This window comes from Pleurodeles waltl, chromosome 8 (genome assembly GCF_031143425.1).
Source record: "Pleurodeles waltl isolate 20211129_DDA chromosome 8, aPleWal1.hap1.20221129, whole genome shotgun sequence".
NCBI lineage: Eukaryota > Metazoa > Chordata > Amphibia > Caudata > Salamandridae > Pleurodeles > Pleurodeles waltl.
In genome coordinates this window covers 744,225,675-744,469,467 of record NC_090447.1, presented here as the reverse complement: position 1 = coordinate 744,469,467, position 243,793 = coordinate 744,225,675, and the positions used below count along the sequence as shown (strand labels likewise).

Genomic DNA, 243,793 nt, shown 5'->3' with positions numbered 1-243,793 from the left:
TTTACGTTGTGTGTTAAAAAAATAAACTCCTCAGAATTCCATGGTACTCCCTTGACGCCAGTGGGACATTTAAGAAGGTGTAGGTCTCAAAGCTGCTGAATGAGGGCTACACATAAAGAATAAGGTTGCAGCTCAAAAACCTGTGAGAAACATGTTGCAGATCACGTTTAACCTTACAAACCAACCAAAGAAGTGTGGTTGGGTCAGCTTTTGTCGCTTGTAAAACGTGTGTGACCTGCATTTCACAACTATTGTACTGTTTCTATCAATTTACCATCAGGCATTTTTGCCAAGATGTCTTCTTCTAGCTGGGTAGTTACACATTACAAGCAAACGGGGGCGGGTGAATACAAAAATAGTCTCTTGGTGCACCACCACTGCCCTGCCCCAGTGATCCCACAAGGGAACTTGTTTAAATGGTGTTCACGCCAGACCTAGTCATTTATTTGCAATAGAAAGAGGCCACAGAGGAAGAATTAAGAACTACATGTTCTTGTTTAGTTTCTATGCGGAGGGGCATGTGTGCAGGGAGTGACTTGTGTCTACGAACTGTTTACTGTTCAGTACAGCGGTGATGAAACCCTGACATGTTTGCAATGATGACAAAGGTAAGATAACATGTCGTCCACCAGGTAACACACGGGTTTGACCACCTCCACAACTATTTGTCCACGTTAATCATTTTCCAGCTGATTGATGAACTCGTGTTTTTAATTGTTCAGTACGATGCTGATCTGGGGCAGAATAATCTATTTCCGAAACAGCAAGACCTCACCACTTATTGTATATATCTTTTTAAACTGCTAGCAAAAAACAACACTACTGACAACACTAGCGCACAGTAAAGAAAACTCAGGGAAGGAATCTCAGATTTCGCAAACGAAATGTTAAATGTTCGTCACCATGCACTTCGCCCATAGCAAGTTCCTACTTTCCAGGGGTACGAGAGTTGTCTTTTTAGTTGCTGTGTGCTCAGCAAACTTGTTCTATCTGGCTGCAGGTTTGCACTTGCGGTGATGATAGTTGGTAACTTTCCCTCCCCCACTCTTCCAAACTTTCAAAAACACAGAACTTTGGCCCATCCTTGTCTTTCTGAAACATCCGCGCACCGGGGCAGCGCTAGCATTTGGAGTTCGCAATGTTCCCCAGGCGAGGCACAGCCGCTGCCGTTTGCTTTATTCTGGCAGTTCTTAATTTCACCTCTGCAGGTATAGTAGACCATGTCCCTTAATGAATGTCTCCCCAGGAACCGCTATGTCCGCGCACTTCATTAACTCATGATAGGATATATGTATAGACGATTCAGTCTTACAGCCAACTCTTAGAAGTACAAACTCATCCGTTAAACCCAGTAACGGTTTCTTCTGGCTGTAGTAATTTATTTATGTATTTTATGGGTTTTTCAAACACCTCAAGCTAGTGTTAGGCTGTCAAATGTCGCTCAGGGGAAGCAAATCAACGTAGTTGTCCATGTGCGAAACTACCTAGGTGGGCCCGTGTCAATATTTGATCGAACAGCCAAAATGTGCTTAGAAGTTGGAGGCGGCACTGATAGTAGGCACCCCGCTAGCGATTCCTTCGATGTTTATTTGAACCCGTAGTAAAACGATCTCAGGGATTTTCGACGTGATTTCAGTTCCATTGTTAAGCTGGTTGTGGGTGTCTTAGTGTTTCCATTGGTTTCAGTTGGCGACTATCAACACATACATTTGCGGGTGTTTTTTTACCTGCTGGACGCCCTCATTCGAGTGCGCAGCAGGAAGTTTTTTTTTATGTAGAGTTAATGTCGGTGCATATTTAGTGAATTATTTTGACTGCTGAATGTTTATGTTTCTTCCCTTCAACATTTGTTTTTTTCGAAGAAATTATGGCCCATATATACTTTTTTTCTACGCATTTGAGTCACTTTTTGACGCAAATGCGGCGCAAACTTACAAAATACAATTATGGTCCATATTTATACTTTTTTGCGCCGCATTTGCACTTACAAAATATAATCCTTATCCATAAATATATAACTCCCTGGTGTTTAGTGGGCATTTTCGGGCTTCAGAAATGCTTGCAGAGACATGAAAGGAAAGGTAAGGCCTTTCCTTTCATGCCTCCGCCTGCCCCCACCTCCCAGTCGGAAGAGAAATGCTTAGCATTTCTCTTCCGCATCGTGCTGGAAGCTGAGCTTCCAGTGTAATGGGAGGTGACCTCTGATGAGGTCAGTGCGCGATTTGCGTGCTGATGTCATCAGATGTCACGGGGGTCGGGTGAAAGGGGAAGCGATATCCCTTCCATCCCTGCCCCGGGGGGTGGGTGGGATGCTCATGTGGGGAGCGCTAGTGCTTCCCCCATGAGCTGGGTGCAGGACGAGCTGGCCTCGTCCTCGGCACACGGTGATCATGGCCGAGGACGAGACCAGCTCGTGCCGGGCACCCGAGGGGTTGATCTCCAAATGTATTTCTTCCTTTCCATGAATGTATATTTTAGTTTAGTTTATTTCCTCCACAGATATATTTATAATTTTTTTACGTTGCATTTGTTAATTTTTTAGCACAAAAGCTGCCCAAACTTACAAAATATAATTGTGTTTTGTAAGTTTGCGCTGCTTTAGCATAAAAAAATTACGGAAATGTGGCGCAAAACAAGTATAAATATGGGCCATAATGCGTAAACACTACGTGGCTCTAGCCAGGGCTTTAACTTCAAGAAGCAACAAACAATAAGGGATGCAAAAATAATCAGATGGAATAATTGATGTGAAATGGGCATAAGTTGTTCTACATAGATGTGAATAAGACAGTATTCATAATATTGGTGAAGACAATGTTTGTGATGTGATCAGAGATCTAGGACATGCATCTCTTGCCATTCTGTGGGAGGTATGCTATATCTCAGCCAGTGCTTAATTTGAGCCAGTGGTTGGTGATGGTGGCCAATGGCACTCATTTTTCGGGCCCAGCACTTATTTTTCCTCATCTGACAGTGATAGAGGGCAAGAAAGGGAAACACACACAAAGTGAAAAGGAGAAAGAGAAAGATGGAAAAACATTGACAAAGGGAGAAAGCAGAAACTTGGGAGCGTGAGATACGGGACAGGGAATGTCTGATAATAGCTTAAAGATGCATGAGTAGAATTTAAGACTACACAGACTATGTAGCCTCGGTATTGTGCGTACCAACATTCATTTGCACAGGCTGTGGGCTTCTGAGCAGAGCTTTGCAGTCTGGCACTCATTCATTCACAAATTAAGCACTGCTCCCCGCACTGCTGCCTGTTGATAAATTATAATCACCATCTGCTTCAGTCCCTTGGACATATCCTTTATCTCTCCTCCCCTCTTTCTCTTAATTGTCACAATTCTCTGGTTGATGACCTGACCAAGAGAAGGGCATCTTTTTAGCAATGGGGAGCGACTCAGCCCATAGTCTCGTACCAGCTGTAACTGTGGCCAAAAGATCACTTGCTTTATGATTTCATATTGGACTTCAGAGTGGCCATCTTGGCAATTGGCTATCTTTTTGAAAGTTGTACAGGTGAAATGTAGGGGGATGCTCAATTCAGCCTTGTGTATGAGACCTTTTTTTTCATCAAAATAGACATTAATCTAATGGAGTAAGGAGATCAGTTTTTATTACACTAGGGATCACATAACACCAAGGAAATCTATAAAAAGGAAGGGGGAGATAGTTTTAATTTAATACACATTTCATTTATTTAGTGAATGTGTTGTAAAATGTAATTTTATTAGTTTTAGGTTAATAATAATAATTTAAAATTATTTTACACTTTATAATAAAATTTTAGTATTTATTTTTAATAATAATAAACTTTGGGTCAGATTTACAAGCCCCTAGCTCCGCCTTAATGCTGCCTTAGCTTCATTTTTCTGATGCTAAGGCAGTGTTGAGTTGGCCATTCCCTCACGCCATATTTACAAAGTGGCGCAATGCATGGATTGCACCACATTCTGCTTGCGTCAGGCATAATGTATGCAAGTGGGGTGTTCCAGCGCAGGGAGGCCCAAAAAATGGCGCAGTGAAATTTACAAGATTCCAGTGAGCAATTTTTTCCGTCATTTTTGACGCCTGCTCAGGGCAGGCGTTAAAGTGACGCACTCATAATAATCAAAGGCCTCCCTGTGCTTTGTTGCTTTAGCGTCAACATTTTTGACACTAGTGCAGCAGTGCGCCACAACAGCATAAAAAATGTTGACGGTGTTGTGGTAAAGACCGCCATGGTGTGCCGTACTGTAAATATGGCACAACCATGGTGTTGTTTGGTGGGGGCAAGGACAACACAAGAAAAGTGGCGCATCAGGATCGATGTGCCACTTTCTTGTAAATTTGCCACTTTATACTTTACCATAGGGAAATCCTCACACCAGTAGGGGAACTCTCCACCTAAATGTGGAAAGATACTAGTAGTAAATTTACACTTCTAAATCCTTTTGTAGGTGGCGCCATCGGGAGTGGAGATATGAAAGTCTACAACGAGGTGAAATCTGCACTCTGGAATAATGAGTTGAAAAAATTTGCAGAATTACACATAGATATAGTACTAAATATACTCAGGAGTAAATCTGTATGTGTACATTTACCTTTATGAATCAGGTATATTGTGTTCACACCAATGTTAGAAAGTAAGTGATAAGATTTTCGTTATTAGCTATCATGACTGCTGCCTTAGCACATTTCCTGGTAGTCTGTCATCATTGCCTTTCTCTTCCAGAGTAGCAACCATTGTCTCACAGGACCTTGACACTTCCCTCCCTTTGTCACCCCTCCTTTGCTTATATGCAATACTGTACTTTCCTATCGCCCTATCGATATTTTCTCTCAGCCATTTCTTATTATGGGGTGCTCTACTGGATTTCCATGCTTGTGCTACACATTGCTTGGCCAATGAGAACAAAGTCGACTTAATGCATATTTTGTCCCTCCTGAATGATTGGAAAAGTGTTCTATCCATGATTGAGCATCTGTCATGGAATGAAATGGGCAAGCAACTCTTTGTGGCTATAGAAATTCTAATTACCTGGAGAACTAGCACATAAATTAGGGGGTGTCTACGTAGCAGTGAGGCAGCAGTTTAAGATTATAAACTGAATTCTAACTACCTGTGCCTCTGTGCAGCTGTCTAACAGCAGAATCTGTTATAATTTCAAGTGCATGTGTATGCTTAGAAATTAGATCAACTTGAATGGAAAAGAAACGTTATACATTAACCTGTTCTGTGCCAAACCGGACGCTGCCAATCAGCCTGTGGCCTGAGAAGAGCAACACTTGGACAAAGACTGTGGCCCAGGTCTTGACCAATGCTGAATTCCTTTGACAGACAAATGGACAGGCAGCCCTCCCCTGCGTCCTATGTTGAAGGAAGCCTCAGACCTAAAACAAAAACTGTGAACTGGAGAGGACAAAGGTGATAGACTGTTTGGCATGTAGATAATCTGCCAATTTTGAGACTACAGCCAAGTAAAATGACCCAGTCTTTTGCACTAGGATGTTTGGAATGATGAAGGCTGCAGAGACTGGAAGCCTGCAATTGCTGACTAGTGTCAGAAGTTTTGACGCTAGTCCAGAGCTTTGCAGGATTAGCATCAAAACATTTGTCGCTAATCCTGCAAAGCTCATCGAGGCCTATTGTAATCAATGGTGTGCCTCCTTTTTAGCGCCTGCTCTGAGTAGGCGTTACAAGTGCTGAAAAAAATGACGCAAAGAAATCTCGACCTCCCCTAATGGGGGAAGGCCCCCTTGGCATACATTATGGCTAGCGCAGGCATAACGTAGCGCAAAGGATTACAAAGTGGTTCAATGCATGCATTGGGCCACATTAGCATATACCAAATGATGCTAATGTGGTGCAAGGAGTCTCTAGGGGCTTTTAACTATGCCCCTAATTAAGCTGATAGTCTTTGGCTGGTCATGGTGGTTTTCATGGTGGAGCTAGCAGTACCTCAGCTGTCAGAGGCACCTTCTGAATGGGGAGGTGGAATCAAGAGGTTGATGTAGGAGGCATGCTCCAATTTTTGGAGGATGCTGCATTACCGCCAACCCATAATGAGTCACATCAGAGCTATACAAATGGATATTTAAGAAGTATCTAATAGTGATTTAGATTTTTTATCGTCTCATAGATTTTACAAAGCAAGCATGTCATGTTTGTTGTCCTGTTTATACCAAGATAAATATTATTCACATTTGGTAGAGAGATTATTATTGAACTGTGCTGTGGTTTGATTCTTTGTCCCTTCTGCTTGTGTCAAGGGGTTTATCTTTACCATCCCAATAAATGAAGGTTCAAGGAGCTATTTCGTTGGGGCTAGGCACACAGTTTAAGTTGGATCTGCCTAGCTCCTGAAAGTATTAAAGTTTCTTAGGGAAACATGCTGGGGGTGTCTATGTATTTAGAAATGTAAGCTATGAGGACGGTCGTTGCAAATATGACTTCAAAAGGGTACCTTAGTTGTTGGAAACTTACACTTTCAATTTTCAAGAAGTAAGCTCAACTGTCAGTTACACCCAGTCATGTGACCCAGGTGCAGGCTAAATTCACTAAATGGCTAAGGCCAGAAAATGCTGCAGGAGCGTTTCAGGTATGCTCTAAACTAGGTCAATGGATCGTTTCACTCTAGCTAAGGGGTAAGAGAAAATCAATATTCAGAAATCAGTCAACATTTTAGTATGACCAATTTGGCCCCACAAGGAAAAACCAAGTTTGGGAATAAAGTTAAAGGGTTTTATAACAAACTCAGACTAAGGTTAATGTAGACAATTCTCAAAACAAGACTATAGAGAAACAGAATGACCATCAGGTTTCCAAGACGTTGGAACAACCGAAGCTTGTTTAACATGCAACAGACTAGGCATTCTGTTAATGCAATACAGAACATAAGCACTAGAACTTGATGTTCTGCGCACAAATGTTGATCAGTTCTCCTAAGCATGAAGACTATTTAAAACAATGGAAATTAGTAGATTAAGCAAAGAAATCCATAAAAATGACAAGTTACTAACTGACATGTGCTGGGCAACAAAACACGGGGACAAAAAGTAAAAAGGAAATAAAGGACAAAAAGAATTTGGAAAAATGACACCGGGGCAGGGTAAAGCTAATTAACGTTGGCAAAAAGTAAGCAAAATGGGAAGGTGTCAGCATTTCAGAAGCTTGGTGAAGAGTTTTCTCATGGGTCAGGAAAACTTCTAAGTCTTCTCATCTCAGCAGGTCTTAGAAAGGTGAAGGGCAAAGGCAAAGATGTCTGTACCTCTCAAAGCCCAAACAAGGTCTGCTGGAATCCAACTGGGGAGTGGTAAATTAAAGCCTAAAGTGAAAGATGATTTGTCCATCGATCACATTAATTTTCCAATCATAGTCCATCAGGCAACATGCACCTGTAACATCAGGGAAGATTCCCATTACCGTCATAGGAAAGCATCCATTTTTGCTCAACTCCCAGTTTATGTTCAATACATTGCAGTTTGCAATGTAACATTTTTTCTTCATGACATATCCCTTCATCAGGCACACAGCCTTAATCTATCCCCAGGCTATTTGTTTATGGCACATTGGTAACACACAGTGTTGTGCGGGTAGGTCTATGAATTACCATTTGGAGATTCCAGGTGTAACTGACATTACTTTTTCTCCAAGAAGATGTGTTGAGCTTGGACTGTGTATCTTTGTTTACCTAGCTCACAGAAGTAATATTATGTTATATTTCTTTAGCTTCTTTTCATATGCACTTATTTTATCTGCCTGTGACATTTATAATATGATGTCCATTGAAGTTTTGCAGACTCACGAATTTCCAAGAGGCCTTTCCCTTATCTTAGGACTGTAATTACTCCTCTCAGTGTGCTACATTACATCCAATTAGGGATTTTATGCACTAGTGTATGTTGCACTTGCATGACATATTCAGACACTGAGAGTAAACGTACTAGCCTAACAGTGAGGACTAGGTGTTAATATATTTTTGGTGGTCCTGAAGAAACGCCGCTCGATCCTTCAGGACGCCAAAGGCGTGAAACAAGTCAACCAGTATACTGTAGTGTTTTTTATACAGTTTCTTTGAGAGAGGGTAGAATCATTATTTTCCCTTCATTTTTAAACTTGACATAGGCACCTTGGGTTATAATAAAGTACCTCTTCATACTGCCTGTAGTCAATTTTAATCTCACAGGTTCCAGTCCTTCACCACACCTTACTACAAGTTTTAGAATATCTGTGTAGGTAACATCAACACTTTTCAAAAAAGATCTCTGGCAAAGAGCCTCCCGTGCAGCCCATCGGGCATAGCAGCACGACCCGATGAAGAGCAAGTCCAATAATGAAGCATGCCACCAATTGGAAGGTAAGGGCTCTTGCTTCTAAGCAATCAAGTGCCTAGGTGACCTGGCAGTTCACCCCTAATTGGGTGTGAGCAGATTTCTATACTTCGGAACAGTGTACTCTGTAGTTTTGATTTATGATTTGGGAGATGGTAATTCTGGATCGGCTTATTCTCCCAGTCCCTCAATTGTTTATAATCCATTTTGCTCTCCTAAATGACTTTGCAACAATTTTGAAATATTCATGCTTTCAGTCTCTTAGAGTTCCAATTTCAAAGTCACTTTTTCAGGCTCTCTATGAGTAAAACACCAGGGCTTCTATTTCCAAACCAACATTCTATGGGAGCAAAATATGTAAAGAAATGACATGTTAGCAAAGAAAAACAACCTTCTCACATTTCTGAAAGTCTAACGCCTAGCAAACTAACAAGACCAACTAAATAAAGCAGGATAAAACTTAAATGGCACACTTAATTCTTCTCAATTAAAGCACATATTTGGAAAGTTAAACACCTTGTTGGTTAATTTCAATAACCATAATGGGAGCTACAATTGTTAGCACTAGCAAATTACATTTAAAACATTTTCTTTTATTATTCATTATAGTTTCAGTGAAAACTATTTCTTCAGATCATTAGAATTAAATAATTATACTCAAATTAAAATAGCTCTACCGCATCACACTAGTGTGAATGTGCCTTAATATAGGCTTTCAGTGAACGACGTTAAGATTCATGTGTTAGAATGTCATACATAATAATATAAACTTGTCACGTATAAATCATTGTGACTCATAACAGCCAAATTTCAGCTGCACCAGTTCCCCCTTTGAGAGAGAATCTAGCCATTTTATCAGAATACAATGTCTCATATCAATGAGACAGATCAAATCTCTGCGGTCATACCAGGTAAGATCTCCTCGACTTCTCTAACTGTTTGATGTCAATGTAATAGATACTTTGTCTGTTCTCAAGCTCAAAAGCCTCTTTTTGTATCCCCTTCCCTGGTCTCTTCACTTTCTTTTTCTTGTGCAACTTGAAAATATCAAACAAAACTAAGGCACACAAAGCTAGTATCAGCACAGGTCTGAAGATACTAACAATAATTCCAATACCTAGACTTCAAACTACTTTCCAACTCCTGAAAAAACACTCCCTGTAGCTTTCTAGTCACCTGTTGCTGCTAACTCCTTTAAGTCTTCTTTCAGGTCAATCATATTCTTAATGTACTGTCTCAGCTCCTTACTGTTATCTGGTATAAAAGGGCAACAATGTTGAACTTTGAGCATCTTGCAAACTCTCCCCTCTTTCGCAAGAATGATGTCTAAAGCAAGACGATTTGACAACCATTTCTGTGTCGACTAACAAGAAGGCACCAGCTGTATCTGTAGACAACTTATCTACAATAGTTGCTAACTTTCTTATGTTCAGATCATTTAGGATGACTCCTACTGATGGAATCATTGCACCAAAGATATCTCCTTATAATCTTTGAAGCACTGACACCTCTCTTGATACAGGTATTTGACTTTTTATCTCACAGGAGATCATGAACATGTTCCACATGATAAATATTTGGAAAAACTACTCCTTAGTAGCATGCCATACCATCCTTTCGGCAGCCTAAAATAAACATGCTTTCCACAAATGAAATAAACTCCTGGAGTTGCTGTGGCTTGTCCATAAACGTCCAACTACTCTGAAATTTGAATACCTCTGTGCACTCACTTGTTCCTATGATTTCTGAACCTGTCTTTGACATGGGTCTATGTACACATAATTTCCATACATCTTGCCAATCTAAAGTCAAGGTAGCTTGACTTTCTGCTGCTGAATGGGCTCCTTCTTTTCCCCAGTTTTGTACAACTACTTTTCTTTCTGCCTTTGTTTTGATTGCTCTTCTCCTATCTTCACCTTGTCCTAAAATTTCCTTTTCTAATGGGGTAAGAACACAGTTCAAATTATTTTGATGGGCATAAACTGTACTAAAGGTCAATGCAGGCTCAAATGAACCTCCTGCTGTCTCTATGCCTTTTCCTGTGGCTACTCTACTCAGGTGTCTCATAATGGGTACTTCTGAAAAGACAAGATTTGCAGTTTGAGTAATTATAATGAAAGTGTTCCTGTTCATACAGAAGGATCATCAACAAACTATATAAAATACCAAAGGTTAACAGAAGACTGTGATATGTAATTTTCTCCTTTACTGATGCGGGCAATTGTGCCATACATAGCAGTTCTGAACGCTCAGTGTATGTGCAAGTTCATAAAGCAGTTTGTAAGAAGCATTTGAAGAAAGATCTTCTGGAACTGTCTACATGTAACTTCTTATCATCTAGTGTGTACATTCTATTATTATCAGTGGGCATTGTGGAACTCAGGACACTAACAAAGCTAGTACCAGCCAAGGGTTCAAGATACTAACATCTCCTGTTCTAGATGGTGTAGATAAGCTAAATCCAATAAGCAATGCAGTCATCAAAATAACTGTCACTACTAACACTTCTGCGTATAGGTATCTGAGTTTACTACTATTGTTTCTATTGGGCTTCATGAGTTCTCTAATTTCTGACCGGTAATCAAAAATAAAAAATAAAAAAATGCAACAATGTAAAAATTGAAATGATGGCAGCAAAACTAGCGTCTCTTTCAGTTCTTTCAGCCTTTTCGTTGTGAGCAAAGCAAATAGCAAGCAATTGTCTTTCAGCAACTTTTAAACATTAATTGTACACATCTTTTCAATGTCTGCAAGAGCCATTCAAATGCATCTAATACAGGTTCAAATGTCTTTAATAAATGTGCAGTTCAAAATCACTAAAAATCATATCCAGTAGTAGTCTTAATCTGTCAAATGACAATGAACTTTCAAAGTTCAGCTCTGCCACCAGAAAAAACTCAAGAATGTTCAACTGGATACGTATTAGTGAAACTAAAGGTTCCAAATTCCTTCTCCCATTCGTTTGCTGCAAAGTGTGTCCATTCTGAAGCTGCATACTTTTGACAAGGCACTCTCCTTCTCTTTGATCGCCGGGCTACTGGTCTGTTTGTATCACTTTGACCAGACACTTTAGCTTCTTCTTGAATTGCTGGGGACACCTGCACTACTGGTACAGTTTGTTCAATTGGCAAATGGTCTCCAGGCACATCCCTTTTTGCTGCAGCACTAGGTCCTTTGTCAGCTTCTGAGCTTTGTGGAGCCAACTGTTTCCGTCTTAACCATCCTGTGCTAACCACTGCTGTTGACTCACTCAGACCCCTTCAGACCGTGAATGTGTTGCTTCAATTCCTTGGACATCCCCAACAGCTTGACTAACCTGCTCTCTTAATCTCACTATAACCGGCCTTCCAGGTACAAGTGATGTTTCAACAAAGGAACCTGGAACTTTATGAGTGTGTGCAGCACAGATCCAGATAGGGAGACCAGAGCCCTTCACAGATATCATTGTCACCAGCACTACTTGGTGTGGCCCCTTTCCATGCAGTTCTAAACAGGACATCTGAACATGCTTCTTGACCATGACATAGTCACTGGACACAGGTCATGACACAACTCCTACAACAGCTGGACTATAGCTTTTTCAACCTGATGAGACACAGAAAGAACCACAACAGCCAGACCTTTGCAATAACTGAGTACCATGTCATCTGTAATGTTCACAAGTGCATTTGGAGGCACAATTGGTAATCTCATAGCACAGCCCATGAGAATTTCATTCAGAGACAATCCTGTTTTCCTGTCTGAAATACAGCGCAACCTCATCAAAACAAGATGCAATGCATTAGGCTATTTCAATTAGGTGGAAGCACAAACGTTTGCCATTGGGACTTTCAGAGTTCCATTACCTAGCTCCACCAGTCTGTAAGCTTCAGGCCTGTTTTTGGAACGGAGTCTTTGCTCAGCCTGTAATGCTGCACACATTAATTTCAGAACCTCACTTTTGAAGTGGGTGCATCGGTCGGACTCTAGAGAAGTCGGGAAGCTGAATCTTAACTCACTCAGCAACAGTTTTGCTGCTGTAAGATTGTCATCTCTTGGTCGCGTAAGCTTCAACCCAACAAGAGAAGACGCATACCATAACCAAGACCTATCTCAATCCATTGCATACGGGTAGCTCATTAAAATTGAGCTGTATTCTATTGAAAGGTCCTCCTGACCGACCTATGTGACTCAGTGTAACTGCTGTACATTTTCCTACATTCATCTTCTGACATGTGAGACACCTGTGACAAAGGGTTTCTGCCTTCAATCTGAATCAGGGATTAAACCAAGTTTGTTGAAAGATTTGCACCATAGCATCAAGACCAACATGAGCTGCACTGTGGCAATGCCTCGCCGTTGGTGGCAACAAACTATTAGGCATCACAATTCTTCCATCACTTGAAACCCAAACATCTTCATCTCTTTTGACACAACCTGCTCTAACCCAACTCGGATGTTCTTCCTCTGACACTTCTTCCTGCAATGTTTTAACATCCTCACATTTATCTGTAGCAGTTAACAAGAGACTTGTCTTGTCTCATCATTTCCCTCAATATTGTATTTTCCATTAAAGGCAGTACAATTTGAGGCACAGTATCTCACCTCCTCATCAGCATAACTATTGCAGAGAGTAATATAATCAATGGCTTTGTGGTGTGCTGAACACTTCACAACTGCAATTTGGGCAGGTAACTGTAATGCATTCAGCAAGTTATAACCTTTTTCTCCATTTCGTATAGGGGAACCAGAAGAGGTTAAAAAGCCCCTCTTGGACCATATCAGGTCAAAGTCACCACCAAAGCCGTACCGACTGTCAATGAAAATAGTCACCTTTAGCTGTTCAGAAATACACCATGCTCTTGTAAGAGCAACTTATTCTGCTACTTGGGCAGAAAAGACTCCTTGAAACCAGGAGGCATCGACCACATCTGAGATTGTTCTACCTGCATAAGCACCTCTGAGGGTTCCATCATGATGTCTCAAACAGGAGCCATCAACAAACATCACGTAGTCAGATTCGGGAAGTGGAATATCTTGTATATCGGGTCTTGGCTTGGTACATAGATCAGTGTTATCTAGACAGTTATGCTCAATTTCATCAATACAATCATTTACATTTTTCTCATTGCCAGAGATGGTAAATGGTTTGCTGGATTTAAAGTTAGACAGCACTTAAAAGAAACATTCAGTGCAACCGGTATGACTTGCTCATACTGGGTCAGATGAGCAGTAGGCAGATCCTGGGTTATTATAGGGGTTAACAAAATTTTCACGGAATTGTCGGGTAGGGTCTCATTATTCTAATGAGACTATTGGATTTTGAGCAGCAGAATCGCCAGCGGTGTGGGAGACTGTCTGACCCACTGCAGGTGACACCTGTCACTCCAATCTGGGTTTTTCTCAGGCTAACTAGCAGTGCCTCATCTCTACCCAAGGGCAGGGATGACTGGGCAGCCGAGCGTATGACATAATTGGTTTCTCAGGGAAGCCGTGGTCACTCAGATCTCATCCGTTTCTCTCATTTACATTAGTCTCATATGTACAATGACAAACAGAGGCAGTATATTTTTTCAATAATGATTTTAATGAAGCGACTGCATCTTAGATAGCAAAGCGTGAGCTGCAAGAACCAGGACGATACAGCATGACAATATGAAAATTGTGACAAGAAGAGTGAAGCATAAGAATAATGCTACAATATTGTCACTGCAGTCAATAGACTAATTCCTCCCTAGACCATAATGGAGCACTGCCTTTTAAGCTCTAATTCTGCCCTTCAGGTTCCCCTGGGAAGACATCATTCCCCATACCTGAGCAAAGGGCTGAAGTCTGCATTAGCTTCTGTAGCGAAGCATTCAGCAATCAGCATACAGTCGTGGTTCTCTGGCTGGAATCTCCCTCTAACGTGTAAGGGACAGGGAAGTGTTTTAAAATGAAACAGCTGATCTGGGAAAATGTCCCTACGTAAGGGTGTGTCTTTTCTACTAATGCTGGAGACTAAACTTACACCACATTCACCAGCAACTTATCTTGCTGCAGTCTTGGAAGAAGCACAGAGTGAGCTAGAATGTGCTGGCCTAGGCAAAAACAGTTAGAATGACAGAAAATAAAACAAGACCGCAAAAGTGGCTATTGGAAGAATAATAAAATAAAGCTGAATAAAATATATCTAGGTTAAAGTGTACAGCAGCAGGCCTATTATGCAAAAATAACGTGCCTGGAGCTATAGCTAAAATAGCTACACAACAGAATGGGGCACAAAAACATTCAGAGGATGACCCATAACAATGCTTTTGCACTGTTCAGTGCTGACACTAGCAGCTGCATAGCTTTAAGAAAGCAAGACGAAGATGAAGCTACAGGCTGAAGAGGGGCTGAAAAATATGCCACTGGCCTGTTTGCATTTCCTTGCAATTGAGTTAAAACTGAAAGACCACATCCCTCTGTCTCTCAGCAGTAGAAAAGTAAAACATTTATTGTAATCAGCATTCCCAGAGCAGGGGCCACGGCAGAGATTTTCTCTCAGCTCTGTGAAGGCACGTAACAGTTGTCATCCAATGGTAAAGGATCAGACACTTCTTTGTGTGTCAGCCTCTGTGTAGACTAGGCCAAAAGGGAAGCGTTTCAAATCCACTGGCCACAGTAGCCAACCACTCCCAGAAACATCCTGACTGCCTTCTGAGTCTTTAGAGGATTCATTTTCAGAAATACTAAGATTCTCTCTTGCAACACCTTCCTTGCACCTTTCTCAATGTGATGTCCTAAGTACAAGACTTCTTTCTTACAGTACTGCAATTTAGTTGTGGAAACTTTATGTCATTCTCTGCTAAGTGTTTCATCAGGGTAATTGTATCTCTTCTGCATGCTTCCTGAGTATTTGATACTGCTAACAGATCATCTATATACTGAATCAGGACTGAGTGGTATGGCATTTTAAATGAGACCATTCAGCTTCATATGTAATTTGAAATAAAATCATTGCTGGATTTGGTACCACAAGACAACAAGTAACAACAATCTCATTCACCTGGGGGGGCGGAGCTAGCCGGCCAGCAAGATGGCCGTCACCGAGTGAGGCTCTGCCGGACTTAGGGCTCTTTTTTGTCATTACTCCTCACGGAGCGGCGTTGGTAGCGCTCCCCCCGGCCGGGAGATCTTTAGATTGGGCTGGTGCCCTTGTCTGCCCTGGAGCTCCGGTTGCCGGCGGGCCTGTGGGCCGGGGACGCAGAGGCGGGCTCGGCCGGCGCCGGGCCTGTCGGGAAAGGCACGCTCTGCCTGAACGGGCTGCCTCGCGCTGCTGCGGGTGCCCGGGAGGATTCCTCTGCCCCCTGCTGGTGCGGTGGTCGCGGTGAGTGCTGCTGGGGGGGGGGCTTTGGCGGTCTAATCGGGCAGCGGCCCCCCGAGATTTCATAGCCCCGGGCTTCCTGCGGCCTGGTGTGGCTTAGCTGCTGGGTGGTGTGGCCTGGGGCGGCGAGGCCTGACCAGCCCTCGAGGTGCTGCGGTGGTGTTGCACGGGCCTGGTGGTGGCCGGCGGGGGCCTCCTGGACGGCACAGCTCTTGAAGTGTGGAGGCCCCCGGAGTTTGGATGCTGGGGGGCCTCCTGTGTGGCGGAGGGCCTGGCCTTTGGGCTCCGCGGATGTGCGGGCTCGCCCTGGGCCTCCTGGTGTTGGTCCCCTGCTAGGGGGGCCTGGTAGCAGTGATCGCTGGCCGGATCGGGCCGGGGGGTGGCATCAGAGGTCTTTTTGGCGCCTTTTTGGGCCTTTTTGGAGGATTAGGCCCTCCTTTTTGGACCGCCGCCCCACTGGCTGGCCTGCTGGTGGCGAGAGGGGGCGCCTTGGTGGTGGCGGCGGACTGAGGGTGCTCCTGATTGGCACGTTACGCTACCTGGGAGGAGACGGACTGGCCTGGAGGATCTTCGGTACTTACCTTTGGGTGAGTGCGGTCATTGGCTGAGGGGACTTGCCGGCTTCTGGGAGTTCCTTTGTGGGACATCGCCTGGGCCCCATTCTATCTGAGCGACCTGCCTTCTCCTTGGTGATTGGAGGCACATTTACAGTTTGGCTTGTAGTGGAGAGGCTATGGGCAAGGCGGAGCAGGGGCAGGCCAAGCTGTCCTTCGACGGTGGCAAGCGGGGGGCCCCCCTGCTCCGCAGCCTGGAGAGGTGCAGATTGATGATGGGCCCTCTGAGAATTCCGTTAAATCAATGGATTTGGACCTCAAGTATTGCTTGACGGGCATTGATGCCAAGCTGGATCATCTGACAGAGCAGATGGATGCATCAGGGCCCGGGTAGATGAACATGATGCTCGCTTTCAGCAACTTGAGTCACGCACCTCGGAGATGGAAGACCAGCGACTAAGTGAGAGAGAACGCCTGTTGCAGATGGAGCGGGTGCTGGAGGTCATCAGGAATAAAAATGAAGATTTGGAGGCGCGGTCCCGGTACAATAATGCCAGGATGCTTGGTCTTCCCGAGACCATGGACATGGGCACGATGGAAGACTTCATGGAGAAACTGCTTGCCGACCTGTTCCCTGGTGAGCTGTCTCGTATGCTGGTGGTCGAGCGAGCTCCTCGATCGATAGGCCCTAGGCCCCCTCCTGGGACCCCGCCTTGACCTGTTATTTTTCGTCTCTTGAATTATCGTGACCGTGACACTGTACTGCGACTGGCTAGAGAACGGCGACCGGTGATTTATAGAAACATGGAGCTGCATTTTTTTCCAGACTATACTCCGAGCTTGCAGGAAGCGCGCAAGGCGTTCTTGCCGATCAAGCGCTCTTTAAGTCTGACTGCAGCTCGTTTTTCTCTTATTTATCTGGCGAAGCTTCTGATTCAGCATGGCAGCACACTACATTTCTTTACGGATCCGAAGCTGGTGGCCAAATTTGTCAAGACGCTTCCACGGCGCTCTGTGGCTGGGGAGTCTGGAGATCCTGGCTCAGAGCGGGCGAACCTTAGTGACACTGATTGACTGTTTTTGGGAACCGAGCCACTGTTGGGCCCTTATTCCTGTTGGGCGTTCCTGGCAATGCTTTGTTTTTCTCTTTAGGAGCTGCTGTGTCGGTTTATCTGTTACTTTAGCCCTTTGTCCCTTCCTGCCTATCTGCGTTGCGGATGGGCTGGATGGCTAGGCTGGCGTCCCCTGGATGAGTCCTTTTGCTATGCTGTGGGTTCCTGATCCTTTTGGTTGGGAGATGGGGGGGTATCTGCTTTGGCCCATTTGGGGGGGTCTGTGTGGGTGGGGGTGGGTCTGTGTTCTGGTTCGTTGTTTCTGTGATGTTTGGATTTGCTACTATTGTCTATCTGTGACGATTGGGCCTGTTAGGTGGCGGCGGGTGGCTCGGTGGTGTTACGAATGGAAGTGCTGCTGTGAAGAGACTGGGGATAATGATGGCGGTTAATTGCCTTACCTGGAATATGCGTGGCTTGAATGATCAGAGTAAGGTGCGTCTCATGTCTGATTACATTCAGCGCTATCACATAGATGTGTGTATGCTTCAGGAGACTCATCTGGAGGCCTCCACGTTGAATCGGCTGAGGGCTGGGTGGATTGGTGAGTGCCATGGAGCGGTGTACTCGCGCTACGCTAGAGGGGTGGCGATTTTCCTGCGTAACGGGTTGCAATGGCGAACGCACTGTGCAATAGTGGACCCGAATGGGCGCTATGTTTTGTTGAGTGGGGTCCTTCTGGACAGGCCCTGTCGCCTGGTGTCGGTTTACGGCCCTAATGTTGATGACCCTGGATTTTCTTGTGAGGTGTGGCGTCTGGTTGAATCAATGGGGGGTGGGGCTGTGATTTGGGGGGGAGACTTCAATGTGGTTCTGGATCCGGAGAGGGACCAGGAGAGTGTAGCTAGGCCCGACATTCTGCTGCTGCTGCTGCCTTAATGACTGTGATGAGTGATGGAGGACTAAGCATGGTGATCAGAGAGAGGGCACGTGTGTCAACTATGTGCATAATAGCTGGTCTCGATTAGACCGGTGGCTGGGAACTAGGGATGTGGAGATGTGGATGCAGTCGGTGGAGCATCTGGCCGGACCCTTCCTCGGTTAAGCTGCAGCTGTCGATCCCTGGGATCCCAGGTGCTGCGTTTGCTTGGCGCTTACTGCGGGGGGCTCTTTGGGATGCAGTGTTTTGCGAGGAGATTCGTGCGGCCATCCTACGTTACTTCGCCGAGAACTCTAGGTCGGTTGGCACGGCTGGAATGCTGTGGGAAGCCTTCAAAGTGGTTATTCGGGGAGAGTGCCTTTCTAAGCAGCATGGTGCTCTCCGCTCTCTGCGTCGAGAGTTAGCTGAGCTGGAGTTGCAGATATCGGAGCTGGAGGCGAAATTGGTGGCGGATTGGGCTGGTGAGACGTTGGCGGCCTTGCACGATGCGGTCTCTCGATATGAGGAGGCCTCCCAGCGGGAAGTTTGTTTTTAGGGAGATATGCCAGAGCCCGGCGTTACGGGGAGGGAGATAGAGCAAGTCGAGCACTGGCGAACATGCTGCGCAAACCTTGGGCGAGTGAATATGTCACTGAAATAGACGGGCAGTGGGGTGAGCGGGTGGTTGGCACGGAGGGTGTCATGAAGGTCTTTATGAGATATTTCGAGGATCTATACTCGGCCCCCACTGAGCAGCATTTTGATGCGGTACAAGCTTATTTTTCAGAGATTAGCCTGCTTTGGTTCGAAGATGCACATAGAGCTTACTTTGATGAGCCTTTTTCAGTGGACGAGATCAAGGCCGTAATCAGTGGACTGCCCGGTGACAAGTCCCCGGGATTGGATGGCTTGACCGCTGCCTTTTATAAGGAGTATTCCGATATTTTGGCTCCTTACCTGCGGGAGGTTTATGCCGAGGCGCTGGAGACTTGGGCCCTCATTCTGACCTTGGCGGGCGGCGGAGGCCGCCCGCCAAAGTCCCGCCGTCAGGTTACCGTTCCGCGGTCGAAAGACCGCGGCGGTAATTCTGACTTTCCCGCTGGGCTGGCGGGCGGTCGCCTTCAGGCCGCCCGCCAGCCCAGCGGGAAAGAGGCTTCCACGATGAAGCCGGCTCGGAATCGAGCCGGCGGAGTGGAAGCTGTGCGACGGGTGCAGTTGCACCCGTCGCGTATTTCACTGTCTGCGCAGCAGACAGTGAAATACATTTAGGGGCCCTCTTACGGGGGCCCCTGCAATGCCCATGCCAGTGGCATGGGCACTGCAGGGGCCCCCAGGGGCCCCGCGACCCCCCCTACCGCCATCCGGATCCCGGCGGTCCGGGTCCGGCGGTAGGGGGGGTCGGAATCCCCTCGGCGGCGCAGCAAGCTGCGCCGCCTTGGAGGATTCAATGGGGCGGCGGTACACTGGCGGGAGCCCGCCAGTGTTGCCGGTCCGACCGCGGCTTTACCGCCGCGGTCGGAATCCCCATTGGAGCACCGCCGGCCTGTCGGCGGTGCTCCCGCGGTCCTCCGCCCTGGCGGTCTTTGACCGCCAGGGTCAGAATGACCGCCTTGGTCTCTTTTCTGCTTCCCTGCGGGAGCCATTGATCGTTACGATACTTAAGCCAGGAAAGGATCCCTGTAGTTGTGAGTCGTACCGCCCGCTCTCCATAATTAATGTTGATAATAAAATTCTGGCTAAGCTGTTGGCGCTGCATCTGCAGCCACTGATGTCGCGTCTGGTGATCCCGGATCAGTCAGGCTTCGTGCCGGAGCGGTCTATGGCGCATAATTTGCATACGTTTTTCGCGGTTCTGGGTGGTCTTACGGCAGAGGATGAAACCGCGGCGGAGTTTCTAGACGCAACAAAGGCATTTGATTCTTTGGCCTGGCCATACCTATTTGCGCTGCTGGGCTGGGTGGGCATGAGTGCCCGCTTTATCAAGCTCATTAGTCTGTTGTATACGGATCCGGTTGCGAGGCTGCGGCTGAACAGCTGCATCTCGGACCCCTTTCCGGTGGCCCGCGGGACTCGTCAAGGGTCCCCTTTATCCCCCCTGCTTTTTGCTATCGCAATGGAGCCTCTGGCGGCCTATTTGCAGCAACATCATAATTACAGAGGGCTGCAGTTCAGGCAACGTCCGAATTAAATTTCAATGTACGTGGATAATATTGCGCTGTACGTGCGGGAGCCGGGTGGGATCCTGGATGTCTTGTTCACTGAGGTTGTCCGTTTTGGTGTCTTTTCGGGCATAATGATAAACTGGTCTAAATCGGTTGTGCTTCCCCTCACGCGGGGCTCTGCACGTTTTCTGTCACGTTATCCCATTGAATGGGCAGATGGCCCGGTTCGCTCTCTGGGAGTTTGGTTGACTTGTGATGCGGAGACCCTTTGGCTTGCCAATTATGGCAAATTAGTGGCTTGGTTGGAAGATAGACTTGAGGTGTGGCGTTCGTTGCCGCTTTCGCTTACTGGGCGCATCGGCATTGCCAAGATGGTTGTACTGCCAAAGTTTCTGTATCTCTTTGTTAACCTCCCATTGGTGCTAACTGTGAGTTTCTTGCGGAGGCTTAATCAGCTTTGGTGCGGCTGGTGTGGGCGGGCGGGCGTCCCAGGATTTCCTGGGAGAAGCTGACGCTGCCGTTTGAGATGGGGGGCCTTGCTGCTCCTGACCTGGAGCTTTATTATTATTGTGCGCAGGCTCATTTTGCGTACTTTTGGATCCGCCCTATTAGATACCTGCCTCATCTTGCGCCCGAAAGCGACATGGTTTGGCCGGACCGGCTGACGAGGGTTCTCCGTTGTATGTCCCGGACTCGTTCCAGGGGAGTGAAACGATTGCGTGTACTTCTGGGGCTTGGGCTGCTTTGGTGCGCCGGTCGGGGACGAGTGAACCCTTTGCTCCTTCGATGCCGGTGCTGGACATAGCTGATGAGAGGATGTCCCGCGACACACGATTGCGAGAGTTTCTTGCTGATTCGGAGTTGTCCTTGTTGGGGGACTGGTTTGCGAATGAGCGTTTGATTCTGCTGGAGGAGGCGCTGCGGCCGGAGCCTGTACTGGGCTGCATAGGCTATATTTACTGCGCGTATATGCGATGCTCCGTGCACGATTTACTGGTCTTCCGTTGATGCCAAAGACCTGTCACGTGCTTGAATTGCTGTGGCGCATGCAGTCGCCGAGCAGGCTTATCACCAAATTGTATGGGTGCTTGCAGGAGCAGCGGAAGGCGGTGGTGGAGGCTGCTAAGGCTAAATGGGAGATGGATGTTGGGGAGGCTATTACTGAGGCTGTGTGGAGAAGCTGCTGCGCACACATGGGAACACTGTTGCCTAATTACAGGCTGCGGCTCATACACTTTAAACTCTTACATCGTTTATATTATACCCCTCGCGGTCTGCGTGATATGGGGCTGCGTGATGATGCACACTGCGAGCGACGCCGTGCCTCAGACACAGATTTTTTTGCATCTGGCGTGGAACTGTGGAGAGGTGCGCTCCTTTTGGGGAGAGGTGATGCATGTGATAGCAAGCATGACTGGCTTAGATCTGCCTTTTTCCCCAGTGTTGGTGCTGCTTGTGCTGCTGGATGGGGTCCCGTCGGAATGGCGGCACCTGGTAGGCATGTTGCTCTTGCTGGCAAAGAGAAGAGTAGCGATGTGCTGGGGGCGGAGCCGGGCTCCGCAGAGGTCTGATTGGCTACGTGATGCTGCATTCTGCCAGGAGCAGCTGTCAATATTTTGGGAACTGGCTCCTGCGTGCTCTCACCCTAGAGACATTTGGGCACCCTTCTGTGCGTTTTTGGAGTCTCGAGGCTGAATTGGGAGGCCCTTGGACATATATGAATTGATGCGCACATGGATGCTTGAATTGGATGTCGTTCCCCACAGTGTACTATGTGCTGTTTGGTGGATGATCCTGCTGTCTGAGTCTTGTCTGCTGCCTTTCTTCTTATGTTGCTGTGTTTGTTATTGAGGTGTGCCCTGGAGAGCTCTAGCATGCAGGTTATCTCCTAGGGGTGTGCTTCAAGCTGTTGCTCTTGTTAGATATATGGGAAGCTGCTTGAATTGGCGGAATTTGACATGCTGGGACCTCCGTTTTAAGGAGTCTTATCTTTGGCTTCCCTTAGTGATATTATGTGCACACTAATGGATTCCTCTTGTTGTATCTCCAGCTCCTGGGGCTATTGTTGCTGTTTTTATTGCAAATTTGTATAAATAAATAAATCAACCAGGGGAAATTGAGTTGTCAACTGATCTGAATTTACATTGGTGACCTGGTTTAAATTCTGTCGGGAAACATTTGACTGTTGTTGGGGCATCAGAGCCTGTGGAACCTACATCTGTTGTTCCTGGAACACATTTGAATTTTGCATTCAGGGTCTCCGTACTCCCTGCATTTGAACCTGATTATTTACCTACTTGTGCACAAATGCGTCATTCTGCATTGGATTATTATTCGCATTAAGGGGACCCTCCCTCTTTTGTTGGCCAAATTTGCTGCACACTTGACACGGATTAGTTCTCTTCAAAGCTGTCACATCCACACCTACATTCTGATCTGAAGGAACACCACATCCTCTACCTTGCTGCTGATAACCATTACCTTGCATCACCTGAGTTCCCCGTTTACTACACTCCTTGCATTCCACCTGTATTTCCTGCAAACTATGGATGCTGATTTGTCTGTGCTGCATTCAGTTACATCAACACTAACTTCCCTATCAACATTTTCTGTTTCAAATCCGATTCATCACTATAGTAATTTGGTACAGCAGCATCTCATCACTTAGTTTGTTCTGCCAACAAATCAAATGCTGCTTAATCATGGTATTTATTTCTGGCTTTCATCCCTGAACACATCTGAACACAAAATTACCCATATGTGTCACCTCAATGTTTTTCATTACCACTGAAATGTTTGAAAGCCTGCAACAATCTCTCATAATAAGAATGTATCAACTCCTTAGGTTCCTGTGTAGTTCCGTCAATCCGCAGCCAATTAATATCTTTGGAGGATACTTTGGGCCTTATTATCTTGGTGGCAGTCTGGACTGCCGCCAATCCGATGGTCCGACCACCACATTACAACCCTGGCGGTTGAACCGCCAGGGAACCACCAGCTCTGCCAGGATCTTGGATCCCGGCAGTCTGGCAGTGGCGGATGTCCTAATCCGCCAGGGCAGCGCTTCCCTGGGGATTATGACTTCGTTCTCTGCCAGCAGTTTCATGGCAGTAGCACCGCCATGAAAAGTCTGGAGGAGAACAGGTACAGGGGGCCACAGGGGGGCCCCTGCACTGACCATGCACTTGGCATGGGCAGTTCAAGGGCCGCCTGCCCTGTACAATCGCAATGTTCACTGTCTGCTTTGCTTTGCAGACAGTGGACATTGCAAGGGTGCTGGTGCACCCTGCAGGTGACAGCATTGCTGCCGGCTCAATTACGAGCCGGGGGCAATGCTGTAGCCTGTTTCCTTCTAAGCCGGCGAGCGAAAACTTAGGTTTCTGCCTGCTGACCTAGCAGGAAACCCATAATAGCTCCGGTGGGGAGCGGTGACCACCCTGTCTGGAGTTTGGCGGATGCAGTTTTCCATCCGCCAAACTCATAATGGGGCCCTTTGTCTTTCAAAAAGCCAATTACCTTTTTCATCACCTCTTCAGGCGGTGTATTTGTCACTGGATCTCTTGGAGGTTCTTGTTGAGGCCAATCGACAGAAACCTAGCATTCAGTCCACAAATCACTCAGAACCACAATGTCAAACAGTGTACTTAAAACTTCCCACAAACATTGGTAAAGTTTCACAAAAAAATCTCTCTGCTTGGTATCATTCTGCTGGCTTCTCTCTCAGGTTTGGGAAATCATTTGTAAATGACAAAATGTCACTTCTGCTCCAAGGTACATGAACATACCCTCTACCAGGAACTTCTCTTATGGGAAGCATCTTTACGTTTTCCTCACTCTGGCCTGCTTCAGGTGGAAGCAGTTATGTTTTCACTTTCTTCTGATCTCTTTTCTTTGCATTTCGTCCTTCCCACTTATCTAATGCACCCCCTTTTTTGCATGTAACAAATGAATGCCCTAATATGCAATCTCATTCCTGGGGGTCTCATGTTCTTGATGTACCTGTCACTGAATTCTAAACAATAGCTCCTTTTAAAGCCTTTGATTTTTTCCAAACCCTCACCATACTTCTGGGCTAATTTAGCTAATCTTTCATCAGCTTTTCCTGCAAGTTTTGCAATGTCTTTGCATACAAATCACCGTTTGTCATCTCTGTAAGTGTCTAACTGGGCTGTATCTAAATTTCTCAATATCGCATTTAATTTTCCTTTTAATCTGGACATATCTAATGGTTTTTCTCTTTCTGTGGTTTCTACTGATCTTCCACTACAATTTGGTTTTCCTCCTGTTGCACCTGGGGTACTCAAGTTATTTAACCACTCATTTAGTTCCTTGGCATTAAAACCTCAGTAGCTTATTGGAATATTCAACAATGTTTCTCCTCTTGCAGCACTCAAATTTGGCTGATCTGGGGTATTTGGAATAAGCATGTCTTCTTCCAAAGTGTTGTAGTGCAATCTATTAGGGGTACTATAATCAATTTGCATAGCAGGTTGTGATCTGGGCACAAAATATGGTGAGGATCTCTGACCAAATCTCGCATCAGGAGTAAATCCTGTTTGACTTGTCGTTTGAGTCGGATCTGAAATGCGTGAGGGGGTTAAGGGTCTTGGAAGTGAAAGGATTCTTTCTACCTCTGGACCACTTAGGCTAACAAATCCCTGAGCACTTGTCGATGCAGGACTATGTGGAGCAACTGGGGTACCCGGGACAATGAAAATGTTCTGAAGGTTTGAAACATTTATGCCCTGATTTATACCTTTTTTGAGCCGCATTAGTGTAATCTTTTTACGCAAAAGCGGCGCAAACCTATAAAAGACAATTGTACTTTGTAAGTCTGAGCCGCTTTTGCGTCAAAAAATTATGCTAATGCGGCGCAAAAAAAGTATTAATAAGGGCCCTAATGCTTGCACATTATTTCCTGTAATACCTGGACAACATAAAGGAAAAAAACTGCAATTATTGTCACTGGAACTGTTAATGCATTTAGAGTTGAAAAATTCAATACATTTTGCTGCATTGTCATCCCTACACTTTGTCCTGTCAATTGCGTATTGAATCCTTGTTCTGTTAAATTCGGATTGACTCCTTGTCCTTTCTGATTTGAATTAGGATTATGGCTCTCATTACGAGTTTGGCGGTCACCGGACCGCCATTCCGGCGGTGGTCGGACCACTGCCAGCCCGGCGGTGCACACCGCCATATTACGACCCTGGCATTGATCCAACCGTAACACTGACCTCTGCCGACGGTAGTTTCCATCTCCATGCTGACGGAAAGCATTTTACTGACCACCATATTATGAGTTAGCAGACCGCCACGATTTCCAGGGCAGTCTGAGCTCCACGAAAAGCCTAGCGGAAACGATCAGTATATAAGGAGACACTCACCTCCAGGGACACAGACGAGTCCGCGGCCGCCATGGAAGTTGAACTGGAAGTCTTCCCAAAGCTGTTCCTCGCCATTCACCTACATGATCAGCAATGGCGAAGAAGACACCAACCGTAAGTACACCCGTCTAGCAGACAATGGAGGTAAGGGGAGAGTCACACACACACACCAGGCACGGACTGCAACGCTCACACATGCAAACCAACACCCATCCCGAAGTTCACATACACATCCGCACACAAACTATACACACACCACGCCTAACACACACATCACACACACCCACCCCGACGCAAAACAAATCAACAGCACCTCACATACATCCACCCACAGCAACCCACAGTCATTAGTCCACAAAAGTACTGTAAACACCCGAACGCTTCTGCAGAAAGGCCCACAAAGCATATACACTTGTTAACACAGTCTGCATGGCAAAGGAAACATTCAAAACAACCAATTCGGAGGGCTCAGACATCCATGCAAAGGCACAGTACTAACGCCATGCACACACAGATTACTAATCTCTCCACACATGCATCAAAATACACTCCCACACAAACTACACAACCGAGCATTCACATACACACCAATCCAAACACATAACAATAATTACACTGCCCAAGTAATGGTCCAGCCAATGCAGCTATACAGTTACATAGCATATACATGGATAAAAAAACTGCATCCAAATACATGAGTAAACTATGCATGTAGATTGAAAGGTTGGACAAATATGTGCAATTGTCACCAGCGTTGTTTGTTGGGCAGATGTATTAAAGACATGCCATTGGCCAGTCCAAAAAAAACACATGTGCCACAGGCGCACAGGGCTAGGCAATTGGCCCAACTTGACTCCTGACTTTCTCATGGCCTCCACAGGGCAGAGACATCAATGGGGCAGGCAGGCACCTTAGAGGTCAGGGGTGGGGGTGGTGGTGGGGGTTTAGGTTTGGGAGAGGGGTCCTTGTGCTTAGTTTTGGGAGAGGTTGGGGGTTTGGGCTTAGTTTGTGTTGGAGGGGGAGTGGGTTTGGATCTGGGGGTGGTAGTAGATCCTATTTTTTTAAACGAGGGCAGCTTTTTGGCTGCAGGAGGGACATGGGAAACAGAAGGGGAGTCATGGGAGGACTGGGAGCTGGAGGGACTGGGCCTGGGGAGGGCAAACTGTCCCTCAGGGACAACACAGGGTGGGACTAGATCATGGACAGGTCAAGGTGGGCAAGGAAAAGTTTCTTAGGAACAGGCGGTATGTTCTTGGGAACAGGTTTGGGGGTGGAGGTAGAGGGTGTGCTTGCAGGATGTGTAGGTGTGCTGGACTTGGACGCAGGTGTATGCAAAGTTTGCTTATGTGAGGTGGATGAATTTTGAATGTCTGAGTGGGGGTGTTTATGTGTCTTTAGAGGAGGGGGAAGAGAGGCTAGGAGAAGACAGACAGGTTGTGTGAATGTATGTTGGGGTAGTGGCTGCAAGTAAGGTGGGTGTGCTGCATTTGGTCATGATGGTAGTTGTGATGAGTGTGGATGTGGTGTATGGGGTGCATGTCTGCGTATCTGCTGTTGTGGTGACTGGGCAAGGTTGAACTGGTGGCAGGATCTGGGAGTGAGGATGCAGTGCTGGCAGGTGTGAGTGGTGATGTGACTGTGAGGCAGGAGGTGGTGGGGAGACAGTGGAGGCAGTGGCTGTTGTGTTTGCTGGTGTGTGTTGAGTGTGTGCATGCTTGTGGTGTGACGTGGTGCCTGTGTTTGTCATGCGTACCTTGTCTGTTGCACAGGGTGAATGCTGGTCTGAATGAGTGCTTTGGATGGGTGAGGGGAGAGGGGTCTGGGATTGGGCACAGGTAGTTGGAGGGGGGATGGAAGAAGTAGGGACACTGGCTGCCATCAGAGAGGAGGCCAGAGCCTGAAATGATCTCTGTAGGCCAGCCAAGGTACAGTGAATGGCTTCCAGGCAGGCATTGGTTTGCTGCATCGTGGATGCCAGGCCCTGGATGGCATTCACAATGGTTGACTGCACCACAGAGATGGATCTCAGGAGGTCAATAGCCTCCTCATCGAGGGCAGCAGGGCTGACTAGGGCAGGGGTAAGGGTGCCTGCGGCGAAGGAGACACCCACCATCCTGGGTGAGCGGGCATGGGCAACTGGTGGGGAGCTTCTGGGAGGACAGTGCTGGTAAGGGGGGTGGCGGACGAGGATGTTGCTGGGCTAGTCCCAGAAGGGTCCACCACCGCCAGGAGGCTTCCATTGGAGGAGGAATCAGATTCAGATGTTGCAGTTCCTGTCTCCCCCATGGTGCTCCCCTCGACCATCCAATCCACTGGTCCCCGCAGCGTTGGTGGACTCTGCCTCCAGGGTGCCGTGGGAAGCAGCCTCCCCACTCACCGGTGCCCCTACTCCTTTGCCTGCTGATGCATACAAGGACAGAAAAGGACAAGGAGGGAGGGTGGGGATGAAAGAAAGGGAGCATATGGTCAATACCAACACATCTAGCACATGTGACCATCACTTTACCCCATTTACAACACAAATGCCTACTCACAAAATGAGACCCTGAAATATGAAGGCACGACCATCATCCATCGACAACACTAAACAGGTAGCATGTGAAGTGGAAATAACAACATTGATGTCACAATAGGGGGGTTACAACGTATATGTGTTGTCACACTTGTGTTGTTTGCTATGTCTAGATACCGACCAGTGTGGAGGTTGAAGAATGCACCGGTGTACTGGCCCCTAGTTAACCTTTCAACCATGGAAGAATGACATATTTTACTCACCTATCGTCTGTTCGACAAGCAGGGAACTGTGTACCCAGTTGGAGCCAGATCTACTGCCTGCTATATGTAATCCTTTTGCTATCCCTTTTGCCGTTCCTCCAACTGAAGAGGTGCTTTCACTGCTCCACTTTTTGGCCACTTGCTCATTTCAGGTGACAGTGGGCTTGGCAGCAGGTATGTCTCAGCCAATGTTCTGTAATGTGTTGAAGGATGTCCTGTCTGCCTTGCTAAAACATCTTGACAGCTACATCAAATACCCCCAAAATGCTGATTTGCCCACTGTGAAGGCAGATTTCAATGCAATGGGACACATCCCTCATGTGATAGGGGCCATTGATGTAAGCCATATTTCATTTGTTCCTCCTGGGAACAATGAGCAAGTGTATAGAAACAGGAAACGTTTTAATTCTATTACTGTGCAGATGGTGTGTCTTGCAGACCAGTACATCTCCCAAGTGGCTGCCAAGTTTCCTCCATCTGTGCATGACTCCTACATTCTGAGGAACAGCATTGTCCCGCACATGATGGCACAACTACAGAGAGAGAGAGCCTGGCTGATTGGTGAGTATAATTTGCGTGTTTAGTAACTGTCACTTCATCTGTCCTTTCCCTTCTCCTCTGAGTATAGCAGAACTGTTATGTATGTTTCCACTATTCCCAGGTGACTCTGGCTACCCTAACCTATCCTGGCTGTTGACACCAGTGAAAAATCCCAGGACAGAGGGTGAAAATTGCACATGGCTGGACTAGAAGAGTAATAGAGAGGGCTTTCGGCCTTCTGAAGGCAAGATCTCGGTGTCTGCACACTTCTGGTGGTTCTCTGGCCTACTCCCCTCAAAAGGTCTTCCAGATAGTTGTTGCCTGCTGCATGCTGCACAATTTGGCCCTGGGAAGGCATGTTCCAGTACTTGAAGGAAGGGGAAGGAGTATCCAATGCACTGGTGGCAGAAGAAGGAACACTAGACAGTGATGAAGATGGGGAGGAGGATGATGTGAACTCAAAAACTCAGCTGATTCAGCAGTACTTCCAATGATAGTCAGGTAAGTTTGTGGCTTTATTTTGCTAATATTATCCTGAAGTGCAGTGTGGCTGCTGGTAGTAACCTTTCTGTAGTGTGACCACTGTTCAGTCTCAGTTACTTACATCAGTACACGTTGCTGTACAGGTAGGGCACTCTGAGCTAAAGTACTCCTTCCTCTTTGCTATGGTTCTTCTGTATGAGTGTGTTTTAAAGGTGTCCCAAACCATTTTCTAACTCTGATATTGTGGTAGTTCCTAAGTGATGTTTGTAATGTACCTTCATAACTGATGTCCTAACACATCCTCTCAGTACATTGACTCTCTCTGACTGTTCCCCCAGCACTGGATGTCATTCAGGAGAGGGTAGGATACAGGGTAGGATACAGACGATAGAGCTAGGCTGTAATCCTAGCATGTGTCATGAGGCTAATACTGAGGCTGTTTGATGTGTGTGAAGAGTGTATTCCTGTGAAAAGTTTTGCAATGTGTTGTATTTTCTGCATATGACGTCTTACACTTTTCACAGGTGTTGTAGTGGTGAGTACTGAGTTCCCATGCCTTTCTGCTACCTGATCACACAAAGATGTGTGGATGTGAAATAGTGACAAGCAGTTACATAGAGGATGTGAACCCCAACCTGGCAGTACAATTGATGAAATCTGATGTTTACTATCATTTCCAGTGTCTCATTGTAGTAGAAACATTACATTGACAGAGAATAAATTGACATGTACAGTAGCTGTGTTCAAGTGTATTTATTGTGAATACAAAAAAGGAAGGGATGGTGCAAATGAGTGGGGTCATGGTAGACAGAATCATCAGTGTAGTTTCCCAAGCAGTTGGTAGCACAGGTCCAGTATCCAGGGGCCATAGGAAAATAGAGCTATGGCAGTAGAAAGTCAACAAAGTGTTTCAGTGGCACACAAGGGAGACAGTTCAGGAGAGGCTCATTTCCTGGCAGTGGGATTGGTCTTGGCTTCAGTCCCTGCAAGATGTCTGGCTCGGCGGCCAACTTTGCGTGGGGGTTCCTCAGCTACAGGGGGAGGGGTGCTAGTGGCCCGTGAGTCCTCTGGGAGGGCCTCCATTCCACTATCTGCAGCAGATATTGAGGGCTGTGGCTAGTGGAAGGGGCCTCCTGGTGGGTGGAGGACTCACACAGGATGGAGGTCAGCTCCTGTATCACCCCTTTAATGGTGGCCATGATGGCATTGTGGGCCTGCCACTGCTGTATGGCTTCCTGATGGTGTTCTCTCTGCAGCCTCTGGTTCTCCACCAACAAGGCCAAAATCTGACCCATCCTGTCCTGGAATTGGTGGTATGCTCCCAGGACTTGTAAAATGGCCTCCTGGCCAGTCACCTCCCTGGGTTGCTTCACCCTTTGGCTCACAGATGCACTCCTACTGGCCCTAGCCCCTGTGTCTATGTCCTTGGCACAGCGAGCCAAGTTCCACTTACACCAGGACCTTCATCGTTTTGAGTGATTAGTGTTGACTCCGGTCCCTGTACTGGTGCGCACACTGTGGTTTGACGTGGCCTGGAGACACTGGTTTGGGACCGTTGGGTGACTGGTGTAGCGGCCTCAGTTGTGGGGTGCTCTGGCGTGGCCTGGGTGAGCCTTGCAGAGAGGGACTGACCAGAGGTAGTAGATGGGCCAGGGAGATCTTCCCGAGTTGCTGTCATCACTGGGGCCTTCTTCTGGTGGAGGACTGGGTCTTCGTGGCACCTGCTGCCGGCTGACATTAGCAATGGTACCTGTGGATATCAAAGATTGTTATTCACATCTACCTAATCTGTTTAACATTGGCTTACCAGGGAGATGGTGAAGGGTAGCTGCATCCCAGGATTGGCATTGGCAGTGGTGAATATACATTATTATCAGAGCCAGAGGAAGAGAGTTTGTCATTTATCTACTGATATATGATTACATATCAGTTGTTTAGCATTACTGACATTGACATCTCCTGGTTTGCTGTTGACACCTGCTTAATCAGTGCTATTTGGCAGGCTTCAGAATGCAGGGCTACCTATGTGAAGGGGAGTGTGCATTGCTAGGTTAGTAAAGAGTGATGCTTTGTGGGATTTGTAGTGCTTCATGCTGAACATGCTTTACGTGTATTTGTGAGTGCAGACGTTGGGATGGTGTTAGTGGGGTGGTGTGGGCATGCAGGGGAATGAGTATAGGTGGTTAGGGGTGGGGATCAGTGTGGGATGGGGTGATTTGGGGAGTGATAGGGGTATGGAGACGCATGCGATACAGGTGTACTTAGTGCCAGAGGAGTATAGGTGACTTACCAGTCTCCAGTCCTCCGGTTATTCCACTGAGGCCCTCAGCATGCATGATAGCCAAAACCTTCTCCTCCCATGATGTAAACTCCGGGGTAGGAGGTGGGGGCTGACCGCCAGTCTTTATCAAGGCAATTTGGTGCCTGGACGCCATGGAAGACACCTTCCCCCTAACGTTGTTCCACCTCTTCCTGATGTCCTCCCTTGTGCGTGGATGGCTTCCCACTGAGTTCACCTTATCGACGATCCTTCGCCATAACTAAATTTTCCTGCCAATGGATGTCTGCTGAACCTGTGCACTGAACAGCTGTTGCTCTACCCTGACAATTTCATCCACCATGGTCTGCGACTCCTCATCTGTGAAACAGGAGTGCTTTTATGTGGACATGGTGATGGTGATGTGTGTGTTTGTGTGCAAATATGTTGTGTGATGTGTGATCCGTGAGGGGTGTACAGGTGGCTGTGGTGAGTATGTGCAGTGCGTTTTCCAGAGTGGCTGTGAGATGTGTGGTAATTGTTTGTTGTTGCAAAGGATTGTGGGTGGTGTGGGTGTGTGTTTTGTAGTGGTATTTGTTGGGGGGGTGTATGTGTATCAGGTGTGGCATATTCGAATTGCTCAATGTGGTGTTGTGTTGTAGTGGAGATGCCATTTCGACCGCGGTGGTCCGCACAGCCAATAGATTACTGCCGTTGACAGACCGATGTGCTGATTTGTGGGTCATAATATGGAGGGCGGGATGTTGTTGGTGTGGCGGTGAGGGTGGTGGGAACGCCTCTCTCCCGCCATCGTTCAGACAGATGATATCGGATTTGTGGCTGTTTTCTGGCTGATTTGTTTTTGTGACTCATAATACGGCAGTCGTTTTCTCGCCTGCGCGGTGGTTGGTTTACTGCCTATGTTGCATTTCTTTGGTGGCCGCCCGCACAGCATTCTCCGGAGTAGACCGCCAAACTTGTCATAACCACCTATGTGTCATTGGATTCACATTTGGGCTCTCTACTGCCCGACTAGGGTTCTGTTTAACCGGTGCAGTAGGCACATCAGAAGACACATTCTTCAATGGTTCACCTGACAGTCCTCCTTTGCTCAGAATTTTATGGAGGAGAATGATTTAGCAGTAACTGATTTATAAAATCACCCTCATAGGCTTCAACTTTTTTTCTCTGTCTCTGCTACCTGTTCTGCCTTTTCAGTATTTTTTTTACTCTTTGGTTTAGTTTTTCCTTCACTGGTTACGACAGGATACAATCTAGCTCCCTCTATTATGTCTTCTCTCCAAGCTTTTTGTTCACCTTCCCATCTTGCCTCTGCAACTGTTCTTATTGCTTTCTTCATTCTTCCCTCATACTCCTCTGATGAGTTATGTGTTCCCAAATATTTAATGTTTCAAATTGTACAGCTCTCGCAAGTGGTCTCACAAAATTTACCTCAAATTCTCAATAATTCTCAAATTGAATCTCCAATAGCGGGAGATGCTAATGCACCTTATTTCTCAGTAACCTTATGCCACTGTTCAAGCTACAAACATGCATGAAGACCTACTTCGGATAATACATAATGACCTTGAGTACCTTTGGGTGAAGTCTCAATTTTGTCTGTCTCTCACAGGGACAACTACATCACCTTTGACCAAGCTTTTCAATGCTTTATAGAACTTCATTTTCAATCAATATTTAAATAAGTCACAATTTACTTTTCATTCGAATCAGTAAGTAACTCTCTTCCCACAATCTTCACTTTGATGTTCCCAACCAATAGCAGTACGGCCCTCTACGACGTAGTTCACCAGTACCAGTGCGGCCTCACACCAACCAACCTATACCAGTGTGACACAGTATGAAGTCAATCTCACTCCTTGCAGCAGTTCACCTTCCTTTACATTTTCTCTCACAATCACTCATCAGGCAAACCTAATGAAAAACAATACAATCAAAAAACCAACATCAACTGTCTGCTCCTAAAGGAAATACTTCAAAGTGGCTATGGCTTTCACTATTACACAGTGAATAAGACTTGACCAGCGGATCACACTCCAATTGATTCAGTTCCTCCATGTGCACTCAGGATTCCCCAGTACCAACCACCCACACTCACTCAAGGAATACTACTCAATCAATCAATCAATCAAGGATTTATAGAGCGCACTAATCACCCGTTAGGGTCTCAAGGCGCTGGGGGGGGGGACTACTGGTCATAGAGCCATGTCTTGAGGCGTTTCCTGAATGTCAAGAGGTGTTGGGTCTGGCGAAGGTGGAGAGGTAGGGAGTTCCAGGTCTTGTCGGCTAGGTGAGAGAAGGATCTTCCTCCGGTGGTGGTGCGGCGGATGCGGGGGATGGAGGCGAGGGCGAGGCTGGCGGAGCGAAGATTGCGGGTGGGGGTGTGGAAGGTGAGTCTGTCGTTGAGGTAGGCTGGGCCTGGGTTGTGGAGGGCCTTGTGCGCGTGGATGAGGAGTTTGAAGGTGATCCTCTTTGACACTGGTAGCCAGTGAAGGTCTCTGAGGTGGGGGGAAATGTGGTCATGGCGTGGGATGTCCAGAATGAGGCGATCGGATGCGTTCTGGATTCTTTGCAGTTTTGTTAGGAGTTTGGTTGTTATTCCTGCATATAGGGCATTTCCGTAGTCCAATCGGCTGCTGACCAGGGCGTGGGTGACAGTTTTCCTGGTTTCAATGGGAATCCACTTGAAGATTTTGCGGAGCATGCGGAGAGTGTTGTAGCAGGAAGAGGAGATGGCATTGACCTGCTGAGTCATGCTGAGTGTGGAGTCCAAGATGAAGCCTAGGTTGCGTGCGTGGGTGGTGGGTGAGGGCGCTGTCCGTAGGGAGGTGGGCCACCAGGAGTCATTCCAAGTTGAGGGGTTTGTGCCAAAGATGAGGATTTCTGTCTTGTCTGTGTTTAACTTGAGGTGGCTTGATTCCATCCAGCTGGCGATGGCGTGAAGTCCATTGTGGAGGTTGTTCTTTGCAGTTGTAGGGTCTTTCGTGAGGGAGAGGATGAGCTGAGTGTCGTCTGCGTAGGAAACTATGTTGATGTGGTGGGTTTGTGGGATGTTGGCGAGGGGGGCCATGTAAATGTTGAAGAGCGTGGGGCTGAGCCAAGATCCTTGGGGAACTCCACAGATGATTCTGGAAGCATCTGACAGGAACGGTGGGAGGCGGACTCTCTGGGTTCTGCCTGAGAGAAATGACGAGATCCTGTCGAGTGCCTTGTCACGGATTCCAGCGTTGTGTAGGCGTGTGCAGAGAGTGTGATGACATACCGTGTCGAAAGCTGCGGAGAGGTCCAGGAGGATGAGTGCTGCTGTTTCTCCTTCGTCGAGCATGGTCCTAATGTCGTCTGTGGCAGCAATGAGTGCAGTCACAGTGCTGTGGTTTCTGCGGAATCCGGATTGGGAGGTGTCGAGTACCTTGCTGTCTTCCAGGAACCGGGATTGGCTGTTTACAATTTTTTCGATGACCTTGGCTGGGAAGGGGAGGAGGGAGATCGCCCGGTAGTTCTTGGGGTCGTCTTGGTCTGCCTTTGGTTTCTTTAGCAGGGCGTTGATTTCTGCGTGCTTCCATCTTTTTGGGAAGGTGGCTGACTCGAAGGAGCTATTGATGGTTTTGCAGAGGTGGGGGGCGATGATGATGTTTGCCTTATTGAAGATATGGTGTGGGCAGGGATCCGATGGTGATCCGGAGTGGATGGAGGCCATGGTGGTGGCGGTGTCCTCTATGTTGACGAGGGTCCAGGTGTGGATGAGATGGGTGTTGGTTGGAGCGTTGGGTTCTTGGGTGTTTGTAGTCAGCTGGTGGGTCTGGGGTTTGAAGCTATTGTGGATTTCTTCTATCTTTCGACGGAAGTGGGTTGGCAGTGAGTTGCAGAACTCCTGTGATGGCAGGGGTTCGTTGGAGCAGGTCCTGGGGGTGGAGAGCTCATTGACGATGCCGAAGAGCTCTTTACTGTTGTGAGCGTTGGCGTTGATGCGGTTTTTGAAGTGGGTGCTTTTGGTGGTGCGAATCAGTTGGTGATGTTTGCGTAGGGCATCCTTGAAAGCAATGTTGTTGGAGTTGGAGGGTCAAGGTGCCAGGTTTTTTCCATTCTCCGACATAGCCGTTTGGATTCCTACTACTGGTACTGTCTATGACGTCTCATGACAAGTAGCTTACTGCAGACAATAAATTAAAATGGGGCCAGATGTACAACCCTCATTGTTTGCAACTTGCAATTTGTATTTTTGTGTGACTCGCAAATTGCGAGTCACAAACATTGATGTACAGCATTGTCTGAGACACTGTTTGCAATTGTTATATAGGTCTCAGGTGACCTGCATCATTAATATTTAGGAGGCAGGCTGCAATTGGTGACCCTTTAGAACAGTGATAGTGGCCTGCTGGAGTCAGTATACAACCATGTCTGTGACTGCTTTTTAAATAAAGCAGTTTTTTATTTTTAAATGCAGCCCATTTTCCTTTAAAAAAAACGGAATTCATTTCAAAAATAAAAATGAAAAGTTTTCTTTTCATTTTTTTAGAGTAGGCAGTGGTCCATAAGACTGCTGCTCTGAAATTTTTTTGGCACCCCATTCACAAATAAGAAGGGCTCCCTTGGGGACTCCTTCCCGATTGCGGATGGGTTACCACCTCCTTCAAGGAGTCGGTAAAGTATGAATGTTTTGCGACTAGTCGCAAAACATTCATACATACCAATGCGAATCGGTGCTAGGAAGGGTTGCCCTTTACATGCCACTTCCTAATAGTGACTCACAAGCCCTATTTTGTGAGTTGGTAATAGCTACCGACTCGCAAAATAGGGTTGATACATAGGGAAATGCATTTTACCAATGGGCTGTTTGCAATTGGTTAAATGTGTCATAAATCTGGCCCCAAGTGTCTTCCACACTTGTGCATTATCCCAGGATCTTAGGCCAAGACGGACCCGTTAACCAACACAACTTCTTAACAGAAAGTGCCACAATCACAACAAAAACTTTGAAAACCGCAAAACACTTCACACCATCACATTTCACCACAATCTTCAGCAACAGCAGCGCAAGCGCACACCCTATTAATACTCATGCATCCACTGCAAAGGAACAATGCTACAAAGGAACTATGCTGGAACTCCATCAATCTTTAAACAAACCATAGGGGTCACTTCTTGAACTGGGTTTGGACAATTTCATAATAGGCACAGGTATCCCTAAGTCCCTTTAACTCTATCTGATTAGTCTCCTTCATCGGGGGAGTTACCAGATCTCTGTTAACAGATTTACTGGAGCATTTCAGGTATGCTTTAAACAAGGTCAATGGATCTTTTCACCCCAGCTAAGGGGTAAGAGAAATCAGTAACACAAATCAATCAACATTTCAGTTTACAGTATGACCAATTTGGCCACACAAGGAAAACCCAAGTCAGGAATAAAGTTAAAGAGTTTTGTTACAAACTCAGGCTCCGGTTAATGTAGATAGTCCTCAAAACAAGACTATAGTGATACAGAATTACCATCGGGTGTCTAAGACATTGGAACAACCGAAGCTTGATTAACATCCAGCAGACTATGCATTCGAATAATGCAATACAGAACATAAGCACTAGAACCTGGTGTTCTGAAAACAAATGACCAGTTCTTCTAAGCATGAAGACAATTTAAAACAATCCATATTAGTTGATTACGTAAGGAAATCCATAAAAATGATAAGTCACTAAATACTGGGCTACAAAACACGGGGGAAAAAGTCAAAAGGAAATAAAAGACAAAAAGAATGTGGAAAAACTAAATTTGGGGTAGGATAAAGCTAACTAAAGTTTTTCAAAAAGTAAGTAAAAAAGGGAGGGTCTCAGCATTTCCGAACCTTCATATAGGCTTTCAGTTTATCACATTAATTAAAGTTTCCCGTTAGACCTTCACACATAATATTATACATTTGTCACTTATAGATCATAATTGTGGCACAAAACACCCAAATGTCAGGTGAACCAATGCCAACTTTCTGAAAGTGGCATTTTCAGAATTGCAATAAAACATTCAACTTCACCATTAGTTAGAATTTAACATTGTGATTCCAGAAACACCTAACATGAACTGGTTACCTATTTCCTTTTAGAATTACACTTCTAAAAGATAATGTGGCAACTTCAATGTTATCCTATGGAAGATGAAAAACAAACTTAGAGTTGTTCACTACTAGAACATGTAAAGCTTAAAGGTACATGTCCTTTTTAAATACATTCCACCCTGTCATGTGTCTTACTCTAGGGGTGGCTTATGTGTATTAAAAAGGAAATTTTGGCTGTGGCAAAAGTTTATTTTGCCAAGTTGAAATGGCAGTTTAAAACTGCCCACACAGGCTGCACTGGCAGACCTGAGACATATTAAAAGTGCTACTTAAGTGGGTGACACAATAAGTGCTGCTGGCCCACTAGTAGCAATTAATTTACAGGCCCTGGTCTTTGTAGTACACTTTACTAGGGACTTAAAACTAAATTAAATATGCCAATTGAGAATAAACCAATTCGACAATGTTTTAAGGAGACTGCACAGGCGTTTTAGTTCTGGTCAGCAGTGGGAAGTGCACCGAGTCCTAAGGCCAGCAAAAACAAATTCAGCAAAAAGCAGTGGGTAAAACTTTTTTTGGGTGTGGCAAAAGTTTATTTTGCCAAGTTGAAATGGCAGTTTAAAACTGCTCACACAGGCTGCACTGGCAGACCTGAGACATGTTAAAAGTGCTACTTAAGTGGGTGACACAATAAGTGCTGCTGGCCCACTAGTAGCATTTAATTTACAGGCCCTGGTCTTTGTAGTGCACTTTACTAGGGACTTAAAACTAAATTAAATATGCCAATTGAGAATAAACCAATTCTACAATGTTTTAAGGAGACTGCAAGGGCGTTTTAGTTCTGGTCAGCAGTGGGAAGTGCACCGAGTCCCAAGGCCAGCAAAAACAAATTCAGCAAAAAGCAGTGGGTAAAACTTGGGAGTGGTACTGCAGCAAGGGCCAGATCTAACATAGACTTAGGCCCTCATTATGACCCTGGCGGTTGGCGGTAACATGGTGGAACGTACTGCCAACAGGCTGGCAGTACTTTCCACCATATTATGTCATTGGCGGTTTGGCTGAAGCCAAACCGCCAATGTACCACACCGACCGCCACTGCCGTAACGGCCGCCGGACTGGAGATATTAATCTTCAACCCGGCGGCTGTCACTGTACTGCCTGCGGGATAATGACCCCGCCTACCGCCATGGTTTCCGTGGCTTCCTTACCGCCATGAAAACCATGGCAGTAGGCACTATCAGTGACAGGGAATCCCTTCACTGTCACTGATAGAGGTCTATATGTGAAAAAAGCAAATAACATATATAAAACTGTGCAACAATTCAATTACAACTATTTTAATTTTTCAGTATTTATACGACACGAGGAAGCAAATAATGTATTAAAAACACGGCAGAAGCGGGCAAATAGCATATTTGAAGAGATAATGATGAAAGCATCACTTGAGCGTGAATGCATGGAGGAGAAATGCTCCTATGAAGAAGCCAGAGAAGTCTTTGAAGATGATAAGAGAACTGTAAGTAGAATTTATTACATTAGATTATAACTATCCAGTTTTTTAATTATTTCTAAAATACGTTTCCTAAGAGCCACTCTAAGCCATTGGTGCCTAAGTATTCTTAGAATATGACACTGACTGTTTTAGGAATTCAAAACAGAGAAGCCACTAAAATGTTTAGTGCCGCTGAAGCTTAGCAGTGGCTGTAAGATGTATGTAAGGAGACTGCTGAAATTAATTGTGAGATTGGCGTTGGTTAGTATAGGCAAAGGCATTCAGAGTGTAATTGGCACAGCCTAATCTGGCCAAGATGCACCACGAAGCTGAAAAACCTGTCTTCTATGCTTCCACTCCTCTTTTTTTTGTTTTTGTGCTGAATGTGAACTGATATCATTGAAGAACGAGATAAAGAAGGCTTCAAGGCACGGAACAATGCAACTGTTTTTGTTGCAGGATGTCCGAGGTGCTGTTCCATCTCTGTGGCTATTGCTTAGATTTATGCGGCTGCATCAACCCCAAACGAGCATCACTGTGGCCAACTTGAGTCGCCTGACTATAAATGGTTGTGTTACTGACAATGATGCAACAGCCCCCACTGTCCAACTAGACGAAGTCCACCCTATTTAAGATTGACTTGCACTCTTTTTTGGACTGTTTTAGCACCAGCTCAATAAAGAGCCCCAATGGACAGTGATCGTAGCAGGCACATCTGGCATGTGGGATGCTGAGTGTGATTTGAGGGTCAGAGTGCCAGGGGTGCCATATTTATCTCGGGAAAGTGCTCTGAGGGGAATCACATGGTTAATAGCCATTGGGCTACTAGGTCCCCTCCTAACTAGTGGCAAAGATTCTGAAATGTGTGTCATCTGCCTATCCAGGCGTGCTACATTCTTGCCCCTTTCAAGGTGGCACAATCCTTCCTCAGTTGATAGGAGCATGATTGGTTACCATAGAGGTGTGGCTACCAGAGGGCTCAATGCTCATGGAAGAACTGATTTGGGGCAAGTTTTCCCTCCTTGACCTTGCTTCCACTTTGTCTGCAGGAACAAAAGGCATCCTAATCAGGGGTGTTGATGGTATTTCCATGAGCGGCCGCTACAAATCGCAAAGGGGTGCAGAGGATGAGTGTGTGTGGGGGGGGAGTGTTACAGGGTGGGGGGGAATAAAATATAAATGTACCTTTCCCGGCCTGCCGGCCGCCTTGCACTCCTCATCTGATGGTGTGCCAGCAATCCTTGGGACACCAGCACAGGCTCCCCACGCAATCCTGGATAGAATTGATCCTGTCAAATAGGCGGCCTTTATTGTATTGTCAGGGGAGTGGGCCTAATCATACTGCACTATGAATACGTTCTCTGGGAGATCAGGCGGAGGTTCAGTTCCAGGCACCATATTCGGAATAGGAGCCTCTAAGCAAAGGCACTGTGGTAACAGTACATTGTGCATGAAAGGTTGGTTCATCAGGTGATTACAGGTGTAGAGGGCTTTGTGAGGCTGCACATTGGCAAATTCACTGGAGAGACACTACCTCTGCACATGTTAGATGAGTTAAAGAGGGAGTCAGAGACTCCTGGACCTCTACAGTGGCCCAAGCCCATCCTAGGGAATTGGTGCCCTAGCACACATTAGGACGTGTACATATGAAAAAGTATAACTCGGTTTAACCAGATCTGAGGGTGGAAATCCATCTATAATGAGGCAGAGAATATAGTTCAGTGCCTCCTGAGGAAGCTCAGGTGTGAACTGAAGACAGCAATGGAGCAGCAAAGTGATGCCATCTGAGAAAGAACTGAGTGTATCTATTGTAACACACTGCTACCTGATGTGGTGAACATATCTGAGGTAGAGTGACTCCAAAAGTTGGCCTAAGCTTTGTTGCTTGGTGATCTGAGGTAGCTGGGTGGTTTGTGGAATGTTATGGCAATGTGTACTGGAAAGCTGGAATTTGATCGGTTAATAGTAGTTTTGCTATTCCTGGTTAGAAAAAAAGTTTCTGTTCTCACCAGGAAATCTTGAGGGCTTATTTACAAGCCCCTTGTGCTGCCAGTGTGTCATTTTTTATGACGCTCCGGGCATCACAGAGTGCAGACCCATATCTAAGAGGCCACCCAAAGCCACTTTGCATGGATTTTTATGGCCTCACAGATATGGTGTACGAAAACGCAGCAAAAGTCACTGCGTTGTCTTACACTGCGTCAAGGAGCATTCCATGGGTATTGCAGTAGGTTTGCCCTCGCAACACTCATGCCTTTTGAGGCATTCCCAGATTTACAAAGGTCTGTAAACCTGGGAATGCGTCAAAACTGTTCGTATCCCCAGGAGAAGCGTAACGAGGAGAAATATCTGTATTTCCCCTCATTTTTTCCTCCTTATATCTGTGCTGCAGAATACAGAAAACATAGAAAGAGGATAAAGCCCCCATGGATTGTTTTTGTGGAGGAAGCGTGCTCCTTCCTACACAAAAGCAATCCTGCCAACAATGCTGACACCCTTGCTCTGTGGTGCAAGGGTGTCTGTGTTGGCGCTGGGCAGCAAATTGTGCACTGGCTCTGGCTGAAAGGACAGGAATGTGTTTTATCTTGTAAATACGATGCATTCCTGCACTTGCAAATTGGCATATGGCAGCACAGCAAAAAGACTTGTGCATTGTCCTACTCCAGTTCATTGTAAATATGCCCCTTGGTGTTTTTAGTTTCTCAGAATATTACCTGAATCTCTGAATGTACGAGGAAAGTAAATGAAGAGATGCAGCTAAGTAATAAGGAGACTGATGAAAACTTGGCTGGGGTAGGAGATTGTGTAGAAGAGAATGAGAAGGTTTTCTAGTTATTATAAACAGTTTGTAATGAATAGGGAGTGTTGATGTTCTTAAAAGTTTTGTGTATCCTGGGTTGTTGCTGTAAAGTGAGGATGTATAGAGGCTTGGGTGATGTGAGGAAGTGGGATGAACATGTAGCATGCGACGTGAATGGGTAGGAATGCTGGATTTGGATGTATGATGGAACAACTCATGCACCAACCACGCATGTCTGAACAATGTGGTAGGAACAATGACCATGTTGTTTCCATTAATGCCTTTACCACACAAGCCTTTACAACGATTTTTTGTTGTAAAGGCATGCCTAGTAAAGGCATGTGTAGAACACCATGCGTGGTTTTCACATGCCACCCCCCTACTCGCCCTATAAACACAACTAACCCACCCTCCCCACATGCCCTAAAAATACAACTACCCCTCCCCTAAAACAACCGACCCACACCCCCAAAAATGAATCTACCCCACCCCTAAAAACAAAATTACCCTGCCCCTAAAAACCTGACCCCCACCTGCCCTAAATACAAAAATACCCCCACCCCTAAATACCCGCCCGCCACCCGCCACCCGCCATAAATCCAAAAATTACCCCGACCTCGCCCTGAAAACCATATTACCCTGACCCCCACCTCTGCCCTAAAAACAAAACTACCCCAACCACCCCAACCCTTAAAAAAATAACCAAACCACCTTGACCCCTAAAAACTACCCCCAACCCTCCCCCAGCCCCACTTTCCTGACCGCATCCTACACCCTAAAAACAAAATTACCCCGATCCCCCACCCCTAAAAACCTGAACCCCCACCTGCTTTAAATGCAAAATTACCCCAACCCCTCCACCCCTTCAAATCCAATCCACCCACCTGCCCTAAATACAAAATTACCCCGAACCCCCACCCACCCTAAATGCAAAATTACCCCACCACTAAAAACAAAATTAGCCTGACACCCCACCCCTAAAAACCCACCCCACATGCCCTAAATACAAAACAACCCCAACCCCCACTCTTGCCCTGAAAACAAAATTACCCCGACCCTTCACCCCCACCCTAAAAACAAAACTAACCTAAAAACGTCCTCCCCGCCCCACTAACCTGGCTGCGTCCTCTCCCGATACTGACTCCCTTTTTCTCTGCCTTAACCACGCATGTGCGTTGTTCAGCACATGTGTGTTTAAGGCAGAGAAAAAGGGAGGCTTAATGCAAGCGTGGTTCCGCTTGCGTCAAGAGCATTGTCATGGTTCCGGCATTATTGTTCCGGACGTTTCCCCTGGATTTTGGTATATTGGACATTGGTATGATAATGCTAGTAATATTCCCCAGGGAACCTTATATTCTTTATACTTCAATGTGGTGCTTGAACTCTTGATCATCTAAGTGTAATAAAATACTTATTTCAAAAAGGTAAATAATGAAATCGGCAGAGACCTCTGCTGGTGACTTCATGAATGAGCGACTCAAGTGTGGGATTAGTCAGAACAAGTCAGAGCTTTTTAGTGATGCTTGAGCAGAACTACCATGCAGTGGAGAAGATACTGGACATGCAGGTGAGACAATCAGAGCTAGGGGATACCATGAGGGTAGTCAGAAAGAGTGACCTGTTCAAAGGAACAATCTGAGAGTTTAGGCATTATGGGGGTCATTCTGACCCTGGCGGTCACCGACCGCCAGGGTCAACGACCACGGAAGCACCGCCAACAGGCTGGCGGTGCTTCCTGGGCCATTCTGACTGCGGCAGTAAAGCCGCGGTCAGAAAAGGGGAACTGGCGGTTTCCCGCCGGTTTACCCCTGGCCCAGGGAATCCTCCATGGCGGCGCTGCTTGCAGCACCGCCATGGGGATTCCGACCCCCTTCCCGCCATCCTGTTCCTGGCGTTTTTTACCACCAGGAACAGGATGGCGGGAACGGGTGTCGTGGGGCCCCTGGGGGCCCCTGCACTGCCCATGCCACTGGCATGGGCAGTGCAGGGGACCCCTAACAGGGCCCCACAAAGATTTTCAGTGTCTGCAAAGCAGCCACTGAAAATCGCGACGGGTGCCACTGCACCCGTCGCACCCCTGCAAATCCGCCGGCTCCATTCGGAGCCGGCTTCCTCTTTGCAGGGGCTTTCCCGCTGGGCCGGCGGGCGATCTTTTGGAGATCGCCCGCCGGCCCAGCGGGAAAGTTAGAATGACCGCCGCGGTCATTTGACCGCGGTGCGGTCTTTTGGCGGTTTCCGCTTTGACCCCCTATGTGTGGATACAATTGGTCAGCCTAACTCCCTATCACCAAGAGGAGATTCAAACAGTTAGTTAATTAAGCCAGTCATTAGAGGGAGGTTCTGTGCAGACATTTGTCAGAGGGGCAAGTAAACCATTGAAATGCAAGAAGGTTGTATGCCAAGAAACATCCTAGTTACTGATACCAAGGGGAGGGAACTAAAAGAGAGAGCTGCAGCTGTGCTACTCCTTGCAACTAGTGTGGAACGTTATTCTATATTGGGTGTTATCATGCAGTAATGGCATCCATAGAGATGTTTCTTTCAGCAGCTGAGACAGAAAGATGCATTTTTAACCAAGCCTTAAACAATAGGTTGTTTCACAGTCAGGGCATCCAGAGAGTGCATACGTAATAATGTCAGTTTTATACAGCTGAGTTTTAATCGGCGTTATTCTGCATTCCGTGGTACACTAATGAACAGAAGGAGATAAAAACATTCAGCTTGACTTTGCTTAGTAGGGCTACTTGCGGACCCGACACAGTAGTCCTGACTACCGTCCTCACCATCCAGTCTCATTATAACCCAGAGTCGATCCCGATTTCACCTCTGGCAGGACGATTGTCACCCACATCGTCCGTGTCAGATACCTCTTTGGCTGATGACCTTTGCAATCATGGATGGATGGATCCGCAGCCCAACTATCTCAGTCAAGGTGGACCCCGCTGGACTGTCTGGAAAGTACAGTGTTAAGCACTACAAAGTAAGTGATTTTGTTTGCTGTTAAGTTATGTGGTATCTCTGTAGGGTGAGAAAAAAACACCATACATGAGCGTTCCTACTGAAGGCAGCTCTGATATAAATGATATGTGCCTAAATACAATTCCCCCAGCATGTAACACAAGTAGAATTTATTCAATGTTTTGCTATCTCTCCCTTTCAACATGAAATGGCCACATATTTGTATACATCAGTTTAGCCACATTTCATTGTTCTGAACATGATAATAAGGGTGTGTGATAGTTGGATAGTTAAGAACGTACTATTGGCGTTACTGCATTTTTGACTGCAATACAGCTAATGTAGGCGAGTGGATTTTCACCTAATAGACACATTTTAACTGGCTGCGAATTTTAACTAAATTAATGAACTTTTAAAATGTAGGAAATGTAAATTTAAAGGATGGATTAAATACATTCTAGATTTTGTTTGCTAAGGCCTGTCATCGTTGGACGTGTGATTTGTAATAGTTTTGATTATACATTCATTTTTCTTCTACTACTATTTATTGGTGTTCTTGCTCTTTAAGATGTATTACAAGCCAGAAATGTAGTTTCTTTGGATATATAGACATTCACAGAAATTGATGAATCCATATACTATAGGCAGACTGAAGGATTCTTCTGTTTACTGGCAGACTACCATGTGCAGCTATGTTAACACCAAGAAAAGACTGCTAAAGACGCATTTGGTGATTTAAGTTTTTAAAAGGCAGGATATTTAATGGATAAGTGGCAGAGCTCTGTATTGTCAAAATCTGAATAATTAGTAGAGCTCTGTTGAATGTGTAAAAAATAGTACAGATGTTTACTCTCGCGAACCTGGGATGTGTCAAACTAGGCAATGGGAAATCTAGCAATTTTGAATCTGCATTGTAGCGCGAGCTCTATTTGCCACCAAAGTCCCTTCTACTAAACAGTGTTTGCTGGTTTCCCATAAAATGGTAGTTAATTTGGAATGATGGACCTGTGTTGAACTTTTCAACATAGGATTGCTTCAGACCGGGCGAGACTGCTATCACATACATCTCTTTTTGTGAGTGTGAAATTTACTCCTGTTCCTGCTTGCAAGAAGGTGGCACACTGTTCAGGAGGTCGGGGCTATGCGATAAGTCTTCTTAAGTTAGACGGTGTAGGACTGATTGAACTAGTGGGACTGCATAAGTGATCTGACTGAAATGTGAAGGCTACAGGTTTCTCTTCACCCAATCAATGGTCCATGCCGTACCTCAGCAGTTCTTCGATCATTGTATGTTCTCACATGACCTGGTCATCAAATGAAGTGCACAAGCTTGCTGCCAGCTGTCTGTAGTTCGAAGAACAAAAAATGACATCCTCTCTTGGACTCAGGCTCACCTGGCGCGTAATGACAGGACAATGAATCACAGAGTGTCCAGTGGACTGGCTGGTTTACAGACACCCCACTAATCTGTGATCAACATATCTCTTTCTTGACTGGCTTCTTTCAGAAGTCTGTTTATGTCTGTGGCAAGAAAGGCTGAACAAATCTGCTCATGACAATTTTATGTAAGTTTTTGCTTTTGTGCTCAACAAATGGTCATTTTCCCTTATAAAGAAGGGCCATACCACAGGCTGATACAGCCCTGCAATGCATAGGGCCACTAACCCTTCAGGGGGCTTCACCCCTTCTGGAGGCCCCCCAACCCCTTCAGGGCGGCACATATTCAGCCCAATGCCAATGAATATCTGTGAGATATTGGAGACTCAATGACCGCAGGGTTGGTGAGGGGCACATTAATTTGCGTTGTGCCACTAGTATAAGGGGCCATATTTATGGGCAATCAAGCAGCGCAACGCAGCAAGTCACAACGCACTTATGTCTTTGTCCCTGTACGTGTGCCATTTTGGCTGCTTATTACGAAGGTGTAAGGGTGCCTGCATAGTAAGGAGGGTTGTTTTTGTGCAGGAAGGGGCACCTTCCTGCACAGAAACAACTCCCTGAGGCATTTTCTTCTTGCACACACAGAAAGAGGAAAACTGGAGAAAAAAAGATGGTTCTCCTCGTTACTACTCACCTGGGAAAGCGTAGCATTTTTGCGCATTCCCAGGTCCACCACTTCTGGTAAATCTGGGAATGTGTCCAAATCCATGGATGTTGCATGGGAACGACCACGCAACACCCATGGAATGCCTCCCTGGGGCAGAGTAACGCAACACAGTGGTTTGCACTGCATTGCTTTGCTCCAGATTTATTAAGCCACTCAGGGCCACCCAAGTTAGCCTTGTGTGGCTTCATAAATTGCATTTTGTGTTTGCTTTGTGCATGCACCACTTTGCATGGTGCAAGAGCGACGCAACTTCACTTATAAATATGCCCCAAAGTCTACAGAAATAGGGAAACAAGAGCAATGTGATAATGTGAGCAGTCATTAACTGTGTGTCACATCAAGGGTTGATTACGTATGGGCAATAACTACACTTCTGGTGCTCCACTGGCAGACATTTCACTAACTAGATGCAGGTGAAACCTCTGGCTGGTAACCAGGGGTGCAAATCAGGAGGTACACTTCCTGATGCACTTCTCATGCCTAAGGGGACACTAATGTATGTATAATACTAGTGTATTATTGTTTTATTTTTTGCTTCCTCTTCTTAGGGCAGGGCTATTGCCGTCAGCAGCAGTGGTGGAGGGGAGGAGTAGTTCAAAGTGTGCATTGGTTTGGCCGACATGCACACTTAAAACTCTCCACCCGGGCTGTGTACCACAGCCAGGGTGAGGAACCAGTGCAGTCTCCCAGTCCCCCTCTGAGCGGCAATTCAGATTGGTTAGACCAATCTAGGGGCTTATCTCATGCTGGGTAACAGCATGAGGCATGCATGTGGATTGGAAGGGGAGAGAAGACACACAGAAGCACCAAGGGGGCAAGGAACATCGAAGCAACCTTCTTAAGGTAAGCAGTTTTATTTATTAATTAATTTTTTGGGGCGATAGCTCTTTCATATGCGTACAGCACGCCCTCCAGATGTCATCCGAAATATCCTCCCCCACATCAGCCGCCCACTTCACCCTAGCAGCCAACACCAGCCCTCCTCCTGCTCCTGTATACAGCCATACAATTTAGTGATAAGCTTCTTTGGTGACTGTACACTCCACAGCACCTCCAACGTGCGGCAGGTCGGCGGAATCTCAGGGAGACCAGGATATCGCGCACGCAGCATAGCGCACACCCGCAACACAAACAAGTGGTGTAGCGCTTTAGCAGGCCCATCCCCCAGTACCTCCCCCGGGGATATCAACCTCCCATCGACAAACCAGTCTTCTAAGGATAACAAGCCTGAAGCACAGAGAAAATTCCGCAGCTGCGAATCACGGAACAGCGCCTCATCAGCCACGGCCGCCACCGACATTGACGGCGCAAAAGGCACACGTACACCAGATCGCTTCAACAGGGCCGTCCAGGACCTAACGGTACAAGCCACCGTATCCACCCCCCAGGGGCGAGTCCTAAACAGGCTTCCCAGCACTCGCTCAAAACCATCCGGCCACACCGCATCACTCTCTGGGGCAAGATGAGGCAAATAACGAACCGGACAAATCCAGTAATACGCAAAGTAAGCCTGCGCACAATGATAATAGAACTCCAGATCAGGGGCCGCAAGTCCGCCCGCCTCAAACGGTAGCACCAATTTCGCCCATGCAATGCGAGGCTGACCTCCAGCCCAGACCAGGCGAATCAGAGCTGAACGGAGCCACTGCAAAAAAACAGCCGTAAGAACCAGAGGGAGATTAAGAAACAGGTAAAAAAAATGTGGGCAGTACCAGCATCTTTGCCACCGCAATCCGTCCGGTCAACGACAAGGGCAAGGAACACCACACCACAATTCTATCCTCCAACCAAGACATAGCTTTACCATAGTTGGCCAACCAGAGTGTCTCAACATCGCAACTCAGCCAAATTCCCAAATACCTAACCGGACCGTCCGCCCAGACAATAGGATATCGGGAACGACAAACCGCCGTTCCCGGCGAAAGAGGCAGCACCAAGGATTTGGACCAATTTATCCTTATTCCAGAAATTCCCCCAAACCGGACTATCTCATCCAGCAGCACGTCTAAATTGTGAACGGGGTCCTGCACATACAGCGCAACATCATCTGCATACATAGATATCAGGATTGACCTCTGACGAAACGGCAACCCCTTAACACTATGGTGCTGTCGCAAAAAAGCCACCAAAGGCTCCATCGCTATCGCAAAAAGCAACGGAGACAGAGGGCACCCCTGCTTGGTCCCGCGCGCCACTGGAAAGGGCTTCGACATGCAGCCATTCATCCGCAGACGGGCACCGGCTGCGAATATAACAAACGGATCCAATTCACAAAGCGCACACTCATCCCCACTCTCTCAAGAAGCTCAAACAGATATTGCCATGCCAATGAATCAAATGCCTTTGTAGCGTCTAAGAACCCTGCCACAGCCTCGTCATCAGTGGCGACTGAGCCAGCAACCGCGAAGAATGTGCGCAAATTGTGCGCCGTGGACCGTCCCGGAACAAATCCCGACTGATCTGGCAGCACCAGCTTCTTCATCCGCCGCTACAACCGTGCCGTTATCATTTTTGCCAATATTTTGTTGTCTATGTTAATCATAGAGAGCAGGCGATACGAATCGCAGCTATATGGATCCTTACCGGGCTTGAGAATCATAACGATAAGCACCTCGTGCAAAGAAACCGGAAGGACTCGATTTTGCAGGGCCTCAGCATTCACCTCCAACAAATGGGGCGCCAGGATATCAGCATATTCTTTATAAAGCGCAGGGGTCAGCCCATCCAGGCCGGGGGCCTTATCTCCCAGTAAACTGCGAATCGCAGCTTTAACCTCTTCCTCAGTGAACGGAGCGTCAAAATATTCCCTGTGCGCTCTATCAAACCAGAGCAGATAATCTCAGAAAAATAGTTCTGGGCCACCTCCTCAGACAGTTCAGCAGGAGCAGAATACAGATCCTTAAAAAAGGTTGTAAATACCTTCAGAACTGCAGCCGTACCAACCACACTCTCCCCTCCTAAGTCATTCATCTCAGACACATAGCTGCTGGCCCACGGCCTGCGGAGCATGTTCGCCAGTGTGCGCCCAGCCCTGTCGCCCTCTCCGTAGCGCCTTGCCCACGCAAACTTTCCCAAAAAAATGTATCTCCCTGAGAGAGTCCTCTTCATACGAGGATACTGCAGCCCGCAGAGGCGCCAGCGTATCGCCAGACCAATCCTTCACCAGACGAGACTCCAGTTCCGCTATCTGAACCTCTAGCTCAGCCAGCTCACATCGCAACGCCCGCAACACGCCATGTTGCTTCGAAATACATAGCCCATGAACGACCACCTTGAAAGCCTCCCAAACAATATCTCAGCGAATCTCCTCGCGAAACATCTCATCTCGGAGCACCCCCTGAGGCAACTGCCACATAAAAGCCCGCGCAGGCCCACCAGGCACCGCAAGCTCCAATTTAACCGGGGAATGGTCCGACAGCGTGCGAGCCAAATGATCGGCCGACCGGGTCCACAAAGCCACATCACGTGAACCCAGCCAACGGTCAAGACGCGACCAACTATTATGCAACTATTATGCACATAGTTAACGCATGTGCCCTCTCTCTCCACGTGTGCTTCATCCGCCACAAGACCACCAGCGTCGCATCTTCCATAATCACAGATAAAACACGGGCGGCGTCCGGATGCTGCACCCGAGCCACGCTCTCCCGATCAAGAATGGGGTCAAGAGTCACATTAAACTCCCCCTCAAACCACAGCCCCTCACCCAAATGACTCAGCCAATCGCCAGACCTCACTAAAAACTCTGAATCATCCAAGTTAGGTCCGTACACCGACACGAGTCGACACAGCCTGTCCAACAGCGTTCCACTGAGTAAGACATATCGCCCATGAGGGTCAACAATTATCCTATGAGTGCGCCACTGCAGCCCCTTGCAAATCAGAATCGCTACCCCCCTAGCATAACGCGAGTAGATGGAGCCGTGGCATTCCCCAATCCACCCTGCTTGTAGATAATGCAGAGTAGCCGCCACTAGGTGCGTCTCTTGTAACATGCATATATCTATATTCTGACGCTTAACACATGCCGACATAAGTCGCACTTTACGCCTGTCATTCAGACCTCGCACATTCCAAGTGAGGCAACGGATCAAAGTCACACCCACCCTAGTCATCCTCGCCTCTCACCAAAAACGTAGTGTAGCACTGCCACTCTCCCAGCCTGGCCAGCCTCACTCAACCACAGAGAACAGTAAAGAGGAATCAGAAAAACATAGTGCAACAAAGCCAGTAGACCCCCAACCACCACCCATGCCGACCCCCCAATCGGGCCAAAGCAGAAACCCACCCTCCATGAAGCACATATACCCAACCAAGCATAGAGACAGGACTCATTCAAAGGGCTGGAAGCTAGTCACCCAACCCTTCCTCCTAACCAGGACAGGTAAGGGCAGGCATAGAGCTCAAATGTAGGAGCATCGTCAGGACGGAAAAAAAAAAAGAAAAAAGTTCCACAGCAGGATGCAAGCGGCATACTCAAATGTCCATATAGGTATGTGACGCCCATGCCAGTCAATCATTATCACTTAGGGACTTGCGCTCCCCAGCGCGGTCATCCCGGGACACCACCACAGATTTCCGAGGAAGAACCTTGGCGAACTTCGCCGCAAACTTCGACTCGGTAAAAAATTGAAGGTTCCCACCATGTTGCACTTTCAATTTCGCTGGGTAAATGAGGGAGGATCTAGCATCTGTTTGGGACAGAGAGCGCTTTACCGTCAGGAACGCCCTGCGCGCAGCCTGCATGCCAGGAGTGTAATCCGGAAAGAAACTCAGTTCAGTATTCTTATAGATTACCGGCCGGCGTTCCCTAGCCAGTCGCAGAATCGCATCCCGATCCGGGTAATTCAGAAGCCGAATAATGATGGGGCACGGAGGTGTCCCAGGATGGGGCCGGGGACCCAGCGACCGATGCGCTCTCTCCACCACCAACAAGCGAGACAGCTGGCTGGGGAAAAGGTCAGAAAGCATTCCTTCCACAAAATCCTCCATTCTGCCCATATCCGTGGACTCTGGAAGTCCTACCATGTGTAGATTATTACGACGCAATCGAGCCTCCAAATCTTCGTTCTTAACCCGGATGACCTCCAGCACCCTCTCCATGTGCAACATATGGTCTTGCTACTCCTGCCGCGTATCCTTCAGCCCAGAAGTACGCATCTCCAACTGGTCGATACGAGAATGGTGATCATCCACCCGGGCTCTGATACGGTCGAGCTGCTCTGTTAAATGGTGAAGCTTCCCACCTATTCCAGCCAGACTAGTCTTCAAGTCCAGAAACATAGCTTTGACCGACACCTCCGAGGACCCCTCTCCTGTTGCCAGCTCCTCAGACTGAGCAGTAGGTGCTCCCCCTCTCTTCCGGCCCCCTTCAAAGGAGAGCTTTGCTTGTTTTTGTTCCGCCTTCCCCATTGCACAATCGGCAGCCCTCCACCAGCCACTCACCGCCAATACCGGCAAGCAACCTGGCAACCAAGGCCAGCTGCGCCGTCCGCCTCCACAGGCACCACCAGTCGCCCCTCGCCGACCAGCCGCCTCCGGCACCAGTCACTCGTGTTCCGCCTCCTATATGGATCCAGACCCAGGCCAAGCTACCTCACCAAGGGCAAGCAGCCAGCCACACAACGGCTTCACCTGCCAGTCACAGCTTCACAGCCTGTGCAGCCAATTCACCTCACCCGCAACAGGCAGCCGGTCCCTCTTCAGCTCCGCCGGCACAGGCGTCCGCCACAATCCACCACCACCTCCTGTCAGCTACCAGGCCGTCAGCCTCCACGTCTAGGCCACACAGCAGCCCACGCCACAGGCCCCACTGCACTGGGGGCCCAGCGACCATCCACAGCAGGGAATCGTCACACCTCCAGTGGCCTGCGCATCCAGCTACACCCCCAGGCCTCCAGGCCCAGAAGTCTCCAGCGGCCCCAGCTCCAAAAGTCTGCAGCCCTCGCCTTTCGCTGTGTCCTTCACTCCTGGACGCAGGCCAGCAGCACGGCAAACACCAGGCCGACAGACCAGGGAACCCGAGAGCCAGGGTGCCGCGGTCTGACCCGACCGCCGATCGGCCCCCGACACGACCAGCGCCCCTCCACAACCAGGCTGCGCGGCGCCCAGCCCCCCGCCAGGAGCCCAGCAAAGGCCACGGGAACAACGGGGGGAACCACGGCCCGAATTGACCGCCGATCCGGCCCCCCGCATAACCCCCCCAGGCTGATGGCAGTGCCGCAAGCGACGACGCCCCCTCCAGCACGGCGCAAGCCAACAAGGCCCGCAATGCACGTCCGCGGCCCCCGGTCCGCCGCGCCATGAGGCCCGCCGCCTTCACCGCCCGGCCTCATGGCCCCGCCGTGGCTACCAACTCGCCTCGACTGCAGCTAGGGCGGCACCCCCCCGCTGCACTAGCAGCCAGAAAACTCTGTCCTGACAGGAGAAATGGTTGAAAAGGCCCCCTGCCTCAGCAGAGCCTCACAATGTGGCAGCCATCTTGCTGGCTAGCTATCTCCGCCCCCCAAAGCTACTCCGGTTTAAAAAAAAAAAAATCTACTCCATTTAATTTCAATGCAATACTTTATTTTTATTCCATCTGGTTTCAGTGAACAGTGAATGACGTGTACTAATATTGTCTGAATTGTCAAAGCATTCAAACTGTATAGATTAATAAGGAGAACTTCGAAGGGAGAAAATGAATGCCTAAGCATTTCCATTGACTCAATGGATCCCCTCAAAAAAGTCGTCATATCTGAGTATTCTAGTCTTGTGAAATTCGATTCGTATTTGAGCATTATGAATATACATTATTTACGTGTATTGTGTGCTGTATTGTGTATATATATAACAACGTCCCTTTGTTTTTCAGATGCAATTCTGGAATGTATACACAGGTATGGAACTCTGAAACTTGTCAAGTAATATATTATTGTCAAATGAAACTAATGTTCTCATATATTTGTTCCAATGTGCATTGTAACATTGAGAGTTTACTGTTTCTAGACGCAGACCAGTGTGCATCCAATCCCTGTCAAAATGGTGGACGATGTGATGATCAGCACCAGTCCTATGTGTGCCAGTGTGCTGAAGGTTATGAAGGACGAAACTGTGAGCAAGGTCAGATGGGGCCGATGTCTCAACGTCTTTCCATAGAAATTAATAAATTAATAACCTAGGGCAGTGGGTCCACGAAACCTCCTCAGGGGGTCCGCGACTGCTTACAAAATTTAATAATATTAACAGATTAATTCCCCAGCTTTCAGTAATGACTCATTGGGGGGGGTCCCCGTATTCCAATAATGATTCAGTGGGGGTTCCTGGGTTCCAGAACTGACAAAGTGGGAGTTCACAGAGGTAAAAAGGTTGGGAACCGCTGATATAGAGCATTCTTGTAATAACACATTTCAAATGGTATGTCCAAGCTTACCCAAAAAAGGCCAAAAAGCAACGTCATTTGCTAAAGTCTTACCCTACAAGTATTTCATACATTATGGATAGACAGATGAATAGATGAATACACTCTGATCAAGGAACCAATTTGAGGATACGTTGATCAAACAGATGTTGTAAATAGAAGAGATAAAGGCATTTCACAAAATACAACAGGATATCCAAGTAGCATATCTATAAATTTATGATTCATATAACCCTTAATTACAGTGATCCCAGAAGTTATTGGAAATAGGTGCAGCAATTACAGCACCAATCTTGCATATTGAGGAGAAAATTAACTGAAAGGCAAATGTTAATCCAGTACTATAGATAGGGAGCTGGTTAAGTTACAAAATATTTTGCAGGCATTCTTTTCTACCAATTGGAGAAGACATAGTTGCAAGAAAGTAAGCCAAACTGTAATATAGAAACGCAACTGCAACATTTCATGTACGTTAGGAGAAGTTAAGATCTGAACGCTGAACAAGCGGATACTGACATGCTGACCACTGGCAGTCACTTTAGCGTAAAACGAGGGAGCCTGCAGAGGAATTGCCAGAATCTAAAGAGAATGACTCAAATGGTGGTTTCGAGAGCCGGTTTTAGGAGCTCACAACTCCAGTCTTTTGTAGAATAGAAGTAGTTCTTTCTGCCTTACCTCATATGGTAGAAAAGGGCATTGGTGAATTACAAACATACCATACCTAGGAATAATAGAACTCCCCAATGCTCCACAAATTATCTTAGTAAGAAGTGATTATCAAAAGAAAAGCTAGTAAAAAGGTGACTCCTAAATATGTCAGGTTGTCTGAGTAATACGCATTGACAGAATAAAAGGTTAAAGTGATCTTATTGTTAGATATTGAAATAAGGTAAACACTAATGTTTAAAAACTAAAACAACTGTGAAATTCACCATTTATGGTTTGCCGAGCTAACCATAACTTGCACCACAGCCATGCATTGTTTGTGTTCTCACATAGTACTTTACTCATGACATTGTCATGACATTGTCATTTATGACATCCCTGATTAAAACTATTCATATCTTCCAGCCTGGGTAAAAGGTCAAACAAAAATGTGCTCTGGGACATTGACCAAACATAACGCCCTAGAGGATGAATCACATAGGGGGTGGAGGATAGTGGTGCCAAGATGACATCTGAACTCCATAGTCACTCGATTCACTAAGAATGTTCTGTGAATAGATGCAAGTTCCTCTTGACTTATTTCTGACTTTCTCCTGCAGGATAAGGAGGAAGTTACACCTACACACTTAAAGTATTTTTGTGAATCACAGCCCACAATATACCCCTCAATTGGTTACTTTTTATTTTATAATTGTACTTGTCCCTTTTTAAGGCTAAAAGATTCATTGTGCTCCTCATCATCTAGGAATAAACCTAACTTTAATGTGTTTGGCCTAACCTCTCGCTCACCCACCATCCTCCACTGACTCATCCTCACTTTGTTGGACACAATTCCACTGCTTCATTTATTACCCCTTTACTTCTGTTCATGCCCTATTTTATATCCACTCAAGTATGGTCTCCCCATCTTTCCTTGATAATCACTTTATGAGAAAGGAATTGATCCAAGAGACCTCACTCTTGAAATACTGTGGAAATACTATGGCTGTGACCAGCGCTATATTGATATGAGGTAAGGCAACAACGTTAGATCGCAACATATTAATCCTGTTAAATTACTTAAACCACCCAATTTTTTTCAGTTTGTGGGGAGTTCTCCATCTGGCAAAATGCAGTTTTTCTTGAGCTTTGAAAAGCCTTGCATGTTTCCTGATGTGTCCTTCGTTAGGATCAAGACCCCAAGATTAATTCAATATAGCCTTGTAGATAACCCCGAGTTATGGGCCCGAACTGCAGGGTAGGGCATATAACAGGGAAAGGGCCTTTAACAACTGTTAAAGCCCAAGGCAGAAGGGCTATATGGCTAATGGAACATTCCATCCACTGAGGGTAGAATATTCTAGATTAAAAAAAGAGATACAGAAAGGCAAACACTGAAATGTTAAAGCAAAAGGCATAACCACTTAATTGTCTTTAAATGAGCTTCCAACATTCCAGCTTCTACTACAGCTTATAGTCTGCCATTGCAAGCTGTACCAGCCATTAAAGGCCTGCTCCAGCGTTAAAGGCCCGGGCCGAAGGTTGGGGCCTTGCACAGGGAAGCGGGCCTTTAATGGCCGATATAGCCAGCAACGGCAGGCTGTAAGGCTGTTACAGCATTGACCCAACAACTCACCGCCTAGAGTGTGAGGGAGAAGGGTCCTCAAGGCCTCTCTACATTTTACACATTTAAGTTCAGTGCCAGCTCGAGATGTGCACTGCTTATTTCCTCTGCCACTGAAAGTAAATGAGGACGAAGATAAAATATATGAGGCGTTTACCCGACATATGTATGGATATTGGGCTTTCATATGAAGAAAATTTCACTACAAGAGGTAGGAGAGACGCAAGTATCCCATAAAGAAACCTGTCCACTTTTGAACGCATACGCGCTACAGCAACAAACGTGCACAAGACTTGTAAACTGTCACTTTCCTTTTATTCAGAGCAATGTAAGTAACTAGTTTAGATCTTTTGTTTAGTCTGTGAGTATGAGTTGTAAAGCGCTGTCAGACAGGCTCAGTGTTTTACCTTTCTAATTATTATTCAGCTTGATGGAAAACATAATAAAGCCCATTCCTAGTTGGGCCTTTTTAAACATTAAACTGGCTGGAATCAAAATGGTATGTACTTTCCTTGCTTTCTGTTTGTGGCTTTGCTAGTCACCAGTAGGTTGCCATGTTTCCAAGATTAAAAATGTCAACTGTTTGTGGTAGTTTTTAGAGTCTGCAAAGGCCTGGACATGATGCTAAATAGGGCTTTAAACAAACAATATTAAAATGACTTTTCTGCCTTTGTCTAATTATTAGTCATGGATAGTTAACGCAGCCCTACAACACATTTAAAAGGGATTTCTGTATATATTTGTTGTTTGAAGTATGTACAGACCATACAGCGAAACAAATAAACAGTTTTATAAACAAACAGGTACAGGTTGTCTAGTTTGCAACACTCGTGGTAGAGGGCCTTTACCAGTGATCACAGATCTCTGCAGCTCCATTGTCTTCAATGGTGCTCAACATTCCAGTGCTTTAATATCTGTTCTGTTCCCCACTTGTGTGATAGAGAGGAGATTTGTTCTATTTTGATAGAAGCATTTGTTCACTAATATGTTTTTAATTTAAATGTTTTTCGCATAGTCTAAATGACGGAATCTCCCTTATCATAAGTTTTTAATGTATTTTCAGCGCTGAATTTGACTTTGAAGTGCCTCTATGATAATGGCCAATGTGAACAATTCTGCCGTGACACAACTACTATTCGTGAGTGCTGGTGTGCCGATGGATATACTTTATCAGATGATGGTGTGTCATGCATCCCCACAGGTACTGTATGTTCTGCATGCAAGGATATTTCTATTATTCACTGCCGAATTTATATATTTGTGTAGCATACTGCGCAAGGATGTGGCTTTGCGCAGCTATTACTGTGTCTTAATTGTCTGCTATTGTATACAGCCCCTTAATGAGGACGTTCTAAGTGTCTAGCTTTTTATTGTTAGTATTTAGAACATTCACAAATCAACAACTTCATCTTTTAAACAAAACCAGAAAAATCCTTATAAGTAAGTGATAGCGCGCCCAGTCCTTAGTAAGTAAGTGACTAATGAACCAATAACCAACATTGATAAACAAGATAAACACTTTATGGAACCACAATAGAAACCATACTAATCAGAAATAACCACTACTCATGAAAGGGTTAACAAGTTGTATTCCCTATTGCTTACAATTCTAATCTTCTGTTAATTCAATCTTTATTCAAAACAATTTTTTACTAATTCATCAGTTATAAGACATTATTTCTTGAAGAAAACATATGCAGCAAAGCAACGCCATAAGCTATGAATATCAGCATTAATAATGTAATTCAGCAATTAAGTTTGTCAGTCATTTGTCACCGTCAGCGTCACCCCTAACAACCTACCTAACCAAGATTAGCATTAGCATGAGGGTCTTCATGCGAAAACAATATAGAAAAAACATTAATTTGATAAAATTTACCTAAGTGTGAATCTCTATAAAACAGCACAGTTGGTACCTAGAAGAAAGGGCACATAATTGTCAGTCACATATCATAGCTACCTATCCAAGATGGATCAACAACAAGTCAGTCTTCGTCTTCAGGTCATCAATAGTCAGCTACAAATCAGGCTCACAGAGTATGAGCCCAATATAAGCACCTAGGACAGCGTCTCCTGACGTCATCAACTTTCTCCTCACAGTTCTGATTCCTCACCCCTTGTCATGACTTTTTATTAGGGTCTCACAGTCCATCCCACTAATTAATAATTGGTCAATTGCTCAAAAGATATGACTCTAACCTATAGTTTTCATTTACCAAATCATATTCTTATATTTCACAAAATGCTGATTGGTTCTTCTTGCGATGAGGACATCATCCGGCTCTTCAGGTATCAAAATTGTTGCACATGGTTCTCTAGTCAGTGCTTCCGTTGTTTAAGTCCTGGGAATGTACATTTAGCCTACACTACACATAATTGTTTCGAATTGTCTTCACCATCTCCTGTCCGTCTATACATTGCAGAATGTTCTAGCTAAGCGACTTGAACTCTGAGCGGTTCAAGGTCTCTGTCTCCAGTTACCAGTCCTTTGCAAGGCGTTCGAATTCTCCATGTTCAGAGCGAGCAAGGCACAGTGAAACTAGACCTCTGGTATGGCTAACTTAAAACTATTGAATTAATACAAAACATAGGTTATACATCTCATTATAACATATTAGTACATTTTTCTCGTATGTTTTCATTATTTCGCATATTTAGTCACTTTAGTCCATATGGTGAACACTCCTCGAGGGCACATTTCTAAACACACACATTATTTTCTACTATTAATTTCTCTATGCATTTTTCTAATTAATATACACACATATGTCAATAATAATTTCTTAATTAACATATCTGCTCCAACAGTCCCTCCTCTGATGACTAAATATGTCATCACACCTTTCTTGTCAATACTTTACAATTCTGTCTCAGATGTTTTTTGTCTTTTCCTTGAATTTTCCCTATACATTTGTCTCCTAAGTGGTTCTCCCCTCCTCTGATCATTTTTAGATGTCCTTAATTGTATCTTTTGCCATAACTTGCATGTACCCCATAATCCTAGTATGGAAACAATCACAATTAATATTCCCTGGACAATTTTCCATAATGCCCCACTCCAAAAATGACTAAACCAATTTCCCACAGAGGCAAATCCCTTTCCAACTTTTTCCCAAAACCCTGGTTCCTTTAAATCCTTCAAATCCTTGCTTGAATTAGTTAGTTTAGTAAGTAAGTGTCTTATCTCCTTATCATTCTCTGGAATATAGGAGCAACAATGCCTAGCATTAATCATTTTACAGACTTCGCCGTCTTTTGCCCAAATTATGTCTAAAGCAAGCCCATTTTGAAGTGTCATAGCTCTATCCGCAGGCAATTCAGTATTTAACAGGAGTATTGCCCCTGTAAAGTTTGTCAGCATGTTATCCACAATAGTAGACAACTTTCATATTTTAATTGCATTCAGAATAACTCCTACAGAAGGAATTATTGCACCAAAAATATCTCCCACAATTGCAGAAGAGATTTCCCTCCTCTGTCGCTCATGATGTAATTCAGTCACTTTCGGAATTTTCTTTAAATCATCTATCTGATAGATTTTAGGGAAAACTATCACCAAATAACATGTCCCATACCATCCTTTAGGAAGACACTAATAAACAATAAGTCCACAAACATAGTAGATTCCAGGAATCGCAGGGTCCTGACCATTCAGCATAAAATTCCATTTACTCTGAAACAAGAACACATGCCTACATTCACTTGTCCCACAAATAAGGTGTCAGTGCTTGATTTCGGTCTATACATACAAAGCTTCCCTACATGTATCTAAATGCATCTAAAGCTAGTTTCCCTTGCATTTTAATAGCAGTGTAAGCATAATCATTCTTATAAGTCCTATTCTCTAACCCCTTCTCTAGCCTCTCCTTCAATGCTTCCTTCTGTCACCAGTATACCCTATAAAGTTTTTTTCTAATGGGGTTATTAAGCATAAGCAGTTCCAAATGTTAGTGTTGGCTCTGCTATCTCCTAACTAATACTATATCATGCTCTCTATCTACTTTACTCAAATATCTAATAATAGGAATGAAGGAAAACACTGCATCGTGATTGGAATAAAAATATTGAATATACTCTTGGTTATAGAATCTGGTTAGTAGCAGACTACAAGTTATGCCATATGTTAAAGGCAAGCTATGGTACGTAACCCCTTCTTCCACAGAGGAAGGAATTTGCTTACACACAAGACAATTCCTTGCATCCATCGTCTCCACATACTCACTCAACAACCGATAGAACACATTAAAAGAAAGCTCTCCTTGTGCATAAGTATAATCATGCACATATTTTTCATCTAACATAAACTTCTCTAAAGCTGTTAATGTAGTAGTTTCAGAAACAGAAGCAATAGTAGCCTCCTTTATTTCATGAACAGACATACCACAATCATTATTATGAACATTATTCCACACATAATTGTCACTCCAACACTCAAGTACCTACAATATCTAATATTTCTAACGCAATTATTTAATTCAGCCATAATCTGTATAGAATCAGAAAGCAGAAATAATCCTAAATTAAAGTGCAACAGGAAAAATCAAAATTGGGAAAATCAAAATGTTTCTTTCTCACAGTTCAGTTTCACACGCAGGAACCCTTTTCTCCTTTGTCAAAAATCGGTTAGCAGCTTGTCACATCCAGGTTTTCAAATGTCATATCAGGTTATCAATGTATTTTCCAGTTTTATTTCAACAGTCTCTCTTTAGATTTTTCTTCAGTTTAGCTCAACAACTCAGTCTATTGATTCCTTTCAGGTTGCATCAAAGTACTGATTCGGAACTTCTCTGTCAAAGCAAAAGGACATGAACTAGTTTTGCCATTCACTTGTTGCCGCATATGCCCACTCAGGACCTGCGTATCTTCGACTTGGTACTCTTTTTCTTTTCAACCTTCGTTCTCCTCCTAATTCTCCTTCACTTAATTTGTCTTTTCTCGTAGCTTCCACTTCTTCCTCTATTGGTTCATTTATTACCAATTCTTTCTTCTTTCCAAATTGTGATTCAGGCCAATTGTCTCCTTCTCTTGTTCCTTCTGTCAACATTATTTTCAGAATTGGACTCTTCTCTTTTCCTTTTTCTATGGTGTTTTGTCTTGATGGACCTGCAACGAGTTCAGGAGGAGTCGGACCACTTTGACTTTGATCTGTCTCAACTCTTTCACCCTCTTGATCTGGCACTTGCTCTGCTTGTTTTTCAGCACCGTCTGCTTCTGGGAGAACCCCTGCTATGCTTGGTTCCCCTGCTGTATCCGTTGAGTTGTCAGACTCTTGCTCACCCTCCTGTAATTCTTCACTTTCGTCTCTTACAGGGGTGATTGAACCATCTTCCACCAGTTCAGGATCAATCTCCGGTTCAATCTGCTCTTGTTCTGGCTCAGGTACAGCCATCTATTTCGCTGCTGTTGGTGCTCTCAACAACACTTCTTCATGTTCTTGCGGACTCACCACTCTCTTTGTATGGCTTGCGTGTATCCAATTCGGTAGTCCTGCACACTTCACAGCTGTCAAGGTTGTGAGCACCACCTGGTACGGACCCTTCCAACGCAGCTCTAAACAAGTCATTCAAACATGCTTTTTGATGATGACCCAATCTCCAGCTCTCAGATTGTGACCTGGGTCATGGATGGGTGGCAGGGTAACAGCCTGCACCTGCTGAGAGAAAGATCGAACCACATCAGCCAGATCCTTGCAGTAGTCCAACACAATATCATCTGTGATATTGACAAGAGCATTAGCTGGAATTGCTGGCAACCTCATTGCTCTGCCCGTGAGAATCTCATGGGGTGACAGTCCTGCCTTCCTGTCAGGAATATTTGCATTGACATCAACACCAAAGGTAATGCATCTGGCCATTTCAGATTTGTCGCTGCACACATTTTGGCAATTCTTGATTTCAGTGTACCATTCATTTGCTCTACAAGTCCTGATGCTTCTGGGCGGTAACTGCAATGCAACTTCTGCTCAATGTTTAATGCTGCACATAAGAGTTTAATTACTTTGTTATTGAAGTGTGTTCCCCTATCTGATTCTAAAGAGATCGGAAATCCGAACCATGGTATTAACTCTCTAAGCAACAGCTTTGCTATTGTGAGACTATCATTCCTTCGGATGGGATATGCATCAATCCAATGACTAAAGACACCCACAATCACCAACAAGTACTTCAATCCACCACATGCAGGCATCTCAATGAAATCCAACTGCATCCTGCTGAATGATCCGCCTGCTCTTCCAATGTGGCTCAAGTTCACCACTGTCCCTTTCCCCACATTTAGTTGCTGACAGAATACACATCGATGACACACTGCCTCTGCTGCTTGTCTGAATTTTGGATTAAACAAATAAATTTTAAACAGCCTAACCATGGCATCTCTTCCAATATGTGCTTGGCCATGGTAGTAACAGGCCATCCGAGTCAACAAACTGTTTGGCAGTACCATCTGACCCTCCTCAGAAACCCAAATCTCATCAGGTCTTTGAACACACTTGAACTTTACCTAAAGCTTTTTCCCTTCCTTGTCTGCATTTTCCTGCAATGTTTTCAATTCTTCTAGTGTATCAATTACTTTCAAAGCAAAACTTGCACAGCTATTTTCTTCTTTAGGCATTAGCTCCAACTTATCCTTAAACGATATACAGTTCAATGCGCAAAACCTTGCGACTTGATTCGCATATCCATTTCCCAATTAAATGTAATCCTGTGTCTTTTGGTGTACACTGCATTTTACCACAGCAATTTCATCAGGTAACTGTATTGCGTACAACAACTCTTTGATTCGGTCGCCATTTCTCACTGGGGTTCCAGTAGAGGTCATAAAACCTCACTGCCACCACAACTGACCAAAATCATGAACAATTCCAAATCCATATTGACTATCAGTATAAGTTGTAACTCTTAATCTTGCAGAAACAGCATGCTCTAGTAAGAGCTACTAATTCTGCTACTTGTGCAGAATATACACCTGGAAGCCATGAAGCTTCTAATGTGCCTGTAATTGTGCACACAGTATATCCTGGTCTCAGTGTGCCTGCCCCATCTCTGAGACACGAACCATCAACAAAGATAATTTGGTCATTTTCTTCTAAACACGTGTCTCTAATATCAGGCCACGGTTTTGTACACAGCTCAGTTACCTGAAGACAATTATGCTCAATATCTTCCTTTTTTTCAATTTCAACTGTGTCACTTGGAAGCAAAGTCGCTGGATTCAACACTGTACATCTTTTCAATGTTAAATTTGGAGCACCCAATATGCTCATCTCATACCTTGTCAGTCTTGTACCCGTCAAATATTGGGTTTTTGTTCTTGTCAGTAAAATCTCAACAGAGTGTGGTACCATTACTGTCAAAGGGTATCCCATGACTACCCCCTCACAGTGGGAAAGACTTTGACCAACTGCGGCTACTGCATGCAGACAACCTGGTAAAGCTGCTGCGACCGGGTCCAAGGTAGCTGAAAAATAGGCTACTGGGCGATAAGCACCTCCATGGACCTGTGTCAAAACAGACAAAGAACAAGCATCATGTTCATGACAAAACAATATGAAAGGTTTTGTGTAATCAGGCATTCCCAATGCTGGAGCTCTGCACAAACTCTCTTTCAATTCAGTTAATGCTTTCATCTGTTCTTCATCTTAGGTAATGGGATCTGTAACTTCCTTATGTGTCAACTGCTGCAAAGTTTTAGCAATTTCAGCAACATTTGGAATCCACTGCCTACAGTACCCCACCATTCCCAGAAACATTCTGACATCTCTCTGTAAAGTTGGGGGACTTCTCTTCAGAATCATAGTAATCCTCTCCCTGGAGATTCTCCTCAATCCTTTCTCAATCTGGTGTCCCAAATATTTCACTGACTTTTGGCAATACTGCAATTTCACAGGTAAAACCTTATGCCCAAATTCTCCCAAATTATTCAACAGGGCAATCGAGCCATGTTTACACTCGTCCCTTGTTCTGCATCAGATCAACAAATCATCAATGTATTGTACTAGGGTCAATTGATATGGCAATTCTAATGTCTCCAGGTTCTTTTTCAAGATCTGATTAAACAGTGATGGTGACTCCGTATACCCTTGTGGAAGCCTGCACCAGCTGTAGACTCTGTCTAGGAATTTGAAACTAAAAAGAAACTGACTATCCTCATGAACAGGCACAGAAAAGAAAGCTTGTGACAGATCTACCACTGTGAACCGTTCTGCATTGCAAGGAATCTGAAATAATATCACTGCTGGATTGGGCACTACCGGACTACATTTAACCACCATGTCATTCACTTTTCGCAAGTCTTGCACAACACGCACTTTCCCACATGGCTTTTTCAAACCCATTATCTGTGAATTACATGGGCTGCTCAGCACTTCTTTCAAAACTCCTTGTTTTGAAAAGCCTCCAATTATTTGTGCCACTTTCATTAAAACAGCTTGTGGCATGTTATACTGTGGTAGCTGCGGGAACACTACATTGGGCTTCAGAGTGATTTTAATCGGCTCCAGCCCCTTAATCACACCTACTTCTTTCCCTGTCAAATCCCAGACCTCTTCCTTCACTGCTCCCTGCAAGTATGCATGCAATTCTTTCACAGTAAACATTGGGAAAAATTCAATCAATGGGTATTCTCCATAGGCATTGCTAACCATCATTTCAGTCGCCTGTTCTTCTTCATCATCAAAATTTGTCTGGACTTCTATCCCAGTGTCTGAACAATTAATGGAACATTTTGTCTTACACAGTAAGTCTCTTCCCAATAGGGATACAGGGCTTGAATTGCACACCACAAATCTATGCAATCCTTGGTAATTTCCAATTTCAACCTGAACTGGCTCTGTGACTGGGTTGGTCAACTGTCTATTCTCCACACCCACAACTTGAAATGTCCTGCCTGAAAGAGGTAGATTCGGGACTTCTATGCTTCTTAACGTAGAGCGCGTAGCTCCTGTATCCACTAAGAATGAGACCTTGTAGGCCATCACTTTCCCCTTCACAAAAGGTACTCTCTGATCTACTTCTAGGGAAGCAGCAAGCATACAAGCTCCCTCATCCGAACTGTCACTCATCCATTCTTCATTTATTTCATCCTCACTGTAAAATGGAATCTGATGCACTGTGTTATTACTACTGTTGTGTCTTTAACCTGTGATCAGCTGAGTAAGCATCACCTTTGCTGCTCCATCGGGGCTTGAGGTACCTGCATTTGCTGTCTAGGTACAATGGGGACCTGCTGCTGTACTGGTTGTAATTGGGTAAATTGTGCGCCGGCATTTGCTCCACCGGTAAGAAATTCTGTCCTCGATTCTGAACATTAGGAATTAATTCTTTCATTCCATGGGACTTTCACAGTTTGAAATGTACTGACATCACCTTGCTGAACAACACCATCCTACGCCAAATGACACGGTAACATCTTTTTCATTCCCTGCATGTCATTCTGGACAACCACAGCCCCTAAGTCCAGACCATGCATCATGTCAAATCCACGCCCTCTACCTCTCACTTTAGGCTGAAACATAACAGCTCCCTGCTGCGGCGGCATAGGTGGTACTATAGCCCCTTGCACTCCTGTCTGGGCTGATTTTATTTGCATCACCATTGCTTTTTCTTTCAACTCTTTCTGCTTCAATTCAATCTCAACCCTACAGTATTTTGCATACACCTCATCAATTGGTTTTGCCTGCCAGCAAATGTGTGTTTGTATGTGTGTGTGTATGTGTGTATTTATTTATATATATATATATATATATATATATATATATATATATATATATATATATATATATATATATGTATGCATGTATGTGTATATGTTGTTTCTGTGGTTGGCATGTTCGTGGGTCATTGCATGGCTCCTGGGTGGGTTGTTATACTAGATATCTATGAATTCCTGCTCTCATCTTATCACACTTATCTACCCATCATCATATGTCATGTCTCTATCAAACTATCCTCCATTCTCACTCTGACTCATCCCAAATCCTTTCTACTACTTTCATCTAAATAACTCTGCCTAAGCTCTTCCATTCGCTTCCACATCTAACTCACCAAACCTCACTCTACTACCGTGACCTCCCACACAACCCTACTAAATTCTCGCGCATTTATCTCACCCTGCTACTATGCTCTCCCTAACCCTTCCACATACTATTCCCTCCTCCATCCCCCTTTACTCATCCCAAGCCTTTGGGTTGAGTAAATTAAGGATATAATCCCAATCAACACTTCTGGATTTCTTTCCTCCTCCACCCCTCCATTACTCCAGTCAATCTAACTAACAAACTCTCATATCCGTGGCTCAAATTAACTCATAATAATACTAAAACTGTACTCATTATTTCCCGATACTAATCCATCACTAATTCTTGTTGGGTTCCAGAGTAGAGTGCTACTCACCGAAAAGCGCTTCGACGCCTCGTCAGGGGTAGTAAGCGCTATATAAATACGATTACAATACAATACAATACAAATCAAATGATTCTTAATCATCTGCGCTACTTCTACTCTCAAACCTTCGACGAACCAACACAAAATGCAACATGTCCTTCGGCTCAATTGCTTCCTTACCACACTACTCCTTAAATGCTTTCAACAATCTTTCATAGTAGGTATGTATTGACTCTTTAGACTCTTGGACCGTTCTACCAATCTGCTGCCAATCAATGTTTTTGGGAGAAATCCTTGTCTTCAGCAACTCAGTCACCTTATAATAATTTTCCATTACTTCGGGTGAAGGTGCACCTGTTACTTTATCCCTTTCCGGTTCACTTGTCGGCCAGTCTACTGCTCTCTTACACTCAACCCACAAGTCTGCTGGTACCACTATCTCCAATAGCGTGTCCAAGTCTTCCAAACAAACATTTGGAAAGCTTCACAAATCTCTCTGTCTGTTGATACCACTCAACCGGCTTCTCTCTCAATTTTGGATAATCATTTGTAAATTACAATATATCACTCCTGTGCCGTGGAACATGACCAAACTGCCATCCTGGAATTTCTCTCATTGGAAGCATTTTAACTGATTCGCCCTTGTCAACACCTTCAGACCCTTCTTGTGAATCCCGTTTTCGTTTATCTTTTTTCTTTGTCCATCTACCTTCCCACTTCTCTAATGCTCCCAAATCTGTGCACTCTGCAGCAATTCTCTCAAGAGTGCCTTAATTCCTGCTGATCTCATGTGTTCAAAATCGTTTGCCTCAAAATCTAATCTGTAACTACGTGTTAAATGCTTTGTTTTCTCAATCTTGATATCATGCTTCTCTGCTAATTCTGCCAATTTCTGAAATATTTTACTCACTTCTCTTGTAATCTTTGGGCATAAGCACCTCAGCTCTTCTTCGGTGTAAGATTCCCATCTGTTCACACCCATCGTTCCCTCAACTAATTCAGTTGCTTCTATATTCAAGCTCACACGATTCATCTGTTCTGCACCCTTAGATGCATTTTGATGTGTATTTTAACTATCTAACCACTCACTCAACTGCTGAGCTGACAATCCCTGTAATTAAATATGACTCGCATTTGGCACTGGTAGCTGTTGCACCACTGCACCTGAAGTTTGCGCAGTCAAAAGTTTCAAACTCTGACTCGCGTTCAGGCCATTCACTGCATCTGGAAGCGCTACAAGGGGACTAAGATCCATTAAAGGTTTAGATCCATTGAGAGTTTGTCCTGCAGACGACATCACTCACTCCCCTCCACACAAGACTTTGTGACATTTCATTCTGTTCTCCTGCGTCCGATTTCTTCTGCACAAATAAGGGTACCGCTGGACCAACAGTAATTGGTAGCGATATTGCATCTGGAGCTGCCTTAACACTTGCACCTTGCGGGAATGTTACCCCCATTTCCTGATTCATGACTGGTGTAATATCTGACTGAGATCCTGTCAGTGATGTAAACTTCGGCAAACCCTGCGCTTGTGCTGCAGGCAATAACATTGATTTCAGGTCTGTCTGAACCAGCATTGGCTTCAGAAGCACTTGCTCCCTTGGTACCATTATGCTCGAGACCGTCTCAAGAACTGGCACATCTGGATAAATTCTCTGCACCGAAGGTGGATGTATCTACACCTGAACTACAGTAGTAGTTCCTGCATTAGTTGTACTCTTTACTACCCATGGTATTTGTCCGTCTAGTGCCTGTACAGCTCCCTCGGCTCCCTTGGTTTGTGCTGGAGCAGCTGTAGTGGCAGTGGCACTAGTGCCTGGACCCCCCGAATAGGTCGTTAAAGGTCACTTAAAAGCTGCGTAATAAGATCCTCAACATCAGAATCTTCATCAATGTAAGACTTTCTCTTTTTCTTTCTTCCTGCACTCTCATCCTCTCTAGCACTATCTTCCTTCTCTGCCTCATCTCCCTCCATAATTGCAGGAAACAATTTGACATCCTGTAATGTCACTGCTCTCCATTTCTTTTGTTCCCAATCCTATCTAGCTTCAGCTAATGATTTCTCTACTCACTTCATCCTCCTTTTGAACTTCATCTCTTGTTGCTTTCTGGCCACTAGCTCCTAAACCACTAAAGCTTCAAACTGTGCTGGTCTCAGTAATGGCTTCATGTCGTACAATGACATTCGCAATTGATCCAAAATTCTCAAATTAAACGTTCCATGCTCCAGAAACACTAAAGACCCTTGTTTTTTAGTTAACTTACACCATTGCGTCAACCACAAACACGGTGTTACACCTCGCTCCTCCATCACAATGTAAGCCGGTGTATTTTCCGGTGGGGTCGGCTCCCCCACTGAAGCTTTAATGTAAGTATCACCCTTCATAGCACTCTTAAATGCCTTGAAAAACTTAATTTTGCCTGCTTTGTTTACTTTTGATTCAATAATGAAATGACTTTTACTCCCAAGATTCCCTTCACCCGCTTACTCAACCAATTGCCTCTTATGGACGGCTGCCAATCCGCTTGCGGCTTTTCTCACTAACCGACCTATCCCAGCGCGGCACACTCTGATGTCACACTCACAAACAGCGGCTCACAAAGTCTTGCGGCTCGTCCTCCTCAACTTGATTCACACAACTAATGCAAATTATTGCGAGCACTTACCAAAAACCAATAACTAAAACAAACTTGCTGGTTTACTACAGGAAGGGACACAATCGCTTCAGAGACTTTACAGATTTTCACTAATGGCCCTTTCGCTCATATAGCTATTCCTCTTTCTCAAGTCTCCCACATTCGCAAGCAAAGTTCGACCCGCAAATTTCACTCTCAACTGATCAATGGGTCTGTCCTGGTGCACATAAAACTCACCAAATCTCAGTCGAATTTTCATTTACTCAGTTCTCACACACACTGATTTGTTGACCACGCCCAATCAACCTACTAAATCAGACAGTTTACTACATATAACCAAGTGTCTCCTACATTTGTCAATATACTCAAGAGTCTTAGACCACGCAGGGTCCGTACATCACCAACAACCATGTGGAGAATTTTTTAGCACAAAGCGCCACACACATATGAGGTTCGACGACTTTCCCTACTCTCATACTACAGAGTACGCACACTCCTACTAACCTCAACTGGAGTATGCAGACTCCATACTTACCTCACATACATTACAATTCACCTGCGATTTGCTTAAGCCTATGCAAGCGCAACCTACCACTTTCACACTGTCTCAAAATATGCCGAGAACATATCCAACTTTACTAGCAGGATCCAGGATCCGGGAAATTCATTTCTGGGCTTAAGGGGACATCATCCTTGCTACAATTGCCATTTCAGAAAAACAAAATTAAAATATCATAAAACAATACGAGCAAATAACCTTAACTTAGACTAATACCATAACCAGTAATCACCACATAACCAGTTCTCCAAGGAAACTAACCATCAAACTGCTACCAAAAACTGATAGCGCGCCCGGTCCTTAGTAATTAAACTTACAAGGGGACGCGTATAGGTCGATGAACCTTTTGAATCCCATGGAGTATCCTAGTCATGCAGTGCCTACTGAACCAATAACCAACATTGATAAACAAGATAAACACTTTATGGAACCACAATAGAAACCATACTAATCAGAAATAACCACTACTCATGAAAGGGTTAACAAGTTGTATTCCCTATTGCTTACAATTCTAATCTTCTGTTATTTCAATCTTTATTCAAATCAATTCTTTATTAATTCATCAGTTATAAGACATTATTCCTTGAAGAAAATATATGCAGCAAAGCAACACCATGAGCTATGAATATCAGCATTAATAATGTAATTCAGCAATTAAGTTTTTCTGTCATTTGTCACCGCCAACGTCACCCCTAACAACCTACCTAAGCAAGATTAGCATTAGCATGGGGGTCTTCCTGCAAAAACAATTTAGAGAAAACATTAATTTGGAAAAATCTACCTAAGTGTAAATCTCTATAAAACAGCGCAGTTGGTACCTAGAAGAAAAGGCACAAAATTGTCAGTCACATTTCATAGCTACTTATCCAAGATGGATCAGCAACAAGTCAGTCTTCGTCTTCAGGTCATCAATAGTCAGCTACAAATCAGGCTCACAGAGTTTGAGCCCAATATCAGCACCTCGAACAGCATCTCCTGATGTCATCAACTTTCTTCTCGCAGTTCTGATTCCTCACCCCTTGTCATAACTTTTTATTAGGGTCTCACAGTCCATCCCACTAATTGCTAGTTGGTCAATCGGTCGGAAGATATGACTCTAACCTATAGTTTTTATTTACCAAATCATATTCTTATATTTCACAAAACGCTGATTGGTTCTTCTTGCGATGAGGACATCATCCGGCTCTTCAGGTATCAAAATTGTTGCACATGGTTCTCTAGTCAGTGCTTCCATTGTTCAAGTCCTGGGAAAGTACATTTAGCCTACACTACACATAATTGTTTCAAATTGGCTTCACCATCTCCTGTCCGTCGGTACATTGCAGAATGTTATAGCTAAGCGACTTGAACTCTGAGCGGTTCAAGGTCTATGTCTCCAGTTACCAGTCCTTTGCAAGGCGTTCAAGTTCTCCATGTTCAGAGCGAGCAAGGCCCAGTGAAACTAGGCCTCTGGTATGGCTAACTTAAAACTATTGAATTAATACAAAACATAGGTTATACATCTCATTATAACATATTAGTACATTTTGCTCATATGTTTTCATTATTTCACATATTTAGTCACTTTAGTCCATATGGTGATCACTCCCCGAGGGCACACTTCTAAACACGCACATTATTTTCTACTATTAATTTCTCTATGCATTTTTCTCATTTGTATACACACATATAAGTTATTAGTAATTTCTTAATTAACATATCTGCTCCAACATAAGCATCCTCTTGCAAGCAATTGTGTGCTTTCAAAACCGGGTCAACGTTTGTTTGATCTTGAAGGATGCTTTATTTGATAATGGAATGATCCAGAAAACCTTTACACCACATAGCAAGTAACTTGTCTGTACATTATTGCCAACCACTATACAACAAGATCGTTAAATTTTTTTACAATTATTTTTAATAGACATTTTCAACTGTAATACACAAGTAACAACAGAACAGCATTGCCATTTAAGTTGATATACAGTGCTGGTGTAACATCAAGGGGCATAATAAACATTAGTCCATATTTTGGGTAGGGTACTCATGCATCATAATATTCAGTGTGTCCCGTGGGGGTCTCCTCATTATGAGACGCCAGGTAGGTGGTCATACGTGCCCAGAAGTCTTTTGGCTGTGAAGGTTTCTGCAGTTCTTCCACATACATCTCAAGTTGATCTCTGCAGTAGGCAATGTTCTGAAACCATTGCTGTAACTGAGGATATGATTTCTTACCCCAGTGGATGGTCACCCATCTCATGACGAGCAAGAGAGCTACCACTACTAGCTTGCGGTTCGTGGGCTGTAGTGGCTTAGTATAGCCTAAAAGACTTGTGTGCAGGGTACAGGAAATAAGCTCCATCACCACCTCCGACACAACCTGTGTGACCTGTGTCCAAAAGCTATGGATCCTGGCGCAGTTACACGTGAAGTGCAGGAAAACTGCTCCCGGTGATCTGTCGTGCAGAGCCCATACCTAAGCAGTCTGGTGAGGGTGTAGTACATTTGTTGCAGGAACTTAAAATGTATTATCCAGAGTATGCAGTTCGATGTGAGCATCTCTGTCTGAGTACAGCAAAACTTCCACTCTGTTACATTAGGAGAGGGATCTAGTATATTGTTCCATTTGTCTGTTAGGGCACGTGAGGTCTGTGGTTCTTCTGAGTGAACTGCAGAGCAGAATTTAGTGATGAGATATTGACGATTATTGTTAGTGAGTAGGATCTGCGGTGCTCCCAAACTAGGGGGCTCCGACTGGAACTGTGGACACAGCCCATTCAGAGTAGCCCGCAGGCACATACACGTGAAATGCATGAGTGGGGATTGGCAATATTGTTGTGGTACAAAGTCCCCCTCTGGGAAGAAGTCCCCCATTGTCGTTAATCCAGCTTTAGCGAGGCGTGTGAGTGCTTTAAGCTCATTTGTGACGGAAAGGGCCGGGTGGTATGCCAGGGGAAGTGATGGTGCATATAGTGGGTATTTATTCACCATTTTACCTAACAAAGACCAGGCTCACGTAGTGCAGTGGATCGTGTTAATGCTGTCAGGCGTTCCTATATCCTGTGTATGCGGTATCATACACTTCAGTGGTACAGAATATCCATTTTCTTGTTCAATCACTAAGTGTGGGGTGTACTTAGGAGGGTGCATCCAGTAATGTGTGTGTTGTGCTTGTGCACACAAATAGTATAAGTAAAAAATTGGGGCAGTAAAACGCCTTTATTCGAAAGTATACGCCATGATATTCTAGGTTGCTTACCTACCCAGGCAAGATTGTTTATGTGGGAGTTAAGTGTCTTAAAGAACCTCTGAGTGAGCAGTATAGGTATATTCGTAAACAAATAGAGGGCTCTGGGCAAGACCATTATCTTCATTATGGCCATGCAATCCACCAGTGATAGCGGGGGCCTTGACTAGTGCTGCTCATGATCTTCCTATTTAGAAGGAGCCCTACCATAGTTGTAGTGGATGACCAATTCTGGGTCCCTATGCACCCAAATACCTCTGTATTTAATCGGATGCGAGCACCATTGAAGTGGAAAGTCTAGCCCATAAGGGACAGTAATCATGGTAAGGGCCATTACATACTTCTTGGACCAATAAGGGCTTAAGCCTGAGAAACTCTCAAACCTCACATATTCCCGGACAAGGGCCTCCAGGTGAGCTTCAGGGTTCCTAAGATAAAAAATCATATCATCTGTGTACAGTGATATAGTCAGTGGCTGCAGGCAGAATCGTAGAGATGCTGCAGCATAGCATTGTCAAATTACATAGGCCAGGGGCTCCAGAACCAGTGCAAATAATATTGGCGAAACTGGACACCCCGGTCACGTGCCTCTGTGTATCTTGCAGTGCCATTAATTCTTACCCTCACCACTGGGTCAGTATATAATAGGTGCCTCCACTGAATGAAGGCCGGGGGATCCCCATTGGTTGCAAAATATTGAACAGATACATCCAGAATCAAAGGATTTGGTTGCATCGAAAAAGATCACCTCTGCATGGAAAGATAGAGCTAAGTAGTGCAGTATGGCAAAAAGTGTATGCATGTTCTGAACAGTAGATTGAGTGGGAATGAATCCTGATTGATATGGCAAGATCTTGTTAGTGAGGAGTGGTTGGAGCCTAGTGGCCAGCAATTTAGCTAGAATCTTTGTGTCCGTGTTAATGAGGGACAATGGTCTACAAGATTCACACTGTTCAGATGGCTTGCCCAACTTTAACAGTGTTTTTATAAGAGCTTCTCTAAGGAAGTGTGGTAGGATCCATGTAAGGTATGCTTCTTCAAACATGTTATGAAAGTAGGGGGCCAGGATGTTAGTGAGCTCCTTATAGAATTCACCAGGAAAGCCATCCAACCCAGGGGGTCTAGCCACTGAGCAACGCCCGAATGCCTTCCTTAATTTCCTCCACAGTGAAGAGTTGTGAAAGATATTTCCTCTGTCCCTGCGAGAGCCACGCCAAAGCAATGTCCTTGAGGTACTCAGCTATTTCAGGATTGGATGCTGTGTCTCAAAGCCCATATAGTTGACTGTAAAAATCAGAGGACTCGGATTGAATTGAAGGTTTGTCGAAGCATGGTGTACCATCTCATTTGTGGATGCATACTACCTGGGCATTTGCCCACAACTCTTTGAGCTTGGTGGCTAATACGCAGCCTGGCTGCTAGCCCACCCCATGCACTCATGCAAGGTGTCAGCGCACCAAATTGCAAGCCTCCTGCTCTGCTGTGTCAGTATGTGCAGTGATTTGTTCCTTTATAGCCGCCAGAGTACTATTCTTAGGATGGGCCGTAAGGTCACATCCTAGTTGCTTAAGCATCTTCTTTATCTTTTGTAACTGAAATGAAATCGAAAATCTTTCAGGACACCCGCTTGTGTAACTATAAACACTCCTCGTATAGTGGCCTTAACGGCCTCCAACTTTCTCCTTTGCCGTTGTTATTTATAAAATATTCCAAGATAGCTTTTCGTATGCCCTCCCAGAACGCCTGGTCCAGCAGTGCAGTGGGGGAAAGTCTCCATGAGAACTGTGTAGGGATGTGCATGGGGATGGCTGGCATCAGCTTCACCAGGGATGCTGAACACCAGGGATGTTAAAACCTCCCTCATCACCAGCCGATGGTCCAAATGAGACCACCACCAAGTACCGGGGAAATAAATGTGCCTTCAAGGGCCTCCTGGTTACAGAATCGTCAGAGGTCAGTGAGGCCAAAGTCTGACATGCCATCCCTAAATGTCTGGGCTGATTTTTTGCCCTGGCAGTTTGTTGAAGCCAATATGTCTAGCAAAGGATCCAACAGCAAATTCAGATCTCCTCCCCAGAGTATGGCCGATGGCTGTATATCATGGATTCGCCTTCAAATTTGAATGAAGATTTCAGGGTCATGTACATTTCAGCAGTACGTGCTAAATAGGGTCACCAGCATGCCACACAATTTGCCTTGGATGTTTATGAAGCAGCCCTGGTTATCTGCCTCTGAATATGTGGCAATAAATGGAACACACTTTTTGATCAACAAAAGTACCCCTGTGGTGTATGTAGAATATGAGGAAGCCACACAGTACCCCGCATATCTTGCTCCCGCCATCTCCACCATGTGCCTCCTTCAACAGGTCCACCTTCACAATATGGTGATCCACATATGCTAGTACTTGGCCGGTCTTTTTGAGGTTATGGAGACCCTTAACGTTCCATGTTAATATAGTTAATTGAGCAGTATTGAGCAGCCGTCAGACCTCATTCCACCTTTTAAATACCATAATTGGCCATAAAACACTCTTACCCAACACAACAAAATGCCAATGAATACAAATCCCACTTTCCCTCCCCCCTCCCACTTCAGCACACTCAACTTCCAAAAGCTACAGTCACCACACAGCATGCACAATTTGATCTGAACAAACTTAGCATCAACATACATATGTGATGTTCATCATTGTGCCATAACTGGTACAGGGGTGCTCCCACGGGGGGGCAACTAGAGGACCGAGTAGCCTCGTGGGGTATGGAGGTGATCAGCAATTTTAAAGCAAGCATACTGTACCAAATCCTTGTAGAGGACTGAGGTGAAGTATGTGGTCTGCAAAGAATAGTCCCCACATTCACAGTAGGGCATAATCTGTGATGGGCAGTGCAACCTCCGTCTTACCACTGGGGCTCTGTGACAGCTCCATTCAGTAGTGTTACTGGTTGTGAGATGCTAGCAATCTCATCAGTTGGACTCCAGGGGGTGTTGACATCACACTCCCCTCTTACCCCCAGTGCCGAAGGTAAAAACTTTAAATGTGTGTAGTGACCTGGCAGCATTACAGCAATTAATATGTTCTCAGTCCCTGCACTGGTGAAGCTCTTTGGTTTACAGTGACTTTTTTGAGAAAGGACCATCGCTGCCTTGGGAGTGCAAAACCGTTTCTTACCGTCCTGGTGGCCTATGCGCAATTGTGCTGGATAGAGCATGGTATATGGTATACCCTCCTGTGCAGTTTCTTCTTCACTGGAATGACTTCCTTAAGAGCTGTTTGTACTGCTGCTGTGAATTCCAGGCAGAAGGCAATGTTTTTTCCTTGGTGGTGTATGGACTGTTTTTCTCTGGAAAGGCGAAGCACCACATCGCGATCCTGACAATTTATGAGCCGAACTATAATGGGACGTGGCGGGGCTCCTGGAGGCAGCCTTGTTGCCAAGGGTCGATGGTCAAGTTCTATGATCAGCACAGTAGAGAAGTGTTTGGAGTCAAAGGCATCACACACCATTTGCTCAATGTATAGTTCCATTTTCCCGGTGTTGGTGCACTCGGGCACCCTAGTAATTTGTAGATAGTTGCAGCATGATCGTGCTTCGAGATCTTCGTTCTTGGGATTGGATAAGATCAAGTATTTCTCCATGTTGAAACATTTTTCACAAGTGATTTGCAATGTGTCTTAGGTTGCAGAGATGCGCTGTTCTGCCTCCATCAGGCCCGCCCCTTGTTTCTCCAGTTTAGTTGAGGTTCAAAGTGTCTATTTTGCCATCAGTCGATAGCAAGCTCTGTTGCATTGCCAAGAGCATTCTTTCTAGTGCGGAGGTCCCCTGAGTTTGCGCATCATGCTCAGAGTCTGGCATGTCCACACGCTGGGGCTTAGTGGTGCATCTTGATTTAAATGTGAGGGGCGTCCAGTGCCTGTTCGCCTTACCCATGTTTCTGATAGCAGTAGGTCTGCAAGGAGCTAGGTGAAGCAGCAAAGTAGGATGGAGTGAATTTTCAGACAGTTCCCCCTCTCATAAAGTTGTCACCAGGTAATAGTCTAAAATCCAACCCTAGAGGCGATATATCACACAACCGCTCATTAGAGTTGGTGGTCTTAAGAAAAGTGATATGTGCAGTTTAAATCTGAATGAATTGTCCCCTAGTCATCGTGGCATTCCATCATAAGCCCAGTCTTCAAATCCATTTGCACAGTGGGGCTAAACGGAGGCAAGGTGGAGACAAACAAGGCCACTCTATGAAGCCCCTGACAGAAGGCCGGCCACCAGAAGTCACGCAAGCCACTCTGCCCATGGCATGCCTGCATGCCTGTCAGCAAAAAGGCAGGCACAGCTCACGGAGTCATCAGCAGTGCTCAGGCAATTAATTGTGCTCACTCTTGTGAGCAGGTGCTGGTCTGTTCTTCATCATCCAACGAGCGCTCATCTCTTCTGCTCATCTGCCAGTATCAGCGACCCTATCCGCCATAGCGCTCTCTGCCCCAGGCGCTAGGCGAACCATCATGCCACCAGCTATTGCCATAGCAGGCAGGCAGATGGCAAATAGAGCTCTTTAGCAGGGTGTCTCATTAGCAACTTCACTTGCTCTGGCTAGTCTCTGTGGCCGACCTAGTCGGCGATCCTCAGCACAATCTTGGGGATTTCACACTGTCCCAGTGCTTCAGTGTCCGAGGTAAATACCGCCCGTCTCTACTTGTTACCGTTGCACCGGCTTATTGTTCATGCCACATTTCCGATGCAGAGCGACCCAATGGCAATCTGGATGAGTGGGTTAGGTGCAGGATATTAAACAGATTGCATTCCTGATCGTCAGAGCAGCACTATAGGGCAGCCATATTGCCTCAGGCTCTCAAGGCCACCCCCCAGCCTTTACTACTTTGTCAAGCAAGTGTTTTGGGGTTCGACTATCCACTCGCTCATTTTTAAAGTGTAATTCATTTAATTTAGTTTAGCTTATGTTGTATTAGATCTGATACTTAACTAACTTGTTCTCATGGACCATTAGTACATCCATAGTGCAATTAAGTACATCCTTAATTGCAGTTCTTTAAACTGAAATATATAACTTGCCAAAACAAGGTAGGTGATAGTTCACTTCACAGTTCGGCCAGCCATGTATATGATCTCATCTGTTAGTTATTACACTTATCACTTATAATGAGGCGACAGATAAAAAAAATGACTCCATGGATCATTATGGCAGAAAGTAACCAGATATTTGCTCTTGGGCAAATCTTTCCACAGTACTTTGCTCAAGAGCTCTCTGAACTGTGAATGTCAATCTCGCTATGAGCAACTGCCTTATTATGAATCTTAGCCACTGCTGTGGGTATACTAAGACAGCATTTTCCTGTAAAGGGATATAAATTGATACATTAGAATTCTTCCATTGTTTAATACTGTTCTACACAGATAGTGTCCAAAACGAATGGGTGTTATTGAATGGGGAGACTTTAATTTATTAGTCATAAGAATTTTCTTTTGTCAAACTTAACCCCTTTGCTGCCAGGCCTTTTCCCCTCCTGTGCCGAGCCTTTTTTTGGCTAATTGGGGCAGTTCGTGCTTAGGCCCTCATAACGTTTTGTTCACATAAGCTACCCACGCCAAATTTGTGTCCTTTTTGTCCAGCATCCTAGGGATTATAGAGGTACCCAGACTTTGTGGGTTCCCCTGAGGGAGACCAAGAAATGAGCCAAAATACAGCGAAAATGTTGATTTTTTAAAACAAGTGGGAAAAAAGGGCTGCAAAAGAAGGCTTGTGGTTTTCCCCCTGAAAATGGCATCAACAAAGGGTTTGCAGGGGTAAAAATCACCATCTTCCCAGCTTTCAGGAACAGTCAGAGTTGAATTAGAAAACCCCATTATTCAACACAGTTTTGACATTTTACTGAGACATACCCCATTTTTACTATTATTTGTGCTTTCAGCCTCCTTCCAGTTAGTGACAGAAATGAGTGAGAAGCCAATGCTGGATCCCAGAAAGCTAACCCTTTCAGAAAATTAGACAAAATCCTGAATTCAGCAAGGGGTCATTTGTGTAGATTATACAAGTGTTTCCTACAGAAAATAACAGCTGAAATAAAAGTTGAATATTGAAATTGAGGTGAAAAAAACAGCCATTTTTCTCCACATTTTACTCTGTAACTTTTTCCTGCGATGTCAGATTCTTTAAAGCAATATACCGTTACGTCAGCTGGACTCCTCTGGTTGCAAGAACCCTAGGTACCCAGAGCCAATAAATGAGCTGCACCTTGCAATGGGTTTTCATTCTATACCGGATATACAGGAATTTGTTGCTGAAATATAAAAAGTGAAAAATAGGTATCAAGAAAACCTTTGTATTTCCAAAATAAACACAAGATAAGGTGTTGAGAAGCAGTGGTTATTTGCACATCTCTGAATTCTGGGGTGCCCATACTAGCACGTGAATTACAGGGCATTTCTCAAATAGACATCTTTTTAACACACTGTCTTACATTTGGAAGGAAAAAATGTAGAGAAAGACAAGGGGCAATAACACTTGGTTTGCAATTCTGTCTTCCCCCAAGTCTCCTGATAAAAATGGTACCTCACTTGCATGGTACGCCTAGTGCCTGCGACAGGAAATGCCCCAAAACACAATGTGGACACATCACATTTTCAGAAAGAAAACAGAGATGTTTTTTACAAAGTGCCTAGCTGTGGATTTTGGCCTCTAGCTCAGCCGGCACCTAGGGAAACCTAGCAAACCTGTGCAGTTTTGAAAACTAGACACCTAGGGGAATCCAAGATGGGGTGACTTGTGGGGCTCTGACCAGGTTCTGTTACCCAGAATCTATTTGCAAACCTCAAAATTTGGCCCCAAAAACACATTTTCCTCTCATTTCGGTGACAGAAAGTTCTGGAATCAGAGAGGAGCCACAAATTTCCTTCCACCCGGTCTTCCCCCAAGTCTCCTGATAAAAATGGTACCTCACTTGCGGGGGTAGGCCTAGCGCCCGCGACACGAACTGCCCCAAAACACAACGTGGACACATCACATTTTCAGAAAGAAAACAGATGTTTTTTGCAAAGTGCCTAGCTGTGGATTTTGGCCTCTAGCTCATCCGGCACATAGAGAAACCTAGCAAACCTGCACAGTTTTGAAAACTAGACACATAGGGGAATCCAAGATAGGGTGACTTGTGGGGCTCTGCCCAGGTTCTGTTACCCAGAATCCTTTGCAAACCTCAAAATGTGCCCAAAAAAACACTTTTTTCTCTCATTTCAGTGACAGAAAGTTCTGGAATCAGAGAGGAGCCACAAATTTCCTTCCACCCAGCATTTCCCCAAGTCTGCCAATAAAAATGGTACCTCACTTGCAGGGGTAGGCCTAGCGCCCGCAACAGGAAATGCCCCAAAACACAACATGGACACATCACATTTTCAGAAGAAAAAAAACAGAGCTGTTTTTTGCAAAGTGCCTAGCTGTGGATTTTGGCCCTCTAGCTCAGCCGGCACATAGGAAAACCTATCAAACCTGCACAGTTTTGAAAACAAGAAACCTAGTGGAATCCAAGATGGGGTGACTTGCGGGGCTCTGACCAGGTTCTGTTACCCAGAATCCTTTGCAAACCTCAGAATTTGGACAAAAAAAAACACTTTTTCATCTCATTTCGGTGACAGAAAGTTCTGGAATCAGAGAGGAGCCACAAATTTCCTTCCACCCAGCATTCCCCCAAGTCTGCAGATAAAAATGGTACCTCACTTGAGGGGGTAGGCCTAGCGCCCGCAACAGGAAATGCCCCAAAACACAACGTGGACACGTCACATTTTCAGAAAGAAAACAGAGCTGTTTTTTGCAAAGTGCCTAGCTGTGGATTTTGGCATCTAGCTCAGCCGGCACATAGGGAAACCTAGCAAGCCTGCACAGTTTTGAAAACTATACACATAGGGAAATCCAAGATAGGGTGACTTGTGGGGTTCTGACGAGGTCCTGTTACCCAGAATCCTTTGCAAACCTCAAAATGTGCCCAAAAAAACACTTTTTTCTCTCATTTCAGTGACAGAAAGTTCTGGAATCAGAGAGGAGCCACAAATTTCCTTCCACCCAGCATTTCCCCAAGTCTGCCGATAAAAATGGTACCTCACTTGCAGGGGTAGGCCTAGCGCCCGCAACAGGAAATGCCCCAAAACACAACATGGACACATCACATTTTCAGAAGAAAAAAAACAGAGCTGTTTTTTGCAAAGTGCCTAGCTGTGGATTTTGGCCCTCTAGCTCAGCCGGCACATAGGAAAACCTATCAAACCTGCACAGTTTTGAAAACAAGAAACCCAGGGGAATCCAAGATGGGGTGACTTGCGGGGCTCTGACCAGGTTCTGTTACCCAGAATCCTTTGCAAACCTCAGAATTTGGACAAAAAAAACCCACTTTTTCATCTCATTTCGGTGACAGAAAGTTCTGGAATCAGAGAGGAGCCACAAATTTCCTTCCACCCAGCATTCCCCCAAGTCTCCTGATATATTGGTACCTCACTTGCGGGGGTTGGCCTAGCGCCCGCGACAGGAAATGCCCCAAAACACAACGTGGACACATCACATTTTCAGAAAGAAAACAGAGCTGTTTTTTGCAAAGTGCCTAGCTGTGTATTTTGGCCTCTAGCTCAGCTGGAACATAGGATGACCTAGCAAACCTGCGCAGTTTTGAAAACTAGACACCTAGGGGAATCCAAGATGGGTGACTTGTGGGGCTCTGACCAGGTTCTGATACCCAGAATCCTTTGCAAACCTCAAAATGTGGCCAAAAAAACACTTTTTTCTCTCATTTCGGTAACAGAAAGTTCTGGAATCAGAGAGGAGCCACAAATTTCCTTCCACCCAGCGTTCCCCCAAGTCTCCCAATAAAATGGTACTTCACTTGCGGGGGTAGGCCTAGCGCCAGCGACAGGAAATGCTCCAAAACACAACATGGACACATCACATTTTCAGAAAGAAAACAGAGCTGTTTTTTGCAAAGTGCCTAGCTGTGGATTTTGGCCTTCCGGAAGGAAATGCCCCAAAACACTATCTGGATACATCAAAATTATCAAATACAAAACTACCTGTTTTTGCGGGGGCACCTGCGTTTTTGGTCCTGGGCTCAGCAGCCATCCAGGGAAACCTACCAAACTCAGAGATGTCTGAAAACTAGACACCCGAGGGAGTGCAGGGAGGTGTGACTTGCGTGGATCCCCCAATGTTTTCTTACCCAGAATCCTCAGCAAACCTCAAATTTAGCTAAAAAATCTAATTTTTCCCACATTTCTGTGTGGGATCACCGCACTGGGACAAATTTCATACCACCCAACGTTCCCCTGAATCTCCCGGTAAAAATGATACCTCATTTGTGTAGGTGTACCAAGTGCTTGTGAAAGGGAAGAGCCAAAAACATGTCGATATTGAGGGGGAACCCAGGGGGGTCCAAAAGGGCAGTTTGCAAAAAATAGTTTTAGGCTGACAAGTGCAGCAGAATTTTTATCGGTATAGATGAGACAAGGCTGGGTGGTAGGAATTTTGTGGATTGCTGCAGATTCCAGAAGGTTCCATCACAAAAACTTGGAAAAAATGTGTGATTTCCAGCAAAGTTGGAGGTTTGCAGGGCATTGTGGGTACGAAAATGGTGCAGGTGCATGTGAAACACACCACCCTGGAATCAATTAGATGTTTAGTTTTCAAATGTGTCTAGGTCTTGTGGATTTTTCTACATGGCAGCGTCTCAAAGTCCATAAAGTGCAGCTCTCACCATTCCAAGTGGGACGATTTTGAGAGTTAGCCAAGCTCTCATGGCCCAAATGTAAAACCAAAACCCCAAATATTCAAACGTCTTCTTGCTTGCTGTGGGATAAGATGTTTTAGAGTGGGGGGCAGAGCTGAAAGACTGTTACCCCCTTCAGTTGGGATGGGGCATAACCAGGCCCATACTGGTTGGTAGCCACCACCCCAATATATATATATATATATATATATATATATATATATATATATATATATATATATATATATATATATATATATATATATATTTTTTTTTTTTAAATTCCCTGACATCTAGCAGACTTTCTGCCCCCCTTGAGGTGTGGATCAGGGGTAATTGCCCCATCTGCCCACTGGTGGGCAGAACAACTTTGACCCCATTTATTTGGGGTAGGGATATGGCCCCACCCTCTTATTTTGGAAAAAAAACTTCCCTGGTCTCTGGTGGGCATTCTGTCCCCCCCTTTGGGGGCAGATGAGCCTTCCAAAAATATGCCCATCTCCCCCCAAGGGGGGCAGATATGGCTAACAGTTATGTGCCCCCATGGGGAGTGACCCTTACCCAAGGGGCTGCCCCCCCTAAAGAAAACACACACATACACACACACACACCGATCCCTGGTGCCTAAGTGGTTTCTCCCCCCTGGGGCAGATCGGCCTAATAGAAATACTCTGATCTGCCACCAAAGGGAGCAGAAATGGCCAAAAATAAATTTACCACCCCCCAGGGGAGCGACCCTTGCCTAAGGGGTCGCTCCCCACCTCGAAAAAACAAAACAAACCAAAAAATACCAACTAAAAAATTATCCCTGCCGTCTAGAAGTTTCTGCCCCCCCCGGGGCAGATCGGTCTAATAACAATAGGCTGATCTGCCCCCTGGAGGGCAGAAATGGCCTAAAATAAGTTTGCCCCCCTCCCGGGGAGTGACCCTTGCCTAAGGGGTCGCTCCCCTTGCATGAAATAGGCGGCAAACAAAAAAAATCCCCGGTGCCTAGTGGTTTCTGCCCCCCTTGGGGGCAGATTGGCCTAACAAAAATCAGCCGATCTGCCCCCAAGGGGGGCAGAAATGGTCTAAATACAATTTGCCCCCCAGGGGAGTGGCCCTTACCTAAAGGGTCGCTCCCCACCTCTAAAAAACAAAAACAAAAAAAAAAGATCCCTGGTGCCTAGAAGTTTCTGCCCCCAGGGGGGCAGAAATTGCCTAAAATAAATTTGACCCCCGGGGAGCGACCCTTGCATGAAATTGGCGCAAAAAAAATCCCCGGTGCCTAGTGGTTTCTCCCCCCCCCTTGGGGGCAGTTTGGCCTAACAAAAATTGGCCGATCCGCCCCCAAGGGGGGAAGAAATAATCTAAATACAATTTCCCCCCCAGGGGAGCGACCCTTGCCTGAGGGGTCGCTCCCCAACTCTAAAAAAAATAAATAAGAAAAACACAAAAAAGAAAAAAAAAATGATCCCTGGCGCTTAGTGGTTGGGGGCAGATCGGCCTAACAATAGACCGATCTGCCCCCGGGGGGGCCGAAAAGGCCTCGAAAAATATTGCCCCCCTGGGGAGCGACCCTTGCCAAAGGGGTCGCTCCCCTTATGCCAATTTCCATTCTAAAATAAGTACTGGTGTCTAGTGGGCATTTCAAAAGCTGGATCGCTTTACGATCCGGCTTTTGAAAATGCTCTGAGACACTACAAAGGGAAGGAAATTCCTTTCCTTTCCTCTGAAGCCTCTCAGGGCCCCATCACATGATCGGAAGAGAAATACTTGGCATTTCTCTTCCGATCGCGCTGTGGCCTCTGATGAGGTCAGCTCGCAAATGCGCGCTGATGTCATCAGACGTCACTGGGGGTGTCGGGGGGGTCAGGGGTAGAAGGGGAAGGGCTTCCCCTTCCATCCCTGCCTTGGGGTGGTGGGAGGGAAGCCCACAGAGGGAGCGCAAGCGCTCCCTCTGAGCTTAGTGCCGAGCACATGAGCACTGTGCCGCTGGACGTAACCATTACGTCACCGGCACAGAAAGGGTTAAACAGATAAAGTCTACGTTTTGACAAAAAATCTATGTGGTGGTGACCAAACATTTTTTCTAAAGTGAGAGGGACATATTTATAAGTTCCACATAAGGTATCCTCAAAATTGAGTATGCTGATTATCTTTGTTTACAATTTTTAAAAACTGTTTTATACATACAGTAAACTGAACAAGTACAATGGTTGTGGCAACCAGCGATCATACTGAGTTGATGGAACCATTCAAAGTAAGAGAGGGGTAGAGATATATAATCTAGAAAATTCCTTTTTCAAAAGACAAAAGCCCAAATTTAAGAAGGGCCTAGCGCCTACTATCAGCACATTAGTGTAATTTGTTTGACGTTATTGTGGTGATAGTGTGTCAAAAACGCCGGGCCATATTTACAAAGTAGCATAGTGTTCGCATTGTGCCACTTTGTAAACCCTTGCGCCACATTATGCCTGCACCAGGCATAATGAATGCAATGGGGGGTGTTCCCCTGTTAGGGGGCCTGCAAAAATGGCGCAGAGATTCCACGACACCATTTTTTTGTGGCATTTTTAACGCCTGCTCCAAGCTGGCTTTAAAATGAGGCACACCATTATTTATAATGGACCTCTATTTAATTTGCAGGCTTAGCACCAATCTTTTTGGTAAATAATTATGATGCTATTGTCCCTAACCTGCGCCGTGATGCGCCGTGTGTTAAATAAGGAGCACACATGGTGGCATTAGGGCCTTTCAAAGGGCCGCAAGAAAAGTGGAGCTTCAAGACATGAGGCACCACTTTTCTTAAATCTGGGCCAAAATGTTTATGTTTCTGGGCTCAAATGGCCGTTTACAACTGCACTAAAAGCTGCAATGGCAGGCTTGAGACATGATTTAAAAGGCTACTTCAGTGGGTGGCTCATGCCTACTAGTAGTATTTAATTTAAGGCCCTAGGTACATGTAATACCATTAACTAGGGACCTACAAGTAAATTAAATATGCCATTTAGATATAATCCAGGTGTACCGTGTTTTAGAGCATGCCACCACTGGTTAGCAGAGGAAAAACTGCACAAAATCGTAATGCCCAGAAAAACTGGTTCAGCAACAATAAGGCAAAAACAAAATGAGGGCAAGGCCATGCAAAAAGAGCCTGGTCCAACATAAAGGGGCCCAAGTTGATCTGTCCCAGTTTGCAAATGTATTAACACTCCAACTGGGGAGTCCGTAACTTTTCAAAGGTTTGGAACAGAAATTCCATGCAAACCATTGATACTTTGGATACTATTTGGTATATGGTAGGGATCCCCATAACACACCCCTTTCGACCACTGAATTGATGTCCGGTCGCAATTCTATTTTAGGAGTCAATACAACTTTGCAGACTCCTAAAATAGGATTAATGCATTGGAAAATCCATTGTTGCTGTTGCAAACTCTGGCTGAGAGTATTTGCCACTGTCAAAATGAACAATACATGGCCAGTGATCCCTTGGGTAAAACTTGCACATGTAAAGGCATAGAACGTTTGCAAAAGTCTAAAGATATCCCAAATATCTCAGATGGAAACCCATCTTATTTGGAGACTTTATTACTCAGCTGTTTCAGTAACTTTTTTCTTAATTCGATGAATGCACAGTTTGCATCAAAGAGATCAAGGCATCCAGAATAGTATCTTCCTTAATATCACTAGATTCCGTTTAGGATGTTGCATCTAATGACCTGAATATTATTATTATCTCTTGAATTGAATTTATTGGCATTCAGTTATCATCTGTAATGGATCTAATGTGATTACAGTAATATTGCCTTTGATTTGTATGATTTGTGTCCTCTCCCAGGGCAAGGTTGTCTGATACCAAAAATCTGTCGGAATTTGTGCAGACTCTATTGAACAGACACAACTGAAAGGAAATGTGCTATTATGCACACCACTGATTGTTCTGCATTCAAGCATTGCTTAAGTTATGTGCACAATTTGCAAACATTTTGTATCCCAAGGTATCAATGAGATGCACAAAAAAATGTAATTTGTGTAGGAATATTTTATGTGCTTTTATTATTACTCATTATTATTATCATTACTAATTGTACGGAGATAGTAATAGAATTAATCTGATAATATATTAAGTACTTTTTTATTATACTATAATTTTTATTACTATTACTATTATTATTGGTAATAATAGTAATAACGGTAGTAGTGGTTTGATAGTAGTACTATCATAAGGAATACTAAAATATTTATTAATAATATAATTGCAGTTATTATTGTACAATTAATAATATTGCTCTCTTTACAAATAATACAAGAGCCTTTTCTCAATGATACTGATATTCTAACTATCAAGATAGTAATAATTATACCACAAGCAATAATGATAAAAGTATGACAATTATTAATAACACTAGATATTATTATAATTATAATGATAATTTCTTAAAAGAACTATTATGCCACAACATGATTATCTTCTGGGAATGTTTGCGAATTTCAAGTAGAGGTAAATCTGTCCCTTTTACTCTACAGTCTTCAGACCCATTAAAAGTTCATGGGCGAAAGCCAGTATAAAAAAACTACACCGTATTCCACCTAAACCTAATTTGAGTCTTCATCTATGATAGATTAAATAGAAATAGGAAAACATATCAATGTACAGTCAGTATGGTTCTTAATGTAGTTATGTATCTAAATTAATTATTTGCAGTACTGCATCAAATTCTAATTCTTGTCCCATTTTGTTGGGTTTAGAGAGGTCTGGTAAACTGTCTAAAGTGACTCCGACAGCTATAAAATCCCCTAAATAAATAAAAAAAAGTAATTCAATGAAGGAAATATTGCATTTATAACATGATATATTTATCAGTGAAACATAGGGGTTAAATAAGTTCCTATGCACAGGTCTTTCCTCTTTGTTGTTTAGGTGACTCCAGCGTAGACAGGAGAAGAGGAGTGAGGTACATTTGTGGGAATTAGGTAACACATTAGATGTTTTGCCTTTTTTTTGTATTTGTTTATTGAGAAGTACATGTCGAGATATAAACAATGTGCTAAAAAGAGAAACAATAAATCAAATTATGATCACATAGTAAACATAGTAAACATATTATGAAATATTAGCTTCTCAGATTTCTAAACACAAAAAACATAATATATATGCTATATAGGAGATTATTCATAAGGCATCCATCTGTAAATTAACTCTTAGAAGTAGACCTGTAAAAAAAAATCTGGAAAGAAAGAATTATGCAATATGAATTAAACTATATATTAGGTATAGGTAATTAGAAGATAGTCGAATTAGTAATATCATACAAATCCACATATACAGCATTTCAAAAGGAGATATTCCTGCCAATGCAACAGTGTTGAATAGGTGAGCAGCAAGTCCTACTTAAAATAACAGTATTATGGGAGAAGTGTCAATTGTCAATAATAACAGCATGACTCAAAACAATAATAACAATGTCTTAATAAGGATAGGAGACAAAGAAGAAGAAGACATTTAAATATGAATAGTAATAGAATATGTATTAGCTAGAAAGGGCTTCCAAATTTGGATTTAAATCCCAGCATTATCTTGCAATCTATAAATCATCTTTTCACATAATGACATTTTATACATTTCAATAAGACATGCGTCATGTCTAAGACGTTGTGGTGTTGTCCAATGCCGTAATATACACATTTTTGCTACAGTGAGTGCGATAGCCATCAATCGTCTTGTATGGTTTGTTAGATTTGAGAGATCAGTAACATCATGTAATATAACAAATGTTTCTGTTAAAGGAATGGCACATGTATAGCTCTGTGTAGAGAGGAAGGTATAGAAGACCAGTATTCCGTCAAAAATGGACATAGAAATAAAATGTGTAGTATATCACAATCCTCATGGAGACACCTTCAACAGGTAGAATGGTGTAGTAAACCTGCTGTCTTGAGTTTTTGTGGGGACCAGTACCAGTTATGAGGAATTTTGAAAAGAGTAAATTTCATTCTTGCCTCTCTGATCCCTTTATCCATGTTCATAACAACGTCTGTCCAGTCCTCATTGGAATACGCTACATTAAGTAGCCCTTGCCATTTGCCGTGGAGTTGTGCCAGTAATGGTGATGAGTGTAGTTTATGCACTATCAGATTTTAAAATCCAGAGACAGCTCCTTTCAATTTCCCCCAAGTTTTTAAGTATTGTAAGACTGGGGACTCCTCAGGTAGCCACGGAAATGGTTCTAGTCTACTAAGTAGAGCTTGTTTCAATTGTAAGTATTTCCCCTTTTGAGAGCTAGGAAGTTGAAATTCTATCTGAAGCATTGTAAAGATTTTAAGCTTGCCTTCTAAAGTGAATAAATAATCCAAGATTAGAATACCTGCCCTCTCCCATATATCCCACAGTATGGTCTCTTTCCCTATTCTAATATCAGCGTTATGCCATATGGGAGCCTTATTATGTAGCCTCTGATTACTCTTAAGGATTTTGTGGGCATGTAGCCAAATCTTAAGCATAGACTGAATAATAGTGTTAGAAGTTTGTAAAGCAGGTGAGTTATGAGTTTAAGACATTTTCAAACCTGAGGATGCCTGTAAAGATTGCTTTTTAATAAGAACCCGTAGTGGGGGGGTCATCGTTTCTTGGCCAAAGATAAACCAACTGAGATAAATGGAGGGCTGTATAAAAATGTTCAGTGCATGGTAAAGTAAGGCCACCATATCGCCTGTGAGAAATCAGTTTGGAGATTTTGAGTCTAGGTCTTAGAGATCCCCAAATAAAGGTTTTAATACTTTTGTCAATGCCTCACAATATTGATATTTTAACTGTCAAAGGTAACATACCTAAAACATAAGTGAAACGAGGCACTGTATTCATTTTCACTGCCTGGACTCTACCCAAAAGGACAGATTAAGATGGGACCATTTTTCATATTCTTATTTTTAGCAATAAGTGGATCTAAGTTATCTTGAATCATATGTTCTAAACCTGTGTTGATATAAATACCTAGATAGTTCAGGCAATCCGCTTTCCATTGAAAATTATAGCCTAAGATAGCTGCTTTTATTGTACTCTGGGATAATGGGAGAGCTTCACTCTTATTTCAATTGGCTTTGTATCCAGAAGGTTTGAGAACCGAGAAATAGTAGACATGAGTGCTGAGAGTGAAATAGGTAGATTAGTAAGTGTGAGTTATACGTCATCCGGGTATAGACGTTGTTTTGAGATGCCTGCTGGTGTGAGAATGCCTGCTATTTGTGAACACTGTCTTATTGCTGCAGACAGTGGTTCAAGTACAAGAAGAAATAAGAGGAGCGATAAAAGGCAACCCTGGCGGGTACCTCCTTGCTCTAAAAGGTTTTTTTAAGGAAACCCCCACAATTCACTTGTGCAGATGGTGTCTTGTATAACCATTTAACCTTAGAGATATAGGGGGTTATTCTAACTTTGGAGGAGTGTTAATCCGTCCCAAAAGTGACGGTAAAGTGACGGATATACCACCAGCCGTATTACGAGTTCCATAGGATATAATGGACTCGTATACGGCTGGTGGTAAATCCGTCACTTTTCCGTCACTTTTTGGGACGGATTAACACCTCCTCCAAAGTTAGAATAACCCCCATAATGATTACCTAATCCCAGCGTATGCAATGTACGGAACATATAGCTCCATTCAATGCAGTAAAAGGCCTTCTCGGAATCTAAGGATAACGCTACTGTGTCTTCTCCAGCATCGTTGGATAACCAAGGTATGTGAACCAAAGTGCGCAGATGGCTACAAGAGTTTCTTCCTGGCATGAATCCAACTTGAGGATTATCTACGAGTTTAGAGATAACTTGTTTGAGTCTTTTGACAAGAATAGTGGGCAATTGCTTCAAATCTGTATTCAGAAGAGAAATTGGACGATAGTTACTGCAGTATAATGGATCTTTCTCAGGTTTGTTATGATAGCTATATTTGAGAGTGAAGAAAGACTACCAGTTTTCTCTGCTTCTTTATAAACCTCATAAAGGGCATCTATTGCCTCTGGTTTTACCCAGTGGTAAAATTCCCCAGGAAAACCATCTTCTCCTGGTGCTTTATTGTATGAGAGACTGGAGATGGCTTGCGCAATTTCATACTTTGTTATTTTGCCTGCCAGTATGAGCTGGTCCTGTTCATTGAGACAGGGGAGTGTTATTTTATCAAAGAATTCCTGTTCTTTGAGGAAGTCACCATCAACTTCTGAACTATATACCTTGGTATAATAATCTGCAAACGTATTAGCTATTGCTTGAGTCTCAGTTATTAGCCTACCCTCAGGGTTATATATACCTGGAATAGCTGTCATTGCTTCTCGCTGTTTTAATTGTGCTGCTAGTAAAAGGCCTGCTTTTTCTCCTTGTCCCTAATAGCGAGCCTTCAGTCTATATAGCATATATTCTGCTTTGGAAGTATAAAGTATATTAAGTTCCAACTTTGCTTTTTCCAATCTACATCTGGAAGTTTCAGTTGGATTACACAAATGAGTATTTGTCAGTGTTTTAATATCATTTTCCAAAATGGCCTGTTGTTCTATTCTGCGTTTATTTGTTAATATATAGAATTGCTCATAATTTTCCCCATAATAATGGCATTTGTGGCTGCCCATAAGGTTTGTGGAGAAGAAACTGAGCCTTTGTTATCTTTCATATAAGTAGTCAAATGTGATTGTAATTGTAACTTTTCTGCCGGTAGTTTGTAACGAGATATGTTTAATCGCCATGGTTTCCTACAGGTGCGTACTAGACCCCAGTCAAGCTGGATACTGATAGGAGCGTGATTTGACAGTGCAATTTCTAAAATATACCAACCTAGTACTTGTGGTGTAATAGAATGTGAAATAAGGAAGTAATCTGTTCTAGAATGGGAATCATGTACTGCTGAGTGATATGTAAACCCCTTATCTGATGGATGTAGTAAACGCCAGATATTGATCAAATCATGATCTTCTCGAATGTCTCCCAGTATGGCTCTATCTCTACTATGAGTTGTGTCCAGGGGACCCATTCTTTCTAAGATCACATCTGGGGCAAGATTCCAATCGCCTTCCAGAACTATTCTGGAAATTCCCATTTCAGTTAAAATTCTATTTAGATGAAGGAAAATGGGGGTTTAGTCCCAACAGAGGCATAAATGGAACCCACTTCTAATATATTATTACCAACTTTAAGCTTGGCTAAAACAAACCTACCATCCTCATCGGACTATGACTGTAGTATATGGCATTGCAGTGTTTTCCGTTTTAGAATGGCTACACCACTTTTCCTAGTAATAGTGTGGGATGTAGAATCTCCTGATACGTGAGAAGGGCATTTGCAGCTGTAAAGAATCTGGCCTAACCAATTTCGTTTTAATTTTTCTGATTCTATATTGGATAGATGTGTCTTCTGAATGAGAGCAATATCAGTATGTTTGGAGGCTAAAAAGGAAATAATTTTCTTCCTTTTAATGTAATTAGTAAAGCCATTGACATTAATAGAGACAATTTGCATAGGACTTATTGTCACAATGCTGACTGGAAATGTTAGAGTATATGTGTACTGTGTGAAACTGGGTCAAAATGCTAAAAAGGGAAAAGGAGGTAGATAAATTATATGGCAATGTGATAATGGAAAATTACTGAAGGGAAAAAATATCTGGAGTTTAGTAAACCTGAAACCAATATGTGGAACTATAATCATATAACATTGGTAACACTAAACTCTAAATGGTGTAAGTACACCGTTCTAAATGCTAGAATATAAAAGAACACTACAGATCAAAGAATGCATATCTCCAATATACACTCCATGGAGTATAAAGTCTATCCAAGAGAAAATCTGCATATATACAAATACAGTATGAAATGTACATGGTCATTGAACAACAATATATGAGAAAAGGAAATGAATCATAACCATCAGAATGAATAACTGCAGTAAAACAGTAATAACATTCTATTAATACATAGCATGTATAAATATACTCATCTAGATGGAGGAAGTGATAGTGGAAGGTTGGTGCATCAGTTACTTTATCAAAAGACGTGGATGCCTTTGAGGTGATCTTGATTTGTCTCTGGAAACAGCTTTATCTCTGTCAGACTGTTTCTTAAAAGTACAGACTTGTAATCTACCAGTATGATGGCTTTGTGGATCATTCTGTAATTGAAGTGGACTATTCATAAATGTTTTGTTCAGGGGTGGTGGTGTTGGTGTTTAGTCCATATGTTGGTCATCCAAACCGTCCAGGAAGCGTACCAGTTCCTCAGGCTCTGTGTAGTCCCTTGAAATCCCATGCATTGTGATCCACATTGTGGCAGGTTCTAAAAGATCATATTTGATATCCCATTTGCGAAGTCTTGGCCTACGTTGCAGGAATGCTTTTCGTTTTGCATTGGTTTCAGTGAAGACGTCTGCAGCAATAAATACTTTATGGCCTTTAAAGTCATACAGACCATGTCTACAAGCAGCTGTTAATATTTGGTGGACCTGTTCATGATGTAAGAGGCGTGCTATAATCGGTCTAGGTCTAGATTCAAGAGTTGAAGATGAAATTCTTGACCAAATTCTCTGAGCTCTCGCCAACTCAAGGGGATGCTCAAAAGATATGTTCAGTAGCAGCAGTATTAACATTAGTAGCAAGTTCTTCACATCATTATTGACTTCCATTTTTTCTGGAATTCCATAAAAACGAAGGTCATTTCTTCGGGCACTGTCTTCCAAATCGATAACTTTTTATTTTAGGTGCCAGATGTCTGGGCCCCAATACTCTGCATTATCTACATTTTCTTCCAAAAAGGTGGTTCTTTTATCTAGAATTTCCACTTTGCTATGAGAAGAGTATAGATCCATCAGTATTGTCTTTACTTCTGTTGAGAGATCTGACATTTTGACATCCATAGATCCCAATCTTTGCCCGACGACAGAGATCTCTTTTAAAATAAGGTCCATATTGTGGAACAATAGTAGAAGTACCTGGAGGTACTACTTGTGGAAACAAAGGCTTTCTATTAGATTTGCCACTGGACATACTGTTATACTTTAATGTTAGAGGAGACAATAAATAAGTAAAGCTTAGTAATCAGATATGGTATCCAATTGACTCACAAAGTCGGTAGATATTAACACTGTAAATGTAGCTACATGTTTAGATGGTGACAGACATCTGTGATTTTTAGATTATGGCTGTATGTTTTCAAGCGGGCGTCGCTGAAAAACATCGCATCAGAAATGTTGTATAGTTTTTGCCTGCCTATCCAAATTCACTTTGCCCCCACTCTTGATAGGAATTCCGGCGTTTACTTAATTTCGTAGTAGAGTCTGAATTGTCAAATGGAGAGAAATACCTCAGAAGTAAAAGTTTATATGCTTCTCCCACAGCAGCCTTTTGACATTCAAGGAAAGGATTGCACTTATCGCTTCAGAAACTGTCTGTGTTTCCTGACAGAATGAATGATTTTCACAAACTCTCTCAGCTGTAGGAATGGTGTACAACACTCTCTTGCCAAACTGTATTTACGCCACACACTCTGCTTACATAATCACATAATAGAATCTGAACAGTTGAGTGAAGAGAAATACCTCGGAGTTGAGAGTTCTAATATGCTTCGCTTAGCAGACTTTTCACTTATCTCATCAGCAGCTGGCTGTGTTTCCTGATAGAGTTAGTCTTTTTCATAGACTTCTAGAATTTATTTTTTTAAATGACTGAATGCTTTCAGACAGGTGTCCCTGAAAACCAGTGCATCAGAAATAGCTTACATCTTTTGCCTGCCTCTGCTAATTCGCTTTACACCCTCTGCTGATAGGAATTCCAGCATTTATTTAATTGAGTAGCAGACTCTAAACTGTGAAATGAAGAGAAATACCTCTGAAGTGAAAGTTCATATATTGCCCCTACAGCAGCCTTTCAACTTTCAAGAAAGAGAATTCCACTTATCTGTTAAGAAACTGTCTGTATTTCCTAACAGAATGAGTAACTTTTACAGACTCAGCTGCACGAATGGTGTTAAACACTCACTTTCCAAACTCCATTTGCTCCGGACATTTTGCTGACAAGAAAGTCCTGTGCTCACATACTCAGGTAATGGAGTATGAACAGTTAAATGAAGAGAAAATACCTCAGAGTTGAAAGTTGTCAGAGGCTTCCCTGTACTGTGTGGAGAGCTCAACCAGAGGTCAACAGTAATTTAATTCCCCTGGAGCATCCTCCCAGTTTAAACACGAAGAAAGCCCCTTATCTCATCAGCTGCTGACTCTGTTCCTGACAGAAAGTGTTGTTCTTTGTGTGAACTCAGCTGAAGGGCCCTTGTTCAGGTGATTTGTTGCCATGCTTCAGGGCTTCAATTAAGAACTCTGTTTTAACTGTCATCTCTCACTTGGAAATAACTTCAGAGTTATGTTGCTGTTATCTCATTTATATTGCCTTTCATTCTGGGTCCGAGGAGGTTTTTTGACAGCTGTTTAGGTAATCCTTCTCCCCTCGAGTCTCGGAGCTCTACGTTGAGGCGGCCATTTGAGACGGCAGCCAGACTTCGCCCCCCCTAGATGTTCTGCCTTAAACGTTCATGCAACTGACAGAAGTACACATATAGTTTAGAGCTCTTTTCAGGTATTTTATACTGTGTTTTGCAAATCACCACAGACGTGACTGGCGATGTTCTACCTGCTTTGAATCATTGGTTCTGCTGACTGCACTTATTATGCTTATATTTGTATGTATACCTCGAACCACACTACTGGATAGGCCTAACCATGCACCCAGTTATTTGATTCCATATGAAAGCTCTTTCATGGTTGAGTGTTAGGGTTTGCATTGTTCCCTCCCTTATCCTGTAGCCTTAAGGTTCCAGTTAATTTTTTGAGTTTTCCTTAATGCATCTTAGATACTCCTGAGTCAATGGGCTCCAGTTTATGTGAGGACTTGTGAATTGATGTTTCCTGATGTATGCAACTGGTGCAACTGGAGTTGGCTATTGAATAGTGCTGCATCATGCTGTGGTGCTGGTTTGAAGGCTTAACATGATAGAACTTTTAGCAAGAAGGTTTCGCCCCTTAGCACCCCCTACCGCCACCATGTGTGTGCTGTATTTAAAATACTGCCCACCAAAGCACAGAGTAGGGGGCAGTGGCGTAATTTTTATTGACATTATTGATGTACTCTGCAGGAGTAGCGCCAAAATATTGGAACTAGTCCTGCAGAGTACATGAGGGTCCATTGTATTCACTGGTGTGCCCCCTTTTAACACCTGTTCTGAGCAGACATTAAAGGTGCTGAAAAAAATGAAGCAAGGATATCTGTTAGATTTCCTTGCGCCATTTTTTCAGGCCCCTCCACCCAACAGGAGAACACCTCCTTTACATACATTGTGCATGGCACAGGCATAATGTAGCACAAAGGGTTCCAGCACTTTGTAAATATGGTGCAGGGATTTTGGCCATCTAACGAAACATTAGCGTAGAACAAATGACACTAATGTGGTGCTAGGGGCTCTCAAATATGCCTCTTAGTATCCCTGATCAGGCGTTGGAGCACTAATCGGGGGGGTATGAGGAGGAAGTAGTATACTACTAATTAACCTAAACATGCACTCTATACACAACCTTGCTGCAGCAGTTACAATTCATCCATGCAAGCAAATCAAAACTTTCTTAAAGAAGTGTTTATCTCTAATTTTTGCTTTTAAAAGTAATATGTCTCATCCCAACCCCAACATGGAGAGCATACGGCTGTAGGCAACACTGTGTAGGAGAGTACGAATAGTCAAGCAATCAATCAGGTAATACTTCTATAGTGCAGCTTGTCACCCGAGGGGTTATCCAGATGCTTTGCTGCAGGTTTCAATTGAAGAGCCATGTTTTGAATCCCTCCCTGAAATGGGTCAGTGAGGGTGAGGTGCAAAGGTGGAGGACGTTCCAGGGTTTGGCAGCAAGGTGGGAGAAGGATAGTCCTCTGAAGGAGACGCAGCAGATGCTTGTTTGTGAGGGGGTGAGGAGCGGAGGCTCCTGGGAGGCTGGTGGAAATGTAGGCAGTGGTTCATGTAGGCGGGTCTTTGGCCTTGGAGGGCTTTGTAGGCGTGGGTTAGAAGCTTGAATTGGCATTTCTTCTGAACCAGGAGCTAGTAGAGACCCTTCAGATGCTGAGTGATGTGGGTCCTCTTGGGAAAATTGAGGACTAGTCTGGCAGCTGCACTTTGGATCATCTGGGGTCTTTTCATATGTTTGGTGGTGGTACCCACATAGAGTGCATTGCCATAGTCTAGCTGGCTTGTGATGAGGGCTTGCATCACTGTTTTTCTGGTATTGATGGGAAGCTACTTGAAGACTTTGCGGATCATGCGGAGTGTGTGGAAGCAGGCTGAGGAGATGGTGTTAACCTGACATTTCAAGGTGAGTTTGCTGTCCAGGATGATGCCAAGGTTACAGATGTGGTCTTTCAGAGTGGGTTGGGACTGAGTTCCGATGGACACCAGGGACGTTCCAGAGGACGTTTTGATCTTAAGGCATTTGTTCTTCATCCAGGCTGAGATATTCTTTATACAGTTGTGTAAGTTTGTGTTCTGTGAGGTGGGGTGGGCTGATAGTGAGAGGATGAGCTAGGTATCATTGGCGTTTGAGATAATGTTAAGGTTGTGCGTTCTGACAGTGTCTGTGAGATGTGTAATGTAGATGTCGAAGAGGGTTAGGCTGAGGGACGATCTTTGGGGGATGCCGCAGATGGTGTGCTTGGGTTTTGCGGTGAAGGAAGGGAGGCAGACTGTCTGGGTGCCACCCAAGCAATATGATGCCACTCATCTGAGCACATCGTTAGTGATTCCAGTTCGGCCTAGTCGATTTATGAGTGTGTGGTGTGAGACAGTGTCAAAGGCTGCGGAGAAGTCGAGCAGGATCTGGACGACTGATTCTCCTCTGTTGAGTAGGGGGCTGATGTCTGTTGCAGGGATAAGAGCTGTCTCGGTGCTGATTGAGAGGGGTGTAGTAGGTTGCTTCTCTCTAGGTGTTTGGTGAGTTGGAGGTCTATGCATTTTCCAGGACTTTGGTAGGAAACAGGAACAGTGAAATGGGGCGGTAGTTCTGGAGCTCGCTTGGGTCTACTGAGGGATTCATGAAGAGGGGTCTCACTTCTGCGGGTTCCCATACACCGGGAAAGTTTGCTGTGGTTTTTGGAGGCGTTGATGATGGTGGTAAGTTTGTGGGCGATATAGTCTATTCCAAGGTTGAAAAGCCGGTGGGGCATGGGTCAGTGGGTGCTCCCAAGTGGATGGAGTTCATTAAAGTGATTGTGTTCAGTGTGCTGAGTTGTTCCCGTGCGTTGAGCTGGTCGTCAGCTGTGTGGTTGATGGAATATTGTGGAGGTCGGTTGATTGGGGATCAAAATAGTTCCACCAAATTTGTGAGTTTGTATGTTTGTATAATCTTAAAGATCTTTAAAGTCCTGGACCTAAATTAAATTTGCACTGACTCATACACATAAATTGTAAAGCAGCTGTTTTCATAGACATTGGTTTTCTTGCTGTTGTTGTGTGTGTGCACTACAGCAGCAAAAGCATTACCAGAATTTCTTGAAGGAGAACGCATGAATTTCTCTATAATAACTGTTATTATTGGCATATCTGTATAAACCTTCATTATAAATAAAATATAAATGAATGTAAGTTAGGAGTAAGAGCTATGACACAGCATGTCCGCATGTTATCTTTAAATGAAATGAGAGATAGGTATGACTTCCACTGTTCGTATCTGTCGTATATATTTATAACTGTATGTCAAAGGGCAAAAACATGTGGGGATGCAGGGGCAATACAAAAATATATCATCCAATAGTCTTATTTAACATCCTCACTGTGGAGGTGTTCTTTAGACTCAAGGAATGGAGAAGCTTCATGCCTAACCAACTGTCACCTAAGCTTCAGACTATGGAATCCAGTAGTAGGGATGCCAGAAGACCAGTGTCAGGCCTGTAAAGCAGGTGGAACTTCTCTCTGGACATATATATGGGCTTTCTTTTTCATATGTTCTTGAATGTTCTGGACAAGTACCCAATCCTTTCCCACTTTATGTTCCAGACTGAGTCATGTGAAGATGTGTCTTATGCATTTAGCATATGTTGTGGATCTCAAACCTTAAGGCAGCAGAGCCCAATGGAAGCGTTGAGTTTGTATCAAACTTCTGTATGCAGTTAATGGGGTAGTCCTGAAATACAGCACCTATTGATGACCCTTTATGAAAACCAGATCCTGAAATGTCCTGAGAGTCTATAATCATTGAAGTATAATAAGCAGTGGCGGGTGGACTGCTTGAACTAATCTCAGCCAGTGCCAACTACTCGGGCCGCATACAAATCCATTATTATTTTGCACAACAGGCCACCTCAGTTTGGAACCAACCACATGCAAATCAATCTTTTTTTTGTTAAAGCATTTTCATTGATTTTCACCATAAAACTCTCCTGACCAGTACGCCATGAATATAGAGGCAAAGTATAAGCATGACAATGTACATCATGAAAAGAGACAAATATGTCCATTGCATGGCAAATACCAACAGTATAAACAATGTATCTCCTCACCCCAGCCCTGAATATTCATCCAGTCCAGCAGCCATCCTATTGCACCCCGCCAGAGCACACATCCCCATCCACCCCGCCAGAGCACACATCCCCATCCAAGGGCCAAGATCTAACTGGGCAGTGGGAAGGGTATGCCCAGACTGGGGTCCCGTGCTCACTGCGTCACTGGATTCAAGCTAGCCTAGCCGATGAAGGATGATACCCTGAAACAGGTCCCATGATACTTGTTTTCTGTCCAGGGAGGACCTGGCCTCGCAGTTCGGGCTGGACTGTTCCCATGGGGAGTAGGGTCAAGACTGATTTACATCTCTCATCCCCTTGATTTGCTACTGTCAAATATCGACGCACCCCCCACTGCAGCTGGGGCAAGGTTACCAAGGATCCCTGGTCACAGACCATACACACTGCAAAGCCCACAGCCACAACTGACCTCGACCAGGACGTCAAGAACTGGACCACAAGCTTTGCAGACAAAATCACCCCTCTAAAAATGGCCAGACCCTACAGTGCCCCAAAGCGACCCACCTGGTACACCCCTGAGCTCAAATTAATCAAACGCAGCTGCCAACAACTCGAACAAAAGTGGCGATCAGCCAGGGATCACCGCCTTCAAGATAGACCTTAGCAACTACCACACTAAGGCCACCAAGAAAGCAGCAATCTCCACCCGCATCAACACCTCAACCAACCACTCCAAGGAATTCTTCACAATCATCAAACAATTTGACAATCCCATAGCCACTGAAACCACCATCAACCCTCCCATTAACTTTGCAGTTCCCTATCTAACTACTTTCACAGCAAAATTACCACCATCTACAACAACTTCAACCCCCAACTCAACCCCACCAACTAGGACCATGGGACGCAAGTAAAAGCCCCTGTCTACTCACAAACCGCCTGAACACCACTCACCACCCAAACCACAGCCAAGATTATGGCCTCCACGCACTCAGGGGATCCCACGGCCCTTGCCTCTATCGCCTCTTCAACACCGGTGCCAGTGCCACCAGCCCAGTTCGAGCCAACATCATTAACACCTCTGTCTCTTTTGCCTTCTCCTCAGACACTTGGAAACATGCAGAGATCACCCCTTTCCTCAAGATGCCCTCTGCAGATCCCACCGATCTAAAAAACTAGAGACGCAGCTACCTGCTACTGTACTCCATCAAGGTAATCAAAAAAGCCATCAACCAACCAGCTCACGGAATACCTAGAACAAAACCTAATTCTGAACTACTCACAATCCAGGTTTTGAACCAACCACAGCATGGAAACCGCGCTGGTCGCAGCTGTGGATGTCATCAGAACCCTCCTCGCACAGTGGCACTTATCTTACTAGACCTCTCTGCGGCTTTCAATACAGTCTTCCACCACACTCTCCTCAAGAGACTTCACAACATCGGCATTCAACACAATGACCTCAAATAGATTGGCTTCTTTCTATCAGGCCCTATGCAAAGCATCCACCTCCCAGACTTCACCTCTGCACCCAAAACTATCACCAGGATCCGCCCTCAGCCCCAACCTCTTCAACATCTACATGACTCCCCTCGCCAACCTCATCAGATCCCATGACATCACCATACTCTACTACGCAGACGATACTCAACTGATCTTCTCCCTCACTAAGGACCCCCACAATGCCAAAACCAACTTTCACAACGCCATGAAGGACGTAGCTGCATGAATGAGGGATAGCTGCCTCAAGCTCAGCACTGACAAGTCAGCAGTCCTGATTTTCAGAAACAACTCCAACAAATAGGACCACAGCTGGTGGCCTGCTCAACTCGGACCCCCACCCACCCCATCAGACCACGCTCGCAATTGCTAGCGCAGGTGTGTTAATAAGAAATTATTAATGAATGTTAATGTATTTTGAATAGTGAGTTCATGTAGAAAATGAAATAACGTAGAAAAATAATGCACACATTTGAAAATGTGACCTCGAAGAATGGCCACCACTGTTAACGAAGTGTACTAATCAATGATTAATACTTATGAAATATTAAATATGTGTTAGACTAATGCAGTAATATGTCATATTAAGGGTTATGAAGTATGCTTTTGCTTTATAAACTGTAGGCCTTATCTTAGCGAGTTTCTTGGCCTATTTTGCCAGGCCTCATGCAGGAGTTGTTTTTCTTAGCCTTTAGTAAAATGCTGACCAAGTGAAATAAACTGTGAAATGTCTATTGTATTGTTTAAATGTGCTTAACGGAAGCTTTTCGTGAGAACCGACTGCTAGGAGATGATGTTCTAGCTAATGCAACATTTTATGTGTAATATGTGTGTGACTGACTTTCCCAGGACAAGAACAATGAAGATACTGACTAGAGTGGAAGCTACAACAATATTGTTACCTGACAAGCCGGATGATGAGAACATCACTAGACGAACCAATCAACAATATGAGAACTGAGAAATATTAGAATTCATAGATTTGATATAGTAGCTTTATTGGACAGAGTGTGAACATACAATTAACTGACCAATAAGGAATTAAGGGAGAGTTTAGGTGACTTTAGTATAACAACGCTCATTCTAAGAGAAGTCAACCATTGACTTATTCTTCCTGACCGAAAGGTTATTATTTTCTTATGCGTCTTTACTGGAGACGTGATTATCTTTAATGCTAAATGACTTTGCCCATATCTTCCTGACTGAGAGCATGATGCCTTGCTGATCGACTGATGTCCTGAGCACGAAGACTGATTGTGCTTGCTGACCCATACCGATGATAGGTATAAATTAAAATGTGATTATTATGCATATTTGCTTTTCCTTTCTTGGTACCAACTGCGCGGTTTTGTGTATAACTCTGTCATAGTTAGATGCTTTTCCAAATTGGTGTTACTAAATTGTTTTGCATGAAGCCCAACATGCTGACGCTAATCTGATGTTAGTTAAGGATTCTGACTTATGACAAAAGAGACTAATGCTTGATGGATTTCTCTGCTTAACTACATGTATTTCATCTTGTTGACGCAACTGACTCTGCTATTGATATGCACTGTAACTTTAGAATGTGTTGTAGTTCAAGCTTTGATTAGATTGTGTTTCTTCCGCCGCTTTGGACAACCAGTGTTAATTCTGTATGTGTTTCATTTGATTTTGAGATTAATCTACATGACCTTAGCGTTGGTAATATAGGAAATAAACATTCTAAACTTTAGCTAAAGGTGTGGTTATTCATGACTGAAAGGTCATGGTGCTTGACAATTACTGAATCCACTGATTATTGATTTATTGATTACTAATGATTGTTGATTATTATGTATTGATTATTATGTACTGGAGCTATGGTAAAAACTTCTTAATTGCGCGTCAAAAGGTTCATCGACCTATTTTGCGTCCCCTTGTAAGTTTACTTATTAAGGTCTGACGCGCTAACACAATCTTGGCATCATCATCCTCAGCCATCTTTGGTTGAAACGTCAAGTCAACTCAGTGGCCTCCTCCTGCTTCCACACACTCCATATGCTCCGCAGAACTTTCAAGTGGATCCCTCACTGTGAAAGAAAAACAGTAATGCACGTTGTGATCGCCAGCTGTCTCGGCTACCACACCTCCCTCTATGCCAGTCTCCCTGCCCAGCCACTTGAGACTGCAGTCCATACAGAACGCAGCAGCCAGACTTATCCTGGGCCTCCCCAGATTCACCTGCATATCACCCACCTTAGAGCCCTTCATTGGCTCCCCGTCCAGTAGAGGTGCCAGTTCAAGATCCTCATGTTGGCCTTTAAGGCACTACACAATCAAGGCTCAATGTACATCAACCATGGATTGAAAAATCACCCCCCGCTAGACACCTTCACTCCGCCTCCCTCAACCTACCTCACGTCCCCTGCACCCACTGCTCCTGCAGTGATGGACGCTCCTTCTCCTACGTTGCCGCCATTCCTGGAACAGCCTTCCCCTACACCTCAGGATAGTGCTCTCTCTGGCAATCTTCAGGAAACAACTCAAGGCATGGCTCTTCGACTGAAAGACACGGTCCCCCAATACCCAGAGACCCGCAAGGATGACAGTGCTGCGCTCTAGAAAAACCCTGATTAATTGATTGATTTGATTGATTGACTGCCCTTTTTAAGGCCTAAGTCAGTGAAAATCCATCGTAAAATAAAGCTATAAAGTCCTTGGTCAGTCTTGCCAATAGGACAATAAGGCAGTGTCCGAAGGGCTGGTCTGACAGATCACTGTATGGGCCATTTTTTGGGTGTTTGTGGGCCAGTGTTATGGTCTTGTGGGACAGGTTTTACTTTTGATTTCTCCTATGTTCCCAAAAATACAGATACATGCAGTCTCCTATGCCTTCCCTAGGCAGAGTGTATTTATACGTTTAAAACTACCATGATTTGCAAATGTGGACCATTTTTTTAATTATTTAATCTTCTTATGGGGGACACTTTTTAACTACGTAATTTGCTTATAGAGGCCACTTTTAATTTGGTGCCTGGGCCTATTTTTTGTCTCACTCCGACCCTGATAGACAATCTAATGCATTTTACAAGGAAGCAGTTTTGCATGCCCATCTCTTTGTGGCATGTCTTCAATATGGAGCATAGTTTCTATTTGCCTGTGAATGCTCAATGTGCACAAGCAAATACAATTTGACATGCTCATAATTATTATTTTATTTGCATATTTTTCCATTTAGAAGTTATGGCTCTAAGGTAATGGGTATCCATCGATATATACCAGAGCATTGGGCATATATTCCGTGCCTTCCGCAGGAACATATGTCATTTGACCAAAGTGTCGTCTGAGTCAATCCCTCACGGTGTAAGAAGAAAGGAGAGAAAAAAGGTGGTGAAAAGAGGCAAAGCAACAAAGGGACAAGGAAGGAAAAGAGTGAACAAATAACAAGAAAATAATGACAAAAGAAACAGAAAAAATGGAGAGAGCGATGTAAAGAGAAAATGCAATTAAAGAACTAAGCTAGAAAAGGGGAACTGAAACAAAGGAATAGGGAAAGCCAGACGATGAGGGAAACACGCGAGCAAACACACCAGGCATGAAAACAGACCAGACAGAAGGAATAGAACAGAGTTAAATAGGAAATAACAGAGTAAAGGGCATAGAACTATAAGGAAGACACAAGGAGCAAAACATGATTGGAAACAAATAATAGTGCTGACTAAAAGGAACTACAGCTTGAAAAGAAGTTCAGACATGAAAATAAAAGGAAACACTTGATTCTTGAAAACAATAGGAAAAGCAGATTTGTATGTTATAGTTTATAATGTGAGTGAGATGTCACAAAGGACTAATGTACCTGTTGCAAGGATCCACGTGCAACATGGTTCCAGTTCTTGCACATAAATCAGTGGTTTACTATATAAACTACGGAGGCACATGTGTACCCAGCAAATTATATGTTCTAATTCCAGTCATAAATCTCAACAGCGACATGCATTTACTGTAGAGATCCATGTGCATCCTTCAAATCAAACATTTTCGTGTTTAATCAGTTTTATTTAGAGAAGAGGCATAAACAAGTGCACATTACAACAGCAGAATATAAAATGAAGCCACTAATATTATTAAAATCATATACATAGTACTAAAGCAGCTTACATTTAGCATAAATTATCAGGAAAGAACGGCAGAAAAGAGAGGAAAAAGAATGGGGGAATCAGTGTTTAAAGACTGATAACAGAACTAGAGATTATTTAAGAGAATAAATCATTAGGTAAAAAGGTGTAGTTTTGAAAATAGAATACATATGTATAATAATTACAGAGAAAATAGAAGTTACAGAGGTTTAAACTTTTCAGAAAGCATAGAGCTAGTATTCTGCATACCATCATTATCTAAAGAATTTGACAATGCAACCAATTCAATTCTCTATTCAGTTGTGGCATACAGTTAGAAGAACATTTCTAATTAATTGTAACTTGGTGAAAAGCTAAGACCAGCATAAGCTCAAACAAACTACTGTTATGAACATTTGACTGATTAAACTCAGATAAACTTCCTTGAAAACGAGAAATTGGAGAGAGAGGATGGTGCATATGAACTTTTTAAAAAGTTGTGACCAGACTTTTTCCCAAAATAATGCAATGAGGGGGCATAGAAAGAGAAGGTGCATTGGCTCAGCATTGGGACCAACAAACGTTATTGTTGATGTCAGAGAATTTGGCAATAGAAGGTGGAGTGTGATACATTCTGTGATACAAAAAAAACAATGGTTTAGTAGTGGTGGCAGTTCTAGAAATCTTAAACACTCTGGACCAACTTTTATTCTCAAAGGATATGAACCAAGCACATCCCAAATCAGCTTCACATTGGAGCCACAGCTTCCCATTGGAGCTACAGCTTAGTTTTAGCTCAAGATAGATCAGGTGAAGAAAATAATTTATAACTAAGAAAAGCCTTATGGGTAGAAATCAGTATTCTGATTAAAGGCGAATCCAGCAGATAGAAGGGAGGATTTGAAGGTATTGTATGAAGAATTTCCAAAATGATGTCTATAAGAACAGTAAGTTTATGCCAGAATGATCGGGGTCACTAAAAAACAGCTTGAAATTGAGGAAAGGATTGAGGATTGGAACCATTGAATAAATGGAGAACCTATGGTAAACCTTTTTGTCTCCAGGATTTCCAATATAGTGTTTTTTTTTTTATGGTAATAAGCCAATTATGTATTAGGAAGACTCACGAGAGATAGAATGAGGTTGACAATAAGGTTTCAATAAATTAAAAAAATATGTTTTAATAAAAGTGAATCAATGAATCAACATTTGTAAAGTGCGATTTATCACCTGAGGGGTCTCAAGGCACTAGCTGGGGGATGATGGTCAGTCAAAGAGCCAGGTTTTGAGGTCCTTCCTGAACTGAGCCAGTGAGGCGGACTGCATGCGGTGGAGCGGCATCGCGTTCCAAGTCTGCGTGGTGAGGTGGGAGAAGGATCTTCCTCCAGCCATGTCCATGATCCTGGGAATGGTGGTGAGGGCCACTTGAGCAAAGTGGAGTTGTCTGGAGGGTGCGTAGAAGGAGAGGCGGTGGTTGAGGTAGGCAGGTCCTATGTTGTAAAGGGCCTTGTATGCATGTGTCAGGAGCTTGAAAGTGATGCGTTTGTTGACGGGGAACCAGTGTAAGTCTCTCAGGTGGGAGGAGATGTGACTGTGGTGAGGGATGTCCAGAATCAGTCTAGCAGCGGTATTCTGTATTCTCTGGAGCCTGGTTTGAAGTTTATTGTTGATGCCGGCATAGAGTGAGTTACAGTGGTTGAGTTTACTGCTGACGAGTGCCTGTGTGACTGTCCTTCTTGCGTCGATGGGTATCCACTTGAATATCTTCCAGTGTAGGTGGAGGGCGTGGAAGCATGAGGAAGAGATGGCATTGACTTGGTGTGCCATGGATAGTGAGGAGTCAAGAATGATGCTAAGGTTGTGTGCGTGGTCGGTAAGAGATGGGACAGTTTCGGGGAGAACTGGACCACCAGGAGTCGTCCCAGGCAGTAGTGGTGGGGCCCAGTATGAGAATCTCCATCTTGTCGGAGTTGAGCTTGAGGCAACTTTCTCATTTAGTCGGCGACTGCCTTTATACCATTGTGGAAGTTCTTTTTTTGTGGTGTCTGACGATCTTGGTGAGCGGGGTCATGTAGACGTTGAAGACGGTGGGGCTCAGGGAGGAGTCCTGGGGAACTCCTCATCTGGTTTCTGTTGGCTTTGAGGTGAAATGTGGGAGACTGACTCTCTGGGTTCAGTCGGTGAGGAAAGAGCGGGATCTCCAGGAACTCCAGGGCTTTGCCACAAATGCCGGCGTCGTATGGTCTGGTGCACAAGGTGGTGTGGGAGACTGTGTTGAATTCGGCGGAGAGGTCGAAGAGGATGAGGGCTGCTGTTTTGCCACAGTCCAGTAGAGTTCAGATGTCATCCATGGCTGCTAGGCGTGTGGGTTTGGTGCAGTGGTTGCTCCTGAATCCGGATTGGGTGGAGTCAAGGATGTGGTTGGTCTCGATAAAGTCGGTGAGCTGTGAAGTGGTAGCTGTATTTTTAGAAGAAAAATACATAATTTCTCTAAGAGAGAAAGGTGTAAGTAATAGTTGTTCAATATCAAACCATAAAAGCGTGAATGAGGAAGGCAACGTAAATGCCATTTCAAGACCTGTACTAAAATTGGGAAAATTTACCCCTCTTTCTCTCTTGGCTTTTTTAAGATAAGACAGCGAAATCCTAGTTTTCTTCTAATGCCAAAGAAAGGACGAATGGAGAAAATCCACTCTTTTAAAAAATCTTCAAGGAATGTGTACTGGAATCAGGGACAAAGTGTATAACAAAATAGGTGAAACCATCATTTTAATGGAGTCAAGTTGACCCCACCACGAAAGGTTTAAAAGTTTCCAGGAAGATAGTAATTTATCAATTCTATTAATACCTTCTTTCATATTTGTGTTTATAGAGTCTTTAATAGAATTGGCGAACCAAATTCCCAAGTATTTATTGTTAGAGGAGTTCCAGTGAAACCCAGTAGAATCAAAAGAATGTTTGAGATAGAATTTGGTAATGGGCAAAATCTCTGTGTTGTCTGAATTCATTTTATATCCCGATACTAAAGAGAATTGAGATATTTCTTGAAATAAGGCAGAAATAGTACAGTTAGGGTTGGAAAGAAAAAGAAGAATGTCATCTGCATATGCTCAGATTTTCAAGTGCCTATCACCACACTGGAAGCCTGATAGTAAATTATTATTACGAATTCTGGATAAAAAAGGTCAAGGGATAAAACAAGAAAGAGTGGCGATAAGGGACAACCCTGATGAACGCCTCATTTAAATATTTGTTTTTATGTTTGCCCATTAACTGATGCAGAGGCTGCAGAATTTTTGTAAAGAAGAGATATAGGTGAGATAATATTAGGACCAAAACCATGCCAGGTAAGAAATTCAAGCAAAAAGGTCCAGTCCACTCTGTCAAATGCTTTTTCTGCATTAATAGCAACAGCTGCCAACGGGGAAGAAAGCAAAGAAGCTTTGTTTAAGACATTAAAAAATAGTCTAGAATTATTTGATGCCAGTCTACCTTTCACAAAACTGGATTGTTCCTTACCTATCAGTTTAGGTAAGACTGGTTCAAGACACAAGGCTAATAGTTTGGCAAACATGATGTAGTCTACATTTACAAGGGAAATAGGCTTGCAGTGTTTAGGATCTCAACCATTTTTATGAATAAGACCTATAGTAGCCTTCTGAAACGTACTTTCATTTGAGCCTGATATATAAAAAAAAAATTAAATAACTTTAGAAATTTAGGAAGAAGTATATTTGAAAAGTGTAAGTAGAACTCAACTGTAAAACCGTCTGGTCCTGGGGTTTTACCTTTTTTATTCGAATTGAGAGCTTTGAGTGATTCTGAAATTGCTAGGTCTTGCTCAAGTGACACAAAGTTAATATTGTTGTGAGCAGGAGAAGGGATATCTTTTAAATATGTCTCGACAAGGGAAGGGTGAGCAGTAGATTCCAAAGTGATTAGGTTTTTATAAAATTTGAAAAACACCTCCAAACTATCTTAATCTTTTGTTCGTTGTTTACCACTAGAAGACGGAGTCTATTGTCTGTGGGCTTATAAATAACTCGCTTAAAGCTTCCCTACTTTGTTACGTTCTCCATAATACGAGCACTGCTACAAAGTTGTATAGAGAAAGCATTATCTGTGGTTATTTTGTTAAACTGAAGTTTAGCATGAACAAGTTCATGTAAATTAGAGTCCGAAGTGGAAGTGTAGAATTGATGTTCTAGATGCTTAATGTCAGATAATAAGGACTTACGTTGTTTGGCAAAGGATTTCTTTTCTTTGAAACAAATTAAAGTATAAAGTCTCAAGCTGCAGCTTTAAAACTGTCCCATGATGGTTGAGGAGCTATATATGATTCTTCATTAAGCTAAAAAAAATAATTAACCAAATAGGTGAAGTAGATAAAACTGGGTTAAGTAAGAGGGAATTATAAAACCTCCATTTACCAGATTTGGGATGTTCTGGAAGAAGGTCCATATCTGCAACAACCGGGGGATGGTGAGAAAAAAAAATCAGGTTTGATAGTAGAACTAACAAGGCTTTGTGAAAGTGATTTGCTAACAAATATGTGGTGTAGTCTAGTGAGAGTACCATGAGGAGGGGAGTAAAAAAAAGAAATGTTATTGAGGAATTGCACAATCTCCATGCAGCCACTAGGTAGCTATGGGAAATAGTAGAATTTAATTGTTAATGTGTCTTATGAGGAACAAATCGAACTAGGGTCTGATGATCTATAACTGGATCTATGATCTGATTGCAATCACCCCCCTGAATAAACAGATCATCAAATATTGGAGACATTTTTGGAAATATTAGGCCAAAATGAGTAAATCAGGTTGGATTAGCTCATACATGTTGCAAACGGTTAAGAGAATATTATTAATAAGGAACATAATAAATATCCATCTGCTCTTTACATCAATTACTTGAGTAACAACATTGCAGTTCAATTTCTTGTGACCTAAGATAATTACTCCATTTTTCTTATTAAGAGCAGGTGACACAAATACAAAACGTATACATTGACATTTGAGTTTTAAGGCATTTTAGTTTTAAGGCTTACTTCTGAAAGATGAGTCTCTTGAAGGAGAACCAAGTCTGGATTATATGAGGTTAAATAGGCTAAATGGGATAAAATTCTCTGCCTTTTTATGGGATTAACAAATCATTTTACATTCCAAGAAACAATCCCCCTGATTTTTAAAAACAATCAACACATATAAAACCTTACAGTCTAAAATAACAACACAAGCAAAATGTTATATAAAGAAGGAAGAGGAACACAGGTATAAAAGGTAAGGACAAAAGAGAGAAAAAAGAAAGGAATAGTATAAAGAAGAGAAAAGAATGAAGAAGATTAAGAAAATAAAACAATAAAGGACAGTACATGTCAGAAACTGACAACTGAAAGCACATACCTAGGTGAAGGACAAGAGGAATAATGGGGTGGTGACGTACGGATGAAAACGGCATGACCAACTAGGGACAACACACCACCCCTGGATGTTACATAGGAAGGTGGGTAACAAGAATTAAAGAAATCTTGAATGCCTGTAAAAGATGGTAAAGAAAGAAGAAAAGGAACAACAAAATGACAACCTGTGGAAAAAATGATGTAAGTTAGAATTGCATTAAAACATTGTTTGAAGTTTCAAGGAGAAGAAGGACCCCTCTAACCATTAAGCTAGTTGAATGGGAATGAATATAGCTTCTGAGCTTATCTGGATCTTCATATGAAGTTGTCTTATTCTGGTACGTAACCTTGAAGGTGCAAAAATTAAATAAGCCATAGCGAGCACCCTTGTCTCGCAGCGAGGGACGAAAATTAAGAAAGTCTTTTCTCTTCTTAGCAGCGGCCGAGGATACATCCTGTGAGATAAATACCTTTGCACTAGACCATAAAAGTTGCTGATTGGATTTGGCTGCTCTCAGTACTTTCAAAGGTCTGTGAATTCCGAAAATAAGATTGTCAAACCACAAGGTTTAACCGAAGCTGATGAGGAGGCTGGAGGAGGACCTGTCAAATCATTGTTTGTGAGGAAAGAGGCTAAAATTTGGAGCAAAACGGTCACCAAATTACTAGACAGTAATTCTAGGAAAATGTGAGAATTTGGAGACAGAAGAAAATCATTTTTCCCTCATAAAATGCTTTTCAAATAGCCTTACTTGCAGAAGACATCAGGCCGAATTAAGTTTTCAATAGTACTCACATTGTTCTTCCTTGACGTGGTGAAGCTTTACAAAATGGTGGCTACGATTCATCCAGTGGTGCCATCTGCTTACTTTATTGTAAAAAATACAGGGGAAATAACTATGGGAGGAGACCACAGATGCCCAATGACTTCCTACATTTGAAGTCCCGAGTTACATTACAGCATGTAGGCAAATACTACAGGACGTCCATCAGCGGTCCTTGTGAGGAGCCCTAAAATTAGGCGGCCATCTTGTAACATCTCTAAGCCATGCCCCATCACACAATTTAATCCCATAAGAATGCTCAGTAGGAAAGTGTACCAATTTCATATCTTTATGTGTAACATTTAAGCCACAGGATTAAATCACAATAAAGTAGGCTGTTCTAATCTGTATGAGATAAATACCTTGAAGAGTTGCACTGAGATTCAGAGTTCTGTGGCTTTAAAGAAAACAAAAACAAACACTTTAAACATTTACTTATGAAATGCACCGGTGTTGCACCTCAGTGCATCTTAAACTGTGACTATTTTAAACCTGTCGGTACTTCACACCCCACTTCCACCAAGGGCCTTCACTTTGATTTGAGGTACCATAAATCAACCACTGCTCAACTGTCTCCAGTTTGGGAGTACAAAGCCGGGTTGGTGCTCGAGGCCTCAGAGAGAACATTAACAGGACATCATCCTGTTACATATCTTATGGTGTTTATCTTGGCAGGAGCCAAAGGCAAGCAGAGATCTTGTTGGAGGATGCCTTGGGTATTAAGGGTAATTGGTAATCTGCAGTGAGCATGTGATTACATGCTAGAGATAACACTGGGCACTGGAGGTGAGATGGAGATTGCATTTAACAGTTGAGGTCATAAGGGAGTCTGTAATGCTTAGTATGGTCATAGGAAACCAGAGGAGAGTGTTGGAGCATTTTCTGTATGCTCTAATTGAGGTTGACAGATCTTTTCATCCTAGCAAGGGTTAACAAACCAATTAAACATGATATCAATCAACAGTTAATTAACAGTGTAACCGTTTTGGCTACACAATGAAAACCCAATGTGGAAATAAAGTTAAAGGGTTTTATTACAGATGTATACTCAGATTAATATAAACAAGCCCCAGAAACAAGCTGTGAAGATACAAAATCACCATAAGGTGACCAAAACAATGAAAGAAATTAAGACAGATTAATATAAGGCAAACTAAGCATTCAACGACAGCAATGCAGAATAACAACAGAAGGACTTGATGTTCTGAGAATAAGCGCTGTCTAGATCTTTTACACATTAACACAAATAGAAGTAATCTAACTAAACTAGCTAGGGCTGATGCAAATTCTCCCTACCTACAGGACATAAGAAGAAAAGTTAAAAAGCAAAAACAAGACAAATATAACCTGGAAAAAGGACATCTGGGGCAACAACAAGCTAACTAAGTAAGTTAAAAAGTAGGTGAAAAGGGAAGGTGTCAGGATTTCAGAAACTTGGTCAGGAGTCTTTTCAATGGGTCAGGTAAAAGTCTAAATCACTCTCAGCAAGCATTGGAAAAAATGTGAGGCAAGGGAAAAGAGGTCTGTAATTTTCCTTTCCAAGGGAATCTGTCATGCATTGGGCCTCTGCAACACTTCCTCTGGTGGTGATCACGCTCCAGCTGTTTTTTTTTCTAATTCCAGCCTTTGTTCCTGTTTGTTCTAGCTTTCTTCCAGATTATTTTTCTTGACTTTGGAAGTCTGATATTTTTTCATGTGTCTTTTTTTCTGTTCAAGGGAGTTCCTGTCCTAGAGGTTTTTTCCCTTTGGGGTTTTCCTCTGGGACCCTTTCTGGAGGGCACGGACTGTTTTTGACGTACTCTTGTCAGCAGCACCGTGGCTACAGTAAAGGGCTGCCCTTACCTTGGCCAGAGCAGGACCTGCAAGAATCGATGCCGCCCTCCAGTTTCAGTTGACAAAGGCCGTAAGCGAAGGGTAGATCGTGACAGAATCAGTCTTCTGCCTAAAACTGATCAGTGAAAGTTCTAGTTAAAATGATGATTAGTATATTCATAATGGCCCAAAATCAGGTGATCACGTGGTTTGGTCCCTTACATTGCACAACAAACTTGAAACATTCTCCTACGTTTCCAAGACCATCCTGGGAAGATAGTTGTCCTCGATCACCACGACTTTGCAACATCATGAATAGTGGTTGTCTTCACATTCTCTGTCTCTCCATGTACCTTCTCTAAGGTTGCTCTCTCAGGCTCTCTATGAGTAAAACAATAATGCATCTACTTCTAAACTAACATTTCATGTGAAATCCACCTGAAATGAAATAACATGTTGCCAGAAATAGAAAACAGTTTTTCCCAGTACTGCTAAGCTAACACAGACTTAGAATTGCACATTTCATTAATTTTACTTTAAGCATGTCAACCTTTGCATTATACAAGGTCGGTTACATTCTCATTTAAACATCATGTTACAGAAAATATAAAACAAAATAGGACTGTTAATTTATGTAAATTAATATAATGGAGAACTACATTAGACCTATAACATTAATACAGAGATGTTATGAAAACCTTTATCATTTTAAAGGTAACCACTCTCTACTAACATAAGGATTGTTGTAAATTCATAATCAGTAGTTACATTTTAATTAATATGGTCATACCACATAATACATTTCACGAAAACTATGGTGAATGCACTTCAATATGGACATCGAGTGCACCACTTTCACATTAGTTCATCTTTAATTCACGCATTATACGTTCTTAATGGTCACATGTAGGCCAACATTGTGACGTCAAAGGTAGCAGCCATTTCTCTGCTGCACCCTCCCTTCTCAGCCTTTTGCAGTCTAGCATGGTAATCCCATTCACACTGCATTGGGTGGTCAAGCCTTGACAGAATTAGTGGTGTCAATGTAAAAAAAATTACATGGGACATGTCAGTTAATGACAGGATGTTCTTAGCGATGTTGACCACTTCTAGGATCTGTTTTGTCATTGCGAGGTCATGGTTAGAACTAACTACAAGACGTTTGCTTCTTTCAGAGGGTCTTAACCGACATTTAAGGTCATATGAATGAAATTTCAGAAGAGACTTCCATCCCGAGTTTAGGGGATCTCTGTCTTAGCACAATTAAGGACAGCACTATTGTCTCTCATCCAAATTCCAATGTCAATGAGGCAAACATGAACTCAAGCTCGACCCTGCACCTTTAGTCAGTTGTCTTAAGAGTACATCAGAAAATCCAACGTATTTATCTTGCACCAGACGGAGAAAGTCCTATTAACTGGAAGCATGACGGGGCCCACCTTTGAGGAACCCTGTTTCTAAAAGTTCTTGGTTGGGAAAGAAAGGGTTTTAGTTTATTTTGCTGGATCTGACCAGTCAAGAAATAAGCAGATTTCATCCCATATCGTATGGTGAGCCTGCCCAACAGTATCTCATAATCTTCCACGTACATATCAGTTTATATGTTCAATAGCATGATGACAACCTATAGCAGAATTACTGCAACTGAAAGGGGATGTGTTATCTGTCAATCAAAGCTGTCTGTTTAAATGGAACTAACAGACCAGATCCCCAGCGAGCTTAGGGATTTGGCAAACATCCAAATTTTACTCCGTTGCCTTTTGTATGTATTGTTGTTTTGCAATTGAACATACATTAATATATTCACTGGGCTTTCATCACATTTTCACTAGTTGAATACCCCTGTGGGAAAATACCTGTTTTGAAGAATCACACAGAGAAGGTGCAAGATGGCCGAATTGTTGGTGGTGTTCAGTGTCCCAAGGGTGAATGCCCTTGGCAGGTGAGCTCTGAATGTTGGTTATTGCTTTATGAACCATGGTAATACGATAATAATTATTATTAATATTAATTCCGATTGAGTTATTTTTTAAGAGTTTAAAGACACTGCACACGGATGTAACTTGGATGAGGATTTACACATCAATGTGTAGCTTGCAAATCCTTTCTGATATTATAGTTTTTTTTTAAAGCGTACAAAGATCTGTTCATTGTAAATTATTACTACACCACCAATCTCCAGGTTAATGTTTAACCTATGAATGAGGAACTACATTTTGACTCTAATTAAGCAATAAATAAGGAATCGATAATTCAATTACATTTGATGAACGATTCAAATATATCTGTGCATCAAGCAGCTTATATTAAAAGTGAAACATTCTCAAGTAACATCCATGGAACATTGTAACTTATTTTATGAACTAGTGTATACTCACCCAATATAGGCAAAATAACTCCTGGAACTCTTAAGCGACCCATTCTAACAGTTTCTAGTGTATGTGGTACGCTCCATTTAAACCACATTTGATGTTGTTCAAGTGTTTAGTGATTTCCAGCTTTTAATAAAGTTTATAGTTTTGAGAAATAAGGGTGCCTTTATAGGTATGAAAATGTGTTTAGATGTACAGGATATAACTCCACCCATGTGAAAACTATTTCAAAGGCATATGCTGCATATCATGTAACTTCTAGAATTACTTCACACATGTCTTAGCCCTTTTCCAATGAGATACTGTGTCAACATAGAATAAGAGGTAAAGCGTAATAGGTAAAGCCTCCAGTTTGACAAATAAATCGTAACAGGTAAAGCTTCTAGTTTAAAACAGATTCAGTATAAGATTTTAAATGCACTCAAATGGGGAAAACCTTATACTTGTCAAGCTTTACAAACTCTTCATTTTGAATAGCCGGAGCTCCTGTCAGAACTAAAAGAGGAAACCAATATTACAACAGATGTTTCTGCATTAGTAACTATTAATAGTATCTTCTGTTTGCTTCTAAGAAGATTCATAGCTCCATTCCTATTTAAGTATCATGAAATGCATTACAGGTTTTCCAGCAAATGTGGCCCAAGTTTAGAAACCCAGGATTCTCTGGAAAGTCCATGCTTGGTCACCTTCTCAGCCTAAGCCTGAAAATCATGCAGACTGTAGCCAATGACTCATTACTTGAAGACAGTGATTATAGCGCATCAATCAGTCCTGTGATACTACAAGATTATTTGCTTTAATGGGATACAAAACCTCTTTCCACATAAGCGTGCACAGAAATCCACTCTGTATATTTAACAAGGCTTTAGTAAACAAAATAATGCCCTAATCTAGTGCCAATTATATGGATAGATACCATACAAAATAAACAGCATGGCTGGTAATGGAAAGGAGATTATGCAACATTACAAAAAGAATTGCAACAATTTTGTTAGTGTAGTTTTTAAATAGCATTCATGAAATCAAAGCATTAAATGATGATACCATTCTTTGATTTAAAAAACCAAATGCCTCCATTTTCTAGCCAATAGCAACATCTTATTAGTATCAAAGTGTTCATCTGTGTTTCTTAAGTGGCCTCTAACTTGTATACCTTTGCTAAATAACTGAGATATTTTCAATAAGGTTTGTGCTTTAAGAAGGCCATTGTCTTTCTTTATTGTGGCATTCCTGAGCCCAGAAATATGGAGAAGAATCTGGGAACCCTTTGCCTTCACTCAGAATGTTTACAATACGCAACTTGAACAAAGCACCCAGCTGAAAGCTGAAGATGTCTCTTCCCAAAGATATGCCTGTCAGATTTAAATACACTTTTCTTTTATTTTGCAGTTGTTAAATCTTATGATGACTGGTGTAAAATGCAAGAATAAGCATATGGATTCTGCTGCACGTTATAAATCACATGCATACATATTGTATTTGAGCGACTGAAGTACCTATAGTAAAGCAAACCTCTTAATTATATAAAGATACATTTAACTATAAATGAAGTACGCAATTATAAATGAAAAATTATTCACTTGAATACATGAATAGAAGAAATACAATAAGACGAAAATGCAACACACATAATAGTAGTGGTCCAAAATGGTTGTCATTCAGAAGAACAAGCAATACAGTAAGTGAGGATCTGCAATAACATGAAACTCTTAAATCAAACAATCAATTAAGAGCATCATAAATGACATAAAAGTGGTCCTTAAGGGGGCTCCCTGATCTTGAAACTGTATCTCAATGAGCGATACAATTAGAACTACCCTTGGATTTCTGCTACATTTCCATATTCTCTACATATGGGATTACATTGACACACATAGCTGTGGGATTTCATCTGCTAAATCGTTTTCAAAACAACATTACTGTTATATGTGCCAGGAATGCTAAAATTATGTGACAACATCTTGTCCTCTGACTGAACTGAACACAATAAACAGCAGAAAAATATGTTGTCAAGAATTAAAGAAAGTGGGTTGACCCAAGTGCAGATGTAGGATCCTAAAATCAAAGTTGGATTTGTTGTGTCTTAAGACTTAGAATAAACCACCCCCCCTAATATTCTGAGACATTCGCTGGCCCAGCAGATTATCTGAAAAACCAAGTTTTTCAGGATTTGGAGGCATGGTATGGCTATTTTATACATAAGTAAGTGACCATCATGGGCCTCTGGCAAGAACACCCTAAAAGGAAAAAGTCATGGTACTGGGGTCAGAAAAAGATGGAGGAATTGAAGTGCACAAGGAATGCCTTCTCTCCAAGGACAAGGAACAGAACTGGTGCTAGACTCCAGTTGTGCTAAAATCATATGAACCTTGAAACAGCACCCCAGTGTTGTATGCTAGTATATCCCTCACCCGAACTAAGCAGAATTGAAATGTGAAGCCATGCCTTGGCCATTCTGTCATCCAGGTGCTGACCATAAACCACTGATGCTGCTTTCTGAGGATGCTCTGCAAATCCATCTTGTGGGTTAAATAGTATGAATAGCCATCTCCAGCAAAGATTTGCCCCTGAGCAGTTAGCCCAAATGACAATTTGTCATGAACGCTCGACCCATCACTCTAAAGGAACCTGAGGAGATTCAATGGATTACTCTTGGTTATTGCCAAATATGAATTAGCACTTCAGGTGAGTAGACTTTTGAACTGACCGCAGGCACGTGGGGGACATCAAAGGCAGTTTAAACAAAAGCCAGACGTAAAGAAAATATAGGTGTAGTGGATCCATCAATAGAAAACTTTACAGCAATGTAATTTAAATACCAGGCCTCTGGGAAACAAAGAGGCCAGAAAATGTTTGTGACATGCCCTGGCAGCTGCCATATGTGGACCTCTTTAAAGTGTGTTATTTACAGAAAAACTGACAACTAATGCACATACATTGTGGCAACGACAAAGCTAGAAAAGAACAAATCCCGGTCATTCTATACTCAGACTAGCTGAGAAGCCAATGCAGACACTTGAAAAAATTGTCCAAATTTTAAAGGACCAATTGGAAAAAACTAAAATGACAGCAGTCCACATCCCACAGGAGTACCCAGCAACTCTCACAAACCCCCCAGCCTCTTTATCTTTGAAATCCATACCTGTACTACCATCTTTGAGGAATAGGGATGATACCCACAGGACTATGATGTGATGAAGGATATCCTCGCAGCACATCTCACACTAGAATATCTGGTGAAGGTTTAGAGTTCTTATAGGAACATGAGAAAGAGCAGCGAGAAGAAATGAAAAGTTACTGTTGTATAAAAAGAGCTTTAATTTTGAAGAGAAATGGGTTGCGAGACTTCGGGGTGAGCACTCCATCTCAAAAGTAAGAACTGTGAGGAGGAATATGTTTTAGGTGACGGAAGGTTTTAAAGTCTCTACTATGTGATAGTATGGTTCCTCATTGATGTAAAAGAGACAATACAATATCTCAACACTCAAAAATTACTTTGAGATTTGCACCCTAGCCGTTGACTGCCCCATGGTCAACAAATATTGCAATATGCTGTGACTTTGTAATGCATAGCTAAGTTGAACAAAGGTTACCAGATGCAAATACAGCTTTCATTTTCAGAAACACATGTTCAAACATGGTGAAGGTAAACCTGTCTTTTAAGTTGAGTAACCAATAGCCTGGTAAGCACTTTAATGATTTGTCAATGTCTCATTGTTATATCAAAGAGGTTAAGCTATCCAATGTGTAATAAAAATAACTGCATATATTCATCTACAGGCCTTACTAAAAAGAGGGAAGGTATTTATCTGTGGTGGTGTCCTAATTGCTGAGAAGTGGGTGCTTACTGCAGCTCATTGCCTGATCAAGACCCCTGCCAATGAGCTAGTCGTAGTACTTGGTATGTACAAGTCTGTTTTTGTTAATTTATGATATACTATTTTGTAAAGCATCACATCAACTTTTGATCACTTTAGAGCACACAGGGGTTTGTTTGATTGCCCATGACCTAGGACTGTTAGAATCCAACTGGACACAAGCCATGATCCCCCTCGCTGGACCTCTATTCCTCAGTTGTGTACACAGAGTCGCAAGACATATGGCTGGTTTGGTCCTATCTGAAATTAGGACTTTGGTGTGTCTAATGCCCCAAATGTTCAGCATTCCGTCCACATGTGTATGGTTCTCAATGAAATACTGAAGAGCCACATAATAGTTGACAGCTAGAAATCATTAAATATCGATTTGAGGGGGATTTTCTAGGTATCCACTTCCTTTTGAAGTCAGCTGAATTGCCTTTGCAGCTTGTCAGCGTGATTTATGGGGAGCTAGGATAGATTATATCACAATAAACCAGGCTTTCTAACACAATGCCAGCTTCGAAGGATATTCTTTCATTGACGTTGTCCTTGCGATGTTGTATTTAGCAGAATCCCCAAAATCCAAACGACAAAACAGTAACTCTATGCACTTAACTCTGCATTTATTTAAATCTACGTAAATATTATTTGTCTGTTGGAAAGGTGCCCTTAAAGAATATAAATGTTATCAACACTTTGGATACACTTTTGAACTGTGAACATTTATGTACTGGAAGTGCTGATGACCTCCTGAACGTAAGCATAAAGTACAAATGATTCACATATTGTTTGGTCATCTGTAAATAATTAACAATAAAAGTCACATACGGGAAGCATCCCAATCCATAGTGCAAAAGGGCAGGTTTGTGAAGCTGTACAGCTGCGCACTGTCATGGAAAATCTTCCCACAGTTCACTCACTGCGACAGGCAGATGATACCACCCACCACCCATCCACAACTGCACATTCCCCAATGCTTCCCCCTTCAGGATGAGATCTGAAAAGGCCGGGAGAGTCAGTTAGTGGACAGCACAGACAAATCACATCTAGGTGTATGTTCCAGAAAATGGCCATAAACATTCTCAACGTTAAATAGACGCATCACCAAGACTTTATATTTGAAGACATGCAATGCTGACTAAGGGCCTGATTTAGAGTTTTGCGGAGGGGGTTACTCCGCCTCACAGTGGCAGATATCCCGTCTGCCTTATTACAACTCCATTATAGCCTGTGTAACTTGTTGTACAGCAGACAGGATATCCGTCATGTTTGTGATGGATTAAACCCTCAATCAAACTCTATATCAGGCGCTTAATCATTAGACAATAACATCATATGTAATTTTCAATTTAATCAAGTTACACCTGTTTTAGCATTTATTTTCAAGAAATAATGTAATATTGCTCTACAATGTGAATAGTTAGCCATTCAATCAAAATTATTTTATTTTTAACTCTTATGATAGACTTTTAAGATATAGGTGTTTTAAACCTACCATTTTACTGTGTTGGAAATTCAATCTCTGTAGTGTGTTTCAACATACTTTTTCATTTCTGACTTCACTGATTATGACCTCTGCTATGGATTGTACCTAATAACCAGTGTGCTGTGGACTGTGTGAAGTGCTAATATGGTGTGCTGTGCCTTTCCAGTGCAGCATCTGCAATTTGGCTTGTACCCCTAAGGTTGCCATTGGACAATTATAAAAATATTAACAAATAACCAATCACAAGGCATATCTTAAAGGGAAGTAAACCATGCCTGCCACGTCTGAGTGTGCTTTATAACACATGTACCCCTATACAAAATGAATGTTATGCATTATATAGGTTGCAATTACCCCTGATAGCCATAAAGTAAGTCCCATCTTTCAAAGATAAAATAATTTTTAATTTGGATTTCAGGAATGTGGCAGCAGTTAATATCGAAATCAAATCCAAAATGTAATTTTATCTGAAAAGATTTAGAGGGTCATTATGACCCCGGCGGTCATAGCTAATGTGGCAGTAGTACCGCCACATTATGACATTGGTGGGTTGGCTGAAGCCAACCCGCCATTGTACCAGTCCGACAGCCATGGCGGTAGCAGCCGCCGGGCTGGAGTTGAGAATCTCCAGCCCGGTGGCCGCCATTGTGCCGCCGGCAGTATTTAAGTCCCTGCCTACCGCCATGGTTTTCGTAGCATTCATAGCACCATGAAAACCATGGCAGTAGGCCTATCAGTGACAGGGAAATCTTTCCCTGTCACTGATAGCAGGCCCCCTCCCCCCCAAACCTCCCCACACACACCTTACTCCCCCTACATCCACACACCCCCAAAACACACACACACACAGACACACACACAGACACACACTCATCCACACATACATCTACGCATGCATATATTCATTCGGCACACATCTGCACACACATCATAACATACACGCTGACACGGATACACATTTCCATACATACACACACATTCATACATGCACGCAAACAACACTACACGCACACTCGCATTCACGCACACACACATACATGCACACGTCCCCACACACACACACAACACCTCCCACCCCCCTTCCCTTTCGGAAACTCGACTTACCTGGATCCAGGGAGTCTTCCGGCAGGGGACGGGACGGGGCGCTGCTACCGCCAGCAGAACACCGCCAGGCCGTATTATTTGTCAGAATACGGCTGGCGGCGGTCTACTGGCGTCGCGCTGCTGGTGGTAGCAGTGCCACCTTACTGCCATCTGCCAGTATGGCCACAGACAGATTTCTGCCCTTCTTGTGGCGGAAATCCAGCTGTGGTCATATTATGGCGGACAGATGGTAGCCACGGTGATGGTCTTTTAGCGGCCGTCGCCGCGGCGGTAGGCAGTTTTTACTGCCAATGCTGAAATGAGGGCCTTAGTGATGAACTGCCACCCGGTGACCAATCCAGAGGAACACAATAAAAAAAAAAACAGCTAAAAGTCAATTTTGAATCCATAAATTTGTCTTCTATTGCAATAATCAGATTTGAGACCAAAGCTCAAATAATAGAAATACATGATCAGGCTTTCCTAATACAACGGCTCCCACACAGTTCCTAGGAGAAAGCCCATTTAGCTTCTCTTCTGATCTCCAGTCTGAGGATGCCCGGACTGGTCTTCGTCCTCTTTGTTTTCATTCACTTAGGGCTCATTGCCTATGTCATTATTAGTATTGGGAAGGGCATGTCTCCTGAATGGAGAATGAGCATGTACACCTGCCCTAAGTGCCAGAATGTGTTTGAAAGTGGTATTCTCACTTTTATTTTGGCTGTGGGTCAGCACTCGTCTTGAGTGTATGCCGAGTCCATGATAATGCAAGGTTCAGGACATGACCTTAAGGAGTGCACTTACTGTGCCTTTACAGCAGGCATTAGACTAATATCGATGCCCCAGGTGCAACACATAAGGTAGTAGTTGCAACATACCATTTTTTATGCATCTATAATGTGACCAGACCTCTTTATCTGTGTTAAGGGGAGGCAACCCTACCAACTCGTCTTGTGCAAAGTTCTTTTGTTAAGTGAAACCCTAGAGTCCTCTACTGGCATCCTGTGTGCTCGTGTTTGTGTAGTGGCTGTGTAGCATATGTATGGTAGCAGAGCTCTATGTGTTGTATGAGTCTGAGCTCTGGCGTCATCGGGCTCCATTTTAGATGCCCCTTATCTTAAAATGGCAGAATATGGAGAATGAGGACAGCTTCTTCCAGACAGCTTCTCCCTTAGAAAGTAAGTATACGACCTGCATTCAGGTAGCTAGATGAAGGGGACTTCAACATTAAAGTGAGGGAGGATTGACGCAGAACTACCATTAGAAATGTAATGAGTGCTTTGTGAGCACAAGCCTGCTGATTAGTGCTTCCAGAGTACTACCATCTGGTGAATGGCAGGGATGAAGGGTTGGACTGCCCTTTTGCCTGTCCCTGATTACTGCTTCAGTAGGGCTGATGACATCCAGGTACCGAGATCTCATACTCCATTGTGCCAGGGCTTTTAATACTCCTGCCTAGAGCAAACCACATTGCTGCCTGATGTGAGAGCCGTTAGGTTGCTCTTAGTAGTTCTGAAACCTTAGACAGTAGATCACAGCCCTAGTCTGAAAAAAGTGTATAAAAGGGGATCCTAACAATGGGATTTTTCTTAACCAAGGAAGGGAGTCCTCTGCAGAGTAATTCATGAAGTCCTCTGTTACCAGAGCTCGTGTCTGCCTGACAGTCAGACTCCAAGAGGAGAGGGGACATCACCTGAAATCTGAACTTTTCTACTGGAGGAGCTGAGGGTCTGCCTGGAGTGCCCAGAAACCTCCCTGCTACCTTCTTGCTGAGAAATGGTAGGGATGTGCCTGGCCGTGTGGGAGGAGAGGTTGTTCAGGAGGGGAAGTCCAGCATGTTCCCTGTCTGAGGAACACCCAAGGTCTGCTGAGGTGCCCAAACAGTGAATGTGTCCCATGTCTTGGAGGCTTCCCCTGGTTGCTCTGCAGTTTCCCTGTGAGCTGTGCATGAACAAAATTCCTGTGTCGCCGAGCAGTTTCCCATGGTCTTAAAAGGATGGTGCAGCTGCCCATGCTGTGAGTTAAAGCCACGTTTCCATCAAAATGGGCAGTCCTAATTGACATTGAAGCTGAAACTGCAAAAAAGGGAAATAGACAGGACATACTAGTGTACTGGAGGACCTCCACCATCAAGTATGAGTTCTGCTGTGCAGATCCTCTTTAGGGATCACTCTTGAAAATGTTGTCCCAATCGAGGCTGTCAGTGTGGCCCCCAGCCAGAGAGGAGCTGCTGAAGCGAGGGCAGGGGCACGGGCCTCATCCACAGCATGGCCTGAACTGCTACAATAAAGAGCAGATAAAATGTGGGGAAAGTCTTTTTATGAAGGGGTTAAAGTGTCATTGAACGGAATTTCACATAGGAGGTGCGAGAGTAGTTGAGCTATCTGCACCTGTGCCTAAAGTTGCCTAAACCCATTAGGCCTCATTTAGAAGCTACTGGTGCAGGGTAGAGCTACAGGCCTTCTTGCTGTGCTGCCCTGCATCAAAAGAAAAGGGCAGAAAGGTTCCATTGCTATAAGATATGGCACATTCCTGTCCTTTTACCCTGTGCTGGCGCACAATGGTCTGCCATGCACCAAAACCGACACCCTTGCACCATGGTGTAAGGGTGTCTGCTTTGCAGGGATAATTGTTTTTGTGCAGAAAGGGACACCTTCCCGCACAAAAACAATCACAAAAGGTGTTTTCCTCTTTCTGTGTGTGATGCAGAATGCAGCCCACATAGATAAAGGAAAAACGAGGAGAAATAAAGGTACTTTTCCACGTTGTGCCTCCCTTACAAAAAGAGACCCACTGGTGGCGAAAGCTGCTTGTAAATGAGGCTCATAGTGTGTTGAGGTCTCAAGATACAGTATCTCTACCATAAACGGAGGAAGAGGGATCCCGGAAGGGGGCCTCAAAGAAGGGGGTGTAGCTCCTCACCATTTAGTACAACTCAATTTGCAACCCTGCATGTCATTTCCATTAAATTAAGTAGTATTTTGTTTTGCTATGCGAGTAACATATTTTCTCTTTGTATAAAAGATAATCACTGACTTACATATCTTTCTACCCTACCTAGTATCTCTTTGAATGGGCACACCATTAATTCGAAAGGAAAGGGTAATCCTATAACCTCTTGTGAGCTTGGGCATTGGACAAAGTTAAGGTAAATGGCCAACAAGAGGATAATTTATGAAAATATCAACCAATTAAGTATATTCAATGCCCTAAGAGGTGGCATCTGGATTAAATCATATGGTGCTATCAATAAACCAAGATATGTTGGAGAATAGAGCCGATCAAAAGAAGGAGAACCCAGGTGTACATGAAGGAAAAAAAATATATTCATAGTAAAATGGCTTTGTACTGTAAATCATTTAAAAAAAACTAAAGATGGGATGATATTATTTGATCTTATTATTGGTTTAGACTAAGGACTGATACCGTATTTGAGTTAAAACATCATACATTGCTTCATGATCTATAATTTCTTAAATTATTTTTTCAGACAGATTGATATATGATTGTTTTGTATGTTTTGTACCCCTCGTTTAGTTCTTGAAAATTGGTTTACAATACAAAGCAACTGTATTAAGACTATCTATTTATTTGCTACCTAACTATCCTGACTATTGTCTCTACCTCATGTGTCTTTTCGTACATTCACTGACTACTGTTTAACTCACCAGCTGACTTGCATCTTTCAATATTTCTCTCATTAGTTCACTTTTCTACGTGTCTACCTCTACCTCTCTCAATATGTCCTCTCTAAGTCAATTTATTTTTTTACCTTAGCTCTCTCTCAAGCTCACACATCTTGTACCTCACCTCTCTCCCTCACTCTGAATGTCCTCCTCACTACTTCTAGCTCTCTCTGCCCTCTGCTTCACTCTAGAACCTTACATCTCTCTTTCTGTATCACATGCTTCCTCTTTCGACCTTGAAATGTATCAGATTGCAATTACTTGATTTATCCTATTGGAGCAAGACCGCCCGTTGTGAAGGTGCATTTCTTTGTGTTTATGTTTACAAGTGTCTGGCAATTAAATCTACAATTTCACATTCTTACTGAATATGCATTATTCTAATAGTGTGCAGTACTCCATGACATCATACCAAGTCAATACCACCATAATTCTGCCCATGGCAGAACCAGGCATACTACAATACAAAAATAACTTATTCAATGCTTGTTAGAGGTTTTTTGATGCCCTTTGGTAGCAGACACGTTGCACCTTCAGTTTTCATCCGTTTGCCCCATTTCTGAAAGTTTAATGTACAATTTAATATTATTTGGCATAACGAGGGCTTGAATGAGCTGAAGTTGGCAAATAAATGTAAAGTTGTTCCGAATAGTAAACCCCACAATATCTCTTGCCCAGGATGTCCAAAATTCTGAAGCCAGCACTGAATAGGACTGTGTCTTCTGTCTCTGCCGACATGGCTATCCAGCACCACTATTTTGGCTCCTATCATGAGTATGTCGGATTTTAGTGCAGGCTGCAGTCTCTGATTCCGGACATTACGCACACTAAAATATGGCAACTACAATATTTGTTTCTGGAATCGGAAATAACCACAAAGTCCTGGGAATGCAGGGTCATTTTTTGTGTTTTTTCTCCAACTCCTAGGACACATCTACTGATATTTTCCATATTCCATCGCTTTTGACCCATTGATGTGATATGGCCAGGTGCATACTCCCCCACTCCTTGCAGCTGTATAATGTGGGATGAAGGTACGGGTTGTAATGAAAGCTGGTCCTTGATTGACTGACTGGACCATTGGAGAGCTTCCTACCAAGGAATATCAGTTTATCCTGGTCCTAAAGCGGGTCTGTGTCTTACAGAGGCTTGCCTCACTTTGCTGTGTGGTCTGCTTTGTCTTCCTATTTCTATCCCACTCGACAGCCTCAAACAGCAGCGGAATTGCCACTCTGTCCTACCTCAATCTCCGCTCTCGCAGTGACTTGTCTGTCTATGACCCTCCTGTCCAGCATAAATATTACCAGCTACATTGGCACAGTGCTCAAAGGCCGAAAATGAATTCATTTTTTAAGAAAGAAGGGAAAAACATAGGACGATCATAAAGAAATGTGTAGAGAATGTCAGAGGCTATTGAAAACAATAAAATAGAAAGAAAAAAGGGTAAAACGAAAGTAGTCGGAGAAATAGCGAAAGAAGTAAAGAACAGAGAAGAATGAAATGGAAAATTAACGACATGGAAAGAAAAAAAAAATGGATCGGAAAAGGTACTGCAAGAGTTACAATAGGCCATCATGTTAGACAGCTGGGAGACATAGCAAGGAGACTTACATTGCAGATAGCACGTTGTCTCCTCCAGCAATCCATCGCCTTCTGCTTCCCAAGACATCGCCCCCTTCCTCTCCGCCTCTGCAGATACGTCACGTCACCGAGGTTGCCGGTGTATGCCCCTGCACTCCCCCTGCTTGGCCTCCCTAAATTCCTTGATCGTATACATGACGTGAACTGGCTTTCTGGACGGGGCGCTCAGTCCTAACAGCTAGGGATCTATACCTCAATGGCCAGCTCCTTGATAACAGATTACAATTTAACCCCGGGGCAGTTCCTCTTACACGGTTGACTCACCCACACTTTCCATACCCTGTGGAGCTCTGTGGAAACGGAACCCATGCCACATCCTGTGTTGACCACTATTCTTACGATGGGTTCTGGTCGTCACTTAATCACCTGGCTTTTTAAAGCCATACATAAATTAACTATACTCTCCCTAGATACTCTCCGACATCGTTGGGAGGAGGAATTTAGGTGCACACTCCACAATAAGGAATGAGAGATTACTTTAACTCCCGCACATGGCACATTGCAGAGTAATCATCATCATGTAATTATTTAAATTGACCACACTGCATTGCATGCATGAAAAACAGATTTTGACAAAGTCTTATGTAGTAGATAATAATTGGCCGCTTTATTAATGTGGACAACATGCGACTGCCATTGATAGCATATCTTGAGCATGAGACGAAAATCATTGTCAATCAACATTTGTAAACATGCCATTAAAATCTCAGCTTATTCCTTTAACACATCTACATTCCAAACTTTTCACAATTGCAGTGAGTGACTGGTGGGCCCTCAAGTCCTGGCCTCCATTTGTCACGCCTCCTTTTGCCCTTCGATTGTTTAGGCAGTCCCACCTTTCTTTTTTGGAGGGCTCACTTCAATAGAGTTTTTGTTTCACCATGTTGTTTAGGGGGTAGCCTCAAGTTCTTTGGATTAGGCCCAACTCGCTACCTGGTGTGTCCTATGCCCTACCATCCGACTTGGCGGGTCTGGGCTGCGAGTGCCGTGTTCCGCTTACTCCCCACGTTTGGCCATCTTACACCCTGCCGTAAGGCATCACCAGGTGTGTGGCTTTGTTGACACACCCCCTTACAAGGTGTGTCTTTTGAACAATTATTTGGTAAAACTTGTTTCTTTACGCCCTTGACTCTGTCCGATATAGCGACTGGTTGTATTTTCGTCAGGGTGGGTGGGTGGTGTTCGTCTTCGTCGAGGTGCCAGCGCGTTGTCCAGGTCCTGATTGCCAGCCAACACAGGACCGCGCTCTTTAAATGCACCTCTCCTTGCACCCCTGGGTTAGCATCAACGTATTGATTGGGGGGTTTGAATGATGGCAAATCCCCCCCATTGGTTGTTTTGGTTATGGCCTTCCCCCCCCCCTTGCTGGCACATTGCGGTGGGGGCGCGCTGCCAACTGGTTGAGGCGCTTGCACACCCAAACCGGTTAAACCGGTCCCTTCCGGGCCAAGGTGGCCGTTAAGGCGCCGGCCCTTTATGCCCCCTGCGGGGGCGGCCTTTGCACTAACTCCCGCACATGGCACACTGCAGAGTAAGCATCATCATGTAATTATTTAAATTGACCACACTGCATTGCATGCATGAAAAACAGATTTTGACAATGACTTATGTAGTGGATAATAATTGGCCGCTTTATTAATGTGGACAACGTGCGTCTGCCATTGATAGCATATCTTGGGCATGAGACGAAAATCACTGTCAATCATCATTTGTAAACATGCCATTAAAAACTCAGCTTATTCCTTTAACACATCTACATTCCAAACTTTTCACAATTGCAGTGAGTGATTGGTGGGCCCTCAAGTCCTGGCCTCCATTTGTCACGCCTCCTTTTGCCCTTCGATTGTTTAGGCAGTCACACCTTTCTTTTTTGGAGGAGCTCACTCCAATAGAGTTTTTGTTTCACCATGTTGTTTAGGGGGTAGCTTCAAGTTCTTTGGATTAGGCCCAACTCGCTACCTGGCGTGTCCTATGCCCTGCCATCCGACTTGGCGGGTCTGGGCTGAGAGTGCCGTGTTCCGCTTACTCCCCACGTTTGGCCATCTTACATCCTGCCGTAAGGCATCCCCAGGTGTGTGGCTTTGTTGACACACCCCCTTACTAGGTGTGTCTTTTGAACAATTATTTGGTAAAACTAGTTTCTTTACACCACGCTGTCAGAGAGGCTCACGTCTCCTGGCAGCTCCCCCAAGTTATTTATTTGTCCTTCGGCATTTTTTTTTTTTTACTTCATTGCTGCTGCTAGATTGGACCAGAAAATTCTCATCCCCTCTGATGATAAATGGACGCCGTCTGGCCCATAGAGCTCTGGTCGCCTGGGGTGGATCAACCCATGGCGGATATTTTCCAAACCGTTAATTTTGCAGTGCTTGGCGACCGCTATGTTTAACTTTCTCCTGGAGCTGTCTACCGCTTTGTCCGATGTTGCTCCCCGCCAAGTGATTCTGGGGATTATTTCTGACCAGATGATGGTGGTGTTGTCTAAGAGCCTGGTAAGGTTCCATAAAGTCCCCCTGATGTCGTTCAAGAGTACCTTCCTTCCCAAGGTTGTCAAATCATTGCCCCCCAGGTGAATAATTAACATACCTGGGTGTTTCTGCCCGGACTCTAATATCTTGTGCAGGGTCGGCTGGATCTAAACACCAGGAGTTCATACCGGTTCTCTACTATGGTTTGAAGTAAATCTATCAAGGGGCTCAATTTGTTAAAATCAATGGGGTGTCTGGTGTCTTTTTTGTGCCCCTCGAGGCGCTTCCAGCCCTTCCTTGCTGTCTTGATGTAGTGTGAGGCAGTGGGATCTGTGCCTGTATGTAGTTTTGAATGGTGTGCCACTGCCGCAAGGTGTGCCTGAGCCCAGGACTTCGTTTTTCCTTGCTTGAATGCCCACATGATGAAGTGCTCTGCAGCTGCTCTGATTGCGATCGGGTTGGTTAAAGATTCTAGCCCCCCAACGTCCATGAACAACTTGGCGTATTTAGTATATCTCCGTTGTGTCTCTGGGGTGAGTGCGCTCTGAACTAATAGGGACAGGTCTGTTCCGCCAGGTCCCACAGCCCTGCTGGAAAGGGGGTCATCCTGCTGTTTGCTTCTGGGGTGAGCTTCCTGAACTTGTCCAATTGGAAACGAGAAAGGGCATCCGCCCGTGAGTTCTTTATGCCCTGGACGTGTCTAGCCCTGATGTCCAGGTTACCTTTGAGCTGGATGTGTACCAGGCGCCTTAAAAGCCTCAGTGTATTGGGTCATGAAGCGGACCCTTTGTTTATTGCCATGACCACGCTTAGATTGTCAGACCATAATGTTATTTTTAGGTTCTGTAAACGGGATTTCCAGATTGTCAGGGCTACTACTATGGGAAATAACTCCAGAAACGTGATGTTTCTGATAATCTTTAATTCGTACCACCTGGGACGCCATTTTTCTGCGCACCATTCCTTCCCCAAGATGGCCCCAAAACCACAGCCCCCTGCGTCATCTGTGTACAACGAGATCTCTCTGGCCGATATCCAGCCATCTCTCCAGATGAGCCGACCGTTAAAGTCTTCTAGAAAAGAGTGCCACATGGCGAGATCGCATTTGACCCCCCTGCCCAGCCTCACGTGATGGTGTTTCAAACGCAGCCCTGCTGTCAGTCTGCTGAGTCGTCTGGCAAAGACTCTGCCTGCTGGGATCACTCTGGTTGCCAAATTGGGCTTGCCCACCATGCTCTGTAGCTCCCCCAGGGTTGCTTTCTGCTTCCTTAGCAGGGACCTGAGATCTGCCCTTAATTCTGTCACTTTCTCATCTGGTAGTCTGGAGGTTCCGGCTACTGTGTCAAGCTCTATGCCTAGGAATACCAGTGATGTGGTGGGCCCAACCGTCTTGTTGCCTGCTAGGGGGACCCCCATCTCTTCTGCCAGTGAGTGAAAGGCTTGCAGTAGGCTGGAGCATGACCCATCCTCAGCTTCCCCTATGAACAGGAAGTCATCTAGATAATGCATTTTCCCCCCTGCCGGGTGCCTCCTATGCAGTGCCCACTCCAAAAATGTGCTAAATTGTTCGAAATATGCGCATGCGATGGAACACCCCATAGGCATAGCTTTGTCCACGAAAACCTGGCCTTCGTGTTAAAAACCAAGCAGGTGAAAACTGTCCGGGTGTACAGGCAGCAATCGGAATGCTGACTCAATGTCCGCCTTTGCTAACAGAGCGCCTTTGCCTGTTGCTTTAATCATGTCGATTGCATCGTCCTGGGTGGCATAACCTACTGCGCAAGCTTCTTCTGGGATGCTGTCATTAACTGATGTGCCTTCAGGGAAAGATAGATGGTGTATTAGCCTGAATTGGCCAGGCTCCTTCTTGGGTACCACCCCCAATGGTGATATGATTAAGTCTGAGGGGAGGGGGCCCTCTATACGTCCAAGCCTCAGTTCTTTCCCAATTTTTTGTATGACTACCCGTGGTTGTTCTCTAGCCGACTTCAAATTTTTTGGGATCCCCCCTGCTACGCGATCCTTCACTGGGATGATGAAGCCTTCTTCAAAACCTTTTACTAATGCGTTTGCCTCTTTTTTGTTATAATATTCATTGGCTAGTCTTCTCAGCGTTTGTGTATTGATTGGAGACTTGGCCAGTTTGAATTTTAGTTGGTTAGTTTTAAGACTGGTGGGGGGGTTGTTGCTATTGCTTTTTCTTTTTGTCCTTTCTGTCTGACTTGTGCTTGTGCTTCCTACATGTGGACGCCGGGTGTTCGCCCCCACAGGTGGAGCAGGAGTGTCTAAATTTGCAGCTCTGCCCCCAGGAGCTCTCGTCTGACTCAAACTTCCAGCATATGGCTTGCGAGCCCTTGTCCCCCTGGTTTTTACTGTTGTGCCATGTTTTGTGTCTATGTGCTGTTTTGAATTTGTCATGCCTCCCCTTATTGTGACTGTTCCGAAAGGACTGCTCCCCTTTGCCTGCCCATGCGCTCGCTTCTCTTGCGACCATCATTTTATGTATATAGCTGGAGACATCCTCCTGGTTCAACTCCATCTCTGGATGGGCCTGCATTTTTAACCTAAAACTCTTATCGTACTCTAGCCAGGCATCTCCTGAGAACTGGCGGTGTGCTTTGTGTATTTTAGATTCGTGCAGCCAGAGGACAGCAGCGCTGCGTGGGAATTTCTCAACTATGACACAGGCCATGATTCTGAATGGGTCTAACCAGTTCTCAAAATTCCTCTCTTTCCTAGCTCTCTTCCTCTCCCTTCTGTCATCATCTTTTTTGTCGCATACGGTCAGATCTAGGCCTTCTAGTTGTATTTCTAATAGTGTAAAAATATCTATAAATTCTTTTCTCCACATGCGCTCCTTTACCGTCAGGGGGATGGCTGTTGCCAGGCCTGCTGCCCTAGTTGTCATGGAGGGGGCCCCCAGGGATGGTCTTGCGTAAGATTCATGCGCGCTTCCCATGTTAAGAGTTGTATCTGCTACTTTTGTTGACGCGCTCCAGGCTGCTAATGGGTCCCCAGCGTAATGGTGTTCCCTGGCTGCTGCCTGGATGCTTGCCTGTCTGTCTAAGGGAATGCTCCCTTCTGCGCCCCCCACATTACCCCACAACAGCAATGGCGCAAGTGATTTAAAGCATTCTTGAATAATCGCGCTTATATGCTCACCCTCTGTTGGCGCTCTTGCTATGCTGGCTCCCGGTTTTGGCGCTGTGGTCTCCTCTGTGCTCTGCACTGTGACCCTTGGTCTTTTGGCTGTCTACCTTGCAGGTTTCCCCTTAGACTTCTGTCGTTTGCTTGCCTTCTGCGGAGGGGAGGGGCTCCGCTCTGTTTCGCCCACCTCGTCTGTTAGCTTTGCAACTGCTGGGGCTCCCTGAACTCGGGATTCTTCAGATGTGTCCACCATCTTTGCGCGCAGCCAGTCCTTGCCGCGCTTTAGGGCCTCTGTGCGCATGTGCGCAATCATCTTTTCCAAATCGTCTTTCTGCTCGACCACCTGATCCTCCACCATGGTGGGCTGGCACAAAAAAAGGGGAGGGGGGTTCCTGGCCTCTGGCCTGGCGCACGAAACAGAGTCTTGTCAGGGCTGGACTGGCTTGGTTAAAGGAGGAACCTTCCAAAGGGGAAGCTTAGATGCCGTGGCTGGTGGGGTTGCAGTCCCACCTTTTGCTGCTTGGCGAAAAAGCTGGCCCTCCCTTCGAGGAATGGACCTTGGGCGCTGTATGCGTGCCGCCGCTGATGCTTCCTGCGGGGTCGCGTCGCTTTGAAAAAAGCGGTCCCCCACAGGCTGAACAAGGTATGGCTGCCTGCTTGCTCTGGCGCTGCACCTCCGTGCCCAAACCGTGAGTAGAAAGCGTGTCCTACTGATATGGGGACGGTCGCGCCACGTTACGCCGCGAGGTCTGGCGCACCAACGGGGGGTGGCTGAGGGGTCCGCGCAGCGCTTCTGGAGGAAGCGTGTTAGTCCCGGTCCCTCCCCCGAAAGCGGAGTCTGACTTCCTGCTTACTCCGGGGCAGGAGCGCGAAGAGGAGGCGGCGGGGTCCGGCGCTGCGCTTCTGGCAGCGACGCACGTTGGGCACGGACCCCCACGAGGGCAATGGAGTCTGGCTGACTGTGCCGATGAGGAGGAGGCAGCGGGTGCCGGTGCAGCGCTTCGGCAAAGCAGCGGGTTGGTCCCGGTCCCCCACCAACAAACGGAGACTGGCTACCTGCTTACTCCGGGGCAGGAGCGCGAAGAGGAGGCGGCGGGGTCCGGCGCTGCGCTTCTGGCAGCGACGCGTGTTGGACACGGACCCCCACGAGGGCAATGGAGTCTGGCCGCCTGCCTGCTCCGATGCTGAGGCCACGAGGAAGAGGCACCGGGGTCCGGCACTGTGCTTCCGGACAGCAAGGTTGTTAGCCCCAATATCCTCGCCAGGCAGCGTCGGTCGGGTGGTTCGGCGGGAACGTCCGATCACTCACTTGAACAGCCGGCGATGGAGGTCCTGCTTCTGTTGTAGGGTCGTGTCGCTCGGGGTGAGCGGTCCCCGTACAGCCAATCTTAAGGTAGGTGTTCGTCTTCCTGTTCGTCTTCGTCGAGGTGCCAGCGCGTTGTCCAGGTCCTGATTGCCAGCCAACACAGCACCGCGCTCTTTAAATGCATCTCTCCTTGTACCCCTGGGTTAGCATCAACGTATTGATTGGGGGGTTTGAATGATGGCAAACCCCCCTCATTGGTTGTTTTGGTTATGGCCTTCCCCCCACCCTGCTGGCACATTGCGGTGGGGGCGCGCTGCCACTGGTTGCTGCGCTTGCAAACCCAAACCGGTTAAACCGGTCCCTTCCGGGCCAAGGCGCCCGTTAAGGCGCCGGCCCTTTATGCCCCCTGCGGGGGTGGCCTTTGCACGTCCTGTAACTCTCGCTTAGAAAACATACAATTCTTTATGCTACACTGCGCATACCTTACCCCGTCCAAAATAAACCGATTCTTCCCTCAGGCGGCTGTGAGCTGCCCCAACTGCCAGGCCATCAGCGCAGATTTACAGCACATGATATGGTCCTGCCCAGCCCTAAATCAATTCTGGGAGAAAGTAGACAACACATTGTACCAAGTCACAGAACTCACGGATATCAATACATGGGACCTCCCTTGGTATATTGAAACTTCGAAAATTACACAAATTAGGCTCCTGCTTTGCATCCCAAGTGACTCTCCTTGCCAAACGTAGTCGGGGTGAACTAATGGAAGGGTACAAATCACTAAAAAAAAAACAAGGATGAAAAACAATTAAATGTAGGATGATTAAAAGATGGTGTGGAGGCATTGGGTGAAAGATTGAGGTAACAGATATCAAGATTTGTACTTGAAAATTTGACACAATAAAATATGGGGACCCGTTGTAGGCCCAGAACATCCAGATACATGCCATGTTTTCAGGATAACCATGGACTACGTAGATAAGTTCATTAAGGTTCATTATGTGCGAATTTACTTTTATGCAGCAAGTCTAAGGGGCATATTTATAATCAGCTAGTGCCGGATTTGCGTAATTTTTTTTACGCAAATTCAGCGCAAAACTAAGACCATATTTATACTTTGACGTTAGACCCCGCTAATGTCAAAATTTCTCAGTGTGCGACATTTTCTGGATGCGTAAAACCGCCTTGCTTTACTGACCTGCAAGGTAGGCGTTCCCGTCCAAAAAATGACTTAAACACCTGTGCGCCCTATTTATCCAACTGGGCAAAAATGGTGCACGGCTGGTAGACGGAGCCGGAAAATGAAGTAAATCCCGATTTGCGTAAAAAATTAACGCCTGGGTCACGGCAGGCGTTAAGGGACCTGTGTGCTCTTTTACATGGTGGGAGACCATGGAAGCAGTCCACAGGTCCCCTTCCCTGCACCCAGGGTCACCCCCTGCCACCCTAGCCCACCCCTGGAGGGCACCCATCCATGGAGAGTGCAGGTAAGTATCATTTTTTTTTTAGAGTGGCATGGGGGGCCTTACTTGGGCACCCCTACATTCCATTGTGCCCAATGGCCATGCCCGGGACAGAATTTCTCTGGGCATGGCCATTGGGCAGGGGGGCATGACTCCTGTCTTTGCTAAGATAAGAGTCATTTCCATGGGGGTTGTGTGTCAAAAAATGGCGCAAGTCAGGTTGGAGCCAATATTTTTGACTCTAACCTGACTTGCACCATTGTTTCACGCACAACCCCCAGTCTTCTCTTCGCCTCCACTGCCCGGTTTGAGTCATTTATTTTGACGCAAACCAGGCCACAGCACTGGCTAACGTCATTCCATAAGTAAAGCGCCCGTCTGGCGCGTTGGAATGGCGTTAGCCGGCAGTAAACTTTTTGATGCAAATCTGCCCTGGCGCTGATTTGCGTCAAAAGCATAAATATGGGCCTAAATTTGTGTGAGATCTGTGGCTTTTGGGCACATTGCAAGGCAATCATATCAAATACTCCACAAATTTACTTGCTTGATGCCACCTTCATACCTATCATAATGTGCAAGCTTCCTCCTTGTATATATTCGTAGAGGACTTTGATGATTTTTCTGACAGCTGTTCAAGGTGGGCAAAACATCACAGCCATCAAAGCCATCGCATACCACATTTTTAGCTCTTTCTTCCCGAAGGTCTATGTCTTTATGCTGTCCCTAAACTTTGAGCACCGTCAACGCCATTGTGCTGGCAATGATGGTGACCAAGTTGTCCACTTCTTTTACATCTTTCACATATTAGGTTCCCCAGGTACAAACTTGCGTTTTGGCTTCAGCTTCATAAACACAATCAAACTTTTGCTTAAAACATATCTTGGTGGTTCGGTGAAACATGTAATCATGGGGAGGAAAGGATGTATATGAGTGGAACAGGAATATGAGAAGGAGAAGAATGAATGAAAACAGGACAGTAACTAAAATGAGCTTTTGCAAAGACAGTACCTCTGCCCTTTTCAGGCTGGAGCAGTGGTTAATTTGTATTTATTTATTAATTTGCAATAATTTACCACAAAACAAAAACAGAATGCATTTGCCCACCTAAAGGTGGCTATGGTATAGATGCATTCAATTTTTTTATTTTAAAAAACATTCACTTATGTGGCTGTTTTACTAGTGCTTTTATTATGTCTAAAATAGTTTCATTGATACCATACAGTTTATTTATATTTGTGAAAGATGTAGTGTTTTGCTTGATTTAAAACTGAACCTTTCTGATTCTCCGAGGACTCTGTATCAGTGTAACATAATCGCTAGCATAGAGTACAAGGAAAGCTTGGTTTTGGTTTAGAATGTTGGAGTTTACTGGTAAATGCAGAGGAATAAAGATGTGTGATTTACAGCTCTGTGTGTGGCCTAGTCATGTAGCGGGTACCAGGCTGGGGAACAGGCTATAACTGGTGACGAGATAGGGATAAGTAACCCGAAGAAGAAAGTGCTCTCCTAGAGAGTTTGTCTTGGTCCAAGCAAGCTGCTCATGCATGTCATGTGTGCTTTAGTCACATGTGGCGTCAAAGTGCAACTCAAGCCGGTTTGAAGTGAGTGAATGGAAAGAGAGCTTCATGAAAAAGTGTACACATGGTTGATCAAGAAACTATGACCAAGATCCTACAAAAAGGTACCAACCACACTGCCACGCAAAATAAAGTTATACAGTATACAGAGTATTACCGCTGAAGGTGGATTCAACCAGGTTTACAAAGCATGTTTAAAAACAATTATCAGATACCAAATAGCGCTGCAAGGCAGAGATCGGAGAGGTGTAAAACAATACAAATTGGAGTGTAACAGGAATAAAAGAGATGACTTACAAAGTCCCATAAGCAGACTCATCATAGCCCAGTTGACAGTGGTCCCACAAGAAGTGCCCTGGGTTGTGTTAAAAGAGTGGCCCATATTTGCAGTGGCCAGAAACTTAGCAAAAGCCTGATCGACCGATGGAGCCCAACAAGGATGACACGAGGCTGGCCCATCGCAGCGCCTGGGCATGAATGGAACTGATCCTGATTTCCAGTCAGTAAGGCCGGGGAAGGTCTGATCTCAACATAAGTAAATTCCACACTGGTCTACAATGCTGTCACTTTCCTCAAACCACCACCAACATTTGACACAGCTAAAAAACAAAATATTGCTGATAGGTAACTGCATGGATGGAGACATTTGAAGATTTCATAGATGCACTCGAAGATAGTGAAGACTGTCAAATATCTAAAAAAATCTTCCTGGTGATGCTGTGAAACAAGACATAAAAGAAAATGCCAAGAATTGACGAAGAAACCAAATACCATCAAATTAGGAATGTGGTAAATCTCAAATTTAATCTGGTACCAAAAGTTGACTTTGAACAATATGTTTTCAGTCAAGATTATCAAAAAGTTGACAAAACAATTGATGAACTCATGGAAAGACTCAACACACTCACCAAACACAGTAGGTTCAATGAATTTAATGATGAAGAAGCCATGACACAGAGTAATCTATGAATGCTTGTCTGATTTATTCAGACAATGCTTAGAAAAACTGCTAGGGCCTGATTACGAGTACAGCTGGCCCCCGGACTGCCGTACTTGTGGTGGCGGTCTGACAGCAGCGTCCTTGGCAGTTTGCCCGTCAGATTACTATTACAACACTGCCAACAACGCTATGATCATAGATCCCGCGGGGCAGAAAGCAGTGGTCAAGCATGGCGGTGCCCATGGCGACACCACTGTGCTGATCACGACTTTCATTTTTGCCAGCTGTCGCACTGTTTCCAATGACCAGCCTGGCATAAACATCTTAATACGAAGGTGAGGAGGCTTCTGGCTTGACTGCCTCTTCCCCACTGTCGTATTGGCAGTCCATCGGTTGGACCACCAAAGTCGTAATGAAGACCTTAGTCTGGAGAAAATGTTTATGGCTGCCAGAGCTGAAGAACATGCTAAGAGGCAAGCTGCCAGCATGGAGGCCGGAGGTACCCAGAGAGAGTCAGTCATGCATGTGAAAAGTAATTCTAAACCAAAGACTGAAGGAGACAAAGTAATGTCTACACGCAAAAAGAAGTTGTGTTTCAGGTGTGGATTTCCGTTTCCACACGCAGGAAAGTGTCCTGCCATTGGTCAGATATGCAAATTCTGTGGTAAAGATAACAATTTTGTGACGATGTGCAGATTGAAGGAAAGAGTACGTGTTTTACAGCGCAAAGACAAAATGGCCTCCAGAACGTTCCAGAAGTAATTAAATCATAAAAACACTGTTCAGAGATTACATTGAAAAAAATGGATGTTTAATACCTTTCACTATCGATAGTGGTGCCTCAATAAATATAATGACTGAAGAAAAGTACAATGAAATGTCTCAGTTACTGCAGCTTATACCGTCAAAGACCATAGTGTACACTTGGACTGCATCAATGGCCATGAAGAGTCCAGGGTAGTTTATAGCAACAGTGAATCTTAAGAAAAAAAACGTACAAGCACCAAACCATGTGCTTCAAGTTACAGTTGCAAGTGCCTGCTTGCTCGGTTTCAGCACGGCTGCTGACATGGGACTGATTTCAGTGAGTTACAACATGAATGCACATCACGAAACAGTAAGTCAGTTCCCTTCATTATTTCATGGTTTAGTAAAGCTACCGACTATGAAAGTAAAACTGCCTATTTATGAGGATGTCCGTACTGTTGCTCAGAGACATAGACGAGTTGCTTTTCATTTATAAGAAACTGTTGAAAAAGAACTTGTAATCACTTAAGCATAACATTATTGAATGTTCCACTAGTTCAACCCCATGGGTTTCTCCCATAGTACTAGTGCCTAAAAAGGACCATGAATGAGCTGTGCGCATATGCGTTGACATCCGCCAGGCGAGCAAAGTGACTGAACAAGAACGACATCCTGGGCCACACATTGCTGACATGATCATGCAATTGAATAGTGCCAAAATCTTCTCTCGATTTGATTTGAATAAAGGTTATCATCAGTTAGACCTTGAAGAAAACTGCTGTTTTATTAAAACTTTTTCTACACATGCTGGATTGTTTAGGTTCAAGAGAGTTAGAGCCTGATTTAGATATTGGTGAACTAATAACTCCGTCACAACGGTGATGGAGATTCTATTCACCAAAATCTAAATCCCCTTATTTCCTGTGGGATTTAGATTTCGGCAGACAAAATATCCGTCATCGTTATGACGGAGTAACCCATCTGCCATTATCTAAATCAGGCCCTTAGTTTTGGTGTGTCATCGGCTGCAGAACTTTTCCAAGACATCATACAATAAATCATGCAGCCTGTTGTTAATGCATTCAGTTATAGCAATTACATATTCGTTTTAGGAGCTACACAGAAGGGGCACAGTAAAGCCCTCACACAGGTTTGCCAACTACTTATGATGCAGGTTAACCTTGAATACAGATGAGTTTGAGTTCAATAAGACAAAAACTGAAATTCTTTAGACACATTTTTTTTTATGGTGGTATGACACCTGATTCTGCAAATGTCCACACGTTGACAAATGCTGAACTCCCCACAAGATGTTTCCATGGTACGTTCTTTTCTTGGAATAGCCTGATACTGTTCAGGAAACACAATGGACTTTGCCACTGTCAGTGCTTTATTACGAGAGTTAACAAAGACAAATGTTTCTTTCAAACGGTCACAAGAATGTGAAAAGAGTTTCAAAAGAATCAAACCCTCCATTGAAAATGCTACAGAAATTGCATATTTAAATCCCATTCTCCATACCGAGATTGTGATTGACACTAGGCCCATTGAGTTAGGCGCTGTACTTGCACAGCATATTGGACACCCGAATGCAAGCCAGCATGTTGTGGCCTGTGCTAGTAGAGGTTTGTCTGAAACAGAATGTGCTTATTCACAGCCTGAAAAGGAAGGTTTAGCTGTGGTATGGGGTTGTGAACATTTACATGTATTCCTTTATGGAAAGCCTTTCAAGCTTTGGTGACCATCTTCAGCAATCCAAAAGCCAAGATGCCTCCTCAAATTGAATGATGAGGACTAAGATTGCAAAAGATTAATTATACATCAACCACAGCATAGTTGTGCATCAACCAGGAAAGGATCAAAATCCTGTTGACTACTTTTCAAGAGTGTCTAATCAAGGTCTTGGTACTCCATACAAAACAACTGAGTACTACAACAATTTCATTGTCAAGTCAAGTACACCAGCTGCTGTATTGTTAACCCAGATTGTCACTGCTACGAGTCATGATAGTGACCTGCTGAAATTAAAAGACATAATTACACATCAGTTGTGGTATATGCGCGTTCAGTCTCTCAGTAATAATGGTGAATATCAAATTGCAAGAATGTTGAAGATGAATTTTCCATAATTGCGGAAGGACTTATACGCGTTGATCGAGTATCCTGATTCTGGAGAGTCTATGACAAAAGATAATAGAAGTGGCTCACGAAGGACATTGTGGTATTGTTGCTACAAAGAGAGCTGTCCGAGGACTGTTTATTTTCCACCCCTAGATGGAAGAGTTGAAAAGGAACTCCAAACCTGTCACATATGCAATTGCTTGCCACCCAAAGTTACTCAACATATTCTGAACACGTCAGAACTCCCTAAACATGCGTGGGAGAAAATAGCGATTGATGTCTTTAGTCCACTTGACAATGGACATCATTTACTGGTGATTGTAGATGAATATTAAAGATTTGCTTTGGTCGCAGATCTCTCACTCACGATACAGTATTAATTGAAAAACTTGATGACATATATGCAACATGGGACTTACCAGCCACGGTGAAGTCTGACAGTGGTCCACCCTTCAGCAGTAAAGAACTTAAAGAATTTCTGGAGCATCTGAACATAAAGCATCAAAAGGTCACACCTTTGTGGCCACAGGCCAATGGACTTGTTGAGCAGTTTATGAGTCCCCTAAAGAAAACAGTGCAGCATGCAACTCTTGAGAAGCTCAGTCTAAAAACAGTATGGAACTCAACTTTACTAGGTTATCCTTCAACACCCCGCTCGATCACAGGTGAAAGTCCTGCAACTTTGATGTTTGGGAGAGCAATGCCAACCAAGTTACCTCAGTTGACCATAGAACGAGATGGTAATGAAAACCTGATTTGTACAAGGGACTTGGTTCAAATACAGAAAATGAAAGTGTATGCAGACAAGAGGCGACATGTAAAAGTCCTCTCATTCTGAAAAAAATAACTAAAATCAAGAAACACATTTGGAAAGAGGTGTATCACTGAAGAGAAAGGAACTGTTTTAGGTGGATGTGAACAAAGTGAACATGATATGTGTATTCCCGCAAAGTGAAGGGGACCAATGGGTAAAGAGGACTGACTCATTACCCCATGCTGTATGCTGTGGTGGGTGGAAGGGAAATGTGAATGACAATTCAACAGACTGATGGATGCAGCTTTCTGAACGAAATGCCCTCTATGTATAGTATTTCTGCATTTTTGGAATAACAATACTCTGGTGAGAATTTTGTTTCAAAGGCCAGACCTACAAAAGAGACTGAGAATCAGAAATAGCCACAGAAACCTAGGGGAGTGGGTAGGAAACTTGAAAACACTAGTAGGAGGTACGTCAGTGCAAAACAATGACCATAGAAGCAAAAGAGAGATGAATGTGACAGAAAGAGAGATGAAGATGAGAGTATAAGATACAAAAGTGACTAGTGAACAAAAGGTGAAATTGATAAGGGATTAAGAAACACCTTCCCTAGATGACAAAAACTGTATGATTATTAAATTACAGATTGATTCCTCACTTACACTGACTGGCACCCACATTTACGAACCATCCACCATTAAGTCGACATTCAGTGCCTCCTTGGCGGAGTGTATGTGTGTCTATGAACTATGTGCTTCCAACTTCATACTTTTGGGTGACTTTAACTACTACCTCGATTATGCCCAAGAGCCCCACAAGCAATGCCATAGAACCCAGAAATCAAAGTCACCGCCGGATGAGAGAGGAACCTTAATGAGTCTTTCTCCAGCAGACAACGCTACGTCCTGCAGATCACGCCGGCGATCTTTAAATCAAGGAAAGGCTCCCGTATCTATACCTTGATTGCCCTGCATTGACGCTACTAGGTGTATTGTATTAAATTGTCTTTGTACTGAAGCACTATGTATGGCCTGACCGGTCGTGTAGGTATATTATTAGTGTTGATGTGACAGGGGTGGGCTGAGGTCCAATGATGCCTTCTTCTGAGACATTTTCCTTTGGCTCCTTATACTTTGAGGACGCCTCACTTGTTTGTCGAAAATGCTGTCAGGCAAAGTATCTTTGTAAAGGTGAATTGAGTTCCAGGCTGTACGCTTTCGATTCCCCCAGAGTTTGTCTAGAAATGTACTCTAAAGGGCCGACAGATACTTCAAGGGAGAAAGTATGTGTATGGGGGCATTAGGGGGAGGGTATGTTGTTTTGAATGTAAATGTTTTTACTTGTTTTTCTTGCAGGCAATCATCACATATACTCTTCATTATGGGAATTCTGACCCTGTGGCAAAATCTTGTACCACTGTTCACCATTTTCAACCCGGTTAAGGGGCTTATAGAGCCCCTTTGCGGCCATGTGACTTTTCTCCTGCATGATTAAAACTGAACGTAAACATCCTCCGAGACCGCATTAAAAGATCTACCTTTCTGAGGTACATTAATAGGTATAAACTAGATGTAGTCCTCCTTCCAAAGACGCCCCTTCTGGGGGTTCATTGTCCTCTCCTTGTTCGATTTGGATATGACCTTGTTTACCATGCGAGCTACTCCCAGGGCTCCAAAGGGGTTGCAATTCTTCTTCACAAAACCTTTCCATTGTCAGTATCCACTATACATGTAGATCCCCAGGAGCATTACATTGGTATTGAGAGCCGTTTAGGAGTTTAGTTCAGTTTAATGAATTTTTAAGGCGCATGGCTACCTGAAGGCTTCCCAGCGATGAAAGTAGACCACCAAACTCAGGGATGCCTATGCTGTGAATAGAAATGTCTTCAGTTTCTTATGAAAGGAAGATTCCAACTGCTGTTGTCAGAGTTCCAAAGGAAGTGAGTTCCAAAGATATGCGTCTTTAACTGAAAAAGATCTACCTTTCCATATTGCTTTCCTGAAACAGGGCGTATTGACCAACGAGGCGGTGGAGGATCTAAGTGCCCTCTGAGGGGTATAGGGTGTTATACATTGTCTGAGAAACAGCGGGCCCTTATTATGGAGGGCTTTGTGTGTCATGCAAATAGCCTTAAAATTGATATGCTGTTCAATGGGAAGCCAATGAAGTGAAGACAGTAAAGGTTTGGCAGACAAATGTCTGGGTGTGTTCATAAGAAGACGTGGGATGGCGTTTTGCACAACCTGCAATCTCTTTATTACGTAGCCAGGAGAGCTAAGGAAAAGAGAGTTACCATAGTCTAAACAAGACAGTATCAGGGCCTGAATGGTGAGTCTTCCAACCGAGAATTTTCTTAATGGTTCTTAGTAGGCCGAAACAAGTTGTGGCCAGCTTTTTAGATTGGCCAATTCAACTTTGTTTCCTGTTATGCTCCTCCCCATCTTCTGCAGTCTGCTCTGTCTGCATTCCGATCTTTAGTGATAGCCTTGCCGCAGGGGACGACTATAGTTGGCAGGGATTCTAATGCGGTCCCTGATCCCGTGAGAGATACGTCAGACGCTCCGCGGTAAACAGGGTGGCTCGATCTGCAAGCCTTACTATGTGGGCAGATTCCATTGGCCTATGTGACGATTGGCATTCTGGAACCCCACACAGCGGTCCTACACTCACATGTTGAAGGCCAATAAAACCAAATCCAGGATTTACCTCTTCAGGGTGCGCACCTGTGACTTACTGTGGCTGCACTGCATTTGGATTTTTCCTTGAGGCATCTCAGACCATGCTCCCCTCCTTCTAGAGTGGTGCATCCTGGATGGCACCCAACGCCCTATGTGGAGATTTAGTTTGGCCATTTAAAAGGCATGAACTGCGTGGACTTTGTGGAGCAGAAGCCCTGTACCTTTTTTCAACATATTGAGGGCACTATTTCCTCTGCCTGGTCATTATGTGCGACCAGTAAACATACCCTACAGAGTAGCATTAAAGATTTTGTGCCAAATGCAGAGCAACAGTGACAGGTGCAGGTTGTGGAGATAGAAGCCCAGATCCTTACCTTAGAACAACGTGCCAGTGGCATGAGATCAGAAGAGGTCTTGCGCAAGCTAGAGATGGTACCATTTAAGCTCCATCAAGTCTCCATTGAAGAGGCTTGGCAGTGTTGGAGTCCATCTACCCAGTGAGTAAACACTTCAGTAGATGAGTCAGGCAGCTATTGTACTGTTTGGCGACAAGAGGAGTTGCTAGCAGAGTGGTCCCAGTTTTAAAGGACTCTTCTGGCATCCTTCACAAGGTGCTGCCTGCAGTCGCCCATACATTTGCAGCCTTTTATCAGGATTTCTATACGGCACACCCCACCCCATCTGGTGAACTTCCACACCCCTATTATAGGATGTGCCTTTGCCATAAATTCTCTCTCTCTTGGCCCAAGAACTAGATCATCCGCTGTCAGCGGAGCAAGTTGGATAATCCTTAACTGATCTCCACCCTGGAAAGGCTCCGGGACCCGATGGGTTCCCCATCTAATTATTTAAGCACTACAGGACCATATTGATACCTCATCTCCTGGCCCTGTATACTGAGGTGCTAAAGAGCAGTTCTTTCCTCTCAGATCTTGATACCGCCACGATAGTGGTTAAACCAAAGATGGGCCAGTCAGCTGAAAATTGGTCCTCATACCTCTCGATTTCTCTTATTAATACAGACATTAAAATCTTTGCGAAGATCCTGACAAATAGACTGACCTGAACTCTTCCCTACCTCATCCATCTGGACCAGTGTGGCTTTATGCCAGGTAGAAGTAGGCAACACTGTATCCAAAGAGTGCAGTTTGCCCTTTCTCAGGCATCCCAGCTCAATGGTCATTTCTTGAGGCCGTGGTCCAGCAGGCAGGCTTTGGACCCACATTTTGTGGCTTGGTGGGACAGCTACATAGCATCCCCTCCGTGCAGGTTCAGGCAAACAGAATTCTCTTTTCATCTTCTCATCTTTTACAATTTGCAGAGGTACGCGACAGGGCTGTCCTCTGACCCTGTCGCTTTCTGCAGAACCACTGGTGCATCTGATGTGATGTGAGGCATGGGATCAGGGATGGTGGTGGGACGAGAGCGTAGAGGACAGGTTTGCCCTCTACGCAGATGATGTACTAGTTTTCCTAAGTGAGCCCCAAACAATAGGTACTAGGTGTCTAGAGATCCTTCAACTCTATTTTGAGGCCTCTGGTCTGTGTGCTAACTGCAAAAATTCAGTATTAGTGGAAGTAACTGGTAATGCTGCAGGCTGACTTTGGTGTCCTGACATTCCACTTAAGCTTTAATTCCTTCATATACCATATCCACATCGCCACCATTCCACATCCGGCATGGTCCCTGAATTTTCGAACCCTGGCCTGAACTATTTATCGAGAACTGTGTGCTTGATCTTGTTTACCACTGAATCCCATGGGGCGTACTGTGGTCTTTAAAATGATGTGTATCCCCCGATACCTATACATCCTGGCAAACTACCCATACTCAATCCACGTACGTTGTTTCGTTCTCCTACCTCGAAAGTGACATCCTTCATTTGGGCACATGGATATCATGGGGTGGCTTTCACCTCTGCATGCAAATCGACATTTGACAAACGCCTTGATAATCCCAGAGCAAGATGGCTACTACCTTGCAGCGCACCTGGTCCCGGTAAATGAGTGATTCGCCGCAGTCTTGGATGATTCTGCATATAGGCTTGAGTTACACCACCTAGGCCTTGATGGGCTCCTCAATCGCCTCTACCATCTACAGCACTGTGGTTTACCAGAGTGTTGCTGCTCTGCTGGTGAGCGGCTCTGCACCTTATCCAGTGGACTCGCCACTTCACAGACGTGGTCCCACTATGGTGAGGAACTCGGCTAGGACAAGTGGCAAACCTAGAGGGTTTAACTGGTTGGGACCATATAGGTATCACATATCTAGGAGTTGGTCATCAGGATGGGTCCATGATGTCCTTTTAAGAGCTACAGGTCCAATATGGTCTGTCTCATACTCAGTTCTTTTGCTTTCTGCAGTTGCGCAATGCGCTGCCTGCTCACCTCCCAGCATCGAAGCACATTCCTGAATATAGCCCCTTTTGAAACGAAACTGCTAAGGGGAAAATTAGGCAAGGTGCGACCTCGACAATCTATTGTTCCCTGATGATTAATGCACCAGATCTGTTCCTTCCCCTTCGGCATAGATGGGAGAACTGGGTGAGTTAGCTGGTTGACCAGGATTGGTGGGAGGCATGTCTAGCTCAAAGGGAACTAGCGATTTCCTCACCTCTACAGATGGTCCAAATTAATTATCTAGATCTAACATATTTATCCCGCGAGCGATTGCAGTGAATGAGGCATACTGACCAGCCGCATGTCCATGCTGTTCCACGCCAGCTGCAGATTTTTACCATATGGTCTGATTATGCCCGGCTTTAGCACTCTTTTGGAATGTGGTAGGTCGTGGGATTTCATAGGTCCTGAGTCCATGAAAAGTACTGTTAGGCCTCCTGGAGGGTGTTGGAGAATTCCTCCCAGAGTGGACTTTTATAGGGGTGGCTTCCTTAGTAGCCAAGTGCGATATTGCATGTCATTGGAAACATCCCAGACCATCCATCCTGTAGGTATGGCAGAGGGGTGTTGATTGATGTGCGCACCTGGAACAGCCAATCTATGAGGCCCGTAGCTGTCCCCAGAAACATGAGAGGAAATGGTTAAATGGTGTGCTTATTATGGATTACCAGTGTAAACTGTATATTTGTGATGCAGGTGTGTCATGATTTGATGTGCTGGATCAGAATGATTATGTCATCTATTTACAGCTGCCAGTAGATCATGCTATACATTGTTAAACTAAATAAAATTGGTTATATATAAAAAAAAATCACCAGCAGGGAGTACCATAGGCATATACATCATGATTTTTGATCTTAGGCTAGGGATCGTCAGCCGCCATGTCATGAGGAGCTTCTTGCCGGTCTCCGAGATAGCCCTGGGGACTTCTGCCTTTTTGCAGAATTTAGTCCATGTTTCTGTGGCCTTACAGGTCTAAGCTGAATGCAGTGCAGGTCTGCAACGTACCTTTACAGGTGTCTGAGACTCCTAGAACGCCGCTTCTACTGGCGCCTTGTGGCCAAGATGTTGGCCACACCCAGCACCACTTCGCCTCCTAGCACGAAGGCCTACTGATTGGTGGGCTGTGGCCCTGATAGCTTTGGGAACTCTGTGTAGGGTTGCTCCCCCAGTGCCACCTGCCATCTGGGGTGCTTCTGTCTGCCGGTGATCTTCCTGCGCTGTATGAGGGCTGGGGGACGGGGGCCCATCAGATGCATGGTTACTCACCCCTCCGGATGCATAGAGTGCCACTGTGCAGGCGGGCATTGCAGAAGAGCAAGGATCTACTGGAGGTCATGGGTGCCCTGCCCTGAATATGGAGGTACCTGGACTTTAGATCTGCCTCCTACCGATTGCTTACTGTGACACACCACTCTCCTGAGGGCGACCCTGGAGCCTATTTCAATGCTGTAGAAGAGCTGCTGGTAGGTGATTCCCCCTCTGGGGTAGAGCAGCTGTGGCCTGGCCTTCTGACTATCTAACCTGGCCTCCCTCCAACGGCAGTACCAACAGAGTGGAAAAGCCTTTTCACTGATCTCCATCACCAGGCATATTGGGAGCAGAGGGGGTGCAGCAGTGGCCCAGTGCTTTCTTGTTATTGCCCTACTCAGCAGTCTCTGCTGGTGCACCATAGGAATGTTGCCCCCCGAGTGATACTGCGGAAGGACTCCTGCTATTTTTCCCTTTCTTACTTCTGTCTAACACTGAAATGAGGCCCTGTGGGCTTTAAAGTGCCATATTGATCACCAGGGGACTGTTCCTTTTATGACTCTTGCTACACTGGACCCACCTGATACAGTGACTCTGGGGGCTTCTGCCCTGGAAGCGAGGGGCACCCACTGAACCTTTTCTTGTAGCCCCCTCTAGGCACCCCATGTGCTCTATTTTAGCTGCACGCCAGTTTGAAAATTATTGCTCCCTTGGTGCCTCAGGGGTCGAGTGCATTAGAGGGATTGTTGCTGTGGGCCTGCTCTCCCCTGCTATCAGCGCCTACTTACCTGCAGGCATTATGAAGTACATGCACAGAAGAAGGACAACCCATTCCTGACTGCGCCTGAATGAATGGCCCAGCCCTCATCCGCAATCATCTGGCATCTCCGGGGACACTCATCCCGAGGTGGGGGACAAGCTAGATACCATTCTGGCAGTGTCTGGGTCCACAAGGAAAGTCGTAGAATCTAGAATAGACTCGCTGGCTGTTGACCATAGCCTCCTGTGGGATGACCATTGCAAAACAGCTGACTTGGTCAATGCAGTTGAAACCACACAGGCCAATCATATGCCTACCATGAAGGGCCACACATCTAAACTGTCTGATATAGCAGAGCACACAAAAGCACTGGAGACCTGGATTTAGGCCCACAAGGAGTAGGGCCAGGCACAACAACATCCATGTCATTGGGCTCCCCAAAAACATTGAGGAAGCCTCAATTCTCACCTTCCTTGAGAACTGGCTCCAGGAGATGGTCACCCCTTAGGGACTTTCCAAATTCCATCCATTGGAGAATGCACATAGGGAATTTGCTTGCCCCTGACTTGTGCCAAACTACCGAGTCTGGTGGTGGCCTGACTTTTGCACTTTCATGAACGTGATTTCCTACTACATGGGGGTCAAACTGCTGGCCCTTTCCAAATGGGGAATGCTGAAGTGTCCATATTACCGGGCTACAAAGCAACTATGCAGTGACAGAGGGCATCTTTTTTGGCTGTAAAAAAGAGGTTACAAGAATTGTTTAACCTGCGTGCTCTGCTGTTCCCTACCAGGCTGAAGGTTTTAACAGAAGGCCAAACTCCCTTTTTTACCACTCCTGAGGAAGCTCGGGATGGCTTGATCTCCTTGCTGGTTACCCTTCTCCATCGAGACAAATAGCTCCTCCCAAGTCAACTAGCACAAACAGCCACAATCAAGGAGGTGTGGTTGCTCATTCCCCCAGCCCACATCAGGCATGCAATGGCAGGAACCATGGCTCTTCTTGCTGCGCCCTTGGTGGGATATGTTGCTTGTGGGGAAGCACCATTGTCACCTCAGCGGAGACCTCCACTTCTGGGTCCAAGAGTGGCCCTGATTCCAATTCCAGTATTGTACCTCCAACAGTCACACCAGGCACTGCTGATGACATTATCTGAGGTCTGCCTTGTGGCCCCCCTCATTGGCCCTCCTGGGGCATGGACTATAAGCATTGCTATTCTTCTAGGGGTATTTTGTGTCTGGACTTCTGAATATTATTTTGATGACATCGTATGGTTTGTGGGAAGTCCCTATGGCTGCAGGGTATGGGCTTCCTATTGGGGTATCACTCACCCCCACTCTCTGGTCAGTGTGATTGGCCTATAGTGGGCCCACCAGTGCCGTGGATTCATTATGAGTCCACGTAATTTGGACAGAGCGACTCGTCGTGACTGTCCTCGGAGGGTTTTGTTAGAGTTCTGTTGTTGTTCTATCCCTGTTGGAAAGTCTCCTTTTTCGCTGTCACCAGGGTGCTTGGTATTGCTTCATGGTATGGGGTCGACTTACGTCCATGGTCAGGGTCCCCCAGTATTTCACCTACGATCTCTCATTCAACCTTGTAAAATGTGATACAAGTCCCAGACAGATTATTGAGGACTTGGACACCCACATGAAGCAGGGGCCTAAATATAATTCTCATCTACTGTGACACTCTGCTATATATTTCAAGCAGCCAAATAAATGAGTGAGTGCATTTTTATGAAAGGGAGAGTGATGGCCAAATTGTGAATAAGTGCAAGGACTGAGTTGCGGTGTATGTTGATATGAGTGAGAGGAGCGAGTGACAATCAACATGTTGATAATTTATGTCGGCAGATTCCACAGTGTGGATAAGTGTCAAAACAGGTAAAAATGACACTACAATGAGGTGTAGTTGGGGATGTCCGGGCTTGAGAGTGAGTTTTAAGCAAGACACCCTTTGAAAGTAGTAATGTGGGAAGCCTATGCAGGCAAGTGAGCTTATATGCACTGTATTATTATCTACCCTGCTACTGAGTACTAGGTCTTTGAGGGAGAGAAAGTATGTGAATTAAGGAAAATTTGCATTAGTCACTCCAGAGAAGCAATAAGACTTCTGGGAACTATGGCCAGTTGTACTAAGAGACATCTCACAAAAAGCGACTGTAAATTGGACACTGACATTTTGTAACCTGTCCTTCTTTTGTGGTGCGACCTACATAGTTATAGCTCACATTTCAGAATGGACTGCCAGATAAATATTAATTAGGCTGGTCACTATTTCCTACCCTCCGTAAATGACTACACAGACAGGGATGGACAAGCACACTATCCCTCATGGATGTATTTTATTATCAACAGGGATATTACTTTAAGATTCCACTGTTTTAAAAGTAATCAGTGCTGCTTTTAAAAAAGAAATGTTTTCCTGTTTTGGGAAACTTCATTAGACAATTGCTTACATCTTCCAAGGCCGCCCCCTACCATTCACTATGAGAAGTGTCGCAAGGGGATACCTTCCCCTTAACAAAAGTTGCAAAGCATCGATACATGCCACAATTAATAGGGGAGTCGTATTTTAATCCTCTCCTAATTGTGATTCTATATGGCTCTCTAACTCTTTTTGTTAGTTGGAAAAGTTTTTTCTGACTCACAAAATGGGGCTAATAAATACCTAAAGCCATTATGCATTCATAAACCCTGTGAAGTTGCAAATCGCTGAGTTTGTGACCACAAAATGGCTTTGTACATATGTCCCTCGATCTACACAGGCTTACATTGTAACACAACTTAGCACTTTAACCCCTTCTGTGCCGCGGACGTAGTGGTTACGTCCTGCGGCACAGTGCTGCTGTGCCGAGGACGTAACCACTACGTCCTCGGCATACAGCCCAGAGGGAGCGCTCTCGCTCCCTCTGTGTGCTTCCCCCCACCCCCCCAAAGTCAGGGATGGAAGGGGAAGCCCTTCCCCTCCCACCCCGACCCCCCCAACCCCCCCTGTGACGTCAGCGTGCGAGCGCGCGCTGATTAGTCACAGGGTCTCCCCCATCGCGCTGGAAGCAGAGCTTCCAGCGCGATTGAAAGAGAAATGCTTTTGCATTTCTCTTTCAATCCCATGGGGGAGGCCCCGAGAGGCTTCAGAGGGAAGGAAATGTATTTCCTTCCCTTTGAAGTCGCTCACAGGGTTTCAAAAGCTGGATTGCTTGCAATCCGGCTTTTGAATCCCCACTAGACACCAGGGATTTTTTTTATTTTTTATGAAACTGTCAAAAGGGAGCGACCCCTTGGGCAAGGGTCGCTCACAGGGGGGGCATTTTTTTAGGAAGGCCTTTTCTGCCCTCCTTGGGGGCAGATTGGCCTATTATTAGGCCGATCTGCCCCCAGGGGGGGCTGAAACCTCTAGGCACCAGGGATCATTTCTTTTTTTTTTCTTTTTGTTATGTTTTCTTTTTTTTTTAGGTGGGGAGCGACCCCTTAGGCAAGGGTCGCTCCCCTAGGGGGAAAATTATATTTAGGCCATTTCTGCCCCCCTTGGGGGCAGATTGGCCTATTTTGATGAGGCCAATCTGCCCCCAAGGGGGGCAGAAACCATTAGACGCCAGGGAGTTTTTTTTTTTTGCGTGAATTTCACGCAAGGGGAGCGACCCCTTAGGCAAGGGTCACTCCCTGGGGGGGGATTATTTTAGGCCATTTCTGCCCCCCTGGGGGGTAGATCAGACTATTTTGATTCGGCTGATCTGCCCCCAAGGGGGGCAGAAACCACTAGGCACCAGGCATTTTTTTGTTTTTTTGTTTTACAGATGGGGCGCGACCCCTTGGACCAGGGTCGCTCCCCTGGAGGGGCAAAATGTATTTAGGACATTTCTGCCCGCTTTGGGGGCAGATCGGCCGATTTTAGGTCAATCTGTCCCCAAGGGGGGCAGAAACCACTAGGCACCAGGGATCTTTTTTTTGCGCCGTCACGCAAGGGGAGCGACCTTGTAGGCAAGGGTCGCTCCCTGGGGGGGGGTGGAGGTAGGGGGGGCAAAATAATTTTAGGCCATCTCTGCCCCCCCAGATTGGCCTATTGGTATTAGGCCGATCTACCCCCAGGGGGGGCAGAAACCTCTAGGCGCCAGGGCAAATTTTTTTTTTGTGTTTTTGTTTTTGTTTGTTTGGTTTTTTTTTAGAGATGGGGAGCGACCCATCAGGCAAGGGTCGCTACCCTGGGGGGCAAATTCTATTTAGACCATTTCTGCCCCCCTTGGGGGCAGATTGGTCGATTTTAGGTCAATCTGCCCCAAGGGGGCAGAAATCACTAGGCACCGGGGATTTGTTTTTTGGCGCCAATGTCACGCAGGGGGAGCGACCCCGTAGGCAAGGGTCGCTCCTGGGCAGGGGGAGTTTGGGGGGGTGGGGGGTCAAATTTATTTTAGGGCATTTCCCCCCCCCTGGGGCCGGCTGAGCTAGAGGCCAAAATCCACAGGTAGGCACTTTGCAAAAAACACCTCTGTTTTCTGTAAAAAAATATGTTTTGTCCACGTTGTGTTTTGGGCCATTTCCTTTCGTGGGCGCTAGGCCTACCCACACAAGTGAGGTACCATTTTTATGGAGAGACTTAGGGGAACGCTGGGTGGAAGGAAATTTGTGGCTCCTCTCAGATTACAGAACTTTCTGTCACCGAAATGAGAGGAAAAAGTGTTTTTTGGCCAAATTTTGATGTTTGCAAAGGATTCTGGGTAACAGAACCTGGTCAGAGCCCCGCAAATCACCCCATCATGGATTCCCCTAGGTCTCTAGTTTTCAAAAATGCGCTGGTTTGCTAGGTTTCCCCAGGTGCCGGCTGAGCTAGAGGCCGAAATCCACAGGTAGGCACTGTTTTCTATGAAAAAATGTGATGTGTCCACGTTGTGTTTTGGGCCATTTCCTGTCGCGAGCGCTAGGCCTACCCACACAAGTGACGTATCATTTTATTCGGGAGACGTGTGGGAACGCTGGGTGGAAGGAAATTTGTGGCTCCTCTCAGATTCCAGAACTTTCTGCCACAGAAATGTGAGGAACATGTGTTTTTTTAGCCAAATTTTGAGGTTTGCAAAGGATTCTGGGTAACAGAACTTGGTCCGAGCCACACAAGTCACCCCATCTTGGATTCCCCTAGGTCTCAAGTTTTCAGAAATGCACAGGTTTGGTAGGTTTCCCTAGGTGGCGGCGGAGCTAGAGGCCAAAATCTACAGGTAGGCACTTTGCTAAAAACAGGTCTGTTTTCTGTGATGTGTCCACGTTGTGTTTTGGGGCATATCCTGTCGCGGGCGCTAGGCCTACCCACACAAGTGAGGTATCATTTTTATCGGGAGACGTGGGGGAACCCTGGGTGGAAGGAAATTTATGGCTCCTCTCAGATTCCAGAACTTTCTGCCACAGAAATGTGAGGAACATGTGTTTTTTGAGTCAAATTGTGAGGTTTGCAAAGGATTCTGGGTAACAGAACCTGGTCCGAGCCACACAAGTCACCCCATCTTGGATTCCCCTAGGCCTCTAGTTTTCAGAAATGCACAGGTTTGGTAGGTTTCCCTAGGTGGCGGCTGAGCTAGAGGCCAAAATCTACAGGTAGGCACTTTGCTAAAAACAGGTCTGTTTTCTGTGATGTGTCCATGTTGTGTTTTGGGGCATATCCTGTCGCGGGCGCTAGGCCTACCCACACAAGTGAGGTATCATTTTTATTGGGAGATGTGGGGGAACCCTGGGTGGAAGGAAATGTGTGGCTCCTCTCAGATTCCAGAACTTTCTGCCACAGAAATGTGAGCAACATGTGTTTTTTTAGCCAAATTTTGAGGTTTGCAAAGGATTCTGGGTAACAGAACCTGGTCCGAGCCACACAAGTCACCCCATCTTGGATTCCCCTAGGTCTCTAGTTTTCAGAAATGCACAGGTTTGGTAGGTTTCCCTAGGTGGCGGCTGAGCTACAGGCCAAAATCTACAGGTAGGCACTTTGGAAAAAATACCTCTGTTTTCCTTCAAAAATTTGGCTGTGTCCACGTTGCGCTTTGGGGCGTTTCCTGTCGCGGGCGCTAGGCCTACCCACACAAGTGAGGTATCATTTTTATCGGGAGACGTGGGGGAACGCTGGATGGAAGGAAATTTGTGGCTCCTCTCAGATTCCAGAACTTTCTGCCACAGAAATGTGAGGAACATGTGTTTTTTTAGCCAAATTTTGAGGTTTGCAAAGGATTCTGGGTAACAGAACCTGGTCCGAGCCACACAAGTCACCCCATCTTGGATTCCCCTAGGTCTCTAGTTTTCAGAAATGCACAGGTTTGGTAGGTTTCCCTAGGTGGCGGCTGAGCTACAGGCCAAAATCTACAGGTAGGCACTTTGCAAAAAACACCTCTGTTTTCCTTCAAACATTTGGCTGTGTCCACGTTGCGCTTTGGGGCGTTTCCTGTCGCGGGCGCTATGCCTACCCACACAAGTGAGGTATCATTTTTATCGGGAGACGTGGGGGAACGCTGGGTGGAAGGAAATTTGTGGCTCCTCTCAGATTCCAGAACTTTCTGCCACAGAAATGTGAGGAACATGTGTTTTTTTAGCCAAATTTTGAGGTTTGCAAAGGATTCTGGGTAACAGAACCTGGTCCGAGCCACACAAGTCACCCCATCTTGGATTCCCCTAGGTCTCTAGTTTTCAGAAATGCACAGGTTTGGTAGGTTTCCCTAGGTGGCGGCTGAGCTACAGTCCAAAATCTACAGGTAGGCACTTTGCAAAAAACACCTCTGTTTTCCTTCAAAAATTTGGCTGTGTCCACGTTGCGCTTTGGGGAGTTTCCTGTCGCAGGCGCTAGGCCTACCCACACAAGTGAGGTATCATTTTTATCGGGAGACGTGGGGGAACACTGGGTGGAAGGAAATTTGTGGCTCCTCTCAGATTCCAGAACTTTCTGCCACAGAAATGTGAGGAACATGTGTTTTTTTAGCCAAATTTTGAGGTTTGCAAAGGATTCTGGGTAACAGAACCTGGTCCGAGCCACACAAGTCACCCCATCTTGGATTCCCCTAGGTCTCTAGTTTTCAGAAATGCACAGGTTTGGTAGGTTTCCCTAGGTGGCGGCTGAGCTACAGGCCAAAATCTACAGGTAGGCACTTTGCAAAAAACACCTCTGTTTTCCTTCAAAAATTTGGCTGTGTCCACGTTGCGCTTTGGGGTGTTTCCTGTCGCGGGCGCTAGGCCTACCCACACAAGTGAGGTATCATTTTTATCGGGAGACGTGGGGGAACGCTGGGTGGAAGGAAATTTGTGGCTCCTCTCAGATTCCAGAACTTTCTGCCACAGAAATGTGAGGAACATGTGTTTTTTTAGCCAAATTTTGAGGTTTGCAAAGGATTCTGGGTAACAGAACTTGGTCCGAGCCACACAAGTCACCCCATCTTGGATTTCCCTAGGTCTCTAGTTTTCAGAAATGCACAGGTTTGGTAGGTTTCCCTAGGTGGCGGCTGAGCTACAGGCCAAAATCTACAGGTAGGCACTTTGCAAAAAACACCTCTGATTTCCTTCAAAAATTTGGCTGTGTCCACGTTGCGCTTTGGGGCGTTTCCTGTCGCGGGCGCTAGGCCTACCCACACAAGTGAGGTATCATTTTTATCGGGAGACGTGGGGGAACGCTGGGTGGAAGGAAATTTGTGGCTCCTCTCAGATTCCAGAACTTTCTGCCACAGAAATGTGAGGAACATGTGTTTTTTTAGCCAAATTTTGAGGTTTGCAAAGGATTCTGGGTAACAGAACCTGGTCCGAGCCACACAAGTCACCCCATCTTGGATTCCCCTAGGTCTCTAGTTTTCAGAAATGCACAGGTTTGGTAGGTTTCCCTAGGTGGCGGCTGAGCTACAGGCCAAAATCTACAGGTAGGCACTTTGCAAAAAACACCTCTGTTTTCCTTCAAAAATTTGGCTGTGTCCACGTTGCGCTTTGGGGCGTTTCCTGTCGCGGGCGCTAGGCCTACCCACACAAGTGAGGTATCATTTTTATCGGGAGACGTGGGGGAACGCTGGGTGGAAGGAAATCTGTGGCTCCCCTCAGATTCCAGAACTTTCTGCCACAGAAATGTGAGGAACATGTGTTTTTTTTAGCCAAATTTTGAGGTTTGCAAAGGATTCTGGGTAACAGAACCTGGTCCGAGCCACACAAGTCACCCCATCTTGGATTCCCCTAGGTCTCTAGTTTTCAGAAATGCACAGGTTTGGTAGGGTTCCCTAGGTGGCGGCTGAGCTAGAGGCCAAAATCTACAGGTAGTCACTTTGCTAAAAACAGGTCTGTTTTCTGTGATGTGTCCACGTTGTGTTTTGGGGCATATCCTGTCGCGGGCGCTAGGCCTACCCACACAAGTGAGGTATAATTTTTATCGGGAGACTTGGGGGAACATAGAATAGCAAAACAAGTCTTATTCCCCCTTGTCTTTCTCTACATTTTTCCCTTCCAAATGTAAGACAGTGTGTAAAAAAGACGTCTATTTGAGAAATGCCCTGTAATTCACATGCTAGTATAGGCACCCCGGAATTCAGAGATGTGCAAATAACCACTGCTTCTCAACACCTTATCTTGTGCCCGTTTTGGAAATACAAAGGTTTTCTTGATAGCTATTTTTTACTCTTTATATTTCAGCAAATGAATTGCTGTATACCCGGCATAGAATGAAAACCCACTGCAGGGTGCAGGCCATTTATTGGCTCTGGGTACCTAGAGTTCTTGATGAACCTACAAGCCCTATATATCCCCGCAACCAGAAGAGTCCAGCAGACGTAACGGTGTATTGCTTTCGAAAATCTGACATTGCAGAAAAGTTACAGAGTAAAACTTAGAGAAAAATTGATGTTTTTTTCACCTCAATTTCAATATTTTTCTTTTTCAGTTGTTATTTTCTGTAGGAAACCCTTGTAGGATCTACACAAATTACCCCTTTCTGAATTCAGAAATGTTGCGGTTTCTGGGATCCAGCGTTGGTTTCATGCCCATTTCTGTCACTGACTGGAAGGAGGCTGAAAGCACAAAAAATCGTAAAAATGGGGTATGTCCCAGTAAAATGCCAAAATTGTGTTGAAAAATTGGGTTTTCTGATTCAAGTCTGCCTGTTCCTGAAAGCTGGGAAGCTGGTGATTTTATCACCGCAAACCCTTTGTTGATGCCCCTTTCAGGGAAAAAACCACAAGCCTTCTTCTGCAGCCCATTTTTCCATTTTTTTTTAAAAAAACGAAATTTTCAATGTTTTTTGGCTAATTTCTTGGCCTCCTTCCGGGGAACCCACAAAGTCTGGGTACCTCTAGAATCCCTAGGATGTTGGAAAAAAAGGACGCAAATTTGGCGTGGGTAGCTTACGTGAACAAAAAGTTATGAGGGCCTAAGCGCGAACTGCTCCAAATAGCCAAAAAAAGGCTCGGCACAGGAGGGGGAAAAGGCCTGGCAGCGAAGGGGTAAATGCTAATAAATGTTTACTATCACTATTCCTTATACGTGCTCTATGCAATTTGTTGCAGTAGTTGCACCCCACCGTACTACAGGATTTTTAAACTGACCTCTCTCACATGTTGCCTATGGAGTGAACAGAGCAGATAAATTTAGATGTCTTACTGGAAACCATAGAATAATTCTTCCAAAACGTTTTTGCACCATCACCCACTTTTTAGAATGACAAACTTTCGCAACCCACCTAGCTATCATGGACATGAGGTGGGCGATTTTTTTATGTAACTAAATCATCATGTATAAGAGCACTGTCATTTACAGAGAGCACATTTTCCATTGAATTGGCCACTAAATTTGCACAACCATACAGTTTTACTGTTTAAACTATAATGCATTCAAATGATAATGTGTAGAAATCAGGTTTCAGTTCAAATTTATCATTTGGGCATCACCGAGTAAAGTGTCTTGATTTGTTTGGATCCTATTAAAAAAAACAAATTCAATCACACTTTAGAATTACAAAAAAATTTGCTTCATTTTTGCTTTCCTAACTGCTGGATGTGTACAATTTATTCACATGTATTTACATTTTGTTGTGTGTTAAAAAAATGACATCCTATAGCTTTCCCCTTCACACCCTCTGTATCACATAATTCACTTTTCTTTCTTTGAATACAAAGTGTGATGAGTCTGTAAATGTCAATCACCATGTTAAAAAAACATAAGCAGCAGTTTGTCAGAAGACATAGCCTGACATTTGACCTCTGTGCTTGAAGCCCAGCAAATGTGATAAGATAAATACAGAATTTAAATGCATCGTTTTTTATTGCATGTACTTTTGTAACCCACCAAAAACTATCTCTTGACCCACCAGTGTGTGGGGACCCACAGTTTATTTTCCCAGGAGAGCAGTCCCAGGCTTCCTGACTTTGGCCACTCCAGTTCAAAATAAGCATTCTCTACTAGAACAAATATCAGATATGAGGAAAAAGAACACTTAAAATATTATACAATATTACACAGTAATCTAAGCAGAGGCAGAAGTTATCAGGCAGTACACTACACCCCGCACAAAACTACCATAAAATAAAATTGTTGTAAATAACACACACAGATACACTTTAGTTTTAGAGTTTTACAACATATTAGAATAATCAAAACAGTTAACTTCAATTATACACATCCAAGTACTTAGGCACCTTAATGACCCTTTGATTTTTCCTCAGCATCTTGTGACTTTCTCCACTACCACTAGTCATGTTGTCACTCACGGCATCTTTTTTCACTTCATTACATGGTGTCACCATACCTCCATGTCGTTTAACTACCACCACTCTATTTACGTCCCATATACATGAATCTGTAGTCCTGACTGCATTATTAAACAACTTGATAACTTTTTTTTTTTTTTTTTTCTTCTTACCCAGACACCCACCTCTCCTGTAATAAAAACCATTCCATCTCCCTCCAAACCCGCCTTCTTTTCCTTCTGCAACTTTATCATGTTCCATTCACCCAAGAAATCATACTGTTTGGCTTCCTTCCCCTAAACAACTCAAGGGAGACTTTTCCAGTACTAGAATGTGGAGTCAAATGATTCATAGCTACTCTTCTCCTCTCCTAGGGCTTCATTTATAAGAAACTGATGCATCGATGCATCAGATTTCTTGCGCCTGCCATACATTCCCTAACGACGCCATGGATGCCCTGTATTTACAATACAGAACTCCATGGCGCATGTTTTCACAGATGCAGCAGAAATTCTTACTAATTTGTTGGTGCTAGAGTGACGCATTTCTGTAGTTGCTTCATTAAACTAACGCAGCTCCATCAATGTGAGGAGAATCCCTTTGAAAAAAGCCCTGCATCACCTTTCTGCCTGGTCTGAGCCGGCAGTACAATTTTGATGCAGTGAAGTCATAGGGTGATGCAGTGAAAAGTTGGAAATTTCACTGCATTAGTTCTACGTGTTTTTTTCCGTGGGAATGCCTTCCCTTGTACATTACACCTGGCACAGAAACTGACGCATTGTGCCCAGTGCATCAGTTTGCAAATATGGAGCAGTGTAATGAACTGCTAGCGCCGCTGCTGTGTAAAAAGAAATTATGCAGCAGCAGCGCAATGGGTTTGTAAATGAGGACCCTAATTTTTCCACTCCAAAACAATATACTTAGCAATTTGTATAGCTTCCTTCAAGAATCTATTAAATCTTTTTGTCATTTAATTGTTTTTTGGGTGATTTAAGGCACACTTGATCTGCTTTTCCTCAAGAAAATCCTTAATCTTGTTAGAAACCAACTCAATGTCATTAACCATTCATAAAACCTCCGGAATACCTTCTCTACTCATAAGATTACTCAGACAACTTGTGATAAGTGTTGTCTCCATACCACTAGTGAAAACTACCTTAGGCCACCTGGAGAACATATTCATAAGGACCAACACGTATGTTGTGGTTTCTTACAATATATAAGACCTAAAATATCTAAATCCACCTCTTGCCAAGGATGACCAGGTAAATCCCTAACAAACATGGGCTGAATGAGTGGCTTCAAAATGTTCTCACTTAACACTTAACACACAGTGTACAAACCTCTTACAAATATTTCTGCTCCAATATCCATTCCTGGCCACCAGTATATCATCCTTAACCTCTCCTTGGTCTTAGAAATGCCTTTACGTCTCTCATGAGCCATATCCAACAACTTCCCCCTTAAAGAAACAGGAGAGACCAGCCTAGTACCCCTGAAAGACAAAAGTTGTGCCTCTGACAACTCACCTCTATACTTCAATATTTTGAACAATTCTCGCAGTCATCATTCTTACTCCTCTATCCACATTTAAGCAGTTTAAACACTTCCTGTTTCACATCATCCATTTCAATCTCTACTTTTCACCTCTCCTCTGAGATCACCCCTTTTTCAACCTCACACACACACTAGTCATCGTCTATCACTTTCATCTACCAAATTGTCCAAACCTCAGGTATTAACCTAGATAATGAGTCCGCAATGAGATTTTGTGCACCTAGGATATATTCAACTTCAAATCTGTATTACTGTAATGCCATTGCTCACTGGTTATCCTACTGAATGTGCATCAACCGCTTATTTTACAGAAAATATCTTTAAGTGGATTATGGTCCATTTTAATTGTACATTGACAGCCCCATGAGAACCATTTCATGTTCCGTATTGTCCAATAAATGGCTAGGGTTTAACTGTCTATCACTGAATAGTGAGTTTCAGGTCCCTTAAGCCCACGCAAAGCAAACATTAATGTTCTCTTCACCGTGTAATAATACAGCGCTCAAACCTTTGAGACTGGCATCAGTAATCAACATGTTAGGCCTAAAGCTTCTGAAAGTAGTTGCTGTTGCCAGGTCATAGTTTATCACCTTAAACGCTCTTTTCTCAGCCCTCACTCCAGACAAACTCTAATCTTTTCTTCAGCAAATCACCTTCCCACTCTTTTCTGCAAAACCTTGAATACATTTATTACAATACCCAAGAAGTGCAATCATTCCTCAATCAATCAATGTATTTGTAAAGTGCGGCTATTCACCCCTTAGGGTCTCAAGGTGCTGGGGGGGAGGAATAGGGGGCAGTAAGTGAAGGTCAGAGGGGATCAGGTGAAGAGCCAAGTTTTGAGTTCCTTTCTGAACTGTGATAGAGTGGGAGATCTTCTGAGGTGGATAGGAAGGGAGTTCCAGGTCTTGGCAGCGTGGTGGGAGAAAAACCTTCTCTGTTGACAGCCTTTTTGATGACCTTGGCAGGGAAAGGGAGTAGGGACATGGGCCAGAAGTTCTTGAGGTCGTCTGGGTCTGCGGTTGGTTTCTTCAGCAAGGGCTTGATTTTGGTGTGTTTCCAGATTTCTGGGAAGGTGGCGATTTCGAAGGAGCTGTTGATGATGATGCACAAGGAGATTGGGTGCAATGGTGCTGCTTGCTTTGTTGAAATTGTGGTGGGGGCAGGGATCGGAAGGAGAGCCGGAGTGGATGGAGTTCATGATGTTGAGGGTTTCCTCGTCGAAGATGTTGGCCCAGCAGAGTAGGTGGTGGGGGTTTGGAGGAGCTTCAGTGATGGCTATGACGATGTTGGGTGTGGGATGGTCCTGGGTCGGGAAGCTGTCGTAGATGTCTGCTATCTTGCGGTGGTAGTAGGTGGAGAGGTTGTCGCTGAGTTCTTGTGAGGGGCGGATGTCCATAGAGTTCGCTCTGGATTTGGTCAGTTCGTTGATGATTGCGAAGAGCTCTTTGCTGTTGTGTGCGTTGTTGTTGATGCGTTCCTGGAAGGCGTTTCTCTTGGTGGCCCTGATGAGTTGGTGGTGTGTATTTAAGGCTCTTTTGAAGGCTTCCTGGTTGGTGGGGGTCTTGAGATCCAGTTGATGAGGTCCCGGGCAGCTTTGTTAGTGTTGAGGTCGTCTGGGGGGGTTGAATTTGTGAGGCTGGTGAGTAGCTGGTCCTTGGTGATCTTGTTCCGGCTTCTGAAGGGTGGTAGGTGAGCGAGGTGTCGGTTGGGGGATTTGCTCAAGGTAAAGTGAATAAAGTGGTGGTCGGTCCATTGGAGTTCGGTGATGTGGCTGATCGAGCTGTAATTGCTGGCGGTCAAGATGGGGTCGAGTGTGTGTCTGGCAGAGTGGGTGTGTGGGGTGATGAGTTGCTTGAGTCCGAGGTTGGTGAGGGTTTCGAGCAGTGTCGCGGAGTTGTTGTCACTGGCGTTCTCCAGGTGGAAATTGAGGTCCCTGAGGAGTATGTAGTCCTTGGAAGCAAGCACATGGGTGGTGGTGATGTCAGCGATGGTGTCGCAGAATGGGGGGCGGAGGCCTGGTGGCATGTAGATGAGGGTGCCTCGCAGAGTGGTGTTAGGGTTGGTTCCAATCTGGAAGTGGAGGAGTTCCATGTTGGTTGTGGAGTCTTCGGTGCTGGTGGAGAGGTGTAGGGACTCTTTGTGGATGTTGGCGATCCCTCCCCCGGGGCAGTTTGTGCGGTCTTTGCGGATGATCATGTAGCCGTCTGGGATGACGATGGCGATGTTTGGAGCTGAAGAGGGGTTAAGAGAGGTTTCTGTGAGGAAGGCAACATCTGGGGATGTGGTGTCAATGAGGTTCCAGAGTTTGATGGCACGCCTGTGGATGGAGCGAGTGTTGATGAGGATACATCTGAGGTTGTGTTCTGTTTTGTGGGACTTCAGGGGTGGGCTTTGGTGATGGAGGCTGGTGAATTTGCAGTGGAGACAGGTGAAGGGTCCCTTGGTGTTACTTGGTGATGCCTGCTTACAGTTGTTTTCGTGTCCTGGTTTGAGTGTGATGAGTGCTGCTGACGAGTAGTGGTGGTGGGGGAGAGGTCCAGGGTCCCTGGTGCTCGTCGCGTTCGGGTCACGGACGGGCACAGACGGGATTGCCTTTGGAGCACCTTAGGCACGGCAGCGGCGCGGCCGCACAGCAGCTACCATTAAGTAGGGAGGGGGAGGAGAGGACAGCTGAGAGGCGGGAGCTGGAAGCCGCATGAAAAATGGGGGTGGGGCTGTGGGGGGCAGCAGCAGCGGGGACAGAGAGTGAGAGAGAGGAGAGGATGGGGCTGCGGAAGCAGTAGCGGCGGGGAGAGAGAGTGCGAGAGAGGAGGGGTGGGCTGCAGGGAGAGCGAGGAGAGAGAGAGAGGGAAGTGAGAATGAGAGGAGTAATAGAAAAAACGAGAACAACAAGGGAAAAGTATAGAGGAAAGCGCAGAAAGCGAAAGGCACAATAAAAACAGCACACTCAGAGAAAACGAGGAGAGAGGACAGAGAAAAGAGAAAGGGCAGAGGGCAGCCCAGCCGAAGAGCAGAGCTCTCCCACTAGACACCATGGATGAGGCAACAATTTAAGAATAGTGTCAACCAAGGCTGGCTTTGGTTTAATTCTATCTGGAGAAATTTCATGTCCCAAAGATTCAATGAACATTCTCCTGAATTTACTTTTTTTATTCTGTATGGTTAAGTTAACTTCCTCAAGTCTCTTCAGTACATACCTCAGTCGCTTATCATGTTGCTCAATATTATAGCCAAAAATCAACACATCATCCTGATAAATGTGTATACCATGCAAACTCTTCATCACTCTTTCCATTGCTCTCTGAAACACTGAGGCTGCTGGTAATAAACCAAATGGCATCTTTTTATATCTAAAAGTATCAAATGGTATGATAAAGCAGTGAAAAACTGTGACCATTCCTCCAGCTCAACTTGATGGTATGCTGAGGTGAGATCAATAGAGGGGAACACCCTAGCAAGATTATTTGAGGTATATTAGGAAAAGAATATTTATCCAAAATGGCATTTTGTTTGACTCTCTCAATGCACATCCTATGGTATCTATTGGCCTTTCTAGCTGCCACCACAGGAGCCAACCATTCAGTTTTTTTAACTTCTTCCATGACTCCTTCACCTGTTAATTTATCCAAATCAGACCACGTATCCTTTTGTACTGAGATCAGACCACCTCACACTCTATTACATTTTGAGTGTGCATCTCTACTCACCTTAATTATGTGTATGCAGCCCTTCAAACCTCATAATCCTATCCTAAACACTGAAAAATGCTTTCATTATTTTTTGATTGAATTCATCACCTGATTCTTAATTTCTTATAGAGTGGTTATTACCATTTACATTTTTCATAATAATCAGTGGATCACTATTAGGATCCAGCTTAAGACCGAGATCCTTTTGGTGAAACTAGCTGATTATGCTGTCACGTCTTGAAGATATTTACACTTTACCAGAAACATATCTGTCCTTGCATTCAATAAGCCCCACAGAATATTGTTCATGTTTTATAGCTTCACCACTGTATGCATAGGTTTTAATGTCCGGCTTTTCAAGTTTTACTTTTCCCATTAGTTCTTCCAAAAAATGTCTTGGATACTAATGTAATTTTCAGACCTAAATAAAACAGCACTGTTGTGAGTTTTCCCTCCATCAATATATCATTAACAGGACTTTTATTTTTTCCCTCATTGACTTGTAATACAATTTGCCCATATTCTATTTCATTAACACAGTTGCCATGCTGCACACCGATTTCCTTGACTTTCTCATTTGTTTTCTTACTCTAACATTCACTCTAAAAGTGACCCTTCTTCCCATATTTCCTAAAGATAGCTTTCAGGAACAGAGACTCATTATGATAAGCCAAATGACCTTTGCTTCCACATCTAAAACATTTTTTTTCTGTAGGCTGTCTCTCTTATCCTGTGAGTTTATATTTTTATTAATTACATTTACTTTTTCTTCCCGCTCAGAGTATTTCTTAATCACCTCTGCCCATTTTATGAAATTTTATATTTTCTTGGCTATGAGTAAAACCTTATCAATATGGGTACTCTAATTCTTTCTTCCACAGTTCCTAAGAAATTACAGGATGATGCAAGTCTCCTAAAGTCGGTAATATAATCTTCCAAAGATACATTCTCTTTCTGCATCTTTTTGCCAAAATGAAATCTCCCTAAAATAGTGCTAACTTTAGGTAAATAGTGTTTGTCTAATTTTCCGATACATGTGTCATACTCACTTATATTTGCAGCATCATCATCTGATACTTCAGGAAGAGGGTCAAAGACTTCTTGGCTGTCGGGACCTAAGCGATGTAACAGTAATGTTGTTTTCTGTTCAAAGCTTAAGGATGAGCCACAAACTCTAGCATATATTTTTAAAAAAGTTCTTACATTTGCCCCATTTAATATTTGGTTCTCATGGAAAGGTCAAAAATGGTAGTGCAGTGACATTCTGCACTTTCCTACAATAATCTGTAACTGAGAAAGCAAACTCTAACTAATTTTACACTAAAGCTTTACACTGACATGCTAAAATGTACCCAAAGTTCGAACTGTAAAAGAAAACACAGCTAACACTTTACACTGACACACACAAACATGCCTGAACTCCGACTTGTCAAAAAGCACAGCACCAACTTCTGTACTTCAGCTTAAAAAAGTAACACTACAACAGGTGTGCCTAGCACCACATCTATAGGGTACAGACACTACTTTTGAAGCAAATGTTTTTCCTAGGTGTACCTATTATCACATATAGCAATACAAACACCATTTAACGGCACGATTAATTAAGTGTAATTCAGTTTGTCATATTTGCATTGCTGGAAACAAAACTCTAGCGCAAAATATGCCCTGACAGTGCCGTGCCTCCAATGTTATTGATCGAACAACCCAATGAGCCAAAATGGCCACCGCTAATGTCATACAGTCTCTTCCTGGAACTACTATTTCTTGTTTTCCCAACATGTTGATGATGTCACATAATCCATTCACTTCTGGGGTAAGAGAAACAACACTTTATTGGTGCAGAGCGTTCAGCATTTATCTGCATGAGTCATTGTGGCCCGATGACAGAGCTCTTCAGTGAAGTAACATGCGGCGAGCACAAGCGAACAATCAGGCTGAAAGCTCAAGCAACGACAGAGCATGTTAACTAAGGTAATAAATCCACCCAGAGATTCAGTTTGAAAATAAACTTTTAGAACACCTTCATCTCACATAGGTATCGTGCTCTAAAAGAGTCCCATCATCATATACCAAAGGGCATAAGTAGGGTCAGAAGGTTCACTCCTCACCTCGACATTGGGACAAACAATTCCAAATATGCCTTGTTGTTCGCATCACCAGTGTGAAAAAGGAAATTTTTCTCAATAAACGAACACAGTTACCCTGCAAAAGCGCTATACACCCTGCAAAATTACCCTCATGAAATACTGCCAGCCTTTGTCGGCTCCCTGCAACCAGCTCTCAGAAATTTCCTCTAAAGGGAAAGGGGGACAGCTCTGCATGGCTTACCACAAATATGTGCTGGGGCCCTATGGGGGCAGTCTTGATATGGCCAACGATAAACTATATTATTGGGCCAGCCACATCGTATAGATTATTGACTGGATATTTGGAGACCAGCTGAACCCATCCATAGCTATAGAGCTCCAGGCCCTGGAGCAATGTGGAATCTTCAATTTATGGTACAGGCCCACCCGGCAAGCCTAGCAAAACACAAACGCTGTGGGATAGCGTAACTGGATGGACGGAATGCGGAACCAATCAAACATTCACCCCCAGTCACAGATCTGGGTTTAATCCATCCATTATTTTGCTCACCATGCCACCCCAGTTTGAACCCAGCCATATGCAAATCAGTCTTGACCCTGTTCCTCATGGGAACAGTCCAGCCCGAACTGCCAGTCCAGGTTCTCCCTGGACCGGAAACAAGCATCCTGGGACCGGTTTCGGGGTTTCACCCCCCATCAGCCAGGCTAGCTTGAATCCAGTGGCACAGTGAGCCCGGGACCCACGTCAGGGCATACTCGGCGCACTTAGGGCGGCAAAAGCAAAGCAAAACACAAACACTGTGGGATAGCGTAACTGGATGGACGGAATGCGGAACCAATCAAACATTCACCCCCAGTCACAGATCTGGGTTTAATCCATCCATTATTTTGCTCACCATACCAACCCAGTTTGAACCCAGCCATATGCAAATCAGTCTTGACCGTGTTCCTCATGGGAACAGTCCAGCCCGAACTGCCAGGCCAGGTTCTCCCTGGACCGGAAACAAGCATCCTGCGACCGGTTTCGGGGTTTCACCCCTCATCAGCCAGGCTAGCTTGAATCCAGTGGCACAGTGAGCCCGGGACCCACGTCTGGGCATACCCGGCGCACTTAGGGCGGCAAAAGCAAAGCAAAACACAAACGCTGTGGGATAGCGTAACTGGATGGACGGAATGCGGAACCAATCAAACATTCACCCCCAGTCACAGATCTGGGTTTAATCCATCCATTATTTTGCTCACCGTGCCACCCCAGTTTGAACCCAGCCATATGCAAATCAGTCTTGACCCTGTTCCTCATGGGAACAGTCCAGCCCGAACTGCCAGGCCAGGTTCTCCGTGGACCGGAAACAAGCATCCTGGGACCGGTTTCGGGGTTTCACCCCTCATCAGCCAGGCTAGCTTGAATCCAGTGGCACAGTGAGCCCGGGACCCACGTCTGGGCATACCCGGCGCACTTAGGGCGGCAAAAGCAAAGCAAAACACAAACGCTGTGGGATAGCGTAACTGGATGGACGGAATGCGGAACCAATCAAACATTCACCCCCAGTCACAGATCTGGGTTTAATCCATCCATTATTTTGCTCACCATGCCACCCCAGTTTGAACCCAGCCATATGCAAATCAGTCTTGACCCTGTTCCTCATGGGAACAGTCCAGCCCGAACTGCCAGGCCAGGTTCTCCCTGGACCGGAAAAAAGCATCCTGGGACCAGTTTCGGGGTTTCACCCCTCATCAGCCAGGCTAGCTTGAATCCAGTGGCACAGTGAGCCCGGGACCCACGTCTGGGCATACCCGGCGCACTTAGGGCGGCAAAAGCAAAGCAAAACACAAACGCTGTGGGATAGCGTAACTGGATGGACGGAATGCGGAACCAATCAAACATTCACCCCCAGTCACAGATCTGGGTTTAATCCATCCATTATTTTGCTCACCATGCCACCCCAGTTTGAACCCAGCCATATGCAAATCAGTCTTGACCCTGTTCCTCATGGGAACAGTCCAGCCCGAACTGCCAGGCCAGGTTCTCCCTGGACCGGAAACAAGCATCCTGGGACCGGTTTCGGGGTTTCACCCCTCATCAGCCAGGCTAGCTTGAATCCAGTGGCACAGTGAGCCCGGGACCCACGTCTGGGCATACCCGGCGCACTTAGGGTGGCAAAAGCAAAGCAAAACAAACGCTGTGGGATAGCGTAACTGGATGGACGGAATGCGGAACCAATCAAACATTCACCCCGAGTCACAGATCTGGGTTTAATCCATCCATCCCGGCAAGCCTGTCTCCCTTCAGCAACCCAAACATCGCTTGCATGCTGACATCATGCACTGTGATGAATTGCTGGCATGGAACCCTGACCAGTGAGACTGTGCTGTGGGCTTCACCTCACAACCGCCCTGTGCAGCTCTTTTAACTGGAACACCATTGATATTTCGAAATTTGGTGATATCTGGGAGGGTGGCACACTATGTACATTCCAACACCTTGTCGCTGTATATAGTATGCATAGGTCGCAATTTTATTCATGTTTGCAACTCAGGCACACCTTGGAGCAGTATCAAGTGGGTCCCTGGGTGTTCCCAGAATACCTGAGGCACACATTATGATCCCCCTGATGTGTGCCAAATGCACCTTCAAGATATATTGCTTCCTAGTCAATAACATCACAGATCCCATGATCACATTACCGGAATGGTGAGAATAGGATGTGGGTATACTGGCGCAAGATGACTGGATGGAAGCCAGGATGGCCCTGTGAGTACTGGCAATATCCATGCACCTTAGGCTAGTACAACTGAAATATCTACACAGAGTTTACTTTAGCCCAATAGGCTGCACAAGATGAACCACACCCTATACACTCACTGCCTATGCTGTAAAACACAACTAAGCACCTTCTACCACACGATTTGGAAATGCCCATCTATACAAAGGTATTGGTGCACTATATGCAAGACTCTATCTTGTGTCGCCTAGGGCCAGATGTAGGTACTTTGCAAATTGAGACTTGCAATTTGCGAGTCCGAGCGACTTGCAAATTGCAACTCGCAATTTGCAATGTAGAACGGTGTCTCAGACACATGGGTCGCAAAGACCCACCTCATTAATATTAATGAGGTGGTCGCAAATGGCGGCCCCATAGCGACTATGGGCACTCACTGACATGGATGCCTGCTGTAGTCAGCAGACCTCCATGTCCGTGACTGCTTGTTAATAAAGCAGTTTTTTTTTTTTCAAGTGTAGCCCGTTTTCCTTAAAGGAAAACGAGCTGCACTTAAAAAAAAATCCGAAACCTTGAACCACTACCTGCCCTGAAAAAATATTTTGGGGTCCATTCATAAAGGGGAAGGGGTCCCATGGGGACCCCTTCCAATTTGCGAGTGGGTTACCATCCACTTCAAGTGGATGGTAACTGCGACTCCATTTGCGACCGCGTACGCGGTCGCAAATGGAATTTCATACCACTGCGAGTCGCAAATAGGAAGGGAACACCCCTTCCTATTTGCGAGTCGGAAATGCATTTTGCGAGTCGGTCCCGACTCGCAAAATGCATTTCTGCATAGCAAACTCCGGTTTGCGACTCGCAAACGGCAATTTTTGCCGTTTGCGAGTCGCAAACTGGTTGCTACATCTGGCCCATGGGGCCAGTGGTGCCTGTGCCCAAAATTATCATGCTGGGGCTTATGGATGACTAGGGGACGATAGAGGTTCTAGACTACTGGTTTTGGTGGGCCTCCTTCTGGCCAAACATCATATTGCCTGCCACTGGAGAGCAGAGACACCGCTCATGCAGGACGAATGGACATGCAGAAAGGACTGCTGTTGGCCTGTGACCTCCTAAAATAGGCTTAGGAGACACATAATAGGGCAGTGACATCTAATACCTTCAGAGGTTAACTCAAATCTTTAGACTCAGACAGGAGTGATAAGATCATCAAATGAGACAATAAGAATCAGTAGCCATAAACGAGAATAAAAAAAGATAAGGAGTAAGAAATGTATACTCACCATGACCTATGTAGTCACAAATAACCACACCAATTTAGTAAAGTTGAAACATTTATTGCTTTTATAGTAACAATGCTAAAGTCATGTAAATAATACGCAAAACCAGATGATGGCAATACAGAAATAACATACTGTCCAAAACATCTGAAGAATCATAATCTGACGAGAAATCACTGTTAAACATTCCAAAAGAACTATACAAAATAACAATAGGATTATTTGAGAAATAGCAATAGATTTCATTAGTTGTGCAGTAGAATAAATCATAATCAATTAATAAACAATCTTTTCAATTATTGGGTCGGAAATCCTTGATATCAAATTCAAATTCAAAAAGCATGTGTGGGGCTGGGCTTTGTCACATGCAAAAATCAAAATAAGGTAAAAATTAATTTGCAAAACATCTAAACTATGGTGCAAACAAAAATGTAGTTGGATTTCTAAGGGAAAGCGGTAAAGAAAAAAAATGCACATTGGTTATACCTCTCCTAAATGAGACAGTGATTAGCAGGGTTTTCGGCTGCAGAGCACAGGAGCAGCAGGTCTTTAGCGATCAGCATCAGGAACATGAAAGGGCAACAGTTCAGAAATGTTGGGCCTAAAGTATTTGAACTGATAGAAGCATAAATAACTGGACTTAAACTGAACTGAAAAGAACTGTACTCACATAATCTAGAACTTTGCCTAGTTAAAGTTCAAAAAATCACTAGCTAGTCTCCTATTGAACAAAGCTATGTGGTGTGACAGTGAACAACCAATTAAATTACATCCTTTCTCCAGTTTGTATCTTTCTTCGTTCTTCTCCCAAGATAGGGCCATGTTGACGCTGCTCTCCGGTAGGCAGTTTCCGCAGAAAATTAACATTGTGGAAAATAGCACTGAACATGACAATTTAACTAACATTACTTCCTACCAGAAACCAAGACCCATTGTTAAAACTTTCAATGGATATCATAAGGAAGCACAGAATAAACAGAGTAGAACAAGACACTAGATTTCCACTGTGAGCTTTCAATAGGACAGTTAATACACAAAGGGGGTCATTCTGACCCTGGCGGTCCATGACCGCCATGGCGGAGGGCGGCGGAAGCACTGCCAACAGGCTGGCGGTGCTTCCTGGGCGATTCTGACCGCGGCGGTAAAGCCGCGGTCAGAAAAGGGGAGCCGGCGGTTTCCCACCGGTTTCCCGCTGGCCCAGGGAATCCGCCATGGCGGCGCTGCTTGCAGCACCGCCATGGGGATTCCGACCGCCTTCCTGCCAGCCTGTTTCTGGCGGTGTCCACCGCCAGAACCAGGATGGCGGGAACGGGTGTCGTGGGGCCCCCTAACAGGGCCCCACAAAGATTTTCACTGTCTGCTGTGCCCGTCGCACCCCTGCAACTCCGCCGGCCCCATTCCGAGCCGGCTTCATTGTTGAAGGGGCTTTCCCGCTGGGCCGGCCCGCGGTCTTCTAGCGGTCGCCCGCCGGCCCAGCGGGAAAGCCGGAATGGCCGCCGCGGTCTTTTGACCGCGGAGCAGTCTTTCGGCGGGAACCGCTTGGCGGGCGGCGACCGCCGACCGCCGCGGTCAGAATGACCGCCAAAGTTTGTAAAAGAATTTCAATTAAGTCACCATAACGTCTTGAACACTGTACTGTGGAAAAATACTAAAACTTGGGCCTTTGACTAATGCTAATACATGACGGATAAAACAACTTTAATATTCAAACTATATTTAGTACATTACATATCAGTTATAAATCATTTCAAATCATTAGTTTTATTCATCAGTACAAATGGTTATGATTCATCAAAATACATTTTGAAAGTTAAATTATTATTTCACATAGAACTTGAGATGGCAGACACCATGTCAACCACATTTCAAACATGCATGTTCTCCATTTCTAGTACGGTTTTCTCTAATTAGGCTTTTTAGTACATATTATTTTAAGGTTTGCTCTTCAACACTGCTGTGCTGAGGCAGAGCGCTATGTCTATAAAGCCAGCGGCTGCCCTGGAAAACATAGTAAAATTTGCAAGGCCTGGACTGCAGTTTCCACGGCTGGAATGTAGTGTGTACTTTTGGTACTTAGAGAATTAAATACCTCAGATTGGGTGGAGGGTTTGAGGCAATTATTGTGGAATATACTGCTCTGTATGTTGTTTGGCGTGTTAAGTACTCTTGTAGAACCAATAATAAGTTATGTCAAACAAATAAACAGGCACAGAGATGGTTAAGGTGGCATCAGATAGTTTATTTGTCCTGGAGAGCTTCCCCAGCCATCAGAGTCTAGCTGCACCAGTATAAAACTAAACATTCTTTATTAGTACACATCTATCAAGCATTACCTAATCACATTCTAAGAATATATATGGCATGATTATGAACCAGATACCACAACTGTCCTAGAAACAGGAGCATATGAGGAGTGCTGACTCTGTTTACTTTGTTCGTAGCATGGTTTACTTGGTGATCATCAGTAATCTCCAAATTTACCCTTAGCTTTTCAAGTACGATTGCTGTGAAGTATCTTCAGGGCAGTTAGAGTCCTGTTTCCAACCTCCTTTGCCCTTCCTCAGTTATGTAGAGACTTAGGTATGGCAAGTACTTTGTAATGTTATTTGTCTGTGCCTTCCACAGTAAAAAGGAGGGAGAGGAAAAAGTAAGGGAGAGAAAGAGACAGGACAGTGAAGAAAAATCTAGATGAGGTAGGATGAGACGGGGGCAGGAGGGAAGAGAACGAAGGACGAGTAGAGAGAGGAAGAAAGATGCAGAGAAAAAGGAGGAGGCAAAAAATAGAAGTGCACATATGACAAAAATGAGGGATTCTGCAGAGAAGATTACAAAGGATAGGAAATGAAGGAAGAAAGTGACTGAGACAAGGAGAAGAAGAATGGGAGAGAGAAGAAGGAGAGGGGAAGGAGAATAAGGATAGAAGGAGAGCAATAGTAAGAAAAGAGCATAAGAAACAGGAGTCAGGAGGAAAAACCACTGAGACAAACTAAATGAGTATGGATAAAGCGAAATGATCAGGGCAGAAGAAAGGAGCGGTGAGAAGAAAGGAGATGAGGGAGAGCAACCGTATATGATGAAAAATGTGTGTCATAATGCACCATTTTTCAATTATTGATGCCTGTTTCTCATGGAAAAGCAAACATAAACGCCCTTGTAGTGGTTAGGCTCACTCGCTGCAGTGAGTGGACAAAATGTGCCAAGGTCGCCCTTGGCTCTCTATTTGCCCTTGAAGCCAGTATGCTGAGTGCAGCATGGCACTACTAGCAAGGTATCAATAGATAGGAAGAATATACACATGATCCATGAAGAACTAGTTCACAAGCATAACACAAGTGAAATTAAAGTTTCAGTTTTTAAACTGGCATACAAATGCTATATTTTGATAGAAAAATAAGGATTCCAAACTATTTCCCTAATATTGACAAGGCTTCTGAGCTAGACTTGTATAGTATGATATGCAATATATTTATAGTTTGTAGTTTGATCCCATAAGTGTCTGAGTTGCAACTCTTTGAGCGATATAAACTTATTTCTGGTTGATATAGCTAATAGCACCCAATCCCGTTCTCATATTGCTTGTTATTGCATGTACACAGAGCAACCCCTCAGGATTCCATTTCTTGATATCACCCAAAATTCCTTAGCACAAAATATTTTAAAGATTCCTTGTTGCTAGTCAGTAATATTTGTTTCCTGTTACCAAACAATGCTAATTGTCTTTGTGCTCAGAGAATAGGAAACTATGAATAGTTTTCCAGAAATCAGCAGCCCATTAACAATCCAACCAACATCTTTCAGTCTCATGTTGTGTCACTTAAAAGGTGTTGTGGCAAGGAACTAACATTTCGTACATGAATTAGTCTATACAGTGGGTTAGTAAACTTCTAGATGCAAACCTAAATTGCCTTACAGGACTGCTCGGGGTATTTGTTGTGGGTTGTTGGTGGACCTAGAAGGTACAATGACCAGTATGAATTGCAAAAGTTATAGCTATGTAATTTTGTAATTTAAGAAATCATATAAGGTTAATTACCTATAGCTATGACAATGCCTGTTGTATGGGCACTACTGAGTTGTAAAGACTGTTGTTACTTACTAATTGCTACTGAAAACTTCCACTGCATTTTCCCTTTTAGAGGCCTGATTTAAGAGTTTGGCAGATGGTTACTCTGTGTAAGAAAGCGGGTTATTGGTTGAGATGGGAGCCCCACTCAGACAACAACCATATCTTTTGTCAGGGTGAGCCACAAAAGTCACTACATTAATCTGTGGTCAACCCTCTGGTAGATTGGCACAAAAGCAGTCAATGGCAATGTGTAAAATATTTATGCAGCATACAAACAGTGATAAAGTACAAACACAACACAAGAAAAATCTCAAACCTATGTAGAAATGTAGAGTGAATTGTAATGAATAAAATGACACCAAAACTAATGAAATCCAGTTCTTAGAACCAGATATATGCAGTCATAGGTAGGTATTGCACCTAGAAGGACAAAGCATCACTCACCGTCATCTGGTCGTTCTAGGCCTGGGGAAAGGTACAAGTTTAGACCAACCGCAATGGAGTGAGGGACAGATTCAGGGACCAGGTTAGTCCTGCTGAAAAAGTTACCTTCTCAAAGTCCGGCGCCAAGAGCTTCGCAGTGGAGGATGCCATGGTGAGCAGGGAAAGTGTTGTAGATGGTTGTCTTTGTAGGACAAAGAGCAGACCTGGTGTTGTGGATGGTCTTTGCTGTAGCACGACGGTCGGACTTCACACACGGTTGTTGCTGGAGCTTTGCTTTGGCTGTCACCGCGGTCTGTCATTGCTGTAGTACAAACTGCAGATCAGAGAGTTTGGTTCACCAGAGCTTTGCATTGCCGGTTGTCATAGGTCGCAGAGTCTTGATGCAAACGGGCCTGGATGCGGTTGCCAGGAGCCCATAATGTAAAGATTTTCCTTTTCTTGCAGAGGATTGCACTCTGATGCCACCAAGAATTTTGGAAGGCATCTCTTGGGGATCAGGGAACCACTCTAGCAGAGGCAAGCAGGACTCAGAAGGGTCCAGTTGCAGGTGCAGGCAGGTCCAGTTGCATCAGAGCGGCTGGGCAGTTCCATGGAGGCCTATGGAGCTTTTTGTGTCCCTATAGCTCAGAAAAGGAGGTCAGCTAACTGACTCTTGGAGTCACTCAGTTTAGCCTGGGATGAAGGAAGCAGGTCCAGTATTCCTTCTCAAAGAACAGGGCAGGCCTCAAGCAGCAGGGCAGTCATATAGGGAACAAGGCAGGCCTCAAGTAGCAGGGCAGCTCTCTGGTAGCAGCAGGGCATTCCTTCTTCTGTAGTGTCCACAGCTCCAGACGGGTACTGAAGAGTTGCTCTGCGACAGGGCCCAAGTTTCTGGGGAGCACTACCCTTAAAATGCACACTTTCTGGCAGCATTGAATGTCATGTAAACATATATCAGAGGATCTGGGAGTGGCCAGACAAGGGGGAAGGGTGTTGGGGAGGGTACTGCATGGAGGGAGACCTGGAACAAGATGGGATTCCTGATTAGATGAATGGTGGTCTTTGTACTAGGACTCATAACCAAAACCATCACAACAGTTCGATTGCCAAGGTCAATTGTGTCTTACCTGCGTGGAGGGGAAGAATAGATAAGGAGCCCTGAAGCTGCTGTGTATGAGTAGCTGAGACAATGGGTTATGCTTAAGAGTTTGGTAATGCAATGTCTCATGACATTTATTTCTCTGCATCCTTCTAATGTCTATAAATTTTGTCCATAGATTCTGTTACATTCACTTTGTAACATTTCATAACGGCTTATTCTTCTGTATGCTATCCATGCCTACAAAGTATGTCCATAGATTCTTTGACATTTACTGCTCTTCTCAGGCCTCATACACATTCTTTTGCTTAAACTCTTACCATGATTCTGACAAACTATACACCGGGAACTTCCAGATCCTCAGGTGCCGCTGTCTGAATCGCGCTAATTGCAAGTATCAAATGCAGTACACAGTTGGTATTTATAGTGCAGTTGTTCAAGATGGCGGATGGAGGCTGGGATCTGGTAGGTCTTGTGGGATCTCACCATGATACCCTCTCGTGGGATTTCACTGCAGAGGAACACTTCAGCGCATTCACTGCTGACTGTGTAACTTGACATGAGGCCACAAGAGTGCTGCACAAAAGACATTCGCGTAAAACATAGAACAAACAGGAACCATAACAAAAAGGCAAGCATGTGTCATGCGTCATTTCCCAAACCAAAACTCAAGAAACAATGCCTATGCCCTCGATATATCTTTGGCTTCAGATAGCAGAGGCAGCAGAACAGAATTTAGAGTCAGTGTTTTTCTGAGTGTCTTATACATCACAACATGCACAGTTAGCGAGAGTAGTGACACTGTAGTAATAGAACATGGGGAAAAGGGTACTGTCTCCAAGCACTATTGTCACTTGGGAGAGTGTCTCAAGTAATGTTCCAGGTAGTGCCTCTGGAAGTGTCTCAAGCAAATGTCCTGGGTAGTGTCTCTGGGAAGAGGGTCTCAGTAAGGTTCTTAAGCAATATCCAGACTAGAGTCTCTGTGAGAAGAGACTCAAGTAGTGTTCTTGAGCAACTACATTAACAATAGTTACTGATCACTGTGCTGGGTTCGAGAGATGGCTTGGGGAGCTGTCACACTCTGAGGATCCAATATTTATACCTGGTGCCAGCCTGGTGCCCTGTTAAGGCTCCAAGACGTCTTGGGTGACAAATGACTAGTGCCAGGTGTGTGTGCTGGAATCAAGTCCTTTTGAAATGTAAGTGAGGAACGAACAGCTGCGCTCCCTGCAATCTATGAAACATGGCTCATCCTATCCACACAACTCCCCCCACAGGAGACCCATTCACAGTCAAGTGACCCAGGACACTGGGAGAGGCACAAAAATGGTTAGGGCAGGAAATTCCAACTTTCTAAAAATTATTTTCAGAATTGTAGCTTAAAATCTGACTTCACAATTAAAGAGGATTTAAATTACAATTCATCTGAGTCTAAACATGACATTTCAACCTGTTCCTAATCGAAAGTTAGCATGTAATGTAATGGGGTAACTCTATGCAGTCCTAAGGGAGAGGTAGGCCATACAGTGATGAAAAAACAAATTTAGGAGTTTTTCAGTATCAGGACATGTAAAAACTCAAAACACAGGTCCTACTTTTTAAACACATTACACTCTGTCCTATGGGTTTTTAGGACCTACCTTCGGGTTGGCTTATATGTGTTAAAAGGAAGGTTTAGGCCTTGCAAAAGGTTTATTTTGTCAGGCAGATTTATCAGTTAACCCCTGCACTACAGGCAGCAATGGCAAGCCTGATATATGTTTTAAAGTACTATTTTAGTGAGTGACACAATGAGTATTGCAGACCCATTAGTACCATTTGCTTTACAGGCCCTGTGTCCATGTAGGACCACCTTACCAGAGGTTTATTTGTAAATTAAAAATGTGGCAATCAGGTGTAGGCCAATTTTACCAAATGTTAGGAGAGAGCACAAGCACTTAAGTCCTGGCTAGCAATAATAAAGTGCACATAGTCCTAATTGCAACACAAATGAAATGCAGAATACAGGCGGAGTGAAGGCAAAATGTTTTGCAGTGACCCTGCAGAAAGAGTTAAGTCCAACACTCAGTAACAGACGTGACTGATATCCCATCCACCTTATTACAAGTGCATTATACCGTAAGCCCGTCTATTGCTTTCCATTGGTTGGCTTTCTTGCCACTCTCATTTGCCTGCTACTTTTTTGTTCCCAGCCTATCAATCTTGTGTTCATCTTTACCATTTACCATTGTCTCTTTAACATCAATTTTGGTTGACTGGCTTCTATAATTCCACTGCTTGCTTTTAAAGCATTACTTTTTTCTTTTCATTTAAGAATTCCATGAGAGTACATTTATTTTCCAGCTGTACTTCTTCCCCCTGTATTTCATGTTGCTGTCTGTCTTCTGTGTGCTTCTCCTAATTTCTGTGTGTTTTGGTCACCCGCATGTACTTCTCCCACATTTTTTGTGCCCGTATGCTTCTCCCCCAACTCCATATTACTCTTGTGCCTGTGGCTTGTCCTCCCAACACCCACCCTCAGTGTTGCTTGCCCCCACCCACACACTCCGATCATGCTAATTGTTTTACCTCCCCACCCTTGTACTGCACCCGTTGCCACCTACCTGTGTGCTTCTTGCTGCCTGATCTACATTGCTGTCTTGCCTGTTGCTGTTCCTCCACTACCCATGCCTTCCTTGTTGCTCCATCATTGTTGCTTCTGCATACACTGTTGAGTCCACTCCTATGTTGTTTCCTCCCCCTGTGTTGTCTCCATCCCATGCTGCTTCTACCCCACATATTGGTTTCCTACCCACTTTGTTTTAGCAAACGCTTTGAATGTTTTTTTTCTTTTTTGTAACCGATATAACTGGGATCAGTAGCTAAATAGAAAAAAGTGTCAAAGTCATTTTGTAGGTGTGTGTTGCCATGTATCTACAAAATGACATGGGCAACTGAATCAATGTGGATGATGTGCAGCACAGATAAAAACTGCTGGCAAAATCAGTAGGTCCCAAAAGCGTGACCTATTGGCTTTTCTAATGCTTGTTCTCTCGCTGAGTAATGTTTGATTAGTAAGTAATTTTATCATTGAAGACTATCTGTTAACCTGCATGTATTTGTCTGAGTTTGGGCTTTATTTGGGGTTTGGCAGATGGGAATAATGCATTTGTCATATGGTGGATGGGATACCCTCTAGAAATTGTGCCAAACCATTCCATCCACAGACACTGAAGAAGCCTCTTTGGCCCAGATTTACAAAGGTATCACACTGTGCAGCACAACACCCAAAGGTACTGCGCTGCATTACTTGACAGGGAGAGAGCAGGAGAGCACCATATCTACAGAGATAAGACACTCTCCTCCCTTCTCCATATTGGTGGCACAGAATTGTGCTGCCGAGCGCCACACACACCTTCGCTCCATGGTGCAAGAGGGTGTGCGTGCGTCTAGTATAGGTTATTGTACTAGAAGGGTACCTCCTAGAACAAAATACTATGATTATCCAAGTTTTAAAACTTTTTCTACTTTGTATGCGTGCTGTACAGTGCAGCACATATGTGAAATCAGAAAAAAAGGAGAAATAGAAACATTTCTCCTTTTAACACCTTGTTTCCAGCAAAGGGTTTTGCATAAAAAACGTGGGTGGTTGTGTAGGAAGATCCATGTTTCACCCATGTAAAACCCTCATGATGTTAAGTGACACACAGCAGCTCTTCGCTCTGGTTTGAGTTAATTTTCCTTACAAACCAATGCAAATACCAATAAGCAAACCTGACCCAAAACCTTTGTAAATCTTGGCCTTTTTCTTCCATACCCCATCTAAACAAAGTAATACGTGTTTTGTTTACTCAGACTCATCATCAAACTGAAGGGACCGAAACACCTATGCAAGAACGTCTATTTTACCCTGGTGTATTTCAAAAAGGGTTTCTTTGGCCAAGACTTCTCTTCGCAGTGCTTGAACATCCTTTTGAATTTTTTTATGAAACTTGCATATTTATTTATGCAACAGAAGCCTAAGACTTCAGTAGCATTCCTCATGCAAATGTGACGCTTGTAAGAGCCTTCCTTATAATGGGCTGGGACAAACTGTGCTGGATAGAATGCAAGATTTGTTGTTAATCAGTGCAGCAATTCCTTTTGTTTAGCATCTCAGAGCTTACTATAGGACAGTCTTTTTATCTTGTAGCTATGCACTGTTGGACTCCATTCTCAGAATGTAGTTGATGTTTTGGCCAGACCTTGTGCGAGATCCATGGGATCACCAGAACACATGGAAAGTTATCATGCCATGTACACAACACAATGGTTACGCCTGTTTCTTGTGTTAGGATTGCACGAGGAAAGGGTGACTCGTACCTGCAGTCACTGTCTCCTTACTTAAACAGAAAGTAACTATAAAGTATTAAGGCCCAAATTTAGGGATGGCCTTCGCCATCTAATGCCACATTAGTGTAATTTTTCTGACGCTAATGTGGCTTTAGATTGCCGAAAACGATGCGCCATATCCATAAGTGCATGCATTGCACCACTTTATGACTCTTTGTGCCACATTATGCATGCGCCATGCATAGGAGGTGTTTCGGTGCAACTTTGGTCCACTAGTGTCCGAATTTTTTACGCCAGTGGAGCAAAGCCCCACAATACGATCAGAATTTTTTATGCTATTGTTCTTAATACTGCTATGGTGCACCGTATCGTAAATATGGTGCACACATGGTGACATTAGGGGGTACAGGGGGCACAAGAAAAGGGGTGCTTCACGATGTGAAGTACCACTTTTCTTAAATTTAGCCCTAAGTGTTTTCCGTAAAGCGTCACTGGGTGAAACAAATAGCTAAATATTCATGAAATACATCCAAGGCAATGCACAAACAGAGACAATCACTAGAAAGAATACCAGGCACTAAACGCTGAATCTAGGATAAACAGAACCCGTAATATGCATTAACAGGAACGGCATGCTGCAAGCTGTAACAGAAAATAATCATATCCTATGGTTTGATATTCTCATTTAAAATTAAAAAATGTTATCTGACTGCAGTGCCACATTGTGTCTGCCATGTCTTATCTTCTTTTCTAGTACAGAAAAACGGGAAATAACAGCATTTTGATGCTGTTAGAGACTCTAAATAGTATAACACACAGAAGCAGCCATATTGTAATCGGCTGCATAAGTCATTCACCATTGCCTTTTGGTTGTGTCTTACCCCTTCCAGTTTACCACCCTAGTAGAAAATCCTGCCCTGGCCATCCCACACCCCAGCTAAGACTTCAGCACGCTCCCACATCCCAACTTTGACATCTGCAACATGAGACCCATTACTGGTGCATCAACATTCCAACGTTCACTCATGCCTAGAGTACAAAAGAGTACACCACTGAGAGGGACTGCCATGTCCGTGCATCAAGACCCAAATTTTAGCTGAGGCAGCATGCCAACCAGGGACTCATGTTTGCAACCTAACCATCTTCCTAGGAAGTGCACCACTTGTGCACACTGCCTGGGTAAGGATCATGGGACTCCAAATAATACTAAAGACAAATACAGACATTTTTGAAGATTTTAATTTTTAGGGTGATTTTCAGCTTACATCCTTGTTTAGAGTTGTATGGTGCTGGCATGTTCTCCATTTCCTGGAGGAAATGCTAACTCTATTGTTGAATCCACTACTAAAAGTTTGAGAATATTACTCTCTTGATTTATCCTCCAAATGTAGTACTTACTATAGAATTCAGATGCTTGTCCTTTACTCCAACTCTAAATCCGGCCCTAATATTCTTCCCATACTTATGGGAAAATGACAGAGCGCGATGCTGCACCAAAATTGACAGTGCTGCGCTCTTGTCATTTTCACAAGCAGTGATGCGCCACATTTAATTGAATGCGGGGCACCCCTGTGTTGTCCCCTGCACCAGCGCTAAATTTAGCTGCCAGCGCCAATGCAGGCATTGCAAGGATGTCTGGGTGAAGGGGTGTGATTGTTTCTGTGCGGAAAGGTGTCCTTTCCTGCACATAAACAATCACTAATGGCGCTTTGGCACTTCTGTGTGTGAGGAACCAGGAAAGATAGAATCTCCACCTGGGGTCTCCTTCCCAGCGGTGGAGGGACACCCTAGTCCTCAGAGTCCGTTTAGCAGAGAGTACACAAATCAGGCAGAGTCACCAACTGGAGGAATAAAGAGAAGTTTATTACATGGATTATAGCTCGAGCTAATACAGAGTCCCAGGACAGTCAAGTGACTATCCTACGGAGCCTGCCCCTTCACTCCGGGGCATCCAACCTTATATACACACAAAACTGCTTAGTCAGAGGACAACTCCACCCCTAGCGTATTCAAGGTCCTCTGCAGCCTTCAGAATATTTCAGGGATACACGTGTGGTGGGAGAAGGTACAGATGCAGCTGGCAGGAGGTGGCAACGACCTCTACGAACCTGTTCTGGCAGTTACTGATTAAGCACAAACATTCTCGGAACTACGGTTAGAACAAGTAAATTACAGCTATAAGCAGATTGCAGCCCAAGGCTGTGAACACAAGGCCAATCATCAAAGTTCAGGAGGTTTGTCGAGCACATGGCAACTTAATAAAGATAAACAGATGCCTAGCAGCTATGGTGTATGATTAAGTTTATGTACATTTTCTCAATCCCTCCTTTTGCCATTGTGAGGCAAGTTTGAACGTCATTCAGTGTCTATGTTAATGGACATAAGGCCTTTTATCTCCTGCTCAAGGGACAGCATAGCTGTGTGTTAAGGAGGGCGAACAGGCCAGGGGGCAATGGATGCCATACAGCAACCGCACAAAGCAGGTAGGCACTGTACACAAAGACAACAGGTGAGGAATACAGCAGCGAGCACAAAAAGGAATATTAGTATCTTCCAGCCCCTTTGGGGAATCAAACCCCAAAACCAGTCAGTCAAGGACCATGTTCCTTCATCTTGGTGTATTGTGGAAGCTATCATATGCAACCTTTGAATAGCTTTATACACTGAAGGGGCATTGTCTGGTATATAAACGCAGCAGCTCGATCTGATCAAAGTACAAACTCCACCACGGTCCGCCAAGATGATGTCAAGAACCATTCTGTTTTGAAGAGTAACAAGGCCGTCAGCAGCGAGCTCTGCAGTGATGTTACTCAGAGCTCCTGCTGTTTCATTTATTGTTGTTCCACGACTCGTGTGAGATGTCTGATATCCCTACTGTTCATCATAGGGCCCCAAAATGGAAGGACTCCTTTAAAGGAGTCCAATGCTTCTTGTGCTGAGGTATCTTCTGCAGATATTACCCTTCTCCGAGTACTGTGGTGTTGAGGGCCAGCTGTGTAAGTTGGTGGTAGTAACCAAGCAATATAACACGTGCCGGTCCAGGTGGGTACCAAGGAGGTGTAGGCATTGTTACCACAAACAAAATACGAGTTTCGTGATGGTATCATGGTAGGCCAATTAGTTCAATTCAATATTACTGTAGCATTACAGTTACTGGCACCTACACTTCTATTGCCACTTTTCTGAAAACAAAGTGGAGCCTTGACCTGTGTTACAAAAAATCTTCGGCCAATCCGGGGTGTGGTATTAACGGATACAAAATATATGTCAGTAGACCTATTTCGTCGGTCAGCATATTCTGACTTTTCTTCCTTTGTTCCATAAACTCTCGTTCCAGTGGGCCAGCATAACCGGTATAGGTGGGTGACCAATAGTCCGGAATTAGTAGCATCCATTGAGGTAGCCCAAATGGCTGATAGTTCATACCAGGCGCTGCAGGAGCCATCAAAAGAAAAAGGGAATGAAATATATGGCAACCTGCTTTGCACGGAACTCGGTAGCAAGCCACATATCCAACAATTTGTTCTATTTACAGCCAGCTAATGTTGATGTAACATAGATATGAAGGTATTGTTTTCATATTCCTTACGTCGTCCTTCCTCATGGGGTGGTAAGGAAACATGGCTGTGTTCTGAAGGCGGTGGCATAGTTGGTGAGACCTCTGAATCAGAATCATGTATTACCCACCCAATGCAGGACAGAAGTACCAAAAATAGTATTGTTATGGTGAGACAAGTGATACGTGGGCCTAATAGTCTTTTTAAATTACTTAGTTTCTTCTTTTTCCTCTTGTCTTCTTGTATAACACCCATTTCTCTTTATTGCTTGTCCCACTAGCAGATCAGTCCGACCTAAGTGCTGCCCGTGACTGGTGGTTGCTTCACTGTGGGGTGATACCAGCAGTCCTATTGACACACTCTGGTCCGCCCCGACAGACAAAATCACGGCCCTGCAGCTATCGTCAGACTTAGTACAGGGGACAAGCAATCAGTTCATTGTTCATTTTCTTATTTTCGTGGGCGGAAATCGTATCTTGTGGACTGTGGTATGGTATGGTCAGAAAACAATTGTTCAGTGTGACCTAAATCTGAGGGAACCTCCTGCAGCACACTGTCGTTCTGTTTTTTATCACTCCGCGTAGTGTTGCTGAAATGGTCCTCATTCGTCGGGTTGTCACCACTTTTTATTTCATCAGAGGGTATGAGTAGGGGTACTTTCTTACAGTGGGATGCATGTATCCAATTCTTAGCTCCCTCGACTGTAACTGCTGTTCGAGTAGCAAGAAGGACCTGTCACAGACCTTTCCATCGAGGTTCGAGACTCTTTTTCCGCTGGAAATTCTTTGTGAGAACCCAGTCGCCAGGTAGTATCTTGTGACCTGGATCAGTGGATACAGATGGGAGTGCTTCACGCACCTGTTGGTGAATAGAACGCAAAGAATTAGTGAGTTCATTTAAATAGTCCATCAAAACAGGATGTTCTAGTTCTGAGTACTTGTGAGGTCGAGGGACCCCCCAGACATTTGCTGGCCTTCCCATCACTATCTCATGGGGTGACAACCCTGATCTAGAGTGAGGCGTCATCCTGACAGACATTAAAGCCAGTGGCAACGCGTCCGGCCACCGTATACCGCGTTCTGCGCATATCTTTGACATCTTCAATTTAAGTGTGCCATTATATTTTTCAACTAGTCCTGCTGACTGGGGGTGGTTAGCTGCATGAAACTTCTGGCGGAGGCCCAACCCTTCACACACCCTTTTCATCACCTGCCCTACAAAATGACTCCCATTATCTGACCAGACACACCTTGGGACCCCAAACCGTGGGAAGAACTCCTTCAGAAGTACCTTTGTGGTAGTAAGGGCAGTATTATCTTTAGTAGGGTAAGCTTCTACCCACTTACTAAACATACAGACAACAACTAGGACATATTTCAAGTTGTTACACCTTTCCATCTCAATATAATCCATTTGTAGTACTTCAAAGGGATACGTTGGTGGTGAAAAATGCCCAGCGGGGACTGAGGCACCCTTCCCTATGTTATGTTGTAAACAAATCATGCAGGATTGAACCAGTTGGTCAGCTACTCTTCTGATATTTTTATTAGACCAAACCGGATCAAGCAAATCACAGATGCTTTTCGCACTAACGTGTGCAGGACCATGGGCCATAGTCACTACTGGCAGAACGAATGCATCGGGTAACATCCATCTTTCCCTCTGTGACAGATCTGTCCAGCACAGCGTATTTTCATCTAACTTGGACTTCCCTTCTTCCCATTCCTTTTTCTCCTGTTCAGTTGCCTCATCCTGTATCTTCCTGACACTCTGTACCGTGGTCCCAGATATTTAATGGGGACAAACCTTCTCTGTACTATCTACCACATACATGTGTCCTGTCTTTGCATACGCTGTATCTTTTGCTGTCTGATCGGCTAGGGCGTTGCCCCGTCCAGTTTCATCTGTCACCTTTTTGTGTGCACTACACTTCGTGATAGCCATTGTTTTGGGCAATGCCAGGGCAGAAAGTAAGTTAGTTATAAGGGTCCCATGTTGAATACGTGTCCCATGTGAGGTGAGGAATCCTCGTTCTGCCCACAAGCGACCAAAATTGTGTGCTACGCCAAATGCATACTAGCTGTCAGTGTAAACATTCACATTAAGGGCCTGATTCTAACTTTGGAGGACGGTGTTAAACCGTCCCAAAAGTGGCGGATATACCACCTACCGTATTACGAGTCCATTATATCCTATGGAACTCGTAATACGGTAGGTGGTATATCCGCCACTTTTGGGACGGTTTAACACCGTCCTCCAAAGTTAGAATCAGGCCCTAAGTCCTTTACTTAACTCACAGGCTTGTGTTAGAGCTATTAATTCTGCGGCCTGAGCAGAGTTATGTGGTAGCTGTTGTAACTGCATAGGATGCAGAGGTTGTGCCATCGGGTAGCTTGATGCATGAGCCATCTACGTATAATATGCCATCAGGGTCTTTCAGTGGAGTGTCCTGCAAGTCCACTCTCCCTTTTGTTTCATCCTCCGTCCGGAGAATGCAGTCATGTATGTAATCATAAGAATCTTCAGTTTTTTCAGTAATTGGCAATAAAGTGGCAGGATTGAGCGTGTTGCACCTTTTTAATGTTATATGACTAGCTAAAAGTGTCAGTTCATAAGTAGTTAATTGTGCATTAGTAAGATGCTGTGTTTTGTTTTGTTTAATAGTGCGTCAACAGTGTATGGGACCAACAGGGTGAGGGGCGAATCCATGACTATCCCGGCCAACTGGTGCACTGCGACCGCTGCAGCGGCTACTGCCCGTAGACAACTCGGGAGTGCACGGGCCACTGGATCCAGTAGGGCCGAAAAATAAGCACAGGGGCGTTGTTTGCCGCCATGCTCTTGGGTTAACACTGATAGTGAACATCCATTTCTCTTGCTCACATATAACTGAAAATCTTTACGATAATCAGGCGTACCCAGTACAGGTGCTGTGCAGAGTGTATTTTTCAATTCATCAAAACCAAACTGAAAATCGTTATTCCATTCAATTGTTTCAGGACAATCTTTGTGGGTGAGATGCAAAAACGGTTTTATCAAAAGAGAATAATTAGGAATCCATTGACGACAGAAGGAGGTAATACCTATAAAGGCCCTAAACTCTCTCTCTGTCCTTGGAACTGGTATGTCTCGTATAGCTTGTATTCTCTCAGCCGTCAACGTACATCCCTCCTTAGACAGGAGGTGTCCTAGGTATATAACCTCCTGTCTACAATATTGCAATTTGGAGAGGGAGACCTTATGGTGATGGTGTGCAAGATGTTTCAATAAGGCTACAGTACCTGTTTTACAATTTTGTTCTGAAGTGGATGCTATTAAAAGGTCATCCACATATTGAACCAGCGTCGAGGAGCAAGGAAAAACAAGGGTATCTAATTGACCCTTGACGGCCTGGCTAAAAATGCTAGGTGATTCAGTATAGCCTTGTGGAGCGCGACAGAACCGGAAACTGCGACCACCCAGTGAAAACCCAAAGATGTGTCTGCTATCTGGATGAATGGGAATGCTAAAGAATGCATTCTTAAGATCGATAACAGAGAACCAAGTAGCGGAGGCAGGTATCATTGTTAATAATGTTGTAATGTCAGGAACAACAGGGAACTAGGGTATTACAATCTTATTGACCACCCGTATATCAATAACAAATCGGAGTCCTGGAGACGCGGTGCCATCAGACAATTTTTTATGAACAGGAAGGACAGGACTGTTACAATCATTACCACGCGTTTCTTCAATGACACCCAAATCAATCAACTGGGTCACAATATTTTTGAGTTGTTGTTCAATGTGTTGGGATAATTTGTATTGGGGAAGACGAGGCAATTTGGCATTGGCTTTCAACTGTATGACATACGGTGGTATGTCCAGACATCCAACATCGTCCTTATGTGTGGCCCATAAAATGTCTGGCAAATCTCGAAGTTCGGGTGGAAGTGGTTTTGACAAAAATTGTGACGGGGAAATATTTGGACCTAAAGTGACATGAACTCCATCCGGAGAGCAATAAATGGTGGCAAACAATTTCTTTAATAGGTCCAAACCCAATAAATTCTCACTACTGGCCGAAGTAAGAATGAGAGGGGAGCTAATGGTGTAAGGACCTATAGCAAAAGGCAGCGGCTGGGAGACGGGGTTAGCCACCGGAACACCAGAAAAAAACATAGAGACGTTAATATTGCCAGACAGAGGGACCCCTTGGACCTCTTCCTATTTAATAGAACTTTTGGTGGCCCCAGTATCTACCAAAAAATCATGTGAAGTACCGTCTAATTGTACCTCAACGTGAGGGCCATTCTGCCTAACAGGAATAGAAACTGGTCCCACCCCCCTCTGTCGAAGGCTGCCCTAGTCAAAGGAGGACCCCTGACCTTCATACGCATCATAGTCGTCATTAAAATATTGACGCTGGGATGAAGCATCAAAATAATTCGGGCGGGGGTACTGTGGGACCGTGAAGGGGCCTGCTGGCGGGGTCTGTCTGCAGGACCAGACCTACTGCGTGGTCTGTTGTCCTGTTGCAGTGGAGGCATGGGGCGGCCTGTGGAGTTGTCCTTATTGGGGCAGTCATTCTTCCAGTGGCCCTCCTGCTTGCAATAGGCACACTGATTGTAGGAGAGGGAAGAACGGGGAGGACGTTGGGACTGCCTTCTGTCATTGGGAGGTCCTTGTGACCTTGATCTGGACTGCTGTTGACGGGGCTGAGGGTAGGCCTGCTGAAGTAACACCTTCGTTTTCAACTCCTTCATTTTTTTTCTCGTTCTTTTCTTGTTCTTCTATCTCCCTGTTCTTATAATATTGGGCCATTGTCAGTATTCCAGTGGCAGTAGAGACTGGCTACGTACTTTCACACAATTTCAATTTTCCCTTTATGTCTGGTAATAAATTGTCCACGAATTTGTCAACAAAGAGTCTTATCCCCCCTTCAGTAGTCATGTCTTCGCTGTAATCAGAAAAGACACCCTCAAACCTTGTATAAAAGTCTGAAACACCCTCGTCCTTTTTCTGTTTACAGGTGGCCAATTTATCCCAATTCATCCTGTGTGGTGCAAGTATCGTCTTCATTAAATCCAAAATACGCAGTGGGAGAACCAATATAAGTGGGTCTGGTTTCGCTCTCCCAACCCTATCCCTTTCTGCTGCTTGCAATTGGTCCCACGTGCCCCCAAGTTCAGCATGTCGTGCCTCCGTACTTTTGACCATACTTCCTGAGGGACTACTGCTGCCATTAACATGTCAATATCGGACAACGTCATAGTACAGGATTCAAGAATTTGTTGCAGTTCTTTATAATATCTGCAGGATTCTTACCGGGGTGAGGTAAAGCGGCTTTTAGGGTATATGTTTCAGATCTTTTCCATGGGGTGTGTACCTACATTTGTTGAAAATGCCCTGCGGTAATAACTTGGCCAGCGTTATCCATCACCGGCTCTCGCCAAACCGGCGGAACCTCTCTCATGGGAAACATGGATGCCTTTACAGAAGGACTACACATCCACAGGCGGTCCCTATATGCGAGGAGAGTAACAACATAATCATGTAGACCAGAACCAAACGGCAGTCCAGTAGAGGCGCGTTTTCGGAGGCCCACCAGTCCCGCGGGAGCTGAGGAACCATCATCCTCATATTCTTGTATTATAATGTTGCACATAAGGGTAGCTGCATGTAACTGAACTAAACTATCCCATTGTTTCATAGTGTGGACAATGTCCCTGACCCCATAGTCATTCCAATTAGTCATCCACCTCCGTGTCATTTCTTCAATGACATCTTCCACTTGTGAATTAGAGAACAAGTGTCCGTGGAGGGTGCACTTTCGCGGGGTCATGGGACGGGGGTATGTGTGGTGTCTAAACAGGAGTCAGGGGTGGGCCAAACGGGGGCTAGTCGAGAGGTGTGTACAGTCGGCCGGGGTGTATCCTCTATAGGTCTGGTAACAGTAGGGGTGGTGGTGGGTGGCGGAGCACTCGCCTGAGATCCAACCGGGGGTGGCACAATAGGGTCACCTGGTGAAGGTTGAGGATCTAGTGTAGGATATATTGATGGAGTATATAACAGGGGTTTATCTAACATATCATTTAAAAGGAATCTTCCTCTTGTGGCTTATCCAATACTGTCCTGGAAGGGTAACACTTATCAGTTTGTAAGTGAAGCCTTCGGTCATGTTCTAAAATTTTCTGTTGAAGTTCAGCTACGTCAGAGTCATATACCTTTTCAGTCACCATCCTGGTCTTATGTCTCTGTAATTCTTTCTCTGCCTTCCTACGTCTTTGGTCTGCTTCTTTCTGCCAAGTCCGTAGTGAATCAAAAATCCCTGGTCTACTTTTTGTCACAAACAAACGTTCCTGTAAATAGTCTAATTTATCTTTATCAAATGTCCCATGAATAGGCCATTGTAAATCAGAACTACCTTTGGTTCTTTTTTTCCATATATCAGACCAGATAATCGGACCTATGCCATATATAACATATATATCATGATTCGGAGTCCCGGCCGGAAGGAGCGGGTCATGTTTCCTCCAGGTGGGAGTCCATACTGCAAAGACAACAACACAATTTCCTAAAACAACTGAACGCTGGCATTCTTCCAGTATTTTTTCAAAAAGAAAATTCTTACACCAGTGGTTTGAATACACCAAATGAGTGGCAAATATGCCCTTTGCTTCCCATATTCTTAAATGACAACTCTGTCTTACGACTGACGTCGATCTTTGCAAAGAGCGATAGAAACAGTACAATACTCGCTAACCTATTTTTAGACAGGAATCTTTCAACTCCCGTCCTTACCTGACACTTCTGTTATAGTCCGACAGTTGGGGACTCCAGTAGTTCACGGAAAACAGAGACCTGAATTCAGACAGCGCCAGGAGAAGTCGAGCCGGCTGGAAGACACACAGTGGAGATCCGCAGGTTCACGACAGAGAACGAAGCTCAGAATCCGGTGTGGGGCGCCTCCATTGGAAATCCAATCGTGAGTCCTCCGTCACCTGTTCTGTCCCCTGGATGCCTGACTCGGGTCCCTGTTCGGGGGCCAACTGAGGAACCAGGAAAGATAGAATCCCCACCCAGGGTCTCCTTCCCAGCGGTGGAGGGACACCCTAGTCCTCAGGGTCCGTTTAGCAGAGAGTACACAAATCAGGCAGAGTCACCAACTGGAGGAATAAAGAGAAGTTTATTACATGGATTATAGCTCAAGCTAATACAGAGTCCCAGGACAGTCAAGTGACTATCCTACGGAGGCTGCCCCTTCACTCCGGGGCACCCAACCTTATATACACACACAAAACTGCTTAGTCAGAGGACAACTCCACCCCTAGCGTATTCAAAGTCCTCTGCGGCCTTCAGAATATTTCAGGAATACACGTGTGGTGGGAGAAGGTGCAGATGCAGCTGGCAGGAGGTGGCAACGACCTCTATGAACCTGTTCTGGCAGTTACTGATTAAGCACAAACATTCTCGGAACTACGGTTAGAACAAGTAAATTACAACGATAAGCAGATTGCAGCCCAAGGCTGTGAACACAAGGCCAATCATCAAAGTTCAGGAGGTTTGTCGAGCACATGGCAACATAATAAAGATAAACAGATGCCTAGCAGCTATGGTGTATGATTAAGTTTATGTACATTTTCTCATGTGTCCTGCAGAATGCAGCACACACAGATGTGCCAAAAGGTCATTTTCAAATGATTGTTTATGTGCTGGAAGTGACACCTTCCTGCACATAAACAATAATTTCTGGCATTTTGCTCTTTCTATGCGTGCTGCAGAATGCAGCATGCATAGAAAAAGCAAAAAACGAGGAGGAATAAAAGTATTCCTCCTCGTAGCACCTTACCAGTGCCACCCCTGGGGTAGCATTAGATTTTGGCGCTGCCACAGGTTTCCGAAATCTCGTAAATCTGAGGCAGCCTCAAAATGTAATGGGTGTTGCTGTGGCACACCCACAGCAACACCCACTGCACGCCCCTCTGACGCAGAAAACTGTGTTGGAGAGGTCCAAATTTACAAGAGGCGTAACACCACAAAAAGTGGCCTTACACCTGCTTATAAATATGGAGCAGAGTATAGCGCCAATGGAGCACCACGTAAAGTGATGCTCCAGGGGCGCTAGGGTCACTAAAATATGCCCCTTATTTCTTAGCTACGTTTTTGACTCTTATCTCAAGCCTGATTTATATGTAGCAGTTCCTTTACAGTCCCACTATGGTTTATAAATACATAGATCCACAAGCAATACTTCCTCAGAACAGCATGCTCTAAGGAAGAGAATTGCGTCACTTAGAAGTTACTTAATAGAGTCACATGTCTCCAAATAAATAATCAGAACTAAATCAACAACAACATAAATAAAAAAATACCCACCTGTACTCCATCATGTAATATCATTAGAGTATATTTTTTCTTGTTACTGCTGCAAGTGCAGTGGCTTTTTGAGCTGTGTTTATTAATATTACTTAATATCCCAATGGTATGTGGTGACTTTAGATAACCCACAAATCTGTTGTTTCTTAAATTCATTTGATGGTTCTTTTTATGCATGTTTTCCTCTATTTTGTAACGTAGTCCTATTCTACTTCAAATTAATTTTAAAGATGTGGTTTGATTGTTTTAAGCCAAATGGCATGCCTCCTATTGTGATTTTGATGACAGGTTTATTAAGTCTAAAAATAACACAAAGAATATTCATATTTTTTCTGTTCTCCTAGGGGACCATAAGGTTAGCGATTCTGAAGGAACAGAACAAGTCAGGAAAGTGTCAAGAATTATAAGACATGAAGGTTATGTCGGTAAGGCAAAGCGGCACGACCACGACCTAGCCTTGCTCCTGCTGGACACTCCAGTTAACTACACGGATTATGTGGTCTCAGTGTGTCTCGCTGACCAGCAGTTTGCAGTGCGAGAACTTGCCTCCATCAAGTACTCCACAGTCAGCGGCTGGGGCCGGCTGCTCGAGGAAGGCGCCACTCCAGATATCCTCAGGAAAATAGATCTGCCTCGCGTGAGGACCAAGGAATGCATAGAGGAAAGTGGCTTAAATATTACAGCGAACATGTTCTGTGCCGGATTTATTGATGGGACAAAGGACTCCTGCCGAGGAGACAGTGGGGGGCCTCATATCACTAAGTATAAGGACACTTGGTACCTGACTGGCATAGTGAGCTGGGGGATGGGATGTGCTCGCAAAGGCTTGTATGGCGTTTATACAAGGTTATCTAGGTACACTGATTGGCTCTCAGAGAACATGAATGCATAAAAGTTTGTTCTTCTCTCATTTGTTAATGGTCAAAAATGGAAAATGAACTTTTACAAAAGTAACAGTTATTACGTAAAGCAGCCAATTTATCTATCTGAAATTTACAGAAAGCCATGAAAATGTATAATATCACCATGCCTAGGCTTTGGTAAGCACATTAAATTTAATAACGATATGTGAATATTTATAGATTTGTTTATTACTTTGGGCCACTGTGAAAAATGTCTCAGTAATATAGAGCAGAATGTTCTGAAGTAGACAAATGATGCGTGGTGTTAGTACAAAACTGTGTCCACACTCATATATCCATTCAACATGTCTCCCTTTCTCATTGAAGCAAGGCAAAGTTCTCTTTGCATCTCTTCCATGTGGTTAATGAGTGTAGATAGCAAACGTACCATTGACACTGACTGTGAGCCACGTAGACATCTTATCATTACTTTTCATTTGGCACCCAATTAAGAGAAATGATCAAACTATGAACATCAACGTGAGCTGGAAACTCTTGCCTAGAGCTTGATTCCAGTTCACATAAGAGCCTACAAACAGTTGCAGTCCAGTACGGGATTTGTAACATCCCCATAACATGGGAGGAGACCTCAAATGGCTTTTGTTTGCATTTTGGGTAAGTTGGTGTTTCACTAATGTATCTCCCGCTTTGCCATCTCCTTCAAAGAGTGGTAGACATTTACAGCTTCAGAGCAAGAGCATTTTGAATGGAGAAATATTTTGTTTTACAATTTAAATATTTTTTAAAGTAAATAATACATTCTCACTTTTAAACCTGCCACAGTCAATCACAGCTTATCTGCAAATATTTTTAGAACCCAATTTAAAATGGAACTAGGTGGGCGCCTGCTTTCCTCTAGCAGCAAGGCCTTCATTGAGCTGATAGGCTACTAGTTGGTCCAGTATGGCAGAGGTCATCAAACATTTTTTGAACTGAGCCTCCTAAGAAAATCTTTTGAATTCAGGGCCTCCCTCGAAAACATTATGGCAATGATTGGGGGGGGTACAGAAGGGCATGGCTGAACACAAGGAGCGAGCATTACGAGATCATTTCAGGTGTGCTTTTGTGTAGCTCATAACCCACACTAATGGCCTGATTTAGATTTTGGCAGAGGGGTTACTCCGTCGCAAAGGGGATGAATAGCCCGCCTGCCGTAACCTAAATCCCACAGACAACAATGGGATTTAGATTTCGGTGGAAGCAATATCCTTCACTGTTGTGACGAAGTAACCCCTTCTGCCAAAATGTAAATAAGTCCCTAAGTGTGAGACATATAAGAGAGCAAATGCATCATACAAAAACAGAATAGACCAAAACAATACTTTTCACAATTGGGTGCAGTGGGCCCCTTGCACTACCTGGCCCAATTTGAGTGCGTCTACTGGACTAGTGATAGCTACAGCCCTTAGAAGCAGGTTATCTCATCTTCTTTTTGCACTCCTTCATCACCATGCCTGACCATCATTTCAAACTTAAAAACGGCTATCTGTCCCTTTAACAAAATGAGTTCCTGCATGTTCCCACCCCGCCTTTTGCAGCAGGGGTGCCCTCTGCCATATTGCTAGCAAAGAAAATGAGTCTCCATGTGCCCTTTCTGAAGTAAGACATTTATAATTGTGATGCAGTGGGCTCTCCAGGCCACTGGGCATCAGTGCAACTTCACCTGCTTCACTAATGATAGGTATTGAAGAAGGCCGTCTCTGCAACCCTTTGTCAACAACATGAACACCTACCTCACACCATACCTCTCCCTTCCATCTCTCTGATGCCCAAACCAAGGTATCTCCACTGCTTCATTGTTTCCATCCCTTGGGCCATTCCTCCGCAGTCCAGAGCAAAACTGGCACAGCAAGGACGCCCTGGTCCCCTAATGCAAGTAAGGAAGGATGGCAAAACAGCCATAATTCTGCAGTTACAGCACCAGTGATACCTACAGGTATGCAAAGTAGGCTGTTTGTTCTGACCATTTCACGGGGACAACACTCCTTGGCCTGATGCCCAAAACAGGCTTTCTGCTGCTTTGTGTTTAAAATAAATCTTGCCCCTCCATCCCTCCTCCTTAACCCCTCTGCTTAGGTCCTGTTCAATGCGCACCAAGGGTGACTTGGCACTAATGCTAGCAAGAAAAATGGCTCCCACGCCCTTTTCCACACCATTGTCACAGAAACTGCTGCACTAATGGTAGTGAATTTAAGAAATAAAGAACCCAATATATCACTTTCTTCCCCTGGGGCATTTCTCCCAGGAAGCTGTCTCTGTTCATTTGTAAACAAAAAATGAGCACCCTCATAGTGCCTGGAACTTCTGAGCCATCACTTTGGTGCTATCTTTGGATTGTCCTCCTTTCTTACTCTCCCGGGCCAGTCTTCTGTGTCCACAGGATCAGGGCTCTGCATCTGAATGCGACCCTGCTTTCCTCCTCCATGCCTCCACCTTGACTCACCTTTTTGCAAAAACAACCTGCCATGAACAATTACTTCTGACCTTGAGGTGCCTCTGTGTGAAAGTGAAGGATCAGGGTAGATGGGGTGGTTGTGCAGGGGTGAACATTTCCTGTTATTTGAAACTGAGAGGAGGGGTAGGGAGCTAAAAAAGAAACATGCTTTCTTATCTGGGTGCTCTCTACCTCAAGGAAATTTAAATGTGTACAACAGGTTTAACACCAGGCTTTACTTTAATTCACTGATGGAGTCACTTGAAGCTTAATAGTGACAGATATTTATTCTATTTGAGTGGCTGTATCAGTGGAAATCTGGACTGTGTCCTTTTAATGGACACTTACAGAAATGTTTGCACGAGACCGTCTGATTACTGATTATTAAAATGTATATTTTTAAGACACTGGAAAGACATTTTCAGCAGCCTATTACAGTTTTCAAATAAATTAACATTTGTGTATTATTATATTTTCATATAAAAGTGTCCTAGTGAAAGAACTTAGAAGAACACTCATTCTCAGACTTCTCAGACTTACTCACACTCTTGCTTAAGAGGATGATACTTTACTCTTAATGAGTTTGATAGTTTTACTTGCTAGACTGATTCTCAGTTGCTTGTTTCGTTTTGCAATCTAATTATTACATTGATTGATACTCTCAGACTCAGATGTTTTTTGAGCTTTGAATGCTCTTCTGTGAGAAACTTTTCAGGATTTACTCAACTTCTATGCGCTTTCCCGATTTAGAAATATGGAATAAGGATCAGATTATTGGGCATGCTTTATGCAATGTGTTGTAATTTATGCTTGATTGATGAAGAAAACAAATGATGAACTAATGATTAGTGAAACCTTAAAAATGTAACTACTACTCTCATTATTGACTACTTACAAATAGTTACTGATTAATGTAAAAAGTATTGATTTAAGATCTGAAGATTCCTTACCTATGCTCATTTCCTGAGGTCCCTTCTGGGTATCTTAAGAGCCGCAGACACCTATAAATTTAGGGCACATTTGTGCTTTCGCAAAAAGTTGGTAGCAGAGTTATGGTTTAGAGTGAAGAAGGGAAGAAGCTGCAATAATTAAAAGTGCCCCAAAATTTAGATAAAGCCCAATTGCCTCAAACCCAGTTGTGAAGACTGATAGAGTGTGGTTTCTGAAGTGATTGCAAATTGTGGTTGAAGAACTGGTGAAATCAATCGGTGTGAGTATCAATAGGGTGATGCATCAAAATTGTGATGAACTTTGAATGTGATTTATAGTGAACATTTTCTGATGTTCTGAAGTGCATTGTTATTTGCATATATATTATATGTGCTTTGTCGAAGAGAATAAGAGGTTATAAGACTAAGAAATAGTCTAAGATGCCAGGATGGGTATATAAGAGATAAAGGTATTCTTGCCTTCTAAGAGAAGTGTATGTCGTTGACTATACAATAGATAGGAACGTAATAATTATTGTAGTTGTACAACTTTTTCATTAGTGATTGTAAAATCTGATGCAAAAAGGTGACACAACACTAATTAGATGATTTTCCTGCAGGTTAAGAACTCATCATTGTGATTGGAAAATACTTTTTGATTGAGCATCTGAAGGTGCAAAACCTAATTCCAATTTTTGATTGCACTATTGTTTTTTCTTTAGAAGAAGCAGACAAAGATTGATGTTATTTTATGTTTAGTTGTTAGTTTGTCTTTTGCTTCATATGAGAGAAAGTTGTGAAAGAAGGTGAGCCTCTGCAAGAGCGAGTTGTTGCATCATATTGTGCTGCACTAGTATTGGTCGGTTAGTGTAACGCCGCCCTGTGATTAGTTGAATCTCGGCAAACGTTGCAAAATCATTGGTTGGTTGAATTATGGAACTGTATCGTGATTTGATAAAAAAAGAGTTCTGAGGTCTGACATATACCGAACAATTTCAGAACGATTGAGACGCCCCAAACATTAATTGTCAATTTGTTGAAATTAATTTGAAGTCATTATATTTTGTAAATTTTGTGGAGGCCAATGAGGGGTGATGTAATGGTTCCAGTAAGGGAGGGTGAGGGAGCCCCTCCTGCGGGTACGCCAGCAAACCATATGATGGTTGAAGAAGGGTTACTGTGGTCAGGTAACGGCCATACCAGTAAAGGAACCTTCTTTCCTGCAGTCTGGCTCCTACCCCTTTAAGATGCACGCTTCTGAAGTCAAGGAGGCATGGCTTGGCATTGATGAGCCAAACAAAGAGATACCAGAAAGCCCAGAGAGGTTGTCACTGTTGCTAGAGGAGGAGTTACGACAGATCGACACAGAGACTACAGAAGACACCAAGGACCCAGAGACTCCGACATTACCTGAGGCCAGAAAAAAAAGATGTGACCCCAGAAGGAGGAACATTATGGCTCAGAGGTGGAGCAGAAGCCGTCCAGTTGCTTGCAGGAGATGCCTCAGCAGGAGAGGATCCCCGTCAGCAGGTTTATTGTCCAAGCCATGTTCCAGGAGGAGCGTGGCTCACGCAGGTGTGTGGCAGGTGTAAACCCTGGGGAAGGCAGACATGCCTAAAGATGGGAAACTGACTGGGCAGAACCAGGACTACTTTTGATCACAAGGATGGTTTTTCATTTTAATTTGCAAAACACATTCTTTTGGTTTTTCCTTTCGCTTGCTTTTCCCTGCTGTGTAGTTTCAGGGCTTGGAGACGCAATGCTTTAGGAACATCTAGGATTTCGACACACTACCCAAACTCCACAATACTGAGAGCACTATACACAGAAAGATCTTAAAAAAGGGTCACTGGACACTAAAAGCATGGGGTAGACGGTGGTACAACCACCCCTCCTTATAAGAGATGGATACACTTACCTGCATATGTTTCCTTTTCTCTGAGGGACCGGCAGTGTGTTGTCCTTCCATTGGGAGCTGGAACTAGTGAAAGAAGAAGGCAAGTTATTCCCCAAAACCTGTTTTGTCTTCTTACTATGACCACTAAATAAAGTGACTACATGTCAACAACTAAACCCTGACTCCTTACTGTAGCCTAAAGCTTACAACTGGTGGAGAATGCGGGCACAGCACTAAATCGGATACAAGATGGAAAATGCACACTAAATATACGAAGGCCAGACGGAATTAGAATGGGGCCTCGAGAAGCATATGACACAGTCTGAGATAAACCCTACAGTCTTCACCAGTGCCATTCCTGCACAAAGGGAGAACCTAACCAAGATGTCTGAAGGTCAGGTCCAGTTGTTTTCCGGACTAGCCCAAGGCAAGGGATTGATAGCCCCAGGTCCTATGATACAGTTATCAAAGTAAACCATGGGAGAAGACCCCATTGTGTTTTTCTTTAACTTTGAGCAGGCTGTCTGGGCTAGCTCATGGCTGGTAGAGAAGTGGCACTTCTGTCTCGCTCCCTCATTGACCAATGATGAACAAGCTGCTTATCAGGTAGCCTACACAGACAGAACCTCTACGTATGTGTACATCAAGAAAGTAGTATTGGACCGACTCGGGATAGATGCTGAAAGCTGCAGGTTGAAATTCAGGAAAGAAAGTGGTCTCCTGGGACATACACCAAAGACACTTTTATTTAAATAAAACATGCATCCGACAGATGGTTAAAACCATCAGGCTCAACCAGGGAGGAAATAAGAATACCTGTAACAGTATTTTGAGGCCTTACCTTATCCCACCCAAAAACTGCTAAAACAACTTCCAAGTTTGTCAGGAAATAGGCCATTGAGACGGCCACTAAATTTTCCAGAGCACACACTCGTAGAATGCCTCGTGACTATGAAAAAAATAGTAAAAACACTTCGCAGTTGGTATGCAAGCACGGGAAGAACCCCCCAGAATTGCTCCGGAAGCCATTATAACCAGAATCTCACAGCCAGATGTTAATATGAATACAGGATCCCAGTGCTTTGAGTCCAGGGAATGGGGTCACATCACCTGTTTCTGTAAGAAGAGAGGGAAAAGACAGGAGGAGGAACTTATGGATATAACTTACGCTCCCCGGTCTGTTCTGTACACTCAAGAGATGGAGCATGTTCATTATGTGAGTCTATGTATTAACCACAAGTGGGTGATGGCTCTTTTAGATTCGGAGTATAATCAGTCTGTGTTCAAGAGGGATTTGATTTCCCTGTCTCTCATACTTCCACATAAATCTGTCACTATTCCTTGTGTGCATGGAGACTACTGAACCTACCCTGTAGCTCAACTCATCCTCAAAAATCAACCAGGACAAAGTACTTTAGTTGAGGTAGAGGTACTGCCCACCCTGCCACAGCCAATAATTCTCATGACTGATAACCCCTATTTTTTGGATCTGTTAGAGCAGAATCTGAATATCTCAATAAGGCAAGGGAAAAAAACGCTATAACAGAACCAAAAGAAGCAGCATTCATAAAACCTGAGCCATGGGTCCTAGGCAAGTGTTTTGTGTTCGCCCAGTTGAATGATAACTCTTTACAGATTGCATTGCAAGTGGCAAAGGAAAGACAAGGGAAAAGCAATCCAAGTTTCCCTCAATTTACAATAAGCAAAGTTTTGTTATATAGGTTAGCAGGGCTGAGTGAGGGACCCTAGATTCTTGTACCATTTGAATTCAGAGACCAGGTCCTGTTCTTTCCCCATTTCCCACCTCTTAACGGGCCATGATGGAATATACAAGACTAATCATGCTATCCTTAAATTTTTTGGGGGGCCTGGCATCTATGCCCAAATCAATCGATACTGACAAGAATGTGATGTGTGTGAAAAGAAGAATCCTTACTAACCTCAACGGGTGCCCTTACAAACCATGGCTGTTATAGGGAAACCTTTTTAAAGAGTTGGTGTGGACCTTATTGACTCACTTCCTCATACATCTAGAAGGTATCAACATGTGCTGGTTCTAGTAGATTACACAATGAAATACCCTGACGCCATACCCTTAAGAGCCACCACAGCAAAGGTCATTGCACAACATTTGATAGGGGTATTTTCTCGAATGGGCTTTCCACATGAAATTCTCATGGACCAGGGCACACCTTTTGCTTCAAACCTGATGAGACAGGCATGTCAGCAGTTGGGGATTAAACATCTAAGAACTTCAGTGAATCACCCCAAAACAGATGGGTTGATGGAGCGATACAGCAGCAGCTTCAAACTAACCCTTAAGGAAATATTATCAGGGGACGTTAAAAACTGGGACAATCTGCCGCCCTTAACTCTGTCTGTTCTCCGCAATCAGATACAGAGTAGGCTTTTCCACATATGACCTTCTTTTTGGTAGGTAACCATGTAGCCTTCTAGAAATAACTAAGGAAGCTTGGTAAAATGTTACAGAGGATAATGCAGATTCCCTTTTGTATTACACAACCCAGCTGAAATCCTGTCTAGGGAAGTTGCAAGCTTTGGCCCATGAGAACCTAGAGAAAAGCCAGCAAAAACAAAAACCGTTTTACGACAAAGGAAAAAAGTGGAGAGAACATACTGTAGAAGATTGTGTTATAGTCCTTTTACCTTCTTCCATTAAAAGATGAAATCAGAATGGCAAGGCCCCTACACAATAATAAAAAGAATCGGATGAGCCACCTATCAATTACAGATAGTTCCCAACAAAAAGCAAATCTATCATATGAATCTCTTTGAAAAGAGGTTAGCCCCCTCTAAAGATGTACATCTCTTACATGCGGCTATACGCTTTGGGAAACTGACATCAACAGTGATGTTGCAGATAATAAAAAAGGGTTTGCTCCTGTTTTAACATCTTTTCAGACCTACCTGGTAAAACAGACCTAGCCAAACATGCTATCCCTACTCCTGAAGGAATCATTATCAAGCAGCAACCGTATAAAGTACCAGAGGCTCTGACTCCGCGGACTACCTCAGCGTCCCTTTTTTGGACCGAGGTCGGGCCGGCAGTCCGCTTTTCGTGACGCCTGAACTGCCGCGGGCCTTCTTTTTGTGCTCGTTTGGCATTTTTTGCTGCGGTGCGGCCCAGGAGGCACATTTCGTGCTCCGAGTTGCGCCGCAGACTCTGGCAGCCTCCCTGACTTTTCCTTCCTACCCTCCTACTTGGGTCCTTTCTCTTTTTTCTCTCCTTTTTCTTCTGTCTTCATGTCTTCTTCCTTTTTGGTCTTCCATATTGTCTTCTTCCTTGATGTTTGTCTTCCCAGCATGCCTTTTTCCTTTTCCTTTTCTACTTGGTCTTTTTTTCTCATTCATTTCTATGTGGTCTTTCCCAACCCAAGATGGTGTTGTACGTTCTTCCTGTTTTGTCACTTCCTGTTTCATGGTATATGAGCACTGCAGTTACCTCCTTCCTTGCGTTGCAAACACTTCTGTCTTGGTGGTGATCCTCGCTCCTGTTTCCAGTTTTCTACTCGCTCCTGCTTCTTCCCTGCAGAATTGACTTCTATTTTTTTGCTTTCTTCATAGTTTTTTCCTCTTTTTCAGGAGTTCCTGTGATAGAGGTTTTTTCCCATTACGTGGGTTTTTCCTCTGGGACTCCTTCTGGAGGGTACGGTCTGCCTTGGTGTTTTTTCTAGTCAGCAGCACCGTGGCTACTAGAAGGGGTCACCCCTATCTTGGCCTGTCCAGAACCAGTAAGAAACCAGGCGTCCCTCCAAGTACTGCAGCCTACGACGGTAGGAGACGTGCAGACTGTGACAGATTGCAACGCCAAAAGAATCAGCATTGCATGAAAACCGTGGAGGGACCACATGATGATGTCGTAGAGAATGCACAATCTATGCTTCATACTGTGCAACAACAAGACCAATAATTACAACTGAGTGCTGAGAATACCGCACTACTGCAAGCCTTGACTTCTCGACCTACGGATATACCTCCTGTGTCCACCTCAACACCACGATATTCCAAAGATCCTCATAAAGTAAAGGAATTTCTTGACTCTTTGACAGTCTTCTTTGCCTTTCGACCCTTCCAATTTTCATCTGGCAAGGCCAAGGTGGGTTGTTTGATCAGTGCCTTGTATGGCCCCGCACTAGCTTGTGCGACCCCCTTGGTATCTACTGAGGATACTGTATTATCCAATTATCCTGCCTTTCTTAAACTCTTTAAACAGATTTTTGAATGACCCGGGTTGGAGGCTGCTCCTGAAGAAGCATTATGCAATATACAGCAAGGCAATCAGGATGCATTGCAATACATAACCCAATTTAAACAGTTTGCAGCTGAGGCCACTTGGGTGGAACACACCTTTGTAACCCTGTTTCGCCGAGGACTTCGAGAAGAAATAAAGGATGAATTGATGCATTCTACTCAATTAGGATCCCTGAAAGTACTGATGGATCAAGCATTGAACATAGAGTATTGGTTGCGGGAACGTAAGATGGAAAGGTGAAAGACTCAATTACAGTATCAGTCCGTATTACCCCGAAGTCTACAGAAGAAGAACCCATGCAGATAGACCTAGTCTGTGGTCCTTTATCTGAATCAGAAAGAGAAGATAGGCGACGAAAGGGCTTTTGTCTTTATTGTGGGAAAGCTGATCACTTGATCCGGATGTGTCCTGTCCGTCCTTCGAGACCTACGGGAAATGCCAGCTCCTGCCCCCTGTGAGGAGGAAGAGGACGGGAGGAGTAGATTTACTTTCAATATGTTCCTCAAAAGAGAATACTACAGCTCTGTTTATACTGTCTGTTACTGTACAGTGTTCCCAGAATCAAGAAGAGCAGGTATTTGCATTTTTGGATTGTGGAGCAAGCGGTATATATTTGGATGAGACTTGGGCCAAAGAAAGAGGTATACCACAAGTTCCTAAAGAGATGGCAGAACAAGTCCACACAGTAGATGGTTCCCCGCTAACCTCAGTACCAGTGGTTGATACTACACCCACCTTCTGTCTAGGTTTTGGACATCAGTAACACATTACCTTTGATCTAATATCCTCTCCAAATCATACCATGATGTTAGGAATAACCTGGCTGACTCTGCACAACCCATATATTAATTGAGAAACAAGAACAATATCTTTATCATCACAGTTTTGCCAACAGAACTGTTACTCCACAAGGTAAGAAAGGTTTAATCCTTTCTTCCAAAGATATGAGCTGCTCTATTAACATGATACAGGAACTACCAAGTTGTTATCAAGAATACTGTGATGTATTCTAGAAGCTTAGCAAACCCGTTTTACCTCCACATCGGGTCTACGACTGCGCCATTCCTTTGATTCCGGGAGAAGTGGTTTCATTTGGACGGATATATTCGTTGCCCAAACAAGAAAAGAAGGTACTCAAAGAATACCTAGATGATAATCAACAGAATGGTTTAATCGCCCCCTCTTCATCTCTTGCTGGGGCCCCTCTTTTTTCGTTCCAAAGAAATCAAAAGATCTGTGTCCCTGTGTTGACTTTCAAGGACTGATCAAGATAACCATCAAGGATCAAAATCCCGTACCCCTTTTTATGGATATACTCGACGCAGTCCAAGGTGCCAAGAGGTTTACAAAATTGGATCTGAGAGGTGCCTATCATCTCTTACGTGTCAAGGAAGGAGATGAATGGAAAACAGTTTTTCGTACTCCATTTGGCTATTATGAATACCAAGTCATGCCTTTTGGTTTAACAAATGCACCCTTAATATTCCAACGATTCATGGACTCAGTGTTTTCTGATTCATTGAATCACAGTGTTGTGATATATCTGGAAGACATCCTAGTATATTCTTGCATACCTAAACAGCATACTGAGCATGTACTTCAGGTTTTGGAAAGATTCAGACAGAATCAGCTATACTGCAAACCTGAAAAATGTGAATTTAACAAGACAGGAGTACAATATCTTGGGTTCTGCATCAATCAGACTGGAATAGCTATGAATCCAGACAAAGTACAAGCCATTTTGGATTGGTCCTCTCCCCCTTCTATTAAGGAAACCCAATGTTTCCTAGGTCTCCCCAACTTCTATCAGCAATTCATATAAGACTTTGCCCATCAACAACGTTTTATCACTCAGACCATCAAAGGAGAAAATCTGAAGAAGGGATTTGTTTGGACTGAAAGTGCAGAGACGGCCTTTCAAAATGTGAAACAGGCCTTTACCCAAGCTCCTATCTTACGGCACCCGGAATCAAGTAAGAAGTTTATAGTGGTCACTGACAACCTTGAGAGAGCTATTGGTACTATTTTACTTCAGAAACAAGAAGACGATGGCTTGGAACATCCTATCTTTTACTTATCCCACATACTGACAGAAGCCAAACGCAATTATTCTTTGTTAGAATGGGAATTACTTGCTCTCAAGGCTGCATGTAAAGAATGGAGACATTTACTAATGGGTACCAAAGAACCGTTCGAAGCAAGAACTGGTCACTGTTATCTACAATGTCTCCGAAATTTCCAGTGTCGAAATAGCCAGCAGGAAAGATGAAATTTCTTTTTCAGCCAATATGACTTTGTAGTGACCTACATTCCTGGATCTCAGAACCTAGTAGCTGATGTATTATCTCGTCGCTATCCAGAAAGCTCTAACATCAGGGTTGCCCAGCCCTTTCTTGATCGTGCTAAGACAGAATACCTATATCTTCCACTTGAAGAATGGAATATCTAGAGTCCTCAATTACAAAAGAATTAGGACTACTTCTATCATCCTAACACTCTATTGTTGCCGACCAAGAAAGTAAGGACTGAGGCTCTACAGATGTGCCATGATTCTCCATGGCTGAACATCATGAAATCAAGAAGACACAGGAGTTGCTCCTATGTTTTTTTTGATGGCCTACACTTAAGAACTATACTGAATCCTACGTAACATCATGCCCTGTATGTGCTCAAAGCAAGACACCTCGGACCAAGCCAGCAGGATTATTGATGCCTTTGCCTGTTCCCTCTGCTGAATGGTACACCCTGTCTACAGATTTCATATGTTCGTTACCGTCTTCTTCTGGGACTCATGTCATTATGGTAACCGTTGATTCATTTACCAAGATGGCGCATTTCACAGCCTTAAAGGAATTGCCTACAGCCAAAGGAATGAGCCATATTTTCATGCAAGATATCTTTCGTCTACATGGTCTTCCTCAAGTAATCATTTCAGATCGAGGACCCAATATGTGTCACGTTTTTGGAAAGCTTTTTGTACCTCATTACACATTGATGTCTCACTTTCAACGGGATTTCATCTACAAACGGTCAAACTGAACACTTGAATCAGGAACTCCAACAGTATCTACGTTGTTTCTGTAATGCCACACAAAGTAACCGGTCTGATTTCCTTTCTTTAGCTGATTTTTCATATATTAATACGGTGCATAGTGCAACAGGATCAGCAATTTTTTTTTGTACCCATGGCTTCTATCCCAAGACCTTTCCCACTATACCTCGTGTGCTGCCTCCTGTTCATGTGGTTACATCATTTGCTCGGCGACTCTGCCATATTCAGGGCCTGATCCGTACCACTCTTCCGCCTTCTAAACAAACTATGAAAAGAAGGGCTGATAGCCGACGTTGGGCGGCACCATCCTACCAACCGGGAGACTAAGTATGGCTTTCCTCCAAATTTCTGCCTTTTCATTTTTCTCAAAACAAATTCAAACCCCGCTTTATGGTCCTTTTCGAATACTTCAATTATTGAATCCTGTTGCTCTTCGACTACGTTTACCTCAGACTTGGAAACTTCATCCAGTTTTTCATGTTTCGCAGCTCAAGCCTTTTGTTCCTGATCCTTACCATAGGTGTTTTCAATGTCCTCCTCCTCTTTCTGTGGATGGCCATCCAGAATATGAGGTACAGGAGATCTGTGATTCATGCATCTTTCAGGACAAGCTACAATTCCTGATTCACTGGAAAGGTTATCCCCTCAGTGACTGTTCATGGGAAGATGCTTCTTCAGTTCATGTACCCTGTTTGATTTGCAATTTTTTCTCTCTTTTTCCTGACAAGCCCTTTTTTCTGTCTTCTTCCTTCTTGGTCTTCCATATTGTCTTCTTCTTCCATGATGTTTGTCTTCCCAGCATACCTTTTTCCTTTTCCTTTTCTACTTGGTCTTTTTTTCTCATTCATTTCTATGTGGTCTTTCCCAATCCAAAAGGATGTCATACGTTCTTCCTGTTTTGTCACTTCCTTTTTCATGGTATATAAGCACTGCAGTTCCCTCCTTCCTTGAGTTGCACACACTTCCGTCTTGGTGGTGATCCTTCCTCCTTTTTCCAGTTTTCTACTCGCTTCAGCTTCTTCCCTGCAGAATTGACTTCTATTTTTTTACTTTTTTAATTTTTTTCCTCTTTTTCAGGAGTTCCTGTGATAGAGGCTTTTTCCCATTACTTGGGTTTTCCCTCTGGGACTCCTTCTGGAGGGTACAGTCTGCCTTGGCATTTTTTCTAGTTGGCAGCACCATGGCTACTAGAAGGAGTGGTCCTTATTTTGGCCAGTTCAGAACCAGTAAGAAACCAGGCGTCAATCCAAGTACTGCAGCCTACGGCGGTAAGAGACGTGCAGATCGTGTCAGAGGCTTGTCTTAAGGCACTCCAGGTAGAGGATGAAAACATGTTGCAAATGGGAGTCATTGTCCCTTTAACAGTAATTGGTATCCTCCAGCTATTTTAGTGCCAAAACTGCATGGCAGCTTGCATTTTTGTATTGACTTTAGGCCTTACAACAAAGTCTCAAAGCTAGATGGGTATCCCTTGTCAAGAGTTGATGAGTTGATTGAAAAACTTGGGGAAATATGATACATAACTATAATAGACTTAAGAAAAGGCTACTGTCAGGTTCCCTTAAGATCATGCGATCAGGAGAGGACTGCCTTTGATACGCCTGACGGTCTCTATCACTTTACGGTACTCCCATTTGGTCTACATGGAGCCTTTGCCATCTTTCAGAAGCTCATGGCCACCCTGTTACAAGACACCAGGGTTATTCACCTGTGTATTGTGATGACGTTGTTATATTTAGTAAGAGCTGGGAAGAACATCTATGCAATCTTGAGTTAATTCTGACTGACTTGTAGAATGCACAACTTCATATCAATTAAAAAAAGGCTAGGTTTGCATACAGCAAGGTAAAATATCTGGGGTATCTCCTAAATGAGGGTGTTATTGAACCACAATTAAAAAAGGTAAAAGCATAACCAGTACCCCTTTCCCAAAACCAAGAAAGAAGTCATAGCTTTTGTGGGTCTGTTGGGTTACTATCCCTTTTTTATTCCACAGTACCCCTTAACAGTCCTTATAAAAAAATGAAACCACTCAAAGTCATTTCTACAACCCTCACCCATGGTCTTGGTGCTTTTTATGAACTGAAAATTGCCCTTACCTTCAAAACTATATTAGTCTCCGCTAATTTTGCTAACATGTTTATTGCACAAACTGATGCGTCTGATGCAGGTATTGATGGTGTCCTATCGCAAACATATGATGAGGGAAATGAATATCCCAGAGTAAATGTCAGCAGAAAACTGTTGTCCTGTGAACAAAGATACCCCACTATTGATAAGGAGTGTCTTGCTCTCAAATGGACTATTGAGAAATTCCGTTATTATCTAGATGAAAGGACCTTGGCATTTTATACGGATCATGCCCGTCTGACCTGGTTGTGCAACAACAAGGGGAACAATGATAGAATATGCTGCTGGTTCCTACCTTTACAACCCTTTTGATTCAAAGTGAGGAATCATAGGGGCAAGGATCAGGGAAACGTTTATCCCCTTTTCCACAACCAGAAAATTTTAGGGAGGGGATATGTGGTCATGTGACCACAACACCATTTAAGGAACCTTCTTTCCCACAGGATGGCTCATACTGCTTTAAGATGCATGCTTCTGAAGTTAAGGAGGCGGGACTGGTGGTGTGCCTTGGCATCGACGAGCCAAACAAAGAGACGCCGGAAAGCCCAGGGAGGTCGTCATTGTGACTAGAGGAGGTGTTACGATAATTGTCGCAGAGAGTATGAAAGACGCCAAGGACCCGGAGATTTCGGCATTCCCTGAGGCCAGGAACGAAGGTGAAACCCCAGAAGGAGGAAAAACACATCTCGGAGGTGGAGCGGGAGCCGGCCAGCCACTCAAAGGAAATGCCGCAGCAGGAAAGGAACCCCACCAGAAGGCTGATTGCCCCAACCAAGCTCCAGGAGGAGCGTGGCTCACACAGGTGTATGGCCGGGTATTTGACTAGGGAAGGCGGGCGGGTGTAAAGAAAGGAAACTTACTTTGTGGAAACTGGACTCCTTTTAATCACAAGGGTGTTTTCTCATTTTAATTTGCAAAATGCATTCTATTGGTTTTTCCTTTCTCTGGCTTTTCCCTGCTGTGTAGTTTCGGGGCTTGGTGACAGCAACATTTTAGGAAAGTCTAGTATTTAGATGCCCTAACCACACTCCACAATACAGAGAGCACTATATGCAGAAAGGTCTGCCGTATTAAAAGGGTTCGGTGGACACTGAAAGCGCAGTGTAGGTGGTGGTACAACCCCTTATAAGAGATAGATATACTTACCTGCTTAGGTTTCCTTTTCTCCGAGGGACTGGCGGTGTGTTGTCCTGCCATTGGGAGATGAGACAATAGAAAGAAGAAGACAAGTTATTTCCCCAAACCTGTTTTGTCTTCATACTATGATCACTAACTAAAGTGACTACATGTAAACATCTGGACTCTGACTCCTTACTGTTGCCTAAAGCCTACAGTTACATACATGTGTTTGGCTTCACCAGTGGTGCAAGATCACTGAAAAAGAAGGGGTATTGATCAGGAACATTTAATTTGGGAATTATAGGCAGATTAAATGAAAACTTGCATTAAATGAAACCACCTACTAGACCTAGACAATTGGGGACATATTTATACTCTGTTTGCGCCAAATTTGTGTAACTTTTTTACGCAAATATTGAGCAAACCTAACTCCATATTTATATTTTGACGTTAGAAATGTCTATTGTCAAAATATAGGAGTTTCCACCATTTTTTGGATGCGTGCACCTACCTTGCGTCATTGAGATGCAAGGTAGGCATTCCCATCTAAAGAATTGTGCTATCACCATAGCCCCATATTCATCCCCCTGTGCTAAAATGACGGACATTTGGGAGGATGGGCCAAATAATGGTGCAAGCTTGCTTTGCACCGTTATTTAACGCCTAGATCACACCAGACGTTAGGTGACCTGTGGACCCATTTCCATGGTTAATAAACGCCATGAAATGGGTCCACAGGTGCCCTCTCCAAGCCTCAGGAACACCCACACCCACACAAGAGGATGGTATTTTTAATGTTTTTTTTAAAGTGCCATCGGGGCCCTAATTTCAGCCCCGGCTTGCGTCATTCCTTTAATATGGTGCCCGGCTGGTGCTGTGGAATGGTGCTAGCCGGCGCTATACTATTTGCCCCAAAACTCCGTGTACGAAGTTGTGTGGCAAAAAGTATAAATATGTCCCTTAGTGCATGGAAGAAAAGGGCTTACATTAAGCATAGAGAGAGGTCCCCAAAAGAAACTAAGAGAACAATGAGATTTTATGCAGATGCAGTTTGGGATGATCAAGCTCAGAGATGGAGAAAGTGTGTAGTAGAGGGTGTTAGATGATATCTTCTGCTTACAAGACAGAAAAACACAAAGGGGTGAGATTCTGAAATACCTAAAGGAAAAGGATTAAAGGGGATAAAGAAGCAAGAGGTGAAACCAAATCTGTTACTGATTCTGATTTGGGTGATCACATTCTAGATTAACTTTTGGTTACATGTCCACCACCTTAAGTAGGTCCTGTACTGAAAAATGCAGCTCAATTTGTAAATAATGTAACTATAGCTACGGCTCCTATAGATTCAGCTGGTATACAAGTTACTAGTCCGATACAAGCAATATTGTCTGGAAATGCACAACCTATATTGATTCAGCTGATTGTGCCACAGCCTGTATTGACTCAACGATTGTTGCACAGCCTGTTTCTACACAGTTTGTAACTCAGCAAGTAGTTGCAAGTGCTCCAGCACCAATTAGTACTGCACACCTACAGCTGCTATAACGTCTGTGATTATGTCTCTAGCACAAATTACTGAATTGTTTACAACACAGACAGTGCCCACACAGCTAGTTCGCATGCTAGCTACAGTAGTTCAGGAAGCAACTGGTGGTATACCTGTAAATGTGTTTATCCCAACATCGCAAAATTCACTGATTGTAATATGGACACCTACACAAACCATTCAAGCATTAGGAGAAGGATGACAATTTATCTTCACCTTGGCAGGTGAAAATAATTTGTTAGAAGGTGGTTTATTTCCTTATGGTTCGAAGAGGCTGACAGAAACTGTGTGAAAGTAGAGGATGAAGAAAAATTGAGTACCAGTTCAAGTTCAAATGCTAGTTCAGCCACAGAAAAAGAGTGACCACAAAAAGTGCCTGAATTAAAAATCGAATTAGAAAAGATAACTATTGGAAGTTTGGATCTTGATCACATAAACCAACACCAAGAAAAATAATTTATTTACTTGTGTAAAGAAATTACGAGAAAAGCTGCAACTGTTTATGATAAAGTAACTGAATTGGCAAACAAATATGAGGTTAATATTTCCAAAAGCGTACCATTACAGAGAAGTTTTAGAGTACAAATAGATGATGAATCAATTGAAAACGTGTTCGCCAGGAATGCAAATTCACCTCACTGAATTTGAAAAATTGTAAAAATGGTATGTAAATGGAGTGAATTTGACAAATTCGAAAGTAAATGGTCACAAAAGCATGAAAAGAAAAAGAAACAGGCAGAGGAGGCTGAGGGGAAATGAAAGCAAGTTGTACATGCAAGAAAAGAAGAGGCAACCACTGTCTATCCTTTACGAGAGATACCAGTTGGAGGGTATGTACATGTCCCTTGTAATAGGGGAGACCTTGCATCACTTAGGAACAATTTTCCAAAGTGGAGAGAAAATCTAGTGCAATGGTATACACAAGTCGATAGATGTATTAAGATTTCAAAGTTGTTGTGGATTGATTTAAATACATTTATTGATACTGTGGCTCAGAGTGATTAAAACCCCTTCGCTGACAGGCCTTTTCTCCCTCCTGTGCCAGGCCTTTTTTTGCCTATTTGGAATAGTTCTCGCTTAGGCCCTCATAACTTTTTGTCCACATAAGCTACCCACACCAAATTTGCGTCCTTTTTTTCCAACATCCTGGGGATTCTAGAGGTACCCAGATTTTGTGGGTTCCCCTGAAGGAGATCAAGAAATTATCCAAAATACAGTTGGCTGCAGAAGAAATTAGCATCAACAAAGGGTTTGTGGTGCTAAAATCACCAGCTTCCCAGCTTTCAGGAACAGGCAGACTTGAATCAGAAAATCCAATTTTTCAACACAATTTTGGCATTTTACTGGGACATTCCCAATTTTTACGATTTTTTGAGCTTTCAGCCTCCTTCCAGTCAGTGACAGAAATGGGTGTGAAACCAATGCTGGATCCCAGAAACCTAAACATTTCTGAAAAAGTAGACAAAATTCTGAATTCAGCAATGGGTAATTTGTGTAGATCCTACTAGGGTTTCCTACTGAAAATAACAACTGAAATAAAAAAATATTGAAATTGAGGTGAAAAAAACAGCCATTTACTCTGTAACTTTTTCCTGCGATGTCAGATTTTTGAAAGCAATATACTGTTACGTCTTCTGGACTCTTCTAGTTGCACGGATATATAGGGCTTGTAGGTTCATCAAGAATCCTAGGTACCCAGAGCCAATAAATGAGCTGCACCTTGCAGTGGGTTTTCATTCTATACCGGGTATACAGCAATTCATTTGCTGAAATATAAAGAGTAAAAAATAGGTATCAAGAAAAACTTTGTATTTCCAAAATGGGCACAAGATAAGGTGTTGAGGATCAGTGGTTATTTGCATATCTCTGAATTCTGGGGTGCCCATACAAGCATGTGAATTACAGGGAATTTCTCAAATAGACGTCTTTTGTACACACTGTCTTATATTTGGAAGGCAAAAATGTAGAGAAAAACAAGGGGCAATAACACTTGTTTTGCTATTCTATGTTCCCCCGAGTCTCCCGATAAAAATGGTACTTCACTTGTGTGGGTAGGCCTAGTGCCCGCGACAGGAAATGCCCCAAAACACAAAGTGGACACATCACATTTTCTCAAAGAAAACAGAGGTGTTTTTTGCAAACTGCCTACCTGTGGATTTTGGCCTCTAGCTCAGCTGCCACCTAGGGAAACCTACCAAAACTTTGCATTTTTGAAAACTAGAGACCTAGGGGAATCCAAGATGGTGTGATTTGTTGGGCTCTCACCAGGTTATGTTACCCAGAATCCTTTGCAAACCTCAAAATGTGGCTAATGAAATACTTTTTCCTCACATTGCGGTGACAGAATGTTGTGGAATCTGAGAGGAGCCACAAATTTCCTACCACCCAGCGTTCCCCCAAGTCTCCCGATAAAAAAGGTACCTCACTTGTGTGGGTAGGCCTAGTGCCCGTGACATGAAATGCCCCAAAACACAAAGTGGACACATCACATTTTCTCAAAGAAAACAGAGGTGTTTTTTTGCAAAGTGCCTACCTGTGGATTTTGGCCTCTAGCTCAGCCACCACCTAAGGAAACCTACCAAACCTGTGCATTTTTAAAAGCTAGAGACCTAGGGGAATCCAAGATGGGGTGACTTGTCGGTCTCTCACCAGGTTCTGTTTCCCAGAATCCTTTGCAAACCTCAAAATGTAGCTAAAAACACACTTTTTCCTCACATTTCGGTGACAGAAAGTTCTGGAGTCTAAGAGGAGCCACAAATTTCCTTCCACTCGGCAGTCTCCCAAGTCTCCCGATAAAAATGGTACCTCACTTGTGTGGGTAGGTCTTGTGCTCGCAACAGGAAGTGCCCCAAAACACTATCTGGACACATCAAAATTATCAAATAGAAAACTACCTGTTTTTGCAGGGGGGCACCTGCGTTTTTGGTCCTGGGCTCAGCAGCCATCTAGGGAAACCTACCAAACCCAGACATTTCTGAAAACTAGACACCCGAGGGAGTCGAGGGAGGTGTGACTTGTGTGGATCCGCCATTATTTTCTTACCCAGAATCCTCTGCAAACCGCAAATTAAGCTAAAAAATCTAATTTTCCCACATTTCTGTGTGGGATCACTGCACCAGGACAAACGTTCCCCTCAGTCTTCCGGTAAAAATGATACCTCACTTGTGTAGGTGGGCCAAGTGTTTGTGACAGGGAAGAGCCAAAAACACGTCGAAATTGAGGGGGAACCAAAGTGGGTCCGAAAAGGCAGTTTGAAAAAAACATTTTTAGGCTGACAAGTGCAGCAGAAATTTTATCGGTATAGATGAGACAATGCTGGGTGGTAGGAATTTTGTGGAGTACTGCAGATTCCGGAAGGTTCCATCACAAAAATGTGTGAAAAATGTGTGCTTTCCAGCAAAGTTGCAGGTTTGCAGGGCATTGTGGGTATGGAAATGGTGCAGGGTGCATGTGAAGCACACCACCCTGGAATCAACTAGATGTTTAGTTTTCAGATATGTCTAGATCTTGTGAATTTTTCTACATGGCAACGTCCCAAAGTAAAAAAAAGTGCAGCCCTCACCATTCCAAGTGGGACGATTTACCAAGCTCTCATGGCCCAAATGTAAAACAAAAAACAAAAATAATCAAATGTCCTCTTGCTTGCCATGGGATAAGATGTTTTAGTGTGCGGGGGAGAGCTGAAAGACTGTTAGCCCCTTCAGTTCGGGTGGGGGCATAACCAGGCCCAATCTGGTTTGTAGCAACCACCCCACTATTTTCTTTAATTTTTTTAATTCCCTGGCATCTAGTAGACTTTCTGTCCCCCCGGGGTGTGGATCGGGGGTAATTGCCCAATGTGCCCACTGGTGGGCAGAACAAATTTGGCCCCATTTATTTGGGTTGGGGGTATGGCCATACCCCCAACCTCTTATTTTGAAAAAAAAATCTTCCCTGGTCTCTGGTGGGCTTTCCAAAATAGGCCAATCTGCCCCCAAGGGGGGCAGTTATGGCCAACAGTAATGTGCCCCCATGGGGAGAGACCCTTGCCCAAGGGGCTGCCCCTCCAAACAAAACACACACAGACACACACACCAATCCATGGTGTCGAGAGGTTTCTGCCCCCTTTGGGGGCAGAGTGGCCTAACAAAAATAGGGGCAGAAATGGCCTAAATACAATTTCCCCCCCAGGGGAGCAACCCTTGTCTAAGGGGTCGCTCCCCATACATAAAAACATAAAGTAAATAAAAATATATATATATATCCCTGGTGACTAGAGGTTTCTGTCCCCCGGGGGCAGATCGGCCTAATAATATTAGGCCAATCTGCCCCCGGGGAGGCAGAAATGGCCTAGAAATAATTTGCCCCCGAGGAGCGGCCCGTGCCCAAGGGGCCGCTCCCCTTAATTGAAATAGCCCACACAAAAATATATTCCCTGGTGTCCAGTGGTTTCTGCCCCAGGGGGTGCAGAAATGGCCTAATATAATTAGGCGGATCTGCCTCCGAGGGGCAGAAAAGGCCTACAAATATTTTGCCCCTCCCCCGGGAGTGGTCCTTGCCAAAGCGGCCGCTCCCCTTATGCGTTAGTATAAAAAAAAAAAAAATGCTCTGGTGTCTTGTGGTTAATTTTATTAGGCCGATCTGCCCCCGGGGGGGGCAGAAATGGCCTAATAATAATTTGCCCCCCCGGGAGCGACACTTGCCTAAGGGGTCGCTCCCCAAACATAAAAAAATAAAAGTAAACAAAAAAAAATTATCCCTGGTGTCAAGTGGTTTTCTGCCCCCAGGGGGGGGGGCAGAAATGGCCTAGAAATAATTTGCCCTCCGAGGAGCGGCCATGCCCAAGGGGCCGCTCCCCTTACTTGAAATAGCCCCCACAAAAAAATATTCCCTGGTGTCTAGTGGTTTCTGCCCCCAGGGGGTGCAGAAATGGCCTAATAATGATTCCCCCGCCCCCCCCCCCCCCCGGAGCGACCCATGCCCAAGGGGTCGCTCTACAAACATAATTTTTTTTTAAAAAAACAATAATTTTTTAAATCCCTGGTGTCTAGTGGATATCTGCCCCCGGGGGGGCAGAAATGGCCTAGAAATAATTTGCCCCCAAGGAGCAGCCCTTGCCCAAGGGGCTGCTCCCCTTACTTCAAATAGCCCACAAAAAAATACATTCCCTGGTGTCTAGTGGTTTCTGCCCCCCCGGGGGCAGATCGCAAGGCCGATCTGCCCCCAGGGGTGGCAGAAATGGCCTAGTAATAATTCCCCCCGAGCGAACCTTGCCCAAGGGGTCGCTCCCCAAACATGAAAAAAAAAAAAAAAACACAATAAATAACATTTTCCCTGGTGTCTAGTGGATTTCTCCCCCCGGGGGCAGATTGGCCTAATAATTTTAGGCCAAGAAATGCCAAGAAATGAATTGCCCCCCCAAGGAGGGGCCCTTCCCAAGGAGCCGCTCCCCTTATTTGAAATAACTAAAAAAAAAAAATTCCCTGGTGTCTAGTGGCATTTCTGCTGCCCGATCGCAGCAGAAATGCTCAGAGAAGCCTGAAAGGAGAGGAAAGGCCTTTCCGCTCCTTTCAGGCTTCTCTGCCCCCTCCACGTGATTGGAGGAGAAATGCTTTGCATTTCTCCTTCGATCGGGCGCTGGAAGCTGAGCTTCCAGCGCAGAGGGGAAGGCCTCTGATGAGGTCAGCGCGCGAAAGCACGCTGACGTCATCAGACGCCGCGGGGGTGGAAGTGGAAGCGATTCCCCTTCCATCCCTGCCCAGGGGAGGGGGGTGCCTGGCTATCGGGGGAGCTCCCCCTGGGAGCCCATAGCAGGACGAGGTGGTCTCGTCCTCGGCACCGGGGAACCTTTGCCGAGGACGAGATCACCTCGTCCACGGCACACAAGGGGTTAAAGGGCAGAATGTAAGATTGCTATTCAATGGCCAGATGCAGTACCAGTGAGAGATCTTGTCACAAATGCACCTTCATCTGTGGTAATGAGTAAGTATAAAAAGGTGATAACATTCTTGAGGGCAGAGTTCCTCCTAAAGATTTGGATTATTTGAAATTAAATCAAATTCAGCAGGAGGTTAAGAAAACTGTGCAAGAATTATATGAAAGATTGATGACAGATTGATGAAGGCATCTTGACACAGCAGATATGGAATTTTCATTACACAGTTTGTGCTTGGTCTGAGATCTGAGAGCACATACTGCAGAATGTGATTTGTTGACAGACAAAGGACCTCATTACCAGGCTGGTGGTTCAAGGATCATCATCCTTGCGGTGACAATCAGACTGCCGCAACAGTAGTGGTCTGACCACCAGATTACAACCCTGGCGGGTGGACCAGCCAGGGTCCTGGCAGTCTGCCGGCAGTCTGAGTTGTGCTCAGCCAGGGCAGCTCTGAGTTCAGCACTGCCTGGCTGATTACAACTCAGTTTTCCACCAGCCTTCTCATGGTGGGAACCCTGCCATGAAAAGGCTGTCGGAAAGCTAGTGCCCGGGGCCACGGGGGCCCCTGACCTGCCCATGGCTTGGGCTGTGCAGAGCCCCCTGCTCAGCACCATCGGAATGCACACTATGCATTCTGAGGTTGCTGTGTGATACGGTATTGGCCTTGGCTCCCCTAAGGAAGCCAAGACCAATATCATAGCACTGTTCCGGCCAGGCAGCCCAGCGGGGACTGCTTACTACAATGTTCCCGCCGGTCAGCCTGGCGGGAACATTGCAATACGCTAGGGGCCATGGTGGTGGCGTCCTCCCGGCGAGTTTGGCAGTCCTGCGGTGGGACCGTCAAACTTATAATAAGGACCTATGTCTTTGGATGAGATCTTGAAGTACGCACAGTAAAGCAGTGATGAGAAGGAGATGAAACTGCATAAAATTAAAGAGAAGTTTATGTTGGCACAGACTAAGTTTGCCCAAAGGGGAATTAAAAATCATTTGTCACTTGTTGGAAAAGGTGGTGCAGTTCAGAATGTGAGTGGTTTGAATGGAATGCAAACTAGTGGGTTTTAAGCATGAGTGCAAGGTGTTCAAGGAGAGATGAATGTGTCTCAAGTTGGAGGAAGAGGTGGTCCGATTGATCCAAGTTCAGGTGTTGATGTTGCGAGGCTGAAGAAAATGACACCTTATCATCTTCTTAACAGGGTGAGGCATTGGAAGCTTCAATATAGGCTCAATCCAGATAGAATTAACAGTAATCAGTTACAGAAAGGAAAAGAAATGCAGAATACTATGCAACAGTTACAAGAACCAATGCAAAATTAGACTCAAATGGTATCAGTGCCACAAGCATCTGTGATTCAATCAAATGTAAATAGTGCAAGATTAAATCAAAACAGTTGCCTAAAATGAATTGAAATGTGATGCAGATGCAAAATCAGAATGCAGTTCAATAGCTTCCCATGTTTGATAAAATTGAATGGTCAGACTCAGGCATGTCACAATGACGATGCCTGAAAGGGGAGGCAGATTGAGTGCTTGCCACAGTCTTAGAGGTAGACCAAAGTAGACCATTTGTGTAAGGTGAGGTCAATGGCCAACAAGTGTAATTTCTTATTGACACTGAACCTACCCATTCGACGGTGAGAACAGCGGAAGTACTAGACCTAACCCTCTCAGGAAAACGGATCCAAGTTGTAGGAGTTGAAAATAGACAAATAACAAACTTGATTTCAAAAGAAGTTCCTGTAAAAAATAGGATCATTTGAAGAAAATCAATGTTTTGTGGTGTGCAATTAAATTCCTACAAACCATTTAGGGAGAGATCTATTGTGCAAGTTAAATTGCACCATCTATTGCACACCGCAAGGAGTCAAATTTCAGATGCATGGTGAGGATGTAGATTTAAAAGAAACAACTAATCCAGAAAGGTGGGATTTCACAGGCAAGAGTATCAGATTAATCAAAGTAGTAGAACCAGTCAGAATAAACATAAACCTGCATGCAGTTTTTCCCAGAACACTTTGTTATCACATGACACCTGAAGTGATAGAGGAAACAACTCCAATTATTAATGATATGTTGGAGAAGGGCATCTTGGTGTAGATATTTGGGAGTCCATGCAACTCACCAATTATGGGATTCGAAAGCCCAATGACAAATCTAGGGTCATCCAGGGTGTGAGAAAGGTGAATGATATTGTAATCCCATGTTGTCCTGTGGTGCCGAATCCTCCTACCATATTTTATCAAATTCCATGTATAGCTGAATGATTTACTGTGACAGATTTTTGTCAGGCTTTCTTTTCGATTCAATTGCACAAAGACAGTCAGTAGCTGTTCTCTTTTGTGTTTTGAGAGAAGGTGTTAGCATGGTGTCACGTCTCACAATGCTATACTGAGAGCCCATCGATCTTTAACCAGATCTTTAAAAAGAATCTGGTATTATTGATCATGCCCCGAAGTTCAGCCATGGTGAAATATATTGAAGACTTACTCTTAGCATCAAAGACAAAAGAATATTGCTAAATTGACACCAATGCATTATTGAATCATTTGGCAGAAAATGGAAATAAAGGGGCATATTTATAACCCCCTACGCCCACCTTGTGCACCAGTTGCATCATTTTTTTATGCTAATGTGGCCCACTGAGGCCAAAATCCTCACACCATATTTACAAAGTGGAGCAATGCATGCATTGCGCCACTTTGTAACCCTTTGCGCTACATTATGCCTGCGCTAGATTTCCTTGCGTCATTTTTTTATGACAGTTTTAGCGCCTGCTCAGAGCAAGCGTTATAAGGGGGCTTCTATTATTTATAATGGGCTCCTATGTACTCTGCAGGAGTAGCGCCAGTATTTTGGCACTACTCCTGCAGAGTACATCAATACCGTCATGCAAGATGACGCTATTACCCCCTACCCTGTGCCATGTTGCGCCATATTTTAAATACGGCGCACACATAGGGGCGTTAAAGGGCGCAAGAAAAGTGGCGCTGCACACAGTGCAGCGTCACCTTTCTTAAATATGCCCCAAAGTGTCTCCAGAAAAACTGCAGTATTGTCAAAGAGAGGTCCACTATTTGGGACACATCATTGAAAAAGGTATGAGGAAAGTGTCAAGAGAGAGAGTTGAAGCCAATCTGAGAATGAGTCCTCCTAAAATGTAGAGAGAGGTCTGGATGTTTTTAGGAATGGTTGGCTACTGTAGACAGTGGATACCCAACTTTTCCTTGGTAGCAAAACCTTTACGGAGGTTAAAGTACAAAGGTGTGACAAATACGATCCCATTGGAAAACAGATGCATGGAAGCATTCATAGAGCTGAGAGAAAGTCTGTTATGCCCCAGCACTGGGAATGCCAGAATATTCAAAATATTTCATACTGTTTTGCAGTGAGAGGGAGGGATGTGCTCTTTCAGTGTTAACTCAAATGAATGGGAAGCCAAAAAGACGTTGGTTACTTCTCAGTGACCTTTGATCCTATAGCCACTGCTTGGTTGGCTGCTTCAAAGCAGTAGCTGCAGTAGGTGCGAGTCTTGAAAAATGTGAAGATATAGTGATGGATCCTCCATTAACAGTTATGGTTCCTCACTCTGTTAACGTTTTGCTTACAAGAACAAAGACTCAGCATCTAACTAACTCACAACTAAGTATGAGCAGCAAATCTTGGGAAGTAATGTTGTGCTGAGAAGATGTCAAATAATGAATCCCAGCACATTGTTGCCCAATCCCAGAAGAAGATGAATCTAAATGGTTTGAACATGATAGCCGTGACATCACGGACTTATGCACCAAACCCAGATCAGACATAAAGGATGAGCCATTAATAAGTCCATATTATGTCCTATTTCTGGATGTGTCATGTTTGAGAACAAATGAAGGACCTAATTTTCAGTTTGCACAATTCAAGACATAATAGAAGCTGTATGGCTTCAAGGAGTTTCCTCAGATAGAGTTGCAGAATTGATTTCTCTTACTAGAGCTTGCAGCTTGACGGCCCAAATGAGAGTGACCATATTTACATAAAGGCAGTATGGAGTAGGTATTGTCCATGATTTTGGGCTGTTGTGGTCACAGTGAGATTTTATGACCTCATCTGGTTCGCCCATTAGAAATGGAAAACATATTAAAAACCTAGTGGAAGCTCTACAGCTCTCCTCTGAAATTGCTGTTGTAAAGTGTGTAGCACACAGGAACGACAACAGTTTAGTCTTAGTTGGCAACAGGTATGCTGATAAAGTGGCATGCTATTGTGGCCTGTACATTTAATGGATCATTTACTAATGAAAATCAAGAAGAAAATGGCTTTTCCATGATGATGGGAGCTACTGATGCTTGGGATGAAGTGAGACGGATGCAAGAGAATGCACCAGACACAGAGAAACAGGGATGGATCAGATCAGGTTGTGGGATAGATGAGATAATGATTGGGTTTCAGTTGATGGAATACCAGTACTGACAGACAGTTTACGATCCTCAATGACAAGACTTTTCCATGAACCATTCATTTAGGAAGGGATTCAGTGGTGCAAACCTTTAGGCAATACTGGTTCAATCCTAGATTCACAGTCCAAGCAGAAGAATTATGTCATAAATGTGTAACATGTCAACAGATGAATGTAGGCAAACAAACACAAGTCACATTGAGTCACATAGGGAGGTCAGGAGGTCTTTTGAACGCAATACAATCAGACTTCATTTAAATGCTCATGTGCAATGGGCTGAGATATGTCCTGGTGATTGTCTGCATTTTCTCCAGATGGGTGGAAGCCTATCCTACCAGAAAAAATGACAGCAAAGTTGTTGCGAGAGCTAGTGTCCAGCTATGGTATACTGGTTTCTCTAGAGTCAGATCGGGGAACTCACTTTAATAGTGAGATTATAAAAATGTTGTGCGCAGCATAGGCTACATTGCAGTTATCGACCAGAGACTTCAGGCATTGTGGAGCAGTTTAATGGGATGGTGAAATCAAGATCGGCAAAAATGTGTTCTTCTAACTCACTGAAATTGCCTGATGCTTTGCCTGTACACCTGACAAAAAAGACTAGTTTATTGCCATATGAGATCTTGATGGGCAGAGCAATGAGATTACCTGCAGTTCCAGCAAATGCACTTGTGAATGCTTCAGATGACATGGTACTCGATTAATATAAGGGATTGGCTGATGTGGTACATTCTGTCTCTTGACAGGTTGAAGCTGTCACAGCAAATCAACACCAGGAGCATTGCCACAACCTTAGTCCAGGTGACTGGGTCCTAGTTAAGAAACACGTGAGAAAGTCCTATCTTGAGTTACGTTGGAAAGGCCCCATCAAGTAATTCTTATCACGAACACACCTGTTAAGTATGCTGGAATTCTAAACTGGGTACAGACTTCATTTACCCAGAGAACAAGAGATCCATATAAAGAAATAGTGTTCTATGAGCAAGAATCATGAACACTGATGAACATACTACCACAAGTTACACAAACTCAGACTTAGACAAGAGTAATCTGTGATAAGAGGCAGCAAGAAGAAGCAAGGGATGAAAAATCTCTGATAGGTGAAGAAGTCCAATTGCTGAACATCTCAGAGAGTGGCATCAGAGCTCTTGGCACTGGAGAACAACAAAGAAACCAAGTTGAAGGAGTGCCTTCTAGATCAGTCACAGGACACGCAGGAAATCTTGAGGATTCCGGAGAAGGAACGAGTTCTGGAATGCAGATAAGAAGTGATACACATGATGCCCGATGGCCATATGCTTACAGTCAGATGAAATTAAGATTGAGTGTGTCAGCTGAATCCATACCCTAACTAGAAGCATAGTGAAGTAGTATACATGTCACAGAAAAAGAACAAAATACACTGAGGAGATCTTGAGTATCTTGTCGAAGGTGTCCATCTCCTGAATGGACATACTATGTTAGTCAAATTCTGAAAGTTCCAATTTCTGACTTGCTTGATTGGACCAAAGAACTACCTGAACCACCTTGAGAAAGTCAAAAAGAGAAAATACTTCATTGCAAAAAACTATTGACATTCTATTGTGAGAACTGAAAAATAAAGACTGGGAACATTTATAAACTATTTATGAAACCAAAAAAACTAATAAAAATATTAAAAATAAGATAAGAAGAGTACCCAGGCCCGAGGGAGAAGCTGCAAGACTAGGGATAACATTTTAGAAGAACACAGAGTAGAGTTAAGGATTGTCAATACGAAGATATTATTAACAAAGCAAAACAAAAAAGAAAAAGACAAATTCAAGAAGAAACTAACACGACAAAGATGGCAATATTATTATTGTTTAATCTTAACAAAAACAATAAATTTACTTTTACAAACAATTATTGGTAGTATATCTGATTGTAGAGAAAACATGTGTACCACTAATAGAGTTAGGTGCAAAATATTATTAGGGACTTTACTTACACTCATAGTTTTGGTTGGTGTAGCAATAGTTTTAGTTATACACTTCACATCTGGCACAAACAAATCTCTGATACATTTTATAAATACAACATCTAGGCCAACTATAGATGAAGATGAGTTGAAAGCATAATTTGCAAATTACATGAATGAATATTACTCAATGAATGTTTATTCTGGACTAATACAAGAATAGCTATTGATGATAAGGATTGTTACGTTTGTGCACACATGCCATCTTCAGCAGATGAACAAGTTTGGTATTACCATATTCAACTTTCTTATGCTATCTCTTGGAGTATATTTCTTAGTTTAGTATATAGACAAAGGCATTTAAAATACTATTCATCTAATTTTGACATGGTCCTTTCAAAGGGTCTAATAATGAACAGTATGAATTTACACTCATAAGATAGAGAGATTGAGTCTGCATTGCATTACTTTAGACCATTTCTTCCTGTTACCACTGCTAAGGCACATGAGAGAAATCGAACATGCTTAATGAACTCACAAGAAAAAGCTTATGGTTTTATATTAGAAGAGATAAATGAACCATTTGCAAAAAGTGCTTATAAGAAGGAAGATGTGCAAAAGAATATATGGAGAAAGGAAGAAGGTGACTTTAGAAGAAAGATGTCTGTCCCAAGACCTAAATTAGATAAAATGCATACAGGGAAAGTATATGTGTTCAAGAGGAGAATCAAAGGGAGAGCGATGCCAGTGGGAGAAAGTAATTGTGATCATGTGTTTGAAGTATCTGGAGGATCAAGGCAAATATTGCAACAGTATGATCCTACAATACCTGGCATATTTCAGATTGCCAACTCATTGAGAGGGTATTTGCTAGTTAGGATTGCATTTTTCTAAAGATGTACCATATACAGAGCTTGAATGCATTAACACTGATACCTGCACACAAAAGATATACATGCAGTGTGAATAAGGGAACACGGTTAGTGGGAGACATATTTGGGGCAATTATACCTGCTGTAGGAGTGGTGTTAACCGACTAGAAAATCTAGAAGCTTTCAACAGTAGTTGATGGATTGGCAATCAGTACCTCTGGAGTTTTTCTAGTAGAAAACACTGAGCTTGTAGCAATTGGATCTATGGTCTTGCAAAATCGATGTGCCTTAGAAATCCTACTCGCAGAGAAAGGCCGATTCTGAAAATTGAAAATTATTGTACTTACATACCCGAAAGATAGTAGATTATGCTAAAAATATCTCTGATCTAAAGCTTGATCTTGAACTTTTAGAAACTACAAGTATAGCTCAAAGCTTTGCAAAAGGCTTTTCATTGATAGCCAGCTGGTGTAAAACAATAGGAGGAGGAATCCTTAAAACTATCTTAGTTACTGTATTAACAGTAACAGCTTGCTTCCTTTCTACTTTAGCAATATATCAGGCAATAAAAGTGATTTTAAAAAAGAAGAGAGAGAGAGAGAGAGAGACATGAATACAAGAATGAAGAAGGATTTAGAATTGAGTGAGAGAGTAAATGAAGAATATAAAAGATTGAAAGAAAGAGAGAAACAGAAAGAGGAGATACTGAAGAAGAATATGAAAGTGGACTCTAACAATATATTTATGAATGTAAATTTCTGTGATGGTTCCTAACCATCAGATAGGGAAAGTTACTGGAGATTTCAATAAAAATAAAATCCATATAATTAATAATCGATATGAGTGAAATGTAGGCCTAACCAAATAGTTCATTTTTAACATGCATTTTCCTTTCTAAACTTGGCATGACTTGCATTTGCTTGACTTGCTTGATTTGCTAACATTAACAAATTCCAAACTGCTTAAGCTCAGCAGAAATGTTTCTTTTGTGACTTTTGCATGGCCTTTCCATAACGCAAACTTCCTATGCTAACAAAGAAAGGTATCCTTTTAATTCATTTTGAACCACTGTGGTACTGAAAATTCTGGACCCGTGTTATAAACATCGTCGTATCACAACGATTTTGGTATCAGCAGACCGAGAATGATTAGAATAGTATGCTCAAGCATTATATTCATATTCGAGTAACGAAATCACCCGAATATCAGAGTTTCCGTCCTGAACCCTCGTGTTCCATTTAAACGACAGCCATTTTGTGATTGCCCTCACATAGGCCAATGTCTAATGCTGAAAACGAGTCTGAAGGACACATACATCTTTGCTGACTCCTCTGTGACCTGGGCAAGCTGACTCCACTGCCTGAAGCCAAACCTGTTCGACCAGTTTCTTTCCCAGTGGCCGAATGAGATTAGTATCAAGGCACAACACATCATAAAACCTTTCATCACACACAAACCATGCCTAATCTTACACGCACCTGTCCCTGTTTCTTTCTTTATGACTTGCTTTACAAGGAGGAGGTGCCTGTTTATATTGGGGGTCCGTTGATATCTGATGAAAGTACTGAGCCTTGCCGGGTAATTGATTGAGGGCTGGACAAACTGAAATATGGGCTTGTCATCATAACCCTGCTATTTCTTTGTAGTGAAAATATGTGAATGGTCAACTGTAAAATAAGGAATGTTTGCCCAAAGGATAATATTTTGTATAAAAGAGAAGGTTAGCTTTGCAAGAGCAGCAGTCTCCTGAGAATATACACAGTGTTGTACTTCTAGGATACCTGTTACTGGCTGCAGCCAATAAACAAGATCTTTGACTTCACCAAGAAGACTCTGTGTTTCTGTAGTCTGAAACAGGAAGGACTCGAAGTCGTAGGGTGTGTTCCCTGGCACCACTGGGTTCTGAAAAACCCAGTACTTCAGTTGGTGCCCAACGTGGGGCGATTTCAGCGGTACCAGTCCAAGCCAGAGGTTCGTGAGGAGCTTTGTGTGAAAATTCTGGAGGGAGGCTGCCACTTCATCGACCCCTGTATGTCGACGTGGTCCGAAAGTCTTTGCTGCGAGGTTCCCCGCTTCCCGACGGCTACGAAGGACTGCTGCCCTGACTATCGCCCTGTTTTGGACCCTTGATGATTTGGTAGAGCGAAACGATAAACGAGTCTTCTGGTGACATCATCGATACCTCAGTTAAGTATAAGTGGAGCGTCTCCCAGTCATTAGTTTGGTTCTTAGTTTGGTATCCCCTTGGGATCTTTGATTTGGAACTTGCAAGTACCAAAGCCGAGGGATTCGTGTATTCACGAGACTATCGTATTCGATAATCCTTTGAAGTTTGAAGCTAGACTAGAGAGCGAAGATGGCTGGTTTTAGCAGACATGGAAATTTGTTTTGTCTTGGTTATAATAGGGATTCCCGATTGGAGGACTCGTGTCCGGTTCCTCCGATTGGAACTCCAACCTATGAACTATATGTGAAACATGGCATAGGCCCCCTCACATATAATGAAGTATGGATCCGATACACCAGGAAAGATGGTGTTTTAAAATGGCCCCAATATGGTAGTTTTGACACAGAGATTCTGAATAATCTGGAGGTTAAACTTTTCAAGAAGAAAGCCCGACCGGCGATGTTTGACTCTTTCCGCCTATGGCGTAAGGAAGCCAAACAGAAGGAAATTAAATTAGCAAAGAAAAATAAGAGGGAAGAGGGTATCTCGATAATGCAAGCTGCCATGCAGTTTAAAGATGATGAAGAAGAACAGATGAATGAGCAGTTGCACAGGCAACGTAAATTGGTGACCGATAAATGTTATCCAGTTTTTCCGCTTCTTAAGCAAGATGCAGCAAAAGAACTTGAGAAAGATCCTTTAATGTCACACTTGTTGAGTTCGCCACCCCCTTATGCGCAGAATGCTACAGCACCTCCGCGACCTTTAGCTGTGCAACCTCCGGTTATTGTGCCTCAGGTTCTTCCACAGCCGCCAGCTCCTCTTCAGTTGGCTCCTACTACTATGGCGCAGCCCCTTCAAGGGCCGCCGACTTCGCTACCTGCTCCATCTGTACCTCCTGCGACTTTATGTACTACATCGACTGCCTCTTCTGGTGTTCTTCCTGATACTGCCTCTGCGTCTGCTTCTGCGTCTGCCTTGCCTCCCTCTGTTTTTCCTCCTGTTCTTTCATCAACTTCTCCTTCTGTCCGACAGAGAATGACAGATACTGTTGCCAGCCTTATATTTCCTCTCTTTGGGTCGTCTGGTGTGACCCCAGATTCGGAGCGTAAACAGTCGCGTAGTCAACTGCCTAATTCTCAAGAGAGAGAAATGTTTGACCGTATGGCGCGTAAATGGGTTGTTTACCCTTTAAGATACGATGTAGAGTCTGTTATGGATGTCTTCCGTCAATGGGGAGCACCGAAACAAAGATACGTTTTTGAGAAAATATGTGCTTTCCTTTGTGAGGAATTGGAGGATAATGGTTTGGAAACGAATCCGCCTGATTTGTGCCGTGTACGGTTTGAGTTTGAAAAAGGCACGATTGTGGGTCCCGATGTTGAGAAAGCAGTTGCGACGTTGTTGTTCTTTAGGAATAAGGATCCTTCTCAGTCATTGTTCCAACATGACTACTCTGTTAAAAAAAAGGTGCAACAGTACCCAATGAGAGAAGTCCCTCCGGTATGGAAGGACGCCGTTGCGGCTGATGTTGCTAATCAAATTGATGCTGTCCCAGCTCATTTTCAGCGTGTTTGGGTACATGTTCCGTGGAAGCGAGCTGAAGTTTTAGCCCTTAAGCAGACTTTGCCTGATCCCCGTAAAAACCCTGCAGGGTATTATAAGGAATTATCACAGACTGCAGACTCATGCATTATGAAGTTAGCCGACATAGACATGTTATTTGGGAATGTTGTTCCACAGCCTTTGTGGGGATTGATTCGCCATACAGATCACGCGCAAGAGTTAGGTGACTCATGGGCTAATATTAGTGCTGCAAATAATAGACAAGTTGGTGGTGACAAGCCTGAGCCTTTGGTAGCAGAACTGCCTGCTAGGATCATTACTTACATGAAGACTTTAATGCCTGCGATGCGTGTGAATTGGGATAAATTGTCTGCGTGTAAACAGAAGAAAGATGAAACAGTGTCTGATTTCTTCACCAGGTTTGAGGAAACGTTTATCGACCACAGTGGTCAAGATATGAGTACAGAAGGTGGTCAACGGTTGTTCGTCGACAAATTTGTGCACAATTTGCTTGCCGAGTTGTGTAAGAAATTGAAGGATTCAGAGAGTTCTTGGGCTATTTCCTCTTCAGCACAAATATTGGCTACTGCACAATACTACGAAAATAGAGATAAAGATGAGAAGGATAGAGCAGACAAGAAAACTAAAGAATTAAAGACGAAGGTTCTTTTACAACAGGCGTATCCGCCACGTGGTGGTCAGAGTAACTATCAGCAACCTCAACAGTTCCAGAGAAACTCGCAAAGGTTCGAGTTTTCTCAACCACGTGTTCCTGTAGGTCCCAATCAGTGTTCATATTGTAAAGAAGAGGGTCATTTCAAGTATAGTTGTCCTATTTTGTTACAGCGTACGAATGGTGCTTCTGGCGCAAGAGGTCGAGGTGTTCAACAAGCTCCTAGAGGTAGAGGACGTGGAAGTTTTCCCCAGAACACGCGTTCCTTTCCGTCTCAAAACTCAATGAATAGTTTTGACCAGCAACATAATGCGTCTGGTAGGACGGCTCAGTACTATGCTGACGACTACTATGCAGAAGATGAGAACTTGGAAGGTAATAATTGCTAGGACAGCCATAGACGAAGAGAGGGAGTTTTTTTAGTTCCAGTAGATCAGAATGGACCTTATGTTAAGGTGATTACATCAGGTGTGTCGGAGCCTTTTCTGTTGGATAGTGGTGCTACAAAGAGTTCTATTATGCACTCAAAACTCCCTGGCGCACCTTTGTCTGGCGAGATGAATGTTTCAGTAGGTTTTTCTGGCGCCCCGGTTAGGAACCCGATTTCTAGTCCTATGTCCCTTTCTGTTGGACCTTGTGAATTGGAAGCACCCCTTATTCTGATGACAGGTTGTGGTGAAAACTTGTTAGGATTGGATTTGTTGAAAAGATTGTATGCAACATTATATTGTTCTCCTTCGGGAATACAACTTACACTGGGTAGGAAATTGGTCTCTCCAATGTATTTGTCGAAGGATAAACTTCCGACCGAATTGTCGTTTCTTCCTGATACCATTTGGGCTACTGGTCCTAATGATGTGGGTCTTTTGGAAATACCGCCTTATGTTGTGACATTGAAAGCCAATGTTAAATTACCACGCATTCAACAATACAAGATCTCTAGTGAAGGTGAAAAGGCGTTGCTAGCGATCATTTATGATTTAATTGAAAAAGATGTAATTGAAGAGACAAGAGGCAACGTTTGTAATAGTCCTGTTCTGCCTGTTTTGAAACGTACTGACCCCTCTAAGCCACCTGTTTACAGGCTCGTGATTGATCTTAGAGAGGTAAATAAAATAGTTGTGCCACAGTTTCCAGTTGTTCCTAATATCACTGCCCTATTGACTATGATTCCAGCTTCCGCCACCTGGTTCTCGGTGATTGACTTAAAGAATGCTTTCTTCAGCATCCCGATTGCAGAGGAGAGCAGGGATATTTTTGGCTTCAGTTTAGGAGGCCGAAGTTTCCGTTTCAAACGCGCTCCTCAAGGCTACTGTGAAAGTCCATCAATATATAGTCAGGCTTTAAAAACACAGCTTGATGCAATCGTTTTACCTGACGGCGCTACCCTTATTCAGTACGTCTATGATTTGCTAGTCGCTACAGATACTGAAGAGATTTGTAAAGAAGCCACCTTGTCGTTGTTGCGTCATTTATCTGATTTACATCACAAAGTGTCCCTTTCAAAACTGCAATATTGTCGACAAGAAGTGACCTACTTAGGTCATCTCTTATCGAAGGAGGGAAGGAAACTGACCTCAGAAAGAATTCAGGCAATTGCAAAATTGAGTGTGCCAAGGACACAGAGAGAAGTACGTGCTTTCTTGGGCATTACATCATACTGCAGACAATGGATACCGAATTTTTCTTTGCTGGCCAAACCTTTGGTAGCATTGACCTATAAAGATACACCGAACCCCGTTCCGTGGTCTGAAGATTGTCAGAAAAGTTTTTCCGAATTGCGTAATGCATTGTGTTCGGCTCCTGTGTTGGGTACCCCCGACTACAGTAAGCCCTTTACACTGTATGTCCATGAGAAAGAGGGTTGTGCATTGTCAGTGCTGACACAGTCTTTTGGAGACAAGCAGCGCCCATGCGCATATTTTTCGTTGACTTTGGATCCGGTAGCTAAAGCATTGCTGAGTTGCTTGAGAGCCACAGCGGCCGCAGCTGTTTCTATTCGACAGTCTGCTGGGTTAGTGATGAATAATATGTTGATTGTGATGGTTCCACATGCAGTGGACACGTTGTTAAACAGGACCAAGACACAGCATTTAACTAGTGCTCGATTGTCAGGTTACGAGTTGACACTGTTAGCGAGTCATGTGCACATAAAGAGGTGCAATACGTTGAATCCAGCCACGTTATTGCCGATTTCAGTAGAGACAGATGATGTTGAACAACATGATTGTTTTCTTAGGACAGAAGAAGAAACGAAAGGGAGAGTAGATCTTAAAGATACTCCTCTTGTAAAGTGTGATGGTACCTTATGGGCGGATGGTTCATGCTTCAAGCTTCCGAATGGTGATACGACTGCAGCATATGCTGTCACAACTTTGCATACGATTGTTGAAGCTGCACGTATACCACATAATTCAGCTCAAGCAGCAGAGCTGATTGCACTTGCGAGAGCGTGTGTGTTATCGAAAGGAATGAAAGTGACCATATATACCGACAGCCAGTATGCGTTTGGTGTGGCCCATAGTTTTGGACGATTGTGGAAAGAACGTGGGTTCCTGACTTCGCATGGAGCTAAAATTCAGCATGGTCAGTTGGTGAATGAGCTTCTTGAGTCACTGACCTTGCCATTACAAGTTGCGATTGTGAAATGCAGTGCACACAAGAAGGTTACTGATGATGTCGGTCGTGGCAATGCATTTGCTGACGAAATCGCAAAAGAAACAGCAAAAGATGTGATGAATCGAATGTATGTTGCAGGCCCCGCAAGATGGGTTGGTGACGTTGGAATATGTGAAGATACGATAGAGGGTGTGAAGTCTCTTCAAGCTGAAGCTTCAGAGAAAGAGTTGAGTGTGTGGAAAGAAAGTATGGGTAAATTGGATGAAAATGGTTGTTGGGTTGACTTGTCAGAACATCAGCGATGGTTGTTACCCGATGCGTATGTGCTTGCAGTGGTGACAATGGCTCATGGAATGGCCCATATCAGTGTGAAAGGGATTTGTAAGTTGTTGGCTCCAGTATGGCAAAATGCTGGAATACCTAAATGTGCAGAGAATGTGGTCAAGAATTGCATGGTGTGTCTGAAATACAATCCTGGTAGGGGAACCCCAACTCCAGCTGGTCATTTTGCGCCTCCAACGTATCCGTTTGAGGTTTTGCAGCTAGATTTCATCCACATGGAAAGGTGCAACAATCTGAAATACGTACTCGTTGTTGTTTGTGCTTTTTCAAGATGGGTAGAAGCATATCCCTTAAAAGACAACACTGCCTTATCCACAGCTAAAGCCCTTGCCAAAGAATTCTTCCCTAGGTTTGGAATGCCGAGAATGGTCTGGAGTGATAATGGGAGTGAATTTGTGGGTCGAGTGATGAAAAAAGTATGTGAGGGGCTAGGTATCCAGCAAAAATTCCACGCTGCAAATCATCCCCAATCAGCTGGACTAGTAGAGTGCTATAATGGCACGCTAAAACTGAAGTTGGCAAAGATACAAGCGAGCTCTGGTCTTAAATGGCCTGACGCTCTGCCTTTAGCACTCCTATCAACAAGAATGACTGTGCATTCGCGAGTGGGACTTAGTCCCTATGAAATTGTGTTCGGCCGCCCGGCCAACATATGGGGAGTGCCAAGACCAACAAAATTCAGTGAGATCGAACACCCTGTACTGCTTGATTATTTGTATGAATTGACGGCTAAATTGCGTGTTCTACAACAACAGGTTCACGATACTCTGCCTCAGGTCTCTGAAGCTCCAGGACATCTTATCGATCCTGGATCATGGGTGCTGGTCAAGAACTTCCAGCGGACAAAGAATGACCAGCCCCGTTGGACCGGCCCCTACCTCGTTCTTCTCTCAACAAGATCAGCTGTTCGAGTGGAAGGGAAAAAGAACTGGATCCACGGCGTACACTGCAAGAGGGTCCCTTTTCCTCTACCGTACGACCGGTGGGTCCAGGAGGGGATCGCTGACTCTGAGACTGAGACTGTGCCTCGTTTTTTGCCATTTAGCGATGCACGTGTAAAAGGAACAATTTCTGAACGAGAAAGTGACAATAATTTGCAAGAAGCTGTGCCACCGTCAATTCGATTGAACACTACAGAGCCTGAACTCTTGTTCCAGAACCAGACAGTACCTGGAAAAAGCCGTTATAATTTGAGACCAAGAACTAAGGACAAATAATTTTTTTCCCGTTCCTTTGCTATTTTTTTTGAAAGGTGCAGCTCTCTCATCTGAGAAACTTTCTTATTTTTTTTTTTTTTTTTTTTTCGAACCGCCATCTGGGTTCAGCTGTAGGGTTGTGGTTGACCAAGTCTTTGGAGTGCAGCTGAAGACGTTAGGTCGACAGTTCTGGTCGGTCTAAGGGAGTTGCCCTGGACTGACAGAAGCATTCCCTAGCATAGAACACCCTACCACCACGAGCAGCAATTAGAGAGTATGGAGTTTTTCAAGAATGAGAGACCTGCCAGACAGATGGACTTTAAAGCCAGAATGTGTATAATAATGACAAAGAAACGATTTTTGATATTATGTATTTTCATGTTGCTTAGTGTAATGACGTTTTTAATAGGATATGTTTTATTCTCTTTTCAAGTGACATTTGCACCCATTACACAGCCCATATCTCCTTCTACTGTTTCCTCGTATTCTTTTCACCCCCTGCCTGAACACGAGTCTGCCAGAAGATTAGAATTTGTCAACAATTCATTCATTCAGCTTCTACACCAACACCAATTAGTAGTGAACACAACTAACTGTTGGGTGTGTGGTCTTATGCCTCATACTACTGATAAAGGTATCCCTTATCTGGTCCTGCCTTTCAGCCATAATGGTTCTGTGTGGGCATATAGAACGGTGTTCATATACGTGTATGAAGCCAACCCCCTACGTTCTGTGAATAGTGCTCTAGCTAAGGGTATAGTAGATATGATTAGGGAAGATATTTCCTATGAGACTATCCCGAGAGATGAGACACTAGCATATATTGGATGGAACATAACAGGATATGGAGTTACTCTGAGTGGGAACCAGCGAGCAAAGAGATCCTCCCCGATTTGGATTGTACCCCATCAGGGTCACCTATGTCTGCAAGGTAATGGCAAGAATCCCAGAGCTCAGTTAGGGAAAAGTATCTGCACTGAAACATATGTTTTTGCGTCTCAGACTTCTCCTTCGTTCTTAGCAGCTAAGGGTACCTATTTCATCTGCCATAATAGAGCCTATACATGGTTGCCCCCTGACTTCTCAGGCACATGTTTTGTTTTGTTTCGTTCCTGTTACCTCCCACCTACACGGCTGTGGCAGATTACCATAAGACAAGGATAGTTAGAGGTGTCATAAGTAAAGAAGACACTACAGGACAAGAATTTGGAGATTTCGTAAAGGGTTTTCTGCCGTTTGGGGTCCTATGGTTAACAGCAGGAACATAAGGCAATTGACAAAGGTGGTTGAATCCACGGTAGTTGAAACCGCCGGTGCCCTTGGTAATTTGACTGCTGAGCTCCAGTGGGATCGCCTTATGACTCTTCAGAACAGGGTCGCATTAGACGTCATACTTGCAGACCGAGGTGGGGTATGTAAAGTGATCCAATCAAGTTGCTGTGTTTTCATCCCAGATAACGCTCCAACAGTCTACCAGGCCATTTCCAAACTGCATAAGATCTCTGAGTCTATTCACGTGGATAAAGGAGATTGGTCATTGATGGGGTGGTTCTGGGAGCTGATATCCGCCTGGGGATGGAAGACTCTGGTAGTCATTGGGATGATCTTAGCCATTCTTTTCCTGTTCTGTCTGTGTGTACAGTGTGCTCCTGCAATATGTGGCCTCTGTGCTACATCGTGTGTAAGGAAACCTGTATCAAGGGACGAGCTAGGTAATAGGATGATGCTACAGCAACATCTCAACGACTTTATGAATATAGACCTGGACTCAGATTAGCGTGAGTATAGGTTATTGCCTATGTAAGGGCAAAAGGAGGGTCTGTGGTACTGAAAATTCTGGACCCGTGTTATAAACATCGTCGTATCACAACGATTTTGGTATCAGCAGTCCGAGAATGATTAGAATAGTATGCACAAGCATTATATTCATATTCGAGTAACGAAATCACCCGAATATCAGAGTTTACGTCCTGAACACTCGTGTTCCATTTAAACGACAGCCATTTTGTGATTGCCCTCACATAGGCCAATGTCTAATGCTGAAAACGAGTCTGAAGGACACGTACATCTTTGTTGACTCCTCTGTGACCTGGGCAAGCTGACTCCACTGCCTGAAGCCAAACCTGTTCGGCCAGTTTCTTTCCCAGTGGCCGAATGAGATTAGTATCAAGGCACAACACATCATAAAACCTTTCATCACACACAAACCATGCCTAATCTTACACGCACCTGTCCCTGTTTCTTTCTTTATGACTTGCTTTACAAGGAGGAGGTGCCTGTTTATATTGGGGGTCCGTTGATATCTGATGAAAGTACTGAGCCTTGCCGGGTAATTGATTGAGGGCTGGACAAACTGAAATATGGGCTTGTCATCATAACCCTGCTATTTCTTTGTAGTGAAAATATGTGAATGGTCAACTGTAAAATAAGGAATGTTTGCCCAAAGGATAACATTTTGTATAAAAGAGAAGGTTAGCTTTGCAAGAGCAGCAGTCTCCTGAGAATATACACCGTGTTGTACTTCTAGGATACCTGTTACTGGCTGCAGCCAATAAACAAGATCTTTGACTTCACCAAGAAGACTCTGTGTTTCTGTAGTCTGAAACAGGAAGGACTCGAAGTCTTAGGGTGTGTTCCCTGGCACCACTGGGTTCTGAAAAACCCAGTACTTCACCACTTGACCTACACTGGAATCTCAAAACTTGCTAATCTAATCTTAAACGTACATCTTTATGAATAGGCTTCTAGTGTGAAAGGATGTGTGAACGAAGGTGATTTAGGCCCTCATTACAACATTGGCGGTAAAAGCCGCTTACCGCCGTGCAGAAGACCGCCAATACACCGCCGCGGCTGCGGAATTCCGTCACGGCTATTATGACCCACTGCTCGGAATCCGCCGAAATTCAGACACCCACACAAGTCCGCCACACCAAAGGTCAGTGATAAACTGCCGAAAACAAAACCTCCACCGTCACGCCAACAGAAATAGGCCCATGCTATCAAAACCCACGAATCCACGCGGTGGTCTTTCAACCGCGGTATTCCATTGGCGGTACACACTGCCGCGCTCAAAATACACACACATCTCCAAAACACCGCCACATTGGACAATTCGAATTACACACACCTGATACACATACAAACACCACTCCCACACACCCAATTCAATATAAAACACACACCCACATCACCCACAAACCCCTACGACCAAAAATCAGAGACGAAGGCGACAGACAGAGAGCACAGCAATAGACAACCCCACCACACAGAGGCACACAACACCATCACCCACACAACATCCACGCACAAAACACCCCACACCACTACACATCACCACACTCATCAACATATACATCACCCCACACATCACCTACACCACCCCATGGCACCTCAAAGACACCCCAGGTTTTCAGAGGAGGAGCTCAGGGTTATGGTGGAGGAAATCGTACGGGTAGAGCCACAGCTATTTGGATCACAGGTGCAGCACACCTCTATAGCTAGGAAGATGGAGTTATGGCGAAGAATCGTGGACAAGGCCAATGCAGTGGGACAGCACCCAAGAAATCGGGAGGACATCAGGAAGAGGTGGAAAGACCTACGGGGGAAGGTGCGTTCAGTGATCTCCAGGCACAACATCGCGATTCAGCGGACTGGCGGCGGACCCCCACCTCCTCCCCCACAACTAACAACATGGGAGGAGCAGGTCTTGACCATTATACATCCAGAGGGCCTCAGAGGAGTCAGTGGAGGAATGGACACTGGTAAGTCAAATCTCAACTATCATATCCCCCACCCTACCTGCATGCTATCACACACCCCCACCCTCACCCCCTCCCCTATCACTCCAACTCCTCACTAATGTACTAATAACACAAACCACCCATCCCAACACCAAGCCCTGCATGACACAACAAAGCATGGACACCCATCACTAAAGCATGCCCAATGCACATACCCATAACACCCCCGAACCATCATCACACAAGCCCCCACACAGGAATGCTTGCACTGGGGTACACGCACACCCACCCATTGCACACCATGACACACACAGATGCAATAATCATGCTTTTTATACCCACAGTGATGACAGCAGCTCTGGCCAACTGGATCCAGATGACCAGCCCGGACCATTGTGGGCCTCGGGACAGTCAGTTCCCCTCGCACAGGCACAGCCCAACACTGACCTTCCACCCTCTGGTAACACCAGCACAGCACCCACCCAGCGGGCCCATACCTCCGTCCCCAGGACACGTCAATCAGCTGTGTGTCCACCACTACAGGGAACCCAGGATAACCCACCACCCCAACAACAACAGGGACCTGGGGGCATTGGTAGTGGGCACACGGTCCAGGGGACGGAGGCACAGGAACACAGGGGAACTGGGAGGGCTGCTGTGCGACAGGGGGCGGACAGGCCAAGGGAACCCACTCTCCACGAGGCCCTCTCCTCCATCATGGGAGCATACCATCACTCCCAGGAGACGATGGCTACGGTCCTGGCCAAGTTTCAGGAGACCCAGCGCATGCAGGAGGAACAGTATTTGGGGTTCAGGGAGGAGCTCAGAACCATCAGCTCTGCCCTGGGCACCATCGTAGGGGTGCTGAAGGACATACAAAATACCATGAGGGACACCGTGGCACTCCAAGGGGCCCCTGACACTAGCCTGGACGATGAACTGCCCACCACCTCCGCTGGCGCTAGTGGACAGGACGCCCCACCACACCAGCACCCCACCCCCTGCAGACGGTGAACCACCTTGCAAGCGGTCCCTGAGATCCAGGAACAGGACCGAGCAAGATGGCAAGACCCCGCCAGGAAATGAGACCACCCTGATTGTCCTCCCACTGTCCCACTTTGTTACCCTGTCCAGATTGGAACTGCCCCAGCTCCACTTCCTATGCCCATATGGGCAATGCACCTGTGAGAGTAATAGACTGGACTCTGCATTGGACATTCCTCCACCATCACCCATCACCATTTTGCCACCCCCTCCAATAATTAGCACTTCAATAAACACCCTTGAACCACAAAACAATCTGGAGTCAGTCTGTGATTTTGAAAATTTGTATTAAATATGACAATGCCAAAAACCGTTCGAAAATGTAATGTCAACATAACTATGTTACACATCACAAGCCCATGAAAGATGCAAGCAGATGACACACGTTGGTAACCACACCTGTGAAACCGTAATTGAAATGTATCACTCAGTTAGCAAATACTACTTCAAATTGACAGACAGGATAGAGGTAGAAGTGTGAAAGTAAATGTAATAGTAAAAAAATTGTTCTCACCTGTGTGTCACTGGAAATATTGCTGTATGACAGAGTCCCTGTTGTCAATGTCTTCTTCCTCTGCTTCCTCCTCATCACTGTCCACAGGCTCCACAGCTGCCACAACACCGTCATCTGGACCAGCCTCCTGCAGAAAAGGCACCTGGCGTCGCAAAGCTAAGTTGTGAAGCATAGAGCAGGCGATGATGATCTGGCACACCTTCCTCGGTGAGTAGAATAGGGAACCACCTGTCATATCGAGGCACCTGAACCTGGCCTTCAGGAGGCCGAAGGTGCGTTCGATCACCCTCCTAGTCCACCCATGGGCCTCATTGTAGCGTTCCTCTGCCCTGGTCCTGGGATTCCTCACTGGGGTCAATATCCATGACATGTTGGGGTAACCAGAGTCCCCTAATAGCCACACACTGTGCCTCTGGAGTTGACCCATCACAAACGGGATACTGCTATTCCGCAGGATGTAGGCGTCATGCACTGAGCCAGGGAACATAGCATTTACCTGCGAGATGTACTGGTCATTCACGGAATGATAACTCTTCCGGTTCCTGCACACCTGTTCACTCCTGTGGGGGGGGGGGACCAAAGCCACATGGGTCCCATCAATGGCACCTATGATGTTAGGGATATGTCCCAGGGCATAGAAGTCACCTTTAACTGTAGCCAAATCCTCCACCTGAGGGAAAACGATGTAGCTCCTCACGTGTTTCAGCAGGGCAGACAACACTCTGGCAAAACGTTGGAAAACATTCGCTGGGACATCCCTGATGCCATGGCCACTGTTGTTTGAAATGACCCACTTGCTAGGAAATGGAGCACTGATAGCACCTGCCCTTGAGGGGGGATTCCTGTGGGATGGCGGATTGGTAACATCAGGTCTGGCTCCAACTGGGTACACAGTTCCTGGATTGTGGCACGGTCAAACCTGTAGGTGATGATTAAATGTCGCTTCTCCATTGTTAACAGGTCCACCAGAGGGTCGGTACACCGGAGGATTCAGCCATCTCGTCACATGTCCCAGCTGACGGTGCCTAAGAAGGACAACAGCAACCACAGAGTCAACCAATTCTGAGGTATGTACCCACAGCTACACAGAACACGACACCAAATACAAAATTCTTCCTGTATGTGTGTTGAGTCTAGGCCTAGGTATGTGTGACGCAGTTGGAAATGAAGCCATGTGGGCCCCTGAAATGGCGGCTGCCTGACCTCTAAACTGGGACAATGGGATGTGAGGTAACTGCGCTGGCGTTGTACACTGTCGCAGTAGGCGGTCGTAGACCGCGGCGCAATGCTGCATTGGTTAACTTTGGACCCTATGGGTCACAGGAGCCAATGATGAAGTGCGCCGGCGGTGATGATACGCACCGCCGCGGACGTGACTGCCATTTTCTATCTGTTCAATCACTCGATACCTGATCTTCGACAGGAGAGGACCTACACTGCAAGTGCTGCTGTGACCTCGGTCTGGAAGAGACAATGGCTGGTGCGTCTGGGGAAAGGGCCCCTTCCTTCACTGCACAGGAGTTGGAGAAGCTCGTGGATGGGGTCCTCCCCCAGTACACGCTACTCTACGGTCCTCCAGATCAACAGGTAAGTACACAGGGAGCACGTTGTATGGGCTATGCCTGGGTGGAGAGGGCTGGATGTCAGTAGGAAGGGGGCAGAGTTCTGCGAGCATGAAGAAGTGTGATTGCATGTGCCACATGGCAAGGGCAGGGATGTGGGCCACTCACTTCGACGGTGCTGTTGCTAATGACTTCTCTTCTTCCCCTGTACATGTCATGTAGGTCAGCGCCCACCAGAAGAAGGATATTTGGCGTGCCATCGCCAAGGACGTCCGGACCCTGGGGGTCCACCAGAGACGGAGCACCCACTGCCGGAAAAGATTGGAGGACATTCGCCGCTGGAGCAAGAAGACGGCGGAGGCTCAGCTGGGGATGGCCTCCCAACGTGGGAGGGGTGCCCGTTGCACCATGACCCCCCTGATGTTCCGGATCCTGGCTGTGGCCTACCCTGAGTTGGATGGGCGCATGAGGGCATCACAGCAGACACAAGGGGGTGAGTACACTCACATTCTCATGAGTCTGCGTGCAGTTGAGGGGTCTGGGTGGGGGAGGAGGGCTGTGGGTTTTCCTAGGCCAGGGCGAGTTCCGTAGGCTAGGCCCCTCCGGAATGCAGGCCATGTGCCACTCCACCCCACCTCTGTAGAGTGCCAAGTACAGGTATACATGCCCCTGTGTCATCTATGTGGGCAGATGACACCCATAGCCATGTAGGCCATATCCCAGGAACTGCATCTGTAGAGGCCAAGAGCACGGCGTAGTACAGTGGGCTGCTGTGTCTGTATTGTCCGCCAACGGTAGCGGTAAGCCATGCACTCAACCTGTTTTTCTTCTGTTTCCCCACCCTTTTTGTGCTCTCCCTGTTCTTTTGTGCATCAGCATCATCAGGCGGAGGTACAGTGGCACCGGAGCACGAGGGGGCTGCATCCCACATGGCCATGGAGGGCCACACCACGGACTCAGAATACACCAGTGGGACGGAGGGCGAGGGGAGCTTCACGTCGGTCACCGGATCAGCAACCAGCGACACAGACTCGTCCTCCGATGGGAGCTCCCCTGTGGTGGCGGCACCATCTGTGCCCCCCACTTCTACAGGTACAGCCACCACTCCCCCTACCAGCACCGCCTCCCAGCAGCCCCTCAGCCTTCGCTCTGTGCCCTCTCATCCAGGAGGGTGGGCATCACCTTCGCCCCAGGCACCTCAGCCCCGGCCCCTGTCACCCCTGCTGCCCTCATTGAGGAGGCCATTGACCTCCTCAGGTTACTCACTGTTGGGCAGTCTACCATTGTGAATGCCATCCAGGGTGTAGAAAGGGAGTTGCAACACACTAATGCATTCCTGGAGGGCATTCTTTCTGGTCAGGCTGCCCATCATCGAACCCTGCAATCTCTGGCCTCAGCACTGATGGCAGCCATTGTCCCTGTGTCTAGCCTCCCCCCTCCAACGTCCTCCACCCAGACCCAATCCCCTGTACCCCATCCTATCCCAAGCACACCATCAGACCAGCCTGCACACACGTCAACACACAAGGGCAGCTCAGGCAAACATAGGCACCACACATCCCACAGGCACTCACACAAGCATCACCCACATACAGACACAGCAACATCCACTGCCTCCACTGTGTCCCCCTCATCGTCTCCCTCCTCCCTCCCAGTGTCGTCTACACTCTCACCTGCATGCACTACCGCTACAGCCACTAGGACTCGCACCAGAACACCCAGCATCACACCCCGCTCACCTGCACTCACCACCCCCACTACCATTTACGCGTCCCCTGTGTCCTATCCCAATGTGTCTGTGACGCCCCCTCCCAAAGTACACAAACGCAAGCTCCCACACTCCCAACATCCATCCACCTCACGACAGCCTCCAGAACATGCACCTGCACCCAAATCATCTAAAGTTACACCTCCTACAACCACCTCCTCTTCCTCCACTCCCAGAACCCCTCTAGCTACCCGTCCCAGTGTTCGTCAGAAACTTTTCCTGAGCAACCTTGACCTCTGTCCCACCACCCCCCCTCCAATTCATAGGTCCTGTACTAGCACCTCAGCCAAAAAAAGTCAGGTACCAGTGGTGCGTGTTAGAGGTATGTGGAGTGCACCGGGCACCAGGGCAGCCAGTGTGACACGGAGCCAAAGCACTGCCAGTCCACCCCCTGTAAAGCACCAGAAGTTGGACAGTGCCCGACGGGAGAGGGGGATGAATCCTGCCGGCAAAGCCGCTCACAAGGGTCCCGGGGGGAGTGTCGAGTCAGCTGTGACTCCTCCCAAGGTGGTGAAGGGGCAGAAGAAGTCTCCAAAGTCTGCTAAGAGCAGCACGGCGGAGAAGGCCGCCATCCTACCTGCTGGCCAGGACGCCACCGCCAGCCCCATCGTCACTGGTCCGGAGACCACTGCCAGAGTCAGTGCCCTGGAGGGCAGCACTATCGTCACTGGTCCGGAGACCACCGCCAGAGTCAGTGCCCCGGAGGGCAGCACTATTGTCACTGGCCCGGAGACCACCGCCAGCGTCAGTGCCCTGGACGGCAGCACTATCGTCACTGGTCCGGAGACCACCGCCAGCGTCGGTGCCCTGGAGGGCCCCGGCAGCCACAGCCCCGCTGGGCACTGAGGGACCGTCATGCCACACACCGCTGCACAGGTCAGAGACAGCAAAGTCAAGCGCCGCTGAACAGGGCAAGCACCGCTGAATAGGGCAAAGACCGCCATGGCAAGCACCGCTGAACAGGGCAAGCACCGCTGAACAGGGCAAAGCCCGCCATGACAAGCACCGCTGAACAGGGCAAGCACCGCTGAACAGGGCAAAGACCGCCATGGCAAGCACCGCTGAACGGGGCAAGCACCGCTGAACAGGGCAAAGACCGCCATGGCAAGCACCGCTGAACAGGCCAAGCACCGCTGAACAGGGCAAGCACCGCTGAACAGGGCAAAGACCGCCATGGCAAGCACCGCTGAACAGGCCAAGCACCGCTGAACAGGCCAAGCACCGCTGAACAGGGCAAGCACCGCATTCAACAATACAAGATCTCTAGTGAAGGTGAAAAGGCGTTGCTAGCGATCATTTATGATTTAATTGAAAAAGATGTAATTGAAGAGACAAGAGGCAACGTTTGTAATAGTCCTGTTCTGCCTGTTTTGAAACGTACTGACCCCTCTAAGCCACCTGTTTACAGGCTCGTGATTGATCTTAGAGAGGTAAATAAAATAGTTGTGCCACAGTTTCCAGTTGTTCCTAATATCACTGCCCTATTGACTATGATTCCAGCTTCCGCCACCTGGTTCTCGGTGATTGACTTAAAGAATGCTTTCTTCAGCATCCCGATTGCAGAGGAGAGCAGGGATATTTTTGGCTTCAGTTTAGGAGGCCGAAGTTTCCGTTTCAAACGCACTCCTCAAGGCTACTGTGAAAGTCCATCAATATATAGTCAGGCTTTAAAAACACAGCTTGATGCAATCGTTTTACCTGACGGCGCTACCCTTATTCAGTACGTCGATGATTTGCTAGTCGCTACAGATACTGAAGAGATTTGTAAAGAAGCCACCTTGTCGTTGTTGCGTCATTTATCTGATTTACATCACAAAGTGTCCCTTTCAAAACTGCAATATTGTCGACAAGAAGTGACCTACTTAGGTCATCTCTTATCGAAGGAGGGAAGGAAACTGACCTCAGAAAGAATTCAGGCAATTGCAAAATTGAGTGTGCCAAGGACACAGAGAGAAGTACGTGCTTTCTTGGGCATTACATCATACTGCAGACAATGGATACCGAATTTTTCTTTGCTGGCCAAACCTTTGGTAGCATTGACCTATAAAGAT

At 44.4% G+C, this 243,793-nt stretch overlaps 1 protein-coding gene across 1 annotated transcript; it reads left to right on the top strand.

Annotated features, from left to right (window-relative positions):
* Window positions 1–1,094: 1,094 nt before the first annotated feature.
* On the top strand, window positions 1,095–196,903 carry F7 (coagulation factor VII). Its single transcript, XM_069204956.1, has 8 exons — window positions 1,095–1,208; window positions 39,187–39,353; window positions 54,048–54,072; window positions 54,182–54,295; window positions 57,926–58,063; window positions 115,365–115,474; window positions 119,685–119,805; window positions 193,448–196,903. The coding sequence occupies exons 1-8, from the start codon at window positions 1,139–1,141 to the stop codon at window positions 193,993–193,995; spliced, it is 1,293 nt and encodes a 430-aa protein (XP_069061057.1). The 5' UTR covers window positions 1,095–1,138; the 3' UTR covers window positions 193,996–196,903.
* Window positions 196,904–243,793: the final 46,890 nt, after the last annotated feature.

Bases quoted from the DNA above. Each gene is read 5' to 3' on its own strand.
- F7 (XM_069204956.1), top strand. From the start codon at position 1,139: ATGTTCCCCAGGCGAGGCACAGCCGCTGCCGTTTGCTTTATTCTGGCA. The intron at 115,475-119,684 runs GTGAGCTCTGAA...ATTCATCTACAG, and splicing joins AGGGTGAATGCCCTTGGCAG to GCCTTACTAAAAAGAGGGAA. The intron at 119,806-193,447 runs GTATGTACAAGT...CTGTTCTCCTAG, and splicing joins TGAGCTAGTCGTAGTACTTG to GGGACCATAAGGTTAGCGAT.